This window comes from Meriones unguiculatus, chromosome 11 (assembly GCF_030254825.1).
Source record: "Meriones unguiculatus strain TT.TT164.6M chromosome 11, Bangor_MerUng_6.1, whole genome shotgun sequence".
NCBI lineage: Eukaryota > Metazoa > Chordata > Mammalia > Rodentia > Muridae > Meriones > Meriones unguiculatus.
Genome location: NC_083359.1, coordinates 60,727,867 through 60,951,970, shown reverse-complemented (window position 1 = coordinate 60,951,970; position 224,104 = coordinate 60,727,867). Strand labels below are relative to the sequence as shown.

General features: G+C 39.6%; 1 protein-coding gene across 1 annotated transcript; it reads left to right on the top strand.

Annotated features, from left to right (window-relative positions):
* The first annotated feature begins 22,726 nt into the window (after window positions 1-22,726).
* Crb1 (crumbs cell polarity complex component 1) lies at window positions 22,727-213,547 on the top strand. Its single transcript, XM_060365044.1, has 12 exons — window positions 22,727-22,954; window positions 72,403-72,981; window positions 82,168-82,363; window positions 85,950-86,089; window positions 94,043-94,225; window positions 161,674-162,630; window positions 167,241-167,788; window positions 169,411-169,576; window positions 172,549-173,446; window positions 175,461-175,589; window positions 178,804-178,930; window positions 212,292-213,547. The coding sequence occupies exons 1-12, from the start codon at window positions 22,885-22,887 to the stop codon at window positions 212,505-212,507; spliced, it is 4,209 nt and encodes a 1,402-aa protein (XP_060221027.1). The 5' UTR covers window positions 22,727-22,884; the 3' UTR covers window positions 212,508-213,547.
* The last annotated feature ends 10,557 nt before the right edge of the window (window positions 213,548-224,104 follow it).

The following is a 224,104-nucleotide window of genomic DNA, read 5'->3' as shown; positions in this document are numbered from 1 at the left end:
GATTTGATAGATTCTTTGCAAAGTTTTTTAGAGCATTTCAGGCATCACTTCAAATATTAAATAATTACATGGAATTTCTATTTTATTATTTTTTAAATCAGAAAACCCACTAAAAGTATCTTAATAGTTGTTTTATCTTTTATAAAACATGAGAAAGGACTTTGACACAAATATTATTTCCTAAATTATTAAGAAAAAAATAAGTAAAATCATAATTTTTAGTCTAACAGTCTTAACTTACCAATTTCAGTATTTAACTTTCTTAGTGGCTTTCACAAAATAAAAGGAGGTCAGTCTACCTCCTAGTTATTAGGTAAGCAACTAAGATTCAGGAGTTTTCTGAAATAACCATTCTTACTTTCTTTTTTCTTTTTCTCTCAAGACAGGGTTTCTCTATGTAGCCTTAGCTGTCCTGAACTCACTTTGTAGACCAGGCTGACCACAAACTCACAGAGATCCGCCTGTCTCTGCATCCGAGTGCTGGGGTTAAAGGCCTGGGCCACCAAGCCTGGCTCTATTTCTTAAATTTGGCAACGCATAAATATGATCTCCACAACATCTATGAACTGGCTACTATAAAATGAGTAATATGTCTGATTGCCAAGTGCAACTGTGCTGAAAATCCCCTGGTATTTCTCAGGTCTAGAGCAAATCCACTGAGTAGAATCAACACTCAGTTGCACAGGGCAGCACAGCTGTAGTATATGAGAAATGAAAAATCCTGCCACAAAACTGAAGCATTCTACATGTTCAGCAATCAAGTAAAATTCTGACAGTGCCAGTCCCATATCAAAGGAAAGAAAAGTTTGTGGCTCCCTTTTTCATCTCTGTCATCCTCTCTCACCTCACCCCTTACTCCAGGAGAGTGGTCCACTTGTCATCCTGCTCTCTAGAGCAAGAAAAAAAAAGTCCCCACTTAGCTCTTCTGCCCTCAGCTCCTGTCTCCATGGTCTCTCTTCAAAATAGCCTGAAGCAGCAAAAGAGAATCAGGAAGCTGAGAGAGCAAAGAAGCATTGAAAGCACTTAGCTAGAAATGAAAAATGGAGGCAAAAATACATGGATAAAATGAAGGTATGGAAGATGTGTTATCTCCATTCAGTTCTCCTGCTTCTCAACAGCCTGAGTCTCAAAACTAAAATGAATCCCATGCCACCTTAGATACACGACCTGAATAAATTACAAAGACCCATGGGGAGCCTAACTCCAGCACAGCAGCTGCCACTGGATGACTAGACTAGAAAAAAAATTAGTTAAAAATTATAAAAGCAAAGATGGAGAAGAGGGTGGCCCGGCATATTTCATATAGAAGCAGAATACGATACACATAACAGGAGGGTGCATGAAAGACATTCAGCATGCTTCAGGCATGACACCCCACCCTACAAAGCTTTTAAACATATACACGACACTAACAAAAATGCTTCATGACAAATTAATTCATGAAACATGAGCAATGCTTTATCCAGTGTATGGTATTTCCTGAATGATAGCACAAAGTATAGGTTTAAAAACTAAAATTTATGGGGCTGGTGCTATAACTCAATGGCAGAGTTTAAATAAATACATAGATATGTTTTCAATAAGTATTCTTAAGACTATATCAGATGAGACAACATTTGCTCAGTGCATGTTGAATAGTCCGACCTCGTCTCCATCTTGGTTTTGGTACTTTTCAAGAATCACATCTAACATTTGAAAAGCACAGCTGTCATCTGTCTGCTGCCAGGCTCCTCTTAGATGGTTTCCTACTGGTCCTTTGCCAGGAGAGTGGGCATGAGGCTAGATTCCAAGGAAGCTGGAATCAAAGCAAGATGTATCACAAAGTTAGACAGTACAATTTTAAGGCATTCTACCAGCATTAACAGTCCAGAAAAAACTCTGAGAAGTAATGAAAACCTGCATTATTCTCAAGGAGAAAGTAGTGATTGAGAGTAAGTTAGAGAAGAGCAATGTAATTAATGTCTAGGTGAAAGAATTGACTAGAAAGCTAGGGGAACTGGTTGGGTACACTACAAGACTGGAGTGCTCACAATGGCTCGTGAAAATTTGCTGTTTGCATTTGGGATCATGTTACACAAAGTCCCAAAAATATTGGAAAGATTCTCTTTCACAGGTCAAGGACGAAAATACTAGGTGCTATTTGTGGCCCAGTGGATAATGGTCCCAAAGTTGACCTTGTCCTAGAACCTAGGACCTGAGATTATGAAGCCTTTGTAGCCTAATACCCTTTATGGGCTTTTTTGGTGGGCCCAGAGAAATCATAGTAGTCTTTAAAAGAATGGATTCAGGAGGATCATTGTCAAAGGGAACTGCGGCAAGAGAAGGAGAGGCTGGAATGATGGGACCCTGGGCCAAGGACTTTAAGCTTCCTAGTGAATGAATGCAAGTATGTCAGTAATTGTTTACCCTAGAGGCTCAAGAAGGAATATTGTCCAATCAACATTTTCATTTCAGTCCGTCAAGACATTTTTTAAGTGTAACTTCCAGGTGCACCCGAGAATTTTTTTGATTGTTTTAAGCCATGTTTACAATAGATTGTAACAGCAGCAAAAGAAATGAACATATTCAAGGAACTGCTGAGCTAATGGAGAGGGCCTTAGGGTTTGAGCTGAGTGCCTGTCAGGCAAGCACTCTGCCACTCAATTTTATCTCCACCTTCTCCTTCTTCTCTTTATCTGCTTCCTTTTCCTCCACCACTTGGCTATTTATTTTAAGGCAGGGTCTGGCTGAGTTGCAGTCTATTTCTGACCCCTCCCTCCAGCTGCCCTTTCTCTTTCTCCCTCTTGCTTTTGCTATTTAATTTAAGGCAATGTCTTGCTAAGTTGAGCAGTCTTTCTCCTTCCCCTTCTCCGTCTTCTTCCTCTTAACTTACCCAGTCTGCCCTTGAACTAGATATGTAGCCAAGGAAGCCTTGAATTTGCCAACATTCTGCCTCAGCAGCTATAACACCAGAAAGCCCGAACACAACATGACTGATGACCCCTAGAATCTATAACCCCAGAGCTCTCTGTGCAGCTTGCCAGCAGCCCGCAAGAGAACATCTCTCTTGCTGTGCTTCAATTGGTCAGACTCTCCACCCTTAGCAAAAGTTGGCTTCTTTTTATACTGTTGGTAGGAGCCCTCAAGAATCCTCCAAGCTTCTACTTCTCCTGGATACGTGACCTCTTCATTTCCTTCTATTTACCACCAGAGGCTCCCAAGCCTCGGCCTCTCCCTTCCTATGACAAATTGGAAGAAAAATGGCCATTCATAGGTACCCAAGTGGCCAGTATAAGGGAGACAGATAAAGCAAAAATATATGAATACACCTACAAAAGCCAGCATACGGCCTGGAGATATCTGTGCCACTCATTATAACTCTGTGTGCATGTGTATGTTTAGAGATATGATCTTATATTTGCTTTTTACTTTTTATTTTTTTGAAACTATAATTTAATTACATACCCTCCCTCCTTCCCATTCCCTTCTTCAACCTCTCATATGTACCTCTCTTGCTTTCTCTCTCAAAATCATGCCCTCTTTTTAAAATTGTTAATATGTATATGCATATATTTATATATGTGCATATATATATATATAAAACTAAATATATTTTTTAAAAATCCTGATCAGCCCATATAATGTTTCCTGTATTATGCAATCTCAGAACTGACCACCTGTTATTAGATAGCCAACTGGGGTGCTTTTCCCTGAGGAAAACCACTTCTGCTTGCATCATTCTGTTGCCTGAGTCTTTGATACACCTCTCTTTAGTAAATGAAGCCCAAAGAGAGAACCCATGTGTGACAACCAAAGGCCGGAAGGAGTGACCTCTTCCAAGATGTTTCTGAGGTAAGGATGCGGGAGCTGTGATGTAGATGTTTTCACTGGGGCTTGGCACCCCCTGATCCAGAGATCTCTGCATTGTGTCCTGTCATGGTTTTCTCTGATGGCCTCAACTCTCTGTAAGAAGAGGATTTTTGATGAAGTGGGGTAACTACACTTTTTTCTGGGTAAAAGGATGAGGTTAAAACTGTAGTAAGGAATTTTGGGGCTTATAAGGTGGCAGTAGTAGACTCTTTGAAGATCCCTGACCTCACTACCCCTGGGAAGTTGGCTAGATTTCTAGTAACAGGCATGATTTCCCACCTGTTGAGTGAGGCGTATGTCCAATTGCACAGCTGTTGGCTGCCAGTGACATGTGAGTGCCATTTCTTGCTCCTTTACGTGCATCTTGCCATGCTGGTCATTGCTGTGCAGTTTTGGTGTTGGATCTGGGAAGAACTACTGAATTGCTTCCCTTCCTTGGCAGCTTGCTTAGTATTCCCTGGAGACCGTCTTTTTGAACCACTGTGTTTCTTGGAAGCACAGTTTACAATGTCCAACTGTATGGCAATATTCTTGTTAACTTTTGATTATAATTTGTAGTTTCATTTCTTAGTCGCCAGATAACAAACTACATATGACTTTAATCCTTTTAATTTTACTGAGTTTGTGTGATGACTCTGGTTGTTGTCAGGCTTTGAAAGGTTAAGAAGAGTATGTATTCTGTTGCTGCTGGGCATGGGGTCTTTTATAAATATCAGTTAGAATGGATTAGTACACTGTGTATTTCACCTATATTCATCCTGACTGTTCTAATTTTGGTATCAAGGTTGAAATAGGGCACAGAACTTCCCAACAGAAGTCATGTACAGGTTTGCCTGTTACATCTTAAGTTCTATCAATTTTACTTGGGATATTTTGCAATTCTGTTATCTAATTTTAGAATGCAATGTGTTCCTGCTGTTTTTAACTTTGTATTTGATAGTTTTGTTTTTCTGTAAAGTGTAACTAATATTAAACAAGTGTTTACAGTTTTCTTTAATTACTGTCTGCCCAGCATATAGTTTATATATATTTATATATATTTTACTCTTATTCTGCCTATTCTTAAAGTTCATACAGATGTATTATAGGTATCATATTAGGTCACATTTTAAAACTCATAAGCCTGTATGTTTTAATGGGTATATTTTTATTTACATTTTTATAATTCTTGATATATTTAAGTCTGTAAATAGCTTTTTGCTGTTTTTTTTGTTTTCCTTCCTATTTTCTTTTTCTTGCCTTCCTGTGGGTCACTTGATATTTTTATGATTCTCCTTTGTTTGCATGTAGATTTTTAATATATTTTGAGCTTTTTTCTTTTTTAATTAAATTTTTATTTTTTATATTAATTACAGTTTACTCACATTGTATCCTAGCTGTAGCACCCTTCCTCATTCCCTCTCAATCCCACTCTCCCTCCCTCATCTGCTCTCATGCCCCTCTCCAAGTCCACTGATAGGGAAGGTCCTCCTCCCCTTCCATCTGACCCTAGATTATCAGGTCTCACCAGGACTGCCTGCTTTGTTCTCCAGTGTGGCCAGAGCCAGGCACTGAGTTCATGACAGAGACAGTCCCTGTTCCCCTTACTAGGGAACCCACTTGGACACTGAGCTGCATTCTATCTATCTTCTGAGCAGGGCTTCTATCTAGGTTATCTCCATGAATGGCCCTTGGTTGTAGTGTCAGTCTCAGACAAGACTCCTGTGCCCAGATTTTTTTGGTTCTGTTGCTCTCCTTGTGGAGCTCCTGTCCTATTTTGAGCTCTTTATAAAGCTTTTTGGTAACAATTTGGTTTATATATAGCATATAAGTACCAATCTTTTTTATGATTTGTAAATTTAGGTAGATTCTATTCAGTTTTATGTAAATCTTGAATACTGACTTAGTTAAACTATTACCTGAGAAAGATGGTTCTAGAAGGCTTCTTTTGTTTCTGCTATTCAGTCATATTTTTTATTTACTAGCTCCTATATTCAAAAAAGAGTTTTTCACATTTTAACATCTTTATCTCCAATTGCTACATTTCTATAATCTTATAATAGTTTCCACATTTTATTATGTGTAGCCTCCTCAATGCCTTGCTATTTCTTAATGGATGATAGGTTCCTTTGTTAGTGATGAGTAAAATAAAAATGTGTTTTGCAATTGTTTTTGTCTTAAAGTTAATGAAATATATAACTAATCTGATACAGTAGTAAATATGTCCTTGAATAAGCAAATGGAGCGTGTTTATATTAAACTAAATTTACATTAAATAAATTTTATAGTTAAGCATTGACTTCAAAAAAGTTACTTTTGCACATTTGGTATAAAACAGAGAGGTCTTGAAAGAGAGTAGCTGGGAAGGACCTCAGGGAAGAAGGAGATTGGGAAAGTGATTAATTCTATTAAAATTAAAAACATTAAATATGCAGAAGAATAAAAACAAAGTTTCTCACTACTACTTTGTTCCAATTGATTTTTTTCAACCAAAATCTGCCTAAATACTTTGTTTGTTTGTTTGTTTGTTTTTAAGACAGGGTTTCTCTGTGTAGCCTTGGTTGCCTTAAACTTGCTTTGCAGACAAGCTGGCCTCAAAAGCACAGAAATCCACCTCCCTCTGCCTCCCTAAGTGCTGGGATTACAGGCCTGTGCCACTGCACCTGGCCAGTCAATGTTCTTACATGTTTTTCTTTCTACTGACAAAATGTTTCTCAAGAAACAACACATGCTTCTTAATTCTAGCTGTTTTGCACGCTTGTAACTTATATTTATAATTTGGAATTGTATGATGGAGATTGTCAGAGACATGGTGCTGACTGGTTGTAGTTCTAGGAGTCCTAAATTATAAGTCTTAAATAAATGTGAAAGGCATGATGCAAGGGAAAGGAGAACTGTAAAAGCCAATGCTCCTATTTCCAGCCTATCCAACCTTCAAGGGCACTTAGCAGTTAGTAGAATATTAGCAGTAAAGACAGATTTCATGATTAGAAGGTTCATTAGTAAGAAGGTTTAGAATGCTAATCACAAGATTTTCATTTGCACTGACAAGGTCTGACCTAGCTAGCATTCATCAGCGACAGTGGAATTGCTCCCTGGTGGTATCAACCATGGGCACAGCGGGAAAAACATGTTCTCCACAGAGGAATTTATCAAAATAAGCAGAACAGAATATCACACACCACTGCTTTCCAGAGCTCCCTGGAGAGCCGCTGGGATCTTGTTGGAATCAGCTTGTTTAGACTGTAAAATATGAAATGCCCAAGGGGAGTTGACATGTTAAAGAAACTTTAAACTTTGCACCCCAGCTCAACTATCACATGAATATGCACCTCAAATGATGCAATTGACTGTGAATAGGTGCTTCAGCAACCCTAATCCAGACTCAGAGAGCAAGCTCTGATATTAGCTAGAAATTACAAAAGCTACTCACAGACATAAATATTTTTATATCAAAGTAACTATTAGCATTAATCAAAAACACAGATTGTAAGTCTGGGAAAGCACTTTTATATTTTTTTACTATAAATGTGTATTTAAAGGCTATTTTCCCAGGTTACACAATTTTCAATAAGATATGTTCTCCTAGTCAAAAATGTGTTGTTTTGTAAAAAAAAAAAAAAAAAAAAAAAAGAAAGAAAGAAAGAAAAATAGTTTATCAGGTCCATAGAATTGATGCTGTGAAGGATCAGGTTTCCCATCTCCAAATATTTATTGTTAATTTGTTACAAAATATAACTGAGGAACCCAAACTCTGGGGTCACCTAAATTATAAAAAATGAATCTTTACAAATTGTATTTATTGTGTGTGAGCATGTGTGTGTGTGCTACATGCTACAGCACACATCTGTAGGCTAGAGGGCAGCTTTCAGGAGGCTGTTCTCTCCTACCACGTGAGACCCAGGGACTGAATTCAAGATATCAGACATGTAGGAGCATTTACATACCGTGCGCATGCACACACACACACACACGAGAGAGAGAGAGAGCATTGATAAATGTCAACCAAATATCAAATTGTGTAGTACAGTTGAAAATTCAAGAACTATCAAATGATAAGGAGGCCCATGACATAAGGAAGAGTGAATGGAGTTAAGAAAGGTTGGGCCTTAAAACTGTATTTGTTTGTTTTCATTTTTTAAGGTTATTAATTAGTGTCTTTACCTACTAGAATTAATAAGTGGTATAGTAAGTAAGGATTTATTGGAATACATGGGTAGTAGAGCAGGCAAGGATTAAATGGTGATTACCATATATCACTTATCAATCTATGAGCTTCCCAAAGGTTGATTCATCCTACTTTGGTGTAGCTCTTTATTTTTTTAATCATTTTTCTTTAGTTATCTCTCTCTCTCTTTATCTTTCTTTCTCTGTGTGTGTGTGTATTTAAGTGTGTGAGTATGTGTCTGTGTCTGTGTGTCTATGTGTCTGTGTAGTGAAGATGCCAACAGGGCCAAAGGCACTGGATCCCCTGGAGATGGGCTTACAGTGTGGAGCCACCTGATATCACGCTGGACACTGAGCTGAACCAGCTCTCCAGACCCAGTTTAGGTCCTTATTTTTTATTAAAATGTCTTTATTATGCATGGTGCCTTTAAGAATTTGAGAAACAGAAAGTAAATATGATGAAATAACAAAGAAGAGACAGATTTCTCAGACTAGATTTTTTAAACCTTTTGTGTATTTTAAATTAAAATTAAAAAAAATTGTTATATTATGAAACATTTTCCACTCTCCTCTCTCTCCTGGATGTCCATTTGCTCTTGCAATAGGTAGATAAAATTATTTCTTTTAAAAAATATTTATAGTATCTTTTTCAAATGTAAAATGAATGCAGACTAATCTCTTCTTTTGTAACATGAATGTTATATACCTACTCTACATGCTGTCTTTCATAGCACCTTTCTGGTTTGGATACACTTTGTCTCCTCAAAGGTTCATCACTAGAGGCTTGGTCCATAGTGTGACCATAGGGGAATGGGGCAAAACTTTAAACGTAGAGCCTGGTGAGAGGTAGGAAGGTGTGCTGGATAGTTTTATGTCCACTTGACACAAACTAAAGACATTTGAGAGGAAGGAACCTCAATGAAGAAAATGCCTCCATAAGATTGGGCTGGAGGCAAGCCTGTGATTGATGGGGAAGGGTCCAGCCATTAGTGGGTAGTGTCATCCCTGGGCTGGGGGTCCTGTGTTTTATAAGAGTTCAGGAGAGCAAGTAATGAGGAGCAAGCTGGTAAGCAGCATGCCTCCGTGGCTTCTGCATCAGCTCCTGCCTCCAGGTTACTGTCTAGTTTGAGTTCCTGCCCTGACTTCCTTTGATGATGAACACCAATATGGAAGTGTAAGCCAAATAACCCCTCCCCCCGACACACACACACATCACAGAATAGTACTCCTAACTAAGATGGTAAATTACTGGGGCTGCTTCCCTTGGAAGGAAATGATGATGATCTTTTGTTCCCTCACACGCCCTGCCAGGATGCAGTTAGGCCATTGTGGGAAGCTGGATCAATCATGCCGCCTATCTTAGGCTTTTAGTTTCCATGAGCTAAATAAACCAACTTTTCCTATAAGGTTAGATAGAGTTAGATATTTTATTATACTGATGTGAAAGGAACTAATGCGGATTTGTGTATATGTGTATATGTGTTCATAAACAACTTTTTGCATAGAAGTCCATTGGAACTAGATGGTGTGATTTTACCATCAAGATAGCATATCCTTTGATATAGGACACAGAGAAATCATGCTGGGACTGAACTACAGCTTGTTCCACATTGTATAGTGTTCATGGTGTCAGATGTTTTGGAGGCGGTGTGTGGGGAAAGCAGTCTTAGCTATTTACCCTCAGTGCTACAATTGTTCCCTTTATATCATTCTGCTGTTTGATTGTTCACAGGCTTCATGCCTGTATTTACTGATACCGTATTTGCCTTCCTTAATCATGTTTATTATTGTGTATTTTAAGGCAGTGTTACTCTCCTTGGAGGACATTATTGTGGGGGGATGAAAATTTTGGTGAAGATCTATTATTTTGGTTATTCATGGTTGTGTTTTGTAGTATAGAAATCTTGTCTCTCTTTTGTCGAGTGGGTATTTGATCTCTGTTTTCTGTTACCTTGACTTGTCAAGTTGCAGACCAGCTGAATGGGGCTTAGGGTTTAGTCTGGAAACCTTAGGAGAGAATCTAATACTGATGAATTGCTAAATGGACACATAGCTTAATTGCTTTATAAATATTGATGCTTTTATCTATAACTAGTGCTGATTTCACTTTGGTCAGAGAAACTTTTTTATTCCTTGCAGTAAACAATGGTTAAACCTCATAGCTAGTCAAAGTGCTGTGACTATTGAGTGCTCATACCTAAACAGGAAATCTCTTACCACCTTCAGTGCCCATGGAGTATCATGGAAAGGCGAGTAGATAAACAACAGAAGCAGGAGAATGAGGCAACATGCAAAAAAACTCTGCCTTTTGTTTATGACATGGCTGGTGCACTTATGAACCAGCTGAAAATGTGGTTACCTGCCCAAGATCTGTACCAAAAACAAAACTCAACCAAACAACAACAACAAAGACCTGAACTTAGGAGATGGAGATGTCTAGTTGGATGTCTCAGCAGAGATGAGACGGAAACAGGTCAGAGTAATGGGGTCCAATGTTTCCACAATACATTGTATGAATATGTGAATTTGCCAAAACTAAATTAAGGTAACTTTAAAATAGTATATAAGCAACTGCTTAATATTCTACTAAACAGTCACTTAATTCAACTTGTACCCTTGTCATACATTTAACTTGTACCCTTTGAAAGCCACATTGCTTTCTAAACTTTTATTATTTCAATGAAATTGCCAATAACCTTTCACACAGAACATGGGATTTTAAAGTTAGGAAAGATGTTTTTTGCATAGTGCATATACAAGCTCTCAAACATATGAGTGCCTGAGTAAAGGATAGGAAATAAATGGTTACAGAGTAGGGGTATCTAAACCACAAATGTTCTAAATGCTGTGAGAGGACAGTGACACAGTAAATAGAACGGAACTCTTGAAAGTAATGAACATATCATTTAAAGAAGAAAAATGTTCCTAGTGTAAATGTTATTTCTTGTCACCTGGGGTTGTTTGTAGCTTTGCAAGAAAAAAAAATGTGTTTTTTTGTTTTGATTTGTTTTGTTTTTAGCTAAAAAAAACATGGAATTGTGAAAGATTTAATCAGGTTAAGGGACAGTAAAGTTACAGTAAAGAACAGGTAATATTAAGACCTGAATTTTGGGAGATATATATTGGTCAAAAATACAGGTGAATACTATGGTGGCTGCTAGCTGGGAAAATCCAGGAAAAAAAGATCCATCAACAATAGAAATAGCAGGGAGTCCAAGATAGCAGTGGCCAGCTCGCACCTTAACTGAGGAGCACAGGATCAGAAACTCCAAAATGGGTGAGTGGAGGGGCAGCTGAAGCTATAACATCAACACTGAGACTTCCTGGGAGAGGGGAGACAATGCATGAGCTGGGACAAAAGTCTCCCTTCCAAAAGAGCCCAGGGTCAGATGGTTTCAGCACAGAATTCTACCAGACCTTCAAAGAAGAACTAACTCCAATACTCTTTAAACCATTCCACAAAATAGAAACTGATGAATTTGGTTATTAATATTTACTATTAATATACCATTTAGTAAAACTGTGGTTAATCCTAAGCAGCTGTTTAACCAAATCACCGCACAGAGACTAGAATTTATTTAGTTAACCGAGAACACAATGCTGGGCAATAGTTACTCCATCCTAAAGCTCCGAGCCCGCATAGTTTCATACCATTCAGATTTCCCACATTATACTTGCTTTTAGTGATATCTTACGTGCGGTTCATTTCTCCACGTTGTTTCAAGACCTCTCCTCCAGCTCTGCCCTCCCAGCTTCTCTTCTGCCACTTCTCCTCCTCCTCTGCCTCCCACTCCTTCCTGTCTTCCCCTTCCTTCCTTTCCTCTCACTCTGATCCAGGATGTCCCACCCTATCCTCTCCATTGCTCAACATTGTGGCTGGTTGTTTTAATTGACAATATAGAGAACAAATGGTGGCATGTTTAAACAAACTTGAGACAGGTGCTTCTTAGAATAAGCATCACAAAGCAATGTCTGGATTGAAACCAGATAGTGGGGGAGAGAAATCAGCATTTGAATGAACAAGGGTAGGGTGTATATACTCCAAAAGAACATTATACCAACAAGAAACAGAAAGAACATTACCAAACCCGTTTTATGAAGCCACAGTCACCTTGATACCTAAACTTCACAAACACCCAACAAAAAAAGAGAACTTCAGACCTAACTCGCTTGTGAACACTGATGCAAAAATACTCAATAAAATACTTGTAAACCAAATCCAAGAACACATAAAAGATATCATCCACCATAACCAAGTAGGCTTCATCCCAGGCATGCAGGGGTGGTTCAATATATGGAAATCCATCAATGTAATCCACCATATAAACTAACTGAAGGAAAAAAAACACACAATAATCTCCTTAGATGCCAAAAAAGCATTTGACAAAATCCAACACCCATTTATGTTTAAAGTCTTGGAGAGATCAGGGATACAAGGCACATACCTAAACACAATAAATACAATATACAGCAAGCCTATAACAAACATGAAACAAAACAGAGAGAAACTTAAATCAATCCCACTGAAATCAGGGACAAGGCAAGGCAGGCCATTCTCTCCATATCTCTTCAACAAAGTTCTTGAAGTCCTAGTTAGAGCAATAATACAAATAAGGGAGATCAAAGGGATAAAAATCAGAAAGGAAGAAATCAAAGTTTCATTATTTGCAGATGGTATGACATATACTATCACGTCAAATAGTGGCTATTTGACGTGATAGTATATATGAGTGACCCCAAGACATCTACCAGAGAACTCCTTCTGCTGATAAACACCTTCAGCAAAGTGGCTGCATACAAAATTAACTAAAAAAAAAAAAAATCAGTAGCTCTCCTGTATACCAATAACAAATGGACTAAAAAAGAAATTAGGGAAACTACACCCTTCATAATAGTCACTAATTACATAAAGTACATTGGTGTGACTCTAACCAAGCAAGTGAAAGACCTGTTTGAAAAAACTTCAAGTCTCTGAAGAAAGAAACTGAAGAAGATATCAGATAATGGAAAGATCTCCCATGCTCATTGAGCGGTAGGATTAACATAATGAAAATGGCCATCCTGCCAAAAGCAATCTACAGATTCAATGCAATTCCCACCAAAATAGCAACATAATTCTTTACAGACCTGGAAAGATCAATTCTCAATTTCATATGGAAAAACAAAAAACCCAGAATTGACAAAACAATCCTGTACAAAAACAGATCATCTAGAGGCATCTCCATCCCTGATGGAGATGTACTACAGAGCAATAGTAATAAAAACTGCATGGTACTAGCATAGAAACAGAATGGTGGATCAATGGAATTGAAGAGAAGATCCAGAAATAAACCCACACACCTATGGATACTTAATTTTTGACAAAGAAGCCAAACCCATACAACAGACAAAAGACAGAATCTTCAACAAATGTTGCTAGTCTAACTGGATGTCTTCATGCAGAAAAATGAAAATAGATCCATATTTATCACTCTGCACAAAACTAAAGTCCAAGTGGATCAAAGACCTCAACATAAAACCAGATGCACTAAATCTGTTAGAACAAAAAGTGGGGAAGAGTCTTGAACTCATTGGCACAGGAAACAACTTCCTGAACTGAACACCAACAGCACAGGCTCTAAGAGCAACAATCAATAAATGGGACCTCATGAAACTGAAAACCTTCTGTAAAGCAAAAGACACTTTCATTAGGACAAAATGACAGCCTACAGACTGGGAAAGGATCTTCACCAACCTTATATCTGACAGAAGGCTAACATCCAAAATGTATAAAAAACGCAAGAAGTTGAAAAGCAGCAAATCAAGTAATCCAATTTAAAAATGGGGTACAGAGCAAAATAGTGAATTCTCTGTAGAGGAATATACAAAGGGCGGACAAACACTTAAAAAATGCTCAACATCCTTAATCATCAGGGAAATGCAAAGTCAAAACAACCCTGAGATTTCATCTTATACCCATCAGAATGGCTAAGATGAAAAACTCAAGTGACAACACATGCTGGAGAGGATGTGGAGAAAGTGGAAACCCTGCTCCATTGCTTGTGGGAATGTAAAGTGGTACAACCACTTTGGAAATCAATGTGGCGCTTTCTCAGAAAATTAGGAATAGTGCTACCTCAAGATCTAGCTATACTACTCCTAGGCATAGATCCAAAACATTCTCAAGTATACAGCAAAGACATTTGCTCAATCATGTTCATAGCAGCTTTATTTGTAATAGCCAGAATCTGGAAACCCAGATGTTCTTCAGTTGAGGAATGGATACAGAAATTGTGCTACATTTACACAATGGAATACTACTCAGCAATTAAAAACAGGGAAATTATGAAATTGGCAGGCAAATGGTGGGAACTAGAAAAGATCATCCTGAGTGAGGTATTCCAAAAGCAGAAAGACACACATGGTATATACCCACTCAAAAGTGGATATTAGACATATAATATGGGATAAACATGCTAAAATCTGTACACCTAAAGAAGCTAATCAAGAAGGAGGACACTGGGTAAGGTGATCAATCCTCATTCAGAAAGGCAAATGGGACAAACATAGGAAGAGAGAGAAAACAGGGAACATATCAGGAGCCTACCACAGAGGGCCTCTGAAAGACTCTACCCAGCAGGGTATCAAAGCAGTTGCTGAGACTCATAGCCAAACTTTGGGCAGAGTGCAGGGAATCTTATAAAAGAAGGGGGAGATAGAAAGACCTGGAGGGGATAGCAACTCCACAAGGAGAGCAACAGGACCAAAATATCTGGGCCCAGAGGTCTTTTCTGAGACTGATACTCTAACCCAGGACCATACATGGAGTTAACCTAGAACCCCTACACAGATGTAGCCCATGGCAGCTTAGTGTCCAAGTGGGTCCCCTATTAACGGGAACAGGGACTCTCTCTGACATGAACGACATGAACCCAGTGACTGGCTCTTTGATCACCTCCCCTTGATGGGGGGAGAAGCCTTACCAGGCCACAGAGGAGGACAATGAAGCCAGTTCTGATGAGACCTGATAGGCTAGGGTCAGATGGAAGGGGAAGAGGACCTTCCCTATCAGTGGACTTGGGGAGGAGCATGGGAGGAGATGAGCGAGGAAGGGTGGGATTGGGAGTGGATGAAGGATGTGGCTACAGCTGGGATATTAAGTGAATAAACTGTAATTTAATAAAAATTAATTCATTAATTAAAAAAGAAAACCACATAATCAAACTGGCTAGTCTGGTGTACAATAAAGTAGATTTATTTGAGTGATGACTGGTTAGCTTTCCTGTTAGGAAAACATATGGTATTGCACCTTTAAACATTGCTATTGACTATGGCTCTCTGAGAGCCTTTAAAAAAAAAAAAAGAATGTATTTTTGTAGTTTAGACATCAAACTCAAGGCTATGTGTATGGTAGACAAGCATTCTACCATAGAGCTATACCACCAGCACCTTAATTCACTTTCTAATTTTTATTTGTTTTCTCGAAACTCTATGGCTCCAAACTCTCTGAAAGTGGTGTTATCTCCTAACATGCCACGTCATAAAATACAGGAAGCCATCAGAGTATAGTAGGTGTAGGTAATCATTGGCTTGAATGTTGCTTTGTCCATTACTAACTTGTGTGTGACACTGAGCTCGTTACATGTAGTGTTGACTAGTGATTGTTTTCTCGGATCTTGAGAAAGATAAGTCAAATAAATGCTCTGCTTGGAATTCTATGTGCAAATAGGGTCTTAAACCATGTTATTTCAATAACTAGAGGGATTAGCTTTTATCATATGTGTCCAAAATACAGTTCTAATACACAGTTTAATGAAAAAAAAATTCCATGAAGCATATGGAGTTCAAATTGGTCAGTTCTCACAAAGGAGCAATTTCTCTTTGAAAAACCAAACCATATTGTTTGCCATATGCAAAAGGCACTTTTAATGTATCAACTATTTTATTGCTATAATTTTCATAATAAAAAACCTATCAAAAAACAATAGAAATAGCATATTTTGAAATTGATCTTAGGGAGGAGTCTGTGTGATCTTTGCCCTTTGTGTTGTGTTATTCTGGCTTTGGTGCCATTGGGTGCTCACAACACATTGTAATTTCTACAAGTACCTCATATTCCTGCCTCTCTAAGGAACTGTATCTCCTTCCTCCTCATCCTCCCTTTGTCCTCTTCCTCCTCATTCTTTCTCCCCCCACCTTCACATCTCTCTTCTGCTTCTCCCTCCAGTCTCTTGTAGCCCAGGCTACACTCAACATCTCTATAAAACTAAGAATGGCCTTCAAACTTCTGATTCTCTTGCCTCTACTTCCTTAGTGGCTGGATTCTAACTCAGGACCTTATACTTGTCAGGAGAGTACTGACCTACACCCCCTCCCTGTATAATGTTTCTTTCGGTATTAAAGTCAGGAGAATTGTGAAATATTTTATACTATATCATTTTGGGTTGATTTTGGGGTTTTGTTTATATAACTCAAGTAATTTAATTTCTACAACTTTTCTCCTCCTTTACAGGGAGGTAGACAAATTTATTTATAGATATAAGTATAATTCATAGGAAGAAAGTCCCAATGTATGTGCTGATTTAAAAAGCTTCCCCAAATCTGGTTTCATGCACCTTGTTGTCACTCAGCTGCAAAAGCAAGCCTGGTTTCTGGAATAGGGTTATCACATAAATCTTTCTGTACTAACTGTCCTCCATTGTCAAGAATGATGCTCTCACAGGTTCTATGCAGTCGTTATAGCAAGATATAAAATGCCAGAGCTGAAAGTTTTAGCCCCGAAGGGTTTTAGAAATTAATATTGATGTCATAAGTGACAACAACTCAGAATTGTTCACATTTTGTTCTCAGTGCTATCACATGATTTATGCTAGGAAAATTCTTTTTTTTCCATGTTGACTCTCCAACTTGACTTGGTTCTGTTGCTGTATCTTTTTCTTAGTGGCAATGATAATTGAGAGCAAGAAAGCTCCAGGTGTTTTAATTTCTGAGTAGAGAAAAGATTAATTAGGACCAGAGATGCTAATGAAGCTCTACACATTAGAAACACGGTCATTAGAAACACGTCTTTATCCTGTACCCAGGATCAACACTGAAATAAAGCCAGGCAGGTTGGCATGCTTTTGTACGCCAACAGTGGGAAGGCAGAGTCAGATGGATTTCAGGGCTCTCTAGGAAGTCTGCCTCATCTTTCTCATCACTGCTAGAGCCGTGACAGACCGGCTGGACTGCTTCTAAGGAAAGACATTGAGGTTATCCTCTGACCTCTCAACACCCCCCCTCCCCTACCAACACACACATGTGCATCTGCTCACATGAACACACTCAAAAATAAACATTTAAAAGACATGCATGCTCAAATTTTAAAATATAATAATTTCTAAAGGCGGCAAATGTTTTTAATAAAGTCAGTCCACAGATACCAACAAAGTAATCAAGTGACTTTATTTCTTAGGTGCCAATTTATAGTATTCACATTTCTAAAATTATTTATCAAATTCCGCAGAACTCACAGGCAGAAAAAGTATGTTTTGATTTGTAATAGTTTTGCAGTAGATCCATTTTCATTTGAAAGCCTTTTACAAATGTTCAAGCCTGTGACGTATTTGTGATTTCTTTTCTAGCTGTGTGGTGGGCACTTCTGCTGCTGTGGAGCCCCGCCCCCTTTGATGTGACAGCAGCATGTTAAACCCTTTGGAGGAGGTATCACTTTTCATCTCCCAGCTTTGTTCTGGATTGCAGTTCAAGGCAACACTGTCCTTCTTTGGACTGGACACTCTGACTCCCTCCTCTTAGAATGTGACAGTAAAAATGACAGTAACTAACTTACTTTAATGGCATTATCATAATGAGAGTATATATAATTTTTAGTGTTTGGGCCCTGAAACATTGTTGTATCATCCTATTTAAACATGCTCTGCTGAATTATTTCTATTGTATAGGACCTTAAGTATTCTTAGAATGTAAATTTTTATTTTCCTAAAGAAAATTGTCACTTATAATCTAAGAACTCTGTATTATTATTATTATCATTTACATTTTGAAGATATGTCTAATTCTTAATCATTGGTTTCCAACATTTTAAAAATAAAACAAAAAAAATTTAAAGCAGTCTACAGAGACCATGCATGGCCCATAAATCTTGGAATATATACAAATTGATTCTTTACATAGAATAATTAGTTAACATTTATTGAAAATTTACAAACAACTGTTTCACATAGTGAGTCTTGGGACTATTCATATGAAAAAAATACATAAAAAGCAGGATGGCAAAATGCACAAATCCTGACATTTAATAGAATGTTTCAATTCAATTCCTTTCTGGAGACACCTTCACGGACACATCCACAGTGTGCCTCACTATCTTGTAGGTAATTCAAAATCCAGGCAAGTCGACAAGGCAGGTTAACCAGCACAAGATACTTAAAAATGACGAAGATGGCAGATGTGGCTTATAAATGAATAGAAACACACGAATCAGAAAACATGGGGTAAGTCAAAGCCATTACTGCCACTGCTGCCACTGCCGGACCTGCTGGACCTGCGCGTGCCTTATCTGAGAGACAACATCCCACATGGAATCCGATTAGCTCTGATGCCAAGTGCCACTCCTGCTAATGTCTCATTTCCACAGTGGCAGATGAACTCAGGATGTGTTTCCCTTTGAAACTACACATGGTAGAGAGACCATCCCCCCCAAAGCTGCCTGGCTAGGCTGTGCTGAAATGAAATATATACAAGGGGAAGACAGCTAACAATCACACTAGCTACAATGTACATATTGGAGAATTTTGTTGTTCTCCGGGTGCTTATTCTAAGTTAAACAAAAAATCTTAGCAAATGGTAAAGACTGTCAAAACTTCAATAATGAAACTGAAAAGTGGATGCTTTGAATAGAGTCTGCTCTACTAGACGATCCTGAGAGCTCAGAAGAACTCTGTTTTAAATGGATCTAGCCAAAGAAAATACTTACCAAGCATCAATGTGTTTTACTCGCTTATATGGTGATTGGAAGTGAGCATGAGTAATTCTAAGAAAGAGTCTGTAGCTCGGTGCCTCTTGATTACTGGAGCATCATGCTTACTTTGGAGAAGCTGGGACTCATCTGTCTGTCAATCATCTATCCTACGCAGATGCTCAGCCGCGGTCACCAAGGAACTGCAGGCCTGTGTTACACATCTGCCTCCATTTTTACCAAGGCCCTATGAGCTGAGGACTGGAATGCTGCCGCAGAATAGTTCCTGCGTATTTATCAATCATCTTCGCTCTTTCACTTTAATCTTTTTTCTCCCCTAAGTAATCGGGAATTTTTATCTGTACCTATGTCTTACTTTAGTTGTTGGTGTTGTTTACTTTTGAGACTGTATATTAATTACAACATTCCTCCTTTACCTTTCCTCCCTCCAAAACCTCCCATGGAAACCACCTAACTCTCCTTCAAATTTATGGCCTCTTTTTTTCATTAATTGCTGTTGTATGCATTGTATTTGTCTGTGCACATATATTTCTAAATACAAGTTGTGGAGTCTGTATACTGTTACTTGTCCGTGTGTTTTCAGGGCTGACAGTATGGCGCTGAACAACCGATTGGTGTATGAGCACACCAATCTCTCCCACTTCCTGATCTACTCAGTTTCCTGAAGTTCTTTGTGTAGGTTGGAGGCCTCACAGGGTTTGCCATGTTCAGTTTGGCGTGTTTGCTGATGTCACCCATGTTCAGCTCTCATATGGGCAGACATGTTGGTGAGGCTTTACAGGTATAGCTTCTGATGGTACTGGGACATATAGTCTCAGCAAACTCCCTGACCTCTGGCTCTCATGATTGTCTGCCCCCTCTTCTGCAATGTTCTCTCAGCCTTCTGTGTTGGCATGTTTTGTTTTTATTGGTTTTGGCTTTCTGTAGTGGTCTCCATATCGCCAAGAGAGGTTTCGGTAATGAAGGGTGAAGACTTATACCTACCTGTGGGTATAAAGTATAACTGTTGTTAGGGATTGTGCTGGTTTAGTGAATTAGTGGTTGTGGATTCTCCTCCAGTAACTTAGATTTCACCAGCACTGAAACAGCATACCCTCTGGGAAACATCGAAAGCATTCCTATAAGGAAAATGTATAACTCTCACATTTAAAAAAATCAGAAGGTACAGAAACAAATGGTTTAATGACACAACTGAAAAAGTTTGAAAAACAAGGAGAAACCAAATTTAAATTCAGTCTGTGTCAAGAAATAATAAAAATCAGTGCAGAAATCAACAAAATGGAAACAAAGAAAACAATACAAAAACAGACTTTTGGTCCAATGAAAGAAAGGAAGGAAGGAAGGAAGGAAGGAAGGAAGGAAGGAAGGAAGGAAGGAAGAGAACCCAAATTATCTGAATCAGAAATGAACAGGTAACATTACAACAGATACCAAAGAAATTCAGAAGAGTATAAGGGGATATTTCATTAAGCTAGAAAATCTAAAAGAAATGGATGGTTTTCTAGAGGCAGCCAAAAACAAAAATTAAACTAAGAAAATGTCAACACCCTAAACAAACCCATAACAAATGAGGAGATTAAAAAAAGTAAAATAGAATATAGTAATAAAAAGCCTTTCAGAAAAAAAAAAAATCTAGGACCAGATGCATTCACATCAGAATTCTACCAGATATCCAAAGACCTACTCAATTCTTCTTAAACTATTTAAGAGAGAGAGAGAGAGAGAGAGAGAGAGAGAGAGAGAGAGAGAAAAGAGAGAGAAACAAAAGAAACAGTCTCAAACTCCTTCTAAGAAGCTATTATTACTCTAATAGCAGATAAAAACAGGAGAGGCTTGCTCCCTCTAGGCAGGTTCACAAAGGCTCCACCTCTTAATGTTACTGCACTGAGAATTAGGCTTCAATTATTAATTTCTAGGGAAGCATACACATGCAGATTATGGTATACTCATATTTTGTAAGTAATTTCCTCTCTAGCCCCAAGTCTGACAAGTTACTCATTTATTTGTTTTATGGCCTAATCCTTTAATTTTTATTTCTAAATACAAGTATAATCCCTAGAAGTACTCTTTGTATAACATGTTTTCCACACACTTTTTTACTTTTTAATACTTTCTTTTGAAAATTATACATTTTAATTTTTGTAATTATGACATAACTGAACACACATAACAGAAAATGATCTGTTACCATTAGATTCTATGGTTCAAACTATACATCTTTCTGGTATGTAGTGGCTATGATTCAGTGTTCCCTAGAGTATTGGTTGCCTTTACATGTGGCTAGTTCCTTAGATTTCAGGTTTATGGAGTAGCATGATCATGCTAGTCTGGCATGTAGGTTTCCCTTAATGAGACTCTTAGAAAAGATATTGAGACATAGAATGATGATGAAAAGGGGATCCATATAGTTATAATGATGATGATGATGGGAGAGTTTAGGAAAATAGCTATTACAAAATCAGCAAGTAATTCTGGGAACACAGAATGCTCACTCCGTATCTTATTTTTCCTACTCACAAAATGCAGACATTAAAGCAAGAAGTAGATAATACTTCTGCTAAGCTGGGCACAGTGGTGCATGTCTCTCTGGAATAGTGGTGCATCTCTGTAATCAGTACTCATGTTGCTAAAGCAAAGGTTCACAGATTCAAGCTCAGTCTAAACAGCACAGGGGAGACTCCCATTTCAAAACAACAGCAAACAACAAAATTACCTGTGCAACTTGGAATCATTTTGGATCACATTTTCTAAGATAAATTACTTGTGATAAGTAGAAAGATCTCCAAAAATATTGGGTGCCATGAGTTCTGTAGAAGTAAATTATTTTATTTACTTATGTTTAAAGACAGAATCTTGCTCTGTTACCTAACCTAGTCTTGAACTCATAGACTCAAGGGACTCAACTACACCATCCTCCAATCTCTGTAGTACTTCAGACTATAGGTTATGTCTCAACACAAAAACTAAAATTAATAATTTAAAATAGATCAGTTCTACTTTTGCAAATAAAACACTCTGAGAGAGGTCAGAGAATATCATTGTTAAAAATTATTAGGCTAGTTATAAGAATAACAAAGCCTCCTTATATGTGGGCAGGAAATACAAAACCTTCAAAATAGATGTCATGGCATCACAGAATCAGTCATATGAATCGCATGTTTAGCTGTGTGGCCAGTTTTCATTCTATAAAAAGGACAGACATATACTAGCACAAATACCAATCACAGAATTGGGTATTGTATTTTTAACTAAAGGATTTCTTGTGCACCTATTACTTTGCATAAATTGATGATGACAAAACCTTTTAAGAAATCCCAAAGTATGTAATTTCATGCGGATAGTGTAAACACTTGTGATAGAAATACTACCCTCTCAAGTATCTATAATTCTAAGCCATTTTATTTAATGCCTTATTTTTCTTATAATTTTTCTACCCTATCAACAGCAAAAGTACTACTGAACTGTCACCATAGGGTTTAGAAACAGAAAAAGTTACTTTTCTGTAAACTGAGTTTTTCAAGAGAATATAATATACAAAAACATAGTCTTTCTTCAAAAGTAGCCACATCAGAAAAATCATGTGCCAGGACCATCACAAGAAATTAATTTCTCTATTTAGAGCAAGCAGAAAGACCCTAGCCTTTCCAAGAGCCATTGTTAACAGAAGAAAACTGGTAGGCAAAGTCTGAGGGGGCACAAATCCAATCCAGGCTGAAAAAAATCTGCTCCAGGTTTGTGTGATTACCCTGTCCTCCTGTGTCTGTAAGATGCTGTGAAGCGCTTTTTGAATCTAAGTGGAGGAGCCCTGGGAGGGGTGTGAGAGAGATGGCATCCTGGGTCTCTGAGCCACCTGCTCCTCTTTGAACCAGACAAGGGTCGGGAGCCAGACAGGGGCAGCATCAGCAGCACTTCAGAGGCTGTTCTCTAAGAACATGAAGCTCAAGAAAACTGACTGCCTTCTCACCTTGTACCTCAGTTCGTCACTGCTCATCTGCATAAAGAGTAAGCCCTCCCACCTACTGAACTTCTGCCACTTTCTCCCTGTAGTTCCAAGAGAAGGCATGTTTGTTCCTTGTAGGTGTTAGCAAGTACGCTATGTTAAGTCAGTGCTTTCGGTCCAGGTTTTACCATTTATGTGAGTAGTTAGGTTCTCAAGCTGTTTTACCTCTTGAGTGGTGAGCATGAAATGGAATGAAAGGGAAACGAAGAACAGAGACTTTTGTTGTATTTGCACACTTATGAAATAGTTTTGGCACTTTACAGTTGGTCTTTCTTAAAAAGATGTTATTAATAAGTTATATTGTCTCTTATTCTCATATGCTTTGTATTTGTCTGCACACTTAAATAATTCTGTATTGCAACAGTTGCTCTGGTAATCAGAGGGATAATCTCGATGCTTTCCAAAGAATGGTTGAAACTGACCTTTTCTTCCTGCCACTAGAGAAATAGTCATATAGTTGTACCCTTCTGTTTTACGTATGAAGATATCATTTTCACAAACTTCCCCAAATACAAACAAGAGTGATGAGTTTTCCCCAGAGGATAATCTTGTTAGGTATGTGGCAATATGGAGAATCAGGGAGAATGGCCCCAGCTGTGTGTTTACGTGGGACAGTAGCTATTGAACTCATTTAAAATGAAGACAGAGAGAATGTGCGCTCTCAAAGGGACCGTGTGATTTGCGTCTCTTGCATCTGAATAACAATACGGCAAAGCAAAGAGCAGCTGCCTCTGTGGGAGAGCACTGGGTTAATGCAGTGGTGGGTAATCTGGGTCGTGTTCTGTGGCTGCCACAGTGCCACGAGGTCCTAACTGGTGTGGTCGACAGCTGAACAAACAGCAAAGATTAGGTGAAGACACAAGCAGGTACTCTTGCTAGGCAGCTGGAACGTCCAGAAAAGCCAGATCAAACTTAAAACAAAAAATAGCAAAACACTTAAAAAACACACAGAGAAAAAAATTCAGAGATGTATTTGTTAAAGAGTTGTAATTTTGAGAGCTATTCATCTCCTTTCAAACTTAGAATGAGACCCACAGAATAAGAAGTGGGTGAGAGGTATTTTAGCTTGATGGATATAAGTGGGAGGAGATTCAGAAATGAGACATAAAATGAAAAACAATGCCATGGTAGGTAGAATTTTGTAGCAAAGAACTCTGTCATTTTTGAAGCAATATTTATTAAATTTCGTAGAGTGTTCTTTAGTGCTTGAGTATGTAACCTTTCATAAATGTAGCTATTTAAAAGAGAATCATAGCTAGAAATATGCACAGGAACATATACACTTTTTGTTTTCATTTCTTTTTCAATAGACTCTAAACAAATATTTGTAATTACTTAATTTATTCTCCAGCATTTTTTTAGTTTAAAATGGTAGATTTGAAACTTCATTTTATTCAGTTTTTAAGCAAGCAGGTAGCCTTTTATCTGTGCTATATTTGTTGTCAGGGTGTAACAATATTACCTTTATTCTCAGGACATTTAGCTTACAGTATTTGGGGGAAATGGAGTTTCAGTGAGTGACTCAGGTCTGCTTGGATCTAAACCCACTGTGTAGGTCAGGCTGGCCTTGTACTTGTGACCTCCTGCCTCAGCCTCCCGCATGCGGGGAATACAGGGATGCCTCATCATGCATCCAATAAATTGGATTTCATTAATTTTCTTTGTGTGATACTAAAGATCAAATCTAAGCATTGCATAGTACTCAGCAGGCACTCTTCCACTGAATTATTTCTTCATCCCTTTCAAATTTTTAATTTGGAACAGATTCTCAGTAAGTTCCAGAATGACCTTGAACTTACTTTGCAGTGAGCATGGGCCTTGAACTTTTGATCTTTCTGCTGAGGGTCTCTCTAGAATCTGCACTCTCAGCTGACATGTACTGCTCCCATGTTCAGTATACACTGTGCTCAGAACATCACAAACACACAGGAAAAGTTAGTGATGAGGATCTTACTAGTTGGAACTAGTATCATGTTAGTTTTTATTCACACTTTAAATTTAAGAGGAAGGAGTTATTACTGGCTCCAGATTTACTTCTGTAAAGTCATGCCTTGAATCGTTGTCAGACAGAGGCTGTTTATTCTTAGTGCCTTATTCTCTTTAGTTCTTGCAATTAAGAATATACAACATAAAGAATATTAGAGCATATTTCCACATGGAGCATTCATTTCTTTCTATTTAGTTGATAGGTAGCCATTCCCCATAGCTAGGCCTTCAATGAATCTGTTCTCTTAATGGGTTTTATATCTATTCCAGAATTGTGCAGAATGTATTCAGATGTGTAGGCTCAGGTGTATTTTAGTAATTCAAGTAGGGCCTTTTCATTTTGCTTCTGACATATTAAGCGAGAATCTTAGGGTGTGAGACCCTCTCGTGGCCCATTACTTTGCTGCTATCTTCAATGGTGGGAGCACATTCTAACAACTATTTGGACCTTGATATCAACTTGCCGTGTGAGACTTTTAATAAGCGACTGTATTAAAGCAGCCATCAATTACATAGCAGTTTGTATCTCCTTTTCATTATTCTATTATAACTTTGAAGAAAAGTGGAGTCTTCTCTTCGCAACTGTCACGTCTAGATTAATGTGAATTATTTTAATTTACATTCAAAGCATGGTAAGTGCACATAACAGGAATGTAATTTGAGAAAACCATTATTAGAATTATGCGAATGACATAAAAGAATCTTAAGAAGCATTCACTCTTCTGGAAGCTAGCAATTATTAAATAGCTGAATTTGAATAAAGTCCTCACAAAGAGTGCTTCCTAGAGGATAAATAGGGTCCATGAAGATAGGATATGGTCTGGTTTAACCAACCTTATGGCAATTATTAAGAAGTAATTGAAATTTCTCAAAAGATCAGAGGAACCTGATGTAATTCACCATGGAATAGCCACTTATCCTTTAAAATTCTATTTTTGCAGGACGATTTAGAACTTTGATGCTCATGCTGTAAGTTAAAATGCTCACTCAGCAGTGTGTGTCACAGTGTTTGCCAGCAAGGGGGAGAAGGGTTCTTTGCATCTTCATACCTATGTAATTTTCTCAGTTTTACTTCATAGAAGCCACCCGTTGCTTCCCACTTCAATTCAGAATTAATTTTCAAATCGTAAGCAGACCAGATTTTTCTCAAGAATTTCTTGCTTTCTCCACTTTCAGGGATTTTCTTTTTATTTTATCTATCTATCTATCTATCTATCTATCTATCTATCTATCATCTATCTATCATCTATCTATTTTTACAATCTATTCACTTTGTATCCAGGCTATAGGGCCCCCTGGTCTCCTCCCAGTCCCACCCACTCACCCTCTTCTCCCTCTATGTCCCTCCCCTAGTTCACTGATAGAGGAGGACCTCCTCCCCTTCTGTCTGACCCTAGCCTATCAGGTCTCATCAGGGCTGACTACATCATCTTCCTGTGTGGCCTGGCAAGGCTGCACTCCTCAGGAACAGGTGATCAAAGAGCTGGCCACTAAGTTTATGTCAGAGACAGCCCCTCATCCCCTTACTAGGAAACCCACTTGGAAACTGAGCAGCCTATGGGCTTCATCTGAGCAGGGGGGTCTAGGTCCTCTCCATGCATGGTCCTTGGTTGGAGTAGTAGTCTTTGCAGAACCCCTGCGCCCAGGGTTTTGGCTCTGTTGGTCTCCTTGTGGAACTCCTGTCCCCTCCAGGTCTTTCTCTCCCTCTTCTTCCTTAAGGTTCCCTGCACTCTGCCCAAAATTTGGCTATGAGTTTCAGCATTTCCTTTGATACCCTGATGGGTAGAGTCTTTCAGAGGCCTCCTATGGAAGGCTCCTGTCCTCTTCCCTGTCTTCTCCTGCTTCAGATGTCTATTCTGTTTGCCCTTCTGAATGAGGTCTCAGCCCCTTCCCTAATGTCCTCCTTGCTGTTTAGCGTCTTTACGACTATAGATTTTAGTATATTTATCCTTTATTATATGGCTAATATCCACTTACAAGTGAGTATGTTTCATGTGTATCTTTCTGCTTCTGCTTTCCTCACTCAGGATGATCTTTTCTAGTTCCATCCATTTGCCTGAAAATGTCATGATTTCCTTGTTTTTTTATTACCATTTTAGTTTCAAAATTTGATGTGTGAGTGAGCAATGACAGCAAGGATGTTCCGTTCCCTTTTCAGTTTTACTGCTGATTCGTTAGGAAGTCTCTGAGGAAGCCAGTTTTGTTCTTTTAACGGAGAGACTTCCCTTTTTATACCGTCACTCCTTCCCACTAGGTTGAGCCTCCCTTCCTGTATGTACATTGCGCTTTGCAGTTTTCTTCTGTGTCACATCTTAAACGGCAAACTCATTATTTTTTGTGTTGATGTCTGTGTACTTACCTATGAGGCTGCAGGATGGCTATAGGAGCCATGCATGCTGTGTTCATTGCTATGGGAAATGGAACTGAGGTTGCCTGTCCCTAGCTTCAAGATGGGTTAGTTGCCAGATATCAAAACTTCGTTTAATCACTTCTTAGCTTACTGATTTACATGTTAAATATGTATTGAGGCTAAAAATCTCTACATCTCACACTGTTCTGTTTTGAAAATTAATGAATAAAAGACCCCCAGTTCCTAAAGTTGTGAGATTTATATTTTCTTTACTAAGTAGACAAAAAACTAAATAAGAAGACATGTATTTATGAGGTAATGTCAGTGGAGAAAAGCAAAGAATGACATAGAAAAGACAACTATGGGATTCACAGTGAATAAGGTTTTTCTATAGAAAATATCTAACGCAAATGTCCTCAGGCACGGACATGCCTATCGACTTTGAGAGATCGCTAGGTGTTCTGTACAATTTGAGTGGACTGATGGAGATAGAGGATACTAGGCTAAGTGCCAGTCGTGACACTAGTATCTTCAAGTTTTACAATAAACCTATGGAGCAGCCGTTATTTAATCCACTAATACACTTAAGGAAAGATAGAATAAAGGCTGTATTCAAAACACAGATATAAGGTGACTCAAGGGTAGATTTTTCAACCGTGGTCTGTCTACCTAAGTACCATATAAGCTCATAAAAGCCAAAAGATAAATGGTCAGGATTTGTGCAGGGTGACCTTGTTAGCAGGAAATCAGAGAAGGGAGGAGATAATTACAAATACTATCTTCCCGGGATTCAAGAGAATTTGTTTAAAGAAAAAAAAACAGTCCCAGATAATCAAGTATCTATTTAAGCTTTATGCTATTCTGAGTTGAAAATGCCCACAATTTTAACTGGTGCCTCTCCCTTGTGAGTGAAATCTGCAAAGATGGGAGCTGCTGGTGTGTGGCCTCCAATGACCTTGTTATTATAGTCTTTTCACTCCCCTCACATTGTCACAGTAATTTCCAGATGAATGGCTCTTTTCTCTGAATTCAAAATTTATTGAAACTTTTACATAACTGTGTTTAGGCAAATTGGAGAGAGCAGGGTGCTAATGAGGCTGAGTTTATGGTTTAATCTCAGTAAGGTTCAGTTTGCTTTGCATAGAGACCAGCTCCAGACAAGCAATCACATCTTAACAAATTAAGTACCGCAGCTTATAAAAGCATCTGTGGGAGAGATAGCAGCAGAAAATTCTTCATGCAGATAATTTGTTAATTTGATTTTACATATGGTTATACTTTCAGCTATCTGCCTGTTATGATACTTGACTTTAGTTCTATATCTTCTCCTAGAGTAATTGTGAAACAATTAAAGAATTAATCTATATAAACCTAATAATTATAGAAATACAAAAATATTCTCTGGCCTTATTCTGTTTTTCCTACTTTCTTTCTTTATCTTCTGGCTTCCTTTTTGTAGCTACTGTGTGGAACAATACCTGTAGGGAGAGTTGGTGCTGTTTAATTTTCTTTTTTTAACATTGGCTGTATGCAGTAGCCTCACAGTGACAGCAGCTTGAACTTCAGGACAGATTCAGAACTAAGGCCATATGTCCATCAAGTGGTGTTTTTCTAGACAAGGAAGAACAAGAAGGGCTAAAATCATGTCCCTACTGAAGGGGTCCAGGCCAACACTGGCATATCTGCAGCTCTTATTCTTCTACTGCTCAAGTTCAAATATGATGAACATTCATGTTAATATAAGGCTCGTGTGAATCTATTATTTATTCTGTATGGCCTGTCATACATGACTGAACTCTATTATTCCTCTTTGTGTCAAGCATTATTGTGAGTGGTTTTACACAAATTATCAGGCTTAATTCAAAGCTTTGATAAAATTATTATTTACACCTTACAAAGAAAATAAAATTATTCTGTAGAGATACTTGAAATATATTTTTGGTGTATAAATATTTTTATTAGACATTATATATACATATATATTTTTTTAATTTTTTATTTAACTTTTATTAATTACATTTTATTCATTTTGTATCCCCCCATAAGCCCCTCCCTCCTCCCCTCTTGATCCCACCCTCCCTCCCCTTTCTGCATGCATGCCCCTCCCAAAGTCCACTGATAGGGGAGGTGCTCCTCTCCTTCTTTCTGATCTTAGTCTATCAGTTCTCATCAGGAGTGGCTGCATTGTCATCTTCTGTGGCCTGGTAAAGCTGCTTGCCCCTCAGGGGGAGGTGATCAAAGAGCAGGCCAATCAGATTATGTCAGAGGCAGTCCCTCTTCCCATTACTATGTAACCCACTTGGGCACTGAACTGCCATGGGCTACATCTGTGCAGGGGTTCTAGACACACACGGTATATACTCACTCATATAAACATACAACATAGGAGAAGCCCGCTAAAATCTGTGCATCTAAACAAACTAAGCAAAAGAGAGGACCCTAACTAAAATTCCCAATCCCCATCCTGAAAGGCAAAGAGGATGGACATCAGAAGAAGAAGAAAACAGGAAACAACCTAAGAACCTGCTACAGAGGGCTTCTGAAAGCCAGAAGAAGAAAACAGGAAACAAACTAGGAACCTACCACAGAGGGCCTCTGAAAGCCTCTGCCCTGTAGACTATCAAAGCAGATGCTGAGCCTGAAGGGGAACTGTTGGGCAGAGTGAATGGAATTTTAGGTAAGAAGTGGGAAATAGCAAGAGCTGGAGAGGACAGGGTCTCCACAAGGAGAGCAACAGAACAAGAAAATTTGAACACAGGGAACTTCCCAGAGACTCATACTCCAACCACGCACTACTCATACTCCAACCTAGAACATATATATTTTTTTATTTCCTCATTTTATTTTCAAATCCAGAATAGATAAAAAAAAAGAGCGCTAATCAAAGATATGTGTGCCAAACACAGACCTACTAAGAGAATAGCTAAAACCATGCCTTAAGGTTATGAGGGATTGCATCCCTACCTTATTTCATTTTAAAAATTATTCCCAATGTAGCTGCTCACTACTGGTCTGGCTTCTGCACCTACAGACAAGGCACAGGTAGACGGCTTGCCTTGCAGGGTCTTGCTGAGAGACCAATTTCACGTACAGATAAGTACATAGCAGTACACTTGGCCAACAAATCTGACATGGTTGATCTCATTCATGTTCCAAGACACACTGTCTTCATTGTGTTTGAAATGGCTTTCACCACCCCTTGAAAATATGGCCATTTCAGTACAAATGAATTCTCTGTCTTCATAATGATTAGTACATAGTCCCACCTATTACAAGCTCCCTTTACACGCAGCAGAAAAATAACATGCTAGGGACAGAACATTGTGAACTCACCCTTGTTGGATTTATTGCACACTAAATAAGTTACCTAACTGACACTACACTTACATATTAAGGAAATTTTAGAGAGCACTGCAGATACACCGGAACAGGACCGAAGGTTGCCGCTTTCTGATCAGCAAGTGCCTTCACTCCCCACCCTCGCATATGTTGTCCTTGTGTCTTCACAATGCACTGCTAGTATTGTTGTTTCTCCTCCTTTGACCGTCCTTCTGTCTCTCAGTGCCGGAAGTTCCAGAGCATTCCTCTCAGATGCCATCTTTCCACGTGCTGTTTGAAGAGCATCAGTGCTGAAGCGATCATGATGCCTACATTGTGCGTTCTGGTTCACTGTCATTTTGAGCAGGAACCCTCTCTTCTTGAGGGTCTCAGATTTTTGCACTCATCAGCAGGCAGTTGGTCCTTGAGTTCTTCCATCCTGGTTTCTGTGTAATGAATAATTTTCAACCTTACTAACTTTTTCAACTCCTTTCTTCTTTTTCCAGTCTTCCTCAGCATAATTCTCTACTTTTTAAACCATATTTTCAACATCAGCTTAGCATAATCCAGCAAAAGATTGGAATACGATCAGTTGATCCTGTCCTATCCCCTCTACTTGACAGAAACATGTACGTACAAACACCTTGGCACCAATGTCAAATGTAACTTCTGTCAAAAGGACTCCACAGGGCTGGAGAATCTCTATCAAAATAAGCTCTCAAAAAAGCCTACTGTTTTCTAGTATCTCTCTCTTATCTAGACACACTTTAATCTCTACTTGAGTCTGTCCAGTAGCAACTAAAAAAAACACATTGCTCTTTTTGTTTGGAGTAGTGGTGTTCCTATTAAAAAGTTTAGCAAAGATACTTGTCTGAGAGGCAGTACCCAGAGACAGGAGTGACATCCAGGGATGGCACATTGTGATGCCACCACCCAACACACCTCCCTGAATGGTGGCTCCAGTCTGCAACCTCATCAGCTTTGACAACTTTACTTGGGGCTCTGCTAAAAAGATCTTGTAGTCAGGTGGTGGCAGCACATGACTCTAATCTAAGCACTTAGGAGGCAGAGGCAGGCAAATATCTAAGTTCAAGACCCACCTAGTATACAGAGTGAGTTCCAGACAGCCAAGGCTATATAGGAAAACTCTGTCTTGAAAGACCAAAATAATAATGATGATGATGATGATGATGATGATAAATATCTTGCTGAACCTTGAGTATCTGTACCATGCCACCAACAAGGACTATTCTTCTATGTCGTTCTTGCCAACTTCTGCATTTTATATAACTTTCTGGTATGGGAGAATAGTTTTATATGTGAAAATGCCTTCAAATGGATGCAGCGTCATATTCAGACCACTGTATCTGGAGCATCCATTGTACAGCATGGCAGGTTGATGCCTGCCTGCACATATGAGGAGAGTTCTTCCTTAACTTCATGAGAAGCTTCCTTCAGGCTGAAATGCCACACTGCCTTTTCTCAAACTAACTCATCTCTCTCCAGGACTCCTTTACAATGAGCCATAACAAGGCCCTGATCAAAGTCTTCATCTCCAATTGTCCCCATTGGTGGATATCACTACAAACACTGCTTTCTGAAAATCCATAGTAGAAATGTCAAAAGTTCTGCCACTGTAACCATGCACAACAATAACTTTGTCTTTAGATTCACCTAGAACACAGGCTGGAACAGCAGCTGTGGGTTCATTTATCACTTGAAGGAAATTTAGTCCAGATACTTGTCCAGCATCCTTAGTGGCTTGTGTCTTTAGGTCACTGAAATAAGCAAAGACTGTGGTTATATCATCTTTGCTGTGTGAGCCACATACTTTTCTGCAGTCTCTTCATCCTTACCCACATAAATGCTCCAAAATAACTCAGAGAACAAAATTTTCCATGAGTCTCAACTAAGGTATAACCATTGGAGTCATGAGTAGTTTACAAAAGAATGTCCCGTATTTTAGGGTCATCATAGCCAAGGTTAAAGAAGTGCTTGGTAGCATTCAATGTATTGTTTGGATTAGTGACATGCAGCTGGTTGCTCTCTGCTGTAAGGCAGCAATAGAAAGGGTGTTCTGGCCCCTTCGGCTGGCCTCAAAACCTTCTCTTGCTCTCCATAACTTCCACATAGGAGTTGTTTATACCCAAGCCAATACCAGTGACTGCACCCATGATTGCTTTTGATTCATTATCCCTTTTGATACATCTAAAAGCCTCATGGTTGAGAGGCCATGGCAACCATTGTGGTGATGGGTGTCAGTGAAGGCCCATGAGTCTGCAACACCCACCAAGAAGAAACAAGCTCTCTGCATGCTCAGAGCTGTGTGGCATAGTTGAGGGCAGCTTTCTCTTTCTTAAACATGAATGGTTTTCATGCAGCCATAGATCATGAAGTCAGAATTTTAGAGTGCCAATTTAAATATCATATGACCTTCCTAAACACTGGTGAACTGAACTATTCAAAACTTTGGTCCCCTTGAAACCAATACCCTTGTTATAAATGCAGAATGAGGAATCGATGCCAGACTTCTGGCTTTAAGAAGGAAAACATTCACATGAATATAACAGGCAAATGAAAGTCATGCAGCTTAAGAGAGGGATGCAGTGGAAAACTCATCAGTTAACTTTGTGAAAATAGGTTCCACCTGTATATAAAATCCATTGCTCAAGCTAAAATATTAAAGATTATTTATCAAGTATTCATCACCAGTAGCATATGCTGAGTAAACTTTCAAATATCATGATACTTCATATTTTCAAAGGAAATTTTCATGACTCATGGTAAAGTTCTAAAGACCGTGAACTTTAGGAATGAACTGTTTTCACAATCCAGATATTGTTAAAAAAAATCTGAAGCCCAATTCTCTAAGGTACTTGTTATTTATTCTAATGATCAACTGTCTGTGTTAGAACTGGACTGAAGATTTTCGCTGACAGATTTCATCTCACAGGTGGCTGCCATTTTATAACTCTCTCTCTTTTTCTCCTTTTTCCCACAAATATAACTATATATATATAAAACTATATATATATAACTATATATATATATAACTGGTGGAAATAACTGTAATGACAAGAAATAAAATAAAATAAAATATGACAACATATAAAATAGTTATTGTACAGTTATAGAGTATAACTATGTGATATATAAACACATTTTATGAGATATTTACTACATATAAAACATAAATTATATAAGATATAGTTTTTATTTTTAAATTTAAAACCAAGATTAGTGTCTGTTATATAATTTCCCCAGGAAACAATTCATTATTAGTTATGCAGTTTGGTGGATTTATTTATGAACAAGAAAAAATTTCCATTTAAATAAGTGTATTTTTGATTGCTATGATATATTTTTGTATATCTCTCTCTCTAAATTTACCCATAATAGTAAAGCTTTTTGGTTTTGTTTTTTTTTTATAAAATTTATATTTTATATTAATTATAGTTTATTCACTTTGTATCTCATCTGTAGCCCCCTCCCTCATTCCCTCTCAATCCCACTCTCCCTCCCTCATCTCCCATCCCCCTTTCCAAGTCCACTGATAGGGGAGGACCTCCACCCCTTCCCTATGACCGTAGCTAATCAGGTCTCATCAGGGATGGCTGCATTGTCCCCCTCTATGGCCTGGCAAGGCTGCTTCCCCCTCTGGAGGAGGTGATCAAAGAGCCAGCCACTGAGTTCATGTCAGAGACAGTCCCTGTTCCCCTTACTAGGGTACCCACTTGGACACTGAGCTGTCATGGGCTACATCTGTGCAGGGGTTCCAGGTTATTTCCATGCATGGTCCTTGGTTGGAATATCAGTCTCAGAAAAGACCCCTGGGCCCAGATATCTTGGTTCTGTTGCTCTCCTTGTGGAGCTCCTGTCCCCTCCAGGTCTTTCTATCTCCCCCTTCTTTCATAAGATTACTTGCACTCTGCCCAAAATTTGGCTATGAGTCTCAACATCTGCTTTGATACCCTGCTGGGTAGAGTCTTTCAGAGGCCCTCTGTGGTAGGCTCCTGTCCTGTTCCCTATTTTCTCCCTCTTCCGATGTCCATCCTGCTTACCTTTCTGAGTGAGGACTGATCATCTTACCCAGGATCCTTCTTCCTGATTAGCTTCTTAAGGTTTTAGTATGTTTATCGTATAATATCGTATATTATATGTCTAATATCCTCTTATAAGTGAGTATATACCATGTGTGTCTTTCTGCTTCTGGGATACCTCATTTAGGATGATCTTTTCTAGTTCCATCCATTTGCCTGCACATGTCATGATTCCCTCATTTTTAATTGCTGAGTAGTATTCCATTGTGTAAATGTACCACAATTCCTGTATCCATTCCTCCATTGAGGGACATCTGGGTTGTTCCTATTCTCTGGCTATTATGAATAAAGCTGCTACGAACATGGATGAGCAAACATCCTTGTTGTATACTTGAACATATTTTGGATCTATGCCTAGGCATGGCGTAACTGGATCTTGAGGTAGCACTATTCCTAATTGATTTCCAAAGTGGTTGTGCAAGTTTACATTCCCACCAGCAATGGAGGAGGGTTCCCCTTTTTGCACATCCTCTCCAGCATGTCTTATCACTTGAATTTTTGATCTTAGCCATTCTGATGAATGTAAGGTAAAATCTCAGGGTCATTTTGATTTGCATTTCCCTGATGACTAAGGGCATTGAGCATTTCTTTAAGTGTTTCTCTGCCATTCATTATTCCTCTATTGAAAATTCTGTTTACCTCTGTACGCCATTTTTAAATCAGATTACTTGATTTGTTGCCATTTAACTTCTTGAGTTCTTTATATATTCTGGATCCTCTGTCAGATGTTGGGTTGGTCAAGATCCTTTTCCAGTCTGTAGGCTGTCATTTTGTCCTGATGACAGTGTCTTTTGCTTTTCAGTTTCATGAGGTCCCATTTATTGATTGTTGCTCTTAGAGCCTGTGCTGTTGGTGTTTTGTTCAGGAAGTTGTCTCCTGTGCCAATGACTTCAAGGCTCTTCCCTACTTTTCCTTCTAAAAGAGTTAGTGTGTCTGGTTTTATGTTAAGGTCTTTGATCCACTTGGACTTTAGTTTTGTGCAGAGTGATAAATATGGATCTATTTCCATTTTTCTTCATGTATACATCCAGTTAGACCAGCATCATTTGTTGAAGATGCTGTCTTTTTCCATTGTATGGTTTTGGCCTCTTTGTCAAAAATCAAGTATCTGTAGGTGTGTGGGTTTTTTCTGGGTCTTTTCCTCGATTCCATTTTATTTCTATGCCAGTACCATGCAGTTTTTTATTACTATTGCTGTGTAGTACAGCTTGAGGTCATGGATGGAGATACCTCCACACAATCTGTTGATGTACAGGATTGTTTTGGCAATTCTGGATTTTTTTGTGTTTCCATATGAAATTGAGAATTGTTCGTTCAAGTTCTGTAAAGAATTGTGTTGGTATTTTGATGGGAATTGCATTAAACCTGTAGATTGGTTTTGCCAGGATTGCCATTTTCACTACGTTAATACTACTGATCCATCAGCATGGGAGATCTTTCCATCTTCTCACATCTTCTTCAATATCTTTCTTCAGAGAATAAGTTTTTTCAAACAAGTTTTTCAATTGCTTGTTTAGAGTCACACCAAAGTACTTTATATTATGAGTGGTTATTATGAAAGGTGTAGTTTCCCTAATTTCTTTCTGGGCCCTTTTGTCTTTTCTATACAAAAGGGCTACTGATTTTTTTTTTTTTTTTGAGTTAATTTTGTATCCAGTCACTTTGCTGAAAGTGTTTATCAGCTGAAGGAGTTCTCTGGTAGAAGTCTTGGGGTCACTCACGTATACCATCATATCATCTGCAAATAGTGATATGTTGACTTTTTTCTTTCTGACTTGTATCTCCTTGATCTCCTATGGTTGTTTTATTGCTCTTGCTAGGACTCCAAGAACTATGTTGAAGAGATACAGAGAGAGTGGGCAGCCTTGCCTTGTCCCTTATTTCAGTGGGATGGATTTAAGTTTCTCTCCTCTTAGTTTGATGTTTGATATAGACTTGCTGTAAATTGTCTTTACTATGTTTAGGTATGTGCTATGTATCCCTGATCTCTCCAAGAATTTAAATATAAATGGGTGTTATATTTATATATTATATAAATATATATTTATATACATTATATATATAATATATAAATATATATTTATATAAATATAAATTGGTTTTTATCAAATTTAGCCCCTTTTCTATGCTCCTTGCTGGCCAACCACCTTTTTTTCACTTACGTCTTTCAACAATATCAGTTTTATTCAATATCCATGAGTGGTTGTTTTAAAAGTATTTTAATTCTATATAAATAAGCTTGATCACTAAAACAGAAGGTAATTGTGTGATCTTTAAAGTAAAACTATCTTTGTTGAAATGACAACTTATTTTAGGGAATTGTTTTCTTGTGTCTTGTTCTCTGATAATAAACATAAATCTGTTTTAATTGAAATGGACTCTCATTCTTGTTTAAAATAAATATCTTTCTAATAAAAATTGAAACCTAAGTGTACATTATTGTATGTTTTTAACATAGTTTTTAGTTTTGAAGATTGTGTTAGTTTCTATGAAGTCTGATTTAATCAAATATAAAACATAAAAGTAATAATTGTAAGAGAAGGAACATCCTCACATCTTTTTTTTTCTATGCAGGAAGCATCCTCACATCTTAGTTCTAAATTTTAGTTAGTAACACCTATGTAGTCATAAAAAATAATTTATTTCTTAACATTAATCATATAGATTGCATTTAACTAATTACGTTTATAATAAAAACATTGAAAATTTTAAAGGAATGGACATGTCTGCCTTTATTTATAAGATATAAGAAACATAAGACCCTTTATAAATTCATTCTAGATTTTAATTGTATTATGGAATTTAATATTTAAATATTATCTTAATTTCCCAAAATTGTTTGGTTAACTATTTTGATTATTGTTTATGAACATTACAAAAATCTCACTCAAAGTAGCTTCAAATTAGATGACATAATTTTATTCAATTGTTTTTATCTTAAATTACTCATCAAAAAGTTCATAATATTGTTGGACATTAATTATTGTACTGATTTTCTGAGAAAAAAAGCAGAATAATTTAGATTTTATTTCTATTTTAAGAGAATCATATATGATGTTTTTGTTCCCAGAGTGCTTAGTTGTCATGTATATTGTAAAATACAGCAGATCTTTATACAGCCTGCCATTTTTTTTTAAACTTTAGATTGCGCTTATCTCCAGCTGCAGCACATGTACACATCTGTCTGTGTGTCTGTAGCTATATATCTATCCACACATATAAACCAGTGCAATTTGCATTAAACACCATTCTCTCCACTCTTGCCTGTATTCTGGGAGTTGCGTGTGTCAAGGTTTTACCTGAGTCTTTGGGAGGGCAGTGATGTTTTTCATAAATGGTGAGACTGGTATGCTAGAAAATTTTCACAGACCCACAAACATCCTGCCACTTACTGGCAGGCACTAGGACACTTCTTTCAGTGATTTATGCGAAGAGACCTATTGTCTTCCAGCTTGTAGTTTGGTTACATGACAGTTACACTGGATTGTTTTATTGAAGTGCCCAATATCTGAGATAGAGACAACCAAAGATAAAAGCCAGTATACCACATTCCCAGATGAAGGAACGAGCAAAGGTCGGAAGAAAAGCTAAGAGCGCTGTGACACTGAGAGGGTAAGCACTGAGAAGGCTCAGTGGGAAGAGACCATCAGCCCTGCAGAGCTGAGTTAGATGCCTAAGCTCATGTGGTGGAAGAGTAGAGCTATCTCCAGGAGGTTGTTCCCTGACATCCCTGTACAAGTTCTGATGGGTGCCCCTCCCAATACTTAAATAAGTACGTAAAAACGTAAAATCTATCCATTAGGCCAGAAAAGCCATCTAGGGCTAAGGAGTGCTCTCTCACAGACACAGAAGCATCAGTGCATCTAGATTTAAACAATTTGATTTAAATAAAATTAAATCCAAATTTAAATTTGAATTTAAGTGCAGGAACAGACTCCCAGGGCCTCCATAGATCCCTGTGTTGCCTCATGTGATGGTTTCACCCACTTATGTTTCTCTAGGACAAATGGTTCAGCCTTTGTATCTTCAGCACTGTATATTTAATTGCTGCTATATATTTGAGCATCTTTATTTTAGTTACCCCTCCTTCCATCTAATGATTAATACCTATTAATTTAAATATTCGACAGCCAGTGAAGATGGTGAATTAGATTTTTTTTCTTAAGTGTGACATGGTTGAAGAACCAAGCTAATTTCTGCTTGAGATCTGATGTACCTAGAATGATACTGACTGAAGCTCTGTCTACTTGAAGACAGATGGTAGCCGTACTATGATACCTGGAAGGAAGCTGCTTGGGTCTCTGTTCTGGGTTCAAGAAAGTGGGCACCCAAATTCTTCTGAGATTTTTTCCTCTTCTGCCAAGTTAAAATATATCCATCCATCTATAACATTTAATATATTTCATGGATGAAGATTGTAAAAGAGAACCAATGTGAAAAATCTCAGTTCTACAATTGGGTAAACTGTGGCCGGGCAGTGGTGGCATACACCTTTAATTTCAGCCCTTGGGAGTCAGAGGCAGATGGATCTATGAGTTCAAGGCCAGCCTCATCTACTGAGTGAATTCCAGGACAGCCGAGATTATACTGAGAAAACTTGTTTAAAAACAAAAATCAAACAAACAAAAAACAAAACAAAGAATAGTGCAGCTATTGGAAGTAGGGCTTTAGAAGTAGGCTGCTAAGACTAAATCCAAACTCTTCTACTTCCCAGATATTTGACTATGGAAGATTACCTTGTCTTCACCAGTAAATGGGGATAATAGAGGTAGCTACATTACTGCTTTTCTTTAAACAGATACTTCATATATTTTGTGAGTAAGTAGGCTTGCACATGGCATGGCCTGTGTGTACGTAGAGCCCAGAGTATAATAAGTAGGATTCCGTTCTCTCCTTCTACCTTGTGGGTCCTCAGGAGTGAACTCAGGTCCTCACGCTTGGGGGCAAGTGGGTTATCTCACTGAGCCATCTTGCAGTTCCAACCCACCACTATGTTTATAGCGCTTTTTAAAATCTTGATACATGATTAAGAACCGTGCTTGTTGTTACCAGCCTAACTTAATTTGTTATAAGTTATTAGGGTCCTAATTGAATTTTGCATTATCTTGTATGGTCACTATTTCGTATATTCTTTCAGAGACACTAACTACCTGAGACTGCTCTCAGATTCACAGTGTAACCCTTCCTCATCCTGATACCATAACCCCCCACTAGTTAGCCTTCTCAGTAGTATAATTAAAGGCATGCACATCCATGCTTGGGCTTATTTATGTTTTCTTTATTCTCACTCGTGGGATGAAAATACATGTATTCCATTAACTGAGTCTTGCCTTTCGATTGACTGTTTTCCTTAATTTAACACATCCTATGGGTGAGGTTGTTTCTATGAACTCAGAAGCTGCAGTGTCTGATTTCTAAATCTAAACTCTGGTTTCCCTGTGCCTGGACCACAGGTTCTGTGGAGGATGCTCTGCTGAAGACACTGGGCCTCTGAAATGGATTAGCCACGATCCCCTTCTATTCTGCCTTTCTACCTGGTCAAATCCTGATGACCAACTCATTCTCCTTCATATGGCTTTCTTAGGATCAGCTGCTCCTGAGAAAACACACCTGACATTCCTTTGAGAGTTAAATTGTACAGGATTTGGTGGTTAATCAAATGTGTTTGGTAAAGGAGAATGGACTGTGTATAGCTCTCAGAATCTTGTCTGCAAGCACCTGTCAGCCTTCCTATGAACTTCTTAGGTGAAATGTGGTAGGTAGTAAAAGAAGTATTTGGTTGGGAAGGGAAGAAAAGAAGATGACGACTGGAGAGCCAAGATGGCAGCTCCGGGAGAGCACTGTGTCTGAGAAGCGGGACAACACTCTCCTTGCAGCGACCAGGAGACTGAACTCTGGGCCCTAAAACTGCAGCGATCGTGTTTCCCAGGTGAGGGGAGGCTCCCATGGCATGGGAATCCATCAGGTCTACTCTCGGCTGCCCAGCCAGAACCTGGAAAAAATCCCGGGTAATTCGGGCTTTGGATCTTCAGGCTGGAGCCACAAGGCTGCGTGTCCCTATCACTTTCCCAGGCTGATCGGTGGGCACAAGGGTGCCTGAGACTGGGAGTCCCAGTCACAAGAAAACCCCACGGGGAAGCAAAGTTGCGAGTCTGATCACGGGTCACCCAGTCTTTCCCTGGAAGGTCTTGTGGACCGCGGGTAGCCAACGCCATCGCAACTGAGCTCCTGCCGTGCGGAGAGCTGCGCGCCCAGCTCACCTGTACAGACAAGCTGCGCCCCAGTGAACAGGGACTGGGAACCCCTGTCCAGAGAGGGCCCCACAGGGAAGGAAGAAACCGTGCTGCTGGGGTCACCTAGGCTTTGCCTGGGGAAAGTCTAGCAGATTGCAGATCGCAAACAGGCAAGTACGCCCAGCCATCACAGATCCGGGCCCAAGCAGGGAGCACAGAAATATTGGGAACCCAGGTCTCGCAGACTAGCAGGTGGGCGCACGCTCCGCCAGCCCAGAGGCCTGCTTTGTACCAACTACTCCTTACAGACAGAACTGTGTACCCCAAGACACCAGAGTCTTAGAGTCACTGTCTGGAGAAACCCTCACAAGGAACAAGGAACAAAGCAAAGGGGACAGACTTAGGCAACCCAGTATATCCCCGGAAAAGGTCCTACAGACTGGCCCAACCCAGGGAACTGCTGTGCCCCAGATAGCCTGCTGTTACCAGGACAGCAGTACTCACCCGCCACAGATTACCTCTTGGGTTCTGGGGCACAAAGCCCCAACCTCAGACCTACAAAAGACTGGGAACCCTGAGATCAACCCCCAGATACAGCTCCAAGGGGCAACCAGTTATCCCTAACAAAACTGACCAAACCACGGGACACACAGGTTACAGCAGCTGATCACTAAATTTACAGCAAGAAACCCAGAAGGAGGGCAGCTGTCTCTAGGACTTCTCCTGGTGAGAGGAGAGCCCTCTTGACTAATCAGGACCACAGTTACCACCCAGGTCTCTATGCCTGAGGTGAGCTGTAGCAATTCCTGAAAAACACCGGCCATCCAGTAACTATACCCAAAAAGCTGAGAAGGCTTCCTTCAGGAAAAACCATCTTCCTGCCAAAGGGATTCTCTCCACTACAAGAGTCCAGGAACAACCAGAAACTAAGTTCAAACAACTAAGATAGCCCAATGGGTAGAGGACAGCGTAAAAGTTCAACCAACAAAAGCCAGAGCAATATGGCATTTCCAGAACCCAGTTATCCAGGGGCAAATAGCCCTAGACACACCAGCATAATTGAAATTCAAGGAGATGACCTAACATCTATGCTCATGAAGAAGATAAAAGAGGAAATATATAAAATATGAAAAGAAACAGAGGAAGCTGCAGCCAAACAGTCTCTGGCCTTTAGAGAGGAAATGCTTAAATCACTGAATGAAATAAAAAAAACAGTGGATTGTTCAAACAAACAGCTGAAGGAATTGACGGAAAAACATGAAAATACAGTCAGACAGGTGAAGGAAACCAACAAAATAGCTCAAGACCTGAAGATAGAATTGGAAAAATTAAAAAAAAAAAAAAAAAAAAAACACAAGTGGAAGAAATTGTGGAGAGAAAGAACTTAGGGAAGAAAGCAGGAACTACAGAGGTTAGCATAACCAAGAGGCTACAAGAAATGGAAGAAAGAATCTCAGGTGTGGAAGATACAATGGAAGAAATAGATGTATCTGTCAAAGAAAATGTTAAATCTAAAAAATTCCTGACACAGAACGTCCAAGAAATTCAAGACAACATAAAAAGACAAAACCTAAGAATAACAGGAATAGAGGAAAAAGAAGATTCCCTGCACCAAAACCCAGAAAATATCGAAACAGAAGGAACATTACAAACTCATTCTATGAAGCCACAGTCACCTTGGTACCTAAACCTCACAAAGACCCAACAAAAAAGGAGAACTTCAGGCCAATCTCCCTTATGAACATTGATGCAAAAATACTCAACAAAATACTCGCAAACCGAATACAAGAACACATCAAAGTTATCATCCACCATGACCAAGTAGGCTTCATCCCAGGTATGCAGGGGTGGTTCAATATACGGAAATCCATCAATGTAATCCACCATATTAACAAACTGAAAGAAAAAAAACACATGATAATCTCCCTAGATGCTGAAAAAGCATTTGACAAAATCGAACATCCATTCATGTTTAAAGTATTGGAGAGATCAGGGATACAAGGCACATATCTAAACATAGTAAAGGCGATATACAGCAAGCCTATAGCCAACATCACACTGAACGGAGAGAAACTTAAAGCAATCCTACTGAAATCAGGGACAAGACAAAGCTGCCCACTCTCTCCATATCTCTTCAACATAGTTCTGGAAGTCCTTGCTAGAGCAATAAGACAGTTGAAGGAGATCAAGGGGATACAAATTGGAAAGGAAGAAGTCAAATTATCACTATTTGCAGATGATATGATAGTATACATGAGTGACCCCAAAAACTCTACCAGGGAACTCCTACAGCTGATAAACACCTTCAGCAAAGTGGCCAGATACAAAATTAACTCAAAAAAAAAATCAGTAGCCCTCCTGTATACAAAAGACAAAAGGGCTGAGAAAGAAATTAGGGAAACAACACCCTTCACAATATCCACAAATGACATAAGGTACCTCGGAGTAACCCTAACCAAGGAAGTCAAAGACTTGTATGAAAAAAATTTCAAGTCTCTGAAGAAAGAATTAGAAGAAGATATCAGAAGATGGAAAGATCTCCCATGCTCATGGCTTGGCAGGATTAATATAGTAAAAATGGCCATCTTACCAAAAGGAATCTACAGATTCAATGCAATTCCCATCAAATTACCAACACAACTCTTTACAGACCTGGAAAGAAAAATTCTCAACTTCATATGGAATAACAAGAAACCCAGAATTGCTAAAACAATCCTCTACAATAAAAGATCTTCTGGAGGTATCTCCATCCCTGATCTTCAGTTGTACTATAGAGCAACAGTTTTAAAAACTGCATGTTACTGGCATAGAAACAGAATGGTGGATCAATGGAACCGAACAGAGGACCCAGAAATAAACCCACACACTTATGGACACCTGATCTTTGACAAAGACGCCAAAACCATACAATGGAAAAAAGATAGCATCTTCAACAAATGGTGCTGGTCCAACTGGATGCCTACATGTAGAAAAATGAAAATAGATCCATACTTATTACCCTGCACAAAACTGAAGTCCAAGTGGATCAACGACCTCAACATAAAACCAGACACATTAAATCGGCTAGAAAAAAAAGTGGGGAATACCCTAGAACTTATTGGTACAGGAGAAAACTTCCTGAACAGAACACCAACCAACAGCACAGGTTCTAAGAGCAACAATCAATAAATGGGTCCTCATAAAACTGAAAAGCTTCTGCAAAGCAAAGGACACCATCATCAAAACAAAGCGACTGCCTACAGATTGGGAAAGAATCTTCACCAACCCTTTATCTGATAGAGGACTCATATCCAGTATATATAAAGAACTAAAGAAGCTGAAAAGCAGCAAACTTAAGTAATCCACTTAAAAAATGGGGAACAGAGCTAAACAGAGACTTCTCTGTAGAGGAATATCAAATGGCAGAGAAGCACTTAAAGAAATGCTAAATGACATTAGCCATTAGGGAAATGCAAATCAAAACAACCCTGAGATTTCACATTACACCCATCAGAATGTCCAAGATCAAAAAATCAAGTGACAACACATGCTGGAGAGGTTGTGGAGAAAGGGGAACCCTTCTCCACTGCTGGTGGGAATGTAAACTTGTACAACCACTCTGGAAATCAATCTGGTGCTTTCTCAGACAACTAGGAATAGCGCTTCCTCAAGATCCAGCCATACCACTCCTGGGCATATATCCAAAAGAGGCTTAAGTACACAAAAAGGACATTTGCTCAACCATGTTTGTAGCAGCTTTATTTGTAATAGCCAGAAGCTGGAAACAACCTATATGCCCCTCAACTGAAGAATGGATGCAGAAATTGTGGTCCATCTATACAATGGAATATTACTCAGCAATGAAAAATAAGGAAATCATGAAACTTGCAGGTAAATGGTGGGACCTGGAAAGGATCATCCTGAGTGAGTTGTCCCAGAAGCAAAAAGACACACACGGTATATACTCACTCATATACAACATAGGACAAACCCACTAAAATCTGTGCATCTAAAGAAACTAAGCAAGAGAGAGGACCCTAACTAAAATGCTCAGTCCCCATCCTGAAAGGCAAAGAGGATGGACATCAGAAAAAGAAGAAAACAGGAAACAACCTAGGAACCTGCTACAGAGGGCTTCTGAATGCCAGCAAAAGAAAACAGGAAACAAACTAGGAACCTACCACAGACGACCTCTGAAAGCCTCTGCCCTACAGACTATCAAAGCAGATGCTGAGCCTGATGGGCAACTGTTGGGGAGAGTGAATGGAATTTTTAGGTAAGAAGTGGGAAATAGTAAGAGCTGGAGAGGACAGGGTCTCCACAAGGAGAGCAACAGAACAAAAAAATTTGAACACAGGGAACTTCCAAGAGACTCATATTCCAACCAAGGACTATTCATGGAGATAACCTAGAACTCCTGCACAGATGTAGCCCATGGCAGATCAGTGTCCAAGTGAGTTCCATAGTAATGGGAAGAGGGACTGCCTCTGACATAATCTGATTGGCCTGCTCTTTGATCACCTCCCCCTGGGGGGGAGCAGCCTTACCAGGCCACAGTAGAGGACAATGCAGCCACTTTTGATGTGAACTGATAGACTAAGATCAGAAAGGAGAGGAGAACCTCCCCTATCAGTGGACTTGGGGAGTGGCATGCAAGCAGAAAGGGGAGGGAGGGTGTGATCGGGAGGGGATGAGGGAGGGGCTTATGGGGGGATACAAAATGAATAAAGTGTAATTAATAAAAAATTAAAAAAAGAAAATGATGACTAATGAATTCATAGGTTGTAAGTTGTGTAGAATGAGGAAATCAGAGCCATGCTGGAGACTAAGCTAAAGAAAAGAGTTGTGCAGGATATCTCAGACTGGCCAACATGAAAATGTCCAAGATGGTATTGCTTATAAAACAAAAGTCTTCAATGGGTTTTTGACAACTAGTGAAGTTTTGATGCAACAGATGATTTGAATGTAGCTGAGCTAATGTTATATACAACTACATGCATGAATTAAAATAATACAATCTTGAGTGGGAAAAAAGAAATTGAAATAAAGTATATTATGGTTTACTTTATTTTTAAACCTCCAAATTAAGCAAAAATCAAGCCATGCAAAGTCTTTAAAGTGACCAAAACATGGGCAATGGGGACAGAAGTGGAAGATGGCAGATGCTGTGGATGGATAAGAACCAGAAATGAAGCCTGAGTCTTCTCTCTGCTCAGGCTGATTGGCAGAAGGAATCCAGAACCCAGGTGGAGTCAGAGAAGTGTACTCATGACACAGGCCAGTATCAGTATATCTTAAGCAAGTTCTCATGGAAAATATTTATGTCAACTTGGGGCAAAAGAGTTGATTTAGGTCAAATCAAATTAAAATCAGAACAGAACTCGTGAATGAAACTGAGATAGGAGAACATGCTTTGTTGTGGCTCATTTTGTGATAAGGTTGGGTTCTTTAGACCAAGGCAGGCTTGAACTCACAATCCCCCTGTTTTTGACTACTGGTGCTATGATCATAGGTGAGTGCCCCTGGGCCGTGCCCAAGTTTTTACTAATTTCAAGTGCTTTCTCAAGGCGTCACAAACATTTCCTAAATTTCTCATCTTTACTGAGGCTGCACTAAGTTTAGAATTTTATGTGTCATTAACTCGGTTTCCTGTGCCCCACTTGTTCTCTGTGAGCTGTGTACTAAGATGAACTCCACATTCAAACAAAAAGGCTGTGCAGCCCAGTGAAAAGACCTTCTGTGACGTTGTTCCTTTTTTCCTGCTAATTTTTAGTGCAAATTAAAGAGTTATGATACTTACTAGTAGAATGTTAAATGACCATAACAATGCCATCATTAAGTATCATGCTATCTTATACAAATAATTTTATATTTATGAGAGCTTTGTAAATGATATCTATGTCACTGTCAACCAAACTTTCCCACCTCCTCCTCTACATCCTCCTTGCTTTCCCAAATTCGTGATCTTCTCTATAATTAGTATTGTTACATGTACACATGCACACATACAAACAAATGCACACACGTACATGCTCCTACACACATGCACATACAATCTACTGAATCCATTTAACATTGTTTGCATCTACAAGTGTCCTGGTAACGGTTACAAAGATTACAAAGAATGAAAACTGGTCAAAACACAGAGAAAAATGATTCTGGAATGTCCAACACTAGCTTATACACTTGCAATGAAAGTCATGGAACATCTGGAATAATGAATAGAAAGGTTGTAAGAGCCAGAGGCTAGATAGTGTCCACTGGGACATGACAGGGAAATACACTGTATTGGAGCTCTCAACACTGTAGTTGCTTGAACAAAACCAACGTAATAACAACACCAATTGACATACTAACAAGGACAGGGAAATTCCACGTGGTCTCACTTAACTAATTAAAAAAACGACAGGTGGCCAGTGACTCCCAAGAAAGCGAGAATCCATCTTCGAACCATAGGCTCCCACATAGGCTGCCGAGTCTCAGCTGAATCATTCCATGTGCAGACAAACTCTAAAGAAGGCATTTGAGACTGCGCCTGTCTATATAGCATTTATCTGGCAACTAGAACTACTTTTAAAAATTGAAAATAGATTTTTTTCATGCACTATATTCTGAGTATATTTTATTTCCTTACAATATGTTCTGATTATGTTTTCCCTCAAGCCTTCCTTGATCCTTCTTCCCTACTCACTCAAATACTTGATGGCTTCTGGGTCGACATAAGGGTTGTGTCCACTTCTTCTCTCAGCACTGGGACCTCATCTGGCCCTGACCGGTGCAGGCTCTATGCATGTTGCTAGAGTCTTTGGTACTTCATAAGTGCTTCTGTCCTGCTGTGTTTATAAGGTCTGGTTTCCTCCGTGTCCTCCTTCCCTTCTGGTTCTTACAATCTTTCTGTCTCCTCTTCAATGGTTCCAAGAGCCCTTTGGGGGAGGGATTTGATGGAGACATCCCTTTTAGGACTAAGTGTTCCAAAGTTTTTTACTCTCTGCACATCGTCCAGCTGCAGGCCTCTGTGTTTGTTGCTATTTACTGCAGAAGGAAGTTTCTCTGAGGATGGCTGAGCAAGATACTGCTCCATGAGTGTAGCAGAATGTCACTAGGAGTCATTTTGTTGCCACGTCGTTTAGTAAAATAGTATTATTTGTTTTTCCATGTGTCCCTAGCCTATCTCACCTCAGGTTATTGACAACTTGAGCAGTGCCAAGGATGTGTTCCATCCCATGGAATGGGCCTTAAATTCAATGAGATAGTGTTTGGGAATGTCCACAACTTTTGTGCCACTATTGCACTAGCATATCTTGTAGGTAAGTCCCTCTTGTAGATTAAAGAGTTTACAGCTAGGTTAGTGTTATCTTTCTTCTTGGGTAGCATGCAGAGGACCTGCCAGAACCATGAACAGTAGACCCTAGGGGTGAATGATCTAAGTAGGATCCAACCCAACTTTTCCATGTTCAATGAGTCCTGTGGCTGTTACCTCAGCAACAGGAACCTTGTCATCAGTTTGTGTAGTGCAACCAAGAGCCTTGTTAATCATCTAGATTGGGGGTTCCGATGGGTTGTCTTGGGCCAACAACTCAATTAAGTGTAACTCATTCCTGGTACCAGAAGCTTTGTTTGGTAACAAAAGATGTCCAGTTGAGCTCTTTCTTCTCTGTTATTTGATAACTTATTTTTTATCACCTTCTTATATCTATATGTTTTCAAAATCTTCTGTTATGTTAGATTTTCATGAGTCCCCCCTCAAATGGACCTTATTTTTGCTGTCCCTCCATATTCTCATCCTCACCCACTTTTCCTTCTCCCTTCTCATTAATACTTCTGTGCCAATTCCCCTCTTCCCACCCATCCATAATTATCCATTCTATTTTCCTTCTCCTAGGGTGTCCAACTCTCCCTCTAGTCCCTTACCCTAAACCTAACTACTGTGATTAGATGGATTGTAGACTGCTTATAATAGACTTAACAACTAACATCCATATAATCAAATTCATACAGTATTTTTCTCTTTGAGTCTGGATTACCTTACTTACCATTTTTTCTAGCTCCATTTATCTGAAAAACTTTAACTTTCTTTTATTTTTCCTTTCCTTTCCTTTTCCTTTTCCTTTTCCATTTCCCTTTCCTTTCCTTTTTCCTTTCCTTTCCTTCCCTTTTTCCTTTCCTTTCCTTTCCTTCCCTTTTTCCTTTCCTTTCCTTTCCTTTCCTTTCCTTTCCTTTCCTTTCCTTTCCTTTCCTTTCCTTTCCTTTCCTTTCCTTTCCCTTCCTTTCCTTTCCTTTCCTTCCCTTTCCCCTTTCCTTCCCTTCCCTTCCCTTCCCTTCCCTTCCCTTCCCTTCCCTTCCCTTCCCTTCCCTTCCCTTTTCTCCTCCTCCTCCTCCTCGTCCTCCTCGTCCTCGTACTCCTCCTCCTCCTCCTCCTTCTCCTGTTTTTATGCAATAAGAGACAAGGTTTTCTGTGTAGCCTTGGCTGTCCTGAACTTACTTAGTAGACAGGCAGGCTTTGAACTCACAGAGAGCCACCTTCCTCTGCCTACATGAGTGCTGAGATTATAAGCATGTGACACAATGCTGGCTTCTTTATTTCTTCCTTTTTTCTTCCTTTCATCCTTTCTTCCTTTCATTTTGCCATTCATCCATTGATAGACATTTTTTTTCTAATTTCTTGCTCTTATGAACATAGACGAACTATGTCACTGTCACTGTAGTATGATGTAGAATCCTGTTGGTATATGCCAAAGAGTGGTAAAGCTGGATCATGAGGTAGATCAATTCCCAGAGTCCAAAGGAACTTCCCTATTGATTTATATAGTGGCTGTACAAATTTTCACTCCCACCAGTGATGGATGAGTGTCCTCTTGCTACACATCCACACCAGCATGAGCTGTCATTTGTTGTATATTGATCTTTGCCATTCTGACAACTCTGAGATGAAATCTCAAAGCAGTTTTGGTTTGCATTTTCTGAATGGCTAAGGATGTTGAACATCTCTTTAAGTGCTTCTCAGCCATTTGCATTTCCTCTTTTGAGAGCTCTCTGTTCAAATAGCACACTCATTTTAGGTGTGCTATTTTTTGTTGTTGATGTCCAGTTTTTTGATTTCTTTATACATCTTAGAGATTAGCTCTCTATCAGACACGTAGCTGGTAAAAATCTTTTCCCATTCTGTAGTCTACTGTTTTGTTCCAACAATGGTGTCCTTTTCCATTCAAAAGCTTTTCAGTTTTCCAGTGCCTCATTTATTAATTATTGATCTAGATCCCTGTGCTATCAGTAGTCCATTCAAAAAAGGCTTTTCCTGTGCCAATAAGTTCAAGGCTATATCCCACTTTCCTTCTATCTGTCTCAGTATGTCTGGTTTTGTGTTGAGTTCTTTGATCCACTTGGAATTGAGTTTTATGCAGGATCATAAATTCTACATGCAGCCATCCAGTTTGTTTAGCACCAGTTGTGGAAGATGCTGTCTTTCTTCCAGTGTGTCTTTCTGAACTCCTTAACAAAAATCAAGTTGCCATAGGTGTATAGACTTCTATTTGGGTCTTCAATATGATTCTATTGATCAGCATCTCTGTTTCTGTGTAAAATATCATGCTATTATTATTATTATTATTATTATTATTATTATTATTATTATTATAGCTCTGTAATACAACTTGTGATCAGGGATGGTGATACCTCTACCAATTCTTTTGTTATTAGGAATTGTTTTAGCTACCTTGAGTTTTTTGTTTTGTTTTGTTTTTGTTTTTGTTTTTTTGTTTTTCCACAAGAAGCTTAGAATTGTACTTTCAACATTTGTGAAAAACTGTTTTAGAATTGTGGTGGGTATTGCATTGACTCTCTAGGTTGCTTTTGGTAGGATGATAATTTTATTTTATTAATCCTACTGATCCACAAGAATAGGGAATCTTTTCATCTTCTAATATTATCTTCATTTTTTTCCTTTTGTGTCTTACACTATTTATTATAAAAGTCTTTGACTTGTGCTATGTGGTGGCAGTATACACCCTTAATCCCAGCACTGTAGAGGAAGAGTCATAATGATATCTGTGTTTTCAAAGCCAGCCTGGTCTACAGAGTGAGCTCCAGGACAACCAAGGCTATGTAGAGATACCCCATCTTGTAAAAAGTCTTTCAGTTGCATGCTTAGAGTTACCCCAAGACATTTTTTGAAGCCATTGTGAAAGGCATTGTTTTCCTGATTTTTTTCATGTCCATACTATTGGAAGGCTATGGATTTTTGTGTATTCTTTATACATTTATTTCTTTATACATTTATGTGTATTCTTTGTACATTTTGTATTTTTTTAGCTACTTTGCTGAAAGTGTTTATTGGCTGTAGGAGTTTCCTGGTGGGGTGTTTAGGGTCTCTTACATATACTATCATACAATCTGCTGATAAACATGCTTTTCTTTTCTTCATATTATGTATCCTCTTGAGCTCCTTCAGTTGTCTTATTGCTATAGCTAACACTTCAAGTAGTATATTAAATAGATATGAAGAGAGCGGACAATCTTCTCTTTTAGTAAAATCACTTTGAGTTTCTCTCCATTTAGGTTCATGGTGGTTTTGGATATTGCTGTATTCCTAGACCCATTAGGACCTTTATCATGAAAGGGTGTTAGATTTTGTCACAGACCTTTCTGCACCTAATGAGATTGTAACATGTTTTGTTTTTTGTTTTTTGTTTTTTGTTTTTTCCTTCAGCTTGATTATATGGTGGGTTATAATTATTGATTTACTTATGTTGAACTGTTCCTACATCTCTGAGATGCAGCATATTTGTTCATGGGGATATTCTTTTTGATGTGTTCTTGGATTTCGCTTGCAAATATCTTGCTGAGATTTTTACATCTATGTACATAGGGGAAATTGGTCTGCAATTTTATTGCAGTTCTATTTTTTGTTGGGGCTGTATATGCTTTGGTATAATGGATAACTGTGGCCTCATAAATCAAATTGGGCAATGTTTCTTCTGTTTCTATTTTGTGGAATAATTTGATGATCATCAGCTTTGGTTATTCTTTGAAAGTCTGGTAGACTTCTGGCTCTTAAACTATCTAGAAAATGATTCATTTCTCTTAGATTTTCTACTTTGGTGGAGTACAGGTTTTTAAAGTATATCCTTATGATTCTCTGGATTTTCTAGGTTTACACTAATGTCTGCCTTCTAGTCTTTTATTTTGTTGAAATGGATCTTTCCCCTTGTGTTAATCTTTGAGTTAATTTCACTAAGGGTTTGTCAATTCTATTAATTTTCACAAAGAACCAACTTTTTGTTTCACTAATTCTTTGTATTCTTTTGTTGTTTCTCCTTAATTGATTTTAGCCCTGAGTTTGATTATTTCTTGCTACCTAATCCTAATCCTAATGGGTGTGATTTCTTCTCTTTGTTCCAGAGCTTTCTGTTGTGCCATTAAGTTACCATAATAAGATTTTATGTAGTATTAACTTGCCCTTTAGAGCCATCTTCATGTGTGCAATAAGTTTGGGTACATTGTGCTTTCATTTTATTTTCTTTCCATAGAATATTTTTATTTTTTAGTATTTTTTAATTTCTCCCTAACTTTACAGCCTTGACAATTAATTTGTTTTTCTTTAATGAAAATTTTTTCTTTCATTGAAAATAAATTATTTTCTCACACAATATGTTTTGAACACAGTTTCTCCTTCCCCTATCCTCCAGTTCCTCCCTACCTCCCTTCTCATCCAAATCCACTCCCTTTCTGTCTCTCATTAGCACAAGCTTCAAAGGGATAACAACCAAACATAACAAAATAAATATAAAGATAAAAACAAAGCCCACTACATTGAAGTTGGAAAATACAAACAACCAATAGAAGGAAAGGAGTCCAAGAAAAGATGCAGTAATCAGAGACTCACTTGTTCACATACTTGGGAGTTCTATAAAAGCACTAAACTGGAAGCTAGAATATAAACACAAAGGACCTGGTGCAGACCTTTTCAGGCCCTGTGCTTGTTGCTTCAGTCTCTGAGTTCATGTGAGCTTTGCTCAGTTGATTTAGAGAGCCTTTTTATCCTGGTGTCCTCCATCCCCCCTGGACCCCATGCTCCTGCTGTCTTCTTTTTCTAGGGATCCCTGATCTAGGGAATGGATTTGATAGAAACATCCCATTTAGAGCTGTGTATCCCCAAATCTCCCACTCTCTATGCAATACTTGGGCTGTGTATTTGTTCCTGTCTGCTGCAGGAGGAAACTTCTCTCATAATAGCTGATTATGGCACTGATCTAGGAGTTATTTCATTGTTACTTTTTTTTAAGGACCAGTAGTATTTGGTTTTACCCTAGGTCTCTGGTCTATCAATTCTCTGATTCTTGGTCACCTAAGCAGTGCTGGGTATAGGTTCCACCTCATGGAGTGAGCCTTAAGTCAAATCAGACATTGCTTGGCTGCCCCTTCAAGTGTTGTGCCACCGTTGCCCCAGCATATTTTACAGGCAGGACAACATTATCGATCAAAAGGTTTGTGGTTGGTTTGGTGCTTACATTTCCCTTTTCATAGCCTGCAGAGGCCCTTCCTGTAACAAAGACACTAGAACGTAAGGGTGAAGGGTCTATGTAAGCACTAGCTAGACTTTTCCATGTTCAATGACTTGTATAGTGATGTCTTCAGGTTTACTCTGCATCCATGGAAAGCACCGTATTGTCCTGCCAGCGGTTTGTTTGTGGATTTCCACGGGACCCCTTTGGCCAACAACTAAATTGGATATAACCCATTTCCAGTACTGGCTGCTTTGTTTGGTGACAAGAGATGGCCAGTTGGGATTCCATCTCCCCCATTAATTTGAGTATTAATTAGGATCACACTCATATATTTTATGAGGTTTCTACTTCAGTAGGTTTTCATACCACCCCTCAAATTCCAGCTGTCTCTCCTTGCATTCACTCCCTCAGCTCCATTTTTTTCTATCCCACCCCACCCATTTGTAGTGACAAGGTCTCTTGCTGGCCTGAAACTCTCTAATGTTGTTAGGCTGGTTGGGCCTAATGTTCTTGTAGCTTTTTTGTTGTTGTTGTTGTTGGTTCTGGTGTTAGAACTCATCTTTTTCTTCTTGTACAGGAAGCAGTTTATGATTTGAAGCATTTCCCAGACCCTACATCTTATTTTTGATAAGACCAAATAGTCTCTTCATGTCTTAAATTACAGGCTGCTGCTTCACTAACAAATATATTATATTTTTGACACCCACATACTTATGTCCAACAGAGATAATTATTGGAAAATATATATCATATTATAATTAAATCTTATATGAAAAGAGACTGAAATTACTTAAGAAATTAATATAAATTGCAAGCTCTGTGTTCAGAACTACATACAGAAAAAGCCTTCATGACTTAGCGAACATTAGATCACAAAACTAGCTTAGATATTGTATGTAAGTTCAGAAAATAAGATTGTCAACTTGTCATCATTGTTAGGTAAAGCATACCCCAGGAATGAAGCCCAAAATTTTTCTTGGGCCTGTATAATGTATACACACACACACACACACACACACACACATAAATACAATTCATGTTTCAGAAATCTGTGTAATTATATGGTAAAATAAAATGTCTCACAATTTTAAGAATAGGTAATGTTCTACAATGATTTTTGGAGTTAGGGTAATGACAGACATTATATATAAAAACACAGAAAGGGAGACAAAGCCAGAAAGACAGAACCAACACAGACAAGGAGAATAGGAGCCATGTGGATGACTGCTAATACTCTTCAAGGTTTTTCTTAGGTCCTTTAACAACCTTTATCTTGTAGTAGCCATTACTGTGCCTGAAGGACTGCTTGATGTTCGCAACCCCCGCCCCCCCCCCCACCGTACTGCCTTTGAAAATCAGCGTTTGCTGTATAGAAAAACCATACATTCTCATTGAAACTAAAAATGGTCAAATACAAGGCTGCAGAAATCGATTAGTGTATCAAACTGTTTGCTGTGCAAGTATGAAGATCCCAGAACCCAAGCTTTAAAAAAAAAAAGGAGAAAAAGCCAGGCATGTTCCCATAGCTCCAGCACAGTTAGTTGGTCTGGGGAGAAAAGGACAGCCAGGGCTTGCTGGCCACCGGTTTAGCTTCAGGGTCCAGGAGAGACCTGTCTCAAAGGAGTAATCGGAGCATGACAAAAGGACATTGATGCCCTCCTCTGTCTGGCCTGTGGACACAGTCACACAGAAGGGAGAGCACACACCTACACAAACACATTCACCACATACACAAACGTTCACACTTGCAAATATCTGTCCAGAATGCAAAGTCTGCACTTTAATTTTTGTATGCCGAAAGATCTATATAATGTACAAACTTACACACACACACAATACACACTCTCACACACACGTGCACACTCATGTTTAGACATGCACATTAATAACTAGATCGTGATAGTCATTTCATAGTAAGTTTATATATCAAAGAATCCTAGTACTCACCTTAGCTCCCTGTAATTTACTTATTAGTTATACCTAAATAAATTTAAAAAAAAAGTGAACAAGCGTAAGAACGATACATTTTAAGTAAAACATGTGACTGTTTTGAGTAAGCTTTAGAAGAAAGGAGTTTTCTTAAGCAAGACAACATACTCTGAGTTCATAAGAAGAAAGTACTAGCAAAATATTAACTTGCAGGTTCTTTTCCATGCCAGTTACCAAAAAACAACTCAAATTTTCTTTGGTGAAAAAAAAAGCAAGGTGGTAGGTGGAGGGAGAAAAACATTGCTTTTTCAATGTTAATAATTAATTCCCAAGAGCCACCCTTTGTATGTGAAATGCTTACTTTATAATTCTTCGATAGAACAAATGTCACTCCCTGTCCATTCTCAAACTCCAGATTTGTAAAATCTAAGTTAAAACTTTATGCATAGAATAATACATGCCTCAAATGTTACTTTCTATTGACCAATTAATGCAGTTCTTAACCTACAGCACCTCACTGCCTGCAGCATCAAAGGCACCCATCCTCCATGCTGACACCAACAACATTTCAAAGCATCTGTATGTGATTCTTTCCACCAATAATATTTGGAATTTATCTCAAGACCACTTCTGCACAATATCAGACCTTAAAAGTGCCATGCATAGGAATATGTTAAGTTATAATGAAGGGCCCATACATTCTTTCGGCTTTCTGTTTTAGTACACAGCCTCTCTGTTGGGAATCAGGACCAGAAAGATTCATGAGGTGTGTTTGCTGTGTGTCAATTAGAAGGAAAGCAAACTACAGGCACAACAATGCCAGGCCAGGGTTTTGGCTTCCCTCCCACTAACAGGCAGCCCTTTTGTCTCCATTGCCAAGCTCTCTCTTCTAGTTCCGTGTCCCTTAAGCTTGTCCTGTAGAGGGCTTTGCTCTTCATGATAGATAACAAAGACAGGTCCTTGCTATTCCATGATCATGGTCTTTATTACTTTCAAACTTAAAGGGCCTTGAAGGTGTTCCTTTCTGTAACAAGTGTTTATATGGTTCTTTGCTGAGTAGTGTTTACATTGGTTATTTCTAGGGTGAGGAAACAAAAACATTAATTAAATACAATTATAAAACAATGGGGCTAGTATGTAATTTGGGGCAAATTCATAACATGATTGCAGTATGCTGTTGTGTTTTCCTCTCACCTTAACTTTTTTTTTTTAATTTAAGTCCCACCAATTAAATAATTCAGTCAAATTTGATGGAGAGTTCTCCTTTCTTAAATAACCATGTTGTGATAGAGACTTGGTTAAGCACTTTTTACATACTCACGTATTTAGTCCTTATATTAATGCCTAGAAAACTGTGTTTATTTCTAGTTCATGGATTTAGTTAGCAGAGCATGGGCACAATGCCAGGGCTGCATGACATGAAATGTATTAATGAGTGCGGATAGAGGGAGAATCAGTCTTTCCCAGGAACGATCCTCATAGCTGACCATCCATTGCCAAGAGGACAGTCCTAAAAGCATATACATTTGAGCAACACTAAATGGACTCAACAAGTTGTAACACACACACACACACACACACACACACACATGTAACACTAATTAAAGAACAGGGGGCCATGAATTTGAGGAGTGGAGGTGGCATGAGAGATGTTGGAGGGAGGGAGAACGTATTAGATAGTATATAAAGATGGAATTTAAAAATAAAACTTTTGAAAAGCAATGATTTCTTCAGGCCAGAGGATATCCACCTTTGAATTTTTCTGACTGTGTCTTTGATTTTATTTACTATACTGCTGTTTATTTCTATTGACTCTATTTTTGTTACTGTGAGGCATACTGTTCTGATCTAACATATATACGATTTTTATTGTATACTAAATATCAATTGCTGATTATGTTGGTGCTAATTTCTTTTAATGTTTTGGATTTCAGAACTGGCCCTTAAAATAGTGGGCCTTTTGGGCCTTTGTCTCACTATCTGATCTGTTCTCTGCTGCACTGACCTATAAAATCCAACTGCTTTTGATCTCATTCTATTCTGTTCAAGAACATGGCTGGTCCTCTGTTTTCTTCCACTTCCATTTATGCCTACAGCATAAATATTGTTCTGAGCAGTTCTTGGAAGTTTAATTGTACTGTATATGTTCTGCTTCTAAAAAAAAATACAAAACCAACCAACCAAACAAACAAACAACAACAAAAAAAAAACAACCATAGTCCTGCTCCCCCGGATTCAATCAGTGCCTTCAAATAGCTTCATTCTGTTCCCAATATTTTTCAGTTGTTCTCAATTGAAGAGAAAGCCAGACGTGGCCGGAGACAATTGTCTCTTGAATTACTAGACACAGCAGGAACTAATAATTAGGAAAAAAAACATATTTGTTAAGCAATATATTTGTTGTAGAGAAAAGACATGATTTGAGAGTAGTTAAAAGGAGGTGTGTGTGTGACCTAGGGTAACAGCATGTATGGTCATTTAAGTCGGTTGGAGCTATCACAGAAAACATGTCACCTAGGCATTACAATTAAAATGGCGAACACCAGTTTTGCTCACACACAAAACTGTGTGCAGTACTTGCTCATGCATATTGTTGATCATTTGATAATAACACTAGAGTGTAAACACAACGTTATCACAGTTCAACAAAAGCCAGTGTCAGAGAATTTTCTTAAAGCTATTGCTACCTAAAGCAAAAACAAGCAGATGGGAAGCAAAATATGCTGAGATGTACAAAACCCCACACATGTGAAGATAAGTCTCAGCAGCAATATTAATTTTTATATTCATGTAGCTCCTCAACTTGAAATATAACCTGTGACTACAAATAACCAAACAAAGGCAGCAGTAAAGAAAGGAAGCTTCAGCTGCCACATGTATTTTAGGTTTTAATGAAATGATATTCAAATGTAGCGAGTCAAGTTACCAGTTAACTCCAAATGCCTCCTCCTGATTTTCACACACTTTGTTGTGATTCGAGTAATCTAGCTTATTCTTCTTCCAATAAAATATTTAGAAAATTATAATGGTTGCATTTTTCTATAAATATCTATAATGACTATCTTGGAGGTTAGCTGGGAATAAACGGCAACATTTAATTTTTATCCTGGGATCAAGTATTTGAACATTTGCCTTTGATTTCTAACAATGTTTTCCCATCCAATGTGACAAAAGTACAGGTTTTAATTTACAAGAGACACTGTCTATGACCTTTACTGAGCTAATAAGTCTTACATTTTTATTGTCATGATTGCATTATCTTCTCCTCAAATTGGTATCAAAGTTCTGTAAAGTCAGAATTGTGCATGTCTACAAGTAAAAGATTTGCTACTTAGCAACATATAAGGTGATCCATATAAAGAGATGAAGTTCAAGGCAGAAAGATATATAGAGATAGAAATAGAGATGAGATAGAAATAAATCGGTAGATAGACAGATGAGAGGTAGGTAGATAGATGATAGAAAGGTAGATAGGTGACAGGTAGGTAGATGGATGGTAGATAGATAGATAGATAGATAGATAGAGGAGATGAACATATGTTTAGTTTAATTTACATAAATGATTTTTATACAAGATTACCAAAACTGAACAGTGCTACAATTTTAAACTTGCATATTTGTGGGGAAATAGATGAGTTAGTTAAATGTTGGTTGTCAGAAGCTGACTTTCAATATGATACCATATTAGAACACCATAATATCTTATGGAAAACTATGATGAGAGATAATCTTATGTATTTAAATTGACAAGTTAAATACATAAAAAGAGGCCATTTTAGGCAAAGGCATATTATTGGAAATCTTCTAAAATTTTCAATGATGGTTTTAAAATGTAAAAATATTTTACATTCAATTTTTAAAATGACCTGAATTTAAGTTCAAATAAATAAGTAAGTTATTGGGTGAATAATTTAAAAGTTCTTTTCAGGAATCACAGGAGTTTTTCTCTGAAAAGTGCAGACTGACTCCACTGCTCTCCTGACTGCTTGGAGAGAGAGCCATTTCCTCCCATTTTCTGTCCGAATTAAATTTACTCTTTTTCTTTTTTTTTTTCTTGTTTCCAGCAACATGTAGAAACAAAACCATCTTGGAAAAGGGATGACAGAAAATGGATGAAAGACTAGCTTCTTGTCATTTGGTGGTTACCATAGCAATAATCATGATGGGGGATTTCGAGCTGCAAGTGGTTTCTTGAACAACATGATAGGGTGCTTTTGAAAAGGACCAGAGGCAAATAGATTCTTCCTGGGTCCTTTAACCCTTTTATACCAAGCATCACCATCTTCTTGGAAGATATGCTTATTTGATAAGACCTTCAAACTATCTCTTTAAATTTTTAAGGATTAAACAATTAATTATTTTATAGAGTCTTGGCTCAAGCTGACAGGATTTTAGGCTCCTTCACTTCTAGGTATCAATAACATCCATACTTTATTTCCACAAATGAAATTGAAATAAAACATGAATAATATCTTTAAAGCATATGCAGTATTTTTGAAAGATACAGATTTTCACATATTAATTCACTCATTTATTATTTATGTGAGTGTAGTTCACAGCTACGGGGAGCAGAAGTCAGTTTGTGAGAGTCAGTTTTGTCCTTCCATTATGTGCTGCTTGTAATCATGGATGATCCCTATTTGACTTATGACTCAGTAAATGTTATAAAAGGAAGCTTAGTACCTTCCTGAATGTATTAAATTTTAGTATGGAAAAATAAGACAGAAAAAACAAAGGCTCCATTTAATTTATAAGCACCATTCAAGATATTCTAATAACAGTTCAGAGGATACTAACAGGCACAGGGCACAGGAATGGTTGGTAGTGGTTTGGATACTATTTTTAAGAGAAATAATGATGTCAGACTTAACTATAATCATATCATCAGTTAAAGAAGATGTGAATTTAGGCTAGCTTCTTTCAGTTCAGTGATGAATCAGTTAGGAATGAAGATATACACAGTTGTGAGTAACGTATGGGTTTCATGAAACAAAACAACAACAACAAAAAAATATCACTTTAATCCCAGCACTGGGGAGTCAGAGGCAGGCAGATATCTGTGCAGTTGAGAATAGACTGGTCTACAAAATGAGTTCCAGGAAAGCCAGGGCTACACAAAACAACCCTGTCTTGAGAAAAACAGAAAAAACAAAAAAAAACAAAAACAAAAACAAAAAAAAAACCCAAAAACAAAAACAAACATCACTTTAAATACTATTATTAAACAAAACTTCAATTAATATATTCAGTTTACAGATGTGAAATTAGTGCGTTATTTGCTTGGCTTTATCCTTCTTTTCTCATTAACTCACAAAGGCCTGCCCTCCAGACAGAGGGCATGTTTAAGATCGGGCAGTTTTGCGGTGTGTGATTCCTTATGCACTGTTTTTTTTTTTTTAAAAAAAAAACAATAGAGCTGTTCTGATGCCTTTGTGCCTTCTCTTCAGCTGGGCTGCCTGTTCCGTCTATGAGACATTCTCTTCCAGCTATCAGAAGGATGCCAGCACCCCTACATTTCATTGGGAGTTTGCAAGCATCAGTATTTCCTTTGCCCTGGTGTTTCGTGCTAAGCGATGCAGCTTCAGAATTCATTACGTATGCACTTGCCTTTGTCTTCTGGGGAAAGTTTGCCAAACAGGTCCCTGTGAGATCAAGCCCTGTTTTGCATGTGTGCTGTGAGGTTGTGCAGAAGAGCTGAGGCATGTCCGTGTGCATCAAGGCCCTGCTCAGAACAGCATGTGCCAGAGCTCGCCAGGCAGGGAGCCACTCAAGCTCCTCCAAATCATCTCCAGACCAGAGGCACCGTGGCATCGCAGCTGTTGTGCTCAGTGCCATGGAGCCTTTAGCTGAATAAAGAAAATGAAATCTATTCAGGGTAGCTTCCAAGTTAGCTGGTAGCCACAGTAACCTGGGTTTCCCCCAGATTCCATCCACAACTTGGAGAGATCTGACAGAAGCAAATCAGTCTCTTTCTGTTCAAGTGTAGCGAGCCATAGAACGAGCAAAACCAATTTCCCCAGGGAAACCAATTAGCCAGAAGAGCAAAACAATCAGCGCCTATTCTCTGGGCTATTCAGGACCCATAGGAGTGGGCAAAGTGTATAATCAGGGACTGGGGAGACAACACAGCGGTCAAAGCACTTGTGACCCAAACAATGAGCACGAGGACTGGAGTTCAAATCCCTAGAGCCTGCGCAAAAATCTGGTGGGCAAACTTAGGCCTCTGTAATCACATGAATTCATGTGTGCACACACCGTTACACATATGTGTTCATATACACATGAAGATGCATGTACACAGTCTTATACCACACACATACACACACACACACAGAAAAATAAAATGTGCAATCATAACTGAATACATCGTTCATATACAAGGACACACTGAAAAAGCCTAGTTCTTGAACTTAAAGAGTTAATATTTTAATTACAAAGAAATGAAGAACCACTGAGGAAACACATAGATGGCTGCTACAGTGTATCTTAGCAACAATGAGTCTTGTGGCTGCTCAGGCTGGAGAGCCACAAGAATGCAGCAATCTGGGAGACGTGGACACAGCATGCCTTGCCCAGGGCTTCTGAGTATTTGAAGATACCTTACAAATGGCTCTCCTGGGGCACACTGAGATGCCTTATTTGTAGCTACAATAATAAAAAAATACCTTATTTTAAATTACAGAGAAAAAGATTGTACACACAGTCATCACCCCTCATTATTCTTCTAGGCCTTAGTTGTGTCTACAAACATGTGAACACACAAGGAGCTGCACTAGTGGGGCATCAGCCGTTAGTCACATGTGGCTTCGAAAACAAGTGTGTACAGCTGGAGTTTGCTGAAAGTGTACAAGATACATAGGGTTTAAAAAATATACACAAATGGTAGAGCTTTAGCTCAGTAATTTTGTAGTGATTGTATTTCATTTTAAAATGATAATATTTTAGGCATACCTTAGATAAACCAAATATGCTTAAATGAATTTTGTCAGGTTGTGGTTTTTATATTTACTATTTACTTATTGTGATGTGTGTGTGTGTGTGTGTGTTGTTGTTGTTGTTGTTGTTGTTGTGTGCATATGCTTGCAAAAACCTCTTTGGGGAGTTTATTCTCTCATCCCACAATGTGGGTCCCAGAGGTTGAACTCAGGACATCAGCAAGTGCCTTCATCCACGGAGCCATTTCCACAGCCCTGTGTTTGATTTAGAAAAAGCGCTCACTGCGTTTGCAGCTCACATTCAGCTTATGATCCACTGAGCTGGTACAAACACTTGCTCTTGCAGTGTAGTCCTGGGACAACAGCAGCTGCTGGGAGCGTCCTAGGAAGGCAAATGTCAGGCTTTGGCTCACATGTGCTGAGGCTTAACAATGTTTTCTGTGCTTCAGAGACACACGGATGTCAGAGAACAGGTTGAGATAACCTTTTCAGTGTTTCTTTTCCTGATTCTTTCCTGCTTTTTAGTTGACTTCTCTTTTTCCTCAGATAAATGTCTTGAATTTTCTTGGCATTTTGTTCTGTTACATATTAGATGCTCAAAACAAGTAAAGCTATTAGACATTCCAGAAAATTCCACATTTATAAGTTAAATACAACATTTCTATGTTCCAGAATCTTTCCATATAAAGTAAATAAAATGATAGGGTTATGCATTAATTCTAAGAAACCAGGAAACGACAGCATTTTATGTCCATAATAACATTTAAATTTTTATTATTCTGACTTTTTATTTTTAGGATTTTATGCATATATATATATATACATACACAGTCTTTTGATTAAATCTGCCTTTGTTCTCTCCCATCTAGTTCCTAACCTAACTACCACTTTTCTCTCCTAATGTCCTGTACTCTCTCTTTTAAAAAAGTCCAACACCGTTCCCTTAGCTCTGCCTTAAATATATGGGTGTAGAACCAGCTACTGGAGCATAGGTCTGTGGATTCCATTGACCAACAACGTAAAGAAAAGGAGCCTATGCCTTGCACTGGGGTTTTGATTTGATAACCTATGGTATCTGGGAGAGATATTATCCCCACTATATAGTCACTGTTAAAATTCCTTTTATATATGTTTATATTTTAGAAAGTTTGTGTTGGTTGTCTATATTATCTTGGACTATAGAAGAATTTCTTAGACTTTGAAAGGCTGCTTTCAGCCCTTTGTTGTACGAATTATACCGACTGTTTTCTTCAGTCTTAATTACATATGGTACATTTACTTAGCACATGGATAAGAGTATGTCAGTGTTGTTTTTATTTCCTTTCATGAGGGGATAAGAGCCATACAAGCCATGGAGGAATATATGTCTTGCTCTGTCCTAGCTATTCTTAGGCCTGGAAGCTTCCACTCTATTGTCCTGCAAAGCTGGACCTTGATGGCTTCAGCCTCCAGCCTCCATGTGCTATCCTAGGCCTAGAATGTTTTGGCCTCCGAGACTTTCTGCTCACCCATTCTAGCTCTTTCTGAACTCCTGCTGGCTGGTTCAACTCAGCTGATCTTTCCAAGATGACTGATTCAATATGGCTTCTCTCTCGGCTTCTGACTGAATTGCTCTTCTTCACTTCAGACTAACTCTCAAAATATGTTCTACTTTCTGGTTCTTTTTTTTAAATTCTCTGGCTCATTCTCTCTGCAACCGGTCTCTGTAAAAGTGTCTCGGTAAAACTGTCACACACACACTCCTCACACTATCTCTGATACTACTCCTCTTCTCTCCCTGCCCTGCTGTTAAGTAACCTCTCTTTCTCATCCTGTTCTCATGAGAGTGGGGTGTATCCTGTCTCTGATGCATTCTGTCAAATCTTCCTCTGACTTGTCACGTCATCTGCCCCTCAATTACACAGACGTCCTTTCAAACCTTGCTGCCTCCTTCTGTAAACTAATCTTCCCTTCATTGTTTGGGATTAAAGGTGTGTAGCATGGGTGTGTCTGTATTCTGTCCTGATCACTTAGAGCTAGAAGGTCTTTGGATGTGATCCCTTGCCAAAGCAGCCATGTCCCTGGATTAAAATTCCCCTACACTGCAACAGTGAATTCCAAAGCTGTAGATCTCCTTTGAGAGCCAAACTCGCATCTCTAAGCTTTTCCTGACTCATGCTTTGTAGTTGAGGCTGATTTGGAGCTTTGTTTGCTGATCACATGTTAAAACAGGGTCTTAGAGTGGGTAATGTTCTTCTTTTTTTTTTTTAGAATATTTTCAGACATTGAGAATCTCCATTTTGGTTTACTATAAGTAATGGTGATAATAAAGTGCGAGTCTACTCTGTAAGAAATATTCTCCCATTATCAGAGTATATACTTGTTATAATAAGACCAGAGCTGAGGCCTATTGATTCTATAAATGGCAAAGAAACACGATGAAACCTTATTAAAATGTTCATTGACTGATAATTAGTTAAAAAAAAAACCTTCACGGTTTGCATTACTCAGTCATTTTCTGAGGTTATTAGAAGAAGGAAGACACCTGCAATGAGATGGGCATGATTGATGCCCAAGGCAAGAACCATGTGATGCATTGCCTAACCCATACTGACCAACAAGCAGTCCAACCCTACTCTTAGGTGTGCAGGCCACATAGCCACATAGTGGGGAATCTTAGATGCTTTCATCTTCCAGGGAAGCTTAACATCTTTAGATCGAAAGGATCTGAATTTCGTGTATGGTGGTGTTAATAATAAAGTGTATATAAAAAACATCTAACAAAATACTGAAGTTATGCAAGGCATTGGGCATTCAGGATCCAGGGGAGAAGGGATTGTCTTAAAGGAATCTATCTACATTTTAGTTTAACTATTGCATTCTCTCATACCATGGATCAAAGTGAGTGATCTAACTGATGATTTGTTCTGCTTGATTTTACCAAAAGAGGTCAAAGTAGGAATTTCATAGCAAGGCTTCAGTGAGAATTCAGCTATTTTTGTGCACTCATTCATTATCCAACAGTTTTCTGTTCGCTGCCTTGTGCCATGTGCAAGCCATTTTGACTGTGTCCTGAATAAAGATGTGCTTCCCTCCGGTGCCAGCCCCTACCCAGCCTAGACCTAACCTAAAATAGAATTTCATTCTCTGCAGAACACCAGGCTAAGGAGAATTCAGCAAATGGGCTCATTTTCATAAATTAAAATTCTGAGATGAAACCTGTTTGTGTGGGTTTGACTCTGTCAACATGTTAACCTCTGAGTTCATTTTAATAGCGTCTCCTTAGTAAATATTTAATCCTCTCTATAAAAACATCAGATACCATTCACTGCATGCTGTCAGAATAATCACACATTGGGATCACAAATCCTGTGTTTATTTCCTCTTCTTTTGGTATGGTTAAATGTACAGTAAAATTAAAATGGAGAGCACTGTCTGATCATATTTTCAAAGTTGTTCTACACCAAACCTAGAACATCCCTTAGAAATAAGTTTGCTAAGATCTTGGTCCATGTCCTACTGCTTTAAGGAAAACATAGATAGATAGATAGGTAGATAGACATATAGATAGATAGATAGATAGATAGATAGATAGATAGATAGATGGACAGATAGATAGATGGATGGATTTATTATAATTAGTCATGATTCAGGGAAAGTTCATGCCTCTGAACAATCAACCCAAATAAGTGTACATATACTACTGGGAGAGTCATGGGGAGTGTTTAGTTTGACTAAAGATGGGCACACTAAAATTGCCATTTTTGAACCAGATATGATACATAAGTGCTCTTCCATCCCCCCCTTACCATCTTTCTGTTGGCACAGAGCCAATTTGATGCTTAAACTCAGTATCAATAAAATTGAAAAGCAGGCATGATTAGAGAGTTTTATGGAGAGAACTGGGTTAGTAAATCCCGAGAAAGTGGTAACAACAGAATATTTAGGTGGAAAATGTGGTTTTGAAAGTGAGTATTGATCATTATTTCTTCTCATAGGGGTAGTATATAAAGGAACAACACTAAAGAACCATGGCTTGGCAGATTCATGCTCAGGAAATAGATGTAGGAAATATGTTAGGATAAACGGGTGCTGAGGACAACAGGAGGCACATCATGTCCTTGGTAAGGTTGGTTAGATCATTATCACAACTTCACTGCATGCTAATTTCCGAGACAAGCCTTTAAATAGACACTTAAATGTATAGGTGGATGTGAAAGGTGTGTTTTTGCAAAATGCAAGCAGTTGAGAACAGACATTTTATGCCATAACATACTTGGTTCTGACGCAGCCCAGTACTCCGTGGGAATGATGTATCCGGCATAACACATTAGTGAGCTGACCACCTCTCTAAGGCAAGGTGTACTCGAGTCTTCCATTTTATGTTCCAGAGCACAATCCCTGCAGTGAGAACTATCAGTAAAACAAACACTTTTTAGTGAATAGTATTGCTAATCGTGTATTAAGATGGTAAATTTCCTGTTAGGAATTCAAAGCCTTCTCCAAGATCATATATTTCTATGTGTGTTGATATATACCCATATGTATATCGTTTATCTAGGGCTTAGTATATCTTTGCCAAGCATTAAAATCTAATGACTTCATCTTCATAAAAGCTCCTGAGAGACAAAGTGCTGTGTTCTGCTTTCACAGAGGAGAAGACTGAGGCTTTACAGCAGAGACAGGCTCTGTGCTGCACCGCTGTCCTCTCTGCCCCACTCTCTCTTTCCTGGTCACTAGAAAAGAAAGGAAAGAGTCATCTGATACTCTTTCAGAGAGTTGAATATTCAAAAATTGTAGTTATCTGTTTTTTTAGGTAAGTAGAAGAAAACCCAGAACAAACTGAAGAGCAAATGTCATCAACAGTAATCTCTGAGAAATTAAACTGCTCCCCCCTGCAAAGACTCTTTCTTCTGTTTCACCAGGCAAATAAATATGGCCCACCTAACAGTTAAGCCAAATTTCGAATTTGCCTGTTCTCTGTGTGAATTTAATTACAGAATAATATATACTGACACAGGCATGCAAAAGGACCATTCAGTTATAGCTGAGTCTTTGATATCTTTAAAACTGGAATTCTTACCTTTCCAACCAACAGAAAACTTTTATTTTAAGATTTTAAGATGGAAATGAGAAATGCAAAAAAATTACTTATAAGAAATTACAGGAAATGCTTTTTTTTTAATATACTTCTGCTGCTGTACTCAGTCCCCACGGCTCCTGGCCGGCATCTCCATGGAGGAGGGGGAAACCCTGTTGTACCTGTAGCCAGGACCCCTTCTGCACAGCAATTAGAGCCCACCTAGTGCTGCTCTGTTCCTTGGCATCACTCAGGACATTTCCCTTGAAGGAATCCCGCTGCACTTAGAAGGACAAGAAAAAGAAGAAAGGAAAAGTTTAAAGCTCTCTAAGTATCCCTTTTGTGTACTTGAGCAAAGTTTGGGTATATACCTAGCAGTGGTATAGCTGGGTCTTGAGGAAGCGCTATTCCTAATTGTCTTAGAAAGCACCAGATAGATTTCCAGAGTGGTTGTACCAGTTTACATTCCCACCAGCAGTGGAGGAGGGTTCCCCTTTCTCCACAACCTCTCCAGCATGTGTTGTCTCTTGAGTTTTTCATCTTGGCCATACTGATGGGTGTAAGGTGATATCTCAGGGTCGTTTTGGTTTGCATTTCCCTGATGGCTAATGAGGATGAGCATTTCTTTAAGTGTTTCTCTGCCATTCAATATTCCTCTGTCAAGAATTCTCTGTTTAGCTCTGTTCCCCATTTTTTAATTGGATTACTTGGTTTGCTGCTTTTCAGCTTCTTTAGTTCTTTATATATACTGGATATTAGTCCTCTGTCAGATAAAGGGTTAGTGAAGATTCTTTCCCAATCTGTAGGCAGTCGTTTTGTTTTGATGATGGTGTCCTTTCGTTTACAGAAGCTTTTCAGTTTCATGAGGTCCCATTTATTGATTGTTGCTCTTAGAGCCTGTGCTGTTGGTGTTCTGTTCAGGAAGTTGTCTCCTGAACAGAGTTCCCAAAGTTTGCTCAAGTACACAAAAGGGATACTTGCTCAACCATGTTTATAGCAGCTTTATTTGTAATAGCCAGAACCTGGAAACAACCCAGATGTCCATCAATGGAGGAATGGGTACAGAAATTGTGGTATTTTTACACGATGGAATACTACTCAGCAATCAAAAAGGAGGAAATCATGAAATTTGCAGGCAAATGGTGGGATCTAGAAAAGATCATTCTGAGTGAAATATCCCAGAAGGAGAAAGACAAACACGGTATATACTCACTTATATAGACCTATAAGATATGATAAACATAATGAAATCTATACACCTAAAAAAGATAATCAAGAGAGTGGATATGGGGTAAGATGATCAATCCTCATTTAGAAAGACAGATGGGATGTGCATTGAATGTATGACAGGAGTCTACTGAGCGCATCTGAAAGACTCTAACTAGCAGTGTTTTCAAAGCAAAGACTCATGACCAAACCTTTGGCAGAGTACAGGGAATCATAAGAAAGAAGGGGAGTTAGTCTGATGAGGAAAGGATAAGAGCTCCACAAGGACCAAATATATCTGGGCACAGGGTCTTTTCTGAGACTGACATTCAACCAAGGACCATGTATGGATATAACCTAGAACCTCTGCTCAGATGTAGCCTGTGGTAGCTCAGTAACCAATTGGTTTCCCAAAGTGAGGGGAACAAGGACTATTTCTAACAGGAACTCAATGACTGGCTCTTTGGTCTCCCCACCCCCGAAGGGAGGAGCAGTCCTGTTAGGCCACAGAGGAGGGCTTTGCAGTCCTGAAGATACCTGGTAAAACAGGATCAGATGAATGGGGAGGAGGTCCCCCCTATCAGTGGACTTGGAAAGGGTCAGGGTGGAGATGAGGGAAGGAACGACTGGAAGGAAATGAGGGATCGGGACACAACTGGGATACAGAGTTAATAAAATGTAACTGATAAGAAAAAAATAAAATTAAAAAAAAAAGCTCTCTAAGGAAGAATTTCTTGTGACTGCCAGTAGATGGCGAACTTTACTGCAAGGAAAAGATGCTGCCGCCTCTGTATCAGCAACCGGTGACATTTTTCTATTTTCAGTTAAAAAGCTCCTTTGAAAACCAAATTCTCTATGTCCATTTTTCATGGGAACTAAAAACAAATGATAAATGTAAGCCTTATTAATGTCTTATTTTAAAGTGTAATAATTATTAAAATTATTTCCTTTTTCATTGAGAGAATGTAGTGTGACAGGCATAACACGGCTTTTTTCAAGCATCAGGAAAAAGTTGGGAGTGGTCATGATCCTTATGTCATTGCCACCCATCATGGGTTTGTGATATGTTTTCCGTGGCTGCTTATTTAATTATTTAATCAAATTGTTCCTTTCAATAATGCATTAGACTAGCCAGACAGGGTGACACATGCCTATAATTCCAGCATTGTGGAAGGGAGGACAGAAAGTAGAAGAAAGAAGGCCTTGAGTCTGAAGCCTGCCTAGGTGAAACCAGGTCAAATAAAATTTGGCAAACTGAAGTTATTTTATAAATTTGAAAACAGAATTTTCTTTCTGACAGACAATTGGTCTCGTTGGTCAATACATTTGCTGCACAGCATCCACAAGAAGGCATACATCCACAAACCTATGTAGGTGTGGTGTCAATGGCACCAGGCACAAAGAGAGGAAGCTGTGAGGCTTGAACCCACACTAAAAGCACTTCAAAACACACACGGAAACCGAAGGGTGAAGGAGAGGGTGTGGACTGTATTGAAACCCACCTGGTTGGCTTTGCAAATGTTTCATCACGTTCGTCTTCAATAATCCTTTCAAAATCCCTAGGGCTCTGACCAAGCACACAGCTTCTTCTTATCCCTAAGATGCACACCCCAGGACAAACTCCCTAAACGTGTTTTTTTTGTTTGTTTGGTTGGTTGGTTTTTTAATCTTTAGATGCTGACATTAAATATTGGCAGCCTAGGTTGGTGTGATTGTGTACATCTTTTATCCCAGAACTAAAGGGGCTGAGGCAGAGATCTGCCTAGATCTCTGTGAGCTCAAGTTCAGCCTGTTCTGTATATCGAGTTCCTGGACAGCCAGGGCTATGCAAAGAAATCTTGTCACAAAACAAAACAAAACATAATGTATTGTCATCCTACTATGGCAAAAAAAAAAAAAAAAAAAAGATTTAATTTTTTGGCAGGTTACACACACACACACACACACACACACACACACACACACAGCTCTATTGCTCCCAATATCAGTTACAGCTTTATATTATTTTGTAGTAAAATATTATTCTCCTAAATTACAATTTTATTTCCCTTTAGTTTATGTATTGATTTCACTTACTAACCTACTCTGATTTCATTTCCTTTCTTGTACAGCTTTTAGCGGTCTCCAAACTTAACAGCAGTAAAATTGTTTAGAGTTTTGGAGTTGGTCTGTTTATTGCTGTCCTCTCATACACAGAACTCTGCCCTTTTTCTTCTCTGTCGCATCCCTCACGAGGCTGCACTTTCTGCTCTGCTTAATGCTAATACTGATGACACATCTGGAGTGATGGGATTTCTTTTTTAATAAAACCTGCTTGTCTCTATCTTGTTAGATTACTGACAAGATTTCCTAGAATGAGTGTCTTGTTTCTTGGTCTCATTGTCATTCTCATGGTCCCCCAGAATCGTCCTTTTATAAAAAATATCAAGTTACAAAAGTAAACTTTGAATCTGTAAGTACTTAAATGCTTTCTTCTCTTCAAATTAGTAGTATAGTTGGACAAATAAGTCTGATTTATAAATGACTTCCTCTCCTGTGTGTGTGTCTGAGAGAGAAAGAGAGAAAGACAGAGAGACTGAGACAAAGACAGAGAGAAAGAGAGAGAGAGAAAGAGAAAATTTTTACTACACACACCAGGCTGGTTTTAAATCAAGACCAGCCTCTGTCTACCAAGAACTAGGGTTATGGGTGTCATCACACATAGCCTCTCCAGTTCTAAAGTGTTCTAATATCCTCCAGCACACAATGCTTCAGATGATTCGTTAGAAATGTATCCAGTCAATTTAGAGAAAGTAAAAAATTTATTGATTTCTTGGAGCCATTATTCCAATTATATTTTCAAAAAGATTCCTAGAACAGAGAAGTTTTCAGAAAAATAAAGGGTGAAGCCTTGCCTTCAATATAATATCTGCAGGAAGACACTGTTTTAATCTTTGAAATGTATGTAACTGTTTTGTGTTGCTGTGCGGTTGAGAAATGCTATGTGTGAAGACCTGGAATGTTTAGCACAGTGTACCCATTGAATAACCAGGGTTTCATTATTTTCCATTTTTTATGCTTTGCTTTTTAGAGCATAAAGTAGCGATGTTGCTAAAATAGTCAGTCGTAAATCAAAAATTAGGATTGATTTAAATGTGTTTCAGTTAAGGCAACTGATTCACAGATGCGTTTTTAAGTGATCTCCTGGTATTTCCTAGAGTCTTAATGAGAGAAGGTGGCCATCAGAATTGTGAGTAGCTGGAGGGACTAACAATGTTTGATTCTCATTATTCAACCACACATAGAACTGAAGAAAGGAAGATGGAAAAGAATTGTGGTGAAGTTACTTTTCTTTCATGTGTGTGTGTGTGTGTACACACATGTGTTTGCAGTGTGTACTTATGTATGTTCATGTGTGCAAATGTAGAAGCCAGCAAACGTATGTAGGTCAAGGATAACCCCAGATGTTATTCCTTAGATGTCATCCATCCTGTTTTTGAGACAGGGTCCCTTTTTTCTCTCATTGGCCTGCTACTCACTGATTAGACCAGGTTGAGAGGCTAGGGAGTCAGTCCCAAGGCTCCACCTCTCCAGTGCTGGAACTATAAGTGTCTGCTCTCAAATCTGGCCTTTTAAACGAGACAGATCTTCATGCTTGCAAGACAAGCGCTTAACTGACTGAGGCATCTCCTTGGCCCCCATCTTAGTTTCCTATTAACAAGCATAGAAAATTTCTGGATAAAATGAAGACTTAAAACTCAATATCGGAATGTGTCCCATGATGTGTTTCACTAATAGCTGTGTTTGTTTTTTTTCTTTAATTTTATCCTTACATTTGTAATTTTAATCTTGATATTTTCTATTTCCCTTTAGATTCATTTTGCAATAAAAACAATACCAGGTGTCTCTCAAATTCCTGCCAAAACAATTCTATGTGCAAGAGTTTTCCACAAGACAACAATTGTTGCTCAGGCACAGCCAATAATTTGGACAAAGACTGTGAAGATCTGGAAGATCCTTGCTTCTCCAGTCCCTGCCAAGGAATTGCCACTTGTGTGAATACCCCAGAAAAAGGGGGCTTCCTGTGCCAATGTCCTCCTGGGTACAGTGGGTTGACCTGTGAAACTGCCACCGATTCCTGTGGCGGGAACTCCTGCCAACATGGAGGCACCTGCCACAAAGGCCCTGATCACCTTGTCTGCATCTGCCCTGCTGGATATGCTGGAAGGTTCTGTGAGACAGAGCACAATGACTGTGCATCCAGCCCTTGCCACAATGGGGCTGTGTGCCAGGATGCCCTCAACGGCTACTCCTGCTTCTGTGTGCCCGGATACCAAGGCAGGCATTGTGACTTGGAAGTGGATGAATGTGTTTCTGATCCCTGCATGAATGCGGCTGTATGCCTCAATGAGATAGGAAGGTACACTTGTGTCTGTCCTCAAGAGTACTCTGGTAAGTGCCGTTAGGTCTTCACATTTAAGACTATATATGTACTCTTTCTTTCATATTCAATAAACTACATGCCTAATTACGTATAAAAATAGCAAAAGTATTAGAAGGTACTAATAGCTAGGGAGAAAGCTTGCTAAATCACTGAAATCTGCTGAATTCACCGAACTTGTGAGCAGGCATTTGGCATCACTATTGCTGTTTCAGGAGGAGCTCTCCATAACTGCAAGCTTAGACTCCATTTTTATAAAGCATAAATAGTGTTCCTTTGCACACAGACATCCTATTTAATCTATCTGTCAAGGAATAGACACTAGCTGCTACCATATCTTGGCTATTAAGAGCAGTGTTTCAGTTAAGGACAGAAGACAATCTCTTTAAACCCTTATTTTTGTTAGCTATGTATTCAGTAGTGGGGTCATTACATCATATGGTAAACCAATTTTCTGAGGACCTTCCACAGTGTTTTCCAAAATTCATAATATACCAATGAAATAAAGCTCCGTTTTTTTTCCAAAAACTTTCCCAGCACTTACTGTCATTTATCATTTTGAACATTGCCAATATCACCATTGTAAGATAATGTCACAGTTTATATTTCTCTGGTGATCAGAAATCTTGAGGAACGTTTCATGTATCTCTTGGCCACTTGTATTCTCTGTTTGCCGCAAAATGGATGAGCCTAGAAGACATTATTTTAAGTGAACTAAACCAGGCATGAAGAGCCAATCTCATACTAGTTGACACAAAGAATAGGGGTTGGTGGATGGTGGCTGCCACGGGCTGGCAGAGGGAGAGCATGGATAAATAAAGAAGCTGGCAAATGAGCACAAGGTGACAGAGAGGAAGAGGATTAAGTTTATGGTTCTGTTGCTTGGGGCTGCACCTGATAACAGTGTGGACTTCGGCCAACCAGAAGAACTTTAAATGCTCTAATCAGAGAAGGCAAAAACAATAAGTTTTTGTTCTGATAGACACTTAGCTTGATTGGGTTCGTCCACAATGCACGCACATATTTACACATTGTATTATAAAAATTTTAAATTTTAAATAGGTCCTCCCCTATCAGTGGACTTGGAAAGGGGCAGGGAGGAGGCCAGGGAGGGAGTGTGGGTTGGGGAGGGAATGAGGGAGCGGGATACAGCTGGGACACAGAGTTAACAAAATGTAACTAATAAGAAAAATAAAATAAAATAAAAAGACTATAAAGTGAAAAAAATGAGTGGAAAGGAGAACAGAATAAGGAAAATTAAAATGCAGCCACATGTTTTCTAGAAATTTCTCTTCAAGGATCACACAAAACAAAGCATCTTTCAATTAGCACAAAAAAATTTAAAAATCTATAATTATTTCAATTGAAAGTAAGAAAAAAACTTTAAAACAAGAGTGACAAATATTTTTAGATTCAGCCCATGGGCTTCATGGGACCACTTTTAAGGTCAGACAGCTCTGGTTTTCAGTTCCTTCAGTTTCTTCAATCTTGACTTAGGCCTACCCTCAAAGGCCCAAAGCCCCACACTTCATGCACTCTGTTAGAAAGAAGGCAGGCTACATCTAGTGCTCTAGCCCATAAATGGCAGTGAGCCAGTTCTTATTTTACCTCTTAGAGAAAATAATGCTACATCAGGTTGATTGCTTACAATGTGTCAATGATATTTTTTGCATTTTTAAATTAATAAAATTTATAACGATTTCACATATGTATATAGTGTATTTGAATACTCTCTCCCACTAGCCATTTTTTATTTCCCTCACATCCCTATTATTTCTCGTCCTTCATTCAAGGTCCCTTGAAGAATTCATGACTTTTTGTTTGGTTTGGGCTTGTGGCCTATTTAGTGTAACCAGGGCCATCTTCAGGCACATTGGAGTGGCATCTTATGGAGTCACTAGTGGGTGCACAAATGAAGACAATGAACCCCACTCTTGCTGACTGTATTGGGAGCAAATAGTTCAGCAGTGAGGTATAAGGCTACCAGAGTCCCTGCCTGGCTGCTGACTCAGTACAGGCTTCCCCAAGTGCTCTGAGTCTATAATTGTAATGCCTGTGTCTTATCCAAAAGATAACATATTGCAGCCCTTTTCCTTATCTTCCAGCAAATACTTGCTTTCTGACCCCTCTTCTGCATGGTTCCTGAGCATAGAAGGGATGGATGAATGTCCTATTTAAGTCTGAACATTAACTGAAATCTTTTCTTCAGCCTAAATTTAGAAATAAATGTCAAAGGTATATTAAAATTATTGAAATTTTATTAAGAGTGCACTTCTCTCTACAACTAATTCATTTATACTATGGATTACAAAATGTCTTCCCTGGACCCAAAATAGCCAATGTTCTTTTCCTGGTAAAACACTGAAATACAGCTGTAAGTCCCCTAATATAATGGTGTTGTTCCCATAAGGCTACATTTTCCTCTTGTTTTCTAAGAAACCAGGCAAATTTTTTTATGAGGCATTTATGAACAATATTGAAAATGTAATTACAAAATAGAATTTACATGAAATGCACATAAGGTCATAAGAATAACGACTGCTCTTAGTGGGCTAGGTTTGCTCAGCTCCAAGGATATGGTCAAAGGCTCGTTCATCTACCATCTGCAGAAGTACAGTAGCCTGAGTTGTGGTAGCCTATCTTGTTCTCATGCCTGAATACCAATTACTTAGAGATGTGGAACATAAGTGTTCAGACCCTGCCTTCAGAGGGTCAAATTTAACTGATAATGCTAAAATTATTTGGAGATGGGAACCAGAAATTAAGTTCATTGTGAAACTAATTTAGAGACTTTTGTTGTTGAATTACTTCACAGCTATCCCAACAATATCAGAGCTTGTAGCAGTCTAAACCAATTACTAGAAATCCTAGAAATGATGAGTAGAATCGTGGGAGAAGCCAGAGTTGATAAGGCACAAAGAAGAGTATGAGCAGTCTGACTAGATGCTCCTGAGTTCCCTGACTCTACCTAGACCTTGTAATGAATCTTGAAAACTGTTGCAATGAGCCAGCTGCTGTGTGCCGCATCTGAATTTGGAATGATCATAAAGAACTGGGTTTACAGGGTGGAAAAAAGCCTGTGTGTTTCTGAGCAGCAAAGCAATGAAAGGAAATAAATTTTAAAAGACAGAGAGGCAGGAGGGGAGAAAGAGCCAGTGTGTGGAGAGGGTTCACACTGCGTGAACCGTCGGTACACTCTATCGCACTTCATGAGCCGTGATTCATTGGCCGCAAACATGAGCTCGGAGCAAGCCGGTGAAGCACCAGGTGAGAATCCTTTTGCATAACCAACTACAACTGAAGCTGGAAGTAAGCACTGCAGGCCTTCTTTGGTGAAAGGGACAACAGAGCAGGGCATCTGTCTGATCTTAGTTCAAGTTTATGCAAGTAACCCTTTTGTAATTGAGGTCCTCCTTGAAATTAACCAGATTAACAGTGTCGACTCTTTCTATTAAGATGCTTTCAAGATTAGAAAACAGTGTTGAAGTATGGCTGGGAAAGACCAACTGGATAATAAAAATCTAATAAAAAATGTATTGAAATTTCCAGTCAAAGAAAGCTATAGGAAAATATGTAGTTCCTTCATTATAACGTAAATATTTGAAGGGTTGGGGAGATGGCTGAGTGGGTAAAGGTGCTCTCCAAAGCAAGCACGAAGACCTGAATCTGGACTCGTAGTACCTAGCTATAAGCCTGTGCAGTTCATAGTTTTTGTCTATAACCCCTGCCTCCCTATAGCTTATTGGTTACCCAAGCCAGCCAATCGGTGATTTTTATGTGCAGTGAGAAACCTTGTATCAAAAATAAAAAAAATGTGGAGAAGCATCCAGAAAGATATTATGTGTTGACTTCTGGCCTCTATACACTTATACATATGTGTACATACATACAAAAGCCACCTACATACACCAAAAACACATACAGAAAAATAAATCATGAAGAGAGGCATAAATGAATAAGTTAAAAATCAATCTTCAGCATATAAGTTATTTTGAAATAAGAAAAAAATCACATTGCATTTAATTTTCATATATAAGATACGTTAAACTCATCTTTTAAGAATACGATATATTTTTATTTAAGAAATAGAAAATATACAAAAATATTATATTTTTAAAACTCAATTTACTTAATAGTTTAGAAGGCATAAAAATCCAGGTGTGAAAAAATTAGGATCTTACCTGGAAGAGTTATCATGGTCATGAAAGGAAAAGACAGTCATGGCAATGGTTAGGAAGAAGGCTCACCAATTTTCTTTCTTTTAATTTCATTATTATTATTATTATTATTATTGTTACAATTTATTAACTTTGTATCCTGGTTGTAGCCCCCTCCCTCATCTCCTCCTGGTCCCACCCTCCCTTTCTCTCCCTCCCCTATATGTCTTCTCTAGCCCACTGATAAGGGAGAGCATCCTCCTCTAGTTTCTGACCCTAGCCTATCAGGTCCTATCAAGAATGCCTGGATCCTCTTCCTCTGTGGGCTGGCTAGGTCACCCCACCAGGGAGAATTGGTCAAGGAGCAGGCAACTGAGTTCATGTCAGAGTCTGTCTCTTCTCCCCTTACTAGGGAACCCACATGGAGACTGAATATTTTCACAACTTATTTTATCCAGGGAAACACTAAAGCCTAATAAAAAACATGTACTAAAATTTCCAGTGATATTTCCAACTTCATGGACTTATAATGTGTACCAATGCCTTATTGTCCTACCTAAAACTTCAAGTACTATGTTGAATGAAAGGAGGAAGTGGGCATCAGAGACTTCTCAAAAGATGAATTACAAATGGCATGCGACAAACTCACCTAAGAACTTGCCACGAAAACACAGTAGTTGACTCCATTGATCTGACGCGGGGCTCAAGAACAGCCACATATCACAAGTTCCCACAAGATGCTGATGTTCCTGATACATGGTCAACTTGACACAATCTGGAACCACCTAGGAGACAAGTTTCCAGGCACACCCATAATGGATTATTTTGAGTACATTAACCTCTAGCCGTGCTTGTGAGGAAATATGTTGGTTAGGGTGGGAGGATCTGCTATAAAAGTAGTGATGCCGTTTTCCGGGTTTGGGTCCTAGATACCATAAAAAAGGCAAGGCTAGGCGAACTCAATCATGTCTTCACTCTCTGCTCCCTGACTGCACATATAATGTGACCAGCCACCACAAGCTTTTGCCACCATGATGGGCTGTACCCCTGAACTGCAAGCAACATACACCTTTTCTCTTTTAAGTTGCTTTTGTCGGGGTAATTTGTCTCTGAAACTAAGACTGTCCCAGAGTAAGCAGGTGGCTTCTCTCGTGGCATTCATAACTCTGCTGCACCAGTGAGCATGTCAGACCACTCATTATTGCACAGATCCCAGCTGTTATGACTGATGCTGACTTCTCCTCTGACAGCAAGCATAACACATTCAATCACCATGAAAGCTAGACTTCAGAGCTGAAGCACTCAGGCCAGTGCCAGCTCTATTTCTCCATGTCCTACGACTCAAGTTTGTAGTGTCCTCAGCAATAGGGTCTTACCGTCAATCTCTAGAGGGTAACAAATACTATTGGTAAGACAGGTAATGTTTGAAGGGCTATCGGACCTCACCAGCCAACAACGCCAAAAGAGGTAACCCCTCCTAACGCTTGGCTTTTATTAGGGTGCAGCATCTAGTAGAGGCAATGTCCCCCACCATCAAGTAACTCAGTCCAAATTCTTCTTATTGTGGGTGTGTGCACACATATGTGTGTGTGTGTATGAGATCTTTATCAATAGTAGGTTTCCATATCACTTTTTTGAAAGCGCTTTAGTGTTATTTATCCCTCCCTGCACTTCCTCTTCTACCCTGCCCTACCATCTCCACTCCAGTTTTACCTTTTCTGTTCCATTATTCCCATTTGACCTTTTATACCATGTTCAATCTCCCTTTGAAAGCTTGTCCTCCCCTCCCCGTGGCTGCTAGCTAATTTCCTGACCTCTATGGATAGTCCAACCAAAACATGATAATCTGAATATCTAAATGTAATAAATGAAAATGAACATGAAACTATTGTTCTGGGTCTGGGTTACCTAACTCAGAATGATTAATTCCAGTTCTATCCATTTACCTACAAATTTTATGATTCCATTTTTCTTAACGGCTGATTATTTTTCCACTATGTAAATATACTATATATTTTTATCACCCACTCATCAGTTTGTGATAATCTAAGCTGATTTAATTTTCTGGCTACTGTGAGCACAACAACAATGAACATAGACCAGCGGGTATCTCTGCACTAGGATGTGAAGTTCATTGAGTGTACGCACAGAGGTGTGTAGATGGATCATAGAGTAGATCTATCTCTATTTGGAGAACTCACATACTCATTTCCAAGTAGGCTGTGCCATATTGCACACCTACCATCAGTGAATAAGTACCCTTACACTTACTCTAGCATTTATTATCTTTTTTAAAATCTTACCCATTTATTTTTAGGCGAAATCTCAACTTAATTTTAATTAGAACTTACATGATGGCTAAGGATGTTAAATATGCCTAAATTTTTTCTTAGCCATTTGTAATTCATCTTTTGAGAACTCTCTGATGCCCACTTCCTCCTTTCATTCAACATAGTACTTGAAGTTTTAGGTAGGACAATAAGACAAGTGAAGGAGATAAAGGAGCTGTAACTAAGAAAGGAAGAAGTACAAGTCTTTGCATTCTGTTAAAAAATTTTTTTCTGCAGTTGTGTGTGAGAGGGTGGAACAGACTGTTTATAGCAGCAAGAGAACTGAGAGTTGCTGCCCTCTCTGTACAGATACATTTCTCAAAGACATGCACTATTAACCACAGAGTGGTTTTACAGAAACAGCCCATAGCTAGAAGCGTAATTCTTATTCTAAAGGGACATAGGTGCATAAATAAATCACATTTATTGCATGGAATCTGAAATTTAGCATGATAAACCTTCAAAACGATTATTTTTAAAGCACGGGCTCTGAAGATAATGGGCAGGGTGTTCAGAATGGTTTGTGGTGGCTGCCCTGCATGTGTCACGTGCTCTCTGGCTGTTGCAGTGAGTGATGGGGACAACATCCGATGTGAGACCTGCTCCACACTGATAGCATGTGATGTGCTTTATCTAGTGGCACAGAATGTTAACACAGATCTCCCCTTGTCAACAGCTACATAATAATGGACAAATATCTCCAAATGTATATCAGAAGTTTTGGACAGGCCTAGAGAAAACATGAATTGTTGTAGACATTTGTCAAAGCTATAAACTGACTTCACTGTCTCTGTGGGACAGTAGACCCAGCCTTAGTGGCACACCAAGAATATCTGCCCTGGCTCACCAGCTCATCCTTCAGAGATAAGGGATAGATTACCACAAAGTTGTAATGATTATTTATTCAAAATTACTTGACCATATATTTTGTTCAAGAAGATATACTAAATGCCACAGAAAATAGCAAACACTGGCCCCAAAGATGTCAGCTCTTCTACAGTAAGATGATGCCACAGAAAATAGCAAACACTGGCCCCAAAGATGTCAGCCCTTCTACAGTAAGATGAACAAGTAAGAATACGACACTCGCCCCTTATGATGCAGCCTTGCCAGGACTCGGAGGAAGAGGAACCAGGCAGTTCTGATGAGACTTAACAGGCTATAGGCAGATGGCAATAGTGGAGAACTCCCCTTTTCAGTGAACTAGAGGAAGGGGAGGAGGAGAAAAGGAAGGGAGGGGGACTTGGGGAAGTTGAGGGAGAGGGCTTCAATGGGAAAAATAATGAATAAATTGTGAAGAAAAAACTTAAAATGAAAAAAAGGAAATACGCAAATTCTGCTAGACCTTTTCCAGGGAAAGACTGGGTGACCTATCAGTGCACTTGGGGAGGGGCATGTGTGGAGAAGGGGGAGGGAGGATGGAACCAGGAGGGGAGGAGGGAGGGGCTTATGGGGGGGATACAAAGTGAATAAAGTGTAATTAATAAAAATTAAAATAAAAATATTAAGAAAAGAAATATGACAAATACATTGATATTACAGAGGATGTTCAAGTGAAGGAGGGCAACGTCAGAAGCTCAGGCAACAGTTTAAGTGTAATTTCCAGCATCTTGTGCCACCCACACCACTCTTTGGAAGTAGGGGGTGATGGGTGACACATCACTAGTAAGGGGCACATTCGTGTGAGGTGAAAGACAAGACATCATGGCTCGCACACACAGCAGGAGGTGTAGCTTCCATCCATTAGAAGCTCCTACTGAATCACAAAGAAAAAATGCTTTCTTGTTGGGAGAAGCTATTTTTAAAAAGTTCAGCAAAATATTGACATAATCAGATTTGTATTTTTAGAGATCACTCATTAAATGATTTTGAGGGAGAGGATAGGTGGGGAGACAGGATGGTGAGTGCTGAGGGTCCTGAGGAGAATAATAGTGAATGAGGGTGTGGCCTGATACTACTGGACAACTTTTAAGTTTTACAGATAGAATCTTTTTCTTCTCAAAAAAAAGTAAGTCAAATGTTCTATACTGCTACTTTTTAATGTGGGTATTTATAGAATCCAGCTATAAACAGCATATGCTGTTGGTAACATTTCTACTGCATTTTAGGTCAAGAAAAGAGAACAAACTCACCCTTAGCACCACCTCTGTGCTGCTTTGGAACCTCGCAATGTTTTAACATATAATTTGTTATCCTGGCCTAAAAGCACATCAACAAAGGATGTGTAAGCACAAACAGTCCTCTTCTGAACTTTTAAAGTGTCTATACGAATTGACCAGAACATCTAGCTAGTAACTGTCTTTGCTAAGACACCAAACAACACGCCCGAGCTTTTAACCACCATTCTCTATTCGGCCTAACTAGACTAAGTGTTTCAAAATAATGAAGGGGGGGGCATTGACCAGTACATTTTAGTCTTCCAACAAAAGTACAGTTAGCAGTAACTTCATTCTAAAAATAACTCCTTGTTTCCACAGACAACAAAGCCACAAGCTGTTGTAGGCAGCAAGCCGCACAAGCGACAGCTGCTGTGCTCTGTGCACCTTCCCACAGGCACACCGAGTTAAGAGCAATTAGAGTAGAGGAGGGAAATTATTTTGGGTAACATAACATTTGACAAGTGCTTTAGTAAATAAATTATTGCCAAACAACTAAAATATTTTCGCTTTGCTAAAACTTTCCTGGCTCTCTGTGTTGGCTTTAATCAAAGGCGTGAACTGTGAGCTGGAAATTGACGAATGTGGATCCCAGCCGTGTCTACATGGTGCTACATGTCAGGACGCTCTCGGGGCTTACTTCTGTGAGTGTGCACCTGGATTCCTTGGAGACCACTGTGAACTCAACTTTGATGAATGTGCCAGTCAGCCGTGTCTCCATGGAGGTCTCTGCGTGGATGGAGGAAACAGGTATGTGCTCTAGAGATGTGTGATGGACTTACCGAGACCAAACACTATTGTACAGCTGTGGTGAACTTCAAGCTCTCATGCCCTTCATTTGAGTCACAAATTACATTACGCTTTAAGTAATGAAAAGTTGCAGCATTCTGACTTTACTAAAAAAATTATTTGGTTGACATCTATCCTACGTGAAGATTTTATAAGACATTCTTGTAATGGTTGAGAACTACATATATCATAGGAAAAAAGTACCAACATCTAAACCCCATGTAATAAATCTGTTATTGGTAAGGAAGATGCAAAAGCAATGCTATAAATTGTTAAAGTTGTGAGCACAAGGTTTATATTCATGAAAGTAAGCAAATAAATCAAGTGGAAAAATAAATCGCTCAGAATTTGTCTGTACTTGATGCTTAAAGAGCAGTGTTATTAAATTGGTGTATCTTGGCTTTTCAGCTGTTTGGGGAATTGGCTGAATAAATTTGACACAGCATAATTTTCAGAAAGCATAACTCAATTCTGCTCCAAATGAGAGTATCTTACTGGTTTTCAGGTGAATGAGCAATACTACATTATAACTTCATGTGATAAATATAACTTATTTGCACAGTGATAGCTGAGTTCACATCAAATAATGTATCTCTGTAAAGAACATTCTCATATTTGCTTAAAGTATGAATACTGCATTGTCGAGTGCAGAGCAGTGTTTAATAGCATTGAGCTTAGAATTCCCTAATTTGGTAACAGCCCAGTGTGAAGCAAGAGGAACATTACTGTTCCAAAGTTGTATTACATACTCTTCTTTAATTGTAATAAAGAATCTGAAGTAAAGGCATGTTAGATGCTCCCATGAGTTCACATCATTAATTTCTTGCAAGAGTAGAAATAAAATCACTTTCACTCTATTTTAAATATCCGACATGGGGCTGAGGATTAAGTTCAGCTGTAGAGTACATACCTAGTGTGCAGAAGGCCACGAGTTCAATCCCAATGGCACATACACACACAGAGAAACTCATAGCTTATTTCAAATATAATTTCCAAATGGCTAAATCTCAAAAAGAGTGCAATAAAAGGCATGTGTGCTTCAAGTATATCCATAAGGTACTTAATAAGATAATAAGATGTTTAACTAAAGCAGCAAGGTTGCACATTTCTTTTTAAAAGTATGAAACGCTGTCTTAAATCAGACCTCCTGTCTTGATCTTTTTCTTGCACCCTCTGGTAGGGAGTCTCGACTCCTGGAGTCAGCTAACCGGACCCCACAGAGACACAGGGGTTAGCATAACTAAAACTTCCAAGGGCATGAAAACTCCACAGTACACACCCTTCTCTCCAGGAAGCATCTCAGCAGATAATACAAGCGTTTGGGCTCTGAAGGCGAACACGCTGAAAACGCGTGCCCTTATTCTCTACTCTTAAAGGTGTCATGACTCATTTCTTCAATTTGTTGTTATATTTCAAATATAACAACAATATCTAATTTGTGAGGTGATCAACCTATGTGGTTCAAGTTTGTGTTCACACAATAAGAATCAACACCTTTCCCATAATTCATGTGAGAAAATTGATTCTTGCATACCAACAGAGCTTTCAAATGGACTCTTGAATTCTGTGAACTTAGATGTGCTCTTTTAATAAAGGTCTTGTGTCTCTAATGACTCACATAGCGTAGATTTTTTAAATTATTATTATTACTTATTACAATTTATTCACTTTGTATCCTAGCTGTAGCCCCTCCCTTTCTCTTTCTCCCCAAGCCTCTCCCTTAGTCCACTGATAAAGGAGGTCCTCCCTACTATCTGACCTTACCTAGCCTGTCAGGTCTTACCAGAACTGTCTGGATTCTCTTCCTCTGTGGCCTAGTAAGGCCACCCTACCAGGGGGAAGTGATCAAAGAGCAGGCAACCAAGTTCATGCCGGAGACTGTTCCTGTTCCTTTTACTAGGGAATCCCCATGGAGATTGAGCTGCCCATGGGCTGCTTCTGAACAAGGGGTCTAGGTCGTCTCCATGCATGGTCCTTCAACCAAGGAATGGATACAGAAATTGTGGTACACTTACACTATGGAATGCTACTCAGCAATTAAAAACAAGGAAATTATGAAATTTACAGGCAAATGGTTGGAACTAGAAAAGATCATCCTGAGTGAAGTAACCCAGAAGCAGAAAGACACAAATGGTAGATACTAACTTATAAGTGGATATTAGCCAAATAATATGGGATAAACATACTAAAATCTATTGTCCTAAAGAAGCTAAATAGCAAGGAGACCCAAGGGAGGAGGCTTAATCCTTATTCAGAAGAGTAAACAGTATAGACATCAGAAGAGGGAGAAAACAGGGATCAGATCAGGAGTCTACCACAGAGGGCCTCAGAAAGACCCTAGCCAGCAGGGTATCAAAGCAGATACAGAGACTCATAGCCAAACTTTGGGCAGAGTGCAGGGAATCTTATGAAAGAAGGGGGAGATAGAAAGACTTGGAAGGAGCTCCACAAGGAGAGCAGTAGAATAAAAAATCTGGGCCCAGGGGGCCTGTAAAGTAGATTTTTAATCATTATTATTATTATTACGTGTGTGTGTGTGTGTGTGTGTGTGTGTGTGTGTGTATGTATGTGTTAGGGATGGATGCATGTGCCACAGGACACGTGTGTAGATCTAGGGCTGACAACTCTGTGGAGTTGACTCTCTCCTTCCACATTTTGTGGGTTTGAAGATACAACTCATGTCCCCAGGCTTGCACAACAAGTGCCTTCATGTGCAGAGCCATGTTTCTGACCCTAATTTTTAGTATTTTTAATTAAACAAAGAATGAGTAGGTTTTTTTTAACTAATTGAGACATAAGAACTATGTCCATGCAACATCTGCCATTTCCAGCATGGGTGCTTGATGATAAATATACACAGCCACAGGGAATGGGTCGCAAGTGTTCTGTGGTTGAAGCATCCCCTCAATACACCCTTCCTATCGCAGTTAAGTGTGCAAATCCATTTTTTATTTTTACCACACTAAATCCTTGAGGAGACATCATCAGGTAGACTTTTGGCACTGTGAAATAGTTTTAGTCAATGAATGGCTAGAAATAGACTGAAATATCCAAGTAATCAAAAAGGCAACAAACGCCATAATTATAATATACTCATGAGTACTTCTATTGAGTAAAAATGTTTACTTTTTGTAATAGACCTTATTTGGTACAAATAATTACCTGCTAACTTCAAAAGTACTAATAATTATATTTACTTAATAGTAACCACTACCCAGATATACAGGAAAATTATGTTTCTATTCATACATATATAATTATCACAATGAGCTTATGATTTAAATACCATAGTCTTATTTAAGCCTGAAGAAACCAGCTTCCAAATAAATAGTGTTGCATGAAGCTTTACTGTCATTTTTCAAATCAATAAGGTATTGATGTAGAAACATATAACCATGCAGGCCTACAGAAATAACTCCATGGTGGTTTTGAGGTATGATAAAGACTATGTCATGGCGTCAGGTTGATGGACAAAATGGGGCTAGGATAAAGAGGGTTGATTTCATGATTACCAAGAGTTGACATGAAATTTTCACTTTCTCTCCAGCTACTACTGTGACTGCACAGGTAGTGGCTTCACAGGGACACACTGTGAGACTTTGATGCCTCTTTGTTGGTCAAAGCCTTGTCACAATGATGCGATATGTGAGGACACTGTTGACAGCTACATTTGTCACTGCTGGCCTGGTAAGTGACAACTACTTTATCATTTTTTTTTTTTACTTACATTAGAAACAAGTTGCTTGTAGCAATTAAACTAAAAATTCTTGCCATCCAAAGCATTAAGCTGATACTTTCTACAGTTTTCCTCATTTTCCATGCAGTGTTGATATTATACTACACACTGTGCCAGACAGGTGACCACTAATAACTAGAAAGCCTGGGTTCAGAAACATGACAGTGGAAGACTGAATTCCACACAGTTTTCAAGAAGAAACATTCACTGGGATTTTTTTTTATCCACCTATTCTCCCAGACACCAGAAATCTGTAAAAGCACTCCAAAGTGTTAACCTTTTATGAGTTTATTTTGTGTTATACATGCTGTTAGTCAGTCTCGTAATTGTGCTGCCCAGTGTATTGGATGTTCTTCCCAATATAGAAAGAACGCAATGGGCATTATTATAACATCAACAACTGTTGACCTTGATTTCTTAACAAACACACTTTATTTAGCGTTATTAAACACTCCTATCTCTCTTTCAACCCCCAACACCAGGTAGAAGGGAAAGAAGGTTAGTGGGGACAGAGGCGGAATTCTCTCTGCTACTTCCTGCTGGGTAGGGTTGTAGGATCCTTTTAGGGGCAATAACAGTATCAATCATCCAGCAACCCAGAAGTTCAGGTAATCAACAAATCAGCAAACAGCTAATGTGGCAGCAGGATGAACCAGCAGCACGCAGTCCTCCTCCATGCAGCTGCACCTTCTTCCTCTAGGCTGTCATAGTTATACCCCTCAAAGTCCTCAGTGTTCAGCTAAATCCACCTGGCAAAGACTGAGCTCTGCACAAGACGATTAACAGGTATGGACAAACTAAAATCCCCAATTTGGAATTTTAACAAAAACATGTTTACATATCATAAACAGAAACATCCACAACCAGCAAGAATATTGGTTAAGCACATATAACCATAATGAAATTTACAGCTAACTAGAGAGTAAAGATGTTGCAAGAACCATCAGAAAGTCTGTGGTACTTGAGAAACATGACTGGTAAGTGGAAAATATTGTTATTAATTCTTGAAAACAACTTGCTTGATGTATATTTAATCTAATTCTTACTAAGATTTTATTGATAGACATAGAAACTATTTCCCACTCTCCTTTTTTATTTCACTGTGGAAAATTGAAAACGTTTGAATACTCCAGATTCTATTGTAAAGACTCATCACTTGTCTCTGTTTCCACTGATTTTTTTTTTTTCTGATCCCCGTAGTTGGAAGCAGTAATGAGATGAAGCAATCGAGTCAGTGATAGCTTATGGTTAAGCAATGGTCATTGTCTAGGGACTATTGATTGGCATTTTTGCTCTGTGTGCAATAAAAGTTTTGACTTCTCTGGTTTGCAAATATCAGGATGCTATGGATTTTTTGTTTGTTTCAGCAAGTGAATAGGAGATACCTGCTGCCCTCTGGTCATCATTATGATATCAAATACTGATTTATAAAAAAATTATGTCATCCTTTATTCTCATCACAAGAAATTCAGTGTGAATGATATAAGGATTTGAGTGTCAAAGGGCACATATAATTATGAAGCATGAAAAATTACAAGTTTTGGTACATTAGGGAGTTATATTGAAATTATAGTAAAGGGAATTTTACCATTTAGAAAATATGACTGAACATAGATCATAAATGGATTCACTGACTCTGAGACTTTCGACAAGTAACTTGGTCAGTCCTCAGGCTGTTTTTTCATTTATAAAAGAAAGGTGTTGACGAAAATCTTTACCTCCTTGAGTTGTTTTAGAAAAAAACAGAACTTCAGTGAGGAGATATACAGATCTTAGCTCAGCTTACAACATAGAAATCACTCAAAATGGACCAGTTAGCAGAATTAGGCTGATCATTCTCTGCCCTATGATTAGCACCAAACAGCAAGCTGCTTATTTTAGGGAGGAATTGAAGAAGGGGAGGAGGAAGAAAAGGAAACAAACAGCAAACAAATGTTGTAGTCACACATAGAAAGGGCCCTGCTCCGCCACAGAACTTCAGGTTACTGTTCAACACCGTTTGTCTATATTGGCCGGCAGCAGAGGGATGGCGGTATGAATGGCAGCCACAGCTAAGAGGCTCTTGTCTACCTCGAAAATAGGGGTGAGGGAAGTTACATACCCTAACCAGCTGCTACCACATGTCTCTGCCACTTCTGACTGAGTCCCTTCCCCCGTGCCTCTCCTGCTGTGATGGACTGGGAGCTTCTGAAACCAGGACCCAAGCCCATTCATTTCTCTGTTATGTTGTTCCTGTGAGTATTAGCATCATATCTACGAAAAATTAACTAACACAGTGGCCAAGAGGGTCACATAAGAGGTAAATGACATGGGCATATTCAACACTATCCAGAATCTGGTTTTCTTTCTGAGGTCACTGTTTGGATGTGGGTTAGCTACCCTAGGTAGAAAATAAGAATGTCTATGGCCATACTACCCTGAACACGCCCCATCTGGTCTGATCTCGGAAGGTAGGCAGGCTTGGGCCTGGTTAGTACTTGGATGGGAGAAAAGTAAGAATGTCTTTGTACCCTCTGCTCACTGTTGTATATAATGAGATTTGATGCTATAAGGCACTTTATAAGTAAGAAAAGACCATTGCTTTGCCTGTAAAACCAGTGCTAAAAAAAACTGTTGCATTTGTTCAAAGTCCTTACTTTAAAAGTAAATAATTTTGAGAAGTGTCTTTCAACTTAAAGGTTTGTCACAGAAGTGTTCCTGATGCCCAGGCAAGATTGAATATGAAAGCAAACAAACAAAGAATATCCCCACAAACTCAGAGGATCTGATTCAATATTGTGTTGTTTCTTTGCACAGAGATTTATAGAGAAACTTGCTAAAAAATATTGACTGTGGTCTTGACTGAAGGAATCTATTTATATCTGGTTAAAGAGAACAGCAACTAAAATTCCCCCCAGAGCCTTGGTGGTGTGGACAGAACTGGCAAACACATAAATCAGAACTTCCCCCGTGCTCTCGACTGAATGAGATAATGTGCAAGCCGGAAAAGCAAGGAAGGATTTATTACAGTTCTAAATCTCTTCCTAACCTGGCTGATGTGTGAGTCTTGAGTCTTAGAATAAAAAGAAAATTACAAACCGCCCACGCTTTTTTTTTCCAGAAAGTCCACTATAGCAAACAAATTCTGATGTATAGCAACCTACGGTGAAAACTATTGCTTAGTAGCAGTTTGTAAGTATGTAAGTATGAAGTGGAAATATTGTAAAGGCAGCCATCCTCATTGAAGAGATCCTAGGGGTTCTTTGGGGAGCTCACCATAAAGATTTGTGAGCTCTCTATCTGACATGTTTCTTAGTTCCTTTATCCAAGCCTTGAGTTTCTTCTTCAGATTGTTGAGAAAGGCCCCAAGGGTTACATAAAATAAATATATTAGGCTTTGGTGCAGGAGGATTTGCGTTGTGATTATTATTTGAAATAGGATCCACTCAAGATATTATTAGGGTTACAAAATGAGCAATCATATTGTATTCTCATTATTGGCATGCTAATAGTTAATTCTCTAGTCATGCACTGAGCCGGCTATAATTTAGATTGTTGTCATTTTATCCATTAATTAGTACTATTTATCCTCACTCCGTCATTGATTGAAGGTCAGCTATTTCTGTATTGCTGGGTAGTGGAGTGTTGAATAAAATGTACGCAGCCCTTCTTATGTGGAGCTGACAATCTGTTGAAGTAGGCAACTATACAAGCAAATAAACACATCATTAAAGGTTGTCAAAAGAGCAATGGAAGAGAAAGACTGAGCGACATGACAGAAAACCAAGGCAGCTTATTGTGCTGTGATCTGAGTAAGAAGGAAAGTCTGAAAGCTGAGGAAGAGCTGAAAGCCAAGAAAAGGCTTGGAAAAGAATTTGCAAGAGGGAAGGGAGTATTTGCTAAGGCTGTGGGGTAGGAAGCATCTGCAGAGAGGAAGAGGGAGAGCTGGTTGAGGAAGGGGCACTGGGATGCAAAGAGTCCATATTTCAAGGGAGCTCTTAGCTCATATTGAGGATCTTGAATGTTATCCTAGGTGAAAACAGGAAGCCATTTTTATTATTTTAAAGTGAAATAAAGGTTGTGACTTAATTTCCAAGTTTTCTGATTTAGGGTTATAAATTTCACCTTAAAAAATAAGTTTCTCGGTGAACTTAAGTTAACATTCCAGATGTCACTTGTGCTGTAGGTCTGTGTCCCTTGAAGGACTCCAAGCACTTGTTAAACCAGCTTGCAAAATAGCATCATGTCAGTGTTCCAGCAAACTTACATTTGGGGGTTAGCTCTACACACAGCACAAGCATATAAGGAAATCCTTCTAATGGATAAAACAGGAAAATGACATAAAACATTTTGGGGATCAAATATATTTAACTTGCTGGTAACTATGGAAAAGTAGCTGAAACAACATATTGTGAAAAATGTGCATTTTGTGAAAGCACATGTCCAATAGCCATTCATATCCACTTGTTAGTTATGTATACTTTAGTGGCATGCATAACCTGTAACACAGAAGTTCCATTTTCAGGCCTCAGCTCCAAGACTTTATCTAGACACACAACATCACATTGTAAACTGCATTACAAGCTGCATATGAATGCTTACCCTGGGACACCTCCACATTTGGGACGCCTAAAGCTATGTGGACAGTATGAGTTAGATCTGTCTTAAGAACTTAAGAGTAAACAAAGCAAGCTGTGAAAGGTCACATGTGAAACAATTCTTTTATGTTAAAGCTCCATCTCCACACACTAAAGCCATGTTTTTAAAAGGGTACACATGTGTAAAGACACGGAAGCCGATTGAATGGGGAAACTCCTTTTGTGTTTGATATTTTAGTTTCTTACAAAGTGATAAGCCATTTATTTTTAAATTCTTGGCAAGAACGATATGACCTAGCTCAACCTAGGAAGGTATAAGGTAATCTTCTGTAGGCTGGATGATAACTCTGACCTTGGAGGGGAATCTTAGGGTTTCTATTGCTGTGATGAAATGCCATGACCAAGGCGACCTGGGGAGCGGGAAGTGTTTATTTGTTCACACTTCCACATCTAGTTCATCAGTGAAGGCAGGAACAGGTCAGGAAAGTGGAGGCAGAAACTGTTGCAGAGATAACGATGCAGTGCTCCTTACTGACCCTCTGATACTCTAGCTTGTGGCAAGTTGACATAAAACTGGCCAGCACAAACTGATTCTTTGTTAACTTGACATACAAGCATACCACTCTTAAACTATTACCTTTCCTTTTTTGTTGATCCCCATGATCACACTTTATTATAAATACCCCAATATAAAACATTTTACAAACTTAAAAAGTCCAAGTCTTACAAATTCAAACACCCTAAAAGTTCAATCTTTTGTGACAGAGAGCACTCACCATCGGGAAGGTGGAAGGCGGAAACCAGCTCCATCTTCAAGGCGTGGCATTACGCAGCTCTCTACAGTTCCCCCTTTTTGTTTTAGATGCATCAGGCAAGAGTAGAGGTCTGATCTCTGATATTAGAAATAAATTGAGACTTTGTACCGATGTTCATTTAGGTGTCATCCACCCAAAGAGCATCAGACCCGTCCGATACCTTTTTCTCAGAGGCAGGACCTGGGGCATCAACCCGCATGCAATCAGACATGCTCCTCTCTGGGTCGAAAGCGGCTGACCCCGAGTGCAGTGCTTAGCCTCGCATCCTGAGCGTAACATTTTAGCTCCCATGTTTGGGGAGACTGTCCTGCTTCAATGGCTGTAAAGGCCTGAATGGTCATGGCTGCATTACGCTGTTGTGAGACTCTAATCTTGCATATACAAAGCTCCATATTTGGCTAAGGCTGAGGATCTGGCTTGCTTCCGTGTATGTGGACCTATCTGCATTGCCCACGTGGCACGCTGGGTTGGCTACCCAGAGGCTATTTAAGCTGTGGGCTGGCTTTCCCCAGGGTCAGAAGATTGTTCAAGGTTCCTGAATAAAATGCATTGAAAAAAAATTTTATTTACATAAATGGTTAGAGACATTCATTAGCAGTTCCTACACTTAACTTGGCTATGGAAATACAGAAAGAGCAAGGTGGGTTGGGAGCAATGCAGACAACCCTGGCTCTGTCTCTCAAAGTGTTAGTAAGAGTTAGGTCTCCTGAAAACTCTGCCTAACAAAGCATATATAATTCCTCCATGGTTAAAAGAGGGGTGGGGCTTTCATATTCTAACTTCTACAATAAAAGTTACTGAAATTAAAATGTTTTATTATTTTAAAAAAAGTTCAATCTTTTTTAAATATCAAGATTTCTTTCAAAATCCAAAGTCTCTTTTAAAATCTAAATTCACTCATGTGTTGGTGCCTATAAAAAAAGTTAAATACTTTCTTGTTTCAAGTGGGGAGAATCATGGACATATCAAAAGCACAGCAAAATTCCAACAGTATAAATCACTCAATGTCCAGTATCCGGTAGGCACTCATGATCTCCTGGACTCCTCCATCAGGCTTGGATTACTTCTCTGACTCTTCGCTCTGCAAACACACAGACTGTCTCCTCGGCTACTTCTGGCTCCATGCCACACCTGCTGCTGTTCTTGGTGGTTGTTTGTCCCTTGGTATTGTCATCTCCAAAACCCTGGGGTCTTCTGCTGCAACTGTGCTGCGCTCTCCACAATTGCCTTTCCTGGACTTTTCTTCAAGGACTCCAGCCTTGATACACAGTGCCAAACTGCAGCTGCTCTTCATGATCCCTTCGTGCCTTCCAAACCAGTACCACCCGGGGGATTCTTACACTACGAAGTTCAGCTGCAGGCATGAAGTATAACTCTGGTACAGCTTTCATGTGTTGCCTTGGAGTCTCAGGAAACACTTCTCAAAAAATTTCGCTTCCATACTACTGATTTCTTGTTAACCACTGCTAATGTCTCAGCTCTAGATAACCAGCATCAATTGTCTCAGTAAAGCAAATATTTAATTTCAGTTGTACCTGGCATCTTGTTAAGGGCATCTGATTCTTCAGCACCAGCTAGCCAGAACCACAGATTCTTAACTCAAAACAGCAAACAGCCCTGATAGAGTCATCAAGAGACTTTCAGACTTCCCCCTGAAACTTCATAAGTCGGGCTCTGATGTCTGCCTTTCTTTGAACAAACTCCAAACTTACCTTCCATACTTCCACAGAACTGCCCACCAAGCTTTGAACACCCTATAGCTTTTTGAGCCCAAAGTTCCAAAGTCTTCCATAATTCTCCCCCCAAAAAACATGGTTGGGTCCATAGCAATCGCCTACTATACTGGTACCAATTTCTATATTACTCTAACCTATACGCGGTAACTTAGGGCTCCGAATGCAGTGATGGATCATCATGACCAAAGCAACGTGAAAAGGAAAGGGTTTGTTTGTCTTACACTTCCACATCTCCTCCATCATTGAAGGGAGACAGGGCAGGAGCTGATGCTGAGGCCATGGAGGAGCGCTGCTTACTGGCTTGCTCATTCCTCTTTGATGACTCTAGCCTGTGTCAAGGTGACATAAACTAGGTAGCAAAAGGGACTCAGGGTTGGCTATGTGGGTATTACTGACTTTTCAGAAACTCTCTTTTAAAAGTTTTATTTTAAAAAGGATTATTTGCTAAATTGGACTTAATGGTTTTCCACGTCATGGAGTGTTCAAATTAAATGATAGTTATGTTGAAATTCCATTTTATTTCAAGCCTTACTAATTAAACCTTTCTAAAAATTATTGACCAAAATCATGCATCTTTTAGATTTATTATGTATCCCTTATCATTGGTACTAGAATCTATTTCCATGTTGTGTCCTCTTATCAGCTTCCCCTGCCAGCTTCATGAGAATGGGCACCTTGTTAATTGGCACCAGCACAGTGGTCAACCTGCTTTAAGACATGCGCCCGGCATTTCCTGAGCTTTGACTCAACAGCTTCTTCACACTTTCATCTTGCAGGATACACAGGTGCCCTGTGTGAGACGGACATAAATGAATGCAGTAGCAACCCCTGCCAATTTGGAGGGCAATGCGCCGAGCTGTCCTCGCAGGATCTGTACGGACACACTGCTGGCTTGCCTCCCTCCTTCAGCCACCTTGGAGCCTCAGGCTACGTTTGTATCTGTCAGCCTGGATTCACAGGTGAGGCGAACGAAACGGGAACTGACTCCCTGTGTTTTACAGCAGAGAATGGGTGTAATCAAATGGCTAATTAGGAGTAAAACCTGTGCGGCATAAACTTTGGTGCCGTGGCACAAAGGGTCCCCCTAGTGGGCATGAGAAATATCTTGGATCACATGTGGAAAAAGTAAAGATGGAGATGGAAATGGATAAAATGAAAAATGTTTCACCGAGAACTGCTGTCCATCTCAAATCCTTCACCCTAGAAGTAAATACTATCAAAAGTTTTGTTTGAATTTAAGAACGTTCAGTTTTATGATTTAATAAAATTAGGTAGCATTATAGCTATGACTATGTGCACAAAGAACAATTATATAGTTTAAAATAATCTTGCTCAACTGTTCTGCAGCTAAAGTCAATTAAATATCAAATTTCAGTGGCTTCTCTTTTGAAGCACCTTCTCTAAACCTGAAGGTCCCTGCATGTCTATTTTCTACTGAAAAGAAGCATTTGTATCTGTTATTTATGCTAAAACTTCCAGAACTTTTGAAGTGGCCCCTCAAATTGTTGATACGTAGTAATTTACCCACAACTGTTAGATGCCAGAGAAAAAGGCAATCACGATCTACTTTTCTACCTATCTTTTTTTTCTCTGTGGATTAAATATGGGCTTTAGTTGCTCTTGAGGATGCCTGGAAAAAGCTAATGGTGAATATAAACCAATGAGGTCCTCTTACACCTAGGATTCTTTTGATTTTACTATTTCATATTTGAAGAGAGTGGACTTTGATTTGTGATGGGGTTTTGATCTAGTTGCTGTAGGAGCTTTGTCTGGTATCAGCATCAGGATAAAACACATACTCTCTGATCAGTTTCTAACATGTGTGCTTTTACCACAATTTTTAAGGGGTATGAAAATAAATCGTGTAATATATCTTATTTTCCAATAACGTTGGCCTGTATAAATCATTATGAGGTATGAACATATAGGTTTGGCTGCAATGTATTTTTGTAGCTATCTCAATCCTTAAGAATATTTCATTATTCCATTTCTATTCCACACTCTTACCTCCTTTTATTCTTTCAAAGTTATTTGATTTGGGTAGATTGATACATTTTATATACTTACTTTGCATTCTTCTTGGAACAAAGTAGAGATTATATTTCAGTAATCCCAAATATTAAGTTTTGGATTATGCAAAGTAGATACAGTGAAAGCGAGAAACCATTGTTGTATTGCCGTACCAGAGAAGCAATATGGCTGAACAAGAGGGAGAATGCCAGAAAAGTCAGAATTAATGAAAAGCTGACAATAGTGACTATATTAGTTAAAACATCCTGGCTGCTCCCAATTTCTGTGGCTTACTAAATTAGTATTTTTTTACTATGTGGAATGCCAAAATTGTGTTCCCATCATCAATCTTCATCCAGTGGTGGTTAATAATAAACCACTAGAGAAGGAAAGTGGAATGCGGGGTCTCAGGTGCTTTATGAGCCAAGTAATGAACAGCCCTTTCTCCTACTTCCATTGGTCAAAATTCAGTCATAGTCACATTTAACCACACAAAGGATGAGAATCATGCTATACTGTGTACCCAAAACAGAGAGAAAGTGTTCCACGGGTGAACACTTGTTCATTCTACATTTTAGAGTCATTGTATCTCTGGGGGTAGAGGACGTTGATCTTTCTGCCATTATTCAGTGATGCTATGTATGTAGCTAGGGTCTCCAAACCATAACTAGCTTTGGAGATGAGGGTACAAGTTCACACTATTTGCTCCTGCTGCACCAAGCCCTGCTTTCACTACTAATTTATTTTAATTCTGTTTCTTTCATTTTCTTAAATCAACCCATTTAAATATTATTAGTGGTTTCACACACTCTTTAATAATGTTAATGTTTGAACAGGGAGAGGCCCATGTTCAATTTATCAAGTTCCCCCAAGGGAACCCTTTGTATTTCTACCAGCAATGTTTAAGTATTTGGTTTCTTCAAATTTCCTTAGACTTCAGTTGAGCAAATGCCTGCTCTGTGTTATAGAGTGGGAATTTCCATGTTTGTCCACCAGATCCTGCAGACTGTGTTGCCCACACATTCTGTACCTTTACCAATATTCTGACTGGAGGGCTTACTTGCCAGGCCACAGAGGAAGATGATGCGGCCAGCTTTGATGAGACCTGATTAGCTAGGGTCGGATAGTAGGGGAGGAGGTCCTCCTCTACCAGGGGACTACGGAAAGGGCTTAGTGGGAGGAGAGGGAGGGTGGAACAGGGAGGAGACAAGGGAGGGGACTACAGTGGGAATACTAAGTAAATAAATTGCAATAAATAAATATATAAATTAAATTAAAAAGAAAAAAGACTTGAAATCCCTGCTCATGGTGGCAGATTTGTGCTCCTTTATGCTCTATCAAATTTTGTTTCATGTAGTTTTGAAGTTGTGTGATACACATTTTATAGTCATTGTATCTGGGGGTGGGGTGGAGGCTGATCTTTTTGCCATTATACAGTGTTCTCATGTATGTATCTACTTTGACATCTGCTTTATGTAATGCTACTGTAACCACCCCTGGGATTTTACTGTAGGTTCCATGTTATATCTCTCCCTACTCTTCTGTTCTCCACCTCCCTGTGCCACTGAATTTGTAGTTCCTTGTAAATAGTACGTTAAACAGAATATTATTGAGCTGGTTTTAAAATTTTATTCCTTCAGTCTTTCCTTGTGGCTAGCATATTTTGATAATTTTACTTTTTAGTATATTACAGATAATCTATTTTTTGTTTTCTGCTTGATTGGTATTTTTCTTCACTTGACTCATTTTTAAGATTCCATCTTGATTTTGTTGATCATATGTCATATAAATTTCATATTAATTTTTGTGCTTGTCTTATCAGTCTTCCACTGCTCTGAGGTGAAGCGTAAAAACTTGACATCTCCTTAGGCCCTTTCACTCTCCTCACGTTAGGGTATCATTGTTTTAAGGATCAGATGATCTTACAACTTTTATTTTAATCACTAATGTGATTTTTTAAAGCATGATATTGCCTATATTTTACTCTCTATTTTTTTTTTCTTTTCTCCTATGGCCTCATTTTTTTTTGTTGTTGTTCATTTTCTTTCTGTTCATTAAAGAGCTTCTAATTTTAGGTTGACTCACTGTTAGTGATGGCTTCCTTTATTTTTCTTGCCTGAGAAAGAACTTATTGTCTACTCATTCTAGAAGGAGAGTTTTGTATACATAGAATTTATTTAGGACAGTATATATAGAATTTATTTAGGACAGCTAATTTTATTTAAAAGTGTATACTACTTTCTTCTGCACTCCATAGTTTCTTTTTAATATAATACCTTTTCGTTTAGTCTTTGAGAATTTCATACATGTATACAAATATATTTGGATCATAGTCTTCCTCCCAATCCTAACTCTTCCTGGAGCCCTTCCCTGACATCTCTCAGCTAATTTCATGTCCTGCCCCTCTCGAATCACTGAGTAAATTCATGCTGTCCATAGGTACATTAGTCTGGAGCTGTTAGCTGGAGCATGGTTATTCAACCAGAGGCCATGCTCCTAATGACAACTGACTCCCTCCACTAGCGCTCACTAGCTCTTCAGCAAGGGTTGGGGCTCATGCACAGCTTTTCTATCAATGATGCAACGCTAACTGTCTTGATCTTCAGCAACTCTTGTTCACGTAACCACAACTTCTGTATATTCATGAGCAAAAGTTCTGTCTTATCCTGAAAATAGTCTTTCCTCCCAGTCCTTCCTGACCTTTGGCCCCTCATCTGAGATTCCCTGGGTCTTGGGGTGGTAGTGTATGATATTTATGCCTCATTTAGAGCAAAGTAATCTATAGATGTGTATTCTTTACACTTTGATAGTTGTTAACCTCTGTGTTAACTACCCTCGACTACACAAAGAAAATTATCAGGTGGGAACTGAAAAGTCATGCTAATCTAAAGGTAGAGAGATGATATTTTCAAGACAGGTTGTTGTTTTGTGCACTTAGCAAAATATTAGTAAGATCACCCTTGGAGCCTATAAGTTCTCCAGATGAGAATTCTTGGCCAGAAGAACAGTGCCAATGAATAGGTACTTAATTCCAATCAGAAAGCAATTGGTTGCCTTTATAACATTTATGCCATTATTGCACCCATTGCCTTATCTTGCCAGGCTATTCAAGGTAGATTACAAAGTTTGCAGCTAGGTAGAATTGCTGATGACTATTTTCCCACAGAAGCTTACATAGTACCTTTCTGGACTATGAAAGTTAGCCAAAGGGTAAAAGCTTCCAAATCAGTGACAGTTTTATTCTACATGTCTTGTGACCAAAGTGTGTGGTATCTTCTAATACTAAGGATGATTAAAAAGTCATATAAAAACCTGCTTTTCTATAAACTTCCTGAAAGATATACATATATAAGAATTAAAATGTGGGGCATCTGAAAAAAGATACCCAAGCTTCTGCATGTGGGTACCTCTATGATGGGAAATGTGTGATGGAGAGATGGAAAGACGGAGTACACGATAGAGAAATGGGAGAGAAAGTGACACCGAGGGGTCCATACACTATGGAAAAAAGTGGAACTGAGACTCAACAGCAGTGAGGAAGAGGAGGAAATGAGGAACCTGGGAGCGACCACCTAAGGCCATGGTGTGGTCCTGGCCTGGACTGCCATCAGGGACCATATCTGGGTCCATGGATCTACTGCATCTGGTTTCTGTGTCAAAGTCTGTAGTACAAATTACCACCAAAGGCCATGAGGATGCCCATGGTCTGGGCTGCCACCAGACACCAAGTGGTTGTCTGAGCTTGGTGCTGCTGCAGGGGGAGGCGAGCATGCTGATCTGAGTGACCTGAACTGCCACCTGAGGCCATGGGACAGCAGCCTGGGCCCATGTCTGGGTCTGAGGTCCTATGGCAGTTGATGTCTCAGGTCTATGTTACCACCAAAGGCCAAGCAGATATCCCTGGTCTGGATTGACATGCAAGGCACTGTGCTGAGCTGGCCCTATCAACTCCACATTCTTTTCCTGCTCCTAGAACAATGACCATATAAATTTCCTGTCTTTTACTGTTTTTATAAACATTCCTACATTCCCTCCTTGCCTTTACTGTTATCACTTCATTGCTCAGACTGGGAAAATTCTGTTGTCCTGTCCTCAAACTAATTCCCTTTCACCTTTTTTTTTAATGAACCTATCCAAGGAATTATTTCTTCCATTGTATTTTGTAACTATACAATTTTCACTTATATGTGCCATGCTTCTAATAATCAACATTGCTCTTGCTTAGCTCATACTGTGGAACTCCTACTGTCTCTGCTGATGGTCCTTGAATGGCTATTAGTTGTTTCTCTATTGGTGGGGTTAGAATAATGTGTGTGTGTGTGTGTGTGTGTCTGTGTGTGTGTGTGTGATATACACATCATAAAATTATAGGATAGGTTTCTACATGACTTTCTCAAAGCTATTTAGTTGCTTATTCTTCTCTGTTCATAATCAAGCATTGTTATGAGCTTCCCAGTGCCTCTGTAATGTGGAACACATCTCTTCATAGAGGTGAGAAGTCCCAGGGCTGCTGAGGTAAATAAAGAAAGATACCCATCTGCTAGGAAAACTCCCCTACCCTAGCAGAAACATTCTCCATGCAGGAGTCCCCCAAGAAAGAATATTATGCTATAGCACTGGCTTGGCACTTGGTGGTCCCTAAATGGTTAGACGGTGTTTCTTCACTGGTAGGACTGGGTTAAAGGTCCATGGGGATAAAGGGGTTTCTGTGGCTGGCAGGTGTTGTGATAGTCTGGGAATACAGATCTGTGGCGTAGTCTCTTTTGTTGAGGTCTTCCAGGCTGAGGGATCTGATAGAAGTAGAAGCATTTCATGGGTTGTTGTGGTAGGAAAAAAAAATTAGACAAATAGTAGATAAAAATGTATTTGTGTTCATGATGCCAGACAGAATTTAGTGGAAATGATAAGAGCCTAAGTAGATCAATAAATTGGTATTTTATGCAAGTGCATGCCCTGTGTATGGAAACTGAAAGAGGTTCTGATGACCTGTGTTTCGTCCTTGAACTTTTCTCTCCAGCATGAATTTAAAACTCTTCACTTATATTTTAAGTATCAATGCTTCATTTTGGTTCCTCAACTTATAGTTATATGACTAGCTTTAGCAAGTGTCCCAACCATTTCATAATGAAGTCCTACTTTCAACTCTGTCTCATCAACTCCAAATAGCATCTATTCCAACTAAGAAGAAAAGAATTGGCATCTCTGGAAAGCTACATTGTCGCTGAGGCTGCTTCACCCATCTGCTCTCTGAGAGGAAAGAACTGAGGTGGGCAGCAGGGGATCCCGAATATCCTGGCTTCAAACCTAGAAGTGGGGTTCTTCAGAAAACACCCGATGAGAGCCACCTGGCAGACTAATTGCACACAGAGCCCCGGGCCTTGGGTTCAACTGCTTTACGCACACTGTTGCTAAAAATGTACTCATTTTCCTTATTAAAGCCTGTGCCCATGTAAAAATTAATTCCTGTTCGTTACCCAAGCCCAACTAAAATAGCCAGATAAGGTCAAGCTTCATCTGGAGCTTCACACACCATGAAGCAGTGAGGCTTATGACATAGTCAACGTCTTCTGGTGAAGTGAAATTTCCAAGAGAACTTGTCCTTCTGCTGAAAATATCTTATGTTCTTAGAGATCATTTCTTAGAGGCTTTTTTAAGGATTAAAACTTGAGGATATAGGTTCTAAGTGACTGAATGGATTTATTTTTTGAGTTAGGGCCTCACCCTGCAGCCCTCGCCTACCTCAACTTCACCATGCTCAGTGTAGACCAAGTAGGTCTTGAACTCACAGAGACCAGCCTGATGCTGCCTCCAGACTTCTGGAATTAAAATATGAGCTACTACAACTGGTCCTACTGAACAGATATTTTATACAGGTAAAAAATTCTAACTCTAAATACCAAATGTTCTGGACAAGAGAATGAATGAGTCATGAAACAGGATCTAAAGCTAATTTGTTTTCGTTTCAACTCTATCACAGTTTTTCTTTTAGTCCTTTAACAATCTCTCTCTCTCTCTCTCTCTCTCTCTCTCTCTCTCTCTCTCTCGTGTGTGTGTGTGTGTGTCTAGGTTATGTGAATACATATAGAATTGTACAACCCTAAGTGAGGTTCCATGCCTTCAGCATGGCCATTCTAAGTGTACAGAAGGTCACTGAAGTGGATAAAATACGGAACTGGGCAAGTGAATGGCAACTTTGATCCTGCTATGTTGTATCTTGAGTTCATTACAATCAATTGACTTTAATTAGAGATCAAACATTGTTTCACTGTCCTTATATACTTAATAAAAAATTTCACTAGCTCCATCCACTTCATTTTCTTTGGCCTATACTGAAGTTGATTCTGTAAGCAAGACTCCTGGCAGTGTGTATAAGCACATTTCTTCTTGTGTTCTTTTTTTTTTTAATCTTTCTATATTTTCTGTAAGAATTAGGGCACATGTACAACTTCTTTGTGCACAGATTAATTTTGAAAAGCATACTTGTTGAATAATTACTGCCAGGTATAAAAATATGAAAGCAAGGGGACAAATTCATTGGCCATGATTTGGAAAAGTAAATAGGGTGGGAGGAATAGATATATTGGTGAAACCAGATGACAGAGTCTGTAACCATGTTGTTGAGGACCTGGTCACTTAATCAGCTGAGATTTCTAGTGTCAACCACAAGCCACTCAAGAGAGAGGAAGGCTTGTGAGTAAATAATCAGCAGATAGACGCCAACTATGAGATCCATATGTTGACCAACAAGTCTGAAAAAAATAATCATCACACCACAGGTGGCGCCTTCAGGACTGAAAACCTGACCCATGGATATTTTATATAAGGATTTGTTTTCGTGTGACAGATGGGGTCACCCACACTGTAAAGAGCTTGAGGGAGGGTGGTGCTTTCTAACTATAGTAAGGTGCTTGTTAGAGTGAAAAGTTGAAGAAAAATTTCAAAGACAAGTCTTAGGACCCTGGGAACTGTGCCTTCAGTAGAGCACACTACAAGCCCTCATTAACAAAGTTTGCTGCTCGGAACCCATCTTGACATTTCTGCAAGTTGTCTCTAAGCATCTGTGTTATTTATAGGCACACTATTCATGGCTACCGTTTAACCTGACCTTTAGTTCTAAATAACTGTTTTATAGCAACTTTTTGCTAGTAGAATGTTTTCTGACATCAGCACATGCAGCATCCTAGAAGCCCCTGCCTTTTGCTACATCCTTCCTAAACTACAATGTATTTATTCACCACGTGTCAACTCAAGGGAAAGTTTTTAAAACCTTGGGATGACCAGTTCTCTTATTGAGTTATTGGCTATTGCCTTCCTAAAGCATGTTTTGTTAGACCTTGTGTTAGTTAGCTTTAATAGGAATACTGTTGGTAGTGTCAAAAAAAAAAAAAAAAAAAAAAGAAGCAGGGGAGGAGGAAGGAAGAGAAAGAAATACCAAAGATAATAAACTTGTAATAAAAAAGGTTTATTTTAGCTCTTGGTTCAAAAGATGTCAGTTCATGATTGACAGTTGATGATTGTGTTGGTCCTCCATCAAGCATGGTGTCATAGCTGCAGCATTCCTCACACCTGTTCACTTCAGGACCAGGACATGAAGAAAAGCAGAAAAGGAAGATGGATATCTAGCCCTGTAACACTTTCTTTGTGTCTATGGCCAGCTCACCCAAGACTGGGCATGTGTTTACCCAGTAGGACAATTCTTACTCTTCCAACTTCTCTATACCTACAAGCAATTTAAATGTGGCTGGAGAAAATTTCACATGCCACACACTAAAGCAAGTGTTATTTTAAGTGTATGACCCAAAAGCACCAATGGACCTTTGTCACCAGACCACAACCTTTTCAGAGTCCTACTTTTCAAGACATCCCTTAGATATCTTCTCTGTAAGTTTCTGACATTTCTTCCCTCTTTGTTACTTTAAATTGATTATTGTTTCTAATCTTACAAGAGAAAAACAACCACCTTGGTTTTCCTCCAACAAATGCATCAACCATTTATTTTATTCTCTTTACAAGCTTGTAAGTCATCCTGTTTCTGTTTTATGAATGCTGGGAAAGCAAATAAGACTTGGACTGGAAAAACCAGGCAAAGCACAGAACATGAGTACTGTATTAATTCTTCTTCTCCTTGCTGTGCCAAATATCTGATAAAATTATCTTATAGGAAGAAAGATTTATTTAATTCCTGGTTCATGGATAGGGACCATCATGGCTGAGCAGACACGGTGGCTGCTAGCTCTCTTTGTGAAACTGGGGCTGGCAGCATGGCTCGTTGCAAATGCACATTAGGAAGCATAAAGAGCTCCCCTGGAAATGAGTTGGGGTATAAAGTTCTCAGAGACCATGTGCCAAAGAACGACAATTCCAAGATAGACTCCACCTCATAAAGCCTCCTCAAACAGCACCATCACCTGGTGACTTTCTGCTTAAATTTATGAGCCTAGGAAACATTTCAGAGTCAACCCATAGCAGGCACCCCGATTTATGTCAATTACTCCTGTACTTGCACAGAACTAACAATGTGCACTTGGCAGACCTGTGTCACAATTAAGTTTAACTGAGATGAGGAGTTTCACTTCATCTGGGCAGCCTTCTTTTACACCTACACAGAGACAGTGAATTATCCCTAAAGTAGCTTGTTACAAAACTGCCATAGTAAACAGTAGTCAGAAATTGCATTTTGAAATTTCCAGCAAGACTTACAGGGATGCACAAAGCCCATGATGGAGATTGCCTCTTCCATCAATGCATCCCTTGACCCCACATCCTATGGCAAGGACACCCCATTTAAGACCCTACTTAATCTGAGTGGCAAAGATCTATTGAATTAGATTAATGCCACTGTTTAAATAAGTATGTTATCAGATTACTATAAGCAACAAAACTAGGTCAACTTGTAGTATTGATTTCAACTCTATCCCATAGGACTGTGAACTTAGAAAATTATAAATCATCCCCCATACACTAGTAGGTTTTATTTCAGATAGCTAGACTGTAGTCAAAAGGCAGTGTTATTCATTGGACCCACAGGATAAAGACAGTAGCAGTAACTTCAGAGGCAACATACGAGCAATCCTGCAAAGTAGAGCTGCTACTATAGAGGATATGAGGTCCTTGTGTTCACAGATAGCCCCAGGGAAAACAGCAATGTTAAACATGCAAGCTTTTCTCTTCAATGGAAGCAATTTATTTAATAACCTGGAGATCTTTGCTGTCTATAGGGTATTATGTTTATCTAAGAGATAACACTTTTGTAAGTTAAGTCACTTTATAAAAAGTATATTCAACCAAATGTACATTATTTTTTTTACATTATTTTTATGATGCAGAATCATGCTGACTCAATAGTCACTTCCAGGTAGCTGAATCATAGTTAAGTTTGTGTCTCTTGATCTCTATATAGTATGGGATTGGTGCATCAATGACTGTCAGCTTATTCTTCAGGGGAAAACAAAAACCTTCAGGCTCATGACTGGCCAAAGCAGAATAATATCCTTTTAAAAATAAATGTGTATAACCCCTTGCCCTTCTTATCTTGATCATGTATTGGCTATTGGAGGTGGAAATTGGGAGATAAATCTTTCCTTGCAATGGCCACACTTAACTTGACCTCTCACCAGTTTGGATCTATCGAAAATCTATAGCAAGTAGAATCACTTCATTATTAGCACAATTTGTTGTACTCTGAATAATTACTGATTCAACCTCTACAGATACATTGTCTGCTGCATGAAGCCCCAAGGATTGCTGTGTATTTTTGTCACCATGCCCCTCCCCCCAAGAACAGAGTGAACAAAACCAATATAAGTAGAATCCTATCCTCTGTGTGACAGTTTCATTCAGATTGACAAGGAGCACAATTGGCGTCACTCACCGTCACCCATCTTTGAGAATTGTGATGTAGCTTGAATTATAGTTCACAGAGTCGTATTTCTGTCTATCCACAAAACCATCCCAAAGGGTGCCTTTGTTTGCTTGCTTGTTTAAAAAAAGCCATGTCGTAGTACGTCATATTTGTTGTCATAGCTGTTGGGTCTGGAATTTAATTTTATCTCATTTATAAGCAAATCAGTTAGCCTGATACTGTTTCTGGATTTGTGGTCACAGACAAGGGACACTGTTAATTTAGCATGGAAGGCAGTATGAGAATCACATGAGGAGGTTCTTATTGCCTGCAAGGTTAGAGGAAGGAAGGTCAGAAATTCAGTGCCATCTTTGAGGCCAGCCTGAGCTATATGAGACCTTGACTAAAATAAAAGGCGGTGGCATATGACCCTTGGTATTTTGCTCACACCTTAACAAATTGTTCCATGCCCATGAGCATATGGACATTACTAATCAGACTCTAGGTTATTAATATCCATAAGCAACAAAAATGGGAAGTTAGAAGGGAGATGAAGTGGGCACTAGGTGCAGCTGGGGAAAGGAAGTTGTGGGTGGATATGATCAAAACACATGGTGTACTGAAGAACCAGCCTGCATCCATCTTGGGCTTAAAATCCATCTTATAGTAAAGACAAACTAGGTTCATTCCTGTTTGTGATTAAACCTCTGCTTCTCAAGACCTGGGCTATGCCCCATCTGAAACCTTAACTACAAATGGTTCTGTACTGCCTGTCACAGGAATGGCAGTCATGTCCTTGTTTCAAAAAGTTGTTTATAAACATCTTGCCACCCTACATTTGTTTCAAAAGATTGCATGACCACCTGTGGCTATCTTCTTATGACTATGGCTACCTTCTTATGCCCATTTGCAACCATGTCTTTGTCTGAAGAGGTCTAACTAACTCGTATGTCCTGCTCCTATAATGCCACCTAGTGGGGAGGCATCTCATGTACGAAAAAATAAAAGAGCTTACTAATTGCTTGCTTTAATTAGTTTGGCCATGGTGACGTGGAAATGCATTTAAAGTACTTAATAGACATTGCAGCCAGTCCTGAAGAGACCTGATAAGCTAGGGTCAGATAGAAGGGGAGGAGGTCCTCCCCTATGAGTGGACTTGAAAAGGGGCAGGGAGGAGATGAGGAAGGGAGGGTGAGATTGGGAGGGAATGAAGGAGGGGGCTATGGCTGGGATACAAAGTAAATAACCTGTGATTAATATAAAAGATAAAAATTATTATAAAAAAGTACTTAATAGAGGTTTCACACACGTCTTAGGACTCTTGGTAACACCTATTAACCAAACTTACAATGTCAGGAAAGTTTTGCCTGTAACAGTTAAAACTTTTTTTTTAAACATCTTAGGAAGGGTCCTTCATCCTCAGATATAATCCCTCAGCCAGATATAATTAGTAGGAGCTCAGAATCCTTGTTCCAGTTATAGCCCATGCCAATTTTGATAAATTAAATGTTCTATTCCAGCTGACATATCACAATTTGAAAAATGTGTTCTCTGTAGATCTGATTGATCCTCGGTTTGCAAAAGCATGTAACACCTTAGGTTTCCCAGGTCACTTCCTTCCAATCAAGAACTTAAGGATTTACAAAGAAAAAACTCAAAGGCAATGTAAGTGCTTCCATTTTTGTGGGAAAGCCTTAGATTAAAATGAATTTTTTAAAAAAGCCTGAAGGAACTATTTTTATGATTATATTTTGTAATGGATTACTTTACAGCTGCTGAACTTATTGCTGGGGGAGTGATTAGTATCATTTTTACAATAAAACACTTCGTATTTTATTTCTGCACTTGCTGCTACCTGCTGGCACTAGCTCTGAGCCCCGTGTGTAGTTTTGTTCATTGTTTGTGATAAAAGTCATTCCACCTGTTGACTGTTTCAGCAAATCTCTCCTTGTTGAATTAGCTTTCAAGGCAAAGTCAGTTTGTGGACTATAACAAGTTCTGTGGACTATAACAAGGCTATTTGTTGTTTTTCTCCACTTTGACTTTCTTATTTAATCTACCTTGTGTATAAACAAGGGGGGAGGAAGATAAATAAGATTGGCCTGTGCAGGCAGGCCTTGTGGGCACATGTGAAACTATCAATATTTTCCTAGCATCAAACAGTGATACAAAACCTAGCCAACATGGGAAGATATTTTAAGTTGAACCAAGCAAAAGTTTCTGCTCTCTACAAAGCTTTTATCTTAACTAAACTCGTAGTTTAGGTCAATACATGTCTATTGTCCAGTCCACTGATAGGGGGGGGTCTTCCTTCCCTTTCATCTGACCTTAGCTTATTAGGTCTCATCAGGACTGTCTGTATTGTCTTCATCTGTGGCCTGATAAGGCTGATCCCCCTTCAGGAGGAGGTGATCGAAGAGCCAGCCACTGAGTTCATGTCAGAGACAGCCCGGTACCCCTTACTAGGGAAACCACTTGGACACTCCAGGTCTTTCATCTCCCCATGTCTAACAACATGTCTATTGTTGAAATTTCAGGCAGTGTTGATAACATAGTATAAACTAAACTGATTATTCTATCTTTGCTTTGTTTTCTCTCTTATCTGCTTGTTTGTTCTTGTTTGCTCTTTTCCTCCAATTACAATGGTTTTTTATAACTCAATTGTTTGAAAAATTCATAGAGACCCAAACCTTCAGTTTTTCTGAAAAATGAAAGGGGGGGCGGGTATAAAGTTGCTTGTTAAGCCGCGCACACTTTGGTCCCCATTTTAACCCCTCTGCTGTCATCTCCTTTCAGTGGAGAGGATTTGATGAAACATTCCATAAATAGCACACACCCTTCTGCTGAAACCATGTATGCTTACTTCCTTTGTTCTATTTATAATCACCCCTCTCAAAATAGTGGTTTACCCTACACTGACAAAACTACATGAATACATGAATGAGAAGTCCTCATCTTGGTTTTTGTTTTTATTCTTTTGTATTTGTTTTCATTTTCATATCATACAAATATATAGGTTCGTGCTTTCGGCTGGCGAGATGGCTCAGCTAGATTAATTTGTTATAAAAGGAATACGCTATATTCCTCCTCAAGGCTGTGATGGTTCCTTTTTAAAATTATTTTATTTTTATTAAGTACAGTTTATTCACTTTGTATCCCCCCAAAGCTCTCTCCCTCCTCCCCTCCCAACCCCACGCTACCTCTCTCTTCTACACCCATGTTCCTCCCCCAGTCCACTGATAGGGGAGGTCCTCCTCTCCTTCCTTCTGATCTTAGTCTATCAGATCTCATCAGGAGTGGCTGCATTGTCATCTTCTGTGGCCTGGTAAGGCTGCTCCCCTCTCAGGGGGAGGTGATCAAAGAGCAGGTCAGTCAGATTATGTCAGAGACAGTCCTTGTTCCCATTACCATGTAACCTTCTTTTGAAGGTAGCAACAGAGTCAGATTTGGATTATAACAGGTTATATCTAGTTTGAGCAAAAAAATTAATTAATTAATTCTATTTTAGTTTTTATTTATAATGTACCACATGAATGCCTGGTGCCTGCAAAAGCTGGAAGAGGGTGTCAGATGTACAGTTACAGGCTCTTGTGAGCTGCCATGAATCAAATTAGGTTCTGTGGAAAAGAAGCCAGCACTCTTAACTGCTGAGCCATGTCTCTAGGCCTTGAGCAACAATTTTTTTAATTAATTAATTAATTTTTATTTATTACAATTTATTCACTTTGTATCCCAGCTGTATCCCCTCCTTCATCACCTCCCAATCCTACCCTCTCTCCATTTTCTCCTCACTTGCCCCTCCTCCAGTCCACTGATAGGGGAGGTCTTCCTTCCCTTTCATCTGACCTTAGCTTATTAGGTCTCATCAGGACTGTCTGTATTGTCTTCATCTGTGGCCTGATAAGGCTGATCCCCCTTCAGGAGGAGGTGATCGAAGAGCCAGCCACTGAGTTCATGTCAGAGACAGCCCGGTACCCCTTACTAGGGAAACCACTTGGACACTCCAGGTCTTTCATCTCCCCATTCTTTCATAAGATTACCTGAACTCTGCTCAAAGTTTGATTATGAGTCTCAGCATCTACTTTGATACCCTGCTGAGTAGGGTCTTTCAGAGGTCCTCTGTGGTAGGCTCCTGTCCTGTTTCCTGTTTTCTCCCTCTTCTGATGTCCATCCCATTTGCCTTTCTGATTGAGGATTGATCTCATTTTACTCAGGGTCCTCCTTCTTGCTTAGCTTCTTTAGGTGTACAGATTTTAGAATGATTATCCTATATTATATGTCTAATATCCACTTATAAGTCAGTATATACAATGTGTGTCTTTCTGCTTCTGGTATACCTCACTCAGGATGATCTTTTCTAGTACCATCCATTTGCCTGCACATGTCATGATTTTCTTGTTTTTAATTGCTGAGTAGTATTCCATTGTATAGATGTACCACAATTCCTGTATCCATTCCTCAACTGAGGGATACCTGGGTTGTTCCCAGCTTCTGGCTATTATGAATAGAGCTGCTACGAACATGGTTGAGCAAATGTCCTTGTTGTGTTCTTGTACATCTTTTGGATATATGCCTAGGAGTGTTATAGCTGGATCTTGAGGTAGCGCTATTCCTAATTTTCTGAGAAAGCTCCAGATTGAATTCCGAAGTGGTTGTACAAGTTTACATTCCCACCAGCAGTGGAGGAGGGTTCCCCTTTCTCCACATACTCTCCAGCATGTGTTATCACTTGAGTTTTTTATATTAGCCATTCTGATGGGTGTAAGGTGAAATCTCAGGGTCATTTTGATTTGCATTTCCCTGATGACTAAAAATGCTGAGCATTTCTTTAAGTGTTTCTCTGCCATTCGATATTCCTCTACAGAGAATTCCCTGTTTAGCTCTGTACCCCATTTTTTAATTGGATTACTTGATTTTTATTTTGAGCAACAATTTTTAGTTAATTAAAACTATCAGAAAATGGAACAAAGCGTGTTTACAAAGAAAGATGGTTCTGTGTGACTGTGTGTGACTAGGCTTGGTTTTTAATGAGAAAGATGAAACAGTGACACTTCTTAAACTTTTCTACTCTTGACTCCTTATTTCCCAAGAATTTTTTTTGTGACTTAGGGCATACATACATATAAAAATATCTATACATGTAAAATATTTACTGGTAACAAAAATGTATTTATACATATAATTTTCCAATTATCAAAAGCAAAGCAAATATATATTAATGAGGTGGTTTGTGTGTCTGTGTTAACACAAAAAGTTGTGTCTTGGTTGGACATTTGATACTGCAGGACACTTGTCATCTTCAGTGTTTTACAGAGTTGTTCAATATTTTGACTTTATGATCATTAGTACCGAGAATGACACATAAATGGAGAAAATAAAATGGCAGAAGCATGTTCAGGGCCATTTCAGACTGTGTGGGAAATTCTGTTCTAATCCCAAACCCAAATTTTTTAACAATTTTCATGACACTTAGCTCAGTGAGTTGGGTATGCGGAGGGTGTTTGTTTCAATCTTGGCCAAAAGCTTCCTGCTGTGCCCTGAGGAAATGCTCCCTTATGTCCTGAGTGAAAATGGTTCCAAGGTCATCTACTGTTCATTGCCCAGTGTGTTGATGATGATGATGATGATGATGATGAAGAAGAAGAAGCTTAGTCCAAGCTCTTTTACATAGGTACTGATGGATGTGGCTGGGATGGTGCTTTCTAGAAAGAAGAGCATGCTTCAACAGCAAGCAGCTATGGGTATAGGATAGTCCCCAATGTGTCTGTGAGATATTCAAATCAGCTGGTGCTGGCAAGGGGGCAGTCTGTTTGGCTAATTGGCTCATTGTCCTTTGCTCAAGGCAATCCAGATCACTGGGCTGACAATTAAGGAGTCAAACTGACTTGTCCCCCAATATCTTAGCCTACAGAAAAAAAATGTTAAAAGCAATGTTTACAATAAGTAAACATTAGCAGTGATTTAACAGTGCTCTAATTTCTGCCACAGCAACACAGGAATAAGTGGAGCCCTCTCAGCTGCCTCCCACATGCTAGAGACTTACTCCCTAGTAAAGACTAGAACAATAGAAACTCTAAGGGATGGGTTGGGAAGGAACAGGTTCTAGGAGATCTTCCAGTCATTTGGAAGGTTATAAGACACTGGACACTACTTACCCTTTTCTTCTTCCTGACCATAGAGGAAGTGGCACCGTTGGCCACATGATCCAGTCATGATGTATAATCATAGGACCAGCAGAGTGGGTCAGGCAATCAGGGCTGAAGCATTGGGGACAAAGGAGAAACTCTTCTCTTTGCTAATTGGTTATGTAACATTTCTATAGCAAGAAGAAAGCCAACTAACATGGGGTCCTGGTGGTGGTATCAAAGCAACTATACACATATAATGAAATTCTGTTCTCTAATAATCAGTGGAAATGAGGCATCCTTGGAAATGATTTTCCAAGCTCACAGAGCAAAATCATTCAGAGTGCTAGAGCAGGCGATTTGTTTTTGTTTTATTTTGTGTTATTTTCATAAAGTCTAGAAGAGTAAGTTCTACAAGACTGAAAAGTAAATGTAAGCATTTTCTTCGTGCTTAGTGATCAGTGGCAATTAATAGTCATTTGTGTCTTCACTCTTCGTGAAAGCATGTTTTAACAAAAGATGTTGCCTTGGGGGTGGACTAATACACAATTTTGTAACTGTGTATGCAAAGTTCAGCCTCAGAATTATAACTACATCCATGTGTACTTTTTCATGGGAAAGTGTGCTTCATTTTCTTCCATATTCAACAATCTCGTTTTGTAATGTAGATGTCTTAATGATTTCAGTGACTTAAAAACTAGAAAAAGAATCAAATACAGTGACCCAATTTTCCACTTCACAACTAGGCTTACAAGACCTAGGGTGATTAAATTGAGGGCACCATTCACTTTGAGTCACCTATGACACAAATATTTTGGAATACCATCAAAAGTTTTTGAAGAGAATTATTTTCTGAGCCTTGGGGTAGAAGTTTGAACAGTGGCCAGGACCTTCAATTTATCTATTTCTGTGAGGAGTTTTAACACCATTGACCTGGCCAAACTCCAACACCATTCATTAAATCTTTCCTATATCAATCATCCTTGAAACTTTAATAAGGCCCTATATTTCTTATCCTAACCTACTTTCATAACATCTCCTGGAGCAGCCACCCAGCTGTGGCCATTCACTTAGGACCTAGCTAGATTTAACTAGAAGCTCCCTGCTCTCATTCCCCACAGAAGCCAGAAGAAGCTGTCAAAATATTCAAATGGCTTAGACATATAGGTAAGAAATTTTAAATACTATAATCAATTTTGCAAGCATTTCATCTAGTACACTTATTAGGAAAAATTATCAACGTACCAGCTGAGCACTTAACTTCTTCCATAGTTAAATTCACAACCCTCCCCACACACACACAAAGTAAAATTAAAACATGGGAAGCTTTACACCAAGATGCTCTTCTGACCCTCTGAAGGCTTTTTGCTTTTGGATTCTCGCCGTTGGCTCTGGTGTGCTTTGATGCAGCCTGTCTGAGCACATCACCATATCAAGCCACACAAAGCAGCCCAGCAGGGCTGATGAGGCCCCTGAGCCAGCTCAAGCATGTGTCTGGCACATCCTTTCTCTCCTCCTGAACTCTCCTTGTTGGCGAGAATTCTTTAACACACAAAGCCTGTTCCTAAAATCAGCGGGAAAGGGGAGAGATTCCTCAGCTCCTCCCGATGTGTGGTGAAGGCTGCTTCTTTTCTTGACCTCAATATCTCCCTGGAACATATTCTGTTTTACAGTTTCTGCTGGACATAATTGACAAACAGATTCTCTCAATATGTAAGACAGGAAACACAAATATCTTGCCGTCATCAGAATAATTGCCTCAGTAAATTTTCTGAGATCTTCCATCACACTCCAGGAAGAACAATATTTACTAAGAAATCAGCAGATCTGATATTTGAACCTTTACTCTTATATAAGATTTATTTTTTCATTAATTACAGTTTATTTTACTTTGTATCCCAGCTGTCTGAACCATCCCGAGAAATCGCTAGTTAATACCAGCTTTGTGAATGTTCATGAAAGTGATACTTCTTTGACTGACTTGGCTAATTTCTAATAGGTAGGTGCCTTCTTCTGGTTTACTCCTACCCGTCTTTTAAGGTGTTAACCTGTCCCAGCATTGTACACGGGAGAAGTGTGAGAAGTTTCCTGTGATTTAACATCATGTAACAGAGAAGTCAGACTACATGTACTTTGGCCACTTGTCTTAATTGGCACTATTTGATCTGTATTTTGTAGGTTATTTATATCACAATAAACACACTGACATGAATGTCAGTAGAATATTCTACTCAGCTACACGGTATTTTCTTAGGTCCCCTAGTGATAGCTTGAAAAGTCTCATCTCTGTGAAAAATGCAGGCAAAATTTAATCTGTATACAACTTAAAGTGTTTTCTCATTAAGGTTAATTATTCTTGGTCTTTAAAATACATTCTGTCAATGTAATACTATTTGATTTGGACAAACTAAAAACCTATAAAAATGAGTAAAGACATAAGAGTATATAAATAAACTTCAATTTTTCAGGTGACAACATAACTCGTTGCAATAGTAATAAAGAATGCTATTTCTTTCTTAAGCACAAAAACTATCCACAGCCACTTAGCCAACATTAGAAATTTACACACTGATTGGCAAAGCCCCTACATACCAACCAGTGAGATAATTGAACTCCTTAAAAATGTTTTCTTTAATGTGAAGAAGCCAAATGATTTATAGGTTTGGGGAGGACTGTTCTACAGAAGCATTTGATGCGTCCCAACTGGTCTTCCCTTCTGTGGCCATCTGAGGTTTGGTTTAGTGTCTAATTTTCAGTATGCCTCATACCGTACTAGGCACTCCTTTATTCACCAGAGTAAAGCTAGTTGGATATAGGAATAAGCTCCGGGTGGGAGGGGGGGCTGCCAACAGAGTAAATTACTCAATATATCCAAAGCTGGGATAGGGAAAGTCCACCATAATCACAATGATTATATGTGACCCTCAAGGGAAGTGACCAAGGGCTCACAATTTTGCCTCCAATACCAGAGGCAGCGGTCTGGAACAGATTTGGTTACCAGTAAAATTTACAATACATAAGTGAAGAATTAAGAGATGAATAAATTTAGTAGGGAAAAACCTTGACTCTTTCAATTATACTTACTCATTTAATTTCCTGATTTGTTTAGTAATTATGTTCTTACTGGATTAAGAAGATAAATCTTACAAAAGATACAACAATGATTACTCAAAAGTGGCAAGAAACATTTCAAAGAAACATCTTTATATAGCCTGTCTTTAATATTAAATGAACATATTCATCAATTATGTCCAGCAGAAACTGTAAAACAAGATATAGCCCACACTAAAACTGTCATTTGATCACCCCCCTCCCGAGGGGGGAGCAGCCTTACCAGGCCACAGAAGAAGACAATGCAGCCACTCCTGATGAGATCTGATAGACTAAGATCAGAAGGAAGGAGAGAAGGACCTCCCTTATCAGGACTTGGGGAGGGGCATGCGTGAAGAAGGAGGACGGAGGGGCTTATGGGGGGATACAAGGTGAATAAAGTATAATTAACAAAATAAAATTTTAAAAAATAGTAAAAATAAAAAAATCAAATACATTTATGTATTAAGCTGTGTAGTAACCTAAATTTCTGGACATCCACTCAACAAGCCTCTATGACTTTGCACTAGTCACTGTTTCATGGCCTAGAGATGATTTACGGACAATTATTGCCTTTCTTATCTTACATTTTTCAGAGAAAGACAAGAAGGTACCTTCACAAGGTACATTCCTGTTAATCAGAGTACTGTTTACGGCTCTACAAACTGCCTGGATCACTAAGCATGTATACCTGCTCCAGTCACTCCAGGGTAGAGTAGTGTTCTTCTAGTAGAAGAAGAAACTTGGCAGCTTCCCAAAACTATGTAAAGGTTAAGATATTAGTCATTGTTTTTGATACAGAAATATAGACTTCTGTTCCAAATTTCAATGGGGCCCAGGTTAATGGATCTGCCTTTAGTCAATGCCTAAAATGCCAATAATAGCAACAGGATTCCCATGCAAAGCAATACTAGTCACTGACACCCTAAGGGACAGCTAAGACAGATGCATACTAACGGGTCCTTTCTCCAGGTTTTCTAAGCTTCATCCCATTTGATCTTCACCAGAAAGTGTCAGGCAAGAAGCACCCAAGACCCATACATTCTCTACTTCCTGCCTCTTGAAAATGCCTCTTCACGACTTGGTCTATATGTATATATGTGTATACATATACACTTTTCCAATAGCATTTGTCACTTACCATGCTCTATTAAATTGCCAAAAATCTCTAGTGTACTCCTTTTAGAAGTTCCAAAGTTTAAATTAAAATAAATCTCTTTTTGCGATGCTTCTTGCTGCCAAGAAACATGACCTGAGCAAACAATTTTCATTCTATTTCGTAGTGTTTGTAGATGTCCTGGAGCTTTGTTCTTTTGTAACATTTACTCTTTATATGACTTCACATTAATAAATTGCCCTTGTGTTTTTTTCTTTTTTTTATTAATTACACTTTATTTACTTTATTTCCCCCCTGTGGTTCCCTCTCCCCTCCCATCCCAATCCCTCCCTTCCTCCTCCCTCTGCATGCATGCCCCTCCCCAAGTCCACTGATAGGGGAGGTCTTCTTTTCCTTCCTTCTGATCCTAGTCAATTAGGTCTCATCAGGAGTGGCTGCACTGTCTTCTTCTGTGGCCTGATAATGCTGCTCTCCCCTCAGGGGGAGGTAATTGAAGAGCAGGCCATTCAGTTCACATCAGAGACAGTCCCTGTTCCTATTACTATGGAACCCACTTGGATACTGAACTGCCATGAGCTACATCTGTGCAGGGGTCTTAGGTTATCTCCATGCATGGTCCTTGGTTGGAGTATTAGTCTCAGGAAAGACCCTGTGCTCAGATTTTTGGTTCTGTTGCTCTCCTTATGGAGTTCCTGACCTCTCCAGATCTTACTGTTTCCTACTTCTTTCATAAGATTGCCTTCACTCTGCCCAAAGGTTGACCATAAGTCTCAGCATCTACATTGATAGTCTGCAGGGCAGAGCTTTTCAGAGGTCCTATGTTCCTGACTTGTTCCCTCTTTTCTCCTTATTCTGATGTCCAGCCTCTCTGCCTTTCTGGGTAGGAATTGAGCATTTTAGCAAGAGTCCTCCCTCTTGATTAGTTTCTTTAGGTGTACAGATTTTAGTAGGTTTATCCTATATTATATGTCTATATGAGTGAGTATATACCGTGTGCATCTTTGCCAAAACAATCCTCTACAGTAAAAGATCTTCTGGAGGTATCTCCATCCCTGATCTCAAACTGTACTAGAGATCAACAGTTATAAAAACTGCATGGTACTGGCATAGAAACAGAATGGTGGATCAATGAAATCGAATAGAAGACCCTGACATAAATCTACACACTTATGGACACCTGATCTTTGACAAAGATGCCAAAACCATACAATGGAAAAAAGATAGCATCTTCAACAAATGGTGCTGGTCTAACTGGAAGTCTACATGTAGAAAAATGAAAATAGATCCATACTTATCACCCTTCACAAAACTAAAGTCCAAGTAGATCAAAGACCTCAACATAAAACCAGACACAGTAAACCGCTTAGAAGAAAAAGTGGGGAATACCCTTGAACTCATTGGCACAGGAGACAACTTCCTGCACAGAACACCAACAGCACAGGCTCTAAGAGCAACAATCAATAAAGGGGACCTCATGAAACTGAAAAGCTTCTGTAAAGCAAAGGACACTGTCCTCCGAACAAAATGATAGCCTACAGATTGGGAAAGGATCTTCACCAACCCTATATCTGACAGAGGGCTAATATCCAGTATATATAAAGAACTAAAGCAGTTAAACAGCCCTTGTGTTTTTAAATTTTTCTTACTAGTTATGCCGAAACTATGCCGAGTCATGTAAGCTGGCAAAAATTCTTGGAGTAAATAGAAAAAATATATATACCTGATAAGCAAATCAATAATCATGAGCAATGACTCCTGGGCTTTAAAACCAATGAAAGTCACAAGAGTTTCAAGTAGGTTCATGCATAAGTCACAAAGGAGGTAATTTGTGACTCATCTATTTAGTTGAACCAATAATTTTTAAAATCAATACTAACATTTAGAATGTGTAGTATTTCAAATATGTATGTGGCATCCCACCTCTTATAAATGATGATAATGGCTTCCTATAATAAAGTACCATGACAGACTTTCACCTAATACTTAGTTTTCTACAAAATCATTTAAATTATCTTAATGCTCCACATTTGAATTTCCCAAGAGAGCAAACCACAGCTGAGAAAAACTTAGCCTAGTTTCCAGGTTCACACACCTGGCTGATGGCAAAGCTGGCATCAGTTGGACCTTTCAGGTTCCAAGAATCCCCATGTAGGGAACACTGTTATCAGAAAAGCCTCACTTGAAGGCCCAGGGTCTCATTCCCTGAAATTTATGGGCCTACTCTCTCCTGGGTATCGGTGTGAACTGAAACAGCTTGCCTGTTGAGGCAGGCAACTGATGGAGGCATTTGAGTTTTATGACCATTGCCCTAAATCTAGGGTTAGAGCACATTATCTTGAGATAGGAGCTGCATCCTAAATATCTTTTCTACATTCCACAGATTCAGACTTTGCTTGAACTTAATTGACACCGTGAGCCCCACAGAGCTAGATAGCGTCTTGTGAAATGCTCAAAGCTGACAGTGAAATGAGCAAATGAGAACTGAGATCTACAAGCTGCTGCACTGCTAACAGCAGCGGTTTCACACTATCATTCTCCAGCTTAAGACTTCATGCTTAATTGTTTGCATTTCTGGTTAATAAGAACACGCATGAACACCTTTGCAAACTTGGATTGCTCCTTAGCAATCTTTGGAAAGATTTGTGTTCCATCTATTCCTCAGCAGTTATCTTTGCTATGTGGTAAGGATTCACTAACAGAATAAACAAAACTAATCTCCTTCATTAGAAGGTGGAGGGACTTATAGTCAAATGAGCCTTATTCTGCACTTCAGAGGGTAAGCAGAAAGCTTTGAAGAATTTTCTGAGGAGTTTCCATGGAGGAGAGGCTGTGATTTAGTCAACTAGACAGCTAAGCTCATTAATTCAGGTAACTTGTTTCTCAAAAGAAATTCTGTGAAATGCCGCTGTGGCATAGTTCATCTTGCTTTCCTCCATATCATGTCTTCAGGCTCCTGAGGTAGGCCTGGTACTTCTAAGTAGCTGAGTTACTTTTATAAGTGTATGCTACCATTTGATTAAATTGTGTTACTCTTTCTCAAATTGTAATTATTTTTAAAGCTGATGATTCTTTTCCCCAAAATACTATTTAAGATATAAATATATAAATGGACAGACTGACAGAAAAAAACGTCACTGTTGAAATTGCCTTTTCCTACCCTCTTTGATCTTCCCTCAGGTGGTATGTTTATAATGTAAGACATTACACTGCAGAACAGGAAGAAAGCTTTCATGTTCTCTTCTTCACCCAGGTTGTTCTCCTCCAGCCCACTGAAAATCAGAGAGCAAGTTCTGCAAGTTATGAGTAATAAGAATAAACTAAAAAAATGCATGTTATTATAAACATGCCATTGTTGGTGTTTGTTGCATAGTCTTAGGGAAGCTTTCATTTTCCAGAATTGCCATGGACAATAGGAAAAAAAAAATACCCGGAGCTGGAAAGGACTGCTTAGCCACAGTGGATGGGCACTGACCAAATCAAGAGCCACTCTGAGCTGATACTTACAATATTCCCTTCAAGTATTAAAAAGGTTAACGCTTAAGATTTCCTTTTAAGTAACCCAAAGAAGAGATCAGAGACCTTTAGTACGGTATTATTAAAATCACTAATGTTTAGAAAACTAAAAGTTTCAGGGATTGAAGTTGTAATTAAATTAGTTTGAATAATCTTAAACCTTTTTGAAGGGGACTATTTCCCAGCACTATTTCCAATCCTTAGTACAGGAATGGATTCTCACATTATCATTCTCATATTACCTCCAAGCCAGACAATGTTTGCAGAGCATGAAGTACTCTAAAATGTCAAATTCTGTTTTCAAATACCAAGTGCCTGTGCTGTACCCTACTATGTAATAAAAAACAGGTTATTTCGTTATCTTGTACTAACAATATTTCTAGTAACAAAGGGTCAAACGGTGCAACACCTGCTGTGAGAACTCTTCTGAAATGGAGTAAGGGCTTAGTAAACTTTTGTTATTGTGATTCAACAGGCTTGTTCACCTCTCAGGCTCTTCAGGGTTTACACACTACATTTTACCTTGTCTATCTTGGTTACCAAGTTTGCATCAGTTATTTATATGTTGCTACAACTACAACAGCAGAGATAGCTTAAGCATGTAAGGATTTATCTAGGCTCACGATTTCAGAATGTTTCAGTCTACCTCAGTGGGGAAGACAGGAGAAAATGTGTCTGCCTGTGCTGGTGTTGGTGGGGAACGTAATGGAGGCTTATTCACAGAGCTGAGGAAGAGAAAGTGCGGCAGATCCTGAGAGAAGGAGAGACATCACTGTTCAGTTGCTTATGCTGTTCCTAAAAGTAACTCTTCACTCATGCTTCTACAGTCTCACCAATATCACTGGATCAATCAATCAATCAATCAATAAAGACATGTAGGTATAAAAGGGACTAATTAGGAACAGGAAGGTGATCAGTAGGAGTGAGACAGTGATGAAAAGTAAAGTAGGGGGTTAAAAAATAGGGTTAAATAGTAAGTCTATACATGAAATTCCACCATCCGATAACACTGTGTTCTGCATGTCTGAAATGCCAGAACCAAGTGGATGACACCAAGGTCTACACTGAAGTGAAAAAGTATACAGATGCCCTTGGACCTTGACTTCTGCAGTGTTAGTGTTCTAGATGCTGAAGCCAGGTGTGGTGGTTTGAATAGGCATGGCCACAATAAATTCATGTGCTTGGATACTTGGTCCATAGGAAGTGGTACTATTAGGATATGTGGCCTCGTTGGAGGAGAAGGAGAGACATATGTGTCGCTGTGGAGGCAGGTTTTGAGGTCTCTTATATGCTCAGGCTACACCCAGTATGAAACCTACTTTCCTTGCTGCCTGAGGATCAAGACATGTCAGCCTCCATGCTGCCATGCTTCCTGCCATGATGATAATGGGCATCTGTAAGCCTAATGGATAATGGAAACTGTAAGCCTCTGAAACTGTTGAAATGGTCACGATGTCTCTTCACAGCAATAAAACCACAACTAAGACACCAGGAAATCACTTACCTGTTTTGTAGCATTGCACTGTGAAAGCTCTCTCTTATTAGGTAAGTGACTTTCTAAAGAGTATGCAGTTTTATGCCCTGAAGCCTTCTGTAGGAGAGTCAAAAACACCCTTCCCAATGTCCTGATTTTAATGATGTTAATTTGTAAAACAACTATGGCTGTTTTGGTTACATTTGCCTTGTCTGGAACTTTACATGTCTTCACATATTTTTTGCATGTTTCTGTCTACCTTTTGATCCTGATTCACACTGTAAACACAACTGAAAGCAAACAACGTTAACCACTCCACAGCCTGAATGCTACACTTTCTTAAATTTCCTGCACCAAACATTAGTGCATAACTTTTTTCACTTATCATATATTGTTTCTATTAATTACAGTTTATTCACTTTGTATACCAGCTGTAGCCCCCTCCCTGACTCCTTCCTAATTCCACCCTCTCTCCCTAATCTCCTCCCATGCTTCTCTCCAAGTCCACTGAGTGGGAGGTCCTTCTCCCCTTCCATCTGACCCTTGCCTATCAGGTCTCATCATGACTGGCTGCATTGTCTTCCTCTGTGGCCTGGTAAGGCTGCTCCCCCTCAAGGGGAGATGATCAAAGAGCCTGCCACTGAGTTCATGTCAGAGACAGTCCCTGTTCCCCTGACTAGGGTACCCACTTGGATACAGAGCTGCCATGAGCTACATCTGTGCAGGGGTTCTATGTTATCTCCATGCATGGACCTTGGTTGGAGTATCAGTCTCAGAAAAGATCCCTGGGCCCCTGGTTCTGTTGCTCTCCTTGTGGAGCTATGTCCATTCTAGGTCTTTCTATCTCCCCCTTCTTTCATAAGATTCCCTGCACTTTGCCCAAAGTTTGGCTATGAGCCTCAGCATATGCTTTGATACCTTGCTGGGTAGAGTCTTTCAGAGGCCCTCAGTGGTAGGTGCCTGTCCTGTTCTTTGTTTTCTCCCTCTTCTGATGTCCATCCCATTTGCCTTTATGAGAGAGGATTGATCATCTTACCCAGGGTCCTCCTTCTTGCTTGGCTTCTTTAGACTATGTTCATCCTATATTATATGTCTAATATTCACCTATAAAAGAGCATATACCATGTGTGTCTTTCTGCTTCTGGGATACCTCACTCAGGATATCTTTTCTAGTTCCCACCATTTGCCTGCCAATTTCATGATTTCCTTGTTTTTAATTGTTGAGTAGTATTCCATTGTGTAAATGTAGACAATTTCTGTATCCATTCCTCAACTGAAGAACATCTGGGTTGTTTCCAGATTCTGTCTATTACGAATAAAGCTGCTATGAACATGATTGAGCAAATGTCCTTGTTGTATACTTGAGAATATTTTGGATCTATGCCTAGGAGTGGTATAGCTAGATCTTGAGGTAGCACTATTCCTAATTTTCTGAGAATTAGCCAAATAGATTTCCAAAGTGGTTATACAAGTTTACATTCCCACAAGCAATTAAGCAGGGTTCCACTTTCTCCACATCTTCTCCAGCATGTATTGTCACTTGAGGTTTTTTTTTTTTTTATTTTAGCCATTCCGTTGGGTCTCAGGGTCATTTTGATTTGCATTTCCCTGATGACTCAGGGCATTGAGCATTTCTTTAAGTGTTTGTCTGCCCTTCTATATTCCTCTACAGAGAATTCTCTATTTACCTCTGTACCCCATTTTTTAATTAGATTACTTGATTTGTTGCTTTTTAACTTCTTGAATTCTTTATATGTTCTGGATATTAGCCCTCTGTCAGATATAGGGTTGGTGAAGATCCTTTCCCAGTCCATAAGCTGTCGTTTTGTTCTGATGACAGTGTCCTTTGCTTTAAAGAAGTAATCAGTTTCATGAGGTCCCATTTATTGATTGTTGATCTTAGAACCTGTGCTGTTGGTATTCTGTTCAGGAAGTTGTCTCCTGTGAAAATGAGTTCAAGGCTCTTCCCCACTTCTTCTAACAGAGTTAGTGTGTCTGGTTTTATGTTGAGGTCTTTGATCTACTTTGACTTTAGTTTTGTGCAGGGTGATAAATATGGACCTATTTTCATTTTTCTGCATGTAGGCATCCAGTTAGACCAGCACCATTAGTTGAAGATGCTGTCTTTCTTCCATTGTATGGCTTCCATTGTATGGCTTCCATTGTATGGCTTCTTTGTCAAAAATCAAGGTGTGTAGATTTATTTCTGGGTCTTGTATTTGGTTCCATTAGTCCACCATTCTCGTTCTATGCCAGTACCATGTAGTTTTTATTGCTATTGCTCTGTAGTATAGCTTGAGATTAGGGATGGAGATACCTCCAGACAATCTGTTTTTGTACAGGATCATTTTGGCAATTCTGGGTTTTTTGTTTTTCCATATGAAGTTGAGAATTGTTCTTTCAAGTTCTGTAAAGAATTGTGTTTGTATTTTGATGGGAATTGCATTGAATCTGTAGATTGCTTTTGGCAGGATGGCCATTTTACCTATGTTAATCCTACTGATGCATGAGCATGGGAGATTTTTCCATCTTCTAATATCTTCTTCAATTTCTTTTTTCAGAGACTTGAAGTTTGTTTGTTTTCTTTTTTTCAATCAGGTCTTTCACATGCTTGGTTAGAGTCACACCAAGGTACTTTATGTTATTTGTGGCTCTTGTCAAGGCTGTAGTTTTCCTAATTTCTTTCTCAGCCCTTTTGTCTTTTGTATACAGGAGGGCTACTGATGTTTTTCTGTTAATTGTTTACCAGCCACTTTGCTGAAGGTGTTTACCAATTGAAGGAGTTCTTGGGTTGAATTTTCTTGTATTTGTTGAGGCTTGCTTTGTGACCAACTATATGCTCTACTTTGGAGAAGGTTCCATGAGGTGCTGAAAAGAAGATATACTCTTTAGAGTTTGGGTGAAAAGTTCTGTAGACATCTATTAGGTCCATTTGAATTAGGGCCTCTGTAAGTGCCTTTATTTCCCTATTTGGTTTCTGTCTAGATGATCTGTCCCTTGGTGAGAGTGGAATGTTGAAGTCTCCCACTATAAAGGTGTTTGAATCATTGTGTGATTTAAGCTTTAATAATGTTTCATTTACAAATGTAGGTGCTCTTGTATATGAGGCATAGATGTTCAGAATTGTGATATCCTCTTGGTGGATTTTTTTCTTTGATGAGAATGAAGTGCCCCTCCTCATCTTTTTTGATTAATTTTGGTTGAAAGTCTATTTTATTAGATATTAGGATAGCTACCCCAGCTTGTTTTCTAGGTCCATTTGCTTGAAAAACATTTTTCCAGACCATTACTCTGAAGTAGTGTTTATCTTTGTTGCAAAGGTGTGTTTCTTGGATGCAGCAGAATGTTGGATCCTGTTTCCTCAACCATTCTGTTAGTCTGTGTTTTTTTATTGCAGATTTGAGAAGGTTGATGCTGATAGATAATAGTGACCAATGAATGTTAATTCCTTTTATTGTGGAGATGATGGTATTACTGTGTTTCAATGCTTATTTTCTTCTAAGTTTTTGTTGTGAAGTTATCTATATCCTATGTTTTCTTGGATATAGTTGTCTTCTTTGGATTAGCTTACTTCAGTATTAAAACTATGGGAAAACAGAGATCCATTTTTGGAGATTCATTCTTTGCCAAATGTCACATGAATGCCCTCTACTTCAGTACTGAAGAGAATCCTTGCTTTCTTCTGAAATATCAAGGACATAGTCTTGACTGTTCATATTCCTATCACAGTTTGGTTCCTCTGGATTACTGAACTCTGATTACATCATTCCAGAGCTTCAGTAGCCTGTATCTCCAAACATTTTCATATTCCCTCCATAAACAAATTACAAAAGCATGTGAATTACAAAATAAGTTTTATCACAGAAATAATCTCTCTTCTCAGATAATACTTTTTTATATTCCTTACTTGTGTGCTAGGAAGAGCACAAGATCTGACAAAGATAACTTGAGAGAAGAAAAAATGCTTTGGCTCAAAGTTTCAGAGGGCTGTAGTGCATCATAACTGGAAAGGAAGGCACACCAAAAATGTGCACCTGCTGGCATACCAGGAAAGTGAACAGTATGGCAAGAACTATGTAGAGTTGTCTGTCCTTAAATGTCCTGTTCTATGCGCCTCACTCTGCCAGCCATGGTCTCCTCCTAAAGTTTCTACAGCCTCTGAAAATAGAGGTACTAACTGATGATCCAGCATTTTAGCTCCTGGAAAGTGTCTCGGGAACAAACTATAAGAAAGCTCTCATGCAATTCTGTTGCAAACTGTAGGCAAAGAATCTCTGCTCATAGACTTAAAAGTCATGATGTCTGTGTGCAAAGAAGCAACCCTGATACAGTGTTGATTTAAAACAACACAGCCTGGGAGTCGTGTGATTAATTTCCCATGTATCTCTGAGAATTTAATCATGGCCAAGAATAGATACAATGGAAAATAACATATCAGTCTTTATGATCATTATAGGATTCTCTTTAATTATGGAGTTTCTGTCATGCAGTGAAAGATGGAAGGAATGACCATGGAGACAGCAAGCTTTCTTTATTATGCTGACTAGGGTTGCCCATTTAGACAATTTCAGAGAATATGATTTAATATTCTATTAACTCATCCATTTGTTTAAAAAATTGTTATTTTTGTTTTTGCTTTTCTTTTATGTAATCATCAGAGTCCTCTGTGTCAATTTTAATTTTTCTAGGTAAACTGTGTTTCTTCATGTAAAAACCGAGATTGCAATGGCAGCAAAATAGTTTTGATTTTATTTGTCTGCTATACAGTAGAGCCATCAGCAGTATCAAGTCTATATTCTTGCTCCCAACAAGATGCCTAAAGCATTTGGCAAAGAAGATGTTAACAAATATACAATCCTGGTCTTATGTTTTTGGATACTCATTTTAATAGAGATATGGCGTTTTTCCTTTATTGGTCTCCTTTTTCTATATCTTACTATCCTTTTTCTCTGAATTTAAAAGAGAGATCTTGTGCAATGCTATGGAGTTCTTTAAATTTCTCTATATCTTTTCTGGAGCTGTGTTTGACTTTGGCATATGGAATTATAAAAATAACTTTTTCTAATATGTGCTATGAATGATTTAATATTGTTTCCAATACCCTTCAGCTAAGGAAAATAAGTGATTGCTTTTTTCTGTTAATTCCAGTCATTTATTTACAGGATTTAAAAGTTATCTAAAATATATTTCCATAAATATGAAGGTCCTATAGTTATTTAAATTTTTAAAAATTATTATCATGATAAGAATGCAAGCATTTTAGTGAAGCCTAGAAAAACACCCTAAGAATATGGTAGAAAAGTCCCGGCAGAGGGGGCTACATGAATGTGATCACTCATTAATTGTAGGAATGTGATCACTCATTAAGTGTAGGTTCATATATTTTAGAGCAAAAATAAAACCTTTTAAAATTGTTTAAATACTTTCCCAAGAAGCTGTTTTCCCAGACAGGAGTTAGACATCAGAAATAGTTTCAAAGCAGACAGTACAAACCAGTAGATATCAATTGCAATTAGAACAAGAAAATTCACCCGGTGACCAGAAACACAATTCTTTTTATGGTATATTAGGAACATCTCAGTCTTTCTCTATGGCAGTATTCATCAAACAGCCAACATTCTGAAATTCCCATAAGAGCGTGCTGGGGTGCAAACAAATTTGTTTCTGTTGTAGCATTTTCGGCAAAGAAATCTTATAAAACCCCTTCCTTGTTGGCTTGTCCACCTGCTATCATAGCTATTGATCCCACAGGCTAATTTTAACACACCCTGAGTGAGGGGCAAAGGACCTAGAGCTAGACTGAGCCTCATCAATTTCTACAGCTTCATCTCATCCTTTCAGAGAAGTTTTTAATGATATCATTTTGAAGAGTCTTAAAAAAATCAAACCAAGTTTCTGCTGTGAAGTTGTCACCGTAATGGAAGATGATTACATCAGAAGAAGCTCAGATGGAAAAAAAAATGATTGTAGTTGCCTTGCAATTTCTGGTTAACAAGCAAAGAGAGCACCATACATAACTCCACGGACTGGCAGGGCACCTTTGCCTCTGGTAGCTACATCCGGAGAGTTTCTAATAAATTCCACTCCTGGGTTTTGCACATCTAAAGTGACCAACTTTTCTTCTTTTTATTGGAGTTGAACTTCAGAAGTTTTCAGAAGTATTTTGCAGTAATTGAAAGACTTTCTAACAGCTCTTGGCGAATCAAACTGTAGTAGAGAAAACAAGAAATCAAAAAAATGTCATGAAGAAAGCAGTAGTCTTCTTTAAATAGTCTACCCTGAAGTGGTGATTGGAATTTGCATCTACAGTACAGAGGGACCTACAGAATATACAACCGAAACTTGGGAGTCCCAGTGCAGGCATGGGTTTTAGTCGGCTGAGGTTGTGTGTTTTGCCCTGGCTTTTTATTTATGTGTTTATTTTCTAGGTTTTTTGCTTAGTTGTTTTTGGATTCAGGCAATATCATGCTGTGTAGCCCTGGCTTACATAAAGCTCATTCTATAGCTCTGCAAGGCCTTGAACTTATGTTGCCTCCACCTTTGTAAGTGTGGTAGTGACAGGCATCAACCACATGTGCTAGAATGTACTTAAAGAACTACAAGAGAGTAGGTACGAGGCCAGCACATGACTTGTAAGGCTGGAACAGAATACCATAGCCGGCAATGCCAGAACTCCAGGTAAAAGGCTCTCATTGCCTGCAATTGGAGGTTCCTAGGTGCCGCTGCTAGCTCCTGGGGTCCTTCCTCTATAGCTAAGGGACTAATTTTTCAATATAGTAACAAAGCCAATACTCCAAATCTACATGTATACAGTCATCCTTCTCCATCTGGAGAACGTTAGATCTAAGATGTTTGCAGACACCCAAATCCAGCCATAGTACCTACATGCATCCTACATAAATCCACCATTCCTAGATCACCAATAATAATAATCACAGATCAGAAATAAGTCTGTACTTATTAAATTCAGACTTTTTTCAGCATATTGTTGATCTGAGGTTGTTAAGTCAGGAATGTAGAATTCACGATTATAAAGGGCCGAAGGGTGTGTGTGTGTGTGTGCGTGTGTGTGTGTGTGTGTGTGTGTGTGTACAATATGACACAGAGATTTATATATAACACTTATATGCAACTCACATATACTTACATCTATACAACATATGGACATGCACACATTCATAATTTCCTACTTGCAAGTGAGAAAAATCAGTCCAAATCTGATTGTGGAAGTGAGGCTTGGCTGGGGAAGAAAACCCTCAGGTTCACGATTGCAATTACAGGCATCTGGAGTAAGCTTGGTGCCGGATTCCTTGAAGCTAACTGTGATGTTTTTTCATTACGTTTATGACTCAGTATTTATTTCTGAAAATATTCTGCTCACTAAACAATGGGGTATTCATAAAATAACAGAATTACTTGCTTAAGTATGATATAAAATAACAGAACTAGCTGGATTGAGATGCTCATTGAATCTTTGAAAAACTTCAAATGAAGCAGTTGCATTTTGTACTTGATATTTGGAGTTATGGCTTTGTGTGCCCAGCTATAATAACAATGATTTTTCTTGTTACTGCTACTGTGGATTCATTTCTCACACATTGATAATAATATTGTTGTATGCCAAGAAATGATCATTGACAATTTAAGGGAAAGGGAAATGGACCATTGTTTGATGAAGCTGTTATTTCATAAAACTATACCTAACTGAACTGATATAACCAGAGAGCTGGTGATGAAATAAAGCTTAAATGCTCCATGGCTCAATGAAAAATACTCACCTGAACAGAAAACGGGGATATCTGTCCTTGCAAAGAAATTGAATTCTATCGGAAATAAAAAGGTAGAATTGCAGGTTTGGTATCTCTGGAGCTTTCTTAACAGAAGCCATGGCTAGAGTCAAGTCAGACAGCTAACAGCAGACTACATGCCTCTTCCACAATATGACAATATTTACTTATTTCTATGAATATACTTAGAAAGGAAGTTTTATATTAAGCTGAAAGTACAGGCAGGAAGATTCAAATGGGTTAAAAATACAATTCAAAAGAATAGAAGTGGGTAGAATCTCTAGCCTTCTACTTTTTTTCTAGAAGTAGTCATGGAAACTAATATTTATGTTGTAAATATATACTTGAGAAAAAAAATGTTTCCTCGAAGCCAGCAATGCTGCCTCTGAGGTGATGGCTTCAGGCTCCCAGTCTGTACCGAGCTCTGTCTGGACCACACACACATACGCAGCCATGGAGCCTAGCAACAGCATCCTGAGAGGGCTGCCTGCTGCTTCGGAGTGTTCGTAGTTGCACGGCCAGGCTGTTTGCAGTTTTCCATTGCAAATGTGGGTGCCTGTGCCAGCTCCTCTCTGCCTCACTAAATACTTGATCTTTTTCCAAAGGGTAAGAAATTCCTTATTTAAAATCTGAACCCAATGTAGAAAAACACTGTTATCTTATAAGAAAAGGTTTAGGGCTGAAATAATTTGAACCATAAAATGCTTAAAGCAACAACAACAAAGGTTGGACCAATAGCTTAAATAACTACCATAGGTCAACTCTCATACAGGGTGGTTTGAAAGGTTTTGAGTCAGAATAGAATATTGCATCATATTACATCATAGTCAATCAAACCCTTTTTCTGTGAGTAAGAATGACAATGTAATAAAGGCTGTCATGTTCCTCTGTTTCTCAATTCAGTTTCAAAACAGTTTAACTCTATAAAACACACCTCAGTAAGTTTCTAGAAAACAACCAACATAAACCTATCAAGTTGTTCCCATTGATATTTTTCTCAATGTTCATAGTAATTGTCTCAACACCAGCTTCTAAAATACTTAGATAGCCTTTTTAAAATTTATGTTTTGAGTCATGTAAATCTATAATATCTTATAAACTATAAATACAATGAAAATACTTATATCCATACTGACTAATAAGTTTCAATCATCTATTAATTTACATAACTATAACACAAGCCAGTTCTATAATTATTAATTTCTTGCTTCAGAAAATCCTTATGGCCTCTGATGTTCTGATGTTCGTAAAGCAGCTTCCTCTTCAATTTTTAGCTATCCTCTGCTTGTGTCTCAGTGCGACTGGGCTTGCAAATGGCTGTCCGTGCTGGCCAGAAGCAGCTGTGAGACTCCTACCGCTGCAGTTATAGACAGCTTGTGAGTCAGCCTGCGGCGACAGCTGGGCACCAAACTCTGGTCCTCTGGAAGAGCAACAAGCCACTCTAAATTGCTGAGTCATCTCTCCAGCACCAGCTTAATGTCTCATTTGGTTATCACCCTTCCGTTTCAAGAAATATTTCCCAATTTGGCTTTATTACGGTCATTTTAACACAGGAATACTATTTCTAATGCTCTACAAGAATACCTGTCCATCTCTATTTCTCCCGAATGGAGATAATATTTTCCTTCAGCAGGGGTCTGAACCATTCGGAGAAATTGCATTTTACACCAGAGAGGCAAACGTAATTGGCTGAAAGGAGGGTGATTATCTCCAAAGTCAGTGTTTTGTGCCTGGGTTCGCTCCTAAGGTAGCTAGAGAAATAAATATCATTTACTAGGTCATCAAGGAGCGCTACTTGCACCATTTATTTATTTTTTTCTGTCACTCCTGCGATGGAGCTGCCTAATACTAGCCTCACAGAGAGAAGGAAAATTGTCTGCCAGAGGTTAAGTAACTACCTAAGATTACAGTTTCCAAGTGAAGCTGAAATTGAAACACAGTTGTTAATGGATGTCTCAGGAGCATGTGCAACAGAAAAGAATATTTGAAAAGAAATTCTATCCTTTCCTTAAAATTGACCTTATAATGTTATATAATCCAACATTTATTCAAAGCAAGAGTTGAATGAAATAAGTCTTCTACAGAAAATTCTTCTAACTGAAAGCAATAACATCATATGTGAAGTTATTTGAGGTTCCGACTTTTTCTGTACTCAAAAGAAAGAAACAAATTATTAAAAAGCAAACATTTTCTCACTTTGCATGCATGCCTTTTTGCATGATCGTGGGATATACACTGATGAAGTATAAAGGAAATAGTTTAATGAATAGTAAATGTGAACAGTGGAAATAAAATTGTAAACAGAAAATAAGAAAAATATTGTAAGTCGGGTGTGGTGGCACATGCCTGTAATCCCAGTATTCAGGGAGACAGAGGCAGGCAGATCCATGTGAGTTCAAGGCCAGCCTGGTCTACAAAGTGAGCCCAGGACAGCCAAGGCTACACACAGAAACCCTGTCTCAGATAGAAGATGAAGAAGAAGAAGAAGAAGAAGAAGAAGAAGAAGAAGAAGTTGTTCAATGGCAATTTTTTCTTACCCCCCGTTTATTTTAATTCACACATAATTACTGTACTTATGAATGGGGCACAGTGTGATTATCAGCCTTGCATATAATGCATAATGATCAATTCAAGGTAATTAGTATTTAAACTCCTTAAATATATCAATTTTTTTTGTGCTGGGATTTTTTGGTCTTCTATACCATTGTTATATACAAAATACTTGATAAATGGACTACCCTCCATGAATCAATGTTTAAGAAATCCAGGATTCCTTTATATTCAAAGCCTCTTTTCTTAGGCCTTTTTTTCTTAGTTAATACATTTTCTTTTACGGCATCAATCCACACATTCTACACACATTCACATACACAGACTACACAGGTATGTGTGCGCACACACACACACACACACACACACACACACACGGTGGAAAGGGGTGCAGGGAGAGAGAGAGAGCTGGTATGACCTGTTTATTCTGTGAGTAATACCAAATCACTGCCTGTGTAAAGCAGGACATTGCTATCTCATGGTAAAGGAATCCTGTGTGTCTGATTCCCCCATTTGAAATGTAGAAAACCAATCCAGGAAAGAAATTGAGTGTTTCTTGCTTTCATATTGTGGGGTTACCTAAGGGTAATAGAGTTCTGAAATGTAGTCAGTGATCTACAGGGACCTAGTAAAATAGAGTGAATCCAGAAAGGTTAACAAATCAGGCAAAAGTCGAGGGCCCAGAAACCATTCAAGAGGAGTGTCTAGGAGCTAGGTTGGATGCTCAGAATGGTAGTCTGTGAAGTTACAGACAGATAGGTATACATCCTGTAAAACCTGGACCATCTTCTTAGAGCCCCCTTCCCAATGTCTGTTCAGTTTGATTTCATCAGAGGCCTCAATAAGTCTTGACATCTAAATGTGCCTATGCAATCCAAGACAGAAGTTAAGTTAATTGAATTATAGTTTCTATGACCCAAGGCCAGCCAAGTTTCAAGATAACTTTATGTTTTGGGAACCAACTTGTTGTTATTAGAACTCTTGATGTTTGGTACAGGCTAAGAAGTTTGATCAGAAAATACTGAAAGATTATCATTATTATACCTGGAAAATTTTAGTAAACAGTTAATAAAGAGACAATCACCTTTGTGTTAATCTCTTAATTAACCAAAACCTTACTATACAAGTATACTCGGGTAATTATTAAAGAGTATATGAATAAAGTCGGGCCTTATTTCCCTTCTTACAAAAGTGACACTTTTTAGAAAGTTGAGGCTTAGGTACAACAAATCATCATCATAAGTGAAGGCAATGTGTGATATGCTTCACTCCAGAGCAGGCTGCTCTAGTGTGTGATAGTGGTCCTCAAGGTAAGCCTGAGGAACACAAAGCAGACAGATATGAGGTTGAACTGAGGTGAATTTATTGGGGAATTTAATGATTGAAGTGTATTCATGAAGCAACTATGTTAAGTGCATTCCTGCAATAAGTCATTAAAAAAAAGCATAGTGAGATAGTTTGAGTGAGAATGAACCCAAAGGCTTATTTATCCAGATACTTAGTCCTCTGTTGATAGAACTGTTTGGAAAGGGTTAGAGGATATGACCTTATTGTAGGAGTTATGTTACTGGTGGGTGGGCTTTGAGGTTTCAAAAGACTCCAAGTGTTTCCTCTCTGCCTTGTTGGCTGTGGATCATGATGTGCGCTCTCAGCTGCTCCTTTATTCCCCAGACTTTAGCCCTTTGGAACTGTAAGATAAGTTAAATGCTTTCTTTTATAAGTTACCTTGCTTGTGGTGTTTTGCCACAGCAATAGAAAAGAAACTATGACGTGTATATGTAATGGTGAAGTCAAAAAATGCCTGTGTGCAGATGGAAAAATGGTTCAGCAGGCAAGAGTGCTGGCTCAGCAAGTATAAGGATTTGAGTTTAAATGCCCGGAATCTATATAAAATTCTGGACATGGCTACTCATGGCTGTAACCCCAGAACTGAGGAATGGAGATAGGCAATCCCAAGAGCTCTCTGGTCAGCAAATTTAACCGACATAGCAAACTTCTAGTTCAATGAGAAACCCAATCTCAAAGAAGCCAAGAGCAGTAGAGGAAGACAACTAATATTCTTTTCTGGTCTCTTCCTGAACATGCATGGGAACAGATGCTGCATTCCATTTGCACTCAATACACACACATGCACATATATGACTTCTTCCACCTGGATTGCCCCTTAGCTTATCTTAGACTGATCAGAGTCAGGTACATACAGGGTGGTAGAGACCACATGTAAGCTGCACATCCAGCTTCACTGTGAATGTGTGTGTGTGTGAGTACATGTGTGTGCATGTGTATTCCAGCATTCTGGAAAAACCTTGCAGGAAAAATTCACTAGGATTACTATAAAGGAACCAAGGTGTTAGGACTCCAAGAAGATTCCATCACCCCAAGTTCAGTCCATTCATGCTGTAAGAGAATTTTAAGAAGTGATAGAAAGGAGTGGCCGTCTGATAATGGGGCATACAGGAGGATGTGCAAAAGGGGAGAAACCAAAGAATCAGTGTTAGACATTAGAGCATGGACTGGCAACTGACAAACCACGTCCCTGTCCTTTCTTCAGGGCTGTGGTTTGTCAATAGTTTTCTCTGTTGTACGGCCTCTTTGCTGTCCAATGTCTCTTTCCTCTCTCCAGTGTATGGCAGCACCAGTGTGAAAAAAATGCCTAAAAGTTTCCTACCTTCCTGATTAGCTTTCTTGGGTGTACAGATTTGAGTATGTTTACCCTATATTATATGTCTAATATCCACTTATGAGTGAATATATACCCTGTGTGTTTTTTCTGCTTCTGGGATAGCTCACTCAGGATGATCTTTTCCAGTTCCCACCATTTGCCTGAAAATTTCACGATTTCCTTGTTTTTTTTATTGCTGAGTAATATTCCATTGTATAGATGTAACACAATTTCTGTATCCATTCCTCCACTGAGGAGCATCTGGGCTGTTTCCAGCTTCTGGCTGTTACAAAAAAAAAGCTTCTACAAACATGGTTGAGCAAATGTCCTTGTTGTATACTTGAGTGTCTTTTGGATAGATGCCTAAGAGTGGTATGGCTGGATCTTGAGGAAGCGCTATTCCTAATTGTCTGAGAAAGCGCCAGATTGATTTCCAGAGTGATTGTACAAGTTTACATTCCCACCAGCAGTGGAGGAGGGTTTCCCTTTCTCCATATTCTCTGCAGGATGTGTTGTCACTTGAGTTTTTGATCTTAGCCATTCTGATGGGTGTAAGGTGAAATCTTAGGGTTGTTTTGATTTATATTTCCCTGATGGCTAAGGACATTGAACATTGCTTTAAGTGTTTCTCTGCCATTTGATATTACTCTATTGAGAATTCTCTGTTTAGCTCTGTACCCCATTTTTTAAATTAGATTACTTGATTTGTTACTGTTTAACTTCTTGAGTCTTTATATATTCTGTATATTAGCCCTCTGTCAGATATAGGGTTGGTGAAGGACTCTGGCTAAGATGCTCAATCCCCATTCAGAAAGGCAAATTGGATGGACATTGGAGGAGGGAAAAAAACAGGGAATAGGACAGGAGCCTACTGCAGAGGGCCTCTGAAAGGCTTTACCCTACAGGGTATCAAGGCAGATGCTGAGACTCATAGCCAAACTTTGGGCAGAGTGCATGGAATCTTATGAAAGAAGTGGGAGATAGTAAGACCTGGAGAGGACAGGAGCTCCACAAGGAGAGCAACAGATCCAAAAAGTCTGGGCACAGGGGTCTTTCCTGAGACTGATACTCCAACCAAGGACAACTCATGGAAATAGCCTGGAACCCCTGCATAGATGTAGCCCATGGCAATTCAGTGTCCAAGTAGGTTCCCTAGTAATGGGAACAGGGACTGTCTCTGACAGGAACTGATTGGCCTGCTCTTTGATCACCTCCCCCTGATGGAGAAGCAGCCTTACCAGGCCACAGAGGAAGACAATGCAGCCACTCCTGATGAGACCTGATAGACTAGGATCAGAGGGAAGGGGAGGAGGACCTCCCCTATTAGTGGACTGGAGGATGGGCATGGATGAGGGAGAGGGAGGGAAGGTGGGATTGGGAGGGGAGGAGAGAGGGAACTTCAGGGGGGATACAAAGTGAATAAACTAATTAATAAAAAAAAAGTTTCCTACCTACTTTCTTTCCCTGGTTCATACATTTCAGCCCCTGGTGACATCCTAGCAAGGTCTGGTGTTTGAATGAGAATGTCCCCCATAGGCTCATATGTTTGAATACTTGGTCCCCAGTTTTTGGAACTTTTTGAAAAGGATTAGGAATTATGCCCTTGCTGGAATAGATGTGTTGATGGAGGTGGGCTTTAAAGCTTCGAAACTCATGGAATCCCCAGTGTCTCTGTCTGTTGAGGATCAAGATGTGAGTTCCTAGATAACACTCTAGCAGTATGCCTGCCTGCCTGCTGCCATGCTTCCTACCATGGTGGTTATGGACCCTAACCCTCTGAAACTATAGGCCTCAAATTAAATGCTTTTCTTTATAAGTTGCCTTGGTCATGGCTTATTTGTCACAGTAATAGAAAAATAACTAAGACAAAGGGATTCACCTCACATACAGAAACCCTTTTAAGTTTTTAAGCCCTGTGAGTCTGATTTTTGTATGAATTGGTTTGAAATTTGACTTGTGATTAATTTTATTGATGCAGGTATTTATTCCATAACACTCCAACTTAGTTTTTAAAAATGTATTTATTTATTTGCTTTACATCCTGATTGCAGCCCACTCCTCTCACCTGTAAGCCTCTTGCTCAAGGACAGATATTTCCTGGATTGCTGGAGGCGTCTGTTTATGGATGATAACAAGACCCATGTTTTCAGTCCCAGAAACAAGTTTGTTTGACCCAGCTGCACTGGATATGCTTGACCACATGTGTGTGGGTGCTGGAGGAGGTTGTGAGCAGGAAACACTTCGGGATGTGTGCTTGCTTTCGAGTAGGTGTAGGCAGGAGGCACGCAGACAGTAAGCACGTCAGAAATATGCTTGCCTCTGATTGGACCTGGTGTGAAATAATGGCCTTATGGGTTTGCCTTTATAAGCCTCTGCAAAATGTGACTCGTTACCATTGTGGGGGAACTCTGGAATGGACCCGGCCGGAGTCCATCATCCTGGCCAGTATTTAATTAAAGCTTGCTTTAAATTTGGATCAAAAATTGGGGTAGAGGTATTATTCTTTACTGGCAGGATTAACACTTCCCGTTCATCCTCCCATGAACCACTCACTTGCCCTGTCCTAATGCAAAGTCGTCCTTGATTTACCCCACTTCATCTTCAGCCCCTCTCTGGACGCTGTTGAACACATACCCAAAAACCTCTAGAGATGTCTTTCCTTGGACTTATTCCTTATATGATCCAAGAAAAGCTGTCACTATATAACAGATTACATTTAGGTTTTCTGTTGGTTGATCTCAAATTATCCTGGCAATCTAATATCGATCTGACTTCTTTGTTTCTTTCATCTTTGTAGCCCTAGTGCTTTTTTCAGTGTTTGGCACATGGTAAATGTTTAAGAAAGATGAAAGGTTTGCAGAGATGGTAAGAATACAGTAGTGGGAACCAAACATCTGAGTTTAAATTCTGACCCTTCTACCTACTAGTCTGTCTTCTTGACTTCATTATTAATGTTTCTCTAAAGTGGAGGTTACGAAGCCATTTTCCTTACACTTAGTGCTATGTATAGATTGCTCCATAACAGTGTGCTCCAAAACTCTTCAGCTTAAAATAGTATTTCCTGACAGTTTCTGTGGGACTTGTCTTAGCTGAGTTCTCCATCTCAGAACCTTTTGGATGACTGAGATAAAGGGTAGCCCTGGCTGTGGGGCCTCTGAAGGTTTCACCAGTAAGTTCTGTTTAAAGGCACTATGGTAAGGCTGTAGGCAGGTTTGAATTCCCTAAGAATGGTTGGACTGAGGCTCTCAGTTCCTCCAGTAGGGAATGTTTTCCACAGAAATCAATGTGAGAAAAGTCACCAGAGCATCTTCTAGAAAGATGATAGTCGTGGTCTGTGTTACACAAACACAAACATTGCATCTGCTTGCCTTTATCATATTTTACTGATTAGAAGCATGTCATTATTTCCAGCAGACTCTAGTGTGAATACCAGTAAATGGGAAACATTGAGGGGCCGATAAAAAAATTTGTCCACTATGTATGAGTAGGAAGTAAATAAGTCAGAAGGTTTAGTGAAACTCCTTTTACATAATAAATAAACAGCTATTGCTATGGAGTTCAGTTAGTCAGCAACGAATAAAAATTATGCAGTTAACTAGATTTTCCACTAGATGGTGGTAGATCCTTCAGAGCCTTCTCTTAGTAAAGTGAGGTCAGAGAATTTGAGCATAGGTGACCCCAGCAGAACCAGAAGAAAAAGAACATGTTCATAATGATGAAATAATCAAAGATACATCCAAAAGCATAGCCCTCAAGCACCTAAAGGAAACACTTTTGAAATTCCAGTGTTATTTACAGCGTAGTCTGCCTTTTTTACTCTAAAATAAAGTTTACATAAGCTATGAAAACAATAAAACTACTGCTCACTTTGATGTATGAGATTCTCAGAGACATACCCAGCATGGACTTTTCTCTTTTTCTTAGAGGCTAAGAAGCTTTATGTTTCTATTTTACATATAATATCTATCATATTTTTATAAAACACAGTAAACCTCATTGTTGAAAATTTAGAAACAGCACAAAACATGAAAACAGTAATACTTTTAAGCCCCTACAATTACAATGTATCCTTCATCAGACTCCTCCCTCTTTATTAGTTTCTCTCTTGTATCCTTCCCCCACGTCCCACAACTCATAGAAAATATGCTGAAACTGACGTCATGTTGCACACAAACCTTACCCACCTACTCCTGTCACATAGCACCCTACGACCATATGTTTTATGAAGGATAATTTTGGGAAACTTTGTAGATCTGAAGACAAAATATCTAGTTTTAAAATGTGGACAAAAATTAAAAGTTGGAGCTTCTTGAATCCTGATGACCAAAGTGGAGACCACAGAGAACCCAGTGAGGATTCTGCCACTCAGCAGCTATTTGAACTTGACCTCACAGTGACTCCGTTTCCTCATCTTCAAAAGTTCAGGGCCCAGGACAGTGACTCAGCTTTTAATGTTGCAGAAAACCTTTTAATGTCACACTTTGTTTGCAGGTAGCTTTTTTCCAGAAGTTTTATTTCACTCTTACTGAAACTATTAAATCTCAGGGTGCAGTTAAATGTGTTTACATGTTAAGGTAATTTATGTCTGATTGGTTAGAATTAAACGTACTTCAGATTAAATAACCCATGCTAGGTTCCTGTCCCTCACCAGCAAGCACACACTAGGAGAGAAATAGATGCACTGTAGCTGAAAGGTTGAGCATCTAACATGGTATTTATTTTGAGAGAATTTTGTTTCCTGGAAATGGGATCAGATTTAATGTCAATGGTTCCTAACATCTACTGAAAGGATTGATTTTTTGTTGCTATATGCACTGATGTGTGCTATTGACAAATCTTCTGGTAGTAAATCATGTCAGTAGTACAGAAGTGGGCACAGTTTTGAGCCATGACCTGTTGCATGTCTAAAAATGTTTTTCTCGTCTTTTATCTCTTTAACTTGTATTCATAAATACATATAAGAATTTCCCTTCTTAGCCATTAATTGTACCGTTTAATAATGTTAGGTGTGCTCACATTGCCTGGCCAATCTTCCAAGCTCTTCATCCAGCACAACTGAGACTCCGAACATTCCTCCCTATCCTCATCTCCAGGAAATGGCCATTCTACTCTGTCTCTGCGGAGACGTTTATGAACCTCATCTAGGTGAATTCATATGGTATATGTTATTTGATTGCTTGTGTGACTGATCTGTTTCACTTGGCATAGTATCGATAGGATTAATCCATGTGGCAAAATGTCTCCTTTTAAACATTAATATTAATTTGAGTACAAATACACACATGCAATATGACATACATGATGAATGTTTCACACACACACATACATGTTACTCATCAGCAGACATTTGGGTTGCCCCGTACTTTGCCTATTACAGATGACATAGTCATTGTCCTTTTGTACAAACACCTCTCTCACCTGTCTCTTCCTTCTGCCCCACAAAACTGGACAACAAACACTCTAGCACTGGGACACATCCCCATTTTCCCAACCCTTAAAAACCATGTGGGTTGTCTACACAGAAGAAAGATTATTGGATTTTATGACACACAGAGACCAAAAAAAAAAAAAAAAAAAGACCGTTTCTTTGTTCTCACACTGCAGTGATTAGTAAGGAATGATTTTGTGACCCCAAACGGTGTGGGCATTTTGACTCAAACAAGCAATGAACAGTAAACCCAAGCTGGCTGTCTCCTAACTCGGTTCAGCCTTAAGCTTTCTGGTGAGCCTTCTCCATCCTGCAGATACCAACTCTAGCCAACCCTTTACCCTCCAAAACATTACAACTCTGGAGAGCCCAGGAAGTTTAAGAACTAGGCCAAGTGACAGAGAGGAAGACCAAATGTCATTCACAATGTCACATATGATAATGCTGCTTCTAACTTATTGTTATTGACTGTGCGTGGAGGTGTGTGTATGTGGTGTGTGTGTGTTTGTGTGTGTGTGTGAGTGTATGTGGTGTGGGTGGTTTGTGTCTGTGTGCTTGTGCCATGGTATACACGTGCAGGTCAAAGAGTTGACTTTTGGGACCTACTTTTCCCATTTTACCATGAATTCCAGGGACTGGTATAAGGTAGCAGACTTGGGAGGCAACAAATTTTGCCCACTGAGCGACCTCCCCCACATGTGTTAAGAGACTACCATGCTGGCACAGTAACCTACCTTCCCACCAACCAGGGAGCAAGAGGTTCAGTTTCTCCTCCTGCTCCTAATAGTTTACTCATATTCAGAATTATAATCATTTGCATTACATGTCTGCTCAGGACATTTAGGACACACAAATTGATTGTATTTCTAGTATTTATAAATAAATGCATATTTGCTTTGTTTCATTTGTTGTATTAAATTCACATATATGGATGCTAAATTTATATGTGTACCACTTAATAAATAATTAAATAAATATATAAACATATATTATGTTACTTTATTTTGTTAATTAAAATTGTATCTAGGGGCTGGAGAGATGGCTCAGAGGTTAAGAGCACTGACTGTTCTTCCTGAGGACCTGGGTTCAATTCCCAGTACCTACATGGCAGCTCGCAACTGTCTGTAATTCCAAGATCTGACACCATCACACAGACATATATGCAGGCAAAATACCAATGAACATAAAATAAAAAAAAAAAAAACTTAAAAAAAATAAAAAAATAAAATTGTATCTGTTCAAATACTGTGCTCTTTTTCCCTAACTCCCATGACTTATTCTGGACTTCTCATTTTTCTATTGCATAACTAATAGTAATATTTTTTATCTAAAACATTTCTATGTTTTTCTCCCCTTAAAAAGTTTTTCTGCTAAAGATCATATCCACTATGCCTTTTATCTGATGTGGGATCTGTTAAGTTCTCTAAATCTGAAGTTTAGATGTTCAACAATACTGGGAAATTCTCAGCCATGTTATCTTTCAAAATCTCCTTTATCTTATTTTCTTTACTGGCTTCTCTGTAGTTGGTTAGATGATAATATTCATTGCTCCTTTGTCTCCTGTGGTTTTGAACTGCAATTTCCTCCCAGTTTGTTCTCACTGCATCTGAAGCTCTGCTCAGGTCCTCCCATCCAGTAACTCTGTTATCTGTGTCCAGTCCATTATTTAAATCACAGTAAGCCTCTTTTTCTTTTAATTTATTTTTAAAAATTCATTCACTTTACATCCCGATTGTAACCTCCCTTGTCTTCTCCCGGTCCTACTCTCACTTTCTTCTTTCTCCTAGTCCTCAGAAAGGAGAAACCCTCCTCTCCTACCATCTGACCCAAGCCTATCAAGTCTCTTTAGGACTGCCTTCTTCCTCTTCCTCTGTGGCCTGACAAGGCTGCCCAGCTAGGGAGAAGTGATCAAAGAGCTGACATCAGACTCCATTTGAGACAGCCCCTGGTCCCCCTACTAGTGAACCTCACACGGAGACTGCCTATGGGCCACATCTGAGCAGAGAGACTATGTCCTCTCCATGCATGGTCCTTGGTTGGTGCATCAGTCTCTGTAGGCCCCCCTGGGCCCAGATTGTGTGGCTTTGTTGGTCTCCTTGTGGAGCTCCTGTCTCCTCCGGGTTCTTCTATTCCCCAACTCTTCCATAGGACTCCCAGAGCTCTTCCCAAAGTTTGGCTGTGGGTCTTAGCAGTGGGCCTCTTACACCAGTATTTACCTGTTTCTGGAAGATCCCCACCTGTTAGTCTTTGGAAGTCTTTGACCTCTTCTATTTTCTATTTATATTTTCAAATTTCTTAACTAAATAATCCACTCCATTGTAAATTTTTACATCTATTGTTCCCGATTCATAATAACATTCTTTGCTTCCTTATTGATTCACTCATTTTTTAGTGTGATCTCTTTTTCTTAGGCTATCTTTCCTTTCTTTGGACTTGTTTGCTACTGGGCTTGAAGTATTTTCCCGGCGAAGTTTTGGGTTTCTTTGAGTGACTGACTACCTTAGAGCCCCTCCCAGATTTGAGCTGTGTTTTTTGTTTATATTTCACAGCACTATGAATTCCGGATCCACATAAGGGAGCAAGCAGTACTTGGGAGTTCTTGGGGAAATTTGCCTTTCAGTTGAGCAAAGCCAAAACTAATGCCATCACCACACACTTATCGCTTCTGCTCCATTCAAAAGATACGTTTCCTCTCAGGCTCAAATTGGATGTTCTATTACTAGGAAAGATTGTATTCATTTTCCTCCAGCGATGGTTCATCCAACTGTCAGCAAAGTCAGGTCTTTATCTTGAAGTTTTTGTCAAGATAAAAGTTTTTTTTTCTTCATGTTTCATACTTTTCATAGCCTGCTTTGCCTAAGATGAATATTTTCTATACTAAAGTTCTGGTTTTGCCAGACAGATTGCCACCTCCTAGTATCTTTGAACTCTGCTTGAAAATGTTTTCTTAAAGCCTGCCCATTGTTGGTGAATTTAATTTTGCTCGTTTATTTTCTTTCTCTGCCTTGTTGGATTTTACTGTTAGCTATATATCCTTTTTTATCAGCATGTGGATTTTTATTCCAGTAATGTTTTACATGTTTTAGTCACATTAAATAACTTTTAAGTATTTAAGTGTTTAACCTCTGCTTTTCTTATTATCAAAATGAAAATAAAATTATATTGTTTTGAATTTTCTACCTAAGAGATGAAAACCTCAGCAACTTTCTTCTAAGTTCCTAGTTTTCTGTGGACACTGTGGTCTTTCTAACAGAATCATCACTTGGGGACAGATACTTCAAAACTCTTGTTTTAACATTTTTTAGGGATGAGTGTCATAGTTATACACTTTATTCTCTTCTTGTAGAATGATTTAAACAAAGGTCTGAATTAAGCTGTTCATAATGCTTAGGCCTAGTCCTTTATAATCTTAAATCAATTTATAATTTATAAATTTAAATTTATAATTTAAATCAATATTTAATAACATGCTGTCTTATCTTTTAAACTAATAGTCTACCATTGATATTTTAGCTGTTACATGTTTTGATATTAATCTGTCTAAGTACTTCACATTTATAACTTTAATTTTTAGATGCTGTTATGATTTTTTATTATTTAAGAAATGTCTAGATGAATGTCATCCTTCATTGATGAAACATGGACATCAGTAATTATCTGGGTGCTTAGGGTTAATTCAGAAAGAAAAACAATTCCATTATCTTTTACCATTAATCTTATCCAATCCTTCTCATTTCTTTCAGAAACATTTCAACTTTTAAGGTCCAACTTCTGTTCTTTTGTCCTCCCTAGATTAAACTCTGGGGCAATTTTTAATTTTGTCCTCAAACACAGATGTGATTTTTAAAACTTGTAATTGCGTTATAACCAGGAGGAGAACATTGAGTACACTGCAGAGTTTGGCCCGAGGATTCCTCCCAACTAAGCATGTATGCACAGCCAGCTCCCAGGGCGTAGGTTTTATCCACAGCTGCATAACGCCTGGAGCTTCAGCACAGACTTGTAAGGCACTGCTGCAGAGCTTGCTTGAGAGTGCCTCATCACGTCAAAACTCTCTTCCTGCAGTCTTTAATCTTATCCAGTGTCTTTTATCTTACCATTTTCTTTTCCCACCTTTTCACTTATTTTCCCAGAAACCAAGCTCTCATGCCTTCTAACATTTTTCTGTGTGTTCCTTTGTAAATTCAATTTGGAGTTTTTTTTTTTTTCTTTTAGTTTTTTTGGAGCTATATTTCCTTTCTTTTATGGAGTACTAGAGATGGATGATGGAAATAACATTTCTTTTTCTACCAGAAGCATTCTAACTCTGCATTGTCCACATTACCCATATATTTATCCAATCACAATGCACTTTCTATTATGACTTTATAACAAAGAAAACAAAACGGGAAAACCATCATTTCTTTAATATCCCCTTCCTTCTAGAAGCCGAGACATTAGAGACATTGACTCCATTCTTCCCCTTCCTCTCCTCCCTGTCACTGGTTTGTGTGGAAGTGTGCTTGACTTTAGGCTTGTGGACAGCTCTTGCGAAGTTCTCCTTTCCTCCCAAGGAAAGGCCACTGAAAGGTGTGAGTGAGGAAGCAAGTGGCTGTGTCTCTTGCAGCCATCTCACAGCTGTGAAAATAAGCTTGGGTGATACTGAAACGCTGGTCAGTGTGGCGGAGGGTTAATGAATTGCTTTAGCTGTGTTCCTGAATTTGAGATCCAATCACCCTAAGGATGTCTGTCCTTGAGCTTGTCCCCCTTATATGAGCCAATAAACGCTGTTACTATACAGCCGGATTGCACTTAGGTTTTCTGTTGGTTGATCTCAAATTGTCCTGACAGTCTGGAGAGTTTCTACCCAGTCACTGCCAGAATAAAGTGCCATCAACCTGAGCACCGAGTAGGCTGGGCGGCGGTCAAACCCCACATGGCTCTTCTAGGGGGAGGGAGCCCCTCATAAGTTTCTGGTAGCTGGTGAATGTCTACTTGAACACTGTTAATCTAAAGTGGGGCTCACACATTTCACACCTACTTCAAGGTGGTCAGATACTAGCAAATCCCAACTCCAGCCTGGATTTTTTCCTTTGATCTGGTATGGTCTTTAGCATTGTTTTGCCCTGCATGGAGTATTCTGTCTTTTTTCCTGTTATTCCTACACTTTGCTATTTCTGAAGGCACACTAAGAAGATGGAGTACAAGGATGGAGGAGAGAAATAGTCCTCTAATGGCCTCTAACCAGCAGCCATTGTCAGCCGGCTCATTCTCTCTCATCCTTGTTGATGGGGGACTCTGAGCTTAGCTGCTGACTGCTGAATGTGGCTACGCCTGTGTGTGGTCCCTAATGGTGAGGTACATTTCTGGATGTTTCATTCAGTACCTTCAGTCTATTTACACACTGAGCTATCTTTTAATATCATTTGTAGAACTGTGTGAGTTGCCATCTTTTCTGTGTCTTCAGAATATGTTTTAGTGGACACAGACAAAAGCTACAGAGGAGACAATACTCTAACCTGGCATGTGGCTGTGCTTTAAAAAAGTAGCCAGTTATTGCTGTCCACACCTTCAATTATTTACTCTTGTTAACAATATATAGATGTATCTATGACAACTCTAAGTGTTAATAAATGGTTTGGGAACATTACCACATCTGTGTCTGCTACTCTCTAATTTGCTTTTGGTAGTGGTGTGTGTGTGTGTGTGTGTGTGAGTGTGTGTGTTTATGAGTGTTTGTGTGTATTATGTGTATATGTGTGTATGTGTGTGTGTATACATGTGAGTATTTATGTGTTTATGAGGATGGGGAACATCTGAGAGACAGAAGTGACACTGCCTCTCCTTTTAAATCATGTGTTTTGATAGAGTCTCTCACTGAGCCTGAACTTGTTAGTTAATCTAGGCTTGCCTGGCATTGACAACTAGAGATCTGCCTGCCTCTGCTTTTCTGGATCTGGCATTAACAGACACAAGCCTGTGTACCAAGCTTTTACATGATATCTGTTTATCTAAATTCAAGTCCTCATGTTTTTACAGCAGGCATTTTACAGATAAGCCAGTCCCACAGACAGTTTATAAACCTGTAAGCTTTAGTTTATCCAACTTGATATCTACCTTACCCTAAGATTGTAAGAAACAAATACTACAATATTATGCACAGCACCTACTTAGTATCTGTTGCTGTCACTAACAATGTATTTATATATTTTGCATACTTTGAGAGTGTTTTGAGGATACAATAAAGGTTTCATGAATATTTATATATTTGTGTTCATATATTCTGCATATTTTAATGAAATAGAGTTTCGAATTCCTAATAGATATTTTTCTAACCAACAGATATTCAATGAGTGAATTCTAAAGTTAGAGGAATTTAAAACTTTTTAAACAATGGTCAAGTTCAGAAACATTAAGAGAAATATGTTACTTTTGTAGAACATCATATTTCCCATAGCTATTTACAAAGTAATTAACATACCCACTGTTTGCAATACAAACCAAAAATGGATGGAATGGAAATATTCACTCTCAATTTGATATTGACAGAAATAAAATTAACAGGAACTGAAGGTCCTGGAAGGTCACATATTTCCTTGGAGCCACCGCTGGGACATTTCAGTTTTGGAAAGCTGTTCCTCTTCCAGTATAGAATGTTCTTGTCAGCTGAGATATAGAAGATTGTAAGATTGCAAGTCAGTCCACACTACCAACAATATGTTCAACATTTCCATATCTATATGGTAAGGATACAGTAAGGATGAAGATAAGGTGTGGGGGCAAATCCGTGTTGCATTTTAGTAGGTTCTATTTATTTTGTGAAGGACTCTCACTCTTACTAAGGCAATGGGCAGTACAGAATCTGACTATGGGAAACTGGAGGTCTGGGCTACACAGTCTTTTCAAACACATGTTTTGGTGAAGCCATTCCAGGTTTTATCAAGAAACTTGCATTTATTAGTTTGTCATTTGAATATCTCTGCCACAGGTTAGAGATAAAGTTTGTGTCTCTTTCAAAAGTTTTCTTTTCTCTAACTGTGGCTTCTTTGGTGATTTTGGGGTTGTGTGTATTTTTGAAAATCATTTAAATTCTAGACCCCATCCCTCCAAAGAAACACTGTGAGACTTGCTTAGTATCTGCAGGCATTCAGGGCCTGTGGCTGGAGAACTGGTTCAGTGGTTGCTCTTGCAGATGGCCTGAGTTGGATTCTCTGCACCCGTGAGTGACTCACAACCATCTGTGACTCTAGTCTCTCCTTGGGCATAGACATGGTGCTTAGACATACATGCAGACAAAATGATCACGCGCATAAAATGATACAATAAATCAGTCTATTACTTAAATGAAATATCTGGGCTCAAATTTACAAATCTAGGCTTCTAGAAGAATGTCTCGAGAATCTGTAGTTTTAAATATAATCTACATCAAGCAATTCTTACATTAAAATGTAAAGACTTGCTAGTATAAATCATCTCTTCAAACAAGACAATATCACAAAGTGACACTTTTGTGATATTTGTGACTATTCAGGTGATGTATAATCCTGTAGTGTCCCTTTATGTTCACAGCAGACATCTGTGAATACCCAGTTTATCAACCATTTGCAGTGGAAAATAACTAGCATTTGTTCCAATGTATTTATAGCCTGAAAAAATGAACGTATTTTGTTTTAATGTTGGAAATTGATGACATTACTATAAGCATTCAATAAAAATATAAAGATTCTTGATTAGTATATAGCATAACATTCAATATTATATAGAGTAATACTATATATAAGAAACTTAAGACAGAGCTACTCATTCTTATAAAACTTATACATAGCCTTTGTTTTTTGTGTATATGTGTGTTTGTTGTACTGGTTTGTTTTGCTTTAGGAGAAAATCTCACATACCAAACAATAAAGAGCAATTCAATGTAGTCCGTGCTGGGCTTTTAGCTTCACCTGTTTCAGGACAAAGGGAGACATCCCTGTAAGGATAAGCACCAGCTGAGCTGACCCTGAAAGTAAAGTGGAATTTTGAGGAGTTGGAGACCCAGAACAATTCGAGTATGTTTTAAGTTTTATTCAACTGAAAGACAATTGTATAGAACACCCACATCGTAGGTAGTGCAAAGTCACGGTGAGACATAAACAAAAACCAGATTGTAGAAGGACGTGAGCATCAAGCAGGCCCTATCAGGCCAGTAATTCAGTTGGCCCATGATATAACTTTTCTAGCTTTGCAGAACTAAAGCCTTTAATACACTTTTGAGAAATGACAAACAGCAGTACTGAACAATGTAGCGGCAATTTCTACGAGGCAGAGGGGAAGCAAACAGTACTAGAATCTGCAGCACACACAACAAAGCAGCTTTCTGTAACCCACCAGAACTCAGTTTAATCATTCACTTTTGACAAGAAGTGGGGATAAAGGCCTCAGCCATGGCAGAGCCATCGATAGTGATTTACTGATGAAAGCCTATTAAGATAGTTCTGGTGGAACTGGGTTGACTTTCTCTGAAATTACCTTTCAAAGAAACATCAACGGGAGTGAGCATGGCCAACACTGAGCCTTCTATATGTCAGTCCATAAAGTAACTAACAAATCACTTACCTGTGTCCACTGAGGATTCAGTAACTTTTGAAGTATAAAATCTAGTGAAATGGAGAAGTGATGAAACTCAAAGCTTTTTGCAATTTTGCCTTTCATCTGAAGATAGCAGATTTTTTTTTCATACAATGGGATGAATAAAATGTTTCTCTAGGTTCAGTATATTTTATCTGAGCTTCAATATAGTTCTGAACAAATATCAGTACTATAGAATGCATTTGTGTGTGTTATTCCTTCAAATACTGTGGCAATAAAGGAGAATAGTCGAAAGGACACAAATGTCCCCTGGTTCCAGATGTACACAGATGAAATCTAACACAGGAAAAATCAACAATAGTAACAACACATTCTTCTCAATCATTAAGGTTTTAATGGCCCACAGAAGAGAGCCTTTGACATAACACATTTTTATAATTATTATGAAAATGTTATACCTTAATTACTTCACATTAAAATATTTTAGATGTATTTTCCTTGCATTTCTGCTTTAAAATGTAGCCAATTGTGTGTATTGTTGATGACTAATACTACTGATTATTGTCTATGCTATTAGGAAAATGATTTTGCCCCTTTTAATTAATTTATTATTTCCTTCCTTTCTTTTTTCCTTCTCTTCTTTCTTTCTTTCTTTCTTTCTTTCTTTCTTTCTTTCTTTCTTTCTTCTTTCCTTCTTTCTTTCTTTGGGTGTGTGTTGGGTGGTATTATTGTATGGAAGTCAGAGAAAAACTTTTGGGAGCCACTTCTCTCCTTTTACTTGGTGACTCAGGGGAATGAACTCAGATCATGAGGCTTGTATAGCAAGCACTTTTACCCACTGAACCATCTCATCAGCCATTGGCCTGTTTTCAATGTCCCTAAATGTTTATATTTTAGTACTATTTATATATTTATTTATTTATTTATGGATTGTTTATTTCATGTGTATGTGTGAGTGCCTGTATGTATACATGTATACCACATGAATGTCTGGTTCCTGATGAGGCCAAAGCTGGGAGCTACAGGTGGTGTGAGCTACTTGGAGTTACTGCTGGGAACTGAACCCTGGTCCTCTGCAGGAGCAGCAGGTGCTATTAACAACTGACCTGTCGCTCCAGCTTCAAAATGCCCATTGAGTTTTAAAATAGTATTTATGCCAGCTCATCAGAGTCTTCTTCTGGAAATTTCTATTGCCTCTTGCAATAGATCATTGTTGATCATTGTCTCCACTTGAGCATTTACAACAGGAAGCATACATAAGTATTTGCCAAGACCCATGATCCGGAACCACATGCCTTGGGCAGTTTCTCCCTTTAAGCTTTATAGCAGCCTGCTAAGAAAATCACAGTTTGTCTCTTCCTACATACTTCAAAAACTATAACAGAATAGGGACTATAGGATCTTAATATATTCAGTATATTCTCCACCTATAAATTAATCTTTACACAGAAATTATGAGAGAATCTGAGGTCTGGAAGAATCAATAGAAGCTACTGAATCCCATTGCCTTTCTTAAGTCTCTGCTATTATATCTGTGTTGAATGACTGTCCTTTCTGATTCTGAACAACTTCCTTGCTAGTAAACCTGCTGTCTCTTGAGACAGCTGACAATGCTTGGTTTACTTTAACTCCTGGAGGATTACACCCACTGAACATAAATATAGCATCCCATGGCATCTTACCATTGCTGCCATGTTCACATGTGGGACCAAATAAACCATCAAATTTCATCAGGCAAATACTCAGAAACAGAAATGGAGATGCTCTGGCATGCTCTGGGGTTAGCTTTTTTTTTTTTAATTGTTTTTATTAATTACACTTTATTCACTTTGTATCCCCCCATAAGTCCCTCCCTCCTCCCCTCCCGATCCCACCCTTCCTTCCCCCTTCTTCACGCATGCCCCTCCCCAAGTCCACTGATAGGGCAGGTCCTCCTCTCCTTCCTTCTGATCTACCAGATCACATCAGGAGTGGCTGCATTGTCATCTTCTGTGGCCTGGTAAGGCTGCTCCCCCTTCAGGGGGAGGTGATCAAAGAGCAGGCCAATCAGATTATGTCAGAGGCAGTCCCTCTTCCCATTACTAGGTAACCCATTTGGACACTGGGGTTAGCTTTTTGTCAGGTTAACCATCCACACTTCCTGCAAGCATTCCTCTAATGATAGGCTTTTATGTAAACTTACTATTACTATATCTTTCCTGCTGGATTATGTGTCTTTAAACTCTTTGTATACAAATAAAACATTTTCATATTGGACCTGGAGTCAGAGAGACACTGAGATTTTCTCTTTCCTAGCACTGTCCATTTCTCAGACACTTGAACATCTTGAAGAAGACACTCAGAAACAAGCTCTTTCTGGTCGAGAAACAACAACAACAAAAATTATCTTATTCTCCAGCAGAAGCAGATGGAAACTTCTCATAAAATAATGTCTCAGATGGAACACTGGAGAAAAATCAAGTTGTGCCCATAGGAATTGCCTATAAAATGCATATATATTCATAAGATATCAAAGCCACTGTCAGAGCTCCATGTCAAGCTGAAAATATCACCACTGTCAGGATATTTGGACATTTTTTTTGTGAGCCTAAATTTTCTCTGTGAGTATACAGGCATTGGTTGACTGGCTCAATAATAAATACCACAATCTCTATTTGAAAAAAAAATAAAAAAATAAAAGATAGCGCTTCCCTGCAGCTTGTGGAAGACTTCCTCCTGTAGCTCTGACAAAAAGCCTCCTTTGCCTTATATCCATCCTGTTCTATTCCATATCTTTTTTTCTATTCTATTCAAACTTGGCTCGTTCCCATTTATTTTTTTCTTTCCATATTTGTAATATGTAGGGAATTAACATGGGTTCCAATGAATAAGGTTTGCACATTTCTCAGTCACTTCTCCATCGCTGTAAGAAAATCCCCTGACAGGAGCGATGTGAGTGATTGAGGGTTTGTTTCGCCCCACAGTTCAAGTGCAGTCCTTCCCAGGGTGGGACTCCAGCAGCAGATGCTTGAGGCGGCCGTTTCATTGAGCCTACAATCAGGAACCAGAGAGGATGAATGCTTGTGCTGAGGTCACTTTCTCCTGTTTATACAGTCCAGTATCACCGTAGTGAAGAGTGCCATTCTAGAGGGCATGTTTCCCATCATCAATAAACTCAATCAAGATAATCCCCACAGGTGTTCCCAGAAGCCATTTCTCTGGAGATTCTAGATTCCATTAAATTGACAATTGACATTAACCACTACAGCATGCATTGGTGTTCTGTGCCAAACTTCTTTTCATTCTTTGTTCATTTGTCACCACTCTGTTTATCCATGTGCACAGTTTCAAGTATGCATACAGCACTAATTGGTGTGTGTGTACTCATCTTAGTCGGGTTTTTGTTGTTTTCTTTGGGGGGGGGGTTGTTTGTTTCTTTGGTTGTTTGTTTTCATTGCTACACTGAAACTGCTGGCACTGAGTACTAAGTAGAGAAAAATATCTCTTACACTTACAGAGGCTGGGAAGTCAAGAGCATGACACTAGCATATTTCAGGACTCCCTTATTGTATCACAACATGATGACACAGGGCAAACCTGATAGCTTAGACTTCTCTTCCTTTACTAATGCCATCATGAAAAACCTAGGCTCAGACATCATCTAATGATAATTACCTCCCAAGATCCCACCTCTGAATACCACTAACATGTATTTGATAATTAAATTTTTACCTCATTGTAAAAGTAACCTTTATTTGCCTGATGTAATTGTCATCTTGAAGGCTTACTGCTGAATAAATTCACCCTTTCTAGCTCTTTCTGAACTCTGGCTGACTGGCTCAACTCAGCAGTTCTGTCTTAAACTCTTCTCCAAGATGCCTGATTCAATCTGGTTTCTCTCTGCTTCTCACTGAATGGCTCTGTTTGGAAAAGCTGCCTCTGCACTCCATGAACTGAACTGCTCAAATGTGACTGTACTTCCAAACTCTACTGTACTGTCTTCATGAACTCTTCTCTATCATTATGCTACACTCTCTTCCTCCTGTACTGTCCATCTGTCTCCTGCACTGTCTGTGTGTCTGTACTGTCATCTTTCTTCCTCTCTCCTGTTTATGAGAGTTGAATATATCCTATTCTGTCAAATCTTTCTCTGATTCATCACTTGGTCCCTCAATTAGATGCCACTGTTTGGGATTAAAGGTGTGTCTTAAGGGCATGTCTGTATTCCAGCTGGATCACACAGATCTGGAAGGATGTGATCAGAGCAGCCATGTTGCTGGATTAAAATCAGGACCAGATACAGCAGAAACCATAGTATCTTATACTAATGCTGAAATTACCTCATTATGGGTAATTAATGGATACTGGCAAAGAGCTTGTAGCAACTATCTGGAAGAAATTAACTATAAATATACCAAAAGCAAGCAGCTCCAGTTCATAAAAAAATAATAATAATTGGATTCTCCCCATATAGTAAAAGGGATGCCAATTTCTGAAGCTCCTACATTTTATACTGATGCAAATAAATCAGGAATAGCAGGTTATAAGTCAGGAAATATAAGTAATTCAAAGCCTATGTACTTTGGTTCAAAAATCGCAACTATATGCAATTCTTACGGTTTTATTAGATTTTTCTGAACCTATGAACATAATTACTGATTCACAATATGCAAAGAGGGTTGTGTTACATATAGAAATTACTGAACTTATTCCTGATAATTCAGAATTCACATCATTATTTATACAACAGCAATGGACAATTTGAAACAGAAATTATCCATTATATATTACCCATATTCTATCTCATACAGGATTGGCTGATCCATTAGCACAAAAAATAAAGACACTGACCAATCATAAGTGTGAAATGTGGTAGAAGCTTCAGAATTTCATTATAAATATTATATTAACAGCAAAGGTTTAAAAAGAAAATTTTCTATTCCTTGGCAACAAGCCAAAAATTTGCAAAAAAAAAAAAAAGTCCTATTTTTTTCTTCGTATAATCAAGTAACCCTAAAGGTAGCAAAAGAAATGAAATTTGTCAGACAGATGTGTTTCACTTTGCAGAATTTGGAAAACTTAAATTTTTACATCATACCATTGATATGTATTCAGGATTTCAATGGACTTCTTTGTGGTCTTAAAAGGCTGATTCTACAATAGCATGTTTGTAGGTTTAATGGTTATCATGGTGATAGCTGTACAAATTAAGACTGAAAAATGACCCCACATATGTTTCCAGTAAAGCGAAATGTTATTCCTTTTTTTTGTTATTATAACACAAAACATATTATAGATATACCATACAATCCAACGGGTCAAGCAGTTATAGAAAGATCTAACCTCACCTTCAAGGGTATGCTTTTATAAAAAGAAAAGGGGAATAGCAACTCCCAGAAATAGGCTGAATAATGCTTTATTAACTTTAAATTTTTTGAGTGCCAATAAGACAGTAACAACAGCTGCTGAAAGACACTGGATTGTAGAAAAAGCTGCTGAATTAGATCAACCTGTATACTTTAAAGATGTTTTAACAGAAGAATGGAATTCAGGGAACCTGTTACATTTTGGAAGAGATTTTGCCTATATTTCCACAGGCGATGAAAGACTATAGGTTCAATCAAGACTGATAAAGATCCAATACAATTAAGAGTAGCTTCCACATGAAAGGCAAAATTTAAGGAAAGAAGAGACAAAGAAAGACAGCAATGCAGGCAATGCAGAAAGCTGATCTTCCCTATAATGGAGACAGCTCAACAAACCAGATGAAGAAGGACAGATTGTTCATCAGACTGACTGAAAACCTTGATGCTGAAATGGACATTTGCTGAAAGACAGATGATCAGGACTGCAATTATGGGATAAGAATCATTGCATCAATGAATCTTCATAAGGATATTCAGACTGTTAAATTTATGGAATTGATAATTGTTTTTGTTGTAACAGTTAAACTGTGTATGATTTGTAGCTTAAACAGAAAGGGCAAAGATAGAGAGGAATTTTAACCCACCAATATGGACGCTCTCATCACATCCTAAGACCTTCCAGGTCTGTGTGATCCATCTAGAATACATACCTTTAATCCCAAGCAATAATGTTTAAGAGACAGACAAAGTCACAAATCAGAGAATGATTTTAAGAATATGATATGCCCAACTCTCATAAGAACAGCATAGTAAGAGAGGTGATTTAAGAGAGTGCAGAAAGTGGCAATTCAGTTGAGTTGAGCTGAGTCAGTTGGTAGTCAGTGGGGAGTCAGTTGAGAAATAGTGCAGTGGCAGATCATTTTAGTTGAGGGGAGTTGAGTTTGGTGCAGTCCAGCGAGGTTGGGTTTGCTTATGAGTTCATGCACAGGCAGTTGAAGCCAAACAATAATAATAAACTGGAAGATTAGAACAAATTGCCAGAGTATCATAATTTGAGGCATAGTAGAATTCTCCAGTGAGAAGTGAGAGAGCCAGTTTGAATCAGTCAGCTTGCAGAGGAGTTTGAGTGAGAACAGCTGAGTTGAACCAGCCAGAGTTCAGAAGAACTAGGAAGGGTGAGCTTATTCAGCACTAAGTCTCAGAGGCTGAAATATTCTCGGCCTAAGTTAGCAGACAGGAACTAGAGTATTAGATGGTACGAAATCTAGAAGATTCCAGGCCTGGGCCTAGAGATGGAAAAACTGCTGTGAGCTCAGTCCAAGCTGTGAATTCACACAGTTTGAGTACAGCTCTCATCTCATTCCCTCATCTGAGAAAATAAAAGTTACACCACATGATATTTTGGAGATACAGTCAAATGATAACATATCGTTATCTACTTTTAGGAATTTTCCCAGGTTTTCACATTTTAATTTTTAAAAATTTTATAACCATTAAGAATAGAATATATCATTTATTTATTTTACTCTGATTAAATGCATTTGAAAGTACATTGCTCAGGATTGGATGGGGTAATTCAGCCAATAAAGTACCTGCTGCACATGCATGAAGAACTCAGTTTGAATTTCCAGCAGACTCATTAATGCTGGACCCAGCCGTGCATCTGAAACCTGAGCCTGGGAGACATCGGCAAGCAGATCCCCAGAGATCTCTGTCCAGACAGTGAAATACAGCTCCAATTTGAGACAAACTCTGTCTCAAAATAGAAGACAAAGAGTTATACAAGAAGACATTGAAAGTTGCCCTGTGGCCTCCAGATGCACACACATGTGCAAACACAGTCTCACACACATACACAAACACACACGTACACACAGACAACATACACATTTTTTAAACTCTCAGGATTCATGCCTGTTAAGATGATCCCCAACCGTAAGATAAAGTGGTTTGAGTCGCAAAGAAAGTACACACCGAGTACAGATGCCTGTCCACTTTTCTCCCCAACTCATGTGGTTGAACTAGATTGAACATGAAGCTGGATTGTGTTTGCCTCACTCACCACATCTCCTGCCCCATGACAGTGACAGCCAAGTTAGGTCATCATAGAGAAGAGTGATAAGAATGGATGAATAAAAGGAAAACGTGGAGATGCGCTCCTGTGGTATGTTTGGCATCATACCTTCCTACCTTACTGCTTGGTTTCCTGCACAGTGTACCTGACCTCACTTCTATGCCGATATTCAAGTCCTTTGACCTGATCACACTGCCTCTGGTGCCATTGAAACCATTGATACCTGTGTGGCACTACATATATATATATAATTCTTTATATCTATCCTGTTAAAAATGCAAAAAGAAAAAGAAGTCAAGAACCAGTTAATCTAGTATTTTGTCAACACCATGTGTATTTAAGTTATCCTGCTTCATTAGGCTAAACGACATCGGATTTGAAAGTAGAGCAGTTATTCTCTCACGGTGGGAAAAAATCAAGCCTGAGAGTGTCCCATGAATACAGCCATCCGGGGTATCCACAGAGCATTGCTTCTCACAATGAGGGTCCCCGATCCTTGGAGGCTCAGGTCACCTACGGGAGTGCTGTCGTAGCTGCGCAACTGCCAACAGTCATGCTCACTAATACCTGTAAGTTCCGGGGAAATGGGTGTTACCCGGTATTCCTTGGTCAATAACAATAAAAAGCCTGTAGGTGAAGGGAAACCTAGTATTTGGTAGTGTGCCTGAGGCGAAGTTGGGAGAAACTCCATAGGCGGCTCTCACAGACCTGGAGGCCAAGCCCCTCCTGCTACAGTCTCTGGAGCGAAAGCCTCAACTGCTTTCTTTCATCCAACAGATTGGAAGTTGTTATGCACTCCTTAATCATGCCTCCTTGTTTGGGGGTGGAGCAGGGAGAGGTTCGCTTTGTTTCAGCTGTAGGGATTGAATCAATTCCAAAAAAAAGAAAAACAAAGCAGGGTGTGATGGCACTGGGAGGCTGAGGCAGGAGGATCCATGAGTTGGGAGCTAGCCCGGGCTGCATAGAAAGACCCCAGTCTCCCAAAGAAACACCACAAAAGTAGCAAAAGACCAACACAGCACTTCCTTCATCACGAAAAAAAATAAATAAAATAAAATCAGGTAGTGATTGTCCATAATTGAAGTTTCTGTAGATTATAGTTTGCAAGGAGCTTCCTCAGTTTCCACAATAATATTGTTTGAGGTTGAGATCACACTAACACTGGCGAGTGAGACTTACAGAAGGGAGGACTGTGCGCCCTGCAAGGATAGGAGCTAAGAATATGACAAAGCTGCCTAGGAAGTGGCACAGCTGAGTCTTACGTTAAGCCTCACTGATCCGGCCCGAGCTGGAGTGAGTCAGAGCTGAACTCACGTTCTCCTGGAGAGGCACAAGCCCACACTTGGAAAAAGCAAAGACGTCAGAAAAGGTTTCTGTTGACCTAGCAGACGTTGGTTGCCTAGACGTTGGTTTCCTACCTTTTATGGAAAAATGTTTCAAGACCGGACACAAGGTTTTCACATTTTAATGGCGGTGCTCATAGGTAAATTGCTTTTTTTTTTCTTACTATTTAGATAAGATAAATGGTATTGTTGTTACAGTTTTTAAGGTGTTTATTTAACCACTAATATTTAATGCTAAAGCAGGTACCATAGCTATCTGAAAAGTTGAGCTTTAAGCAAGAGAAAGTGGTTATAGTCATATAGCAAACCCTTGGTTTTTACATTTAATTCCTTCTGAAAATTTTATTTTCGGAAAAGAGTAATTAAAATAGATAAAAATACAACTTAGTTTTCATAAAAACAATTTTTCTACATGGTGTTTTATTAGCAGCATGTCTTACCGTGAAAATTATGGCAAAAGCCATGTTAATAGACAATCTTAAACAGTTCTGTGTTCACTGTCCTGAAACTCAGGATCCTCCTAAGTCAACATTCCAATGGTTACAGGTGTGTGCCACCATTCCTGCCTCCCTTTATATCACAAAACTTATGTCTTCTGATTCATGTGTGCAATAATACCAGGTGGTAGACATTTTTTATCATGATTGTTTTTAAATGTGGCACAATCATATAAGCATAGCCTATGTTAGAAGAATTTTAGAAAATAAATAAGAAGAATCTTAATTAATTGAATTGATTCAAAACAACAGTAAACTTTAAGCAATCTGCATTCTTAAGCAATGCTTGAACACGAGCAAATCACAGCTGCTAAAATACCCCACTGGAAAGACTGACTGGCAGCTGTAATCCCTGAGTATCATCTAATCCTTTTATTTTGATAGACAGCAGACCTAGTCAGTGAGATAACCAATGAAGAAATTTTCTTTTTAAAAATTTTAAATCTTTTATTTTGTTTTTATTTTATGAATGTTTTTTGCCTTCGTGTGTGTTTCTTCACCACATATGTGCCTGTGGTCCCTGTGGAGGTCAGAAGAGGGCATCAGATCCACTGGAACAGGAGTTACAGGCAGCTGCTGGGAATTGAACTTGTGTCCTCTGCAAGGGTAGCCAATGCTCTTAACTGAGCCATCTTTCAAGCCTCAAGGAAGGAATTTTCAACTTATTTTTTTCCCACTGAGTTCATCATCTGGCCTTAGTAGAAGTGATTTTAAACAGATGAGAGCATAAGTCACTGCTACTATTCTGTGTTCCCTTCCTTCTTGTGTATCCTTCCTTCAGGCTTTTAATATTAAGGCAGGCTTTCTCTTTCCTTTTTCTGTTTGTTTTGGTTTTTTTGTTTGTTTGTTTTTCACAGCAGGGTTTCTCTCTGTAGCCCTGACTGTCCTGAAACTCACTCTGTAGACCAGTGAGTTTGGGCTGGCCTCAAAATAACAGAGATCCACCTGCCTCTGCCTTCCTAGTGCTGAGATTAAAGGGGTGCACCACCACCCAGGTTTCTTGTCCCTTCTTTTTAAACAGTGGCAACACACACATATTATGTATATATGGAAATATTTTGGCTATATATATGGAAAATATTTTGGTAATATATATATGGGAGGTATTTCACCAAGTTATTGGTATTTTGTGAAAGATCATATCTGTATATTCTATGGGGTAATAAAAAATAGACTAACAACTGTAAAGGAAGCACTGTCATCAGTATATGCTGAACAAATACAAATAAAGGCTCAAACTGAGGGAAATAAACATCCTATTTTTGGCTTTGACAGTCTTGCCTGTGGAGTTTTAATGGCCTCTGGCACGTCTCCCTGTCTCTAGTTTCTCTCTCTTTACTCCATTATACACCCCTGTGGGACTGACCTTTGGAAGGGACCACATTGGTCTTACAGCCCACATTTACCCCACCATTTTCCACTGCCAAAAAGTAAATAAGTAAATAAACAAAAGAATAAAAACTTGGAAGGTTCCAGCCCTGCAATCCAACGGCATTGGCTTAACCTTTCTAACTTCATCTTTCATGAATCCTTCATGGCAGCCAGTTTGCCAAATACATCATGGCTTCAGAATTTCTTCAGTTTTTCCATCCAGGGGGTGTTGGTGTTTTGCTAATTTTGCACACAATGATCTTTTGGTTGGTTGGTTGATTGGTTGGTTTTTTAAACTCTGATTTGTACATGGAATATAGATTCAACCTTAGTTTCCCTAAAACTCTCCACGTCATCCTGTCCAGAGGCTGTGAGGGCTGAGCGCCTTTTGCCTGTGCGGATCACTGGGATCTGTCCAGTGCTGCCTCTTTGGAGCACAGTGACTCACACTGCTGCTCTCTTTTCACACATTTGTCCGACCTGCATTAAGCTCAGTAAGACCTGTTTGTCATTTCACGCTAATCTGCAGGACTTGTGCATGGCCGAGATGACATCGGTATTTGTTTATTTGATTTTGATTATTAGTTTTCATGTCTCCAGATTGTTCACTGTCTCTGATTCGAAGCCTTCACTAGAACTTTTCTGAATATGGTCTGAAGGTGCCTGACTTTGCTCTTTACAGATTATCTGAAACCACTGGATGCCTGTAGTGTCCAAAGCATTTTTATAAATGCCATAGCAGTATACTGTAATCACATTTGTGTCACATAATATACTGTAATCACATCAAAGCCAGGTCTTTGGCTTTTACATTCATCCACTCCCCACATATTCTGTGGCAATAGGACACAGATTAGGACTTTGAAAAATTTAAAGAACTGTAAATTCATCATTCAAATGATTGTCAATATGCTTTTGCTGTAGGTATTAAATTAAATACTAAGAGAGTTTAAAATGCAGGTTATCACAATAATAGGGGCTTTTTATCAATTATCAAATGAGTAAAGGTGAATTTCAAAGATATATAAAGGTTCTTGGGAGGCAATTTGAAATTGTTTATCCATAAAGAAATGTCTTGGTTTTGCCTATTGTTTATGCCAGGGTGTTTCTGTGTAGCTTGGGCTCTCTTGGCACTCACTGTATAGTCCACACTGGCCTCAGCCTCATAAATGCTGAAATTAAGAGCGTGTACCACCATTCACAAAGGAAATTTCTCTTGCTGAAATACTTGCTGGTTTGTTGTTCAAATATGTAAAAAACCAAATTTAAGAAAAATTTATTTTAATACAAAGGTTCAAACTCTTGAGGTAGTTAAAATTTCTTCAAAATACTCCTTTAAAGCTAACCTTTAGTTATAATGTTATATTCATTCACTATGTCCATAAATCAGTTCCATCCAGTTCTATTCTTTCTATTGATAGAGCATTGATTACATGTGCCCCTAGCACTGTGCAGGCACTGTGGGAGACTTTCAGTAAAATTATAGTACTTCACCATTTTCACAGAACTTAAAATATTTTTGAGTTTTCAGAGCTTCTGGGAAAGCAATGCAAGTAGGGTAAAATATAAGTATGATGGAAACCTTCCAACAAGGTGCCTAAATATCTGGTACAAACATGATGGTAGATAGCGAAAATTTATCATTTCTTAAACTAGTAAGCATACCCAGAAGGAACTTTATAAAATATTTGTTACTTTAATTAATCCATTCAAAGAATTAATTATCAAATGAATCTTTGGTTTTAGGGGTTCCTGGGATTCCAAATATGAGGCAAGCATTAAACTAAGGCTAAGACACTGATTAATGAATAAAACACATTTTCTTTCCCTCATGGAATTAAAGTCTAATGATATTCATTAGACTGTGTACATCTCATATTTACTCATTATTATTTTTTCAAGACTTTTCATTTTGTATGGCAGAACAAATAACCACCGTTTGTAAATTATCTTTCAATGGCCAAGTACTGTTTGAATTTTGCCAGTAAGGGTAATTCTTTCGGTTGTTATTACCTTTTATTAAATAGCCACCATCTATTGACAACTCATACAACAAGCAGTTTCTTAATCATTTACATGACTTAAATCAGACTGTGAAAAGGCTTTGTCATGTAAATGGATTTTTTATCCCCGTTTTGTTAACGAGAAAAATACAACAAAGGAAAGGAACCAGCCTGCTGGACATCACACAGCCTCGCTGTGGTTTTCATCCAACACTGTCAAGATGGGAACCTCTGTATGACAGCTTTAGGCTTAGGCCTAAATGGAAAGATAGCACACATGTATTAGTAGTCAGATTGACTAGTGGCCCAAGATTGCAGTGTATGACAGTATCAGACTGAATGTAAAAGCGTGATTTAAGGTCAGACTGTTGGAGTATTTTAGAACCTAGTCTTTGAACTTTCTAGACATGGAATTTCTTCTGCACAAAAGAGCTGAGAATGCGTCCTTGCAGCTTGCAGGTGGCTGAACAGAAATGCTGTGTGGCTGGAGTGCTCTACATGCAGCAACTTGCCTTTGCTCGTTTGCATTTACTGTCACTCCTAAATCCTGTCCGTCCTAGTTTGATGTCTGAGAGGGAGATAAAATACTTACTAAAAGCAAATTGGGGGAGGAAAGACTTCATTTCCGTTTATAGATTGCTGACCATAATTGAGGGAGGCCAGGGCAGGAGCGCAAGGCCGGAACTCAGGCAGAAACCACAGCAGAAAACTGCTTGCCGGTTTGTTCAACCTGCTTCCTTCTAGCACCCAGGACTGCCTGTCTACCTCTCAGGGGCCTGGGCCCTCTCACATCGATTGCTAATCAAGAAAATAACTGCCATATACTTGCCTGTAGGCCATTCTGATGGAGGCAATACCCTAAGTGAGATTCCTCCTTCCCAGGTGACCTCAGCTTGTGCCAAGTTGACCCAAACTAGCAAGCACAGGGTCATATTCTTGTCCTCTTCATTAGAATAGTTCTAATAGTTCTTTTATGGATATCATTTTGTTTTTCTTGAAGCCAAGAACAAGATTTTATCACAGTGAAATAAAAATTATCAGTGGGAATGTGTCAGATGGATTTCTTGTTTTATACGAGCACCTAGGAAGCAGATGGCCTCTCTGGTTGAGGAGCCTTCTGTGGTGAGAGGTCTCTAGGTTTATCTATCTGGAAAAATTTGGTTCTAGGGGTAATAGGATGGTACAAAGAAGAGAGGGAGCAATCGTTTTTACCAGATAGAAGAGAATAAAATAACTGTAAACAGAAACAGAGGGAAAAAAAACCCAAATTAGTCATTTTGAAATCTAGGATCATTGCCAAAATCAGACCTTCCCTGTTTTCATTTTGTTCTCCTATTAATGCCATATGTATACTAGACAATGGTAACTTGAGATGATCACTGTAATTGAGAAATGTTCTACTTCTAGGAGAATCCTAAGTCTGTCACGACTGCTCTTTGCACAGTGTACGTAGAACGGTAGAGCTGAATGTTAGTTTTCCTCCAGAACTGTATCACAGTTCTAACCCTGAACTTGAGCTGAACCTTTTGTTTACATATAAAGTTTATGTGAAACCTTTATTAATGACCTGATCGTCTATAGCTATGTGAGTATGTATATAGTTCACCTATTGTCTGTTATTTAACAGGGATCCACTGTGAAGAAGACATTGATGAATGCTTACCAAACCCTTGCCAGAACGGTGGTACTTGTGAGAACCTGCCTGGCAACTATACGTGTCACTGCCCCTTTGATGACATTTCTCAGACGTTTTACGGAGGAGAGGACTGCTCTGAAGTTCTCCTGGGCTGCACTGATCACCAGTGTCTGAATAACGGAACATGTGTCCCTTACTTCCATAATGGCCGGCATGGGTTCAGCTGCCAGTGCCCTTCTGGCTATGCTGGGCCACTGTGTGAAACTGTCACCACACTTTCTTTTGAGAGCAATGGCTTCCTGTGGGTCACAAGTGACTCACAAACAGCCAAAGGTTCAGGATGTACCATGTCCTTGAGGTTTCAGACTGTTCAGCCAAACACACTTCTCCTTTTCCGAGGCAACAGCAATGTGTCTATGAAGCTGGAGTTGCTAAATGGCTTTGTTCACCTATCAGTCGAAGTCTGGAAGCAGCCAAAGGTGCTCCTCCATATTTCCCACAACACCAGTGATGGAGAATGGCATTTGGTGGAAGTGACATTTGCAGAAACTGTAACCCTTGCCCTGACTGTCAGCTCCTGCGAGGGGAAATGCACCACTAAGTCTTCTTTGCCAGCTGAGAATCATCGATCAATATGTGCTCTTCAGAACTCTTTTTTGGGTGGCCTACCTACGGGAACAGCCAGCAATGGCGTGTCTGTGCTTAACGTCTCTAACGTGCCGTCCGCACCTTCCTTTGTAGGCTGTCTCCAAGATATTAAATTTGATTTGAATCCCGTCACTCTGGAGAACATTCCATCTGGCTTATCACGAAATGTCAAAGCCGGCTGCGTGAGATGGGACTGGTGTGAAAGTCAACCTTGTCAAAACAGAGGACGCTGCATCAACTTGTGGCAGGGCTATCAGTGTGAATGTGACAGGCCCTATACAGGCTCCAGCTGCCTGAAAGGTGAGAGAAGTGGGGTGCCCAGGAGTGCTGAGCCTCAGAGCAGAGCCGCCTCAGAATACCCGGGCTGCCACCCCTGTTAGTGAAGCTCAAGGACCCCTCAGAACTTACGCTGTGTTTTACTCACTAATGTCATAAAGGACTCAGCAGTGATATGTACTAATTACGAATGGGTTTCATGGGACAGCTAAGCTTTACTTGACTGAAAAGTAAAATTAGTATTAATAATAATAATAATTACAATAAGCAAATAGCTCCTATCAAAACGGTGTTTCATCTAGTTAGTAAAATGCTCTTAGAAAACTTTGTCATTTGTTGCAAATCAGAAATGTATTAAAAACCTTACTTATTTGTCTAAGATGTAATATTTTGAAGAAAAGGGAGTTTGGGGCACAAAACTAGTTAGTGCCGCATACTAGTACTGTATCATGTGCTTGCTAGAGTCTCAGTGAATCTACACTTTCCTGCTTTCTCTCTACACTGTTTGTACTTCCTTAAGAATCATGCTTAAGATGAGCACAGTCTAGTCAAAACTGTCTCTTTCAAGATCTTATTGTATAGAGCAAATAGATGTCTGTAGTAGGATAAAAGAAAGAAAGGCCTAAAATGTATCATCAGTAAAACTTGGTAGTTGTCCTATACAAATCGATCTGATTCCTCTGGCAAGTCAGTTTGATGTGTATTTCAAACTCTTTACTTCCAGCATCACCGCAAGATGGCTGTTGATAGCAACCAATGCATACCTCCTCACTCCTGTTATTATTATACATTGAGCGGTCTGAGAGGGAACTCTAACAGACTGCTTTGAAGTTGGGCTGCAATTTACTCCAACATTTTAGAACGAGTCCGAGTAGGACAACATGTGGTAAATAGTCTCCTCTGTTCTGTATGAAGGAGAATTAAAACCAGCCGTAGCCTCTACCCTACTCCATGTCCAATGGCTAAGAATTATTAGAAACTATTCGCAGGTTTTCCCTTAACCACAATATTCATTACAATCATGGACCTGTTTGACAATGAGGCATGGCATCTGCTGCTCCATGCAATATTTTAAATGGCATGGCAAGTTGTTTTGTGATTATTTTTAAAGAAGAAAAGGTGAAATTATGCCGAGGCAATGGTTCACTTTTTGAAGAAAAATCTAATTGACCCAAGGCAATATTTTTACTACATATACAAAATAACAAACAGATGCTGGCTCATTTTGACTGGCTTCCAGATGCAGTGACCCTTGAGGTTAGGGCTGACCTGGGGACGCTGACTGTCCTCGGAAACAGATTCGAGAGATGCCAAGCCAGTGGGTTCTGGTTTCCTTTACATTTTTTTCCAGCTTGGAAAATGATGAACTTTTAAAATAAAATTCCTGATTTGGATACACTTTTCATATTTCCCAAAGTAGTGTGATTATACTACCCTATGCTCATACTGAGTTTGATTATAACCCCTAAACATACACACAATATGTAGAAGAATATCCTCTATTTTCACACTGTTTGAAATGGTCTAACCCAAAATTTGGTATCAAAAAATTATAGGGCAGGAATTTCATAAAAGCCTTGGTTTCTGAAAATTAGGGGAGAAATTTTAAAGGAAAGTTATGAATTTTCATGTTGCCTCTGAATTATAAAGTTGAGATATTCTGTGTTGCCGAAATCTATAAAGAAATGTTTTCTGTATCCTATTCTTTTCATACACACACACAAACAGACACACACACACGTAAGTCCACAAATGAGACATAGAGTCTATCTGCCAGTCTATATGTATATTCAAGATGAGGTACACTGAAAATCAAAAGGGCAAGCCACTCAAATAATGATTTTAAGAATATATTTTACTATTTTTTTTTTATGTGAGAGTCTGAGTGTATATTTATGCACCATGTGAGTGCAGGGACCTATCGATGTCTGAGGATCCCCTGGAACAGAAATTAAGGAGAGTATTGAACTGCTTGATGTGAGTACTTGGGGACCAAATCTTGGTCCTCTATAAGGGCAGGGAGCCTTTTCCTGTCCACAGATAATGGTTTTGAAACAATGTTACCACCAGCAACTAAAGAAGAAGACAGTTTGGACAAGAGTGTTTGGTTGTCTGAGTAACATAAGAAGTTTAGAGATTGCCAATATCTTGAAGCTGATCTTTTCAAAAGTCATTTTATGGTCCTAAGGGGAATTTTGAGAAGGTTTCCATAAGGCTCTGCAGTGTCTGCAGTTATTAACATTGTGTCTTTTTATATGTTACAACAGGGTCTTCTGGGATATAATTCTAAAGCAATGGTTCTCAACCTAACTAACACTGTGTATATTTAATTCTTTGCCTCATGTTGTGGTGACCCCTAACCTTAAAATTATTTCACTGCTTCATAACTGGCAATTTAGCTGCTTTTATGGATTGTGATGTAAATATCAGTGTTTTTCTGTGGTTTTAGGGGACCCCTGTAGAAGGGTCGTTAATCCAAGAGGGACTTCAGCCCGCAGGTTGAGGACCACTGTTCTAAAAGACTGCATCGCCCACCTATTTCTTTATTTGGGAAGCACCTAATTTTGGAAAGTAGCTTCTTTATATTTGTCTTCCTCTGTACACCCAGTCTTTTGGAAAGTTATTCTGTTTGAAACAGGGCTTATTAGGTTTGATGAGTCCTTGTTCTGTGGCTGGACTTCTTATGTCAGCCCCCTTGTAACGCCCTTCAGGAATAGAGAATTCACTCTTCTATCTGGCCCCAAACTTCCAAACAGTTATTTCCTTCTATTTATTTGGATTATGATTTAACCTAAGCTTTCATTTTCACACGCAGTTATCATCAGGGACATTCTCATTTAAGGCTTAACATCTCCTTTGAGAATTCCCAAATATTTGAAGAAAAATATTTCACACCCAGCAACACTTTCATTATCCTATACATATTGCTTTCCTCCATATGACATGGCCCTGAGGGACTTCATCAACTGCTTGTTCCTTTTGCCATACATTTATCTCGCTCTAAAAGATGGTGCCTAAATATGCTTGCTGACACAGTGGCTTGGATGCATAACTTTCGTCTTTCTCTATAACAGGCTGTCATTTGTCATATTAGCCTTGCGTTAACTTTGTCACATTGTCTTTTGTTGGTCGTTGTCGTTTGTGAGGCTATAGACTTCTTTGTATTCATCCTTAACTTATGAGCCACATTTAAATATAATGCTTACTATCACTAAATTTCATCCTATAGTCCATCAATCGTTAACATCTGTCAAATTGTTTTTTTTTTTTCTGTCCATACATCTTTAGAACATACCCACAATCTGTGTTAGAATCGAATCTCCCATGCTCATAGTCAGGTTCTTCCTGTGAGGCTTATGGTGTTTCTAAAATCAAGTAGCACATCACACACTCTGACTACCTGCTTGTGATTTCTGAAGAATAGGATTACTGGAGAGTCAAGTTTCTAAGGAAAAAAAGAAACCTGTCTCTGCATCCTGTCTTTTATTTTCATCCACAAAGTGATGCTGCAGGCATCCTAGGATGACCAGCAGGGACCTGGCCTCCTGAGCTTGAGGGATTTTTGTGCCTATCGTCAAAACTCAAGGGCTTCAAGAGCCCAATTTTCTTATTAAGCATTTTATCCTATACAAAAGTGCCACAGTGTGTTCAGAGATGTTAACCTCTTCAAAGAGGCTGTTTTATCTGGCAGTACCTTTGAAAGCTACCTGTAGTTGCCTGGAGCAGGTAATGTCCAAATGCAGATTCACAATGCAATGTTCCTATAGGAATCAAGTCAGAGTTCTGAAAATGGAGCCTTTCATGCAGAAAGTCTTCAAACACAGATGGTTGTCTAAGCAAGATCCACCGTGGTTCAGCTAAGCTAAAATATGCCTCATTTTCACACAAACTTCAATTGGTGATGATATCTCACCATGATAGAATATCATCTTTTTTTTTTCCTGGTTACAACTGAGATGTGAAAACCCAAAGCACCAATATCTTTATGCCAGTGCTGTTGTCAAGCTCAGCAATATTTTCTGCATTGCAAATTTAATAGTCAGCTCTCAGTCCGCCCCATACTTGACCTCAGCTGGTTAACACAATTGAACACTTCACCCTCCTAGAACCTCGTTCTCCAAAAGACTGTTTACTACATGGGGTGCCTTCCCAAAACTGAGCTTGCTAATCCTGTTATTGATCTTTGTCTTTCTACAAAGCAGCTCAACTTCATGGCATGTCTGCTTCAGCATGCCTCCACACAGCAAAGATAACCTGGGAAGTTATCCCGGAGGTTCATGAAGTATTCATGCCCACATCTTTCTTTCACCAAGATGAAACTCAGAGGCGTCTTCTATTTCATTGTCTGGATTTTAGAGAGGAGATCAGAATGCTGTTTAGTTAATCATTGCAGAAACTTTTTTTAATTCTCTCTTTTGTACCTGAGGAGCCCCTATTATAAACCAAAATGTAGTGATCTTCATAATAATCTCAGAAGCTCAGAAAATGAGGAAACCTTACTATTCTGATGAATAAGGCTGTCTGGAACTTGAGAAAGTGTCTAGTTGTATGTGCCTGTGGAATTTTCATCTCCTATTTCTTCTTACATTTGAATTGATTTGTTTTCTTTCTTTTTTCCCATTTTGACATTGCAGAGTATGTAGCAGGCAGATTTGGCCAGGATGACTCCCCCGGATATGCCATCTTTAACCTTAATGATAATTATGGACAGAACTTCAGCCTCTCCATGTTTGTCCGAACACGTCACCCACTGGGACTACTTCTGGCACTGGAAAATGTCACCGACCAGTATGTCCACATCTGGCTAGAGCATGGCAACCTGGCACTTCAGACTCCAGGCTCCCCAAAGTTACTTGTAAATTTTTTTGTTAGTGATGGAAATGCCCACTTAATATCTTTGAAAATCAAACCAAATGAAATCGAACTGTATCAGTCTTCACAGAGCCTAGGGTTAATTTCTGTTCCTACATGGACAATTCAAAGAGGAGATCTCCTCTTCATCGGTGGCCTGCCTGACAGCAAACAGACTGAAGTATATGGTGGCTCCTTCAAAGGCTGTATTCAAGATGTAAGATTAAATAACCAACATCTGGAATTCTTTCCCAGTTCAACAAACCAGGCATATCATGATCCAGTTCTTGTCAATGTGACTCAAGGCTGTCCTGGAGACAATGTCTGCAAGGTAGGGTCATTCATGCCAACTACACACATAGTGAACACAACATTATATTACTAAAGAGTCTGTTATAAGCATTCAGCTTTTATTCTTGGCTTTTCAGACAGGGGACTCACTATGTAGCCCAGGTGGACTTGGATTCGCAGTCTTCCTTCCTCAACTTCCCAAGTGTGGGTGGGGATTGTGGGTATATGCCCCACACCTGACTGAAACATGTTACATGTGAGCAAACTGTTGATGCCCCGCCAGTCATGGAATGTTTTTCATCTACATCTCTCAAGAAAGACTGGTAGATTTACAATGAACCATGAAAAGTGACATTGATTTTTATTGTTATCACAAATATGTAACAACCAACATAGCTACTGTCACTTGCTTCTCTAGTCAGCTTCTCTAGGAATAAGAGTATTTTAATCTACAAATTCCTAATGCTGTTCTATAAGTTTGACCAAACCAAGTTCTTTTAGGAGATCCCAATAAATTTAATGTCACTGCCCAGCTACTTCTGTTAAGTAAAAAACAAAGCCTCAGTTCTTTCTTCTGGTAGTTGGATTTAAAATTCTTTGACATACGATTTCCAAGAGCCAATAGCTTGCCTCAAACACTTTTCATATCTTGCAAGCAGCTTTAAACATATAAGACAGTTATTACTTTATGAGCTCTGAGGAAAAACAAGTAACCACACTGACATGACTTGAACATCCATGAGCCTCAGTAGTTAATAGTGTAGATGAGACTCAGTTCAAAATATATGTGAACGAACCACTGTAACATTCTTGTAATGATACTTTTACTGGAACTGAAATAATTTTACATGTATTGATCCATTTAGTTACACTGAAATACTACTACTACATGAAAGGAGCATTGTTATCTCATTTATAGATTTACAGATAAAAATTAAGGTTTATAAAATTACGTCATGTGCTGGGGGTGTGCCTCAGTGGGAGAGGACAGGCTTAGCAAGCTTGAGGCCTGTGTTCTCTCCCCAGAAGAGTAAAGAAAGGAAGGAAAAACCATGCTAACAAAAGACCCTGGATAAATGCAGTGCAGGATCTAAACAAATACTTTAAAAACATTTGTATTTTGACTACTCTCTGAGTGAACTTGAAGACTGAAATAAAACTGTGTCCCTGGTGTGGAGGCAAAGCTAATAGGGAGGGCAGGTGTTGGGCTGCAGCACAGAGGATCGAGGACCAGTCCTTACTTCTTCACCCGGTGACAGAATGCTGGGCCACTAGACGTACCCAGAAATAATAATTGTCACAACCAGTGATTCATGGCTCCAAAGTGCCTGGTGGCTTGTAAATTGTGATGAATATCATTATACTTCAATAATCTTTCTTGTGCCATAGATCAGTTTTATAGTTTCTCTTTTTCTCTGCCATTCTGTTGTTCCTTTCCTTTTTATCTCTTCCATACCTCCGTCTATTTTCCTCTGCTTTTTTAGCAAGCAATTGTAAATGGTAGTAGTCAGCCTCATTCTGTATTATTAACAATGTACAAAATGTCTAAAATGCAAAGATGTGGGAGAATTGGCATTTTAAAGTAACAGATGATCTCACCTTTAACATTTCCATATTTCATTGTCATTGCTTTTTATCCCTTTGATTTTCTTTTCTTCTCAGTCCAACCCCTGTCATAATGGAGGTGTCTGCCATTCCCTGTGGGATGACTTCTCCTGTTCCTGCCCTACAAACACGGCAGGGAAAGCCTGCGAGGAAGTTCAGTGGTGTCAGCTCCGCCCATGTCCTCCCAGTGCACGCTGCCAGCTGGTCCCACGAGGGTTTGAATGTAGGTGGCATTCAAAGCTGTTATCCATCCAGCTCAGTTAGTACATTTCAATTGTCCAAACAAGAAACAGTGAAAAAAGAATTCAGGCATAGTCAACTTAGAGAAACCTATGTGAGAAGTTTAATAAGCCTTGTGTGACCAATATCATAACCAGAATGATCCCTGGGATTCATACTGGCCTGCATTTCTGAGAAAATGGGCCATTGTAACAACAAACCTAGTGCTTTGATTATTTCAAGCTAATTTGTGAAAAACCAGATAAATGGTATTGCCTTTGCTTTCTTGATACTGTGAATATGCAGTCAACGTGCACAAATCCGGTTCACGGCCATTTATTGATTATGTTCATGGCTACCATAAACTAAAGCTTCCTGTGTCTAAAACAGGGAGAAAAATTCCTGCTTTGCATGTTTCCTTGCGAAGGCCCTGAGGTGTATCACCATTGCAATAGATACCAACTTACTGTCTGTAACAACTGTCCCTCTCCTTGTGAATGGTTCTCCACTTTGAATACCACAGTCCTGATTTCGAACCAAGCACTATGGTTTGTGTGTTGTTTCCCCCCTTGGATCAAATAATGTGTAGTCTGTGTCTGAGTTAAATTTTAATCTCTTCTCACTGTTTAGAAATTGTGTATCTAAAGATCTGAAGCCATCTAAAACCTTCTCCCTTTTCATGCCAACAGTATGGTGTATTGGGAAGATGGAGCCTAGTAAAGCAACGTAGTCTTGAGGATACAGATCATAATTAACCTTGAGTTTACATGATCTCCCAGTCAGAGCAAGATTTAAAACAAGATTTAAAATATTACAACTCTCTTTAGGTATAAGCGTGTTTGTTGAAGAAAAGCTCCCCAAACAAACGGCATTTTACCCAGATCACAAGAGGTGGTTTCACCGTCTTCAGCAGACTTGCTAAATAAATATATATAATATGATAGATAATAGAGACAAGGAGATTGGTCATTTCATCAGTTGTTTAGAAATGCAGAATAAGACATTTGTTATGCTCCTTCTCTCCTAAATTCCTTCCCCAAATCTGGTAAGGACAAAAACATAACAGTGAAGTCAAATGAGATGTTTAAATCTAGTCAAACACTATATTTAAATTATAACACTTAAATCATTCACTTAAGTTTCCCCTGATGTGGTTTTTAATCATTACCTCACTTTCCAAAGTAAAAGGTGAACTTAGTTCCTGGATTATTCACTGAATCATGCTCAGTGAACACTTACTGAAGGCCAGGCAATATTCTCAGTGAAGGGTTCGAGTAAATAACTCTCATCCCATCCAGCTTATGCACTACAGTAGAGTTAAGAAGCAAGCATAAACCCAGTCTCAAATGGCAACGGGAACTATGAAATAAATTAGTAATAGGAGGGAAGGAGGACCCAAAGAAGACCTGTTTTAACTTGGACAGCCAGGGGCAGGTGACATTCCAGCAGACAGCAACACTGAGGAAGGACCAAGCATGGGGAAATGGGAGAAAAGACTCTTCCCAGTTTAAGTTACAGTGAATGTAAAAAGCCTGGGACAAGTGTCTTGGTTTTGTGACTGTCGCATAATGAGGAAAAGAATCTATGAACTGGAAGTAGACAGTTAAACGGGGCTTAGAGCCCATAGACTTGGAGGGTGGTGTTTAGAATTGAGGTCTCCAACTAAGAAGCTGTTGTGAGAGTCATCTTCAGCAGCCACAGAAGTAGGGATGATGGTGGCCGGTACAGAGCCTGGAGAGGAAAGTCCCCAAACATCTTTTCAGGTCAATTGCTGCTGAAAAGTGAGAAAAAATCAGAACAAAAAATTGACCACTGGATTGAATAGCACAGAGGTCGTTGTGACCTTGACGGGAACAGTTTCAGAGAAGTGATAGGGACCAAATCAGAGAAAATGAGACATAAAGAAGTTAAAATGAGTATACAAAGTACACTCATTTTTATGGCAACAAGACAGAGAAATAAGAAGGGTACTAGTATAGGGCCTTGTGGGTCTTCTTTTATTAATTTTCAGCAATCATAGCATATTTGTACAGCAATGGGGAAAAATAACAAAAAGAGAAGAGAAATGATGGTTCAGGGCAAAAAAAAAAATGGGTGCACATAGGAAAATAGCTAACGATAGTGAACGTTAACAGAACCCAACATGGACAGTGTGTCTGTTGTGATGCTGAAGGAGGGCTGGCACAGACACTTAAATAGTTTGAGAGGTTTGGTAGAAAGCGGGGAGGGAGAGTACAGAGCTTCTATTTCTTCTGTTTTCTCAAGGAGGTATATAGGAGACTATAAGCAGATATATATAGGGTTAGATATTTTAAGAGACAGAACATACTGAATTAATGCTATAGCAATTTTAATTGGGAAATGCAGTGAGATGGTCAAAAGTGCTACATTTGCTGCAACTATGAACATAAAGTGTTATCATTTTCTTTCTTTTTTCCCAGCCACATGAAGTTACTTGGTTATAGGTGGCAAGCTGGTACCTTGGAATACATTTGGAGTTTTTTGCAGCATAAATCAATCCATCATTTGTGCATTATTTCTGCTAACTGCATGTTGGGGAGCTCAATCAGAAGCCAGGGTCCATTATTAACTGATTGGCATGTCACCAAAACTAAACCTGTGAATTCTATGTGTTTAGTCTCTTGGTTTAAAATGGACAATCAAGGATTCCCTGACACAAGCCAATGGAAACAATTGCATTCCTGAACATTTTAATTGAAAGGAAAGAGATGGGTTGAGTTTTGGTAGGTTTGACACAATAGGCAGGTTTAATGTTCTATTTTGGTCATTTTTTTAAATTACCAAATTACTCAGCTTCTGTGGATCTCAAGTAAAACAAGGACAATAATAACACTGGTATTAGACACAACTTGATAGCAACTAGCACAACATGTAAGGTTCAAGCAACCAGTACAGATATGAGTGAGGTGATAATGATGAATGACGTTAACTATCAGTTTCCCCTTCCCGCTTTAGGTATTGCAAATGCTGTTCTCAGTGAATTAACGAGAGAAATAATGTTCAGAAGCAATGGGAATATTACCAGAGAACTCACCAATATCACATTTGGTTTCAGAACACATGATAGAAATGTGATGATACTGCATGCAGAAAAAGAGCCCGAGTTTCTGAATATTAGCATCCAGGACTCCAGGTTACTCTTTCAGTTGAAAAGCGGCAACAGCTTTGACATTGTGCATCTGATGAGTTTGCAATTGGTGAACGATGGCGCCTGGCACCGAGTGACGTTTTGCATGACAGACCCGCTGGCCCAGGCCTCCCGGTGGCAAATGGAGGTGGACAACCAGATACCTTTTGTGATCAGTGCAGTTGCCACTGGAAGCCTGAACTTTCTGAAGGACAATACGGACATCTATGTGGGTGGTCGAGCTATTGATAATACAATAGGCCTGCGGGGCTGTCTGAGCACAATAGAAATTGGAGGAATATATCTCTCTTACTTTGAAAATCTTCGTAGCAAGCCTCAGGAAGAGCAGTTTCTCAAAGTTTCTACAAATGCGGTACTTACTGGCTGCTTGCCATTAAATGCCTGCCACTCCAGCCCCTGTTTGCATGGAGGAAACTGTGAAGACAGCTACGGCTCTTATCAATGTGCCTGTCTCTTGGGATGGTCAGGGACACACTGTGAAATCAACATCGATGAGTGCTTTTCTAGCCCCTGTATCCATGGCAACTGCTCTGATGGAGTGGCAGCCTACCACTGCAGGTGTGAGTCTGGGTACACTGGTGTGGACTGTGAAGTGGATGTTGACCACTGCAAGGGTCACCAGTGTGCAAATGGGGCCACCTGCGTCGGAGGGGCTCATGGCTATTCCTGCCTCTGTGTTGGGAATTTCTCAGGGAGATTTTGCAGGTGAGAACAAAGTCCATTGTGGGGCTTAGTCTTTGGGGCTATACGCTCTGAATTTTCCTTGTCAAACCGGAAAGCTCTCCCCCTTAAATAGCCATATGTGCTAAACAAGGCTGGCTTTGAGCACTTCCATCACAATTTGATCATGCGAAGGTGGGATTGCATTGTGGAATATTCCACAGTCCTTATTGTGTATAACTTACAGAGTTGTAATGCAGCTTAACAGAGAGACTTTACGGCTACAGCAATGCAAAATGGCCTTTGTATCGTCCTCAGCAGGCCATGGAAAGCACATACACTCACTTAACCCATTGTTTTAAGTTCACATTTTTTTTCCTAAAATTGGAATAGTAGTCTAGTCTACTGCTATTGCAGCCACCTCACTTGTATGTTATGAAGTCAGGGATGAAAAAAAAAATTCATTCCATCACATTGCTTCAGTGTCATTATTGGTTTTGCAACTTATACTGCTTTGTACTTATTAATAGCTGAGTCATTATAAGGAGGTGAGAGGGTTGTTATTAAGAAATAATGTATTCCAGGACTTTGACAATAATACCTGGAGTGGGCTAGGTGGGCAGGCTGTAGACGCCGTTTTAATTCCGAGAAGATCTTGGCAGATACTCCATGCAGCCATGCCTGTGAGAAGCTGTGTCCATCTTCACAGCATCTATTACTGCTCAGAGCTTCAATGGCAGAGAGAAGGGCAGATGCTGTGTATAACACCATAGTCTGTTGTCACTGTTTAATGAGATAGTGCCAGTGTTTGGTGGATGTGGCTTCCTGCAAGTGAACAGACTCATTTGTCAATGAGTAGCCTGCCTGTCTAAAAGCAGGAGAAATTTCGGATCAAAATTAAGAGTGTTCCACAGTGATCCTGAATAAGAAAACATATGCCCTAGTAAAGAGTACTGTGAAACGTTTTCCTGTCTGATTCATCAAAGGCAAGTTTTAAAGGACAAAGTTCTCAAAAGTCCCTTCTAATGAACTCTTCAGACACTGTTTATTAAGTCAAGGTGTGTATAAAGTTAAAGATTTGCATTGCTAATGACCTCTTTTAGAGCTAGGTAACACTCTTGACACTTTCGAAATGTCCTTAAAATGTTTTCTTTTTGAAGTAGAGTTGATTAGCTCTTTTGAAAAGACACACCCTTATACCATCATGCAGATGGCCTTTTCTGCATTAGTTTCAGGGCATGACAGGAATTTGTCCTCAGCTTCCCAAATATTTATTCTGTATCTGATCTCTCTCTCTATCTCCCTCTCCCTCCCACCTCCCCCCCCCACACACACACAGGACCAAAGGACCCGAGCAACAATCTTAAAATCTGCTTTAAGATCAGCCCTTTTAAGCCTAGGGATTTTTGTCTAGCAGTGTTTTCTTAGCATTTAACAATCTGTTCTGCCTTTTATAAGGATTCTTCAGCATGTTCAGCTGTGCTGCTGTACAAAGAGCCACATGCTGAACTCACACGCAGTCACATTGAGCATCATACACAAACCTCCTGGACAGCGCTTGGCTTGCATTGCACAGAGCCATGAATTATGAGAGAGGGAGCAGGCAAGTCTTGGCAGGGCAACCGTAGTTCAGCTCTTAGAGCCAACAGAGAGATCACATGAGCGCTTGAGCGCCACACTGTTCTCCTTGCTTTCCTGGCCTTTACAGAGATGCAATTTTCCTATGGCCTCTGTTGATTTATTAGACAGGCAGCTGCAGCTCTACCTGTAGTGAGCTCTTTCCCAGCCTGAAATTTACTGCCACCCCACGGCATACATCTTATCTCATGCACGAAAGCTGTGGAGAATAGAAGATGGATGGGCATGTTGGTTGCAGCTGGCCCCAGCAGCGGCGTTTTGCTGAAGAACATGGTGTTTGTACAATGCAGTATAATTCAGCATTTATTGTTCCTCTGGCCTCAGTACTTAATTAGCCTAACATATATGAATTTTTCAAAAAAAATTTCTTGAACAAAATGAACACGATAAACAGCTGTGGTCATTACTTTTATCTCTGTAGACACAGGAGATTACCCTCAACAGTCTGTGGGAATGAGGAGACAAACCTCACTTGCTACAATGGAGGCAACTGCACTGAGTTCCAGGAGGGCTGGGAATGTCTGTGCCGGCCAGGTTTCACCGGAAAGTGGTGAGTCACACTAGAGCTTTATGGAGAAAGGTTCTGAGCTACACAACAGCGGGACTGCCCAGAGTTCATTTTCTCCTCCAATTTGTCATCTCAGTTCCCACAGGAAAATCTATGTCGAGATATAGGTCCAGACAGAATCAAGCAATAAAAAAGAAGAAAAATTACAGAGTAGGTCAAAGTATAGAATATTTCACCAGCCAAGACTTCGAAAAGGAAAATACAATTTTTAAAACATATATTATTTTATTATTCTTTTCTATAAGTGCTTCTGGATTCATGGAGTCCTTCCCTCCCCACACTAACTCAAATATATGATTTCAATATGGTTGCTTTTGAAGTAAAATAAAACACACCTAAAAGATACCTTATACAATTAACTACAACCCTACGTGTGTGTACCCCTTGCCCAGGGAACTGTTGATTTCACAGAGAATTCCTACAACTAAGGATTGGCCCCTGTACCCAGGCAATCTGTGACCACCTGTAGATGCAAGCAAAGTGTGTATGCATGCGATGGGCTGGGGTGTGGTCAAGGGGAAGCAAGGATGTTCTCCCTGCTTTGATAAGAACCCCCAAGACATCTCCATCCCCCAAATGAACCCAAACTGTATGGTCACAGACACCGAGGAAGCAGATAAAAGCATAACCACTTGTTTTAGGCTAATCTGAACGCCTTACACAATCTTCCCCACTTCTTAGAGCTCCGCAAGCAATACTTACTGTTTTTATTGCGTGTGTGTGTGTGTGTGTGTGTGTGTGTGTGTGTGAATGAAGGTGAGCGAAGGTTAAGCGACAGATTGGTGTGAAATAAACGTATTCAACAACAAAAGTTGAGCTGCCATCAAAGCTGGCACTACCCTACTGGGCATGCTGCCATGACTTCAGGAGTAAGTGCTTGCTCAGCACAATTAAAACAACACAAAATGTGTTCCTCCATCTCAATCAAGATATATATGTGTGCAGAAGGAAGTAGAACAGTCACATCCACTTCCCTGTCCATCACGCCATGACAAGCCGCTATTAACTCAGCATTCAGTTGGCCTCCGATTTCTTCAAAACAGTATAAATATATCTTTGTTTTAAATATAGATATCGCTTTACTATCTTTAAATGTTGGTTGCTTCCTGGCCTAATATTATCCCCATTGGCAGCACAATGAAGAGAACCCATCCAATACCTTGAATTATTTTTCTTTGCAGTAAATATTTCCCTCTGATATATGTCAGTTTTTAAAATCATACTTGCCATTTAAATTATTGATTAAGATGGGGGAGGAGTTACTAATTTTCTTTTCTTTCCAGGGAAGATTTTCATTCAAATAAACTTCACCTATGCAAAATTATTTCAAACAGTGAAATGTGTGTTTAATATATTCTGATTTTGCAAACACATTAAGCCTCATTAATTAGTTCAGAACCTGATGACTTTATTTGACTTTCCATCTATTATCATCTTTTTTGTTTTGGTTTTGTTTTGTTTTGTTTTGAGGGGGGACAGGGTGTTAACTGTAGCCCTGGTTTGTCTAGAACTTGCTATATAGAGCAGGGAAGCCTCAAACTTGCTGTCATCTTTCTGCCTGTCTTGTTCCGTTGCTGGGATTGGGGGAATGAGGGACCACACTCGGCCCTATTATTTTCTAATAAAAGCTCCTCTGCCACTTGTCATGCATGTGGAAGGATGGACTGTTTTACTCAAAGTAGAGATTGGTAAGGAAGTGAAAGAGTGGCAAAAGGAAGGACTAGAAACGCTGCGAAACCCTCCCAAGGCCTATGGCAGCGAGACTTCCAGCAGAGGACACAGAGATGCGATTGCTCCTGCTTAAGCCTCCAGCCTCTTTGCGTCATTGCAGCAGGTTCAGATGATGGATGGTGTGAAGGCTGGCCACCCAGGATACAGAATGCTTGGCAAGCTCCTGAGACTTGTCAAATTTGGCTGGGATCTAATCAGAGAAGCCTCCTTCCAGCCCAGAAGCCAGGGCCATAAAAGGAAAAGAGCATGCCTCAGCTATGCTCGGTATCCCATGGATTAGGAACTGTTTTTCTTGGAATGAATCTCCATTTCCCATCACACCAGGGATCTCAGGGCTTCTCTACCTCAGCCCTCACATGGGAGCCTGGTGAGAAGTCCCTGGCATACTCCGAAGTTCTACTTTGAGGGAAGTGGAGATCTAAAATGATTTTCATCATAAACTATTCTGCAGAGATCCTGAGGCGAGGGCTTCGTGAATTTCCTACAGTAGTAATACAAATTTCTCCATCTCTGCTCTGTCCCGAAGCCTTAGCAGAAGGTCTGTCACTCGGTAGATAAAACCACTAAATTAATCCACGAATGGCCAGAACAAGGAGTTGTTGGCTACACATAATAGTATTCCAAGAACCTAGAAGAACTGATTAGAAAGCATCAGTAGAAGGATGAGCTGTTTGATTTATTCATCCTGATTTGAACATTACACAACTGTATACAAACTATCAACATATCACACACATAGGTACCCTACATGTGTGTACCATTTTTTGTGTTCACATGTCAGTTTTTTAAAAATTCAAAAGAAAAATGTCGATAGAAAGGGAGGTAGGCAGTGTCCCTGGACTCAAGTACTTTAGAGAGGACGTTTCTTTCTTTCTTTCTTTTTTTTTTTTTTTTTTTTTTCAGAAAAAGTTGTATTCAAAGCACTTACTAGAACATTTAGAGTTCTGCCTCACTACTAGAACACTAATTTATTAACAGGTTTCTTACTTACTTTTGCTTATGTTGTGAAATTTTAAAAGAAAATAACTCAGCATCTCCCAGAATTAACCAAGTCTATCCGGAGGCAGAGACCCTCTAGAACCTTCAGAGCCCATGTTTCCTCTGCCCTGTAGATTCCAGGCTGGCAAACTCACCCCACCTGTCCATGGACCGAAGCTGGCATTTATAAGGCTGCAAACCCACCTGCCCTCTTAAGCGACAATCAGGAACTCTAAATATCTGCAGTCATCTTCTTCTTTCAGTTAATTCAGTGCGTGTGCCCATGTCTCAACATCTGTGCAAATAATTTCCACAAAACTCAAAATGTATCAAAGGACTCTTAAGGAGTCTCTGAAATTATCCAATATGCTTAATTGGGTCGACTTGGTAATTGCTCTCTGCCATGCAAGAAAGACAAACCATCCCTCAATCTAAGAGCCCACTTATTTACGAGACCCTGAACTTCTGTTTTCCATTCATTTGCAAGGTGTGAAGAGGACATCAATGAGTGTGCCTCTGATCCCTGCATCCACGGAGGCCTGTGCAGGGACTTGGTCAACAGATTCCAGTGCATCTGTGATGTGGCCTTTGCAGGCGAGCGCTGCGAGCTGGATGTAAGCGGCCTTTCTTTTTATGTGTCCCTCTTACTGTGGCAAAACCTCTTTCAGCTCCTGTCCTACCTCGTTCTGCGCATGAATGATGAGCCAGTTGTAGAGTGGGGAGCACAGGAAAATTATTAACGCACATGAGAGCATTCCCGAGTGTAAAACACAGACTATCAAAGCAGATGCTGAGCCTGATGGGCAACTGCTGGGCAGAGTGAATGGAATTTTAGGTAAGAACTGGGAAATAGTAAGAGCTGGAGAGGACAGGGTCTCCACAAGGAGAGCAACAGAACAAGAAAATTTGAACACAGGGAACTTCCCAGAGACTCATACTCCAACCAAGGACTATTCATAGAGATAACCCAGAACCCCTGCACAGATGTAGCCCAGGGCAGTTCAGAGTCCAAGTGGGTTACATAGTAATGTGAAGAGGGACTGCCTCTGACATAATCTGATTGGCCTGCTCTTTGATCACCTCCCCCTGGGGGGGAGCAGCCTTACCAGGCCACAGTAGACGACAATGCAGCCACTTTTGATGTGAACTGATGGACTAAGATCAGAAAGGAGAGGAGAACCTCCCCTATCAGTGGACTTGGGGAGTGGCATGCATGCAGAGGGAGGAGGGAGGGTGGGATTGGGAGGGGAGGGAGGGACTTATGGGGGGATGCAGAATGAATAAAGTGTAATTGATGAAAAACTTTAAAACAAAACAAAACAAAACAAAACAAAACACTGATTTGCAAGAAACGCTCTATCTCAATGTAGGTCTTCAGGAGAGTCAAAGGGGAAATGGGGGAATAGAGTCCATGTAGAGGCAGTGGTTCTCAGCTTCCTTAACGCCACGATTCTTTAATAGAGTCCCTCATGTTGCGGTGACTCCGAACATAAATTATTTCACTGCTACTTCATAACTGTACTTTTTCTACTGGTACGAATCATAATGGAATTATCTGTGTTTTCGGATGCTCTTAAGTGACGCCTGTGAGGGTTGCGACCCACAGGTTGAGAACTGCTGATCTAGAGGCTTGAAAATGTATTCAAGTCTCTTTAAGCACACCACAAGTAGTTTGGATCTATATAAGATGTTTTCCTAGTCTACCTTTTTGAATGAAAAGAATGGTCTTAATACAGTGAAAAATATCTCATTACACAGTGCTCTGAGTCCTGAGGCACTGTCATCCTCAACACTACCATGGTGAATGGTTTTTAATGCCATCAGAGAATTTTTTCTCTCTATGCACTTTTGCACGTTCCTCGTTTCCTGCTAACGGTTTACCCCTTTCACTGTGATTCTAATTTGGTATGTGTTCTTCATTCTCATCAGTTATATGTAACTTGAAAATATCTATGAAATTTTGCATTGCCTTGTGTGCCTTACTGCAAAGCTATTCAAATGAACAGCTCTTTTCTTCATGAAGAAGAGGCAAGTTTAGCCCCAGTAACGTGAGAGAAAGATGATCTAGGGTCAGGGCTCACATTATCCTTCACCAGCATCGTTTCTGATTTCAGGGGCCGGTCTTTCCACCAGAAAAACATTAGATAGCCTTTCTTTCTCTTATTTTCCAATTGGAAAATTGAAAACTTTCTGTTACTACTGATACATTTGTGGGGGTTTTGACTTTTTCATCAAGTCTGCCTAAATATCTTTTGGTGAGAAAGTATCAATGCAAAAGAGTTTTTGTTAGTGTTCATGGAGGGGGAAGTACTTCGACCTTTGAATGAATTCACGACCCCACTGAAATAGCAGTGGCCTGCAAGATGCCCTTCTGTGAGTGAGTCTTCAGGAGCTGCTCTGGATTGAAATCCCAAGGGTAACTTTTCCTTTGCATGTTATCAGTGCTCACTGAGTCATGACTGTTTTAAGGAAGTGCTTATGCTGTGGAAATGACCAAGGTCAATCTAAATATGCCAGTCAGACAAAGGACAAGATAGTGTACTATGAAAGTTAAAAAAAAAAAAAACTATCTATTTTTATTCCTTGGTAGTTATAAATTTTACTTAGCTGCCCTCACCCTGTGGCAGCCAATGTACAGTAGTAGCAGTGCTGACGTCTCGTCTTCATTCGCATCATTTTCCACACATCTAAATCTTTGTATCCATACCATCACTTCAGATAGCCTCTTGTAAAGTGAGGCTGCTGCGGCCAGAAAGTTAGGGAAAACTTTTCAAAAGATTTTTGCACTCCTAAGTATGTCCAATAAGTAGATTATAGTCAGAGACCATATGTAGAGTTTCACATTCACTCCCTTTGACACATATCTTTAACTGTGTGCTTACAGACCGTTCTCAGTGTGATAAACTCTACATAATATATTTAAGGATTATTTTCCCTACAGTATATTTCTCTGTAATGCTTCTATTGTCACTGTAATCGTCAATTGCTTTTCTATTTTACAACTGTCTTATTATCATTTGATAGCTTTTTGCTAAATATTTTCTTTCTCTATTCTCCTCATATCTCTGTAGTTCAAGTATGTCTATGTGACTAAGGATTTTACTCATTTTCACAGAAAAATAAAGTCTTTTCTTCTCTATGTTCTGTTTGTCATTCTCTGGTGGCACCTATCTTTATTTACTTGGACTGAGGGTTACACAGTAAAAGATCCACAAACAAGTACACTCATACACACAGACACATAGACACACACATGCACACACACTACCACTACTAGGAACACATATGAGTACTCATCTCTGGATTACTCTTTTCCCATATATGTCATTACAAGTAAACACCATGACCCCAAGGGCCAGGTTCCATGGACTTACTCTGTCAAGCAAGTGATTCTGTAGCTGACCTTTGAGAAGAGACCTACAACAACCTCACTAGATCTTACATCATCTCTGACAAAACTGGTCTTCCTTTGACCTGGTCCCAAGAAAGGATCATCTCACCTAGGGTCAGAAATTCATATACTCAATCATTCATAATTCACACATGTTCTTGTGGGTCAGATTTCTGTAAAGACTACATTTACTTGATAGAAACTCTTCATTTTGCTGATGTTTCATTGTTAGCGTCTGTACCACAATAGATTCTGATCAGGGTTACTTCTTTGTGATTGTATACATAAGAGTGGTTTTAACCATCCTCTTTCTGATGAAGAAAAGAGAAATAAAGAAAACAGGGAAACTTGGATAAATGCCATGTTTTAATTGTAAAGATGCATGTAAATTTAGTTAGTACTGGTTCAGAAGTCTGGGTCACAATTGTGAGGAGCCATTTTTAAGTACATCATTTTTTTTTTCCAACTAGACTTTGTCAATACTATATCAATAAAAGTCCCTCCTATTCCAAAGATTTTACTAAATTTTGTTGGAAGATCACTAAAATAGAAGTTAGTTAGCTAAATACTTCAAAATTAAAGTTCTTTCTGGAAGTGGTGTTATATACAATCTGAATTTAATAATTAAAAAAATTCCATGTCAAATACTAATGCCATTTCCAATACATATGACTTTACTGTTCTGCATGACCTTTTTTATTTACTCAACAAATGATTTAATGAATACTTAACAATATGCCATTCCATTGTAATTCCTGGGTAAGCAACCATGAAGTAGACTTGATGCTTGCCCACATAAAGCCGAAAGGAAAAGTAGGTAGGGAAGGCCAATCAATCAAGAAAGACAATTTTTCAGTCAGTATTGTTATGGAAATAGGTGCCCACTGTAGGGCCTGTGAAGAAAGGAATTTTTGTCCAAAATTAAAACTGGATGTAGAAGTTCAAGAAAGCAAGCTTTGCAAGGACTGTGCTGAGACCTAAAGGTAAGTAGCAGCCTTGTTGTAAGGGAGAGGTGGGGCAGACAACAATAGTTCAGGCAGTAAGGGTTGGACAGTGTGGCCGAAAAACCAAGACTAAGATGCAGAAGTAAATGCGAGAATGCTTAAAAGCCACAGAAAGACCACGGCTTTTCATCCTAAGACTACCAGGGGGCCTTTGAAATGTTTCAAATGGAATAGTGACAATTACACCTGCGCTCTCAAAGATTACTTGAACTTGTGTATAGAAATGGATTAAGAACAGACAAGACTGCACTAATAAATGTGTAACTAAGAGGCTGCTGCAGTAGCATGGACCTCTATAGTTACCTCCATAGCTCTCTTCTTGCCAGAATTTTCTTCTTTCACTTCCAATTTCTGTCATAAACCTCTTTATTCTCATCCTTTAAGCCGTTAAGACTGCAAAATTGGCCTTGGTTTTAGTTAGCTTAGGACTGTATTCAGAAAACAACCTGAAAAAAAATTAAAATCACCCATGCCCTGTTCCCTCCAAGCTCGGCTCCTCTGTAGACCATACATACTTCTGTTCCTAGTGCTCTTGGATGTGTTCTTTGTCATTCTATCTACATTATAGTTGTTAGTGCCCAAAGGTTGTTATAATCAAAGACATTTTATCAGCACCTGAAGGGAAACTGCAATTTTAAGTAGGTCATCTTAATTCTCCTGCTCTCTATGCTGCCTGGTCAATTTTGAGGTACCAGTTTTCCTTTGGGGAGGGATCACATTTAAAGGAAGATGTCTAGGACCAAGCAAAGGGCATCTTATAAATAGGAGGAGGATAAAGGAATAGTTTCTCCAAAAAGCACAGACTGAAGGAAAGCACAAATGCCACTTCACAACTTCTGTTTAGCACCAGAATATAAATAGTAGGCTTGGTGCACACCAAAACAGAGGGAGAAAATAAGACACGGGGATATCACTTATAGGAAGATTTCAAGTCAGTATATGCAAAAATGAGCCCACATTAGAACTCTTCAGCAATATTCCAAATTGATTTGCAACAAAGTGAACTCCCAACCTAGAAACCTTCAAGTAGAATCTGTGTAGATGTCAGGAATCTTGTGAAGAATACTTGTACACTGATTGGAAGAGATGCATATAGTTGGCAGGTTCATAAGCACTAACCATAAACCAATTCTGCACAGTCTGTTTGCATGTTGAAAATCTGTTAAGATTGCATTGTATGTTACTTATGATAGCAGAGTGTTGAGGCTGAATGAAAACAGAATTTTTTATTCAACTAAAACTCGAGAGGAATTGTAGATTGCCAGGCCAAATTGCTGATCCAGATCTCCTGACACTGAGGAAAAAGAGAGGATTGGAAAAATGCATCTATGAATTTAAGATAATTAACATTGGATCATGTTATGGTGAAGAAATGTCTGAAAATGAAGAATCTCTTTAAGAATGAAGTTTTAGGTACACTGATTTATTATGTTGGTTTCTTTGAAATCGAAACCCATTTAGCACCCCAAAGGCACCTTTATTCAGAGAAAAAAAAAAAAAAAACAGGCTGAGCTGTGATACTTCATATGCACCCAGAGGTTCTCTGAGCAAGGCTTGAGGCCTACATTGTTCCACAATCAATCATTTTCCGGTAGGATCTGCAGTAGAACCAGGGCATGGGGCCAGGAATGTGTAGAGCTATTGGGAAAGTATATTTGAATGTTCTTTCTTTCTTGATCCATTAGGTCAAATAATGCTTTTAGAAAGACATAATAAAATAGTAAAGTACAAAATAGTTCCTGTTGGAAGATTAAGTTGACATGCATTCAACAATTAATGAAACACATGTTGACATTATAAATATATGATATGATTATTTCATATGGCTCAGTCCACTACATGATAGGTGTCTGATATCTGCCAGGATGCTGCTTCTCTTGAGTTTTGAATTATTATTGTGAAATAAATGTATTAAAGGGTTTAAAAGAATTTTAGCAACCCTAAAATCCAACTCTCTACATAAAAGAAGAAAATATAAGTAAGGAGAGGGCGTGCCTGAGTTAAGCTATAAGGTACCAAGTCTCGGGGCTCAGGAGTTGGCACAGGGATTAAAAACATTTGCTTCTCTTTCAGAGGACAGCAGTTCAGTCCCATCACCTCTATCTGGTGTTCACAGCTGTAACCACAACTCCAGGACAGCAAATGCTTCTTTCTGGTCTTCATCAGTACCCACACACATGGGAGCCCCCCCCACACACACAAATAAATCTTTAAAATATCAGGTTCCCCAATCCACAATTCACTTTTCTATCTATCCCTATGCAAACACAGTAAATCATTTTTCTACCTTCCAGACAGGTTGCAAATGAAGTTTTCCAAGTATCCTAGAACACTGTATCACCTCTATATAGAGAACTAATTTTAAAGAATAAAGATGCATATAATCCAATCAGCATTGGACCTATATCCATGAAAACATAGTCAGTTTACAGATGTTAAAACATCTGGAAGGTAAATATCATGAAGATTGTCAGCCATTATTACTTAACATTTTTGGAGGGCAATTCTTAAATTATACTTATGGACAGAAAATTTAGCAGTGTACCTTTAACCCAGTTTAGTGGTGGGTTCTTTGGCCTTTGCCTTTTACAGCTTGGCAATGTGAGCCACGGATTTTTTTTTTTTATAATTTTATTTTTTTCTTATCAGTTACATTTTATTAACTCTGTATCCCAGCTGTGTCCCCCTCCCTCATTCCCTCCCACTCCCACTCTCTTATCTCCACCCTGCCCCTTTCCAAGTCCACTGATAGGGGAGGACCTCCTCCCCTTTCATCTGATCCTGTGTTATCAGGTATCTTCAGGACTGGCTGCAAAGTCCTCCTCTGGAGCCACGGATTTTTGACCCAGGACATTGCCTCCCTAGCAGTGGCGGATCTCATCATATCTGCCACTGTAATTGGTCCTTGTAGCTTCCACGTCCTTAAGCAGAGTGCCTTTGTCTTCTGAGTTAACCTGTGTGTAGGTTGTGCATGTGCATGTCTTCTGAACCAGCCGGCCAGCCTGACCATCCTCTTGATGATGCGGTAGGGGACCGTCATCTTGTGACACAGGATAGGCAGAAAGGCCACCAGCTCAACGGGGTCTATATCATGGGCCGTCATCACCCACTGAGCCGTCTTGTTCTTCAGCACGGTGGTGACTGTATTGACCTCTGCTCAAGAGACAGGTGGTCTCTTGCCACCGTCGTTCTTCTCAGCATGGAAGAGCAGCCTTTGCTTCTTCTTTTCTCCTGGCCTGTAGTTCCAGGCAAACTTAAGTAACTGGGTAGCTGTTTGCATGCTGGAGCCTAGGTAAACTATTTAAAAGCAGTGGGCACTTTGAACAGTTATGGAGGATGACCCTTTGCCAGGTGCAGACTGATGTAAAGGGGCCATTTGACGAAGTGAAGTCTCTTTGGGGCTGGCTCTTCTGTCCAACACTGAATTTGTTAGGCCTTTTACCAACTTTTGCCTCCTGCGTCTTTGTGACAGCAGGACCTGCACCACCTTCTTCTCTTTGCCCTTATTTCCTTTGGGCAACTTGCTTAGCTAGAGGAGAGAGCTCATTTTTTTTTTTAATCTTAAGATCCTAGAAAGTGAAAAAAACAAGGTTAAATCTAGCTTGATTTTTTTTTAATTTTTTCAAACTTTTTTTTATATTAATCACAGGTTATTTACTTTGTATCCCAGCCCTAGCCCCTTCCTTCCTTCCCTCCCAACCCTACCCTCCCTCCCTCATCTTCTCCCTGCCCCTTTCTAAGCCCACTAATAGGGGAGGACCTCCTCCCCTTCCATCTGACCCTAGCTTATCAAGTCTCTTCAAGCCTGGCTGCAATGTCTTCTTCTGTGGCCTGGCAAGGCTCCTCCTCCCTTTGGTGGGGGGGGGGGGGGCTGTCAAAGAGCTCACTATTGAGTTCATGTCAGGAATAGTCCCTGTTCCCCTTATTAGAGAACACATTTGGACACTGTAGCTTGATGTTTTAATAGAAAGTGAAGAGATACAAGAGATGCAGGAAACCTGCATATCATCCCTTTAACAAGTATTCACAGAAACTTTATGAGATATGTGTTACAATATCCATCTTAAAGATGAGGAAAATGAGATTTAGAAGCTCGGAGCATCTGGCTTAAGGTTACACGTTTGATACCAAGGTACAACTTCCTACTGTGCACCATTACCTGCAGTTTGGGGGTACTGAACCTAAGACCTCACACCTGCCAAGCAACTGCTCAACCCACAGTCTTTTTTGTTTGTTTTTATTATTATTTATTTTGGAAGAGGGTCCCACTAAGTTTCTCAGATTGGCCTTTAATTCACTCCGTAGCTCAGACGGATCCTGAACGTAAGATCCTCCTGCCATTCAATTTGTGGTCCTCCCAACCCTTAAGCATCTGGGATCACAGATAAACCACTAGTCTGGCTTTGCAGCACAACACTATAAAATGATTTCTAGGTAGGTTCTTCTATAAACTTGTTTATTTACAATTTATTTGTTTTAAATAAAGTATAAAATAAGAAAGTATGCTTGGCCTCAAACCTTCTCATTTGTAATTTAGAAAAGCACGAACAGGGTTTGTATATAGCAAATTTCAAAGGTTTTCTGCTTTCTTCCATTAAAACACGCTGTGAAATGTAGAACGAGAGGACTTCTGCCTCAATTTGAAATACTCAGCGTATACAACTGCAAAAACTGTTTTCAGTTTAACAAAGATTGAATTTATAACTCCTGGGTTTTTTCCTCTTAGAAAAATTCTGAGAGTGATTTTTAGCTTTATTTTAAAATGAAAAACTGGGAGCATAAACAGGTTGCGTACATTACTCAACTTTGTGCAATTAGGGAACATTATACCTGGGTGTAATCAAGCTTTTGATTTCCAAATTTCATGCTCAAGAAAGAGTTGTGATCTCTGAGCTAAGACACAGGAAATGGACAGCGTGATGAGCATTTTCTGACAATATGAATCAGACTGGGTGGCCATGCTTAGTCCTTTTCAGTTCAAACTGAAAATCTTGTTCCTGTAGCATTCATTGTCAAATTTCCAGAAGACACAAGTAAAAAAGCATATAGAAGAGAGTGCCAAGAAACACAAAATGAAAGAAAGGGACTTGAGCCATAATTATACAGACACATCTAATGGCAAAGTCTGTCTTTCTCCTCGCTGTACAAAGGACTAAGCATACTCAGAAATTAGTGGATGGATTAATCAGAGGAAACTTTTGAAGTTTCAGAATTTGAGGAGGTGGACATTCAGTGAGACCCAGTAAGTACAGCAAGTGGTGGGAAAATCTCCTTCACATAGCTTGTAGAAGATATTAACCCAGGAGAATTAAGCAGAAAATAAAAATAAATGCAGCAAGGACAGGGAATCATTTATGAATGACAGAATCATAAATCAATTCTGAGAGGATAGAGTTCTGCTTAATTGCAAAGGCTGATGTCAAGGACAATGCCGACTGGCCCACATCCTCAGGCTCTTCCTGCAAACACAGCCCTGGCCAGTGGCACAGAGGTCTCAGGCTGTATGGCAATGTCTTGTGCTATGAATTTGGCTTGCAGGAAAAAAAAAAAAACCCACCCAGAATGACATTCTCTTCAAATGATAATTTTAGAAAAGCACTGTCACTTATCACAGAGTTTTCACTAATTAGTACACAGGAGCAAGTAAATATGGCACTATATGTTTGTATATATAAAGAGGATAAAGGGCCAGCAGCAATATCACAAGATGCTTAGCATCACTAACTATAAGAGGAGTGTAAGTCAATACCACAGTGGGCCATCACCTTGTACATGCTAAGTCAGCTGTTACTAACCAAACAAAAGATAACAAGGGCCAGTTAGAATGGAGAGAATCTGGAACCCTTCTACAGTGCTACTGAGAATGTAAAATGGTACAGCAACCACAAAACATTAAACACATAGTGATCGCTATTTATTAATTAAATCATTAAATGAATGCTTCTCCATGATTCCTTCTTTATCCCCCTGACAGTTTTCCCTCACAACTTCGGGCAATTTTTTTTTTCAAACCCAATGAATCCACTGGTAACCTGCCTGCACATGGTTGAAAGATAACTTACCAGAGTATGAGTAGTCAGACTCTCAGGGCTGCATCTTTTAAGGAAACTGACTCTTCTTCCTCAAGCAGCCATCACTTGCCAGGAGCTCTTCAGGAAGAGATGGGACTTCATGAGCCCCTCCTCTATTCAAGCTGGTGTTTTGGCGGGCTTGATCTCATGCAGGTCTTGTGCATACAGTCTCAACAGCTATGAGTCCATTTAGACACCTCACTGTCATATCTGGACAATACTGTTTTGCTGCAGATGGCCACTACATCTGGCTCTTACAATCTTTCTGCCCCCTTTTCCTCAGTCATCCCTGAGCCTTACAGGAAGATGGCAAAATATAAATGTCCCACTTCGAGCCGAATACTTCACAGTCTTCTATTCTCTACATGTTGACAGATGTGGTTATCTGTATTAATCAACATCTACTGCAAAAAAAGAAGCTTTTACTTCCCTACACCCAATTCAGTCAGTTCATTCTTCTCTTTTAATATATAGGTTTTTACATCAAAGGCAAAATATGTGCTCAGAATAGTCCAACCCACTAAATTGCAGGGACTAAATAAACCTAAACACCTGTTTTTAAGGTGAGGTTAGACAAAGGTGTCATGTGGGGCACAGGGCACTTTCTATATTGCACACCAACCCTCTGCTTTCTTAATATCCCCACTAAAGCCACTATCTCTACAGTCTGCTCCAAAGGATAGTCTTTATGAGGTTACGTCTGACTTTAACGTTTTGCTAGTCATAGAGTTGTTTCCCCTTTGCTTATTTTCTTTCCCATTTTTCAGAACAAAAAAAATGTTTTCTGAAATTACATTGCTCTAATGTTTTGATGAGACTTCATAAATGTACAATAATTTTCCTATAAAATTGTTAATTTACTTTTTATTGGCTTTGTCAATAAAAGAAGATTTTATGAAAATTAAAGGATGCACTAATACGTGGGTATACATATAACAATTTAGGGTAGAGTTTATTGCTATGTCAATTTAGCAGATGAAAGTGCCAAAGTGCCTATGACCTAGAAAGGTAGAGGTTTGGTGCCCAGTTAGCAGGACCAGACATGAGCTCATATGTGAAGGTCAAAAGACAACTTGAAAGGGACTGTTCTTTCTTTATCACGTGGGTCCCGGGGACTGAGCCCACATTATCAGAATTAGTCGCAAGTACCTTTACCTCATGGTCTTCTTTCCAACCCTACTTCTTTTATTTATTTATCTATCTATCTATCTATCTATCTATCTATCTATCTATTTATTGCTCTATGAGAACTTTTATGCGCGTTAGTATCATCAAAAATATAATTCTGGTCAGACAAACTGGAAATTGCTAGGATGCAACAGCTTATTGCCATGGTATTGTAGAGTATAGCACAGAATGGCCTTTGCTTCTCTTAATTTTAAGTTTCAAAAAGTAGCGCATAATTTTTGTTATATTATTCTTTGACAGTTTTATACACACACATATATACACAAATATAGTGAATTTCAGTCATTTTCATGTCCCTTTCTCTCCTCTTACTCTGCTTTTATCTCCTTCTGTAACCCTTCTACGTCCCAACAAACCGCCTCCTAGTCCCGTGCACTGTTTGTGTGGTGACTGCTGGGTATGTTACAGTTACTTGTGTAAGCATAGATGGGAGATTATTTACTGGAGTATTGACAACTTATCAATTGGCTCTGCCACCAAAGAAAATTGCAGACTACCACCCTCAGCAAATAATCACTTCCTGTATACTCCCAAGGAGCATCAGAGCCTCATAAGCTCGCCCTCAGTCCAGGATGATATACTGAAGGCCCCAGTCTGTGTAAGCCTTGTCTGTAACGGGTAACTAGAGCTGTACTGGGCCCAGGAGCACAATGTCTGTGTGCTGCGCATCTCCCCATCCTTTGGCTCATGCACCCTTTCTTTGGTGACATTCCCTGTGCCTTAAAGGGGGAGATATCAATGTCTCCCTTGGGTCTCACCATTGTTCCATTGCTTCTACTCTTACTCTTTGACAAGTTATGATCTCTGCCACCATTTGCTAAGATAAGGAGCTTCTGTAATGAAGGTGGAGTACAACACCAATCTATGAACATGTAAGTATTGATAAGGCAGTTTAACACAAGCATTTAGAAAATCAATAACGATGGGCCCCCTAGGACCTAAGATCCCACTAGCCCCAGACTCTTGAGTAGATTTACAGTACCAGGCATGGATTCACTCTTTTGGAATAGGTCTCAAATCCAATCAGAAAGAAGATGGCTATCCCATAACACTCATGCCACTACTATACTTGAGGGCACTTTTTGCCTGACTGGAGTTTTCTCTTAGCTAATTCTAAACCCTAGTATCTCTGAGGGTTTAGAGTTGCATATGACATTGGTAACCTTTCTCCCCAGCAACTTGCATAGCACTCTCCAGTTTTTTTTTTTTTTTTAATTTTTCATCAATTACATTAGCCTGTACTGAGAAAACTTTCATCATAGTTCCAGTTGGTGGTTCTATGTCTTATGACCAAAGTGCAGTATCTTCAGCCTTAGGGTCTTATCAAATGCTGCTGAGCAACCAAGAGCAATGGCCACAGCTTGAATATTGTTTGGTGGAATCTCTGAGGTCCTCCCAATGACATATTGGGAGGCATAAATCTTATATAACATGAACTTTAAAAATCTGACTTATATTAGCTTAGCCATGTGTAGTGATACACTACTGTAATTGCAGCTACTCTGGGAGGCAGAGGCAGGTGGATCTCAGTGAGTCTGAGGCCAGCCAGGTCTACAAAGCTTCAGACTCAGGCTTGTACTAAGTTTTGTTCTGATCATCTTTATAGAAACAAATTGGGCTGTGCTTACAGAAATTGATTGCAACATGTTTATTTGGGAAGTCTGTTCATGATCGTTCCACTGGCTAGTTTCAGAGCCATGAATACATGCTACTTCTATGTACTTCTAACAGTTCTTTATCCTCCTATTTGACTAAATTATAAAGGAAAATTGAAGCGTCTTTATATGTCCTTTTCAATTTGACAAAGCTTATATTGGTGCCTCATAAATGGATAAGATCATTCTGGTTGATACTTAAAACTTAAGATGACTGAGTGATTAAAATGCTTGGCAAGAGATCAGGTGTTTGGAGCTCCAGGACCCTCATAAATGCCTGCTTGGCTTGGCCTCCTGCCTGTAACCCTGGCCTCAGAAGGACAGGGGATCCCCGGAACAAACTAGAAAGACTAGCCATGCACATTATCAAGCTCTGGGTTTGGCTGAGAGGTGTAGCCTCAAGTAATAAGACTGTAAACAACTGAGGAAGATTTCAGCATCCACTTCTGCCTGCACACTCATGCACACATGCTAACATCACACACATACATATGTAGAGAAGTAAAAGAACAAAGAAACAGATGAGCAAAAACATGTTCCTTTGAATTTCCAACAGCCAACCTCCAATTGAGACTTTAATAAATACTCATAAATATTAGCTAATTGATAAAAATGAGTAGTTCAAACATCCGTTTCTAGATTTAACAACTCTGTGTTCCAATCCTTCACCATTATTAAATTAAGTTGAAAATTATAACATTAAATAAGTGCAAAACAATGATCCATTTTCCATACCAGAAAAAGTCAAGGCTTGATCAGGAGTGACCATGGTACTAGGAGAGCGCCTTGCGAATAAATGAAGCAACACTGTCCATCAGAGTAGCATTGCCGCTCAAGATTCAACTTCAAAGACATCACACTGCTCATGCTGAATTGAAGTTCCTTGCAATATAGATGTTTTTTTTTCCAGAACCAGTCCCAGAGGAAGGTCCTGTCAAAGCTGGTCTCCAGGCTATATCTGACTCAATTTCCTCTACATTTATAAGGCCACTTCATTTTAGCAAAGGATAAGGTCCCTCAAAATCTTGGGACTTAGGGAAAGCTACTTTCTCATCAGAGTAAGATACATATGGTTGGAACACTAAAATGTGTAGCTCTTTAATCCACCTGCTGTAAACCAGTCAGAGCCAAGAAGTGTGGCACATTTGAAAGCATGTGATGCCCATTGCTGTTCACACAATCCATGTTTCGTTCTTCTTTGCCTAATGAAGGATATTTGTCTTCAAAACCTTCCAATAAATAATTATTTGCTCGATACTGAGACGCATAACCAAAACTTCGGTAGAGTGCATGGAATCATACGAATGAAGGGGAGTTAATATGACCTGGAGAGGATAGGGGCTCCACAAGGACCAAATATATCTGGGCACAGGGGTTTTATATAAGACTGTTTCTCCAACGAAGGACCATGTATAGATATAACCTAGAACCTCTGCTCAGATGTAGCCCATGGTAGGTCAGTATCCAAGTGTGTTTTCCTAGTTCATTTCAGACATGAACTCAATGGTAGGCTCTTTGACCTCCCCATCCCCCAAGGGAGAAGCAGCTCTCCTAGGCCACAGAGGAAGACTTTGCAGCCAGGCCTGAAGATACCTGATAAAACAGGGTCAGATGAAAGGGGAGGAGGTCCTCCCCTATCAGTGGACTTGGAAAGGGGCAGGGAGGAGATAAAGGAGGAAGGGTGGGACTGGGAGGGAATGAGGGAGCAGGATACAGCTGGGATACAGAGTTAATAAAATGTAACTAATAATAAATAAATAGGAAAAAATAATTATTTGCTCAGTTTCTGCCATTCTCATTTGCAGTATCTGTTCTTCAAGCACCTTAAACCCTCCTATGTTGTGCATTCTATGATACAAAAGATGCCTCAGATTTATAGGCATCAGAAGAGGGAGAAAAGAGGGAACAGGACAGGAGTCTACCACAGCGGGCTTCTGAAAGAATCTACCCAGCAGGGTATTGAAGCAGAGGCTGAGACTTACAGCCAAACTTTGGGCAGAGTGCAGGGAATCTTATGAAAGAAGGGGGAGATAGAAAAACCTGGAGGGACAGGAGCTCCATAAGGAGAGCAACAGAACCAAAATATCTGGCCACAGGGATCTTTTCTGAGACTGATACTTTCAGCCAAGGACCATGCATGGAGATAACCTAGAACCCCTGCACAGATGTAGCCCCTGGCAGCTCAGTGTCCAAGTGGGTACCCTAATAAGGGGAACAGGGTCTGTCTCTGACATGAACTCAGTGGCCAGCTCTTTGATCACCTCCCCCTGAGGCAGGGGCAGCCTTACCAGGCCACAGAGGAAGACAATGCAGCTAGTCCTGATGAGACCTGATAGGCTAAGGTCAGATGGAAGGGGAGGAGGACTTCCTCTATCAGTAAACTTGGGGAGGGACATGGGAGGAGAAGAGAGAGGGAAGGTGGGATTGGGAGGGGACGAGAGAGGGGGCTACAGCTGGGATACAAAGTAAGAAAATATAATAAATAAAAAATGAATTAAAATATAAATTAATTTTCAAAGAGTGTTTACTCTGAGCCATTATGTACATTTATTTTATTATCTACAAAAGTCTTAGAAGTTAGCCACCCTGTTTTACTTACTGACGGAAACCTAAAGACATGACAAAATGTTTTCCTTCTCCTTACAAATTCAGATCATTTAATCATGCCTGCAAAACAGCATGTCAGTGGAAGGGCGGATGATGGGAATGTGGTAGCTTGAAGGAAGACAGTGAAACCTGATTCAGAGGATATTTATTTAACAACAAGGCATTTTTTCACAAAATTTTTTAAAAAGCACATTTTCTCTTGATATTCATTTTCTGTTTTCAAAGTGTGAATTTAAATAAAATCCTGTGTCTATTATCAGAGAGAACTCAAAATACCGACAGCGCTGGAAGCTCGTTATGTTTATAATGGAGCTTTGCCTTGATGGATGGTTTAGTTCTTTCTATAACTGTGTTTATTTCTGAGTGTAGAGAAGCGAAAGCCTGGGAGACAACTATTAAAGCCATCGACTTCCTTAGGGATCATGGAACAGGCTTATAGAGAGGAGCGAAGGAATGAACTTTACAGCCCAAGACTGGAATCCCTCAGCAATAGCACAGAGTGACATGCCAAGGAAAAGCAAGTGGCGTGGGACAAAACCAGAAAAAGCTGTGTGTGTTTATGGGCAGAAAGAGCACCAGAGTCTCAAGATCTGGGGGCTGAGGCTGGTTATTTCTGCCTTTGCACCCAATGTGCGATTAGTAAGCCCAATGCTAACCGTGTTTCACAAATCTCGTGGTCAGAAAAGACCCTTTTTCCAAGTGTTCTCTCCTTTCTAAAGGATCTCTCACTTTCCCTGGATATGCCAGGGATTGGGCTGTCCATTCCCACCTCCTCAGTGCCGACCCATCCCTACTGTTCACCATCTTTGTCTGCATTTTCTGCTCCCTGTGGCACCTGCTGACATTCTGGGCTGCAAGAAAGGAAGTCCAATGCCCAGTTCTTTCATCTGGCTCAAGACAATGCTAGGAGCAGTTGGAGTCTGTGCCTTTTGTGTTTTCTTCTATAAGACAGAGAATGAAGCCTCTTTCCAAAGTAACCATTTAAGGCAGAGAATCAGGGAAATATAATATACAATCCTTACCACAGTAGTTTCAAGCAAAGTATGATCTCTTTTTAGAGAAAAATATAAGTACATAAAACACCCCCAAATAATCAGCCCCTAATTTGTGTTCCTGCGTCAAAGCACAGTATGAATTCACAAAAGCCCAATAAGAGTGATTAAGTGCAATAAGAGCGATTACATCAGTAGACATTTTCATGGAAGACATGGGAGTTAAGTTAGTGCATGAAATATGAGAAGGATTTTTACAAGACAGAAAGCAGGACCACATTCAAGAGAGGGAAAAGTGTCCTAAGCGAAGAGATAGTGGGAATAATGTGTCCATGGAGCGTGGAGCAGGGGTGGATAGCCATGAGCAGAACCGCCAAGCTGGGAAATACAGGCTGCAAACTCAAATTAAGGCTAGAACTAGATCTTTGCTGCACGTGCTCAAGCTTCTGTGCCCATCGGTTCACAAAAAGACGAACTTCTCATACCCCTGTGATCTAGGACAGTGCCACTACTTCTTGTAAATATTCCTTCAGCTCATGTGGTTTGTTTGTTTGTTTGTTTGTTTGTTTGTTTGTTTGCTGGCTGCCAATCACTTTCTAATTAGAAGCGATCCCTCTGTGCTGGAAAGACGTCTCATAAGTTAAGAGCATGGGCTGTTCTTGCAGAATACATGGGTTTGATTCCCAGCACCCACATGGTGCTTCCTAACCATTTGCAACTGCAGTTCCAGGCAATCTGACTCGTTTTTTTAGCTTCCCTGGCACCAAAACACACATGATGCATAGACATAGAAGCAGGCAGTTTCCTAATTTGCAGTTTCTTAAGGTTGAAGGTTGTGTTTGTTTGGCTGATTTAACTGCTTTGCCACTTAATTACAAATATACATACTCTCATATTACAGAAACTAATATAGGCCCCTTAATTTAAAATTTATATGTGATAGATAGATAGAGAGATAGATAGATAGATAGATAGATAGATAGATAGATAGATAGATAGATAGATGATAGACAAATGATAGGTAGATAAAAGATAGATAAATGATAGATAGATAGATGATAGAGAGATGATAGATAGATAGATAGATAGAGAGAGAGAGAGAGAGAGAGAGATGATAGATAGACAGATATTTTAGGAGGGATCTTCTTGGTCTGTGCCAGATACTGGGTTACTTTCTGCCGAGGGACATGACCTAGAGTTCTGGAAAGAAATCCAAGATCAAGGCCTCAGAAGCTTTGGTGTCTGGTGGTATCTTGTTTTCTTGTCACCAGACAGTATCTTCCCTTGTGACATCACATCAGGGAAGGGGCCTCCGTGCAGGCTGCACCGGGAGCTCAACTGTCTTCCCCTTCCACAGGCTCCACCTAATACCCTAACCTCGGTGTGTGTTTAGATTTCAGCGCCTAAGCACCAATGGGAAGTGAACGCAAATCAGAGCAGGACCTTTCCAGCCCGCGTTTTAGCTTTGTGTGGAAAACTTTTCCTTGGCGGAGTGTTGTTACCAAGTCTTGCTTAACCCCCCCCTTTTTAAGTTTCACGTGAATACTTTGTAAAGTTATTATTCATTGAAGTTTCAGGGCATGAGGCTGTCTATTTTTCTCAAAGGACCAAAACCAGTTTTGGCCTGGAAAGTTTTAAATATAATCAAATTAAGCCTCCCTTCAGAAAAAAAAAAAAAAAGAGCAAATTTTCTGTATCAAACCACCAAAAAGATTCTCAGGGGTTATGGACCAATACAATCTTTACTCATCACCATCAAGAACACAACAAAATAGTATTTTACTTGCTTGAGAAAATGGCCCAGTTGGGTACTGAGCATAGGGTAAGTTGAACACATCTATTTTCAGAGCTTAGCGAGCCATAGATTATGAAGCAGAAGCCTGGCTGCCCTAGGAGAGGTAGCCCAGGCACAGGAGACCCCGCTGGCTGCAGGGGACCAGGATGCTTTGGGTGTCTTTTCCTGCAAAGAGATGTGCATGATGCTTTCTCAGTGCCAAGAAGCATCCACTGTCCAGTCCGTCTTTTAACAGTAGCCATGGATGGCTGTGTCCTTTCCACTCTACAGTGCAAAACCAAGGCTCAAAAAATTTGAGAATTTTTCTCAAACTCATAGAGCACATCTAACCCTAAATGTGCTTGTATTTTCTCCAATATGTAATTCTGGGCTTCTAATTTACACAATGAAATCTTCAGAGGTTGCTTCAAGTAAAGTGTCCTAGTAGAAAGTTCTAGAAGAATAGATGTTAAGTGCAAAGTGAGTTTTTAAATAAGGAGGACCTCCCCTATCAGTGGACTGGGGGAGGGGCATGGGTGGAGAAGAAGGAGGAAGGAAGGCATTGGAAAAGAAAGAGGAAGGGAGCTACAGGTAGGATACAAAGTAAATAAACTGTAATTAATAAAAATAAAAATATCTTTATATACACAAAAACATGTGTACTTTATGAGGCCAACAATGTGCAGGAAACTATGTTGAAATATTTGAAAAAAAATAAAAATAAACAGTTCCAGAGGCAACATAAATGGGAAAGAGATTGCAAAGTTTGCTCTGTGCCCAAATGGGATCTGTTATCTATTTATTTTTACCATCAAGTCCTGTTTATGCAAAAGCTAATCACCATTGGCAGTATGTAAATTATCCTAATTTGCAGTTTCTTAAGGTTGAAGGTTGTGTTTGTTTGGCTGATTTAACTGCTTTGCCACTTAATTACAAATATACATACTCTCATATTACAGAAACTAATATAGGCCCCTTAATTTAAAATTTCATTTTCAGAATTCTAAGTAATGACTCTGAGCATCACCCTGACCTCGGGTGGCAAGCTGAAGGTATGTAATTGTTTAAATAGTCCCCTGCCCTGAAACGGAAGAGGAGCGTTTCCCAGTTTCACAGGGTCCCGCCATGGCTGGGAGGACAGTCAGCCTCCCACTGATGGAAAAACTGTTGGCCTTAAAGAAGAGGCCTTCTGAGATGGGTAGGAAGAGTGTCACACAGGTGCTTCTCATGGGTACGAGTTTTGTGAGTGAAGAACTGGCCCATGTCTGGGAGTCAGTGCACACAGTACTGCTGGTTGTCGGAGTAGAAGAGCGCCACCGTATAGTCCACCCCCTTCTCAAGTTTTCTTACTCCAGGATTGCAGATTTTAGTCATGGTTCAGACGTAGCCCTAGATGAGGTCCTGTACAAAGATCACACAAGCTCTCTTCTCTAGCTGGCACACACAGAGAGCTTCTCCTGGTGTATCAGAAACTGCTCTTTGTTCGGGCTGGAAAGTTCTGCTTAAGTTTACAAAGCCATTTCATATGTCAGCTCAGTTCCAAGCAATTTGAATGACTGCAAAGCAGCATAAGTGGCATGACTGCAAAGTGACAGCAGCAGGAAGACTTAAGAAATAGGATACTCAAGCGTGGACCACGTCCACAACCTCAGCATCTAAGAGCTTGAATGTGGAGGGTCAAAAACTCAAAGCCAGCCCGAGTGTTATAAAGAAAATAAAAACTGAAGTATTGAGTTGTTTGCTCTACCTTTTCAAATACAGCTGCATACGGATCTTGAAAATATATCTTTAAGAGTGTTCTGTGACATGAATTGTAGAATCCCAGGAGAGGATAGAATACAAATTTTTGCTAAGAAATTTAAGAAATCTGAGTTAAACAGTTAGACCCTTGCATATTTTATATATCTGATACACTCTTTCTTGTTTCTGTAAAAAACAATACGGGATAACCTTTTAAAAAATCTTTCCATGGCAACAACATGCTATTGCCATGAGGTCTTTTACATATATTATAGGGAGCACTGTGCGAACATCCTTGTCAAATGAATTCACCATTTTTACATACTTTATATACTTGATAAGTAGAAACACTTCAGGACTTGACTCAATAATGCTTGTGCGCTTTACATGCTTTATAAATAAAAAGACATACACTTTACATGTGATGAAATGTGTTCATGTTTCCCATAATACTATTCCAGTCTCCCTTTTAACATTCCAGCTATAAGAAAATGGGAGCTCTCATAGGATGGTTTTGAGACTCAGTACTGTCTCAAAGGGAATATAACAGCGGTTCCCTTCTCCCATGATCTCGGAAACCTTAAATCTTTCCCACAATGGGTCAAAGTGCCAAAGGCGTTCTTAGTTTGCCTTAAATGTACCTCTTTGTCCTAAATCCATGGTAAAGCACCATGGATTGTCAGAGGCAAAAGAACCATGTGTTTTGAGGAACCAGATATAAATGCTATGACATCTAAGAGGATTAATTGCCTTTCTTGGGAAATTAGGAAATGGATGTGTAATTTTTAATTATGCATAAGTTTCAAACTTTCCATCAAAGTCAAATTATGCTGATGTTAGTCAAAGCTCCTATCGGCATTGACTCAAGAACCTGCTGAGGGAGTGAAAACACATAGAAACTTGTTACAGTTATCTGCAGCTCAGCAAATAGTGCCAGAGTGGCAGGTAACATGCTGAGCTCAGGCAGCCATGGCCAATGAAGATCTCTTTCTCTGCTTCCCCGTTAATATTTACAGTTGGAAGCAATACATGGCTGCAATCTAAGTGCTGCACCTAAAAAGGGAGCTGATGGCTTGATACTTTGTTTCCTGACACTGTGAATAGCTACCTTCTTAACCGGCCACCTGCTATGCTGTGTTAAGACTGCAGAGTAGCACATGGCGTTGCTACAGGCAGCAGCCCTGGGGGGAGGGGGTTCTGCATTGTTTAGTTGTTTTGTTTCTTGATTGACATGCCGGGTGTTAAAAGCATAGAACTGAAAATTGTGAATTATCCGTTGTTTTCTTTGTTCTTCTGCTGAATGTTTCAGCCTTGCAAACACACACACACACACACACACACACACACACACACACACACGACACCTTCCTTCCCAACCATCAACCATGTACAAGGCACCTTCCTAGAACACATAAACAAAACCTTCCCACCTACCAGCCTGTTCTATTGAAGCTTGTTCTCACATGCAAAACCCTAAAAGAATGAGGTAAACATTGACAAGCCAGGAAACCTAACCAGCTATGAAAAGTACTCCCTATAAGAGGAGGCTTGAGATATAAAACAACCATATGCCAAGCACGGCTAACAACTGAAATGTGGGGTTATATTCCTTCTGTTTCCTACAGATGGTGCGGCTGTGTCACTGAACATGCTCCGTAATTTGAACACCAAGTTTTCAGATTGCCAGTTGTGTGACTCTGGATAGACTGTTTAAGTCACCTTTTAAACAGTCTCTGTATTATAAATTGTGAAAATTTAGATGCACTGGCATGCAAAATGCCAGAACATATTAAATTCTTAGCGTGTAACTAATTTTGCCTTTGCCGTACACTAACTTTTGGTTTTGAAGTACTTCACAGGAACTTCCATTGTCAAAAATAAGCTGTATTGTTGGAAAGATGAATCACCTGGACCAAATGCACAAGCAACCAAAGATGCTGCTGTCATTTTTGCAGTAGAAATGACATATTTATTCCAGGCTCCTGAAATTTGGAAAATGACCCTTAAAATATTAGCAGCCAAATATTAGTAAAAGTGGACAATGACACTGAGCGACAGAGGATGAGCCACTAAAATCCGCTGAAGAATGGGAACTTCTTTTTACATCATGGTGCTTTCTGCTCAGGTCGGCCACACAAAGAAGACTTGGGCTGAGCTCTGCTGTGACTCCCTTTCTCCTGTGGAAGTTGCAGCTACCCCACTGTTGTTAAACCACAGCAGATGGCTTCCTTTAACACCCAGTGCTGTCAGTGGAATGTAAATGTGTCTCCTCACAGCACTGGAAATACCAAGGCTGTGTGTTTAATCTGTGCTGTGCAGGCAGAGCGACCCTGAAAAGAACACCAGCTCCCAGCACGTTTGGAGAATTGGCATGAATCCTGGTAAACAGGATTGGAGAGAATTTTTCAAGCCTGGTGACTAATCACGGATTTCTTCTTGAGATCAGCTACATCCCTGAGATAAACAAAATAAATGGTGATTGAATAGAAAAGTTACAGACCCAAGGGAAACATGGTCCAAAGGGGTGAAGGAGTGTGATCTCAGGCATGGGAATTGTTCAGAGCATGAATTAATTCTAAGTCCTTCTGGGAGCATTAAGGAAACAAAAAATTCCTCCATATTTCAGGTTATTTAACATAGAAAAGGTTATATGTATACACACAAACACACACACACATACATATATATGTACATATGTGTGTATGTATATTACTGATTACTTCAAAATTCTGAGGGAAAAGGCAGGGAGTGCCAAATGTTAGCATGCTGCAGATGGGAAAAAAGATCGTAAGTAATAACGTTGTCCAGAAAGAAAATCTTATATTTGAGAATATTACTACAAACTGTATGAGCAAAATATGATGAAGTGCTTAGATGCATTATTTAATTCTCTTAAATAGATCTCAGCTGAGTAGGGAGCAACAGACCCCATCTTCATTTTGCTAAAGCAGCCCTTGAAGATTAACCAGCAGGGGAGTGTTTTGTGTGACTTGTCCTTGACACTTTGCCACAAAGGAACAGGGGTCCTTCTGCTCCCTGTATTTACTGACTAAGTCTTGGATGTATTATTTCAAAAGATGGTGGAGATGTTTTGAATACTCTAATTGCTGTACATATCACATAGACTCAGACACCCAGAAATGTCAAATAATAAGTTCAGCTACATTATTAGATCTATTTTTTAGTAGGCTATTATATTCTGTTTTAAGTTTACAGATAAAGATCAGCTGTGAATTGGCAATAATTTTAAGCTCATAGGAAATGCTGTTAGATTTTGCATTTCTAAATGCTGTTAGAAAGGCTTTAGGTTCCTCAGCACTAAGGTAAACCATTTCCCCCAGTGAGACATTTGGACATCAAGGTAAACTGTTACCAAAGTCAAACATAATGTTTTTGTTTTTTTCAATTTCTAATCTTAGACTTTTACCAATTTGAAATCCCAACTTTGGGAAGGAGTTTTTATTTCTAAAACTAAATATGACTTTCAGCACTCCTCACAATGTGAAGATTTCTATCTTTGCTGGCAGGGAGTGCAGGCCTACCCCTCCCTACCCCTACCCCCAGCACAGGGTCCTCTGTTTGGATGTACCAAGCCTCAAACATGGAAAAGCAATGTTTGTGCTGTGACTAGCTTCCCCTTACAGCATCATGCCCATTCTTCATCTTCCACAAGGCAGAGCTTAAAGCTGAAAGTCCAATAATTTGATGGAAGTCGACAGGGACAATAGAAATCACCACCACCGAGATTATTTAAGGGAAGGCGTGATGTATAGACATCTATCAATGAAACTCTAGCAGAATGGGTTTTAGTCCTATGTTTGCTCTTTAAAATAAGAATAGACCAAGTGGCACAATAGATTATATAAACAAGGACTTCAAATGACAGACTGTCACAGTTAAAGTTATACATTTTACATGGGTGACTTGACGCCATACTTTATCACCTACACAATGGGAAGCCAATTTGATTTTGGCTAATAAAATACAACCTCTAGAGCAGAGCCTGGGGCAAGGCTGACATGGAGTGGCAAATTCTGACTATTTGACATCCACTTATTCTGGAAGGGGACACAACAGGAATTGGCACTTGCTACCATCTGGGGTGTGTCCCATATTTGAGTTCAATTTGATTAAAAAACACTTAAAGAGATATGTCAAGGGGACAATGCAGCTGCCTGTGCATCGACGCCATTCATGCTCCAGTAATTCAATGCAGGTCTGAGTATAAGTGGGACTAGTGATTCAAAAACTGAATTTACTGCAGCCTCACAACTGTTGAAAATTAAACTACATGTGCTGCAAGTTAGGGGTTAGCAGGCTATCTCATTATAGAAGGCTTTTCCCCCCAGAGCTTGGAATCTTTGCTGAATTACTGAAGGACTTATTTGAATGTAGACTTGGGCCAAATAATTTTCTGATAAGTTGGCCATAAATCCTCAGTAAAATAAGCTTGGTGTTCTCAGCGTATCTATTGGCTTTTTGATCATTTTTATGGCTTTCCTTTTACTGGTCAAATTATCCTTATATGCTCCTACAGCTCCTCTGACATGGATTAAGTCAACACAAACCTATAGACCTTCATTACTTTGGCAACTGGTTTTGATTTGGGTGCAATAAATACAATGACACAGACTAGATTACCTTTGCGGAAGGAATATGTGATAAGCCACGAGGATGCCAGAGATTTGGCTCTTTTTTTTTTTTCCTGCATGATGTTAAAAAAATGAATTAACAGCAGCTTTCAGCCTGCTGAAGACAGTCGGAAGAATGAAAAAAATATGTATGAGAAAAGAACAAGGAGCAGGTTTTAGACTAAAAAGGGCAACTAACATGGGATGCGACCCTTCCTAAGCTGCTGAGGCGAGGACTGAGCATCAGTGGGAACAGGGCTTGCTGTGGAACGAAAGCACAGGGTAGGAAAACCAAATGAGATCTAGAACAGCAAGGCATGGGCAATGGAAGAGACTCCAACTGACGTTGGAGGAAAACTCTCCATTTTGAAATTATTGTTTTTTAAATATTATGTTTCCAATTTAGGGTTGTGTGCAGAAATGGAACCTAAAGAAAATCAGAAGGAAATGGGATAGCAGGGGGTAAAGCAGCCTTCGGTGATATTAACCAAGTTTCTGAGGTTTTGCTACCTTTGTTCAGCTTTCTCTGCCTGCATCCATCATTCCAAGTCCTTGAAGGTGGCTGGCTTCACACTTTTCCACCTTCTATTAAAAAGGACTTTCTTCTTTAACTGCAACTCTAGTGTCTCACCCAAGAAATTTAAGTTTGCATGCGCTTTTCATACTCTGATTTTTAAAGTTGCCTAATAATGGCCTTTTTAAGTCTCTTCCCCATAAACCAGAGTACAAGTAATTGTACTTAACAGTCAGTTGTCATGCTCTTCAGTATTACTTTAATTTCAAAGAGTCTCTCTGTCTTTTAAATTCTTTTGCCACCAAACCTGTCCTTGTCCTTGAGCTTACGCACAAAATAAATTGGCACAATTATTGATATGCTATGGCAGAGGTAGTTTATAAATAAAATCAACTTTTAGAGAAGACATCTTGGCATACACAGACACACACAGACACACACACACACAAAAAAAAACAAAAACAAACAAACAAACAAAAAAAACCTGACAGGAGTCATGAAGCAGGTATTTCAAATAACTAATATAGTTCATATAGATTAGGAGAGAGCCAGGTGAAAACGTGCACAAATTTTCCCTCCACTTCTCTGAGGAAGAGGAAACAGAGCTGCCTGTAATGTCTACAAGCTGCCCTATGCCTACGACAAGCAAATGCATTGCTACCAAATAAGGTGCCCCTCCACTTCCAAATCTGTGGCTTCACAGAGGGGCTAGCCTAACTTCAGCACAGTTTCACTACAGCCATGTTTCTTGTTTTCCTTAAAGGAACAGGATCAGCCACGTGTGGAAGCACAGACCTGTAAATACCAGCACTTAGGGATGCAAAAGCAGGTGTATCTCTGTGAATTTGAGCCCAGTCTGGTTTACAAATCGAGTCCAGGACAACCAAGGCTATACAGCGAAACCTTGTCTCAAAAACCAACCGAACAAAAAACATACAAAAACAAAAACCAGGATCACAATGCTTCTTTCCGCTTAGATTGTTTTTCCTCATTCTCCCAGCTACTGCCTTTGAGAAAAGAAAGCAAGGCCACCCAGTTCTACCTTCCTTCTCTTTCTTTGTACCTACCTCCAGCCTAGCAGCTGCCGTGCAGAACACCAATTTCCCTCCCCAGCCCTCACACTACCACAGAATCGTGAGGATGTTTCCTTTTAGACAATGATTATCACAACTTCATTCTATGCTTCCGATGTCTTACGAGACCTCCGCAGCTTTTGAGACATTCAGTAAAAACGTGACAGAGTGAATGGAATGGCTCCATAAGTGAATGGTCCCACTGTCAAACCTTCTGAGCTCTGTGGAACTCTTCTGACACATGAAAATAATTTAATAAATCATTAAGCAGAGCAATGAGCATGACAAGTGAGTGAGTCAATAGTGATTGATCAACTGCTTTGTGCAAAGCTCTGCATTTTGTTATTGGAAAGTCCCAGAGCAAATAGATGCTTTTCCCTTAGAGTCATGGGAGGAGGGGTAGAATTTTGTCTAACTCACAGTGAGCAGTAGAACAAAGAGTAATGTCCTAAAAGAGAAGAAATCATGTCATGCTGTGTCTTTGGTAAAGTGGCAATGGCAAGAGCAGATGACTCCTGATTCTGAAAGAGGATGCTTAAGGGACTACAGCCGGGGACAGTCACCACCCCGCAAAGCTAAAAGAGACTCATGAATGGAGAAACTAGGTTTTAAGATTAGCAATTTCCATTTGCTGTGATAAGATGTGGTGTGGGTTAATTCCCACAAGGCATCTGAGCCTGGTAAGGTCTGGTTTTGTCTTTTGTCTTGGGGTTTTCTTTCTTCTTGGGACTACATGGCTATCACCTCAAGTGGAAGGGAAGATAGGGCTACATGATAAACTACTCCCTCCACTAGGTTAAAGGTAACATTTACTGGTCCAAGTTCATGACAATGGGGATGAAGAAGAGATACTTGAGCGGAGTCACAGAGGCATTGGCTATGGGTAGGTCACATCAAATACTGAGGAGAAGGAATGAGGGTAGAGGCCTCTAAGTGAGCTTTAGCAGTTCATAAAGCCGTGTCATCCACACACTCTGGATCTGTAGTCAGCAAACACTGATTTCTAAAAGGAGGCACAGAGAAGGGTAAAAGGGAGAAGGTTTTCTAAGACCAAGATAATGGTTTCATAGTTCACCTAATTGAGATGGAAAAAAAAATCTCATCTTGGAAATTGTTACTGGTTGCAGCTTCTTTACTTTTTAATCTCCAATGGCAGTTTCTACTCCTGTCACCTGGGATGTGAGGGACAGGAAAAAGAACTAAATAGAAAGCTCATGTCTGCTTTCACAAAGACAACTGTCGTCAGGTCTTCTTGGCGGCTTAGTTATCTCTGTCATCTCCTTCCTTTATTTACCACTCCACTGCCACCAGCACCCCAGGGATTAATTAATCACTTCTTCGCTGGGAGCCAAAGCAAACTGCCTCCTTTCTCCGTTGAGCATGTGCTGAGGTTTTGGCTAGGTTTAAATCTCAAGAGGAAGACGTTCTGTGTTTGGGAAGTCAGTAGCTCCTGATGTGCGGCTGGGCAAGTACTGTGTTCACTGCTGTCACATGGCCATCATCAGAGTGTGTCTATGGGATAGACACTGTTCTGGGTGCTGAGGAGATGGAAGGGAATGAGGAAGAGAAGGAGATCAGAGTAAGATGAGTGTCTTAACTTCAGCAGAGTTTCCATTGCAATGGTACATGTGGGCAGTGGGCAGATGTCACAGCACCATCCCTTGAGAGATTAAAGCCAACTTCACTTAAAGAAAGATGATCTCAGGGAAGGCTTTCCTGAGAAGGTGACACAAAATAGTCATACCTCCTCCATCAGCTTATAGGGAGAATTAAAGACTTTTCTGTATGGGAAACATCTGGCAAGCTCCGGACCCAAAGTCAAAAACAATGATGAGCTACTATCTCTGGCCAATAAATCTGTAAAACATTGCAAACTTAGTGAGCTTGGAGGGTTGGGACTTGGGTTTTTTGCATGAGAGAAGGAGAGATAATATTTATTCATAAGGTCTTGTGTTCTAAGGCAAACAATGATATTGCTATACCACCTGTTTCCAGAGAGCAAAAGGTGAAAGCCATGTTCTTCAGACTTCTAGCTGCTTTAAGCTTTTGCCTAAAATTTGTCTCTAAAAAGAAGAGGCAGGAAACAGCACAAGAAATTCAGTCATAATGATCATCCCTGCAACTCTAGACATCCCTGTGCTTTTCCACAATCAAGGATGAGGAAAAATTGTTTCCCTTTCTGGTCACCAGCACAGAACATCACAAATCAGCAAGCACTAAGCTCTTCTCCTGAAAGAAACAGGCTGTAGTTGGGCTAATGAATGCATAAGGCTACTTTAATTTTATGCTGGATCAGTTCTTTTTCTTCTCATTTATTTACAGTGTTTCCAAACAGCCTCCATATAGACCAATGTGTAGAGCCTGGCATGGACACCATGGGAAGGGTCCTCCCTTCCATTGTGTTTTTCCTCCTAGGTAATCTTGATTCTAAACAGCAGAGCTGTAAAGAATTGTAACTATGTGGTGAGAGTTAATGACAAAGACGTTATAGTCTTTTGAGGGACTTTGAAGGCTGCCAATTGTATTCCTACACAGTTCTGTGAGGTATGGAAGGGAATGCCACACTTCAAATGTCACCAGGGAGAGTTCTGTTTCAGGGAGCAGCAGACGCACCTGATGAAGATGTGGGTGCAATTTAAGTGTCATCCGTCCTCTGCTGCCTGCTCCTAGAAAGAGGTGCACAAGCTCTCTGGAGCCACTGTCCTAAGTCTTCCATTCTGTAGAAGAAACATCTGGCTAAATTCCCTCCATGCTCTCTGAGGACAGTTCCCAGGTCTCCTCCTTAAGCTTTCAGCACCTTATCCGTCCACCCCCGGACAGTAAAGTGAACAGTATATTTATAGTTAAAAATTGGCAGCTGTCACAATAATAATTTTAAAAATAAAGTTCTGGCACACCGTCAGCATTACTATGGAAACGCAACTCACTGTGTTTCTGGCAACTCACTGATAAGATACAGTTCAAGGATCTGGGTCTGTGTGGGAGTGTTTTACCATCCATAAAGTGCGGATCTAATTGTTACAATAGGGATTCCCAAGGACTGCTCTCTCAAGTCTTGAAGATGCATTCTTATCTCTTATTTTAATTTAGCAAGAGAGCTGAAGGATGCCCTTATGTTGCTTTTGCTATGCAGATACAAATGAATATTCTAAGTGGTTTTTTGAAACACACATTGAAGGTGATTTTTCTATTAGCACCAATTCTCATAACAATGTTTGCTGGTTATTCATGTAATATTTAAACACATGCGTCACACACACCGTCACACTCACCAAAACTCACGGTAGAAGCTGTAATACAGGCCACCATAAAAAGATACAGCTCATGTTTTAGCAACACCCCCCACGCCCCATTCACCTGGCTCTCCATGTTCCTACTTAGCTGACACGTAATTGAGTTTCAAGAAGAATTTGAAGGAATTCACTCCACTGTAGCATTTTTTTTTCAGGAGCCAAATATTGCCACTATTTTTAGTCACAAACATTAAAAAAAAATTCTCACTACTCAGTGGCAGTACTTGAGGGTGGGGTCAAACCTGTGAGCAGTGGCTCTGGCAAGTGTCAGGTCAGAGATGAGGGCAAAGGAAAGCCAGGAGGAGGAAGGTGGAACCCATAGCATCATTTTTATAAGTTCTACTTTTGGGAGAATGACCGACATGGTAACAGCATCCATTTGTGACTCTCCTCACTTTAAGTATATTTATTGCTTTATGCCCTCCCAAATGCTTTGACCACAGCTAATCCAAAAATTTCAGAGCGAAAATGAAACATTTACCTACTTTGTTCTGAAGGTAGACTTAATGATAATCACAGCTTAGTCATAAATAACATGTACATTTTAAAGATATAAACATGAGAGTTTAATATAGATTGAGGCAAATCTTTTAGAAAAAAGAATCTTATAGACTCTTTTATATTAACTTCTACATGCCATTTTCAAGGGAATGTTGACAAGTATAATGATACAACATGGATTGTCCCAGCCATTCTCGTCCTGTCCTTTGACAGCACCACTGTGAGTTCATGTGTCGTTGCAACTTGAGTTATTGTAAGATTCATGTGGGTTATATAATTTTAAAGAATTGTTGAGGAATAACAGAGCAAAAAGTAGCTCTTATATCATAGAAACTTAAAAGTAAAGAAAACCTTCACATTAATTTTAAAATAGCATTCACTTCAGCCCCATGCTTAATAACCCTAATTGATAGAGTCAGGGGATTATTTCATCAAAAAAAATTTACAAGAAGACTAGAATTACAACTCAGATTTCTAGATGGTCTTCTTGGTGAAGTGGCAAGGTACCCCAGTTTAGTTTTTACAAATCAATAGATCATAGTCAATAGTATGTTACGGCCTACTGAAGACTACTGAGAACACATAGCCATGCTTTGTATAGTTTAGACTCCTTGTATTTCATTTAATCCCATCCTTTTAAGTAGAAATCAATACCCACCTTTAGAGGTGAATAAGTGACTCTCCAACTATGAAATAAGTTGCTGATATTCACAAAAATAAGAGGCAGAGCCAGGAATCAAATCCTGGTCTTTTTCTCTACAGGCTAGTTCAGGTTCAGAGCCTCGCTAGCAATGCCAGCCCTTAACCAAGTCAATGCTCAGCCTAGTGTGATAAAGGTGGAGCATGAATTCAGCTCTTGATGTCCTTACCTCATGTCTGAGGCTGGTGAGAGAACTCCAGACAGTGTCCTGACTGGGAAGGGAAGCAGGGCCGTTGTCTGTTCACGCTATGAGCTGTGGCCACTGATGAGGCCTCAGCACTTGTTCCCCACTGTCCTCTCCAGCCATACTTGCTAGGGTGGAGGGCTTCCAGGTCTCCAGTGTCATCAGTCTCTGTGGTGTGTCTTATGACCCACGTGGATCGAAAGGGATTCAGAAGCATCCGGAAACTGAAGGACACAGAATGATTGGTCTCCTGCCTGTGTGAGTTGAGCCCTCCTATCTCACTCATCCAGGACAACAGCTATTTACTCCCCAAAGGGACACAACTGAGTGGAGACAGTAACATCAACACCTGTGTACAAGAGAGTTTTATCTAAACGTCCTAGGAAAGAATGCCAAGGGCTGCACGCTGGCCTATGAGTGGCCAAGGGCTGCACGCTGGCCTATGAGTGGCCAAGGGCTGCACACTGGCCTATGAGTGGCCAAGGGCTGCACGCTGGCCTATGAGTGGCCAAGGGCTGCACGCTGGCCTATGAGTGGCCAAGGGCTGCACGCTGGCCTATGAGTGGCCAAGGGCTGCACGCTGGCCTATGAGTGGCCAAGGGCTGCACGCTGGTCTATGAGTGGCCAAGGGCTGCACGCTGGCCTATGAGGAGTTGCCAAGGGCTGCACGCTGGCCTATGAGGAGTTGCCAAGGGCTGCACGCTGGCCTATGAGGAGTTGCCAAGGGCTGCACGCTGGCCTATGAGTGGCCAAGGGCTGCATACTGTTCTATGAGTGGCCAAGGGCTGCACGCTGGCCTATGAGTGGCCAAGGGCTGCATGCTGGTCTGCGGGTGCTTCTGATATAATGTAGAACCTCCCCTCGTCTTCCCTCTCTCTCAACCATCCTTTATACCTTATACCTCTTATTTTTCACTAAGTTTAGATCAAAGTCATGTATTATCATAATGAATGCAATGTGTGTTCTTTTTTCCCATGTTGTTTCTTCCCCACTTGTTCTCTCTCTCTCTCTCTCCAACCTCCCCTTCCCCATTTTGGGAATCTAGCTAAGAAGACACAGATGGACACATGCCGTGCTCTTGGTTGAAGATCATTCATTGATAGCTCCTCTGTGACCACAAGACAAACACTAAATTTGGGTGGCATTTGGATTGCTGGAGAAGACTTGCCCCCTTTGTCGGTTTCCTCTCTCACCTGTCTGCGCACCCTTCCCCAATTCTGACATGTAGCTGTTGTGTATAATGTTTGTCCTCCCTGGAGTCCCCTCATTCCCAAAGATGTTTAAAGTTCCCCTTTTGAATTCTAATCCAAATGGTTTTACCTAAATGAAATTATTTGCTTAGAATGGTTGAATATTTTCTTATCCTTCAAAGAACAATCATATACTTCATTTCAAATAACAAAAAGATAAAACCCACTTAGGCTATACTCAATATTCATGACACTCATAATACACACATTTGCAACATACTGTAATTACGTGTACATATAAGTGAATGTGGTTCTTTTCTCCTCTCCCCAGAAACAGAGATCTAGATTCAGCTTTGACATCTTTGTATTTTTATATTTGAGAGCCACAAATGCCCACATAATTGATACATACTAGTGAGTGAGTGAAAAACCAGCAAACCACACTTTCACAAGGTTTATAGTAGTTAAAGCAAAGATAACATTGTGGAGGCTTTACTATGTGGTATTAATTGTATAATGATTTGAACCAAACTATGAAGGAACAATAGCAACAATAAAAATAAAACAATGAAAAAGACAACAAGGATATGAAAGTTCCCGGAATGTTAAAAAGTATGTTTTCCTGTGTAACATTCTGTTGGCTTGGTAATGAGACAAGAATCATACAGAAAACTAAATGAAAAGTGATAGGACAAAATATTTGCTCCTGCTTTGATGCTGCCAGAAATATCACTCTGAACACATCATTTAAACAATCCACACAGTTCTGCCTCCCTCCTTAGTATTTCTGTGCACCTTGATTGCATATTCCTGTAACCTGTTGCTAAACTGCAATGGACACTATAGCAGCCTCCCTGTGCTAGCAGAGAACCCAGGGCTCGCTGCTTCCGGAGAGGGTTCTTCCTCGTGCTTTCTGCTGCTTAGCGTCTGGGCTCAGCATGAAACTCGGTTGCTCTTACAATCAGTTGTTACATCACATCCAAATCAAATGATGGCTGTGGAAGCTGCCTTTGCAAGGAGCCACATCAGTCTTCCTTCTCTGGGGATGGTTTCCTCAAGATCTGGCTAATTTCACCTTTCTTTCTCCGAAAGGCTTTAAAGCAACCATATTTTTTATTTGAAGTCATAAGCTTGAACAAGGAAAGAAGCAAACTGTGAATGTTGCACTCCTATAAATTTAGAACGATTTTGCACATATATAAGCCCATTTCTTTTTCCTTTAAATGAAGGATCTTAGTCACCAAGACAACACTGAATAAATACAGTAGATATTTCACACACATTTTCTCACAGCAGACCTGAGAGGCATAATTTGCGAAAGAGGAAAGTCTGGAACTTGTCGGTCTGGTTACGCTGCTGAGAGGTACCAGCCAGTTCCATCTCCTTGGTGTTCATCCCCGGGTGGCTCCACTCCCACCGTGAAACTTTGCTCTAGAACTCACACCATCATCTCTTCGATCCTTGCAGTTGGCTGACGACAGGCTCGTGGGCATTTTCACCGCCGTTGGCTCAGGGACGTTGGCCCTGTTACTCATCCTCTTGCTTGCTGTGGTTGCTTCGCTTATCGCCTCCAACAAAAGGGCAACTCAAGGCACCTACAGCCCCAGCGGCCAGGAGAAGGCTGGCTCCCGAGTGGAAATGTGGAGCAGAGTGCCGCCCCCAGCACTGGAAAGGCTCATCTAGCAGCTGCTCTCAGGAAGGAGCCGAACACCATGAGCGCCCATCCTGCCTGAGTGTCGGTTTTACTTCAGAAAAGATACTTATACCTGGGATCCCACTGGGACTGTGCGAAGGATTCCCATAGTTGCCTTATAGACCTTGGGGCATGGGGGAGTGAGGTTAGATTATGTTAGCCATTCAGAGAAGAGTGTCTCTGTGTCATGCGTGTCAGCCTCAGAATTAGCCAAACATCTTCCAGACAGAGAACACTGTGTTTTAGAAAAAAACTTCGGGGGCTACTACCCCTTAAACTCTTTACTGGGTAATCCAGAGAAAATGCTTAGTAGCCAAGTGCCCTTCATTATATAGAACCAAGAAGAAAAATTAGAATACAACCTTCACTTTCTCTTTATTTTGTAGGGAAGGGCTTTGTTGTTGTTGTTTGGTTTTGCCAGTGGCTCACTATGCAGACCAAGCTCGCCTCAAAATCACGTGGACCCCCTTTGCTCAGCCTCCTCTGTTTGGAATTGTATGTGTCCGACACCAGTCAGCTTGGTTTTGAATTACCTATCACACGGTAAACGATTCTAATGGGGCCTGAGGAGAAAACTCACTTCATAAAGCACATGCCAGGCAAGTGTGAGAACTGGAGTTTGGGTCCCCATTTGCCACATAAGTGCCAGGAGAGTGTAGCCCCTGCCTGTCGTACTAGGCCTCAGGAGGTAGAGATGGCAGGGGTCACTGCAGCAAGCTGGCTAAAGCATTAGGGCAGGTGAGCTCTGGCTTCGAGTGAGAGACCCTGGCTCAATGTGAAAGGTAAATAGTGAAGAAGACACTATGTCAACCTCTTGCCTATACACACATGCTCACCCACTTATGTGCATGCCCAAACACGAGAACATGCATACATACATACACACCACACATAGAATCACAACACACACACACACACACACACAGGTTTAACTGTGTGTAGCGATAGCAATGAGAGGTATACCTTGGTCTTTCAATCATAGATTTGGAGAAAGCCACGGGAAAGACGCATGGTTTAAAACATGACCCAACCAGAACAAAATTAAAATACAGCTGTTCTCTTGACTGAGCTTGGATTTGTCCGTGTTTGGTAGCTTGGCTGCTTGGCTGCTTGGTAGATGTTTGTTTTTTGTGTTTTGTTTGTCTATGATGTTAATGTTACAAAAGTAACTCGTCAAAACAGTTGAGCTTCGTTGTGAGTTACACCTTTTGCCTTGATCATGTTGAGTCATTATTCTTTGTGTAGACTTGCTTCCAGTGAAGACATTTCCTAGACAGAATTAAGACAGGAAGGAAATTGTCAAGCCTGAAGGAAGAGCCTCTTTCCTTCCAGGGACTTTTGATAATGCCCAACAGTGATGGCGTCTAAATGTAAGGTGAAACAGTCATTTGTGCAAAAGCAGCTACAAGGACAAAATGTTGTATCTTCTATTTGTGCATTGTCTATGCTGTGATGGCTGTAGCTTATGTGTGTTTGGAACTGCACGTAACAGTATTATCATAAAATAAATAAAATGGAAATACATGTATATGTATTTTGCACACACCTAAAAATGTAATAACATAAACCTTAAATCTAGAAATCTATCCTTCCCAACTATTACTATTCCAGAAAATCATACCTCCCCCCTTTCTTTTCATATTAGTGGTTTTCCCATAGTACTGGAAGTCCTATAACCTCAAATGTGCTGCTGTACGATCAGTCACTGAATTCTCTCCCATGAGCCTTTGCTTCCTTTAAAGCCTCCTGTTCCTCAGCCTCTGCTACCAGCAGAGTTTCTACAGAATAGCTGTGTTTCCTGTCTCCTTTTTCTTCCCTGCTCCTTCTCCAACTCCAGCTCTTGCTTCCCCTTCCCACTTCTCAGACACTTCACATTGCCGGCAAAGCAACAGAGAAACGGGCTTACCTCTACCTTTCCTAAGATTTCAGATTAGAAAAAAAACTTGTTTTACATCTTAAAACACTTGGTACAAAACAAGACCCTATTTTTGCTGGCCTTCCTCTCACTTCAGCCTTAAAGTCTCTTTTCTGCTTTGTCCCATCAGCCTCAACTTTGCTCTGTTGGTTCCCCCCGCAACATTTTTTTTCTCTGTTTCTGCTCTTCAGAATTGACCAGCGCCCAGAGGGGCTTGCAAAGACTGAAGCACCACCAAGAACCATGCACAGACTGGACCTAGGCCCTCTTCACAGATGTAGCAGGTGGGCAGCTCAGGGGAACAGGGGCTGTCTCTGACAGGGACTCTGTTTGCCTGCTTTCTGATCACTCCCTCCTGTAGGGGCTGCCTTCACAGGCCATAGGGAAAGAGGATGCATTCAGTCCTGTTGTGACTTGATCAGCTGGGGTTGGGGGGCACCCTCTTATCTAAGAAATAGAGGAGGGAAATGAGGGAGAGAGAGGGGGACCATGAGGAGAGAAGGGAGGGGGCTATGATCAAGATGTAAAGTGAATACATAAATAAAGTAAATTTATTTTAAAAAGCAAGTAATAAAGAAATAAAAATGTACTGTTAAAAAAAGAATTTAGTTGATCAGTGAAATACTTTTTGTTTTAAGGGTGTTTTTTTTCATAGCAACATGCAACACTTTGAATAAATTTAACTCAGTGAAAATGGGATCAGTGTTTTCTGAATACATGAATGAGTGATGTATCAATTCTGTTAAAGATATACTTGTCAGGAGCAAAGTCCCAGTGTACTCAAAATGCATGCATGCCTGTAGTGAGAATTTTTTGGTTTCTTTAAAAAAAAAAAAAAACACAGAAATGTTATGAGAATAAGTTTTGTTTTAATCCCAGGTGTGGGATATGGGATTACTTCAGATTGTCGACAGCAGCTGACAATGATTTGCCTTGTGCTCTAGCAGGGGCATGATTTTTCCAGCTGACGATAAGTTTACATTTGGAGTTCTGGGGACTCTTCAGAGGATATATTAATGCCAGAGATTAATGCCAGAGCCCTGAGAGATACAGTGGCTGTTGTTCCCCCTGCTGCTGTTTCTGGTTGCTATTTGTTGGTGCTTGCTGGATTGCTGGATTGCTGGTTGCTGGCTGGAGCTATCCTGATGAAGATCAAACTCGACTGAAGAAGCTTAACATCCCTAATCAGCAGGAAGCAGTCTAGTGATATCAATACTCTCTTTCCTCCTAACCTTCTTTCTCTCCTACCTAGTGTTGGGGGTTGGAAGGATGGAGTGGTATAGGGAGATAGGAAAAAGAACCCAATAAAATGGCCAAAAGCCCAGCTACACATGCCTTCTAGCTCAGTGTATCCAAGATGCAACCTTCTAGCTCTATAGTTGATCTTGGGTCCTAATCTCCACCTTTCCCTCAATATTCAAGAGTGTATTAAGCAAAAATTTCAGAAGACAGATGTCTGTAGATGTCTACATGTGGAGTATGCCAACAGACACCTTTATTTTTGCATCCCACTGAGGTTACAACTTTTTTCCCTTTCTTTTTCTTTTTTCTTTTTTTTTTTCCTTTTTGTTTTATTTTTCAAGAAAGACTTTCTCTTTGTAGCCTCTGTCCTGGACTTGATTTGTGGATTAGGTTGTGGATTGTGGCCTCAAACTCATAGAAATCTACCTGCCTCTACCTCTGCTAGTGATGGGATTACAGGCATAAGCCACCATGCCTGGCTATGTTACAACTTCATAATAGAGGGTTTATGTGGAAAGGACAAAAACATCTCTTACTTCAAGTAAAAAAATTAGGTTTCTGAGTTTTTAAAAATGCAGAATATAAATTTGTCTGGTTGGTATTAGCACCAGTAAAAAAACAAAACAAAACAAAACTCCAACTATAATAAAATATGTTTAGAGAAGATGTCTAAACCATTTTTAACTCTCCTTTAGAACAGCTTAATGTTCTGCAGTAGAACATGTACATAGATACACACAATGAATGAATGCATGCAAATAGCCATAAAGTATGAATGATTCTACATTGAAGAATCTCCCAACACATACACAGTGATTTCTTACAAGCTGCCCTAGCTCACCAAATATTTGTATCTGACATAAGCAAAATAGTCCAAATTCTCCATGCTGGAAGAGCTAAAGAAAGTATCCAAGTAGATTCCCTAGTAAGGGGGACAAGAATTATTTCTGACATGAACTCAATGACTGGCTCATTGAGCTTCCCCCCCTCCCCGAGGGATGAGCAGCCTTCTAGGACACAGATAAGGACTCTGCAGCCAGTCCTGAAGATACCTGGTCAGATGAAAGGGGAGGAGGACCTCCCCTATCAGTGAACTCAGAAGAGGGCAGGGAGGAGATGAGGGAGGGAGGGGGGATTGGGAGGGAAAAAGGGAGGGGGCTACAGCTGGGATACAAGTGAATGACCTGTGATTAAAATAAAAATAAATAAATTTGTACCAAATGGTGGTTAAAAGGCAGACCTCATCTTAAACACAGATGTCTAACACTAGCATCATAAATGGTGTGCCCTTCAGCTCAGTTCACCTATTCTGCAACTCATGTTAGGATAAATGGTTTCACTACATTAACTCATCCTCTGCTCAAGTGCAAAGGTGCTTCCTCCCCCAGAGGTGTGGAGCCTATCTTCCTCTGGAATTTGACCTAGCCAACACAATACTGTGGAAATGATGCTGTGTCACCTTCAGGTCAGACACCAGCACCTTGTAGCTGACAGAGAGAGAGAAAGAGAAGAGAAAGAGCAGAGAGAGAATGCAAGCCATGCTGGCTGAGCCTGGACTCCCGTCAACTTGCTGCCTGCTGGGTTCAGTCAGGTAGTGAGTGAAGTGAAACCAGGAAAGGAGCCACCCAGTCATTAGACTCCTAAGATGTAGTTATTGTTTAAAGCAACAACTTAAAGGTTCCTGGCGTTTGTTGTATAGTAATAGGTAACCGGGACACAACCACTTGAACCAATGAGGCAATTAAGACAAACGTTAAGTGCATCTGTGATTTGATTTATTTTATTTCCATTCACTTATTAATCACTTTACAGCCTGATACCAGGCCCCTCCCTCCTCTCCAGCCTTACACACCCTTGTCCAGCCATACACACCCTATTCCCACTCCTCTCTCCCTCCCCCCAGAGAAGGAGAGGTCCCCAAGAGTCACCAATCCACCCTGGCACCTCAAGTCACAGCAGAACTAAGGACATCCTCTCTTACCAGGGAGTGACAAGGCAACCCCGGTAAGGGAATGCGACCCAGCATCAGGCAACAGTTAGAGACAGCCCCTACTCCTATTATTAGGGGATCCACATGACGACCAAGCTGCACATCTGCTACGTATGTGTAGGGGGTCTAGGTCCAGTCCATGCATGCTTTTGGTTGGTGCTTCAATCTCTGAGTCTTCTTGGACCCAGGTTAGCAATAGATATCCGAAGTAGATGGAGGGGGGAAATGGATGGGGGAGGGGGTCAGGAGAATACTTGGATCAGGTGGGCGGAGAGAGGAGGAGGGGTGAAGGGAAGGACCAGAAGAGAATGGAAACCGGTGGTGGGCATCTCTGGGACAGAAAAGGCTCCGGGAGTCTATGGGAGGGACCCTTAGCTGAGACTCCAAGCAATGGGTGTTAAGGAGGATGAAGTAGGTACTTCCTAAAGCCAGGTTGGGACTCCCAGTGGGGGAAGGAGGACACCAATCCACCCATAGAACTTCTGTCCCAAAATATGTCTAGTCTACAAAGGGGGGAGGGGAAGAAGAAAGAGAGACTGAGGGAATGGCAAACAAGTGACTGGCCCAGCTTGAGAGCCACGCCCCTGGAAGAGGGGCCGACCACTGTTACTGTTAATGATATGCTGCTATGCTTACAGACAGGAGCCTAGCATAACTGTCTTCTGAAAGGCTTCATCTGGCAGCTGATGGAGACAGAGGCAGAGACCCACCCCATATCGATGGGCCAAGCTTGGGGAGTGCTGCGGAAGAGTGGGAGGAAGGATAGAGGGAGCTGGAGGGTCAAGGACACCACAAGAAGAACTACACATTCGCTTTGTTTTTAACAGTTCCTACTTATTTGCATAGTGACAACAATTAGGATACTAGGAAGGCGCCACACATTTATGCTCAATTGCCCTCTGAGTGATCCGTTTACATTAAATCCACTCTCAGGTCCAGGTGGTGCTAAGGGTCTGAGTGGCTCCGGTACAGCTGTGTTCGGGCATTGGGCTCTGGTGTAAAGTGAGCCAGGCCAGCCTACTTCCTGCCCAGAGGAACTGTGGCCTTGGGACAGCCCCCTGAAAGGCACATCTGGTGTGTGTTTACAAGGAGTGACAGAAAAGCTCCTGCAAGGGGCCTCTCATGTGGCTTCTGCAATCACCATGAGGACGAAGGGCATCCGGAAATGACAAGTGACTGTCACTTAAATCAGCTGTCAAACTTGCCCCTGCTAAACTCTTTACATGACTACTGTTCAGCAAGTCCTCTTTAGTGTTAAACAGAAAGGGAAATGGTCCCACAGGCGAGCTCTGTTCGGACACTGTTACCATTATTAGAATTAGTATCGGCAGCCGTAGTTGAAGAGCAACAAGTCATGTTTCACAGAGGCAGAACCAGAAGCCATCACAGTCCTCATGATTCAGAGGCTGTGATGCCAGCATGGTGCTAGGCCTGTGTTGACGAAGGTTGCTAAATGAAATGCATGATGTCTCATCTAAGGGGGAAACTAAACTTTGAAAAGAAGACTTTTACCTTTATTTGGGGCAGTTGGGGAGGTTTAAGAAACAGGTTTCAATTGATGGTTAGTTCTACCAGGTGATTTGAACTAACCTGTAAAATGAGACCCACGTCTCTATCTTGCAGGCATATTGTAATGATTATACCTGAACTACGCCTAACCACAGGTAAGTACAGGTGCTGGAGTATCTGTTATCATTAGTTAAAGGGACAAGTTACAAGCCAAAGTAAAGCCTTACTTTCATACTCCCTTCTCTGTTTTCAAATGTGTAACTCCTCGTCATCTTCCAAGCCACTGTGCCTGAAAGTTAATAAAGTTTCATGCTGGAAAGGACACTATTTTGATGCTGTGCCTATGATGGCATGATGATGGCAATCCCACTGGCTAAAGAACCAATACCTGCAGGACGGAAGTCATCTGTAAGTACCACATGCATGTGCTCCACAAAATTACCAAAATAAACCAAAGGTCTCAGCTGTCCCAAGCCCCACAAACAACTGATGATGACACATTTTATTTTTTAAATTAAAACTTTATTGCAAACAAACAAACAGAAATCACACATCAAAGTTAGCTGTACACACCTCAGTGACCTTCTGTGTAGTTAGAACAGCCATTCTGGAGCTCTGAGGCTTCACAGTGGATTTTACACTTTTGTTATCAAATATATTTTTATGCATTTATCTACCACCAAAGAAATAGAAATGAAAAAATCATGACTTAAAAAAAAAACACTAAAAAAGCAATTAGCTTTGTATCCTCTTTCATTCTCTGGGTGTCCATTACTTGCATTCAGTCCTTCCTCATCACCTAATATTTACTCTTTATTGTTCTCCTTTTTATGTGTTGTATTGTGCCAACTGCATATTGGTTATGTAAATATGTGTGCAGAGAGCTCCATGCGAACACACGTGCAGTTAGGATCCCCACGTGAGAACTTGGTTTTCCTGCTCCACCTTCACCTTCTTCTACACCTAGTTGTCTCCTTTCCCCTTTCATGGCCTGGCACTTGTGCTCTTACACACACCCTCTCCCCTACTCCCCTCCTTCCAAGTATTTGTAACCCTTTCCTGGTCTCTTTCTAGTTTCCTGATCTATCTACACGACACTCCACCAACACTCACACATAAGAAAGGCCAGGATCCACATAGGAGAGGAAATACCTGTCAGTATTTATCCTTCTGAGCCCATTACTGCATTTAATATATTTTTCAGTTCTAGTCATTATCCTGTGAATTGCATGATTTCAGTTTTGCTGTTGAACAAAATTACTGCGTTTTCTTCATCCATTCATCTAGGCTGGTTTCATTTCCAGTTCATTTCCAATGAGCATGGGTGTGCAAGTGTCTCTGCGGCAGGGTCTTACGGTATTTCTGTTTCTTCTTTGAGAAGCCCATACGCTGATTTCTATGATGGCTGCAGCTATCTGCACTCTGAACAGCAGTGAATAATGGTCCCCTTTCTACATCCTTGCCAGCATTTGTTGTAATTCTAATGGCGGTAAGATGAAATAGTTTCAACTTGCATTTTCCCGATGGCTAAGGATATTGAACACTTTTAAATATATTTATATGCCATTTGCGTTTCTTCTTTAGAGAAGCGCCAGGTCAGCTCATTAGTATATTTGTTGGCTGTAGGGGTGTTTGATGTTTTAATTTTTAGTTATTTATACATGCTAGATATTAATATGTCTAAAGTGTGGTTGATAGATTCCTCCTATTCTGTAGGCTGATAGTTCCTTCACTCTGCTGATAGTTTCCTTTATTGTATGGAAGCTTTTTAATTTGTGTAAATCTCATTTGTCCAGTGTTGGAGTTATTTCTTGAAATATTGGAGTCCTTTCAGAAAAGTCTTCTTTATTCCTATGTTTTAAACTGCTTCCCTGAGAACATTAGTTTTGTTGTTTTATAGGTGTTATGCCGATGACTATCAGGACATTTAGGATTTCTATCAGCATCAACAAAAAAATATAGATTCTTTTACCCTACTTTCTTCATCTTCCTAGTGTTTAGTCAGTTTCCAGCTGGAGTTTTGCTCCACAGTGTTTGATTCAAGCATTGAAATTTTCTTCAAATCTGAAGTAAATATGACTTTTCTAAGTTCAACCTACTTCCCATAAAAGTGAAAATTTTACTGCTTTGAATTACACTGAACAGTGATGACAAAGATGCATGTTTCCAATTTTAGTCCATTCTTCTTGTGATTTGATACCCAGGCTTTGTTTTATGTGATTCCAGAAGCCTGGGAACAACACCTGTCAAATGTACTTGGCAGGGCTTGCCTGAAGACAGCTGCCTTGCGAACCAGACCCAGGCGCGTTCCCTCTGTTGGGCAACAGCCTCCCTTCCAAACCTGCCTCCCAGTCTCCATCTTGCAGCTCTGAATGCCTTGGAGTTGTTCGTGGTGTGCAGCTTGAAGACCATTGCTCAAAATGATTGAAATAAGGCAGGCCCTAAATAGAAACATTCATGTGGCGTTAAAAGCCCCCAAATACATTTTCCAGACCTCTGTTTCAAGCCAGCCTTTCCTTCGCGTGACACATTTGCACACAACGTGGCTCTCTTCGCTCAGCTGCCGGCTCCTGGCCACTCTTACATAGCTGCAAAGGCCTTTTGTTAGCAGAGTGAATTTCGAAGGAACATCTCAGTTAGCTTTTCTGCCGCAGAGCTAATGGATGATAATGCCCTGCATTATTGATGCGGGATTATTGATGGCTATTTAGACTTTCAAAAAGAAGCCACAAGTAATTCCAGAATCAATAAAAATTTTGTTGTTTGAACTGTACACCTACAGAGCACAAAATCCTGCGAATGTATTTATGATTTATTTCTACTGCCACTGTTTTTTGAACTAACCTGTAAAATAAGACCCACGTTTCTATCTTGCAGGCATATTGTGGTGATTATACCTAAAATACACCTAACTACAGACAAGCACAGGCGCTAAATGAGTACCTATTGCCGTTAGCTAAAGGCACAAGTTATAAGCCACTATTTTTAACACGTTCGTTCACATGTTTACTGCCAATTTGTATTTCATGTTTTGAGAACTATCTCAATATTTCGTTAGCTCATTGGTTGACTGGGTCGTTTGATTTCTTGTCATATGCCTCCCCCCAATTCTTTTTTTTAATTTATTTATTTTATTTTATTTTATTAATTACATTTTATTCATTTTGTATCCCCCCATAAGTCCCTCTCTCCTCCCCTCCCGATCCCACACTCCTTCCCCTTTCTGCATGCATGCCCCTCCCCAAGTCCACTAATAGGGGAGGTTCTCCTCTCCTTTCTGATCTTAGTCTGTCAGTTCACATCAAAAGTGGCTGCATTGTCCTCTACTATGGCCTGGTAAGGCTGCTCCCCCCCCCCGCCCAGGGGGAGGTGATCAAAGAGCAGGCCAATCAGATTATGTCAGAGGCAGTCCCTCTTCACATTACTATGTAACCCAATTGGACTCTGAACTGCCCTGGGCTACATCTGTGCAGGGGTTCTGGGTTATCTCCATGAATAGTCCTTGATTGGAGTATGAGTCTCTGGGAAGTTCCCTGTGTTCAAATTTTCTTGTTCTGTTGCTCTCCTTGTGGAGACCCTGTCCTCTCCAGCTCTTACTATTTCCCAGTTCTTACCTAAAATTCCATTCACTCTGCCCAACAGTTGCCCATCAGGCTCAGCATCTGCTTTGATAGTCTGTAGGGCAGAGGCTTTCAGAGGCCCTCTGTGGTAGGTTCCTAGTTTGTTTCCTGTTTTCTTCTTCTGGCTTTCAGAAGCCCTATGTAGAAGGTTCCTAGGTTGTGTCCTGTTTTCTTCTTCTTCTGATGTCCATCCTCTTTGCCTTTCAGGATGGGGATTGACCGTTTTAGTTAGGGTCCTCTCTCTTGCTCAGTTTCTTTAGATGCACAGATTTTAGTGGGTTTGTCCTATGTCTTTTTGCGTCTGGGACAACTCACTCAGGATGATCCTTTCCAGGTCCCACCATTTACCTGCAAATTTCATGATTTCCTTATTTTTCATTGCTGAGTAGTACTCCACTGTATAGATGTACCAGTTTCTGCATCCATTCTTCAGTTGAGGGGCATCTGGGCTGTTTCCAGCTTCTAGCTATTACAAATAAGGCTGCTACAAACATGGTTGAGCAAATGTCCTTTTTATGTACTTGAGCCTCTTTTGGATATATGCCCAGGAGTGGTATGGCTGGATCTTGGGGAAGCACTATTCCTAGTTGTCTGAGAAAGCGCCAGATTGATTTCCAGAGTGGTTGTACAAGTTTACATTCCCACCAGCAGTGGAGAAGGGTTCCCCTTTGCCAAAACCTCTCCAGCATGTGTTGTCACTTGAGTTTTTGATCTTGGCCATTCTCATGGGTGTAAGGTGAAATCTCAGGGTTGTTTTGATTTGCATTTCCCTAATGGCTAATGTCATTTAGCATTTCTTTAAGTGCTTCTCTGCTATTCCATATTCCTCTACAGAGACTTCTCTGTTTAGCTCTGTTCCCCATTTTTTAAGTGGATTACTTGGTTTGCTGCTTTTCAGCTTCTTTAGTTCTTTTTATATACTGGATATGAGTCCTCTATCAGATAAAGGTTTGGTGAAGATTCTTTCCCAATCTGTAGGCAGTCGCTTTGTTTTTATGATGGTGTCCTTTGCTTTGCAGAAGCTTTTCAGTTTCATGAGGTCCCATTTATTGATTGTTGCTCTTAGAGCCTGTGCTGTTGGTGTTCTGTTCAGGAAGTTTTCTCCTGTACCAATGAGTTCTAGGGTATTCCCCACTTGTTTTTCTAGCCGATTTAATGTGTCTGGTTTTATGTTGAGGTCTTTGATCCACTTGGACTTCGGTTTTGTGCAGGGTGATAAGTATGGATCTATTTTCATTTTTCTACATGTAGACCTCCAGTTGGACCAGCACCATTTGTTGAAGATGCCATCTTTTTTCCATTGTATGGTTT

Coding starts and splice junctions, on each gene's coding strand:
- Crb1 (XM_060365044.1), top strand. CDS start 22,885: ATGAAGCTCAAGAAAACTGACTGCCTTCTCACCTTGTACCTCAGTTCG. Junction 162,631..167,240: donor AGGCTCCAGCTGCCTGAAAG/GTGAGAGAAGTG, acceptor TTGACATTGCAG/AGTATGTAGCAGGCAGATTT. Junction 169,577..172,548: donor GGTCCCACGAGGGTTTGAAT/GTAGGTGGCATT, acceptor TTCCCGCTTTAG/GTATTGCAAATGCTGTTCTC.